General features: G+C 33.7%; 44 protein-coding genes across 44 annotated transcripts; 25 read left to right on the top strand and 19 right to left on the bottom strand.

Annotated features, from left to right (window-relative positions):
• Window positions 1-23,974: 23,974 nt before the first annotated feature.
• Window positions 23,975-24,220, top strand: K444DRAFT_515355 (uncharacterized protein; the record flags this gene model as incomplete). Its single annotated transcript, XM_024873591.1, has 2 exons — window positions 23,975-24,070; window positions 24,116-24,220. Coding segments are annotated over 2 exons (201 nt in total), but the record flags the coding sequence as incomplete, so codon positions are not given.
• An 18,904-nt stretch (window positions 24,221-43,124) lies between these two features.
• Window positions 43,125-44,178, bottom strand: K444DRAFT_16409 (uncharacterized protein). Its single transcript, XM_024870678.1, has 4 exons — window positions 44,157-44,178; window positions 43,932-44,104; window positions 43,483-43,882; window positions 43,125-43,415 (listed from the first exon to the last, which is right to left on the bottom strand). Exons 2-4 carry the CDS (start codon window positions 44,082-44,084, stop codon window positions 43,345-43,347), a joined length of 624 nt encoding a protein of 207 aa, XP_024744379.1. The 5' UTR covers window positions 44,085-44,104; window positions 44,157-44,178; the 3' UTR covers window positions 43,125-43,344.
• A 20,827-nt stretch (window positions 44,179-65,005) lies between these two features.
• On the bottom strand, window positions 65,006-68,588 carry K444DRAFT_606412 (uncharacterized protein). Its single transcript, XM_024878987.1, has 8 exons — window positions 67,600-68,588; window positions 67,388-67,549; window positions 67,043-67,336; window positions 66,356-66,979; window positions 66,267-66,302; window positions 66,106-66,199; window positions 65,867-65,986; window positions 65,006-65,815 (listed from the first exon to the last, which is right to left on the bottom strand). The coding sequence occupies exons 1-8, from the start codon at window positions 68,233-68,235 to the stop codon at window positions 65,478-65,480; spliced, it is 2,304 nt and encodes a 767-aa protein (XP_024744380.1). The 5' UTR covers window positions 68,236-68,588; the 3' UTR covers window positions 65,006-65,477.
• K444DRAFT_497106 (uncharacterized protein) lies at window positions 65,133-65,339 on the top strand (the record flags this gene model as incomplete). The annotated part of the gene is made up of 1 exon (XM_024873294.1): window positions 65,133-65,339. A coding segment is annotated over one exon (207 nt), but the record flags the coding sequence as incomplete, so codon positions are not given.
• Window positions 68,510-69,620, top strand: K444DRAFT_16459 (uncharacterized protein). The gene is made up of 4 exons (XM_024870685.1): window positions 68,510-68,673; window positions 68,722-69,036; window positions 69,089-69,382; window positions 69,507-69,620. Exons 2-4 carry the CDS (start codon window positions 68,832-68,834, stop codon window positions 69,539-69,541), a joined length of 534 nt encoding a protein of 177 aa, XP_024744382.1. The 5' UTR covers window positions 68,510-68,673; window positions 68,722-68,831; the 3' UTR covers window positions 69,542-69,620.
• Window positions 69,621-76,052: 6,432 nt separating this feature from the next.
• K444DRAFT_579098 (histone deposition protein Asf1) lies at window positions 76,053-77,344 on the bottom strand. The gene is made up of 4 exons (XM_024877644.1): window positions 77,059-77,344; window positions 76,964-77,003; window positions 76,607-76,915; window positions 76,053-76,553 (listed from the first exon to the last, which is right to left on the bottom strand). The coding sequence occupies exons 1-4, from the start codon at window positions 77,165-77,167 to the stop codon at window positions 76,175-76,177; spliced, it is 837 nt and encodes a 278-aa protein (XP_024744383.1). The 5' UTR covers window positions 77,168-77,344; the 3' UTR covers window positions 76,053-76,174.
• A 246-nt stretch (window positions 77,345-77,590) lies between these two features.
• K444DRAFT_516389 (uncharacterized protein) lies at window positions 77,591-80,729 on the top strand (the record flags this gene model as incomplete). The annotated part of the gene is made up of 4 exons (XM_024873682.1): window positions 77,591-78,055; window positions 78,103-78,534; window positions 78,580-79,603; window positions 79,654-80,729. 4 exons carry the CDS (start codon window positions 77,591-77,593, stop codon window positions 80,727-80,729), a joined length of 2,997 nt encoding a protein of 998 aa, XP_024744384.1.
• Window positions 80,730-82,561: 1,832 nt separating this feature from the next.
• Window positions 82,562-83,013, top strand: K444DRAFT_623640 (uncharacterized protein; the record flags this gene model as incomplete). Its single annotated transcript, XM_024882298.1, has 2 exons — window positions 82,562-82,930; window positions 82,987-83,013. The coding sequence occupies 2 exons, from the start codon at window positions 82,562-82,564 to the stop codon at window positions 83,011-83,013; spliced, it is 396 nt and encodes a 131-aa protein (XP_024744385.1).
• Window positions 83,014-87,641: 4,628 nt separating this feature from the next.
• K444DRAFT_606418 (ARM repeat-containing protein) lies at window positions 87,642-90,151 on the bottom strand. Its single transcript, XM_024878988.1, has one exon. It carries the CDS (start codon window positions 90,125-90,127, stop codon window positions 87,782-87,784), a length of 2,346 nt encoding a protein of 781 aa, XP_024744386.1. The 5' UTR covers window positions 90,128-90,151; the 3' UTR covers window positions 87,642-87,781.
• A 242-nt stretch (window positions 90,152-90,393) lies between these two features.
• K444DRAFT_550906 (glutamate decarboxylase-like protein-like protein 1) lies at window positions 90,394-92,392 on the top strand (the record flags this gene model as incomplete). The annotated part of the gene is made up of 4 exons (XM_024876523.1): window positions 90,394-90,477; window positions 90,561-90,848; window positions 90,894-90,938; window positions 90,988-92,392. 4 exons carry the CDS (start codon window positions 90,394-90,396, stop codon window positions 92,110-92,112), a joined length of 1,542 nt encoding a protein of 513 aa, XP_024744387.1. The 3' UTR covers window positions 92,113-92,392.
• A 2,353-nt stretch (window positions 92,393-94,745) lies between these two features.
• Window positions 94,746-96,497, top strand: K444DRAFT_516194 (uncharacterized protein; the record flags this gene model as incomplete). The annotated part of the gene is made up of 1 exon (XM_024873663.1): window positions 94,746-96,497. One exon carries the CDS (start codon window positions 94,746-94,748, stop codon window positions 96,495-96,497), a length of 1,752 nt encoding a protein of 583 aa, XP_024744388.1.
• A 273-nt stretch (window positions 96,498-96,770) lies between these two features.
• On the top strand, window positions 96,771-102,537 carry K444DRAFT_16700 (uncharacterized protein). The gene is made up of 7 exons (XM_024870705.1): window positions 96,771-97,201; window positions 97,251-98,250; window positions 98,299-99,947; window positions 100,007-100,354; window positions 100,417-101,025; window positions 101,076-102,012; window positions 102,063-102,537. Exons 1-7 carry the CDS (start codon window positions 97,044-97,046, stop codon window positions 102,408-102,410), a joined length of 5,049 nt encoding a protein of 1,682 aa, XP_024744389.1. The 5' UTR covers window positions 96,771-97,043; the 3' UTR covers window positions 102,411-102,537.
• A 126-nt stretch (window positions 102,538-102,663) lies between these two features.
• On the bottom strand, window positions 102,664-103,513 carry K444DRAFT_623646 (uncharacterized protein; the record flags this gene model as incomplete). The annotated part of the gene is made up of 3 exons (XM_024882299.1): window positions 102,664-103,201; window positions 103,270-103,315; window positions 103,351-103,513. The coding sequence occupies 3 exons, from the start codon at window positions 103,511-103,513 to the stop codon at window positions 102,664-102,666; spliced, it is 747 nt and encodes a 248-aa protein (XP_024744390.1).
• Window positions 103,514-105,139: 1,626 nt separating this feature from the next.
• Window positions 105,140-106,632, top strand: K444DRAFT_515843 (putative multicopper oxidase; the record flags this gene model as incomplete). The annotated part of the gene is given in 4 exon segments (XM_024873631.1): window positions 105,140-105,356; window positions 105,418-105,629; window positions 105,704-106,271; window positions 106,289-106,632. The coding sequence occupies 4 exon segments, from the start codon at window positions 105,140-105,142 to the stop codon at window positions 106,630-106,632; spliced, it is 1,341 nt and encodes a 446-aa protein (XP_024744391.1).
• A 605-nt stretch (window positions 106,633-107,237) lies between these two features.
• K444DRAFT_649433 (Pkinase-domain-containing protein) lies at window positions 107,238-108,692 on the bottom strand (the record flags this gene model as incomplete). The annotated part of the gene is made up of 6 exons (XM_024885567.1): window positions 107,238-107,496; window positions 107,547-107,966; window positions 108,024-108,218; window positions 108,271-108,449; window positions 108,513-108,554; window positions 108,620-108,692. The coding sequence occupies 6 exons, from the start codon at window positions 108,690-108,692 to the stop codon at window positions 107,386-107,388; spliced, it is 1,020 nt and encodes a 339-aa protein (XP_024744392.1). The 3' UTR covers window positions 107,238-107,385.
• Window positions 108,693-109,820: 1,128 nt separating this feature from the next.
• On the top strand, window positions 109,821-110,509 carry K444DRAFT_16788 (uncharacterized protein). Its single transcript, XM_024870713.1, has 2 exons — window positions 109,821-109,995; window positions 110,237-110,509. Exons 1-2 carry the CDS (start codon window positions 109,953-109,955, stop codon window positions 110,446-110,448), a joined length of 255 nt encoding a protein of 84 aa, XP_024744393.1. The 5' UTR covers window positions 109,821-109,952; the 3' UTR covers window positions 110,449-110,509.
• A 2,318-nt stretch (window positions 110,510-112,827) lies between these two features.
• On the top strand, window positions 112,828-113,854 carry K444DRAFT_623649 (uncharacterized protein; the record flags this gene model as incomplete). The annotated part of the gene is made up of 4 exons (XM_024882300.1): window positions 112,828-112,997; window positions 113,057-113,243; window positions 113,427-113,695; window positions 113,755-113,854. 4 exons carry the CDS (start codon window positions 112,828-112,830, stop codon window positions 113,852-113,854), a joined length of 726 nt encoding a protein of 241 aa, XP_024744394.1.
• Window positions 113,855-118,379: 4,525 nt separating this feature from the next.
• Window positions 118,380-119,218, bottom strand: K444DRAFT_690253 (uncharacterized protein; the record flags this gene model as incomplete). Its single annotated transcript, XM_024887761.1, has 3 exons — window positions 118,380-118,914; window positions 118,993-119,015; window positions 119,073-119,218. The coding sequence occupies 3 exons, from the start codon at window positions 119,216-119,218 to the stop codon at window positions 118,430-118,432; spliced, it is 654 nt and encodes a 217-aa protein (XP_024744395.1). The 3' UTR covers window positions 118,380-118,429.
• Window positions 119,219-122,498: 3,280 nt separating this feature from the next.
• Window positions 122,499-123,508, top strand: K444DRAFT_623651 (uncharacterized protein; the record flags this gene model as incomplete). The annotated part of the gene is made up of 2 exons (XM_024882301.1): window positions 122,499-122,924; window positions 123,014-123,508. The coding sequence occupies 2 exons, from the start codon at window positions 122,499-122,501 to the stop codon at window positions 123,506-123,508; spliced, it is 921 nt and encodes a 306-aa protein (XP_024744396.1).
• Window positions 123,509-123,812: 304 nt separating this feature from the next.
• K444DRAFT_16951 (ras family protein) lies at window positions 123,813-125,189 on the bottom strand. Its single transcript, XM_024870723.1, has 3 exons — window positions 124,459-125,189; window positions 124,237-124,404; window positions 123,813-124,158 (listed from the first exon to the last, which is right to left on the bottom strand). The coding sequence occupies exons 1-3, from the start codon at window positions 124,861-124,863 to the stop codon at window positions 123,985-123,987; spliced, it is 747 nt and encodes a 248-aa protein (XP_024744397.1). The 5' UTR covers window positions 124,864-125,189; the 3' UTR covers window positions 123,813-123,984.
• A 312-nt stretch (window positions 125,190-125,501) lies between these two features.
• Window positions 125,502-126,296, bottom strand: K444DRAFT_606428 (uncharacterized protein; the record flags this gene model as incomplete). Its single annotated transcript, XM_024878989.1, has 2 exons — window positions 125,502-125,946; window positions 126,148-126,296. Coding segments are annotated over 2 exons (328 nt in total), but the record flags the coding sequence as incomplete, so codon positions are not given.
• Window positions 126,297-127,669: 1,373 nt separating this feature from the next.
• K444DRAFT_550925 (uncharacterized protein) lies at window positions 127,670-129,125 on the bottom strand. Its single transcript, XM_024876524.1, has 3 exons — window positions 128,620-129,125; window positions 128,103-128,574; window positions 127,670-128,052 (listed from the first exon to the last, which is right to left on the bottom strand). Exons 1-3 carry the CDS (start codon window positions 128,987-128,989, stop codon window positions 128,010-128,012), a joined length of 885 nt encoding a protein of 294 aa, XP_024744399.1. The 5' UTR covers window positions 128,990-129,125; the 3' UTR covers window positions 127,670-128,009.
• Window positions 129,126-129,404: 279 nt separating this feature from the next.
• K444DRAFT_606432 (uncharacterized protein) lies at window positions 129,405-130,352 on the top strand. The gene is made up of 3 exons (XM_024878990.1): window positions 129,405-129,908; window positions 129,959-130,072; window positions 130,131-130,352. The coding sequence occupies exons 1-3, from the start codon at window positions 129,561-129,563 to the stop codon at window positions 130,188-130,190; spliced, it is 522 nt and encodes a 173-aa protein (XP_024744400.1). The 5' UTR covers window positions 129,405-129,560; the 3' UTR covers window positions 130,191-130,352.
• A 204-nt stretch (window positions 130,353-130,556) lies between these two features.
• Window positions 130,557-131,788, bottom strand: K444DRAFT_16991 (uncharacterized protein). The gene is made up of 2 exons (XM_024870726.1): window positions 130,766-131,788; window positions 130,557-130,715 (listed from the first exon to the last, which is right to left on the bottom strand). Exon 1 carries the CDS (start codon window positions 131,495-131,497, stop codon window positions 130,793-130,795), a length of 705 nt encoding a protein of 234 aa, XP_024744401.1. The 5' UTR covers window positions 131,498-131,788; the 3' UTR covers window positions 130,557-130,715; window positions 130,766-130,792.
• Window positions 131,789-132,469: 681 nt separating this feature from the next.
• K444DRAFT_16989 (uncharacterized protein) lies at window positions 132,470-134,604 on the bottom strand. Its single transcript, XM_024870724.1, has 7 exons — window positions 134,161-134,604; window positions 133,978-134,111; window positions 133,813-133,923; window positions 133,446-133,747; window positions 133,122-133,394; window positions 132,987-133,076; window positions 132,470-132,643 (listed from the first exon to the last, which is right to left on the bottom strand). Exons 1-7 carry the CDS (start codon window positions 134,382-134,384, stop codon window positions 132,641-132,643), a joined length of 1,137 nt encoding a protein of 378 aa, XP_024744402.1. The 5' UTR covers window positions 134,385-134,604; the 3' UTR covers window positions 132,470-132,640.
• A 13,277-nt stretch (window positions 134,605-147,881) lies between these two features.
• On the top strand, window positions 147,882-148,270 carry K444DRAFT_690265 (uncharacterized protein). Its single transcript, XM_024887762.1, has one exon. The coding sequence runs from the start codon at window positions 147,886-147,888 to the stop codon at window positions 148,213-148,215; it is 330 nt and encodes a 109-aa protein (XP_024744403.1). The 5' UTR covers window positions 147,882-147,885; the 3' UTR covers window positions 148,216-148,270.
• Window positions 148,271-149,007: 737 nt separating this feature from the next.
• On the top strand, window positions 149,008-152,983 carry K444DRAFT_606436 (uncharacterized protein). The gene is made up of 11 exons (XM_024878991.1): window positions 149,008-149,365; window positions 149,438-149,538; window positions 149,583-149,690; window positions 149,750-149,819; window positions 149,872-150,017; window positions 150,086-150,099; window positions 150,166-150,782; window positions 150,833-151,095; window positions 151,160-151,353; window positions 151,424-151,749; window positions 151,800-152,983. The coding sequence occupies exons 1-11, from the start codon at window positions 149,086-149,088 to the stop codon at window positions 152,603-152,605; spliced, it is 2,925 nt and encodes a 974-aa protein (XP_024744404.1). The 5' UTR covers window positions 149,008-149,085; the 3' UTR covers window positions 152,606-152,983.
• A 2,033-nt stretch (window positions 152,984-155,016) lies between these two features.
• Window positions 155,017-157,242, bottom strand: K444DRAFT_623657 (uncharacterized protein; the record flags this gene model as incomplete). Its single annotated transcript, XM_024882302.1, has 5 exons — window positions 155,017-155,451; window positions 155,499-155,630; window positions 155,691-156,601; window positions 156,773-156,996; window positions 157,055-157,242. 5 exons carry the CDS (start codon window positions 157,240-157,242, stop codon window positions 155,017-155,019), a joined length of 1,890 nt encoding a protein of 629 aa, XP_024744405.1.
• A 1,833-nt stretch (window positions 157,243-159,075) lies between these two features.
• On the top strand, window positions 159,076-161,965 carry K444DRAFT_606438 (uncharacterized protein). Its single transcript, XM_024878992.1, has one exon. The coding sequence runs from the start codon at window positions 159,133-159,135 to the stop codon at window positions 161,917-161,919; it is 2,787 nt and encodes a 928-aa protein (XP_024744406.1). The 5' UTR covers window positions 159,076-159,132; the 3' UTR covers window positions 161,920-161,965.
• A 300-nt stretch (window positions 161,966-162,265) lies between these two features.
• On the bottom strand, window positions 162,266-163,573 carry K444DRAFT_606440 (uncharacterized protein). Its single transcript, XM_024878993.1, has one exon. It carries the CDS (start codon window positions 163,326-163,328, stop codon window positions 162,549-162,551), a length of 780 nt encoding a protein of 259 aa, XP_024744407.1. The 5' UTR covers window positions 163,329-163,573; the 3' UTR covers window positions 162,266-162,548.
• A 1,806-nt stretch (window positions 163,574-165,379) lies between these two features.
• On the top strand, window positions 165,380-167,808 carry K444DRAFT_606441 (uncharacterized protein). The gene has a single exon (XM_024878994.1). The coding sequence runs from the start codon at window positions 165,413-165,415 to the stop codon at window positions 167,621-167,623; it is 2,211 nt and encodes a 736-aa protein (XP_024744408.1). The 5' UTR covers window positions 165,380-165,412; the 3' UTR covers window positions 167,624-167,808.
• Window positions 167,809-169,944: 2,136 nt separating this feature from the next.
• Window positions 169,945-171,896, top strand: K444DRAFT_658532 (uncharacterized protein). The gene is made up of 3 exons (XM_024886267.1): window positions 169,945-170,118; window positions 170,179-170,506; window positions 170,561-171,896. Exons 1-3 carry the CDS (start codon window positions 170,058-170,060, stop codon window positions 171,816-171,818), a joined length of 1,647 nt encoding a protein of 548 aa, XP_024744409.1. The 5' UTR covers window positions 169,945-170,057; the 3' UTR covers window positions 171,819-171,896.
• Window positions 171,897-188,176: 16,280 nt separating this feature from the next.
• K444DRAFT_623662 (uncharacterized protein) lies at window positions 188,177-189,979 on the bottom strand (the record flags this gene model as incomplete). The annotated part of the gene is made up of 3 exons (XM_024882303.1): window positions 188,177-188,679; window positions 188,736-189,834; window positions 189,902-189,979. The coding sequence occupies 3 exons, from the start codon at window positions 189,977-189,979 to the stop codon at window positions 188,177-188,179; spliced, it is 1,680 nt and encodes a 559-aa protein (XP_024744410.1).
• A 3,826-nt stretch (window positions 189,980-193,805) lies between these two features.
• K444DRAFT_606443 (phospholipid-translocating P-type ATPase) lies at window positions 193,806-198,236 on the top strand. Its single transcript, XM_024878995.1, has one exon. The coding sequence runs from the start codon at window positions 194,081-194,083 to the stop codon at window positions 197,861-197,863; it is 3,783 nt and encodes a 1,260-aa protein (XP_024744411.1). The 5' UTR covers window positions 193,806-194,080; the 3' UTR covers window positions 197,864-198,236.
• A 552-nt stretch (window positions 198,237-198,788) lies between these two features.
• On the top strand, window positions 198,789-200,113 carry K444DRAFT_639426 (2-hydroxyacid dehydrogenase-like protein; the record flags this gene model as incomplete). The annotated part of the gene is made up of 4 exons (XM_024884382.1): window positions 198,789-199,026; window positions 199,147-199,404; window positions 199,563-199,901; window positions 199,956-200,113. 4 exons carry the CDS (start codon window positions 198,789-198,791, stop codon window positions 200,111-200,113), a joined length of 993 nt encoding a protein of 330 aa, XP_024744412.1.
• Window positions 200,114-200,300: 187 nt separating this feature from the next.
• Window positions 200,301-203,637, bottom strand: K444DRAFT_658535 (initiation factor 2; the record flags this gene model as incomplete). Its single annotated transcript, XM_024886268.1, has 3 exons — window positions 200,301-200,452; window positions 200,510-203,564; window positions 203,614-203,637. 3 exons carry the CDS (start codon window positions 203,635-203,637, stop codon window positions 200,301-200,303), a joined length of 3,231 nt encoding a protein of 1,076 aa, XP_024744413.1.
• A 155-nt stretch (window positions 203,638-203,792) lies between these two features.
• Window positions 203,793-204,860, top strand: K444DRAFT_639428 (uncharacterized protein; the record flags this gene model as incomplete). Its single annotated transcript, XM_024884383.1, has 1 exon — window positions 203,793-204,860. The coding sequence occupies one exon, from the start codon at window positions 203,793-203,795 to the stop codon at window positions 204,858-204,860; it is 1,068 nt and encodes a 355-aa protein (XP_024744414.1).
• Window positions 204,861-211,638: 6,778 nt separating this feature from the next.
• On the bottom strand, window positions 211,639-213,400 carry K444DRAFT_579152 (uncharacterized protein; the record flags this gene model as incomplete). Its single annotated transcript, XM_024877645.1, has 2 exons — window positions 211,639-212,768; window positions 213,101-213,400. 2 exons carry the CDS (start codon window positions 213,398-213,400, stop codon window positions 211,662-211,664), a joined length of 1,407 nt encoding a protein of 468 aa, XP_024744415.1. The 3' UTR covers window positions 211,639-211,661.
• Window positions 213,401-216,453: 3,053 nt separating this feature from the next.
• Window positions 216,454-218,217, bottom strand: K444DRAFT_515457 (isoamyl alcohol oxidase; the record flags this gene model as incomplete). Its single annotated transcript, XM_024873600.1, has 1 exon — window positions 216,454-218,217. The coding sequence occupies one exon, from the start codon at window positions 218,215-218,217 to the stop codon at window positions 216,454-216,456; it is 1,764 nt and encodes a 587-aa protein (XP_024744416.1).
• A 1,317-nt stretch (window positions 218,218-219,534) lies between these two features.
• On the bottom strand, window positions 219,535-220,557 carry K444DRAFT_606448 (uncharacterized protein). Its single transcript, XM_024878996.1, has 2 exons — window positions 220,307-220,557; window positions 219,535-220,253 (listed from the first exon to the last, which is right to left on the bottom strand). Exons 1-2 carry the CDS (start codon window positions 220,539-220,541, stop codon window positions 219,613-219,615), a joined length of 876 nt encoding a protein of 291 aa, XP_024744417.1. The 5' UTR covers window positions 220,542-220,557; the 3' UTR covers window positions 219,535-219,612.
• Window positions 220,558-220,988: 431 nt separating this feature from the next.
• K444DRAFT_623672 (uncharacterized protein) lies at window positions 220,989-223,307 on the top strand (the record flags this gene model as incomplete). The annotated part of the gene is made up of 3 exons (XM_024882304.1): window positions 220,989-221,359; window positions 221,409-223,020; window positions 223,071-223,307. The coding sequence occupies 3 exons, from the start codon at window positions 220,989-220,991 to the stop codon at window positions 223,305-223,307; spliced, it is 2,220 nt and encodes a 739-aa protein (XP_024744418.1).
• A 1,148-nt stretch (window positions 223,308-224,455) lies between these two features.
• Window positions 224,456-226,955, top strand: K444DRAFT_606450 (HET-domain-containing protein). The gene has a single exon (XM_024878997.1). The coding sequence runs from the start codon at window positions 224,624-224,626 to the stop codon at window positions 226,760-226,762; it is 2,139 nt and encodes a 712-aa protein (XP_024744419.1). The 5' UTR covers window positions 224,456-224,623; the 3' UTR covers window positions 226,763-226,955.
• A 14,940-nt stretch (window positions 226,956-241,895) lies between these two features.
• On the top strand, window positions 241,896-242,494 carry K444DRAFT_623674 (uncharacterized protein; the record flags this gene model as incomplete). Its single annotated transcript, XM_024882305.1, has 3 exons — window positions 241,896-241,914; window positions 241,975-242,376; window positions 242,430-242,494. The coding sequence occupies 3 exons, from the start codon at window positions 241,896-241,898 to the stop codon at window positions 242,492-242,494; spliced, it is 486 nt and encodes a 161-aa protein (XP_024744420.1).
• A 1,242-nt stretch (window positions 242,495-243,736) lies between these two features.
• On the top strand, window positions 243,737-245,527 carry K444DRAFT_17210 (type I phosphodiesterase/nucleotide pyrophosphatase). The gene is made up of 4 exons (XM_024870745.1): window positions 243,737-243,847; window positions 243,918-244,119; window positions 244,169-244,258; window positions 244,308-245,527. Exons 2-4 carry the CDS (start codon window positions 243,954-243,956, stop codon window positions 245,399-245,401), a joined length of 1,350 nt encoding a protein of 449 aa, XP_024744421.1. The 5' UTR covers window positions 243,737-243,847; window positions 243,918-243,953; the 3' UTR covers window positions 245,402-245,527.
• Window positions 245,528-286,353: the final 40,826 nt, after the last annotated feature.

Genomic DNA, 286,353 nt, shown 5'->3' on the forward strand with positions numbered 1-286,353 from the left:
GCCTTTACTATAGGATATTAAAGAGGCTTATTATAGTAAATTATATTATAAATCGCACTAATATACTCTAGATAGATAGCTCCTTCAAATTTCGTATTATCTATAGTATTCTTGAATCGACCTTTAATAGAAGGGAAAAGCTCTAGATAAGAGGCTTTAATAACCTTATAGAAGACTTCATTTTTGTATATTCTATTCTTAATAGTAACTAGACTTATTAGAATTATAGTAAAAGGCCTATTAAATAGCAAATTATTATTAAGCTATTCTTTAACTTATATATTATCCGAGAATTAATGCTTTCCTATAATTTCAGACTTATAGATTACCTAATTAAAGGTATTTATTTATCTAGTTATATAGACTATACTCGAAGTCTTCCCTTCTACTACCTTTAGTAAATACTCACTTAATTCCTTAGTTACTTCTGGCTCAAATTTATTAAAAATAGAGAAGTAATTAATGTTTTTAAAGAACTTCTTATTAAAGGTAGCGGCCTTTTTACGGTCTATAAGAAAAATATAGCCGATATTCCGATACTTTTTACTAAGGTAGAATTCGCTACTTAAAGCTTTAGTAGTAGCCAGATCTTTAGTATTACCTTTATATTAATTATAATTAACGTTTTTAGGAGCAAAGTATTAGGCTAGCTAAGAGTAAGTAACTAGATAGATAGAATATTTATTTAATATCTTATAGAATCCGAGCTATATTAATAGATCTACTATTAAAAATTGAGAGGCTAAGGTAAAATAGCTATTACCTAAATTTTTATATATTAATATATTATCTTTTTAGAAATAAAACTATAGTATTTCTATCTTTATTATTAAGAGTTCTTAAATACCAAGCTTCTTAATCTATTTTAGATAATTCTTCTTATAAATATAGCTATTTATATTCAGATTAGTAGTACTAGACTTAGAAATAGAAACTATAATATTAAATTAGAGCTGCAAATTTGAGCGAAATTAATTAGAAATATAGCGCTTATATTTATATTATTTAATTTCCTATATCTTAAAGAAGAAATCCCGTATCTTCTTATCTATTTAAGTAACGGAAATATATTTCTTACCTTTAGTAACTTTATAGATCTTAGTAACTAGCTTTAAAGTATCCTTAATATCTTATATATTAATAGAGAAAATATTAGTAAATTACTAAATATATCCTATATAGGAAGCTTTAAGGAATCCATTATTAATCCTATAGTATTCTCGCTTATAGATAGGTTCTAAAACGCCGCTATATACTTTCTTAAAAATATATTTATTCTATTAAATAAGTATTAATTTCTATTTAGCTAGTATTTTATAAATATATTTAATACTACTATTAAGTTTTCCGGACTTAATATTTTTGGTCTTCCGCTTCTTGATTCTGGGTATAGTTAAGGGAGTCTTTCTAGACGATATCTTTCTCTTTAGAATAGAGAATTCCTCTTTGCTTTCCTCTATTTTACTAACCTTATATTTAGTCTGGTACTTAGATCTCCGCTATCTATTAGAAGTTTTAGGCTTAGTTTACTCTCTATTCTTGCCAGATTCTTCTTATCTAGTTATACTAGTTCTACTAGTCTTATTAGTTCTACTAGCTTTACTAGTAGCTTTCTTACCAGGCTTTATTAAATTAGCTTTATTTTTCTCAGCTAGATTCGGTTAAATTAAAGCTGAAATTATAATAAAGGCCTATTCTTTAGGCTTATCTCGGAAAGCAGGAAAAGGCTTGTTACTATAAGCTCCCTTAATTAGAATTCCGGAAGCATTAAAGATATACTATCCAGCTTTGAGATTATTAGCTAATAGTAGCTTAAACTCTAATTCTCTAGATTCCGAAATAGCTTCTATATATTTAAGTGCCTTAATAATATCTAATTTAGTAAATATACTAGTATTCTAATACTTCTTATCCTTAATATACTTCAAAGTAGCTTTATTAATTAACTAAATAGCTTTATATACTAAAGCTTTTATCTTAAAAAGAGAGTATAATTTCTTATAGACGTTTTTGCTAAGATTATTATAGATATTATTAATATATTAGCTAAAGGCTTTATTATATAGTATAATTCCATTCTAACTCTTAGTTTCCAGACCGTTTACTATAGTCTTAATCTTATTAAGCTTCTTTTATCTGCCTTTAGAAATGCCTTTAATAATATTTTCGAATTCCCTATTATTAGCTTAGTAGTTCTTTAGTTTCTCCTTAGTTAATTCTAGTTTAGTTCTGTCTCTAATAAAGGTTTTCTACTTTAAGAGCTTATTATATATACCGCTTAACTTATCTAGAATATTTGTATTAAATTCGGTAATTATAGTTATCTTTTCTAATATTAGCAGGCCTTCTATAACTACTTAAGCTTCTTTAATACTCTGAACTTTAATACTATTAATCTATAGGCTTTTAATAATATTACAGCTTATAAGAACTAGCTATTATACTTTACTAGCTTAAGAAATCTATATTTTAGCTATTTTATTATTTTTAATAGATTATAAAGGTATTATTAGTATAATAGTTATAGGTTATAGAATTAAAGGTTCTTAAGATTATAAGGATTTCTTTTAAGTATATTTTAAAATAAAGAATAAATTAAAATAGTCTTGAATTATATAAAGATATTATATATATTCGAGTTTTTCTTTCTTTCTAGTAAGAAAATAAAGCTGAAATAATAGTATATATAATAGGGAAAGTAAATATAATAATTAGATATATTTAAGGTAATATAGTTATAAATTAGAAATAATTATAGAAGATAAAATATAGAGTTAAACTTCTATTATAGAAAAGAATATAAATATATATATCTAAGGAAATATAATTAAGGAAATAATTAAGGCAGATTAAACTAAATAGTAATAATAAGAAAATAAGAAAGTAATATAATAGAAATATAAATATAGTAATAGTATCTAAAGTATTGAAATATAAAAGAAAATAATAAAAATTTTATAATATAGATATATTTCGATTTCTTATTTATTTGGAGATATCTCTATTAATTTAAAGAATAGTATAAAAGAAGGGAAATAATATAAGAAATATATAAAAAGCAAGATATATAAGTATACTAAAAGTATTAGAAAAATATAAAGTAAGTATTAATAGAAAAGAAGTCAGAATAATAGAATTAAGAAATAACTTAAAATAAGATATTACTTCTTCTAAAACTAATTTATATCTCTTTTAAAAGCTAATTGCATTTATTTAATACTTATTAAAGTCGACTTTATATAGTATAAAACTATTTAGTTAGTTAGAACTTTAAAGTAATATCTATATCTATAAAGATAATACTAAAAGTATTAGAATATATAGAAAGAAGAACTATAAAATAATATAAATAAAATTTATAGTACTATTATTAAGTTTGGAATAATTAATATTAAAGTTAATATAGAATATAAAAAGATTAGATATCCTGAATTAGTATTAAGGATATAATATTAAAGATATTTTCTTAATTACTTAGATAATATTTAATAGTAGGAAATAAATTAATAGTAAGAAATAGCGAATTATACTAACTTTTTAAAGAAGTAATTAGTTTCTAGTAATAAAATAGTATTATAGTCAGAGAATAAATTCTATATAGAAGAAGTTTTTTTATATAAAGATAGAAATATATAATATACTAACTAAGCCTTAATATTAGTTTTAAGAGTAGCTATAGTTATATTAAAAAGGAAGTGGGTTTTCTAGTATAAGATAGGCTTTAAATAGGCAGATCTAGTTTATTTAATATCTAATAGATTTCCAGAATTATATATTATTAAATATCTTCAGAAATAATTATTAGATTTAATAAGATTTTCCTTTTCTCTTATAAAGCTTCTAGTTTGGCTATTTCATTTATATATAACTTCTAATTAGGAAGTTTATTTAAATATTATAAGGAAACTTATAATAGTAGTTTAAGTTAAAGTCGAGATTTATAAGTATTATAGTTAAGCTTTAAACTAGTATAAACTATAAGAATAGCTAGATAAAAGGGCAAGTAAAGCTTTTAAAAGATTTCTAGTTTAGTAAAATATATATAAAAGGCCCTTTTTCTTCTTCTTTTCTCTTTCTATCTCTAAATATAAGTACTATCCGTTACTATAGTTCGGAATTAAGAGTCTATAAGGTAATTTTTCAATCCTTTATTTAATTTTATATTAAAAGAAATACTTTATATTTAATTTCTAAGATCTAGTAGTAGAATCTTATATATTAAGAATATTATCTAGTAGTAATAATTAGATAATAGTAAGAAATAAATAATAATAAAGCTTGTCTAATTTCCAGAATAATAGTCCAATAATAATACTCTCTAAAGGTTATAAATAATAGTCGGAAGGAAAATTCAAAAGATATATAAGAAATTAAAGGTAATAAGCTTTATTTCAGATTAAGAAAAGCCCCTATTATTAGATACTTTCTTCTAGTTTTCTATAAAGAAGATATATTTTACTCTCTCTAATTCCGGTAACTCTGAAATATATATAATAATACTAGTAGCTTTCTTAATCTTCTAAGTACTATTTTGCTTATAGTACTCTATAATTACTTTCTTTTCTAGTTCTATATCTATCTTAAAATATTTATTTATAGATATATACTTATTATTAATCTTATCTTTAGAGGAGTACTAGAATTTATTTCTTTTAATAAACTACTTAAATTGATTTCTGGTATATATTCTTTGAAATATAGTACTATTAAGCTCTTTTAATATATAATATTCTTTTAGTTAATCTATATATCTTATTTTATATAGGCCAAGCTAGTAGTATAGTAGCTTTATATTTCTTGATTTATCTTAATTTATTAATTTAATATTATATATAAGAACTAGATTTTTTTCGGAAATAGAATTTAAATAAATCTAGTAAATAGCATTAAATTACTTCTTTTCCTCTCGATATTATCTATTCTTCTTTATTCTGGCTTCTTTAATATCTTTATCTTTTATTTATATTTACTTTATATATATTTCCAGAAGTATTTCTCTATTATAGACTTCGTTCTATTCAAGCGTTCTTTAGATTAAAAAGTGTATTTCTATAGGCAATATAGCTTCTCTGCTATAAACTATATAAAAAGAGGTAAATTTAGTTAATCTATATATAGTAACTTGATTAGTAAATAGAATATATAATAGTAAATCTACCTAAAGCTTCTTTCTACCTATTATAAATATAATAAGTACCTAAATAATTAGTTAATACCCTCTTTTAATTATATTATTTCCTTTAGAATTATAGGCCGAAATAATAATTCTATTAATTTCCAGCTTATTAAGTTTTTAAATTACTACTTCTTTAAATTCCGATTTACTATCTACTTTAAGCTGCCTAAATAAACTATATCTATAAATAATTTCTTCCCAAATAAACTTGGTAATCTTCTTACTAGTTGGATTCTTTAAAGATCTAGCCTTAATTTATCCTAAGAAGTTATCTCTAGTAATAACTAGCGAATTATATCCTTTATAGTCTAGTAATTTAACTATATTAATCCCAAGATAATAGAAAAGAGATATAGCTTTTATTAGATATAGAGCTTTTTCTTATTTTCTTTTACTTTTATACTAATAAATTTTATAGGCATTTATATATTTTTATATATAGTTATAGTAATCTTTCTAGTAATAGCGGCTGGCTACTAAGTAAAAAGTGCTTTCTCTTCTAGTATATTTAATCTTATTATATAGCTCTTTAATAATAATTTTCCTTTATTCTTAATTATTAATAATAAGTCGAAATAAATATACTTTAAATATAATTCTCTATAGTAATTAATCTCTTATACTATAATTTAAAGCTTCTTTACTTAACTTTCGAAACTCGGCTCTAGATATTTTTTCTAGTCTAGAAAATATTATAAGATATTATATAATATTCTGGTATTATTTGAAATAGCTATTATCTAAAGGATCTAATAAAATAGCCAGATTATTAAATAAAATATAGAAGTTAGTATTATTATTTACTATTTTACTAGCGGTTATATATAAAAGGCTATAGCCTTTACTATATAACTTCCGGATTTTGTTATTTTTTAATATTACTAATTCGCTTCCAGATATAGTAAGGCTTTAATTATTAATCTCTAGTAACTAAATACTACTATTTAAATATTTAGTAAAGGTCTTAAAAGTCTAATTCCTCAAAATAATATTATATAACTAAACCGGAACTGCTTCTTTTATCCGAATTTTCCGCCTAATAAATACTATTCCAATAGTATTAAGCTCTATTACTAATTATTTATTAATATTCTTATTATCTTTAATATTACCTTCTTGCTATAGATATCTCAATAACTTATTAGTAGTAGTATACTTAATTCTCTTAATATACTTAATTTTAAAGTCGAATAACTGAATTTATACTAGCTAGCAAGTAACTAGAGCTTCAGAAAGATCTATAGCTACTTTACTTAGCTATATAACAAGTGTATTAGTATTTAGTTTAAGAATAAAGTAAACTCTATATAGCTAGAATTATACTTTCTATAAATATTTTACTAGCTTTTAGTATTCTCTTTTAGTAGTATTATATCTCCGCTTGGTATTATTTCAGATTTCAGATTTATACTATATAACTCTCTTTTTTCCTTTATTATTATATTAACTAAGAGTTCTGCCCTATTTATCTAGGCTAGTATCTACTACTAATATAATTATTTCTTAACCTTCTAATAGATTATAGTATAACTTGCAGAATATTAGAATAGTAATAAGCTTTTCCTAAAGAATTTATATAGCTTGCTTTTATTTATTATTCCAGTTCTATATTATATCCTTTCTTATTAAGCAGTAAATGGATTTAGTAATAATTATAAAGCCTTTAATCCAAATATAGTAGTAAATAATAATTCCAATAAATGCCTTACTTTTAATTATATTATTATAATACTTCTATCTTAAGATCTTAGTAATTCCTGAACTTAAAGGGCTTCTTCTAAGTACTCTATAGATAAAGCTAATAATAACTATACTATTATAATAGAACTATAATTTTTCTTTTATACTAGCTTTGGCTTATTTAACTCTATTTAGGGTTATATCCAGATTTTAAAGATATTTAAATATAAAACGCTGAATTCCGAATAAAATAAGCTGCCTATTATACTTTATATAAAGCCTCTTAACTCTAATATTATTAATAAATAGTATAGCAATTTTGGGAAACAGATTCTCTAGAATAGTTATAATAACTTATATAAACTATATAACAGAATTAGTAGTTCCCTAAAGTAATATAGTTATTTTTAATAGCCCTAGAGGTATTATAAATATAGTTAAATCTCTACTATAAGCGTCTAGTATAAGTTAATTATATCCGGAAAAGAAATTAATTAGAGAGATATAAATATATCTAGTAAATTCCTCTAAGATCTTATTAGTAGATAGAGATAAATTAGCGTCTTATAGGATTACTGAATTTATTTTTATAGCAGTATTAATTAGTTTATAAGTTCTAGTAATCTTTTTTATAACTAAGAACTATAAATTTCGGTAAGATCTATTATATTTCTTAAAAACTCTATAATCTAGATATTCTAATAGTATTTTTACTACTACTAGTACTAGAGCTTTGGGATATAGGAAATTCTTCTCTTGCCAGGCTTTATACTTAATAGTTTTAATTAGAATAGGTAAACTAATATTCTTATAGACTTTTCTTACTTTCTTTTAATTAAATATAATTATATCTTCTTAATTAATTATTAATTCTTGAAATATAGCCAGTTTCTTTTCCTAGAGCCAGTTACTAATATTCAATTATTTTAGGCATTTCGGAGTAAGTTATAAATCTCTTGAAATAGCTAATATTCTCGGTAAAAGATAATTCTTATACTTTCTAGTATATTTCTATAGGTATTCTCTAGCTTTAAATCTCTTAAACTAGTCCGGATATTTACTAGAGTCTTTTCCAGTTCTATTATTAGTATCTACTAGTCAAATCTTCTTATTCTTTATTTTATATACTTCTATAATTAGAAATAAACTATAGTTATTATTTTTTTCTTTAAAAGCTATAGCTATTTTCTTTAGTACTCTTTTTATCTAATTTCCGGAATTTATAATCTTTCTACTTAGTTTCTTTCTAGTTAGATATAGAGAGCACTTTTTTATCCGGTATTTTATTATATTTTCCTTAAGCTTCTATATATTTCAGAATTCTTTCTAGTCTTAGATTCTATATTCCTTAGCTTCGGAAATATATTTCTTTATTATTAGAAGATACTACTCTATCTCTTCTTTAGAAATATCTTTACTTAATATTCTTTTTACTTCTTTTTCTATTAATTCCGGAACTACTCTTAATAATACTCTAATTAGAGCCTTTTCTGCTTTAGTTTCTCTAAAAATATTATTAATTTTCTGAACTTTTAAACCTAAAATAAAAGAATCTATAAGAAATTCCGGTATCTTTCTATTTCCTTTAATATTACTACCGGTTATAATACTAGGCTCTATTTTTTCTCTTTACCTTTAGTTTCCTATTCTATATTACTTAATTTCTTAACTCTGGAAGCTTAATACTTTTAAACTATTACTTTCTTCTACTTTCCGGTATTCTTTAAAGATAGAATAATTATAATAGTATAGGTATTCTAGTTATCTTTAGAGTTAGTAAATCTTCTATTCTATAAACCATTACTTCTATATATAATATTTATTTTTATTTTTACTAAGAACGGTTAACTAAGTAGGATCTTTAAAGCTTCTTTAACTAGGAAAAATATATCTTTATATTCTACTTTATCTATAACCTTAGCTTTAAGCTTTACTATTTCTATAAATCCAAATTCTGCTCTAATAGCAGTAAATATTCGATAATCTATAGTATTATATACTACTCTACTAATACTTCTAGAGATCTTTTTAGAGAGAATATTAACTTTAGCTCTAATATTAATTATTTCTTTATATTTAATACTTCCTTAAGGTTCTCGAAGTACAAATTAGAGGTATAATAATTATATAATATATTTATAAGCTAGTAATATCCGAATATTAATATTATTACCTTTAAATCAAATAATTCTATTAGTATTAGGTATTTAAACTAGTATTTCTAATTCCTTAAATATTCTATCTATTATATAGGCCGCAGCCGCTAGTTCTGCAGATCTTCTAGTATATTCAACTATATTTAATATAATAGTATTTTCTATTTATAAAATAGTAAGATAGAGAGTATTATCCTTAATCTATTAGTTCTAAAATATAGTAGCTAAATCCGGCATCTTTAAGATATTAATAAATATTCTCGTTTCTTTCTGAGTCTTTAGAAGTAGAATAGTTACTTTTTTCGGTAGCCTTATTAGAATATTATTAACTTTAGAAGTTCTATACTTATTATAATTAAAAGTATACTAAGTTTCTAATTTATTTAGTTTATTTCCGGAAGTATTAATATTTATATTTTTAGCTAGGCCGTTCCCTCGTCTATTATTTTTTAGAATAGTATTCTTCTAGCCTTTTATATAGGATAGCTTTTTTTCTGCTCTAGCTTGTTTTCGGAAAACTTCTTTAGCTATTTCTACCTCTTTTCCCTTTCTTCTCGACAAGAAACCTATTATAGTATTAATAGAAATGCTATTTATAGCCAAATCTTAATACTATCTATTAATTCCAGAACCTAAAGTATTAGTAATTCCAATATAATTTCCTTTAAGGCAAAGCGGCTATTCAGATTCTCTAAATACAATTTACTTGCTTCTATATATAGATTCCGGTTAATTAGTTCCCTTTTCTCTTTCTTGCCTAGTAAACTGGATATTTCCTATTAATCTCTGGATATTTTTAGGTCGAGTATTCAAATTATAATTGAATTCTTCTTCTTAAACTTGAGAAATAATTTAATTAAACTACCGGTACTTACTAGTAAGGAAAAAGAAAATACTTTCTTATTCAGGCTTAAATAGCCCTTTATACTATCTTCTATTAAATTAGTAAGTATATTTATAATTTATAAGTTCTTCTATTAGTAAGTAATAGAACTAAAAGATATAGATATATTCTGAATTAATATTATTATTCTTATTTCTGCTATAGCACTTATAGCAAATTCATTCTCTCGGTTCTGGGCCTATACTATAGACCGCATTAACTTAAATAGTGTTTTCTAATTATACTTAAGACTAATTTCCTTTAGAATATAGTTATCTAGACTCTCTATTTATTTCAGCTTAACTACTATAGCTACTATAACATTCTCTATATCCTCTATTATAACTTCTAGTATATTCTTTCCGAAAACCCGAATTATACTTACTAGGCTATTAATACTATTATACTTACTATAATTAGCTAGATTATATAAATAGGCTATAGATATTCTTCCGAATTATAATAGTAGCTATATTAAGTTATCTCTATAGATTCTTTTAAGTTATAGTAGTAATAAATAGTTTTTCCAGACTTCTCGCTAACTAGTTAATATTATTTTTCTTAGGTTTACTGCTTTTAGTAAATTTCATATAATTAGCTACAGGTTAGATTCTTCTCTTATTCATATATATAGTAGCTTTAGGAAGTATAATAGAAGAAACCGGTAAAAAATAATCGTTTTCTAATTTGGGAATTATATTATAGACTACTATATTCAAGTATTCTTATCTAAATCTGAATATATCTGGGTTATTAGTAATATTAAAATAGCGTTTCTTTTCTTTATACTAATAGAATATTACTGCCTTCTTATATATCTTGCTATATTTATAGGTAGAAATATCTATAGGCTCGAAATTTATATTCTTAAAAATGTAATTCCTTACTAAAATAGATAATTCTCTTATAAACTCTCGGTACTAAGTAATTTCATTTATCTCTTTCCTCTTTAGTAATTCCTTTAATACTCTATTAAATATATTAATATAAGACTTAAAAGAGATTTCTCTATTCTGGGCTTATATAATAATCCGATTAAAAAAGTTATAGCTAATTTTAAGTATTTTCTAGTTATATTCTCGGAATTCCTTTAGTAAAGCTTTAAAGAACTTGGTTTTCTAGTAATCTTCTGGATTATTAATATAATACTTTAGTATAGCCTTAATCTAATTCTTATAAATAAGAGAGATATAACGGATAATTCTCTCTCTTTTAGTATTATCAGAAATATAATAGTTCTTATATATATCTATATATTATTCCAAAAATATAAAGATATTACTTTCTTGAAACTATAGTACTTTAGAAGCTTCTACAAGCGGCAGATTCAAATCCGGTACTAGTATATACTTATTCTTAGCTATATTAATCTTAATAATTTCTTCTATAGCTAATTATAGAGTTTCTATATCTAAAACTTCTATTAATAATATTTCTAAAGGGCTGATTTCCTATTTAAATATATCTTTTAATTTGGAAACCGGAATTAGAAAGTAACCGGTTAATAATAACGGATATAGTCGAGATTTGAGTTTTAATATTAGTAGTAATAAAGTAGTAGCTTTTCCAGTCTTATTTCTATTACTTATACTCTCTTTCCTACTCTATTAGCTCGATATCTGCAGTATTTTCCCTTGATTTTGCCGAACTAGGCATACTTTATAATACTATTAATAAATATAATAAAAATAATAATAATAAAAATAATTTCTCTAATTCCGTTATTTTCTCTAATTTCTCTAATTTCTCTGAATTCTCCTTATTATCTCTATTTAGTAACCTCTTCTTTCTCTAGAGGCTTCTCTAATTTGTCTATATAATTTCTTATTTCCAATTTTCTTTTAATTCTTTCCGATTTCTATTTACTATCTTACTTGAAATTAAGAGTATTCTCTATTTTAGATATTCTTTTCGGACTTAGAAGCAAGCTTTACTACTAAAATTAAAGCTGCTTTAATTCCGACTTTTACTATAACTAAAAATAATATATAAATTAATAGTATAATCTTATTTCTATATACTAAAGTCTATTTCTAACTAAGGTCTAACTTATACTATTTTAGTATAATATTTTCCATTTTATTTCCTCCGCTTCTTTTTCTTCTATAATTAGCCTCTATTTCCACTATTCCTATATATTATACTAATAATTATATCTTATAGCTAACTTATATCTAAGTTACTAAATATATCGGAAATTAATATAAGATACTAAAATTAATACTTATATATCCTTAATATTTTAGCCTTAGGCTTAAGGTATTATAATAGCTCTTTTTTCCCCTAACTTACTAAGCTAATAATCCGCCTTACAGATATCCCTTAGAACTTTATAAAAGTATTACCTTAACTATAAAGTTTCTATCTTCCCTATATTGCTTACTATAAAATATATAGGAGAGAAACTATAATAAGACAAAAACCTATATAAAGTATATTAGAATACAAAACGTAACTTAATAGCAAAATAATAAATTAAAAACGTAAATAGTAAAGTATAAATAGTATATAGTATATAAAAGCTCAATTAATTAAATACTTATAAAGAATTATTCTCTAAGTCTATAGAAAAACCAGCTTTCTTATATAATTTCCGCAAGTTATATATAAAAGGCTGCAGCCTTTACTATATAACCTAAATCTTAAAACTGCCAAAATAATATAATTTTTAACGAGTACGGCCTGCTATACTATAATAAGCCTATAAAAGAAAAAGAACCTTTTTTTTATAATATTATTTTTCGAGATTAATAAAAAGCTAGAATTATAATAAAAGAATAAATTTATTTCGGGCAAATAATAGCTAGAAGAAATAAAGCTATAGTAGCTAGTAAAAGTTTTACTAAAGCAGTTTAAGGATTTCATAAATATTTTCTCAAAAAAAATATTGAATATCTTATTTCTATATTAACTATATAACTACAAGATTTAGATTAATAATCCTAAAGGCCTAGAGAGCCTAGAGTATTTCCCGCTTTATTAATAGTTAACCTATAAGCTATAGAAAAGCAAGCGATTTCTTAAAGAAAACCTCTAATAGGGCTTTATTAAGCCAAGCTAGTTCCCTTTTATATTTCCGATCCTCTTTATAAAAAAGGCTAATAGAACTCTCTGATTCTATATTAATTATTATAAACTAAATAACTTAATATAGAAGAATTATTATTCTTTTTCCTTTATTTATAAGACCCTTATATAGCTAACTTAAACTAAGGTTTATATAAAGCTAGATATTTAGTAAATATTTTATTAGATCCGAATAGATCCAGAATTAAAAGAATTTATAATATTCTATATAAAATATAGAATTTATAAATATAAAATTCTTTAGAAAGGCCTAATTAATAGCCCTATTATATATTAGAGATATATAAATAATATTCTCTTTAATTACCTTAAAATCTTTTATATAGCTTATTTAGATAATATTCTAATTTATTTAGATAATTTCCTGAAATATAAAAATTATATATAAAAGATTCTTTAGTAGCTATAAAATACCGGCCTTTAAGCAAATATTAAAAAATCAGAATTCAAAATTACTTATATAAAATATCTAGGCTTTATTATCTTTACTAAAAGTATTAAAGTAGATCCAAATAAGATAGTAGTTATTAAGAACTAGTAATTACTAATAATAATTAAGGAAATATAAGACTTTCTGAACTTTTATAATTTTTATTAGTATATTATTACGGAATACAGCTATATAATAAAGCCTCTAATAGCTTTAATATATAAAGAAGTTCCGTTTAAATAGACAAATTAATATCAAGAAAGTTTTACTAAGTTAAAATAAGCTATACTTTTAGTACTAATTCTATATTACTATAATCCGAATCTTTTTATTATAATTAAAACGGATATATTAAATAAAGTTATAGCTAATATTCTCTTATAGTAAGATTTCCAGATAGAACTCTAGTATCTAATAGTATTCTTTTCTAAAACTATATAATCGGTAGAACTAAACTATAATATTTATAATAAAAAGATATTTACTATTATTCTCTTTTTAACCGAATAGCAAACGGAGCTAGAAGGCCTATAGAAGGCATTCTTTATAATTTATTTAGACTACCGAACTCTTAAATACTTTATAACTATAAAGAAGCTTTTAATAAAACAAGCTTACTAGATAAAGTATCTTTTCTGCTATTATTTCAAGCTTATATATTAGATAAGCAAGTCCAATAAATAAGCAGATGCCCTAAATAAAAAATATAAAAATATAATTATCCAGAATAAAATAATAGTAGCCTATTAAACCCAAATTCTTCTCTTATAACAAAAAATTAATAATAATATTATATGGGATCTTTAATTAGCTTTAATTAAGGCCTTAGTAAATCCGGCTTAAGAAGAAACCCAATATAATAATATTTAGCTTATAAATAAGCTATTAAGCAAAAACCGAGAATTACTAGCACTAGAAAAGCTATAGAATAAGGCAAGAAATAAGAAAAAAAGCATTTAAATATTATAAGGCAGCCTTTTTTTTGTAATATAGTAAACTATTTATATCTAATAGTATAATAATACCCGAGATATTCTTATATACTACTCTTATTTAAAAAACATATATATAGCTTCTAATAAGATATCTAGAAAATAAAAATAAATATAATATAATAGTAATCTTTATTAATTATCTAGATAAATGCCCTATTATAATTCCTATTCGAGATATAATTACAACTAAAGAATTAGTACTTCTTTTCCTTATCTATATAATCTACTAAATTAATATTCCGGAAATTATAATATCTAATTAAGGGCCCTAGTTTATATCAGATTTCTAAAGCAAGTTCTATAAATATATTAGTATAAAACTCAAGTTATTAATTACTAACTATTCTCAAACTAATAGCCAGATAGAGATTATTAACTAGTATTTTAACTAATGGCTATATTTCTATATAAACTACTATTAGAATAATTAGAATAAATAGATAGTAATAATTAATTACTAATAAGCGGCTTTAGTCTATAAGATTACGGGCCAGTTCCTGTTTCTTATAAAAAAGGGCTATAAACTATAGATATTATTTAATTAAGAAATCCAAATATAATCGGATATCCCGAAAAAAAAAGCTAAATAAATAAAAGGCAAAGGCCCTAGTAATACGGCTCTATAAATTATAATAAAAAGTACAAGAGAATATAATATAAATATAAGAATATTATACTATTTAAGCTAATAAATATTACTAACTAGTAAACTTTGAAATAGAAAACAAGATATAAATTATTACTAAATACTAGAAGAATAATTATTCAAGCTATAAGCTGGCCTACTAAATAGAAGAACTATATAAAATTCTGGAATAAATAGGGTATTTCTTTAGGCTTAAGCTACTAGAATTAATAAAAATATATCCGGTATTCTATATAGAAAAGCTATATAAAAACCCAGGTAATCTTCTTTCCGGATAAGCGAATCCGGAGCCTCTATTATTAGAACTATAAAACGGAGAAACGGAATATAAAGTTCAAGAGATATTAGTAGTAAAGCTGCTTTATAGGAAGCTAAAATACTAAATCTAGTAGAAAGAATGGGATCCAGATCAGAAATAGTATCCTATATTTTTATTAAGTAATAGTATTCTAGCTCTTTAGAGTTTCTATAATAAGAATCTCGAATAGCCAGAACTGTTCCAGAATCTCTCCTATTAGTTGGATTATACCAAGAATAATATACTACTAGAACCGTATAATACGGACGGAAATTCTTTAAATTATATATAAAAGGCCCCTGGCCTTTAATATATAACCTGTAACTTGAAAATTTAATAGAGACTTTCAAAGCTCGAGAATAAGCTTATTTCGAAAGGAGAAGTAATATTACGGTTATTATAATATATAGTATTAGTAAGTATTAGACTAGAACTAGTAAGGTATCTAGTATCTAAGTAAGATATCTAATATCTAAATAAGATATCTGGTATTTAAATAATATATCTAGTATCTAAATATAATATTTATAGTTATCTAATAGTTATATATAACCCCGAGCTTAAGCTAGTATATAGGCCTATAAATAGCTTGTAATTATTTAGATCCGAGACTTCTTTAAAATCCTCTTTTCTCTTTAGCTTTAAATTATTAAAATAGAGATAGTCTAATTATATCTTCCAGGCTCTAGATTTTATACTTGTAATAAAAAGCAATATATTTTTAATATAAAAATATATATTATTTAAAAACCAAGTCTTAGAAAATACTAATAATATAATTTAATAATTTAAAAAAATAGTTATAAGAATAGAATTTTAATTATAAGAAATAATATATTTATATATAATATTATAGGTTTTTTAAATGATTTTATAAATAATTAAAAAGAAATTTATTAGAATTAATATTTTAGATTTTAATATTAAATTCGAACTTTATTATTTTATAATAGATCTAAAGCTAGGTAAAATAATAAATATAAAAAAGGCTTTTTTTATAATATTATTAAATATATTTATTATTATTAAAGTAATAAAAAAGAATATATAAATTTCTATATTTTTATTTATTATATGAAATTTATAAAGCAAATTATTATAAGTCTTGGCTTAGATATAATATAATATATAATATTATTAATTTTCTTATTAATAGTATTTTCAAATATATAAAACTCAATAATAAAACTTATATATTAGATTATATAAAACTTAAATAATTTATACTTTTCTAATATCTTAAAGAAATACTTTAATTATTTAAAGGCTTATAAAAATTTAATATATTTCAGGTATTTTTAATATTATAAAATTACTAAAAAGAGAATTATAAATTCAAATAGCTTTTAATTAGGTTTTTAAAATATTTAAAGCTATTAGATTTACTAAAAAAAACTAAACTAATTCGTATTTTATATTAATATTTATATAATAATAAAAGCTTTTTTCTATATTATTTATTTTATTTCTATTTCTAGTATTTTAATAAAAAGATTTTTAAAGCTTTAGAAATTTACTAGAAATATTTCTTTATATTTAATTCTATTTTTTAAGTCTTATTATAGAAATATAATAAATAAAAACTTAGTAATTAACTAATAATTAATAATAAATACCTTAAAATAATATAATAAATTATAGAGGCTTTATTAATTAATTTCTAGAATCTAATATTATAATAATTAATCTAATTAAATAAAATAATAATTCCTGGTTTTATAAATATAATAGTTCTAACTTTGGCCGAAAAATAATACTAAATCTATATAATTATTATATAAAATATCTTGGCTTTTTCTAATAATAAAAAATACTTTTTTATTATAAAATTAAAAGAAATAGAAAAATTATATCGTTTTAAAGTAATTTAAAACTAGTATAATTCTTTTTATAATAAGTATTTTTTACTTATTCTAACTAGTATTATTATATATAATATTAATAATAATATAATTTCTTTTTCTATTTCTATTTTTCTAAAAGCTAAATAATATTATTATAATTTATTAAAATATAATAAAACTAAAAAAATAAATTAAAATAAATTAAAGTTTTAATATTTAATAAAATCTTTATAATAAATAGACTTTTATTTAATTATATATCTATAGTTTTTATAAAGCTTAAAAAAATTTTAAGCTATTTAAAGAATTATATTCTATTATATTTAGAAATCTTTTTTAGTTATTATTAATTAGTAATTTAAAAATATAAAAAGCAGTTATATAATACTTCTTTTATTCTATTTTCTTTTAAAAACCTTAATATTAGACTAATTATTAATTCTTTAATATATTTAATAAAATCTAATTTAAAATTATAAAATAGCTTTTAATAAAATATTAATAATAATACAATTCTATAACTAATATATAAATAATAATATATTTATATTATTTAAAAAAATAAAGCTAAAAAGCTTAATTAAATAGCTTTTAATAGTTTATTATTTAATTATATTAATATTATTCTTTATATTTAAAACTTGAAAAATAATAAGGATTTATTTATAGCTTAATAAACGAGAATTTTTAGAAGAAAAAAGACTTCTTATTTATTATTATTTATAAAATAAATATTAAAATTATATTTCTTATAAATGATATATTTATATTAAAAGATATTATAAATGGCTCTTTTAATAATATTATAGGCTTTTTAGATAATAGAAATATTAAAATAGCTTTTTTAATAAAGAAAAGTATTTAGATATATTTTATTAATTTTATATATAAAATTAGTAATTTATTAATTCCTTAATTATTATAAGAAATATATTTCCTATAATATTAATTTTATAGTATTTATATAGCCTATAATAATTTACTAACTTAAAACTTATATTAGATTCTTATTTTATATTATATAATTACTTTATTTATAATAAATAAAATTAAATATTAATATTATTAATTACTAATTTTAAATATTTTTATTTTTATAATATATAAAATATAAGGCCTTTTCTTTAAATTAGTTATAATATTTATAAATAAATAAGCTTATATAATATTAAATTAAGTAATTACTTTAAAAGAGCTTTATATTATTTATTTAAATTTTAATATTATTAAAGCAAATCCGAAGGCTATTATTAAATATAAATAACTATAATAATAAATAATAAATTTAATAATTTAAAAGTATTAAATAAAATACTATTTAGATATTTTATAGAATTCTTACTATTATAAATAAAGCTATTTTTATATATTTTAAATATATATTTAAGAACTTAAATTAGAATTAAACTAATATTATAACCGGGAATAATATTATTAAAAAGAATTAAAACCCTATAAAATCTAAGATATTAGCTAAAAAAAAAATAAAGAATAAAAGAAATAATAATAAGGAAAATACTAATAATAACTTTAATAAGACTCTAATTAAAAAAAAGCTACTTTTTATAAAGTTCTAAATAGCTATATTAAGAAATTATTTTCTTATTCTTATATTATTATTATTTCTTATACTAGATTTTTTTATTAAAAAAAATAAAGTTATTAATAAGAAATATATAGAAAATAGATTTTTATTTATAAGCTTATATTTTATTTATTATTTATTATTTATATATAAATAAAGAAATAAAAAAAATTATTTTCTAAAACTAGTAAATAAATTATAATTTAATATTTTAGGATTTAATATATTATATAATACTGCTTTTATTTTATATTATAAAAGCTTAAAGTAATAAAATTTAATAATAATATTTTTATTTAATATTTCTAGCTAATAAAAAACAGAAATATATTATAATTACTTGGCTTATTAAAATAGCCTTAACTATTAATTAGACTGGAAAACCTTTTATTTTAATAATAAATAATTAGTAATATATATATAATATATTTAATAGAAATTATTATTATATAAGAATAAATATTTATAAAAAAAAAGAAATTATATTTATTTAAATACTATATATTTCTTCTTTCTATTTTTAGTAAATTTTTTAAAATTAGAAATATTATTTAGAAATTACTTTTATTTTATATTATATTTAAATTATAAGAAATATTTATATCTTAAATTCAGAATCTTTATAATTTTTCTTATATAATATTACTATAGCTTAATATTATTATAGTTTACTTTTTTATAATATTAATTTATAATAATAAATTAATTCGAATTTTAATTTTAATATTTAAATATATAATTCTTATTTTTAATATATTTTATATTTCTTTTATTTTATAATTCTAAATATTATAATTCTAAATATTATAATTTTAAATATTATAATTTTAAATATTATAATTCTAAATATTATAAAGGCTTAATTTCTAAAATAAATAAATTATTTAAATAATAATATATATATTATTTTAATACTAATTTCATTTCTATAATATTTTTTATAAATTTAAGATTTCTTATTTCTTTATAATATTAAAAAGAAAATAAAAAAAACTTTTTATATTTAATTATAAAAGCTTATAATAATATTAGATAATTATAAATTATTATTTTAAATATATATAAATAGGCCTTTATTTCTTATATATTTTTTTATTTTCTAGTTAAATTCTTTTTTTTCTAATATAATCTTTTATTATTATATTATATTATAGTTTTAAAATTTATTATATAATAGTTTATTATTTTTCTTTATTATAAATTTATTCTTATTCTAGAATACTAGAATTATAAATTCTAAAATTAATATTTATTCTAGTATATTTTAATACTAGATTAAATTATTATAGTATTTATATATTATTATTTCTTTTTATTATAAGTTTATTTTTATTTTAAAATACTAGAATTATAAATTTTAAAACTAATACTTATTATTACAATTCAGCTTTCGACCTCGTTAGCTAATATAATTAGCTAATATTATTGCCCATATCCCGTTGCCCATATTCCGTTGCCTTCTAGATACACGTGACGCGGCCGCCTTACTAGAGAAGTAGGCTTGGAATATACTAGAGATATTTAGAAGGCTAAGCCCCTTTAGAACTAGCGTATTATAGGGTATATATACTTCTTTGCAGCCTTCTATATTCTAGTTTTCCCTTCCTTAGCTTTGAATTGTCTTTATAAGGGACCTTCTACCTTGCTTTCCAAGCCCTAAATACCATATCCGTAATAATATTCAAAGCTTATTTCCTTTAATCCTATAGAGGATTTCAAATAAACTAATTCAGAACTATTAGAAATATAGGTGCCGCCAAGATAACGGAACCTTAGAAATACAAGTAATAGACTCTAGAATAATAAAAGCAAAAAGCTTTAGAACCCTTAGAGAAATCAGATATTTATATCTTTATAAATATATATTAGTAGTATATTAGAAATTCCCTAAAACCCCGAAAATCGAAGAACCTTAAATAAAGGCTACTCTTTAACCAAGTTCTAGAGTAATAGATATATACAGGCCAGTAACCTGACTACTACCCTTAAGCCCTATCCTATAACCTTATAGGCCCTATATATATACCGGTAACGAGACTTCCAGAGAGGATATAGTAGAGGAAAAATATAATAGATTGACTTTCCAGAATATTATATAACCAGGAACTATATTAACTTCCGCTAAGGCTTCTAGTAAAGCTTCTGCTAGTTCAGGTCATCCCGTTAGTGGCCTTTCCCGAACTAAATATCCCGTTAGCATTTCTGAAGAATTTATAAACAAGTCTATAGAAATAGAACCCTCTACTTTTATTATAAAGCTTCTAGAGACTAATAACTATATTACTGCCAGAAAGTTATATAAATAGGCCAAGAAACCCAATATCTTGCTCTTAGATATTAATATTATTATAAAGAGCTACTAGAAGAATATCTAAAAAGCTATTTTATATAAGAATACTTATAGTTATAATAAAGCTATTCTCGAAAATATTAAGCTCTATAATACTAAGCTCGAGAATAAAGTTAAACGCTATATAGCTATAGTAAATTAGCTTATAATAGCTCTAACTACTTCTACTTTACCTGCTCCGGCTACTCTAAACCTCTTTTAAAAGAATTCCGAACTATCTCTCGCTTATTTCTATCCAGAATTCCCTATATCTTATACTTCCTTTAGAGGTACTAGAGTTACTAAGCTTCCAGATCTAACTCTCTTTACTAGAGATTATACTATCTTTAATAACTAGCTAGTTTAGATTAAGAATAAACTATAAGAAAATACTAATTTGTATTTCTTAGAGAATCTCAAAATTATCTATATTTCTAGTAGACTTACTAGTAATACTCTTGCCCTAACTAATTCTTATATAAATAAAGATAGTCCGAATTAGTACTATTAGCTTTTAGAGTTCTATTTTTACTTAAAGAAGCTATATTCTAACTCTAATAAGATATAGAATACTTGCTATAACTTTAGTAAGCTTTAAATATACTCTAGTTAAGTATTTTAGGAATTCTATATTCTCTTCTTATAACTATTTATAGAAGGCAATATTAGTCTTTAAGATATTAAATATAAACTAAATAAGAAGCTCTTACTAAAGCTCTAGAAGTTAGTATATATATACTATAATAATTCTTCTATTAATACTACTTGCTTTACTTAGTATTATATTACTAATAATTAGTATTATATTACTAATAATTAGTATTATATTACTAATAATTAGTATTATATTACTAATAATTAGTATTATATTACTAATAATTAGTAGATTAAGGTTATATATAAGAAGACTAAAAAGTATAAGAAGGCAGAAGCTATTCTAGTTAAGTTCACTTCTAGTACTATATTCCCGTATACTTCTAGGAAGTATATTTTTAAGGAGAAGCCTAAAAAGCCTATATTAATTACTTTTATTAAGTATATATTCCCTTATAAGTACAAGTAATATCCTATAAAGACCGAGAATCTCTCGACTATTAAGTGCTTTAACTATAACGAGTTTGGCTACTATATTAGATATTATCCTGTTTTATATAATAAAGAAACCAAGATAGCTCTTTCTAGAATTAAGCCAGGCTTAGTTTCTATTTTACCGGAATATACTATTCTAGTAAAGTATTTGAAGGATTTAAGCTCTAATTCTGGTATAGAACCAGGAAATAAGTATCTCTAAAGAAAGTCTCTACTTTAAGGGCTTATAATATAAATTTGATAGAGATTAACTTGACTTATCTAATAGAAGGAAATACTTTTATAATATCTTATATTATTAGTATAAATAGATTAGAAATTAAGTTTTCTTCTCTTATTAATACTAGAGCTAATAGTTATACTTTTATTAATATAAAGCTTGCTTAGCTTATAGAGTAATTTTTAAAAGTAAAACTATAACTTCTTTCCTTACTCTATACTATATATAGTTTTAACGGAAAGCTAGCTAAGTTTACTAAGAAATATATAGAAGTCTTATTTCTAATTAATAGATAAAGTATTAATATATCTATAATTATCTTAAATTTTAGAGATTATAATATTATTTTTAATAGAAAATAGATAGTATATATTAATATTCTAGTTAACTATAGAAAATATAGGCTTATATAGCTAAAGAATAAGCCTAAATCTATATAATTCAGTTATATTATTAGTATTTCTTAGTAATAGCTAGAGAAGTAACCTAATAAGAAGTATTAAAAAGATACTAATTAATAAGATTCTATTATAAGCTATTTCTGGAAATCTTCTATTCTCAAGTAGTTTTTCTTCTTTTAGACTAATTAGAGGAAATTATATAAGACTATAAAAAAGAAGCTTCTATAGCCTAATTAAGATATAATATCTAAGTAAAAGCTAAAGAAGCAGAAAAAGGTTTTTAATAAAGAGCAAATACTAAATCTAACTATTCTTATCTCTATAGTATTTAATTATATAGCTAAAAGAGAAGATAATATTATTAGCCGAATCTCTATTTATAAAATTAATAAAAAGCTTAAAGCTTAGAAAAGAGAAGTTATTTCTGGCCTAGAGAATTAATAACCAGAAAAAATAGAGCTTTAGTAGCTATAAAGAATATTACTTCCGGAACTTAAGAAATATATCTCTATTTTCTCTAAGAAGAAATCTAATATTCTTTCTTTTTATAGATTATATAATTATAAGATTTAGATTAAAGGCCTAAAGGAAACTAAAAGTATTAGATATTAATTCCTCTAGTAGTAATTTACTTAAAAGCTTCTAGAAATTAAATATTTCTTAAAAGATAATCTGGCTAAAGGCTTTATTAAAGCTAATTAGGCTTTCTTTATTTTACTAGTTCTTTTTATAAAGAAAGTAAATAAAGGTTTATACTTCTATATTAATTTCCGTTATCTAAATAATATTATTCGGAAGAATTAATATCTTCTTTTACTTATTAATAAGACTTTAAGTTAATTATCTAAAGCTAAGATCTATACTAAATTAGATATTTGCTAAGCTTTCTATTATATAGCTATAGATCCGAACTTTTAGGAGCTAATAATATTCTATATCCGTTATAAAGTATATAAATATAATATTTTCTAAGAAGGCCTTATAAATAGCCCGGCTATATATTAATACTATATAAATAATATATTTTTCGAGTATCTAAATAACTTTTATATAATATACCTTAATAATATTCTTATTTACTTAAAGGATCTAGTAAAGTATAAATAGTATATATAAAAAGTACTAGACTATTTATATTTTGCCGGCCTTTAAGTAAATATTAAGAAATCAGAATTTAAAGTTATATATATAAAGTATTTAGGCTTTATTATCTCTATATCTAATATTAAAATAGATTTCAATAAAGTTAAAGTAATATATAACTAGTAATCCCTAAAGATACTTAAGGATATATAGTTCTTTCTTAGTTTCTATAACTTTTATAAATACTTTATTAGAGAGTACGGACAAATTACTAGATCTCTTACCTTATTTATAAAAAAGAATATTTCCTTTAAGTAATTCGAGTAATATTAAAAGGCTTTTATTTGCCTAAAGAAAGCTATAATTTCTATTCCGGTTCTATAATACTATAATTCAGATCTGCCTATAATAGTAGAAATAGATATATTTAAAGAAGTAGTTACTAGCCTATTCTTTTAATAAGACTCAGAAATAGGCCTTTAGTATTCTATAGCTTATTTTTCCAAAACTATACTTCCGGTAGAACTTAATTATAATATATATAATAAGGAGATACTAGCTATAGTATAAGTACTAGAGGAATAGAGAGCTGAGCTAAAAGGCTTTTAGGAAGCTCTTTTTAAAGTCTATTCTAATTACCGTACCTTAAAGTACTTTATAACTACTAAAAAGCTCTCTTCTTAATAAGCTAGATAGGCTAAGCTCTTATTCTGCTATTACTTTAAGCTTATATATTATTCTGGAAAATCAAATAAGTAAGTAGATACTTTATTATAAAGATAAGATAAAGTAAATATTTAGGGCCAGATTAAGAAGAAGCTATAAACTTAAGTACTTCTTCCTAAAAATAAGATTAATCCGGAGATTATCTATAATTTATAGCTTATAGTAATACTTTATAAAGTCGGCTTACTTAATTCGGAATTCGGCCCTAAAAACCAAATATATACTAAAGACTTTTCGGAGGAGAATATTCTTATTAGAGGTATAATTTCCTTAAAAGAAGATATTTTCTTAGAAGCTTTATTAGTAGACTTTACTATAATAGCCCTTATAGAAGTACTATTAGAAGCTCTTGCCGAGTATAGTAGTTTATAACTTGTAAATAAGATTCTATAGAATAATTATATATTACCGGATCTAGAGAAGCTATATATAATAGCTTAAGCTAAAAGTAATATCTGGATACTATAAAACAGCTTTCTTTTATACTATAAGAAACTTTATATTATAAAGAACGAAATACCTCCCGGACTATTTTTATAAACTACCCTAATCTATAAAGTATATAATAAACCTCTTTCTAGATATCTTAGATATATAAAGCTTTATTAGCTACTAAAGAAATAATATTACTAGCTATTTATAGGTAAGAATATTAATTAATATTATAGTAATTACTATACTTATAGGAGATTATATATATCTAGAAATAAGAAGCCTAATTTACTTTATTCTTTTCTAGTTTCTAATTACCTCTAATAATATATTATTATAAACTTTAAAAGCTATTTAAAAAGCAAATCAGGCTATAATATAGTTATTATATTCGTGAATTACTTGTCTAAATATCTAATTATAATTCTAGTATAAGATATAATTATAGCTAAATAGCTAGTACTTCTGTTTTTATTTTATATAGTATACTAAATAGATATTTCAGAAATAATTATATTAGATTAGAAACCCTAATTTATATCCGATTTTTAAAGCGAATTTTATACGAGAATTAATATAAAGCTTAAGCTCTTTATAGCTAATTACCCCTAAACGGATAGATAAATAAAGATTATTAATTAGTACTTTAATTAGAAATTATATCTATATATTAATTATTACTAGAATAACTAGAATAAATAAATTACTATAATTAATTATTAATAAGCCTTCCTTTAGTATAAAACTATTAGCTAGTTCCCGTTTATAACTAAAAAGGGCTATAAGCCTTGTATTTCTCTAAATTAGAACTTCTCTATTAAAGCTAACTTACCTAAAGAGAAGCTAAATAGAAATAAAGCTAAAGTATTAGTAAATTAATTATATAAATTATAGTAATTTGCCTAAGGTAATATAGAGCAAGTATAAGAATAATATATAGTATAAGCTAATAAATACTGCCGTCCAATTAATTTTAAAGTCGGAAACAAGATATAGGTTACTATAAAGTACTAGAAATCCGATTATTTAAGCCGGAAGCTAGGGAACTAGATAGAAGGCCTATTTAAGATTCTAGAATAGTATAGCTATTTATTCTTTCTAAAACTACTAGAAATTATAAAGATATATCTAGTTTTTTATATAGAGAAGCTATAAAAAGACCTCTAGAATTCTTTACTAAATTAAGTAAATCCGGAGCCACCTCTATTAATACTAGAGGATAGTAAATAAGAATATAGTATTAAGCGGATTATTATAGTTAAGCTAGTAAGAAATAAGCTAAAGTATAGAATTTATTAGGTTAGTTAGAATAAGGATCTAGTATAGTATCTAGTTTTAATATTAAATAATAGCTTTCTGGTTTTATAGAATTTCTATAATAATAATATTAATATATTAGAACCTTTATAAAACCTATAATATTAGCTAGACTATATAAAAAATAATACTTATTCAGAATTATACGGAAATAATAATAAACCCTTCTAAGTTATATAGTAAAGGTACTAGCCTTTTATATATAATATCTATATTCGAGATATTAGTTTACTTTAGAAAAGAAAATAATATGAAATTAGATAGATTAATAGCTTTTATAAAGCTCGGGAATAAGCTTATTCTAAAGAGGGAAGTAATATTATAATTTAGCTTTTAATCTTATTAGCTAATATAGTTAGCTAATATTATTGCCTATATTCCGTTGCCTATATCTTATTATCTTCTAGATATATATAATGCGGCCGCCTTGCTAGGGAAGTAGACTTGAAATATACTAGAGATATTTAAAAGGCTAAGTTCTTTTGGAACTAGTATATTATAGAGTATATATATTCCCTTATAGCCTTCTATATTCTAGTTTTTCCTTCCTTAGCTTTAAATCGTTTTTATAAGAGACCTTTTACCTTGCTTTCCAAGCCCTAAATACTATACCCGTAATACTTATTCTAATATATTTTAGTATTAGATTAAGCTATTATAGTATTTATATATTATTATTTCTCTTTATTATAAATATATTTTTATTTTAAAATACTAGAATTATAGATTCTAAAGCTAATACTTATTTTAATATATTTTAATATTAAATTAAGCTATTATAATATTTCTTTATTATAAGTTTTCTATAATTTAATAATATTAAATATATATACTAATTATATTTATAAAGTCTTTTTATTTTCTTATTATTAAATAAAATTCAAGTTCTTTTTATAATACTAATTTATTATATATCGGTTTACTAGTAATATATAATACTATTATATAGTTATAAAATACTATTTATATAAGATTAGTGAAATTATTATTTAAAAGTAAGAATTATAGTATTATAATATTAATATATAATTTCTAAATCTGCTAAGTCTAATAGAAATTAGCTACCGGTCGAGTTACTTATAAAATATAAGGTTATATAACTATATCTTATATTCTATATCCCGTTACTTATATTTCATTACTTATATCCCGAGTTCCGTAATTATATATATAATTCTCAAAGAAATAGCTATATTAATATTAGAATCTTTCTAAAAATACAAAAAATAGTACTTTCCTCTAATTATATATAAATTCTTCTAATTCGGCCTAGTATTAGATTTCCCAAATATTTTATATATTTATATTACTTTTTAAGGTTTTAGTTATATATTAAAGGATATAGCCTTTTATATATAACTTCCCTTCTTATAATATTCTTCTATTTTATATATCTATTTCTTTTTATCTTATATATCTATTTCCTGTTCTATTTATATTCGACCTATTTCTCTATATCTAATTATATTATATTTATATTAATTAGATACTTAAAGGTATTTAATAATTTCAATTTCGTTATAGAATTATTAGAATTTGATTCTCTTTTAATTCATTTGATTTCTATAATCTCTCATTATTTATATATCTAATAAAGGTATATTATATTAATTATTAGATATTTCTTTCGAATAGTATTTAATTTAATAAAATATTCGTATAATAACTTCGAATTTATATAAATAACTAGTAAGAGTTCTATTTCTAGTATTCTATTAATTATTAATTTAATAGAAGCGCCTATATTAAAACTATAAACTATACTATAAAGTTCTGAAGCTAGAATACTTCTAGTAATTCTTTTATACTTAATAGAGAACTAGTAGATAATATTAGTATATCTAATTTTATTTATTAGAACTAGAATATATTTAATTTAATTTAAAAGATCTCGATTATTTATAAATAAAATATCTATAAAAATAACTAAATATAAGAACTTTTTTACTAGCTTTATAAATTTCAATCTTCTAATAATATTCTTAATTTGCTATTAAATATACTTATTAAATACCTTAATATTAGTTTCCGAAAATTTAATAGCTTAAGTAGTAATTAATAGATTATATAAAGCTTCTAGTTAATAAACTAATATAATATATACTTTTCTAATATATTAGATAATATATTAATTCTTAATAAAGAAATATTAATATATAATACCTCTATTATTTATAATAGTAATATTCTTAATTAATATAGTTTAGAGGTTTTTATACTAGTATTTCTATATAAGAGTAATTCTAGTAGTTTCTATATAAGTAATACTTTTATTAAACTTAAAATTATTATTAAAAGTAAGGTATTTATATTTCTTAGCTAAGAACTTAGCTTTATAGAACTTTAGTTATTCTGCCTTTATAAAATCCTTATTTCTAATAAATAAGGTATTATTAGTTTAAAGGCTAATAATTTCGAATAGTTACTTGCTATAAAAAATGCAAGGGTTATAAATTAACTATTTTATAAAGAGCTTATTAATATAATAGAAATAGTAAGTCTTAAACTAATAGTTTTCAGTTTCCGGTATATTATATAATAGTTTTATAACCTTTAGAACCGAATTATTATTCAGATTTAGCTATCTAATAGGCTTATAAAATGAGTTAATATAGAAATTATAATTAAATAAGATTATTAATTAAATATAAGCTTATAATATATCCTATAAATATAGCTTTATAGTTCCTATAGTTATAATAGTAATATAGAGAATAATTCTCTAGCTAATATATTAGATAGTTAGTAATTATATTAATACTATATATTTCTTACTATTATTATAAGCTTAAATAACTAGTCTCGATTTCTTAAGTTCTCTCTTTATATTTTTATTCTTAATCTCATTAATAAACCGGTAATTAAAAATATATATCTTTTTTAGTATCTAAGATCTGGAAATAACCTTAAATATATTTTTTTCTAGAAAGCTAGTAATTTTAACTTAATAAGAGTTCTTATATAGGTTATTATCCTATAGAAATACTATAATATTAGGGTTTTTATAAGAGTATCTTTTATTATACTTTAGTAAAATAGCAGAAATAATAGAAGAAATTGTACTCGTATTATCTTTAGCCTTATTATAGAGTTCGGAAACAAGTTCAGGTTCGGAACTATTAATATTAATTTTAATATTTCTCTTATAAAAGGGCTTTATAGAAGTTAAATATAAAATAGTATTATTATATAGTAAAGCTAGTATATAAGACTTCCTGTCTATTATTATAAGCTTATATAGCCTATTCTAACTACTAAATTAACTAGTATTTCCTTTATACTATATGAGAATATCCGAATTTAGGGGAAGTTTATAGATATTAGTAGTACTAGAACTATTTCGGGTATTTAAAGTATTTGTAATTTAATATTTAGTTCGAAACTTCTGAATTTCTGCTATTATTTTTTTAAGTATTACTAATTACTATAATATAGTTAGTAATAGGGTATTATATTTAGTTATTCGAAATAAAGTACTATAAACCAAGAGAATTAAAATAATACTATTAGGTTTTATAGAGTTATTAATAGCTTTAAAAGCTATTTAAAGTATAGTATCTTTATTAATTCTATTAATTTTAACTATAATAATAAGATAAATATATTAAATCGGGCTATAATAGTATTCTATAATTCTAACGGAATTATAAGCTTTTATAAGAATAATTTTAACCTTAGTATCTATAGTATTTATAAGTTAAGTAAACTTCTTACTAGTAAACTACTTTCTAGTATCTACTATAATCTAATTAGAAGGGCCTAAATAGGTATTAATCTAATACTACTTTAGGGTATTTCAAGTATATAAGATACTAATATTCTATAGCTATTAGCCGGCTTAATATTAGATACTTTTATTAATAATATAGAATATAAGCTTACCGGAAATATAGAAAACATTAATAATAATAGAATAGTTAAAACTAATATTATTTCTCAGGTTAAACTTGAATTATTCTAGTAATTATTCGAATTTCTAGTATTACTTATAGTACTTTATAAAGTATTTAAGGGCTTCTATATTAATATTATAGCCTGCTTATTCTAATATATTTCGGAGCTTACTAACTAATAAATAACTAAAGTAATAATATAGATATTATAATTTGATATTTATAAGAAAACAGGAATTATAGGTAAAAAATTCGGAAATGAAGCTTTATAGTATAGTATTTCAAAACAGGAAAGAATATTTAAAACATTATATTATAGATATATAATATCCGGTAAAAGTAATAAGATAGTTAGTAAAATTATTAAAATAGACTTCTAGCTTATTTATATTAGCTAAGTTAAATAAAAATAGAGTTTTTATAGATATAATATAGAATTATATTTGCCTAATTAGTATTTTTACTATTATAAATCTAATACTAAACTAGATATTAATTTGACCTTTAATAGTTTTATTAAGTTTAATACTATTATTAGTCTGCTATAAAGCTTGGAATTAATTAGAACTAGTAATTAAAAATCTAAAAGCTCTAGTATTAATTATAATTTTATAAAAGTAACGGGTATTATATTTAGAAATATTATTTATTATAAAGGTTTAGGTATTCTTTATAGCTAGTTCTATTAATAGTTTATTAGATTCCAAGATGTAGTTTTTACTTATTAATTAGTATATAAGAAAAAGGAAACTAAGGTTATTTATAAAGATATTAGCTATAGTTATTAGTATAATAGAAGTAACTAAAAGGCTTTTAACTAAAGTAAAATAGAAATCTAAATACTATTTCTTTACTTTATTTATTAATACTAGAAGAGCCTTAAGAATACTATCTAAGTAGTTCTTTCTATTATTATTCTTATTACTTTCGTAATATTCTTTTCCTTTAATTTCGGCTACTAGTTATAAATAGCTACTACTAAACTCCTTATTAAATTAACGGGAGTTTAGAGCCTTAAATTAATAGAGGTTTCGGGTTCTGAATTAAGTCTTTTTAGCCTCTTATTTCTTTAATATATATTTCTAGAAGTAGTATTCGGGTTTTCTATATATAAAATATAATTTATTCGAATAGTTATTATAATTATAGAGCTTGTAATTATTCGAGTAACTATTTCGGAAGCTGTAATTATAACTGGAATTATATTAATAATTTCTGAATAGATAATTATTTAGCTATTTTCTTAAATAGTATTATTAATTAATAAAAAGAATCTTAATATTAATTTATTATTTCTTTTTATAGGTAGTAATAGATAATTAGAGCTTATTAATAAGTTAGCTAAGATTAGAAAAAGAATCCGAAACTATATATTAATATACTAATATACCTTAATAGAAAATAATAATCTTATTATATAGGAATTCGGTATTTTATAAGGCAGGTACTAGTCTGTATTATAATTTATATAGGTTATTAATTAGTAATTAGACAAGCTTAAATATTGTCTTTTCGGGATATTAAGCTATTATAATTACTATTATAATAGTATTTTACTTATCTAAGTTTTAATATTAGAAACCAGAGCCTTTAAAGAAGCTATAAATATTTATATAGGCCTCTTTATATATATATTAAAAGAGCTAATTATTATAAAAGTAATTTTATACTAGTTCCTTTAATATAATTAGAAAAGCTTTTACTAATACCTCTTATAAAAGCTCTATATATTAGTAGATATTAAGGAAAATAATAAGCTTTTAATTGAAACTATTATTAGTTCTATTATATTTCTATATCTCAATATATATCTTTATTATTTCTCTAATTAGCTTTATAATAAAAGAATTATTTAAAAGGCTATTTGAGAATAATAAAAATAATAGAAGATTATTAGTTTTGGCTCTTTATAGTCCGGTATTAGTAGAAGTAATTATAGATAGTAAAGAAATATAAGTAATAATTGGTTTAATATATTAATTTCTTATAATATTATTATTTAAAGATATATATAATAAAGTAATAGGGCCTGCTTTAAGATCGTATCTAGTAGTAATAATATTATTAGTAGTTTAGATATATTATTCTTTTCTCTAAATAGTATTAATTAAGGATTATATAATAGTAAAGTAATTATAGTTATATTTAATATAAATACTATTATATTATAAGATAGCTTATAATTAGTATAGTTTATATTAATCTAGTTAATTAAATATCTCGAGATTAAAGTTATTAAAATTCTTTTTAAATAATTTCTAGAGGTTTTTATTAATTAACTTCTCTATCTTATACTAGAATATTCTAGTATTAAGGTAATCTAAGATTTCCTTATAATTAGAACTAGCCAGATTAATACTATTCTTCTATTTCTTTATCTATTTATATCTATTTTATAGGTTTACTATTTTAAATCTTTAGAGCTAAGTTCTTCCTAGTATATATATATAGTTCGAGGCAGGAGGGGTTCGAAAAAGAAGTAGTTTATAATAGATTTATAGAAAGGGTTTAATAGTAAAAGTATCTAGTTACCCAGATATCTAGTAGAGATACTAGATACCTGATTCAGATACCTGGTTTAGATACCAGATACCCGGTTTAGATACCTGGTTTAGATACTAGATACCCAGATATCTAGTAAAGATATTAAAATAAATATTTCGCTCTTAAAAATTTTGTTTATAATAAGAAATTTAAAGAATAAAATATTATAATTCCGGGAGAGTCTAAAGCTTAAAGGGCTCGATTTAATAGTAAAATCGAAATTGCAATTAAAGAGCTTTAAGAATATATATAGAATATATATTCCGGAAAGAGAGTCCTATAAATATAGGTATTATATAAGTAGAAAAGATGGTTTCTAAGAAAGTAATCTTGGGGCTAAAAGAAATTAGTTTTAAAGAATAGTAGAAATTGAATAAATAAATAGTTAAATAGTTAACTACTTATTAATTAGTAAGAACTAGAGTCTTTTTTTTTTAGGCTACCGGATGCTTTTTTATAAAGTTAATAAGTAATTTCCTTTTTTAATATAGCTAGATTAATATTACTAAGGGCTACCGGATACCTCTTTTAATATAATTATTCTATTTCTAATCTATAAGTACTAACTAATTAGTATTAGTTTACTAGTAATATATAGTACTATTATATAATTATAGAATACTATTTATATAAGGTTAGTAAAATTATTATTTAGAAATAAGAATTATAGTATTATAGTATTAATATATAATCCCTAAATCTATTAAGTCTAATAGGAACTAGTTATTAGTCGAGTTATCTATAAGATATAAGGTTATATAACTATATCTCGTATTCTATATCCCGTAATTATATATATAATTCCCGAAGAAATAGTTATACTTATTATAGGTATAGTATTTAGGGCTTGGAAAGCAAGGTAGAAAGTCCCTTATAAAGACGATTCAAAGCTAAGGAAGGGAAAACTAGAATATAGGAGGCTATAAGGGAGTATATATATTCTATAATATACTAGTCCCAAAGGGGCTTAGTTTTCTAAATATCTCTAGTATATTTCAAGTCTATTTTTCTAGTAAGGCAGCCGTATTATATATATCTAGAAAGTAATAGGATATAGGTAACGGGATATAAGTAATAGAATATAAGTAACGGAATATAGGCAATAATATTAGCTAACTATATTAGCTAACGAGATTAAAAGCTAAATTATAATATTATTTCCTTCTTTGGAATAAGCTCGTTCTCGAGCTTTATAAAAGCTATTAATTTATCTAATTTTGTATTATTTTCCTTTCTAAAGTAAACTAGTATTTCGGATATAGATATTATATATAAAAGGCCGGCGCCTTTACTATATAACTTAAGAGAGTTTATTATTATTTCCGTATAATTCTAGACAAATATTATTTTTTATATAATTTAGCTAATATTATAGGTTTTATAAAGGTTCTAGTATATTAATATTATTATTATAGAAACTCTATAAAACCAGGAGGCTATTACTTAATACTAAAGCTAGATATTATACTAGATTCTTATTCTAACTAATCTAATAAATTCTATACTTTAGCTTATTTCTTACTAGCTTAACTATAATAATTTACTTAATATTATACTCTTATTTACTATTCTCTAGTATTAATAGAGATAGCTCCAGGTTTATTTAATCTGGCAGAGAATTCTGGGAATCTTTTTATAGCTTCTCTATATAAAAAACTAGATATATCTTTATAGTTTCTGGCAGTTTTAGAAAAAATAAATAGCTATACTATTCTAGAATTTCAAACGGGCCTTCTATCTAGTTCTCTAGCTTCTAGCTCGGATAATCGGATTTCTAGTACTTTATAGTAACTTATATCTTATCTCCGACTTTGAAATTAATTAGATAGTAGTATTTATTAGCTTATATTATATATTATTCTTATACTTGCTCTATATTATTTTAGGCAAGTTACTATAATTTATATAATTAATTTACTAATACTTTAGCTTTATTTCTATTTAGCTTTTTTTTAGATAAGTTAGCTTTAATAAAGAAGTTCTAGTTCAGAGAAATATAAGGCTTATAGCCCTTTTTAGTTATAAACGGGAACTAGCTAATAGTTTTATACTAAAGAAAGGCTTATTAATAATTAATTATAGTAATCTATTTATTCTAGTTATTCTAGTAATAGTTAATATATAGATATAATTTCTAATTAAAGTACTAATTAATAATCTCCGTTTATTCGTCTATTTAAAGGTAATTAGCTATAGAGAGCTTAAGCTTTATATTAATTCTTATATAGAATTTGCTTTAAAAATCGGATATAAATTAGGGTTTCTAATCTAATATAATTATTTCTGGAATACTTATTTAGTATATTATATAAAGTAAAAATAGAGGTACTAGCTACTTGGCTATAATTATATCTTATACTAGAATTATAATTAGATATTTAGACAAGTAATTTACGAATATAATAATTATATTATAGCCCGATTTACTTTCTGGATAGCTTTTAAAATTTATAGTAATATATTACTAGAAGTAATTAGAAACTAGAAAAAGATAAAATAAACTAGACTTCTTATTTCTAGATATATGCGATTTCCTATAAGTATAGTAATTACTATAATATTAATTAATATTCTTGCCTATAAATAGCTAATAATATTGCTTTTTTAGGAGCTAATAGAACTTTATATATCTAGAATATCTAGAAAAGGATTTATTATATACTTTATAAATTAGAATAGTCTATAAAAGTAGTTTGGAAGTTATTTTATTTTTTATAATATAGAGTTTTCTATAGTATAAAAGAAGGCTGTCTTATAGTATTTAGATATTACTTTTAGCTTAGGCTATTATATATAGCTTTTTTAGATCTAGTAATATATAATTATCTTATAGAATCTTATTTATAAGTTATAAACTACTATACTTGGCAGAAGCTTCTAATAGTACTTTTATAGAGGCTACTATAATAAAGTCTACTAGTAAAGCTTCTAAGAAAATACTTTCTTTTAGGGAAATTATATCTCTAATAGGGATATTTTTCTCTAGAAAGTCTTTAGTATATACTTGGTTTTCAGAACCGAATTCCGGATTAAGTAAGCTAATCTTATAGAATATTACTATAAGCTATAAGTTATAAATAATCTTTAGATTAATTTTATTTTTAGGGAAAAGTATTTGAGTTTATAGCTTTTTCTTAATCTGGCTCTAAGTATCTATTTCGTCTTATTTTTATAATAAAGTATCTACTTACTTATTTAATTTTCCAGAATAATATATAAGCTTAAAATAATAGTAGAATAAGAGTTTAGTCTATCTAGCTTATTAAAAAGAAAGCTTCTTAGTAATTATAAAATACTTTAAGGTATAGTAATTAGAATAGATCTTAAAGAAAGCTTTTTAAAGGCCCTTTAGCTTAGCTCTTTATTCCTCTAGTACTTATACTATAGCTAGTATTTCTTTATTATATATATTATAATTAAGCTTTACTAGAAATATAGTTTTGGAAAAATAAGCTATAAAATACTAAAGGCCTATTTCTAGATCTTATTAAAAAAGTAGACTAGTAATTACTTCTTTAGATATATTTATTTCTATTATTATAAGTAGATCTAAATTATAATATTATAGAACCGGAATAGAAATTATAGCTTTTTTTAGATAAGTAAAAGCCTCTTAATATTACTTGAACTACTTAAAGGAAATATTCTTTTTTATAAATAAAGTAAGAGATCTAGTAATTCGTCTATATTTTCTAATAAAGTATTTATAAAAGTTATAGAAGCTAAGAAAGAATTATATATTTTTAAATATCTTTAGGAATTACTAGTTATATATTATTTCAACTTTATTAGAATCTACTTTAATATTAGATATAGAAATAATAAAGCCTAAATACTTTATATATATAACTTTAAATTCGGATTTCTTAATATTTATTTAAAGGCTAATAAGATATAAGCGGTCTAGTACTTTTCATATATACTATTTATACTTTACTAGATTCTTTAAGTAAATAAGAATATTATTAAAATATACTATATAAAAGTTATCTAGATATTTAAAAAATATATTATTTATATAATATTAATATATAGCCGGGCTATTTATAAGGCTTTTCTAGAAAATATTATATTTATATATTTTATAGTAGGTATGAAATATTATTAGCTTCTAAAAGTTCAGGTTTATAGCTATATAATAGAAAGCTTAGCAGATATCTAATTTAGTATAGATTTTAGCTTTAGATAATTAATTTAAAGTCTTATTAATAAGTAAAAGGAAATATTAATTCTTTTAGATAATATTATTTAAATAGTAGAAATTAATATAGAAATATAAACCTCTATTTACTTTCTTTATAAAAAGAACTAATAAAGTAAAGGAAGCCTAACTAGCTTTAATAAAGCCTTTAGCCAGATTATCTTTCAAGAAATACTTAATTTCTAGAAGCTCTTAAATAGACTATTATTAGAGGAATTAATATCTAATACTTTTAGTTTCCTTTAGGCCTTTAATCTAAATCTTATAATTATATAGTTTATAGAAAGAAAAGATATTAGATTTCTTCTTAGAGAAAATAAAGATATATTTCTTAAGTTCTGGAAATAATATCTTTTATAGCTACTAAAGCTTTATTTTTTCCGGTTATTAATTCTCTAGGCCAGAAATAGCTTCTCTTTTTCGAGCTTTAAGCTCTTTATTAATCTTATAGATAGAGATTTAGCTAATAATATTATCTTTTCTTTTAGCTATATAGTTAAATACTATAGAGATAAAAATAGCTAGATTTAGTATTTACTCTTTATTAAGAATCTTTTTCTGCTTCTTTAGCTTTTATTTGGGTATTATATCTTAATTAGACTATAGAAGCTTCTTTTTTATAGTCTTATATAATTTCCTCTAATTATTCTAAAAGAAGAAAAACTACTTGAGAATAGAAGATTTCCAGAAATAGCTTATAATAGAATCTTATTAATTAGTATCTTTTTAATACTTCTTATTAGATTACTTCTCTAGCTATTACTAAGAAATACTAATAATATAATTAAATTATATATATTTAAGCTTATTCTTTAGCTATATAAGCCTATATTTTCTATAGTTAACTAGAATATTAATATATACTACTTATTTTTTACTAAAAATAATATTATAATTTCTAAGGTTTAGAATAATTATAGATATATTAATACTTTATTTATTAATTAGAAGTAAGACTTCTATATATTTTTTAGTAAACTTAACTAGCTTTCTATTAAAACCGTATATAATATAGGATAAGAGAAGAAGTTATAGTTCTATTTCTAAGAATTACTTTATAAGCTAAATAAGCTTTATATTAATAAAAGTATAACTATTAGCTCTAGTATTAATAAGGAAAAAAGACTTAATTCCTAATTCATTTATATTAATAATATAAGGCATTATAAGAGTATTTTCTTCTATTAAATAAGTCAAGTTAATCTTTACTAAATCTATACTATAAGCCTCTAAAGTAGAAACTTTCTTTAGAAATACTTGTTTTCCGGTTCTATACTAGAATTAGAGTTTAAATTCTCCGAATATTTCGCTAGAATAATATATTCCGGTAGAATAAGAATTAAGTCTAGCTTAATTCTAGAAAGAGCTATTTTGGTTTCCTTATTATATAGAAATAGATAGTATCTAGTATAGTAGCCAAACTCGTTATAATTAAAGTATTTAATAATTAAGAGATTCTTAGTTTTTATAGAATATTACTTATATTTATAAGGAAATATATATTTAATAAAAGTAGTTAATATAGGCTCTTTAGGCTCTTTCTTAAAAATATACTTCTTAGAAGTATATAGGAATATAATACTAGAAATAAACTTAGCTAAAATAGCTTCTGCTTTTTTATATTTCTTAGTTTTCTTATATATAGCCTTAATTTACTAATTATTAATAGTATAGTACTAAGTAAAGCAGATAGTATTAATAGAAGAATTATTATAATATATATATACTAATTTCTAAAACTTTAGTAGAAGCTTCTTATTTAGTTTATACTTAATATCTTAAAGACTAATATTGCCTTTTATAGATAGTTATAAGAAGAGAATATAGAACTCCTGAAATACTTAACTAAAGTATATTTAAAGCTTACTAAAGTTATAATAAGTATTCTATATCTTATTAGAATTAGAGTATAGCTTCTTTAGATAGAAATAGAACTCTAAGAGCTAATAGTACTAATTTGAACTATCTTTATTTATATAAGAATTAGTTAGGGCAAGAGTATTACTAATAAGTTTACTAGAAATATAGATAATCTTGAAATTCTCTAAAGAATACAAATTAGTATTTCCTTATAGCTTATTCTTAATTTGAACTAGCTAGTTATTAAAAATAATATAATTTCTAGTAAAGAGAGTTAGATCTGAGAGTTTAGTAATTCTAGTATTTCTAAAGGAAATATAAGATATAAGGAATTCTAGATAGAAATAAGTAAGAAATAGTTCGGAATTCTTTTAAGAGAAGTTTAGAGTAAATAAAGTAAATAGAATAGAAGTAGTTAGAGCTACTATAAGCCAATCTACTATAGCTATATAGTATTTGACTTTATTCTTAAGCTTAGTATTATAGAGCTTAGTATTCTCAAGAATAGCTTTATTATAACTATAGGTATTCTTATATAAAATAGCTTTTTAGATATTTTTCCGGTAGCTCTTTATAATAATATTAATATCTGAGAGTAAAATATTAGATTTCTTAATCTATTTATATAACTCTCCGGTAATAATATAATTATTAGTTTCCAGAAGCTTTATAATAAAAGTAGAGAATTCTATTTCTATAGACTTATTTATAAATTCTCCAGAAATACTAACGGAATATTTAATTCGGGAAAGGCCGCTAATAGAATAATCTAAACTAGTAGGAGCTTTACCGGAAGCCTTAGTAGAAGTTAATATAGTTTCTGATTATATAGTATTCTGGGAAGTTAATCTATTATACTTTTCCTTTATTATATTCTTTCTAGTAGTTTTATTACCGGTATATATATAGGGCCTATAAGGTTATAGGATAGAACTTAAGGATAATAGTTAGATTACTGGCCTATATATACCTATTACTCTAGAACTTAATTAAAAAGTAGCCTTTATTTAAAGTTCTTCGATTTTCGGGTTTTCGGAAGGTTTCTAATATATTACTAGTATATATTTATAAAGATATAAATATCTGATTTCTTTAAGGGTTCTAAAGCTTTTTGCTTTTATTATTCTAAAGTCTATTACTTGTATTTCTGAAGTTCTATTATCTTAGTAATACCTATATTTCTAATAGTTCTAAATTAGTTTATTTGAAATCCTTTATAGAATTAAAGGAAATAAGTTTTAAATACTATTACGGATATAGTATTTAGGGCTTAGAAAGCAAGGTAGAAAGTCCCTTATAAAGACGATTCAAAGCTAAGAAAGGGAAAACTAGAATATAGGAGGCTATAAAAGAGTATATATATCTTATAGTATACTAGTTCCAAAGAGGCTTAGCCTTCTAAATATCTCTAGTATATTTCAAGCCTATTTCCCTAGTAAGGCGGCTGCGTTATATATATCTAGGAGGTAACGGGATATAAGTAACGGGATATAAGTAATAATATTAGCTAATTATATTAGCTAACGAGGTTAAAAGCTGAATTATAATAATACTAATATTATATAAACCTCTAATTCTTTAATTATTTCTTATATAATAATTAAATTATTTCTAGAAATTATTATTAGCTAAATCTTATTCTTATATAAATTAAATATATTTATATAATTCTTATTTATATAAGAAATAATATAGCTATTAGATATAGTTATAAAAATAATAGTTATATTTATATTTTTAAATATATTATTTTTCTAATAAATAATATATTAAATAAAATATTTATTTTCTATAATTATACTAATTATTAATACTAATTCGAGTAATATAAATATAATAATAATTATAAAGTAATAAGTAATTCTTTCGGATTTTTTATTTTCCGAGTCTTATATTTAGCTCTTATAATTATTAATTCCGTTTCTTTTCTAAGATATTAAAACCCGATTATTTCTGGTTCTTTTATTTCTCTATTAAACTTTTATATTTTATAGTTATTTCCTATTTCTTTTATAGCTATTTTAAATATCTCTAGTATTTCTTTAAAGCTATAATAATTCTAGTCTAATACTTATAAATTAGATTTCCTTATATTATTTCTTTTAAATAAGAAAATAAATATTATAGTTTCTAATTTGAATTTCTAATTTCTGATTTTTAATTCTTTATTTTAAATATATTATTAAATATTTCTTTTTTTTCTATTATTTTATATTAAAACCTTTCTAATATTTATAATATATTACTTTATTTAGATTATAGTAATATAAAATACGAAGCTAGTTTTAATTTTATATTTATATTCTTAAATAATAATAGTTTTCTAATATATATACTAAATAGTAATAATAATAATTCTTTAGCCTATATATTAAATAGCTATAATAATAATTTTCTAGCTTATATATTAAATAATTATAATAGTAATTCTCTAGTATATTTTCTAAATAATTATAAAAGTAATATTCTAGTAAATCCGGAAAATTTAATATTAGCTATAACTTTATTAAATGTAATTCTAAATAAAGAGCTAATTCTAATAAATATAAACTATTATATTATATTTCTTAGCTTTTTTTTATTACTATTATTAACTTCTTATTATAATATTTATAGCTATATATTATTTCCTTACTATTAATCTTTAATTATAGCTAACTAGTTTTTAGAAGTATTAGAAATTATAAATAAAAATATTTTTAATAGTAATTAAATTTATTCTGGATTTTCTAATATTTAATTCTTTTTTATAACTCGAAATTCTATATCTCGCTTTTTTTTTCAATCCGGTTTCTAATTCTATAAAATTTATTATTAATATAATAGAAATTACTTTTATTAATTCTTTATTATTTCTCTATATAATTAATATTTCAGGCTTTTATTCTTATTATAATAATATTAAATAAAATATAATTCCTTTATATATTCTAAAATAGTTTTAGAATAAGCTATTAATTTATTTTAATAAAATTACTATTATTTGAAAAATACTTAGAAAAATAGAATAATATATTAAAAATATATTAGCTAAATATATTTAGGTTATAAATTAAAATAAAGCTTTTTATATAGCTAAAATAATAATAATACTAAAAAGAGCTTTATAATAGCTAAAAGATAATAATTTATTCTTTTCTTAAAACTTTCTTTAATATAAATATTTTAGCTATATTATATTTTAGAATAATAGAAATAATAATTATTAAATATTTATATAATATTAAAATAAGCTATAATTCTTTAGAAATCTAAAAAAAGTATTAGTTTTTTATATTAAAACTATTTTTAGCTAAATATTTATAATTATAATAATATATATATAAGTTCTTATTAATATATTAGTAATTAAGGTTTAAAATTTCTAAAAAATAAAATTATTCTAATAATTATTATAATATTATTATATATATTTAAATTTTAATTAAACTTAAATATAATAATATTAGAAAATATAATTTTAAATTAATTTCTATATAGAATTTATTATATGAAATTAAACCCAAAATCTGAACTAGCTATATAAGATAGAATAAGGCATTATTTATTAAAACTTTTTAAATTATCTAATATTATATAATAGTAAATTATTTTATCTATAATTAAATTAATTATTATTAATAAATAATAAAACATAAAAGGAAATATTTTTAGGCTATTTTAATATCTCTTAATATTTAAAAAAAAAACTAGAATAAAGAGTAATTATTAAATATTAATCTAACTTGTTTTTACTAGAATATAAATATTAATATTATATAATCTTTTTAATAATTACTATATTTAAAAAAAATTAATACTAAAATTATAATTCCTGATTTAAAAATAAGCAAACGCTATACTAGCAGCTTTTATAGCACTCTTATATAAGGTAAGAATAAATATAAATAATAATTATATTAAATAATACTTTATATAATGCTTCAGGCTATGCTCCAGGGTCTTATTCACTAGAGAAAGCCCTGTAGAAATACACGATTCACTTCGCCCCAAAAAAAATTTTGCCTTAAGTAATAGAAATAAGACTTAGAACTCCCAGAATTAGTCCCCTGGCTAGTTTGTATTTGACACTATATGACCAAAGGAAATGCGAAGTAATACTGAATACAACGACCTCATATCAACAAAGTCCTATTACATTCTGGATTCAGGCTGATGACAATAATGACCAGGACCTCATTAAGCACACCCTCAAGCTAACTCGTGCCTCACGCTCCTCGCCCCCCCCCTCCTCACTCCATCCAACTCCTGCACCTCCAAACTCGACAAGTTCCCATCCGCCATCATCTCCTGCGGCTGCATAACCGGGTTCGGCGTCTGCGGCCTATCCGTGTCTCCACCTAGACTTGTGTGGTGTCCATATCTTCCGCCACTATGGTATCCCGCGAAAGGGCCTTCTTTTGAGCCTAGATGTTGACATGTGGCTCTTTGTTGGCATCTTCGGCGGAGGAAGAACAATCCAAGCAACCCTAGGATGGCGACACCGGCGATGGTAACTCCGATACCGATTCCGGCTTGTGTGACTCTGCTGAGCCCTGAACTACCACCATTATTACTACTCGAACTCGACGACTGCGTAGCTGAGGATGTATGAGTTGTAGTATTACTCATGCTAGTACTCATGCTGGTACTCGTGCTAGTACTCGTGCTAGTGCTTGCGCTCGTCGAGCTCGCTGCCGTCTGCACCACACTTGGTACCATGTATGTTGCAACGAGCGCACTTGGCGCTGGGGCCTGGAAACTCTCTGTAGTTGGATCATCGCAATGGATTGTACCGTTTGTTTGCCCGCAGCAGTGCCAGTTACTGGTCGTTTGGTTGTAGACGACGTCTGAGGGGTCGAGGTCTGTACAGGCGGGATTGCAGGCCGGTGCGTTGAAGGACTCGTCGGTGCAGCCGCCCATGTAGTATCGAGAGACGACGGAGGGAGGAGGTGGCTCGGGACGTGTGTAGTGGCAGAGGCCGTCTGCCAGGCATGTATCGCCAATTTCGCAGCAGGAGGAGAAATTCTGGATGAGATGTTAGGGGGGTTGACGAGGATGGGGAGGAGGTGCTGACGCCATTGGGAGCAACAACACCACATGGGTGGCCGCTAGAGGTCTTTATTTCGTTGTCACTTTTGTAGTAACATTGTGTTGCTAATACGTTCTGTGCGTATGTAGTTTGGGCACCCAGTGCCAGGACAGTCGCCATTGCGGGTATTGAATACATAGTGACTGTTTGCCTTGAATCTTCTCTTTTCAATTCAGAGGAAATAGCAAGGAGAAATGATCGATCTCATACACTTGATAAGGGTTGATGTTGCTCCTTGTCCACGATAAAATGATGAAGTTCAAGAGACGAACTATAGTAAGTTAGTGTGGAAGCTTGAACATCACACTTGCGGGACACGTCTTTATTAATTTAAGGCTTAATTTAACCTTGCCAGGCTGCCCTCTATCCTGGACCTGCTCCATGTCGTGCTGTGCGTCCCATTTAGCCTCGATCGCTATTCCTTGACACTGAGTGAATCCTGGGATAGTATCAGTCTTGATCCTTTTCCATCCTACGATACTTATTTTCGTCTGTATCCAATCATACGAGCTTTAGGGAACAGCTCCCTATTTAACTCAGTGGATTTGAAGGGTAGGATGTGACGGGTGCCAAAATTCAGGAGAATAAGTTTTGGAATAGTAAGGTCTGCTCGAGTTGTACAAGGATGTGAAACGAACAATAAAACTTAATATTCTTAGAGATGGCAGTTCCAAGGTTGCGACGATAATGCATCAAGGTGTTTGCCACAACACCCACTCTCCTAAATGTACTGAGGCCATTAATAGTCGGACTTAACGTCACGACTAAAGGGGCCCCACCCTTTAGTCGGGGAAAGCGAGATGGCCCGCGCCAAACCAAAATTACTATGTGACTATAGACAATTATATTATACCATATAATAGATAAACCTCTATTTTATATGTAATTAAGAATATAACCTTTTATTACTCTAATACTACGAAATCTGCATTTTGAGCTATTAAATTAGTTAATATTACTAATTTAAATAATACAGAATATAGAATTACTTCTTTTTTACTAACTCTATTATTTATATTCTCTCTTGGTTTCTCTATCTCCTTATCTAATCCCTCGGTTTCCTCTAATATTGCCCTTATATATAATTAACTAAAAGGGTTCTCTTTTGCCCGGTAAGCTTATTTAGATATAAGTATTATCGGATTAATAGAGATATTTATAAAAATTATAGGATTTTTAACTTATATATAATTAAATTCAGTTTGCTTCTTAGTAACTATATTATAGAGTAATTAGTACTTGATTTAAATAGCTTTAAGCTCGAATTCCGTAGGTTTATTCTGGGAATTACAAATTAGTATTAGAAGTTCGAAAGAAATAATTATATTAATTCCAAGAATCTATTTCTTTATTTATATTTCTAATTCTTTTACTTTCTTTTTTCTCTTTCTCTTTATTACTTATATAGCGATTTCGATTCTTTTAAGAGCTTTTCTCTTAGCTAATTCGGCTTTTATAAGCTATTTCTTTGCCTTTTTAAACTTCTTCTCTATTACCTTTCTTATTTTAAATTTTTTTTTTACTAGAGTATTAAATTTATTTATTTATTTCCTTTTTTAAAAACTGAGTTATATATTTAGCTTAGTCTTATACTAATTAATCTATATTTTATAAGAGTTCTAAATATCTATTTCTTATAAACTTTTAAGTATTAGGTAATTTTTAATAGCCTTAATTATAATTATATATTTCTTATAAAAGAAAAAGCTTAAAATATCTAGAATTTTATTATTAAGGTTATTAAGTTATAAAACGTATTTATTATATAAAAATATAAGTTTTAGAAATATAAGTAATTAGTATATTTCTTCTAATTTATAAATAAAAGCAGATATAGAAATTAATAGGTTTTTAGCTTCTAATTTAATAATTAAATTAGAACTAAATTCCAGATTTTCTAAGCTAGTATCTTTTCTTTTCTTTTTACTATATTTTTTAAGTTTTCTCTATATTATTTTAAAGCTAATAGGCCAAATTCCTATATTTTAAAAAATATATTAAATTATATAAGTTATAAATATTTTCTTTTATATTTCAGGGAAATTATAAAAGAAATACTAAATATTATATTTATAATATTAATTTATTAGTAATATTTCTATTTTTTAAAAATACTAATATTATATAATTAAAGGAAATATATTTAGTAAAAAGGAAATTATATAATTTATATCTTATTATATATAGCTTTTAAAATAAAATTATTTGCTTAATAATAAATTACTTTATTAATTAAAAGAATATATTATTTCTTATTAGGCCTATAATTATTATATTTAATAAAATAATTTAGCTAAATTATATAGATTTCCTCGTTTATATATCTTATAAAAGAAACTATAATAATCTTATAACTAGTTATATTTTTATAGAACTAGAAAACTATAATTATAGCTCTAAATATAATTATTACTAGAGGAATTATTTTATTATTTATAGATATATATTTTATTATTATAAAAAATATATAATTCTCTAGTATTCCTATATATATTTCCTTAATTCTAATTAATATAATTACTTTCTCTTTTATAAATATATAAATATAAGCTTTTTCTTATTTATATTATATATTTAATTTCTGTAATATATACTAGTTTATTCTAATATAGAATAGTATTCGATTTTAAACTATTTATAAAAGCTTTATTTTAATTATATAAAGTTCTAAAATATTTTTCAATTATATATTATTTGCTTAATAGCTTCTTATTTTTTATTAATTATATATAATATTATATACTAATCTAAATATAGGATTTTATTTTACTTTCTTTATTATAATATTTTTTTCTATTCTTTTTTAGGAATTAAATAGTCTTATAAAGCTTATTTTTTCTGGTATATATATAGAAGTATATATTTGGATAGGCTATTCAGGCGAGCTATTGCGATTAAATTAGATAAATTTTTGGGGCTAGTAGTATACAAATTAATTAATTTTTACTCTAGGAATTCTATATAAATTAAAAATCTATGCGTTTTGATACGGGCCATCTCACTTTTGCGGGCCAACTCGCTTTCCCCGACTAAAGAGTGGGGCCCCTTTAGTCGTGACATTAAGTCTGACTATTAGCGGGCTAGTTAATAAAACCGAGAAGCGAAGAGTAATTTTCTAATTTTTTTTATTTTTGCGCCCGCCCCCCCTCACACCTTACTAAAAAAAAAGTATAGTATATATACCTTATTCTCAACTACTTCTAGCCCCCCCCTTAGCTTGCATGGTCCGTAAGGCAAATCCCATAGATTATAAGACATATCTCCCTTACTTTCTATATTTTCTGTATTATTTATATTATTTGAATTATTTATATTTTCTTTATCTTTTTCTTTTCTAATATCCTTACCCTTCTTTATTATAACCTTCTTTCCCTTTACCTTCTAATCTTATATCTGTTTTTATACTTGCTTTCTATATTTTATAAGTAGTTAAGGCTTTAATGTAAAGGATTTTATAAATATAAAATAAAGCTTTTAAGATTTAGTAAAATTAGTATTAAATTAATAAAAAGTATAGATTTTACTATTATTATTATATCTATAATTTATATAAGTACTATTAAATTTGCCTTTTATAATTATATAGTATTTAAAAGAGCTTTTTAGTTTTTTCTTATTATTATAAATAATATAAGCTTAAAAGAATTTAGTTCTATAAATATATATTAAGTTTATTTCCAGATTTGCTTTGCCTTTTTCTAATTTCTTTAGCTTTCTATTCTAGTATAGCTCTATTTCTCTAATTTTAGTCTTATTATTAATTTACCTTATTATTTTAATAATATTATCGGGTAATATAAGAAAATTAAAGTATTATTATAAAGAAAAAAGAAGAAGAAAGATTATATATAAAAAGAAAATTAAGAAATAATGGAATTTATTAATTAAATATATTAATAAAAGAAAATATTATAAACTAAATCTAGATTATTAGAAAATATATTATAAATATTATCTTTTTATTTATTTATAGCTTTATTACTTTTTCTACTATTTTTGCTTTTATTAAAACTATTATCTAAAGTTATTTTTAATATATTTTTAATAAAAAGAAGCTTTAATAATAGTATTATATATTAGAATTAAAGTTGTTTTTAGAAAGAAATTAAAATTAAAACTAAAATTAAAGCTAGTATAATTATATTTTTATTATTTATTTTTAGAATATAAAAATATATATTTAATAGCCCTAGATTAAATATATTTAAATATTAAAAAAATTATAATTTTAGATATTATAGTTATAAAAATAAAAATAAAAATAAAAATAAAAATATTTTTTCTTTTATTAATTTATAAAAACTAAAATATAATAATAATTAAACTATATTTAATTTATATAATTAGCTAATTTATTTTATTAATTATAAATAATTCGAAGTATTTTAATTTCCTTAAATTTTTATATATAGCTTATTATATAAACTTTTATATTTCTATATTTAGTAATATTATAATTATAATTTTTAAATAACAAGAATTTCTTTATTCTAATATATATAATTATATTTATTTCTTATTTTTCAAATATATAATTATTAAATTAAAGAGGCTTAAGAATTTTAAATAGTACTTTTTTCTAAGAAATATATATTTTTAATAAATAATAAAAGCAAATATAAAATTATATAATAATATAACTATAATTCTATTTTATTTTTATTTTAAAATCTTTATTCTTTTTTTATATTTTTTCGATTTTACTATTAATATTAAAAGCTTTTATTCTTTATTAATATCTTTATTAATATCTTTATTAATATTAAAAGCTAGTATTTAATTATTATTTTAGTATTACTTTTATCTAAAACTCTTATATTATAAATCTTTAACTTATTTACTTTTTAGAAAACTAAATTTTATATTTCTTTTTTCTTTTTATAATACTTCTTATATTTTTAGGCCCTTTAAAAATATTTTTTCTCGAATTTCTAAAAAAGAAGCTAATTTCTATTTAGATTTCTTTAAACTTTAATACTTTTTTTTTAATATTTATAAAAGCCTTTAGACTATTATTAAATATTTCTATTTTTTATTTTAAAATATATATTAATTTATTCTTATAAGAAATAGCCTTTTTCTTTCTAATTTCGACTTTTTTAATATATATTTCTTACTTTTAGGCTATTTAAATATTTTATTTATTTATTTTTATAAAATATATACTAATTTCTTTTTTAATTTCTTTTATTTTTTTATTTTTTTTCTAATTTTAATAAATCTTTTCTTTATATATATATCTAGTTAATACTAGTTTTTATAACTTATAATTAGACTTTTTATTTATTTAATATCCGGGTATTTTACTTTTGTTTTTATTTTATATACTTTTATATATATATATTTATTATAAATTAGAACTTAAATAATATTTATTTTAAATATTTATATTCTCGGATATATAAGTTTTCTATAGATTTTTTAAAATTATAAATTAGCTTATTTTAATTTAAGAAAGCTTTTTCGAGAATATTTCAGGAATAATAGTATTTATTATAAGCTTTTTTAAAAAATTAATATAATATAAATAACCTGAATTTTTTTTTTTTATAAAGTAAATTATTATTCTAAATTTATATAAAGTTTTAATTATTTCTTGAATTAAAATATAAGTATTTTTTATTTTTATTAAATTAGATATAAAGAATAATAAATATTTTTAGACTAGATTATAATACTAGTTAAATACTAAAACTTTTTATATTTTATAAGATATTATTTATAGCTCGAGATATATTATATTTAATAGAGCTTTTATATCTAATTATTTTATATAATAATAAAATATATTAGTATTATAATTAGAGAGATTCTATTTTATAATCTTATTTATTATTTATAAGTCTATTTTTTAGCTAATAAGTCTTAGTAAACAGCTAAGAAACTTATTATCTATTTTATTTAAAACTTTTAAAAATAATAAATTATTCTAATAAAGATTTAGTATTAAAAAATAAGTTTAATTAATTAATTTAAATAAGGAATTTATAATAGAAGTTTTTATTTCTAATTATATAAATAAATTATATAATAAACTTTTTTTAGTTTATTAAAATAGTTTTTATTTTCAATTATATAAGTTATAATATATAATAAATTCAAACTTTTCTTAAATTAATTTTAGAAGAATTAATAAGTTTTTTTAAATATATTTATTAAAGTCTTAGTTTTTGAAGATATTAGTTTAGTCTTTTTACTTTTTTCTTAAATAATAGTTTAGCTTTTAGAAATTATATATAAATATAAGAATAAATAAAGAAATATATTATATATATTTCCTAAATAAATTAGAATAGAACTTATAGAATTCTTATAATAAAATCTATAATACTAGCTAGTAAAGACTTTAATAACCTTAATAAAACTTGAATTATAAATCTAGTTCTTAGATTTCTTATTTAATTTAAAAATTAAATAATTTATAATAAATAATTTATTATAAAATATATTATATTTTTTTCTTAAAAAGTATTAAATACTAATAATAGTTTAAAAGCCCTAAAGCTCTTAAAACTCTTTATAAGTTTTGGGCTTTAGAACTTTTCTATAATTAGCTAATTATATAAAATTATATAATTATACGAGTTTAATATTAATATAAAATAATTAATAACTTTATATATAAATATAATATAGTTTTTAGTATAATTAATTTAATATATTATATATTTATATATAAATACTTATAATTTTATTATTATAATATAATATATTTTTAATATAAAAATCTCTTTATAATTTCTTTTTTTAATAATAAAGAAATACTATTAATAAATAAATTCTCTAAATATAATATATAATATATAAATAAATTAGATTTTTAGGAGTCTTTTTTATATTAGAGATAAAATATATAATATAGTTTAGATATTAAATTTAAAAAATAAAGAATTATAAAAGCTCTAATAATTATAAAACTTTATAAATTTAGATGAATTTAAATATTATAAAAGTATTAAATATAATAGCTTAATTTTTAAATTATATAAGAATTAATTAAAAAATATTACTTTAAAATATTAATTAAAAATTTCAAATATATATATTTTTAAAAAAAATAAAATCTAAAATAGTATTAAGCTAATTATAAAATATAGGAAAAAGTATATTAAATATTAGATTTATTTTTTTAATTTTTTTAATTTCGGTAAATATTTATATATAATTTATTAAACTTTATATAATAGATTTATTTAAAAGAAATGAATTTAATTAGTTTAGAGAATTTAATAATAATAATTAAACTTTTATTTAATATAATAAATAAAATACTAATAATAGCCCGAATATTTTAGGTTTTATTTATAAAATTAAAAATATTATATTTATTAATTCTTTATATTTAATAAGAAAAAGAAATAATATATTTATTATTATAAAATAATACTTATATAATTTATAAAATTAATTATAATTTCTTTTATTTGAAAAAATTTAAAAGAGAATTTAATAGCTTATTATTATTATTATTATTATTATTATTATTATTATTATTATTATTATTATTATTATTATTATTATTATTATTATTATTATTATTATTATTATTATTATTATATTATTATTATTATTATTATTATTATTATTATTATTATTATTATTATTATTATTATTATTATTATTATTATTATTATTATTATTAGAATTAGAATTAGCTTTAATAATACTTTCTATAATACTTTTTATATTATTTTATAGTTTCTAGAAATTAGTAAATAAAAAAGAATTCTAATATATATAAGTTAATTAAACCTAAAAATAAAAAAGAATTTATATAAAAAATATAAAAAATAGAAGCCAGAATTAAAAAAAAAAGAATTATATATATATTTTTATTTATTTACTAGTTTATTAGATTCTTTCTTGTTTTTAAAGTCTTATATTTATATTAATAAATAATACTTTTCTAGATATTCTGGGCCTTTTTAGTTTATTATTTAATTCTTTCAAATTATTATATGTTTTAAATATTTTCTAGCTTTTTATAAGTGATTTTAAAATAGAAATCTTTATATAAAGTTTTATTCTAATATAAAATAAGGAAAATTATTTAGATATTCTTAGAACTCAAATATATATTATAATAAAAGAAATTAAAGATAATTTAAATAAAATCCAATAAAACTATAAGTTTCTGGGCTCTTTTATTATTAGAACTAGTATAGAATATTAGTTTATTTATATTATTAATAAATTAATAATAATAAATAGAGTTTTTAATATAAAAAGAAAAATAAAGAAATAATTATTAAGAAATTATATTAGAAAAAATAGAAAAGACTTAATTATTTATTTTAAATTAAAAGCTATTTATTAAGATTTATTTATTAAGATTTATATAAAGAATTTAATAAAAGAAATAGAAGAAAACTTATTACTAATTTCTTTAGAAAATTAAATAGTTCTTAATTTAGTTTTCTAATTCTTTATATTATTAAATATTTATTTATAAAAAACTAGTTATAAAATTATAATCTATATTTTATAAAATTAGATTTAATTATACTTTAATTTTTAAAACTTTAAAGAATTCTAGATAATTTATTATTAGTATTAAAAGCTATAGCCTAAATAATAGCCTAAATAACTCTTATATTTATAATTTATTAAGCTTATATAATAATATAAGTATTATTAAAAAAGTAATTAAATTAAATAATATATCTTATAATAAAAAATATATAAAAAAAAAGTAGTTATAAAACTATTAGAATAAAAGAAGCCTAAAATAAAACAGAAATAATATCTAGTAATTATATAATAATAATAATAATAATAAAAGAAAAAAATATAATAAATATTTCTAGAAAAAAAGATATAAGATAAGAATATTAAGAAAAGCTAGAAATCTAAAATATTTCGGATATAAAAGAAGAAATAAATATAAATGAAATTCTAGAATTATAAAATTCAAGTTTATTAATATTACTATTTTAAATAAATAAAATAATAGCCTTTATATTATATTTATTATTAGTAAATTAATAGAACTTATAATATTAAATATTATTATATTAATATTTAACTATAGAATATATATTATTAAAATAAGTTTTAAGAAATAATATTATTATTTTAAGAAATAAGAAATAATATTATTATTTTAAGAAATAAGAATTTAAAAATATAAAATATTTATATAATAAAAGAATTTAATAATTTTATTAGTATTATTTTTAAAAATAAAAAGAGGATTTCGAAAATAATATATTTAATAATAAATAATATTTATTTTAATATATCTAGTTATTTTATAATTAGCTTACTTAATTATTTTATATTATTAGAAGTATTATTAATAAAGAACTATTTTTAAATAAAGTTCTAAACTATTAGAAATTATATAAGTATTTTTTAGCTTATATATTGCATAGCAACTGCAGGCTAGTCACTTACGTAACTATATATACTGTATTTAGCTCTGGCCATCCGTGCCCACACCTCTCTTCCGGAGATATCTGAATATATTATAATACAACTGCATTAAATACAACAAGTGGTAGCAATGCCTTTTGATTAGACCTCTTAATTAAGCGTTCTATTTAATAAACAAATCGATTTCCAGTTATCGCCATCCGTATAATAATTATCGTCTGAATCGGACTCGCCCGTTATAGCGACCGATACTGCCCTCCCGACGCTTCCGCACTATATAAACGACTGTCAAATCGGAATATGGCTTATGCAAACGTTGCAATAGCCCCTTCTCCTCGTCCTCGATTCGTCTTGGACGAACGCCTTGTTCAAGAGCTTGCAGACACTCTCTGTAATGCTGTCCGCAAAGCTCTGGACGACTGCTTCCGCAATGGCCGTCAGTCGGTAACGCCATTGATTCCTCTGGCTCCTGCAGAGCCTTTATCGACTCCTTCGCCTCCTAAGGAACTTTCATCGCCTTGCTCTTCTGCAATCGAACCTCCTGCCGATAAATCGAGCTCCTGCGGTATCGACTGCTCTTCTGTCAATGAGCCCTCTTCTCAACCTGATATTACTATATACTCTATATAGCCTCGACTGCCCTTCTGCCGTCTTTATATACAGACGGTCCCTCTTCTTTTCTTCTATACTTCTAGCACCTCAATTTTATATATATTATAGTACTTGGACAGGTCTTGGGCTTCTGGAAGCTTGGTTACTAGTCTTAGGCTAGCTAGCTTAGTAGACTTTAAAGATATTAGATAAGATATAATAGAATTACTGGATTAGAATAGAAATACTAGCTAAGACTGCGTTTTTAAACAAATTAGCTATTAAGAATACTAGCAGATATCTCTTTTAAGCAGATATATATTATATAATAATTACAGGCTAGTTACTTATATAACTATATATATTATATTTAGTTCTAGCTATTTATATCTATTTCTCTTTTTCGAAAATATCTAATTATATTATAATATAATTATATTAATATAATATTATATATTATTTAAGAATTTTATTTTATATAATAATAATATTATATTTATTAATTAATTTCTTAAACTTTTCTAATATTAGTAATTATTCTAAAGCTATATATATTCGAATTATATATTAAAGCTAGTAATAAATTTAAATATATAATTAATTACTATTTTTATTAATATTTTTTATATAAATATTAGTTATATTTATATTATAAAATATAAGCTTTTAATAATATTATTCTAGTATTTCTTTTAATAAAAACTTATTAATATTTATATTAATATATAAATAAACTATTAATATAAAATTATATAAAATTATATAAAATTATATAAAATTATATTATTTATTTTAAATTAAATAATTATTAAGAATTATATTATAAAACTTTATATTTATAAAATAATTTTAGTATTATATTTTGCCTAGAGGCCTTATATATAGTAAATAGTTTACTAGCTATTATATTAGACCTAGATTTGTTTTTTTTATTTTATAAATTTATATATTTTATTTTAAATTTATTATATATAAAATACTAATAAAATAATCTAGTTTTATAAATATTAATAATTATAATTCCCGGTAAAAATTAATTCCTAAAAATAGTTCTATATATATTAATTAGAATTAATTATATAATTTAATATAATAATACTAGATCTAGTAGCTTTAGTAAAAAATAATATAATTATTAGTATTTAATATTTTCTTTTAATAATAATAAAAATAAAAAGCAAATATAGAAAAATAGAATTATTTATATATTATTAATATAGCTAGCTTTTTTAAAGCTTCTATTACTAAAATTTAATTTACTAATCTTTAGTACTTTTCCTAAAAATAAAATAATTCTTTATATATATAATTAATAAATTAGCTATTTATAAAAATATAAAATATATTTTAATAACAAGAAAAAGTTTAAAGCCTTAATTAGCCTTAAAGAAATAAGAGTAATAATATGAAATATATAATAGTAGGATATTATATAAATAATTAAAATAAAAAGTAAAATATAAAATAAAATATAAAATAAAATATAAAAGTATAATTAATTTCAAGAACTAATTTATAATAGATATATATAATAGTATATAAATAGATATTAGATATTATAGATCTAGTTTTCTATTTTAGATAAAGCTTATAATCGGAATTATATAAATTATATAGGGTTTTCTAATTAAGTAAAGGGCTTTATATATTTGGCTAAATACTAGAAAATATATAAGGAGATACTTCTAGCTTTAAAAGAAGTATTAATTAGTCTTTATTAGAATTAATTCTTGGAATTAATTATATTTATAAGTATTACTCTATAGTTTACTTATTTTAATTATTTATATATTATTCTACTATTATATATCTTATATTCTAATTAATTTAACTTTCGAAAAATAGTTTATTATAAGATAGTCAAGCTATTAATAAATAAATTATTAATAGCTAGAATATTAACTAGAAGAAATATCTCTACTATTATTAGAATAATCTAGTCAGATATTTAGAGAAGTACCTAGTTAGGTACTTTTTATATTACCTAATTAGAAAAAGAAAATAGAATTCAGATATTTCTAGAACTAGCTAATAAAATAATAATAATAATAGAGAAATTAGTAGCGGCTTATTATTATATTATTAAATTAGAAATAGAAAGGTAATAGAAAGAAAATCTAAAGAAACTAGAAGCTTAGATCTATTATCTTAAAAATATTTAGATATCCGGTATAGAGCCTATTATACTTCCGGTAGTACCCTTAGTTCGAAGGGCTTTAAAAACCCGAGAACTACTAACTTATAGAGAAAAGAGTATTAAAGAAGCCCAGAACTTCTTTTACTAGATAGAATTAAAATAATATAAAAATAATAGAATTATCTAGGCTATAGATATAGTAAAGGTTATATATTATATTTCCTATTTTAAGGATATAGCCAGAAATATTTGGAAATATAAGAAATAATTAGTAAATATTAATATTATAGATTAAAAGACTTTTATTAAATTTATAAAGAATTCTATTTTAAATTTAGAAAACTATAATAATAATACTTTTATTAAGTTCAAGAATACTAAATAGTAGCTAGACTAGAATATTTAAAGCTTTATATCTTACTTAAATAGCCTATTAGATAATTTAGAATATATGAATTTACTATAAAAGCGAAATAATTTATTTAATAGCTTAAAATAGAAGATTCGGAATAAAATTAATTATTAAAGAAATACTTTATAAGAAAGGGAAAAGCTTATTTCTATAGCTATAAGAATTAAAAATAACTTAAATCTATTTATTTAATAGAAATATAATAATAAGCTAATAGAATAGTAAAAGAAAAAGAATAAAAAAAAATTAAAGAAAAACGGAAAAGAAATATATTTCTATTATAAGATTTATAAAACCGGAATAATAAAGATATAGTAATAAAATCTAATATAGTATCTATATTGAAATCTATAAAACTAGTATAATTTGTTTTACCTGCCAGAAAAAGAATTATTATATTATTATTTGCCTTAATCGAGAAAAACCGACTTGCTATAATTATAATAAATCTGGTTATAAAGTATATAAATATCCAGAATTAAAGAAGTCAGAAAACAGATATATTTTATAATAATTATATTTATTTATATTATAGAAAATAAAGTCCCTAAAATAAAAATAGTAATTAAGGTTACTATTAAAATAAGGAAAGATAAATATAAGGTTAGAATATTAGTTAATTCGAATATAGAGGCTAATTATATAAAAAGAAGGCTAGCTTTAAATATAGATATTCTATTAATATTAAAAGTAATTTCCTTAATCTTATTAGAGGAAAGAAGAATCTATTTATATAGAGATTATATTTTTGGAATTATTACCGAAAATATACTAGAAAACTAAAAGAAAACTAATATATATTTTATATTATATAATTTTAATCTAAATTATATTAATATAATACTTGAATTCTTATAGCTTTATTAGATTAATTCTCTAATTTCCTTTAAAAAAGTAATATAGAAATACTAGATTTAATTATAGAAAATTAAAGTTCTAAATACTAGAAAGTTTACTAAAATAATAAAATATAAGATATATATCTTTTTATTAATTGCCTATTATATAACAAATAGTTAAAGAATTACTACTATTATTATAAATAGAATAATTATATTTTTTAAGAAATATCGGAATCTTTTTCGAGTATTTTTTATAGAAGCTATAAATATATTATCTAACTATTATATAATAGAATATTATATAGATTTGAAACCAGAATTCTAACTATTATATAATTCTATATATACTTTATTAGAAAAAGAGCTTAAAGTTTTTCGGGAATATTTTAATACTAGTTTAGAAAAGAAATAAATCTATTATTTTACTAGTTTAGCTAGTATTCTAATTATATTTATTCTAAAGAAAAGAGGCAGCTTATATCTATATATTAATTACCGGAGTTTAAATAGAATTACTATTAAAAACCAAATACTATTACTATTTATTAGTAAAATAATAAATAGATTTTATAAAATAAAGATATATATAAAGCTAGATTTAAAGAATATTTACTATTAGTTATAAATCCGGGAGAATAATAAATAAAAAATAGTATTTTAAATATATTATAAATATTTTAAATACTATATTATATTCTTTAGACTTTTTAATACTTTAGTAATATTTCAAATATATATTAATTATATACTAGTAAGCTTTATAGATATTATTTATATAATTTATTTAGATAATATTTTAATTTATTTAGAGAATCCAGAATAATATATAGTAATAGTTTAATATATATTCGAGTAGTTATAATAATACTAGCTTTTTATAAACTTAGTAAAATGCGAATTTAATATAGGGAAAATAGAATTTCTAGAGTTTATAATTAGCTCAGATAGTATAGAAATAGAAGCTAGCCGGGTTATAGCTATTAGAGAATAGCTGGCTTTAAAGAATAATATCCGGGAAATTCAAGTATTTCTGGGTTTTACTAACTTTTATTAGAGGTTTATTTATAAATACTTTAGAATAGTAAAAGAATTAACTAATTTATTAAAAACTAATAGAAACTTATAATATTATTTTAACTAAATAAATGAGGCAGATAAGGCTTTTAAAAAGCTATAAATTATATTTATAATAGTACTAATTCTTTATTATTTTAATCTAGCCTTAAAGATTTATATAGAAATAGATATTTTAGAATTTGTAATTATAAATATAATTTTCTAGTTCTTTAGTAAAGAAATAAAAGCCAAGTAATATTCTATTGCCTTTTATTTAAAAAAGATAATTATAATTAAAAGCAGATATAAAATATATAATTATAAATTCTTAGCTATTATTATAGTATTCTATATTTAATAGTATTATCTAATATATATTTAATATACTATTATTATTAAAATAAATTATAATAACTTGAAATACTTTATAACTAAAAGAAAACTAAATAGTTAATAGATAAAATAGATAGAGGAACTAGCTATTTTTAACTTTATTTTAGAATACTAGCCGAGGTATAATAATTCTATTAATAGGCTATTAAAAAAGCCAAACTTTATAATAGATATAAATAAAAATACTTTACTATTTATATTTTATAATAAGCTATAAAATATAGAATAAAGAGCCCTATAAGTAATAGTAATAAAATACTATATTATTTCTATAATACTATAATATAAGGCCTAAAAAAAAAGTAAATACTTTTTAATTAGTAAAATATTAAGGAATTTCAAAAAGAAAATTTATTTTAATAATAGAATAATACTAGAAATACTATTATTTAAGTCTATTACTAGTATAGCTAGTTATAAATAATATATACTATAGATTCTAACTATATAAATAGCTAGGTTCGAAATAGTATATAAGAAAAGCAGAGAGATATTATTTAAACTACTATTATAATACTAAAAGCTTAATTTATTAGTATAATACTAATAATATAAATAGTTTTTAAAAGAAACTTCTATTAAAGCTATTAAAACTTAAGAACTTAATATATCTGAATTATTAAGATATTGAAATACTATCTATATATTAAATAAGCCGGCTTTTAAAGAAGAATTACTATAAGCTAATTATAATAATTCTATAAATAAGTATTTTAATACTAGTAAAATACTAGAGATTCTCTAAAGAAAATACTTTTAGTAAAATATAAAAAAGAATATAAAAGATTATATTAGAACTTGTTTTATATATTAATAAACTAAAATAAAAAGATATCTATTATATAGTATATTTAGTTTATTTCTTCTCTTTTTTAAACTATAATAAGAAATTATTATAAATTTTATTATAAGGCTATTTTCTTTTAGGTTTTATAATAAAATATATAATTCTATATTTATTATTATTAATAGATATATAAAAATAGTATAATATATTTCGATTATTAAAGAAATCTTAGCTTCTAAATTAGTAAGGCTATTTATATATTATATTATTAAAAACTTTAGTATATCTATAGATATAACCTCTAATAAAGGATCTATTTTTATAAGCAAGTTCTAATTAAGTCTATATTTCTATTTAAAGATTTAATAATAGCTAAATATAATATTCTATTTATAAACTAATAGATAAACAGAGAATTTAAATTAAACTTTAAAATAATACTTGAGGTATTATATTAGTTACTAGTAGAATAACTAGATAATAAAGCTTACTTTTATAGAATTCATATATAATAACTTTATATATTTAATAATAGAAATTTCTCTATTTTATATATTATACGGATTTTATTCTAGTATTAAACTATATATTAAGAATAATATTTCAAAAAAAGAAATATTAATAATATAGGAAAAAGTATAAAGAATTTAAATAAAACGAGAGATATTAGAGAAATAATAATAAAAAGCAGTAAATATATAGAAAAAGTATTATAATAAAAAGTATATTAATAAGGAATTTAAGATATATAATAAAGTTATATTTTATATAAAGAATATTTAATAGCTATAATTTAGTATAAAGCTAATAGATAGATATCTCGGTCTCTTTAAAGTTTTAGAAGTTATAAGAATATATAAATAGATATATTACTTGAAATTATTATTATTATATTAGATCTATAATATTTTCTATATTTCTTTTTTATAACTATAATACCTATAAGCTAGTATTATAATAGAACCAGAATTAGTCGAGATTAAAAATAAAGAGGAATTTGAGATAGAATTTATTATAGTCTATAAAAAAAGCAAAAAAGAAAAAAAGTATTTTATTTATTAAAAAGGCTATTTATTAGTAAATAATATATAGGAACTATTAAATAATCTAGAGAATATAGTTCAAGAATTATAAGAATACTTGAAAAAGAGTAATATTATAATATTATTAGCTAAATAGAAATATAAAAGACAAATACTTTTATTAGAAAACTATTAAAAACTATATATTTATTCTTGGAAAAACTATATAAAAATTATTAAAAACTCTAAAAACTCTAATTTCTGTATTCTATAAATACCTTATTTTTATAACTACTTTCTATTATTCTTATTATTATTCTTATTAGAATTTTTTCGAGAAATAGGTAATAAATTAGCCTAGAAAACTATTAGCTATTAGTAAAAAAACAAGAAGAAAATAAGCTTATTTAATATTAAAGAATATTAATTATATCTTTAAAAGTACTTTATACTTATATTAAGCTAGTAAGAATTACTTAATCTATTTCTTAAATTATTAGAGAAATTCGTTAGCTTTAAATAATAGCTTTAATATAAGAAATATATATAATTTAATATAAATAAAGAGCTATAATAGCCTTTTTTCTTTTAAGTAAAAGTTAAATAAGATACTTATATATATTAATAGCTTGAAAAAGGCAATTTAATTATATTATATATATTTAAGAAACCTTAAATAGTATTAGAATAAGAAATAAAAAAAGGAATTTATAACTTATAGAATTATACTTCTTATTTTTAGAATAATAATAATTATATATCGAGTAATTATTACTTTTAATATAAATAAGATTAGGAAACTTAGTAATATTTTTGGAATATTAAAAATAGTAAAGGTAAATTAAGGCTATAAAAGTATTAGCCAAATAATTAGTAATAGACTAATAAATATTAAAAGAAGAATTTATTTTAATAGATAAAGAAGTAGAAGAGGAAATTAGAAGGAAATATAAATAAAGCTTAAAGAAGTTTAAAGAAGCTTAAAGAAGGCTTAAAGAAGGCTTAGAAGAAAAAGGCAAGAAATAAAAAAAAGCTAGATATAGTATTATAGTTAAGAAAAAAGAAAATTAGTTAATAGAAAAAGAGAGGCCTTTTTATAATATATTTTTCCCGAATAGTAATTATAAATTCGGAACTAGCTCTATATTAGAAATATCTAAAAAATTATAAAAAAGGAATTTATAAATAAACTAGAAGATTAAATTAACTTTTCTAAGCTTTTAGGCCTATAAAGTAATAATTTATTTATAAATAGAGGCTAAATTGGAATTTATAAACTAATTAGAAAATCAAATAAGCTTTATATCTAATAGTATATATTATATCTATATTACCTTTATAAGAGGAAATTACTAAAGGCAATTTATAAATTAATAGAATAGGGTTAGTAAACTATATCCTTAATTCTATTATCTAATATAATAATAGAATAATTATAGAAAGTTTTTAGAGAAAGCTAATAGCCAAAATAGTTTTAGGGAAATATTTATAAAGCTATTTGCAGTTTTCTTAGGCCTTTTAAAAATAAGGGCTTAGAGAAGAAATTAATATAATAGATATATATAATAATATATAAATAGATATTAGATATTATAGATCTGATTTCTTATTTTAAATAAAGCTTATAATCGGAATTATATAAATTATATAGAGTTTCCTAATTAAGTAAAAAGCTTTATATATTTAGCTAAATACTAGAAAATATATAGGGAAATGCTTCTAGCTTTAAAAGGAATATTAATTAGTTTTTATTAGAATTAATTTTTGGAATTAGTTATATTTATAAATATTACTTTATAGCTTATTTACCTTAATTATTTATATATTACTCTATTATTATATATCTTATATAATTCCTATAAATAAAACTAATTAATATTTATTTCTAAAGCTTATATATTTTTATATATAGAATCTAGTATTTTATTAAATATATAGAAATACTAGTTGTAATTAGGAAATATAATTTCATATAAATACTAGTCTAATTAGGCTATTAAATTTAGTTAGATATTTATTTATATTTTAAATATATATATTATAAATAGCTTATTTAAATAGAAATCTAAAAATACTATTATATAATTAATTAAATAATCTAATTAGAAATTCTAATATATATTTAGATAATATTATATAAATAAATATTAATATAAATATATATTTTAATTTCAAATAATAATAGTTTATTATATTTATTAATTAATTAAATCTAATTTAGCCCAAATATAATATATATTTTTTAAATTATATTTATTATATTTATTATATAATTATTTCGGGGTTAAGGAATTATAATATTATATATAAGCTTTTCTTATAAATAATAAAATATATTAGTAAATAAGGCTCTAATTTTTTAAATTAAAATAAAATTATAAAATATTAAAAAAATTAATTAAATTACTAATAAATCTTATTAATAAAAATATATATATAAATATAATTATTTATAATTTATAACTTGTCTATTATTTAGCTTATTTTATAGTATTATAAATAGTTATTTATTTGCTATTTATTTATTTATTATAATTATATAATAAATAAAATTAAGCTTTTTTATTATATAGTAATTACAGGCTAGTTATATATACTTGGCTTATATAACTATATATACTATATTTAGCTTTAGCTACTTATACTATATCTTTCTTCCTTTAGAATCTGAATATATTATAATACAACTATATTTAATATAACAAGTGGTAGTAATGCCTTTTAATCTGAGCTCTTAATTGAGTATTCTTTCAATAAATAAATTAATTCTTAATTATCGCCATTCATATAATAATTACTATTATCTGAATCAGAGTTCTCGCCCGTTATAGCGACCGATACTGCCCTCCCAATGCTTCCGTACTATATAAACGACTATTAAATCGGAATATGGCTTATACAGACGTTGCAATAGCCCCTTCTTGTTCTGGACTAGTCCTGGACGAACGTCTTCGTTAATTAATTGTGGATACTGTCCACAAAGCCCTTGACGATTACCTCTGCAATAGCCATTAATTAGTAACGCTATTAACCCCTTCTCTGGCTCCTGCAGAGCCTTTATCGCCTCCCAAAGAGCTTCTATCGCCTTGCTCTTCTGCGATCGAACCTCCTGCCGATAAATCGAGCTCCTGCGGCATCGACTGCTCTCCTGTCGACGAGCCCTCTTCTTAACCTGATATTACTATATACTCTATATAGCCTCGACTGCCCTTCTGCCGTCTTTATATATAGACAGTTCCTCTTCTTCTCTTCTATACTTCTAGTACCTCGATTTTATATATATTATAGTACTTGGACAGGCCTTGGGCTTCTGGAAGCTTAGTTACTAGCCTTAGGCTAGCTAGCTTAGTAGACTTTAGAAATACTAGATAAGATATAGTAGAATTACCGGATTAGGATAGAAATACTAGCTAAAACTGCGTTTTTGGACAAATTAGCTATTAAGAATACTAGCAGATATCTCTTTTAGACAGATATATATTATATAATAATTATAGGCTAGTTATATATACTTGGCTTATATAACTATATATACTATATTTAGCTTTAGTTACCTATATTATATTTCTTTTTTTCTAGAATCTAAATATATTATAATATAACTATATTTAATATAATATTTTTATATATATAAATAATTTTAGTAATTAAAGCTATATAGCTATAATTCTTAAAATTCTTAAATATTTCCTTATTTATATTTTCTAAATAATATAAAATTATAATTTATATATATATAAAATATATATTTATTATTTAAATATATATTTAAATATTTTATTTTTATAATTAATATTTAATTATATAGGTATTAATATTAATTTTCTATAAATCTTTTAAGCTTATTATAATTATTTTATAAGAAATATTTATATAAGTCTATTTAATAATAGTATTATAATATAATAAAAGATTTATAAAGTATTATAGTATTTTAATATAATTAAATAAGGTATTAATAATATTAATATATTATAAGTTCAGGCTATATATTACTATTACAATGCACTTTTAGTAATATAAGTGCTAAATTACTAGAGTAATAGTGAGGTGTATCCTAAAAATAGAGGGGCAGGGATATATGGTTGTCAGAAATCAGAAAATCAGAAATCGAAAATCAGAAAATCAAATCTCGCTTCTCGGTTTTGTCGACTAGCTAGCTGTGGGCCTTAGTAGAGCCACTGGCGGGCATATGTAGAGCTTATCCCTTCGTCCGGTGAGACATGGTCCGTACTAGCGGCCGTATCATGCGGATAGCCTGATTGGAGGAGATGGTTGTATTCTTACCTAACAAGGGATATTCGTGTGCGGCCGCTAGTACGGACCATGTCTCACCGGACGAAGGGATACCCAAAATATAACTGCCACAGAACCTATTCATTTGCTCGGCTAGCAGTCTCGCTTGCTTAAGCGATACTATGGTTCAGCTAAATAAACGAGCATATGCAGAGTTTGATAATATGGTTCAACTTAAGCGATACTATGGTTCAACTAAAACCCCCATCATTGCCCGATCGCTCAAAACTGACTTCGTTATACCCTAGCCCATGACATACTTTCGTAAGAGACGAGCTATTGTGGGTGATTTAGCAATAGCAGGTTCATTCCTAGGAGGCGTCATCTTCCCAATAATGGTGATCCGCCTGCTTCCCAAAGTCGGCTTTGGCTGGACGATGAGAATTTGCGCTTTCTTCATCCTCGGCCTGCTCATCATCAGGAACTTGACCGTCTCATCTGACCTCCAACACCATCCCAATCCTGTCAAAATGAATCATTACTTTCATCAAGGTATTAACCTAAAAAGGCTGACGGAGCCGCCCGTACATAAAACATGTGGTATCTGATGCTATCCCGCTCCACTATGCGCATCGAAAGGCCGTAAATCGTTCAACAAGAAAAATCCAGCTATATACCACTCATACATTATGTTCTTCACTCCTCTTCCGACCCCCAGTCAATTTATCAAACCACGAAATTTTATTCGTTGTCCCATTTTCGGCCGATGCCACAGGTGTGACGGGTTGGGTTGCTGTCTTCGCTGCGGTCGAGTTGGCGGATTCGCCTTCGCTAACTTGCGCGAGTTCAATTCCAGATTCCTTCCGAGGTTGAGAATGTCCGGCCGAAGAATTCGCCCTTCCTTTTACTAAAGTCGTCATTGAAACTATTGATTCGCGCTGTCCTTTGGAGACCGAGGGTCGCCGGCCACGGCTCCAGCTGGGGTCTATGGACATGGATCTTCTCCTTGTTGTGTGTTCTGAGCCCGTCAGTTTGACGTTTTGGTGATCGTATGCGTGGGAAATCTTACCATCGCTCCGTACGCTCGCGTCATCCTGGTGAGTTGATCTCCAAAATTGGATCCAGTCAAGAAAATCATGCCATTTTCCCCTCCAAAACTCCATCCCGGAGGTTGTGTTCAGTGAACCAACTGAAGATCCGACCGTTAGCATTTTCGTACATGAGAACGTCTTTGGGTAATTCGAAAACTTGTTTAGGATGTCCTTCCATTGAGCATGAGAATTCAAGGATAAGATTCAGATGACTTACTCAAGAGAAAGAATGGAATGCAGACGGTAGTCATGGTCACGGCGAAATATTTAAAGAAGTGATGAGATGGCATATCTGTCATGCCAAAGACGGACTGAATTTCGCGTTAGTTACGTCGCGGTGTTGAAGGGGAGCGGAGAAAGGAGGCCGGAGGTACTGACCGTGACAAAGGTCAAAGGAAGGAAGAAAATGCTGACCTATCTCTTGGATTAGCATTGCACAAATATTCGAGTGGACGGGGGTGATATACCAATGTCAACAGCTTGATGTTATGTCCCTGCAAGATGGTCACGGTCGACAATTCCACACTCTTCCTGCTCTCTAGAACACTTGTCCCATTGAACAACTGGTCACGAAGGGTCCGAATTTCTTTCCTTCGTTCATCATTATCGTCAGCCAGCCTGTACAGATCCTTGATGATCTTTTCGAAATCTTTCTTGAGATGGGCCATTCGTTTTTTGTAGTGCTCATTGCGCTTCGACCTTTCGTCCATCATCGGCCAAAGAGTCTTATGCTTCCCCTCCCAAACGTCATCCGTAAATGTTTTCTCGTATGCATCGATGATAGCTTTTATGCCATCTCGCATTAGACCGAGAGTTTGGAAGCCCCAAAAGTACCGTCGCGAGTATGTGAACTCGTCGTCTTCGAAGAGAAGCTTGTCCCTGAGTCCTCCATCAAACATGAAGTCCGAAGGAGGAGTAACAAGCTTGCTGATTCTCCTGTAAATTTGCGCGAATCTCTTCTCGGCGTCCTGGAACTCAGCGAGAACCGTGTGCAAGAAGGCCTCTGGACCATTCACGTAATGCTTCGTTGAGTCGTGGATATCCAAGCTAGCTTTATGGTCGGGGTAGCATTGGATGTTCACTACATGCCACTATCATCCGGTCAGTATAGAGGACCCAAGAGACGCGAGCGCAAGCTCGACGAGAGAACTAACTGGTGCCCATGGATCAAAAATGAGACCGTGGTCGTTGTGTTCTTTCCTCGCCTTCCTTGTGTTATTTCGCAGTCTTTTCATAGGTTCACCAGACAAGGACAAGGCTACCACAGAGCTGCATCTTGAGAGTGGAATGTGGTCCAGCGGCTTGTTTCGTAACTTTTCTTCACTGTCCGATTGCTGCCATGGCATAGGCTGCACGTCATCTTCAACTATGGTGAAGTAGTCAAATTTAAAAACGAACGATCGCTGCTCTCGGTGGTCGTGGGAAAAATTGCGGCCTAAAACGTGAGCCTACCTAGGATTAGAGTGCCGGAGTCGAAAGTCCCAGGATTTGCGACTCACCTGCGAATGATCGCCTTTGGCAAGATAGTCGAAAAGTTCATCCATGTTGAAGTCCTTATTCATCGTCATATGCAAGGCGCCCAGGATTATAGGAGATGGTTCTCGGACAATTGTAATCCGTCCAACTGCAGGTCGTTGACTTTCGGGATCCGTATTTAGATTCTGCCAATGATCAGTTTCGAGTGGACTAAGAGTGCAGTAAGGTTTCTTACTTGAATGGCTTGCCAGATGGCAGAGTCGATATGGCTCCCCTTTTCCACAACCTCACTCCTCGACAATGGCGCCCCATCTTTGCTCACATCAAAAACCGAGTAGTGGGAATTGTGCCACTTCTCATCCGAGGGATATTCACGAAATAGTGTTGGATGAAGGAGCCTTCCATGGTCGACCTCCGTTTTCAACAGCTCCTGCCCATGTTCATTAAACTTGTGTTTCTTCAAGTGGTCTCTCAGGTTTTCGTGGTCGAATGTGTAAGAAGGGAGAGGTTTCTGTACGTAGAACTCTTCTTCGACGTCGGACTCGTCGCTCTCGCCAGTGATGACCGAGCTGCCCAAAGTGAGAGGTCTGCCATCGGCATCCTTTGGCCGGTCGGACTTTGCCTTTGCAATCCAATCCGCAGGTCGTTCGGTTTTAGTTTCTTGCGTCGACCGTCTTCGCTGTTTCTTCGCTGATTTCGTACTTGGAGGTCCTCCCGAAGGCCCTGGAGTAGGGTTGCTGGCAGGTGCTTGGACCAGAGCCTCGTGGACTTCGCGGAGTGTTTGCCAGTAGGCTTGTTGCTGTTTCCCAAGCGCTTGCTGCTGTTCGTCAAGCTTCTTCAGAAGCTCAGCGACGCTTGGTACTGCTGACATGACTTTCCGAAGTCGTACAATGGATTGATGCCATGCGACGAGAGAAGGACAACATATCCATCGAGGGCGGCAGTTCGCAGAAACTGGGCAGCATCTACCCCTTTTCCTAGATTCAGCGCAAGGAGCCGCGAGGCTCAGGAAGCGCTGTGGGATCGATCATGCAGCTCTCAGCTCGCCCCCACCTCCTTGGCAGCGCAAGGCTGTTGCCTATCAAGGCAGATTCCCTATTTTACTGGGCATGGTGGCCCCATAAATTTGTCATGGGTCGTATGATATGTCTTGGTTGCCAGCTCATCAAGATTTGACAGCAAGAATGGGGCTGCAGTGCGGATTGAATGGTTTGATTTCGTCTGCGCCGCAGAGCTTCAGGCTTCAAAGGCGATGGACCCAGAATTAAAGGTTAGGAAAGCTGAATAAGGATGGCTGACACGTGATTAAGTACCCCACCATCCCCCCTTCTATATAATAGCCGTACTAAACCTGTAGAAAACTTTCCCTGCCACGTGACCAGTTTTTGTCTGTACGGGAACACCAAACCTGTGCAGGCTCCACTCGCGTTTTACCTACGCTTTGCTTACGCTTTGCTTATACCCACAATGTCTGAATTAAATCAATTATACTGCCCTGGGTGTCGCTGCCCTCGATCGATCTTCCAGTTCCCTCTTAAGGATGGCTGGCGAACCGCGACGTGTGGTTCTTGCCTTGAGCGACAGGCCTTGCGCTATGCAGCGATTCAGGGGCGAGAGAGAGAAGGGAGAGAGGGAGAGGGAGAGGGAGAGGGGGAGGGGGAGCAGGCTACAGGTAAGTTAATGGATCTGTTTACGGACAGATACGGGCAAACTAACTCTCCTAGGGCCGCAAACCCGTTGCTCGAGCTGTTTACAGGTCCGCGATCTCGGCCGCTTCCTTACCTGTGAGCCCTGTCGTCGCCGGAATTTAAAGGCAAAGCGTCACCGAGCCCTAATAACTCGCGTTCCGAACCCTTCCCCAACTCGAGCCGAGCTTGCGGATCATATCCAGCGCCGGCAGCAAGCTACCGGGAAGAGAGAGAGAGGATTTGCTGGATACCGGGCAATTACGGTCGATGATTATACCCGGGAGCCGACCCAAGAAGAGGAGCAGGAGCTCCAGGACCGGCAGCAGCAGCGTAAGGATAGGAAGGCAGAGAGGAGGGTTTGGGAGGTAGAAAGTAAAGAGCGAGTAAGGGAGTCATGGGTACAAAGAGGCCAGTTCCTAGGGGAGGGGGAGTTTGAGGCGTGGTGGGAGGCGAGGGAGAAGAAGTGGCAGAGAGCAAGTGAGAGGTTAAAGGAGGGGGACAGGGAAAGGAGGAAGATGAAGAAGGATGGAGAGAAGTGGGCTGAGTGGGCAGAGAGGGAGGAGCAAGAGAAGAGAGGGAGGGAGGAGAGGGAGGAGCAAGAGAAGAGAGAGAGGGAGGGGCAGGCTTGCGGACTGGTAGGGAGGCAATTAGAGGAGATATATATAGACGAATACTAATATTGCGATGATTATTAGCTTTAATTCCAGGGCAAGTGAGGCTTGGGAGGGCCCGCGAGAGGGAGGGAGCTTTGCGGGTAAAAGTAAGGCTTGGGAGGGAGTTACGGGTGAGAGTACAGGCAGTAAGGGGCTTGCAGGGCGAGTGAGGCTTGGGAGGGCCTGCAAGGGGAAAGGGGGAGCTCTGCAAGTGAGAGTGAGGCTTGGGAAGGCTCTGCAAGTAAGAGTGAGGCTTGGGAAGGCCCGCGAGAGGAAAGGGAGAGCTCTACAGGTAGGAGTGAGGCTTGGGAAGGCCCGCGAGAGGAAAGGGAGAGCTCTATAGGTAGGAGTGAGGCTTGGGAGGGCTTGCAAGGAGAAAGGGAGAGCTTTGCGGGTAAGAGTGAGCCTTGGAAGGGAGCTACGGGCAAGAGTACGGGTAGTAACGGGCTTACAGGGGCAAGTAAGGCTTGAGAGGACCCGTAAGAGAGCCAGAAGATCCGAGAGAGCTTTATAGTTCCGGTAAATAGCCCGCAAAAGCAATACTACTTCTCTTGCAATCGAAAAAAGCCTCTTATAGACTTTGGCCGGTTCTTTAATTATAATATATACCGGGAGCGGAATAAGAAAGCGAACCGGGCCCGGTATATAAAGCAAAAAGCTAAATATTTAAATAAAAACTCTTAAAAACTAATTTCCCTTATACTTATATATTATATTAGTACGAGCTTGCGAGTGCAATGTGGCTATATTTAATAAGAAGAGGGTTTTATAAGTAAGAAAGGGAGCTTATAAGTAAAAGTAAGGCTTAAAATAGCCTATAAAAGAGGGAAAAGAGCTCTATAAATATAATTAGAGGTATAGCAGTCCGCAAAGAGAGAGAGAGAGAGCTCTATATTAAAGCTAAAAGTCACCTTCTTAATCTCGAATCGAGATCAGGGCAAAATTAAAGACTGGCCCCGGAGCTTGCGTAGGGCCGCCAGGCTTTAATTTTAGCGAAGCGGCCCAGATCTCGTTTCTTATTACGCATGCAAAGGACGTGCGAGAGGTTTGGGTGCTTGACAGAGAAGGCTTCTGATAGTTGGTCGTCATTGACATCAATTGATTTGCTGCCAGGATACCTTCACCGCGAATACTTCCGAAAATTTGTTTATAAAGTTCGGTCTCAGGACCCCCACTCTAAGCAAGGTCACCAGTCAGAAATTAGTTGTACCTTTCTTCCTTCTAGAAAGAATTCTGAAGACTGCCTGAAGCACCAACTTACGCTACATAGTGGTGAAAATAAAAGAAGTGTTACTTTCTATCAAGATAAGCAATTTGGAGGAGTCTTCTCTCACTCCACCATTTCACCCCTCTCAATACCTCTAACTCGACTCACCATCTAGGAATGGTATCTTCTTGTTCCCAGTCCTCAAAGATATTACTATGTCTCCTCTGAGTCTGCGGTCTTCGGAACCCCAATGAACATATCCATTCGGTATGTGCAGTCAACGTCCAGCAGTTTGGACATTCTTCACAGTTATCTTGCCAACAGTACAGTCAGTCTCTACCGCTGTGTAGGTTCCCCCCTCCGCACTGGTTGGTGTTTGTTAACATCTTGCTTGGGTTTAAATATCGGGAAGAACTTGCTTACCCCACATGTCCGCACTTCATGTTGTCAAAGTCCGGTGTTTTGATAGTTTGTGTTCTTCAGTTGGTTCATTTGGTTGCCAATTCTGTATTCAATCTTGACGTTGAACTCAAACGATATGCTTTTGCAGGGAAATTGGCAAATTAGTCACTAAATTGCAGAAATGTAAAGGATACTAAACTTATTTGGAGAGAAGTCTCGGAATCACGAGTGTCATTCACAGATATTCGTCTGTCCGACTTCTTGCTACAGTACGGATTACCAAAGAATCGTTCTCATTCTTTATTCTCAATATCATTCACCTGAAGTAGCCATGATATCCATGCTCAATTCCCCATCAGCTCGAATACCCTCCACTCACACCTCAATTTTTCATTCCCAGTCCCCGTACTCGCTCGAATAAGCGAACCAGCCTTCCTCCAACGTTGGTACAATCCCAACACTTGTAGTGCAAGCATCTGGTGCACATAGCTGCATCTCCATGGTTCAATTTGTCGCACTGTTCTGAATTAGAAGTCGGGCACTTGAAACTTCGGGTGCGTGGTTGAGGGGAAAGGGGTCAGTTACACGACAACATTCCCAAGATCCTCCCATGGTGCTGTCAAACGCCAAGGATCGTATTTAATACCTTTTTGCGTAGCTTTTGTCCTGAGTTGCCCGCTTCGATGTGGATGCAGAGTTTTGAGTCTCGCTTTCTTGGGTTGTGGCTACAATAGACAGTGAGTAGATCAATGAATAGTCGGAGAAGTCCCGAGTGTACAAATTTATGGCTCCTCAATAACTGCAAAGTTATTTGTCAACAAGAGGAGTTTCGGATTTCGAGATTTTTTGCCCCCAGGTTGAATCACAATGTGCAATGTGAATCTCCCGTCAACCACTCGAGCTGAAGTTGGGGAAGTCTCGCTCATGGATTAAGTATCCGAACCCGTTAAAATGCATCTCGCCACCCTTCCCGAGACATCCTTTAGTGTGCTAGACATACATATGAACTGTGCCAAACATGTTTATGGAACTGAGACATTTTAAGAGCCAAAATCCCGCACTGAAACACTTCCGGTCGAGTGGTCTACTTCTCCACGCCAGCGCTGCAAGTTCCCGAGATCAGCCCATCATTTCCCCCGATCATAGCTAATGAAAACTTCCATGTATATCGGGGCTCGCCCATTTCTCCCAATGGTATCCTGAAATCTTTAAGTCAAGAGCCACAACAGGATTGAGGTAGAGTCAACTGACCTTGGGTATGTCCACCAGCCACCGAACAGTCTCTGCACAATGGTACTCTATCGTATGTACATAAACGACAGAATGTTGAACGACCTGGATTTGTTGTTTTACAGGGCTACCTCTGTTAGTTTGGGTGTATGCTTGCAGAAGAAGGTTTAACTGACTTGACGATTGCCCTGTTTCTTGCAGCAAACCCAAGCTTTTCCGTTTGCGGGTTCAACAGGCCGTCGTTGGCGAGGTCTCTGAGGCTTCGAAGGACCGCAACCCATGGTGATATGAAAGAGAGCAAAGGCTCTCCGGGAGCTCTGGCTAGAGTTTGTGTTGGGGATCCAAGTTTGTGAAAGCTTTTCCTCGAAGACTTGATTGAATCTGTGAAATGCAACTGTGCTTGACATTCTTTCTCGATCTTGAGTATCTAGATGTGTAAACGGAGACGCCGTTGAATCTAGCGAGTCGAAGAAGCCGTGAATAATACTTTCCAACATGTTCCTCACCTTCTTGATTCAGAATCATAAGTCAAGATCTTCTTGGTTGTGACAGCGGATGGTTTTTAGGGACGTCCGGTTGCTTCGAGTCGGATGAGTTGCCGCAGCTCAAGCATACAGCATCTTCTGCAGAGTTGAAGGTGCCGCATTCACCCTTCCAGAAATACCATTTTTTTGAATTTAACAAGGATAGCTCACATCTCTATCGTCAATGTTGTTGACACATTTCCAGCAACTTGTTGTAGGTCTTGGGTTTGGAATTTGACTAGACTTGGATGCTTCTTGTTTCGAGAAGTTGCTGCCCATTTTGTAGCCAGGACGTAGACAGAGTCCTCGATTGTATTGTAAGTGCAGTGTGGTAAGAATCAAAGATTGGGTGATGTGCATCAATGAATAGCAAGCGAGATATGAGTTTGATGTGTTCTAGTATGTTACGGTGGAAAGGTGTTGTGATGCTCGATTTCTTGACCAAGGAAAAAAGTGCGATGAAGTAAAATAGCCACCGGTCACGAATACGGAGAAGTTCTCTCACAATTCCTTTTAATCACTATGGAAACTACGTAGTCCACATTTAGTGACTCGGCGTACTCCTTCTCTGACTCCGGCAACCAGAACCAAACCGCTTTCGATGTGTAGATGACTCTGATTGCACGATTGCACGAGTTTCGTTGCATCGGAGGCACCTGGGTGTAATTTCGGAATTTAATCGTAGGCATAATAATCGTACCTGTGATGTCAAGATAAGAGCGGTAGATTATAAGAGATTTTTACCCTGTAATAATTGGAGTTCGTGCATTGCCAAGGTCCGTTCGGGTCTCTCGCAACTGCAGGGACTGCTTTTGAAGTATTGTTGCCCATGGTCAGGCTTGGGTGAGATTTTGGATGTGGGTTTCTATCGATTTGGCACTTGAGGTCTTCGGGTACTGTAGATTAAAAAGGTTCTGGTCGTGAGTTGAGGTGAAATTTTTTTACCATGAGGGTCGTGGGCAGAGGCTGGCAACCTCAATGCATTTATATAAAACGAGAGCCTTGGAAGTATTGTGAATCACCATCACTATCAGAATCTCGCAAATATTTCATACGAATCATTATATTTAGCAGACTCAATATTATATTATTCATGCTTGCATTTCAGTCCTTCCAAGCAGAACCTTTGGAAAAGAGAAGGCTGGGGTGGTGCTTCTCCATGATTGCCACCATGTAAAAGACCAGGATAGAAGAGTAGAACGTTTTTCTCTCAAGCTTTTCGGGTTACCCTCACTTCCCCCTTTTAACAAACACTAAGCGAGCCCCTATACCTCACCTCCACCGTCACCAACATAAATTTTCCGGTCCACCACATCCTCAAAAATACTCACTCTGTATCCCAAGTACTTCGACATTGACAATACTTTGATCCTTGTCTGCCAACAGTCTAGTCATTGATGTCTTGACTCTGTATGTTTGGCTTTGATATTGAGGGGTTCAGATCAAGTAAGTAGTGGCGGGATACAAAAGTGAATATACATTTTGACCAGATTCTTCACATTGATAACCAAAGAAAAAAAGACGTTAGAGTAAAGTCCATGCATTAAACTATCTCGCCAACCGTGGGGAGAAATTTAACCACTATTGGCCTTCTCCCTCTCCCTCCGACGTCGACATCAACTCATGAAAGGAACATCCTCAACAACCACAGCACATTCCATACATCTCTTATGTCTACAAGCTTTACAAATATCATCCTCAGCCTTGTTGATACGGCCACAGCGCTCCTGGTCTGGTGTGAGGTGGAGGAAATTAGAGAGGGAGTACGGGAAGGGAGGATAACTTGCGTAGCCTGAGTATCGCTGGCCGCTGCAGCGGTTCCAGGGACGTTTGATGGGTTTCCTGTTTTCATTTTCCTTCTCGGTGGTATTGTGAGTGGTTCCAAATCCGTTGGTGGGGTTTGATGAAGGAATTGTCATGTTATTAATAGTTTCGTGGTTTTGGAGTTCGTGATACTAGGAAGAAAATCGAGGTGGTTCAATGCGCAACGGAAGGTGGAATATTAAGTCAAGGTATAGAATAGAAGGTTTAATTGTGAATGTCCCACGACTCGTATCAGATGCTGTGGGGCTTAGATGCTCAAGACCTTGAGGAATAATCAGAAAGTACCGGATTTGATTGTTCATAACACGTGGTACATTCCAATAGCACATGATTTTGAATATTCTAGAGCTTCCAAGTACTTTCAATTGTGAAAGACTATTGAATTAATCCATTCGGTGATTGATTCAATTGAGTCAGTCAAGTGGTAACAATTCGTCCAAGCGGCTAAGTCCTGCCGAAGATGAAAAGACAAGAAGATCGGAAGGTGGTCTAAGGGTGATGCCAAGACCCGATTGCTAGTTCCTAAGTGGACATATAATCGCTTTTACTTTGACTGTCACGACTGATTTAGTTGCTGTCATGTCTCAGATCTGACAGTTCTCATTCTCTTGAAACAAAAGGAGTGTCTGATGTTTTTACCTGTTCTTGTAAATGGCAGTACATATTATTAAATGATAAACGAATCTCATTTTGAACCGGAAGATCTTCGAAACGCTTTCCGCTAATGTCGAGTGAACTTAACAACGATATGTTCTATAATGACAAAGGTTAACTTGGAACAAGGAGGAATCTACAAGTACTTGTTACTGGCTACATATACTTTATTCCCCTGTCCAATGGCATGGAAATTGGGTGAACTACCTGGCATGGAGCTGACAATCATTGGCAGATGTGGATTGATTAGGAAGTGGCGCTAACCCTCGATGTTATTCAGGAGAGCTGAATCCAGCTGTCGGTGTGCTCGCTTGACCAGAGAAGCTGCAAACATCCATCTATGAGCTCATCCTCATATCTTCAGATAGGAACGATGCCGAGATGCAGTGCAAAGTTTCTCACAACCTCTAATGACTTGGCTGCAACATCAAACAAAGTAAAGACTGGACACTCGCCATGCTTGGCATTTCTAACATCACCAGCAAGGCTGAACAATAAAAGGAAATGCTCTTTTCATTCATCATTTATTCTCATGTAACTATTGCTGCGCTTCCATAAACCATTATCGAAACTCCTCTCAAGTAATGAAATCTAGACACAGGTAGGATTGCCATGGGGTATCGGGAAATTAATGCGCCATGACTTCGTCGACGTGGTGCTCAACACCATTGGGCTTTTCGACACCATCGACCTCCATAGCATCATCACCCTCGCCCTCAACCTCGACTTCTTCCTCCTCGAGCTCCTCCTCCTCGCTCCCGCTACTATCTGCTTCGAGATCCTCGCTGCCGTCATCGGACTCCTCGCCAGCGGCGATGGCACCTTCGCCCTCTGCGCCAGCCATCTCAGCATCTTGCACCATGGCATCTGGTGCGGCCTCGCCACCCTCTTCAATTTCCTCTTCCTCCTCCTCAGCCTCCTCAGCTCCATATTGGTCTCCATCCGCAGTCAGATCAGCTTCGGGCTGCTCAGGTGGGAATTCGGGTGGAGCAGAAGCCTCGGAGTCCCTGTAGATTGAATGTTAGTAGGTGACTCATTGATTTGTCTTTACAGCACGTACCATTTGATAGCGAACCGGGTGACTCTTGGCTTCTCTGCTAGCACGTTTCTTCGGACCTTCTCGAGGATCGGTTTTGCTGGGGGATCGGCATTGAGCTCTTCGGAGTCATACTCATTGTTGACATAGTAGCCAACTCGCACGAATTCCCGATTGTCGTAGGCACACGTGAGAAGGATGACGGTGACACCGAGGATTTCAGCGTCTGGGATTCTGTTGGTGTCCGGTGGGTCGGCCTCGAAGATGAACTTATTGACACCGACGGGTATTGGGCCCACGAGGAGGGAGTCAAGCTCTTGATCGTGCTCATCCCTGATTGATATTAGCGTGTATTATGCGCAGAAGGAGCGAGGGTCTTACGAGGTAGCAGATCCAACGTAGGTCAACTTCCATTCGAGGTCTAATGACGCAAATCAGCATCTGAAGCAGCTTATTTCCGGTCTAGAACTGCATACCTTTCTGCAGAGGCTCCAAACACTCAAAGGTGATCTCGAACTGATATGAGTCGCCGAACTTGGCTGGGTTGTTGAGGACGTTGACGCCCAGGAGAGACACAACCGACATCTTGAGCAAGTGATTATTTTAGGTTGTATGTTGTGAATGTAGAATTGAAGGTAGACCAAAACAGGTTGGATGTAAACGGGAGGTTGTTGATCTTAAATAGAGGAGGATGAGACACTGCGGAGGATGGTGGAGGAGAGTGGGAGACGCTGGCTTCTTTGTGGGACGCGTTTGGGGCGCGTTGACCGCGACTTCCCAAAATCACTTTATTTTCGCACGTGTGGAAATAGGCACTAGAGTGTTTGAGGACTAGCGCTGATCATAGGTAAGCACTTTCCATTTTAGGCTTAGCCGGCTAGAGCTCCAAATTTGAGGACTGCAAGGCTGAATAGCTATCATCACGGAACGCCAGACATAGCCATCAACATGGCGGACGCGGAAGTCAGTCAACCCCCTTCGATCACTTCAGAATCCTCGGACACTAACATGGCACAGCGCGCGAACAACGGTTCCAACGAGTCCAACACCTCGTCAGATGTGGACATTCCAGTTGAGAATTCTACACCTGACGTTACAGAACTGGAGATTGCAGAGAAGCTTCCTGCTGCGGACGATACAGATGCAAATATTCCGCAAACGCTTTCTGCTGCTGAAGTTCCACAACCAGCCATCCAAGTAACGCTTCCCACACCCACATCGCAACCATCCTCTGCTCAACCGGCACCCGTCGCAAATTCCAACCCTATCATTCCATCCACCACTCAAGCAGCATCGCTCCCAAAAGCCCGTCTTCCACATGACACAACCGGCATACTCGAAGACCGGATCAAGGAGGATCCCAGAGGTGACCTGGATGCGTGGTTGGCTCTGATCAATGAACATCGGAAGCGCAATAAGCTTGACGATGCCCGAGCCGTTTACGACCGGTTCTTTAAAGTATTCCCTCAAGCCGTAGGTCCCCTAAATTCCCTTCACTTGAGTTTGCTGACGTTTCGTAGGCCGAAATATGGGTACAGTGGGCTGATATGGAGCTCGAGAACGACAACTTTGCTGGCGCTGAACATGTCTTCGGTGCATCTCTGCTGTCCGTTCTCAGCGTCCAACTCTGGACTGTCTACTTGAACTATATTCGACGCCGCAACGACCTAACAAATGATGTGTCTGGAACGGCGAGAACAACTGTATCCCAAGCATACGATTTTGTCCTTGCAAACATTGGCATCGACAGTCAAGCGGGGAGAATATGGCAGGAATACATACAATTCATTCGAAGCGCGCCTGGCCAAATTGGTGGTAGTAGCTGGCAAGACCAACAGAAGATGGACCAACTCCGAAAAGCTTACCAACGAGCCATCATGGTTCCTATGTCTACATTGAACGGCATCTGGAAGGAATACGACCAATTTGAGATGGGCCTAAATAAGATAACTGTAAATCTCCGCGTCCAAATTTAAATGCGTGCTAATGAGTCCCAGGGTCGGAAATTTCTTCAAGAAAAGTCTCCCGGCTACATGTCTGCTCGGAGCGCGAACACGGCTTTGGAAAACTTAACCCGCGGAATAATTAGAACAACCCTCCCTCGTCTCCCCCCAGCTCTTGGCTTCGATGGTGACCAGGAATACCTGCAGCAAGTTGAGCTCTGGAAGAAATGGATTACATGGGAGCAAGAAGATCCTTTGGTTCTCAAGGAGGAGGAACCTCAAATCTACAAACAGCGAGTCTTATATGTATTCAAGCAGGCTGTTATGGCTTTGCGATTCTGGCCGGAAGTCTGGGCAGACGCAGCCGATTGGTGCTTCGCCAATGGCTTGGAACAAGAAGGGGATAGTTTCTTAAATGATGGAATGTCTGCCAATCCCGAGAGTTGTTTGATTACTTTCAAGAAAGCCGACCGCCTTGAAACAACATTATCCACTAACGAAGCTGACAAGGGTCCAGCTGAGCATGGTGAAATCATTCGCGCACCTTACGACAAACTCCTCGATACCCTGTACGATATGATCAAGCAACTGAAGACGCGCGAAGCACATGACCTTGCCAAGCTCGAGGAATCAGCAGCTCTTGATGCCTCGATCAGTGCAATTATCAGCAAGGCTGAGGATGACGAAGAGGAGAAAGAGGCAGACATAAAGGCCAGAGAAGCCGCCAAAGCTAATCAGATCAAAGCCATTCAGCAAGGTTATGCAATGCAGGCACAGCTGCTTTCAAGAACACTTTCATTTGCTTGGATTGCCCTGATGCGAGCAATGCGTCGAGTTCAGGGCAAAGGCCAGCCCAAGGATCCCTTAGTTGGAGGGATGAGAAAAATCTTTGCTGATGCACGCCAACGTGGAAGGCTCACAAGTGATGTCTATGTAGCTGCTGCTTTGCTCGAACATCATGTTTACAAAGAAGTCGCTGGAACGAAGATTTTTGAACGTGGTGCAAAGTTATTCCCGGAGGATGTGAACTTCACCTTAGAGTACTTGAAGCATCTGGTGTCTATCGGTGACATTACAAGTAAGTTATCCCCAAAACAGGACCACTATGGAATACTAACAATGACGCAGATGCTCGAGTTACTTTCGAAACAGTTGTCAGCCGCTTGACCCCAAAACCGGACATGGTATCGAAAGCAAAGCCTCTTTACGCATTCTTCCATAAATACGAATCTGAATATGGTGAACTATCGCAAATTTCGAAATTGGAGAAGCGCATGGCAGAGGTGTACCCGGAAGATCCTAGGCTCGCAACATTTGCAGCACGTTATAGTGCAGAAGGCTTCGATCCAACTGCTGTCCGACTCATTGTTTCTCCTTTAAAGCAGATGCGGCCAAAATCTACTGGTCCTACAATCATGCAATCGATTGAGCAGCCATCCTCGATTCAGAACAGCCCCCGTCCTCACTACGTGCAAGAAGCCAGTCCACGACCGCAATACCTCCAAGCTACCAATTCTCCGAAGCGACCGTTTCAAATTGAGGATTCCGACGATCTCAATCGCCCCCGTAAACTTGCTCGTGGCGAGTCTCCTCTAAAGGGTGCTGCTGGTAGACGACTGGATCAGCAGAAGCGATTGCAACAAGGAACACCAACTTGGCAGTCAAACGCACCACCTTTTGTTGTTCCGCGCGATATCACATTCCTTCTCAGTATCATTCCAAGAGCTGATCTGTACACGTCCACAAAATTCAGTCCTGAAGCTCTCGTGCGACTTCTTCGTGAGACAATCGTTCCCGACTTCAGCACTTGGAAGACTGCGCGGGATCAATCCCAACCACCCGTTCAGCGATATGATGGTACGCGTTCTACTCACATTCCACCTCCTCCCAGACCAAACGCATACCCGCAGCAGCAGCAATCCGGTGGTCAAAACAGTCAATATGGTGATCAAGGCAGTGTCTGGCAGAATGACGGCAGCCAGCCTCCGTATCCAGACCCTCATGCCTCATACCCAGGCGCGGCTCACCAGCGTGATGCGTTCTCCAGACTACCAGCGGTACATGGACTTCCACCTCGACCAGCCTTTCCGCCGCCATTACCAGTCCCAAGTAGGTCTGGGTACCCTGTGGTTGCCGATCCTGGTCAGGAGAACCGTGCTACACCTCCCCAGCTCCTGCCTGCCCACCTTTGGTACTACCGATAGCTAACCTGGGTTTGCTGCAGGATATTTCCGCTAAATAGAAGTCATCACTAGACATGACCTTTTCCTACATTGTGGGTGGACCTTCTCCTCACGGATGTATTTCGGCTTTCTCGTTTTCGGATACTGGTTGGTGGCTGGCATGGGAGGATCTTTTAGGGAAGGAAAGCATGGTTGGATGAAAAGTTTATGTTCTAGAACGTCCGCGGGACTTACCCTTTTCGTTTCTTCTGCGCGTGGAATTTATGGAGAGGGGAGAATGGGCTGCACAAGGATCTGGCGGCTCTTTCTCTCGCGGCATAAAGCATGGCGTTCTAGGGGCAGCATTCAAAAGCTGTCGAGGGGATGTAAGATTACAGTAGGATCAATGCAACGCCTTTTTCGTCCCTGCAGCTTTGGATCTCTTTGCGTGCCATGTTTTGAGTTGTTTGTCTGTTGATTTATGACTTGGAATGTATCTTGCTCGAAGTTTGCCACTGCATCTACGTTGCTCGAAGCTTGCCATCCTTCAGCTCCTCCATTTGCAATCTACAAACAAAATCTAGTCTGGAATTACACTCTCTGCTACCTACATTCCCGCCAATCCTGCCCTGGAAAGGAGCATGCATCAAGATGTTCTGCACTCGCTGGGTTCGGTTCATTTATTGCGGATAGATCGTCACGTGCATCTTCAGCTCTTCCATTCATCGCTCTGTGCTGCTCTTCAAGCTCAAGAATCGACTAAGGGCCTCGATGACGCCACCCTTCGTCATCGCTACCCCGCATTGCCCTGTATTGCTTCGCTTTCAAGGTTATGAGACCGTTAGCCATTGCGAAATCAAGTCATCAATTTGGCTCGGTGCGGCAGGTCCTTGCGTGGAGGGCATAAGGGGGGTCACTTTCATGCTAACAAAGAGAGCCCACAGAGCTCCTCATGGGGAAACAATGTCTTGAATTGAGTTGTAATAGGGGGATTGCGTTCTTTGTACATCCCTCCTTTGTCAATAACCTCGATTGCTTCAAAATAATTGTTGACTTTACCCCTTTCCCTTCCCAGAAGTATTAGCTCCTTGCATACGTGCCAAAGTCCTCACCTTCAACTTCCCCGCTTTTGAATTAAGCTTAAAATGATCAAGTGACCAGACTATGACGCTTCTTCTACTGAGAAAGGCGGGCAAGCAATGCACAAGGCTGCGTGAATTGAGAGTGTACTAAATTAGCGTCCTTTCTGTTTACAAGAGGCGAATTTTCCGAGCCTGGCCTTCTTTCCTTTCCTTCCTCCGTCAGTCGCGAACACGATCCTGCGTTACCCCAACTCTATTCGTCGTGTACCACAATTCCTTCTCGCTGATTTTCGTGATAGAGAGATTTGAGAGAGAGATTGAGTGGTAAGTCCGCCGCGCGCTTTCCTTTTCTTTGTTTGCGATGAGGGGGGGACGTTTGTTTACCTTGGCTGGTGGGCGATAAACGCCGCCCCACGAGGCTGCAACACTTCAACTCCTGCCTGGGCTTACTTCCTTTGAGTGGCGATGGGGTAATTGGTCAATTAATTGCTAACGACGGAGTGTAGATTGAGTCTGCTGTCCTCCGATCTTGGAGTTGAGCAGAGTGTAAACAAAGGAGCGTCAGAGCGAGGCCGCGTTGTAAGTTCTCAACGGCACCCTCCAACATCCTGAATGCATCATTAGGGCAATGATTCCAACGCGGCAATGGAGCGAGTGCTCTGTTTTGCGTGGAATAGGGGCAGGTGATAGGTTTTGCACCTCATTGTCACTGTGACGCAATCGAGCAATGGCTAACTTTCCCTTCTGCCAGAATCTTTCGAAGTTCTCCTTGACGCCGTTACCGCTCGAGCAATGGCAGGTGGTGCAGGTGCACGTCGTGGTCCTCCGAACGGTGGTCCGCCAGGTCCACCTCCCAACAATGGTAACTACCAAGGTCCGCCGCCTGGCCATCCACTGTTCAACCAATACAACAACTACCCTGGTGGCCCTCCCCCTCAACAACAGTACAATGGTCCTTCTATGAACCAACAGCAAGGTCCTCCGCCCGATAAGCCTCGATCCGGAGGTTTTGATGGTCCTGGAGAGCCCTCGCGTGGTTCAAATCCGTACGGCCCAGGTTTAGGTTACGACCCTGCAAAGCCCAAGCCAGTCGAGCAAAAGGTCATCACCAACACACGTATCGAGCTGCCAGCATCCGCATACAAGCTGGAAGGCGGTTCAGTAAGTTGAAATTCTTATTTTGTCTGGTGTTTTGGTTGTCTCTACGAGTTTGGAAGTTTGGTGTTTTGCAGGGCTTCTTCTAGTTTTCAAGAAGTTTCTGTGTTTCCAAAGAGCCAATTGCTCCGGTTCGAAACTCTTGGTTAGAAGTCTTGCTGGAGTTCGAGGATCAAGGGTCTTCTCATTGGGGGTTGCTCCTTCCTTCCTCCCTCCTGCCGTTCATATTTTAAAGGTGAAATCGTCTTATCCTATCTCATCATGTTGATGATGATGCCGTCAAGAGAATGTGCGAATTTCCTAATCGGGAAGGAACCACCCCCCCTCGACAGCTTCGCGAACCGCGCTAGCGCCCCTCCCCAGATTTCCAGATCAACCACCCTCCCTCCTCCTCTATAAAAGAACCCTCTTCTCCCAACCTCTTCCTCTTCCATTATCCACACACACAACAACTTTTTCTGTCTTTGCCTTCCCTTCAATCAATCAAAACAACTTACAACACCAACATCAATCTTCATTCATATCAATCATACACACAAGCACGCAAGGCCAAAACAACAGTTGATTTGTCGTCTGCTCAATCCAAATAACTCATCATACTTATCTTCCACACATCTTCACACCCATCCTTCTTTGATCACCTCATCACCTTCATTCATAGCTCATCATGGAGCCCGAGAACTTCCGTCTTCGTACTCAGGAGGTTACTGATGATGCCAAGTACAACTTCCCTTCCGATTTGCCTTTGCGCCCTGGAACCAATACCACCGGTAAGGCCATCCAAATCCGTGTCAACCAATTCAAGGTCACCAAGTGGCCTGAGCGTGATATCTACCAATATGATGTAAGTTTCAACTTCACCTTCAACTTCGATTTTAACAACATCAAACTGACATCTTTTGCAGATCAACGTCGGAAATGGTGCCGAGAAGAGAGGCAAGATCATGGCCGTCTGGATGTCCCGTGCAGTTCAAGAGCGCCTCAAGCAGGTCAGCCCGGGTACTTCCATTCTTTGGGATGGCAACAAGCTGCTTTGGTATGTTCGAATCCTTCACTCACTTTTGGACATTGATTGACCAGTTCAAGGTCCTCAACCCAGTTCCCAGAGCAGCGCATCTTGGTCGATTTTGATGCCGAGAAGGGTCGTCAACCTCACCCTCAAAAGGGTCCTGACACCTGCTACTGTATCATCCGACCTTCCAAGAAGATTCGCATGGGCGTCATTCAAGGTTATCTCTCAAAGCAGATGCCTTTCGACAACAGCATCTTGGAAGCCATCAGTAAGTTCCTCATCCTTGACCTAACGAATTGGCACTCATTATTTCAGGCTTTCTTGACCACCTCATGCGCCAATGGCCCAGTCAAACTTACACCTTGATCAAACGCTCATTTTTCACCAAGGGCAATGCTGCTACCCCACTTGACAATGTCGTTGTTGCCATGAAGGGTGTCTACTCGTCCATTCGTCTATGCAATGTAAGCTTCCCAACTCCGGTCATCCAAAACCATCACTGACCAGATCCAGCCCAAGTCCTCTGTTGGTCAACCAAGCACTGGCTTGGCTCTCAACGTTGATGTTGCCAATGGTACCTTCTGGGCTCCTCAAGATGTTCACCAGGCTGCCCGCAACTTCTGCCGTGACCGCAACCGTCAACTGTCCTACACAGTCTTCCGTGACCTCCTCAAGCCTGTCAAGGATCCCAAGACTGGAGTTGTCACCCAATCGGAGGATTTCAAGAATCTACGCAAGTTGGCGAAGCTCAAGTTCCGTGTCAAGCACAGAGGCAAGGCTGATGGTGAGTCAAATCTCCGATGAATTGTACCAATTTCTCTGACATGTGTTGCAGACAACAAGACCTATACGATCAAGAAGTTCACTTGGGACTCCGGTTCCACATATCACAATGAGGGTTCCCACGCCAAGAATACCATCTTCAAGCTGAAGAATCGCCAAACCAACTCTGAAGAGGAGATTACGGTGTACAACTACTTCAAGCGCACCTACAACATCGACCTTCAATTCTGGTATCTCCCCTTGATCGTTACAGACAAGGCCGGTATGTTCCCTATGGAACTCTGCCACTTGATTCCCAATCAGCGATACAACTTCAAGCTGTCTCCTGATCAGGTAAGCCACCCACTCTAAATTCTATTGAATTCTCGCTGACAAAAACCAGACCTCTGCTATGATCAAGTTTGCTGTCACTCGCCCAAAACAACGCATTGAGTCCATCAACCATGGTGTTGGTATGCTCAAGTGGAATGAGGATCCATATTTGAAGCACTTTGGCATGAACATTGATCCCAATATGACCCTTGTAAGTCTCCTCTTCAAACTTCGTTCTTCATTCCTGACTTTTCAAGACCGCTGCCCGTCTTCTCCAGAACCCCGAGGTCCAATTCGCTGGTAAGAAGCTCAACCCTGGCACTCAAGGCCGCTGGGACCTTCGTGGTCAAAAGTTCTTTTTGCCAAACCCTGAACCACTGAAGTCATGGGGCATCGTCATTATGCAAGGTTGCACCAACGAGCAAGTCGTCAAGAACTTCATCAATGTTTTTATTCAGACCTACATTGGTCATGGTGGTAAGGTTGAGAACCGCAACCCGGTCATCTACAACCAAGGCCGTGGTGAAGATATTCCAGCTTGCGTCTCCAATGCTCGCAATGCTGCTGGCAACCAAGCCCAGTTCTTGCCTCAGATCATGTTCTACGTTCTTGGTGGCCGCGACTCCTTCATGTATGAACGTCTCAAGAAGAACACCGAGTGCCGTTTCGCAATGGTCTCTCAATGTAAGTCACCTATTTCTGATCTTTTTGAGCATCGCTAACTTCTCAGGTGTCAACGTTGCCCACGTACAAAAGGCTCAGCCTCAGTACTGCTCCAACGTTTGCATGAAGGTCAATGCCAAGCTGGGTGGAACAACTTCCAAGGTTGTTTGCTCTAAGAACTGGTTCTCCGTCCCGACTATGATCCTTGGTAAGTTCCACAACTTTGTTCATGTTGATGCTGCTGACATTTCCGAGGTGCCGATGTATCTCATCCCTCTCCTGGTAGCCCACAGGCATCCATGGCCGCACTCACCATGTCCTTCGATCAGAACGCATGCCGTTATGCAGCTGCCGTTCAGACAAATGGCCATCGTGTCGAGATGATTACGCCAGCCAACATCCGCAGCATGATGCTTCCCCTCTTCGAGCAATGGATCACAAAGGTTGGTGGTGGCCGTGGCCCAGGTCACATCTACTACTTCCGTGATGGTGTCTCTGAGGGACAGTATGCTCATGTTTTGAACAATGAGCTAGCCGATATGAAGGAAGCCCTGGCTGAGAAGTATGGTGCCCAAGTTGCTGGTGGTGTAAGTACAAAGCTTTCTGGAAACTCGAACTTTGCTGACTCCAAAACAGATCAAGTGGACCGTGATTGTCTGCACCAAGCGTCACCACATCCGTTTCTTCCCCAAGGACGGTGATAGCCAGGCTGCTGACCGCAACGCCAACGCACTTCCCGGTACTCTCGTTGAGAACGATGTCACTCACCCCTTTGAGTATGACTTCTACCTCAGCGCTCACTCCGCCATTCAAGGCACTGCCCGCCCTGTTCACTACCACGTCCTTCAAGATGAGGCCAAGGTTCCCGTCAACGACTTGCAAAAGATGATCTATCAATTCTCGTACCAATACATGCGATCCACCACTCCCGTCTCTCTTTGTAAGTAAATTCATTTCTGATTTCTCAAACAGAACTAACTTGTCCCAGTCCCTGCGGTCTACTATGCGCACTTGGCATCCAACCGTGCTCGTGCTCATGAGTCTACACCCGCTTCTGAAGGTCCTCGCGGTGGTCAGAAGTTCGAGGAGGCTCGCCAAGATGCTGCCATCCGTGCTGCCGTTCGTGGCACTCAACCAGGTTCTTCTCAGACTGGCTCTTCCTTGCCGACCGAGGCTGCTCCTCTTGTTCCTTTGGGTAACCCCGACCAAGGCCCTGAGCTGATCCACAAAATCCGCAACGGTATGTGGTACATCTAAGGCACTTCATCTTCTCGAGTTGTTTGCACTTGCTTCCTCTCGATCTTCCATTATTCGATTCTTTGGTGGGATGTTTTACTAGGCTTTTTCTGATCCTCGGATCCCTGGCTTCACCCTTTTCTTTCCTCATCTGGCCTTAATTGATTGGAATGGGTTTGATGGGTTGCGGACTTGCACATACTTTCGATTCTTTTACATAGGAGTTATTTGGAAGTCGCATGGGCTTGACGGTGGAGACATATCATGAATGATGAGCAATGAGCAATGAGTGACGAAAAGAGAGAGCGGTGGCTTAGATAGACCAATCAAAACCACCGTTGTTCTCAATTGAATTCCTTGTGCCATGTGATGGTGATCGAACAGCTTGGGGAGTTGAAGTTGCAAGTGCTTTTCTTTGAGGACTCGTTCCTTGGTTGGTGTTCAAGAACTTCTTCGTTTTTCAGGAGAACTTGAGATCATGAACCTTCCGCGACTTGGAGATCATACTTCGACTTTGCATTTCACAGGCATCTTGTGCTCAGCCATCCTCCTTCTGGAATCTTGACACGAAGGAAGCATATAAACTGTCCTGTGCTTATCACGGAAGTCTGGAAGAGCCGGGACATCTGAACTCTCAGATCTCAGGCCTGAGATCTTGATTTAAGTCATGGAAGGAGTTCACGAGAGGTATTCGGATTGAGGAGGGGAAGTGCGGGGTATCATTCATTCATTCATTCATTCATCTCATCCTGCGTTGCTATCTACAATCCACCTCCATCTCCCCTCCCCGTCATCCGTAGCCCTCGTCTTGATACTTTTCCAAGCAAGTTGACAGCGAGGAGAGAATCAACTTAAATGGCATTCGCCCCGGTACCCCTCCCTCTTCCGGGTTTAAAAGTAGGTTTGGAGTTGGAGCCAGTCATCTTGTCAGCCTTGGCTGCTGCGAACTTCTCGCGCGCGAGCTGGATCGCTGATTTGCCCCCTGTATTCCCTTTTCCTTTGAAGCTCTCCTGAGGAAGCTTAGATTTGTTGTCTTTCTTTTGCTTGTTGTCCTTCGATTTCTTCCCCTCCTTGCCTTCCTCTTTAACTGCTCCTTCATCAACCGTAACCTCAGACGGTTGCAGAATCGCTGGCTGGGAAGGGGGAAGGGACGCGGATTCAGATTTAATCTTATTCACCCACTCCCCACGTCGCCGTTTAAATAGGTCGAGACTCCAGTTCCGCCATACGATGCGGCCGGCGAATGAATCTCGTAAGATTGCTTCGGAGGATGTGAGAGCTGTGGCGATGCGCTCGGTGAGAGAGAAGAGGGAAGAGGGAAGAGTGGTTGATGTTAGGAGGCTGTCGAGGACGTGTGAGCCTGTGGGGGAGAGCGCTAGGGTGATTACCGGATTTTCTTCGTTCGTGGAGGTTGGGGGCGGGAAAAGGAGTAAGTTGATTAGTTTCCTGCGAAATGGTGTATTTGTTGTGGTTGGTAGGAGCGCGGATTGGATGATATGCGTTGTTGTTTGGTAGATTGCCAAAGCCAAGAGAGTCTGGGGTTCCAGGGCGAGGAGGGAAGATTGGATGAACTCTGAAGGTGGGCCCGGGATTTGAAGGAGGCATTGGGCGAGCAGGGAGCCGTGGAGTTGTGGAGGGCTGGGTTTTAGTGTTGGTGGTGGGCGTTTTGGTGGTTGAGAATCATCGGCGGGGGTGGATGAAGGGAGAGGAGGGAAGGTTGTAGAGAGGAGAGAGGCGAGGTCGTCTATGCATGCCATTTTCAGGATAAGAGTCGATGGGCCGGAACCATAGGCTGAGGTGAGCGCGGTGGTGAGAGATGTGGTGTCTGCACCTCTTGCGGCGCATCGCTCGAATAATGTCTTGATAACGGTTGTTCGACTTCGTTGGACGAGACCTTCGAGTTGTGGGATTATGGCTTCGATGGCTTCTTCTAAGTCTTCTTTTGAAAGCCGGTTAAGGATGCGGATTGTGGGGTATGAAGAGATTTCATTCCGAGAGAGGGCGCCGAGACGGGATTTGAAGGTACTTCGGTACAGGGACTTGAAGAGTTTCCCTGGGACGAAGGTGCATATTGTTTCCAGAAGGCGGGAGCCGATTGCGTCGTAGAGGATACCGTTTACGAATGTTGCTGATTCAGAACCCTCTTCTTCGATATTATCAGGCAGGAGGGCAGAGACAATAGTTTTCTCATCGGTGTTAGACCCTTTTTTAGTGTTGGGGTTCGTAAGTTCTAACTCAAGGAGTAGTTGGAGAGTTGGGTTTCCCGTGGGATGCGTAGCCAGGATCCGAATGAAGGATTGGTCCATGGTTGCGATTGTGTCGGAGAGTATCTTTTCGACTGCGAATTGGAAGGAGGAGGGGACGGAGCGCTTGGTGAGGGGGAGCTCGGTGGGTGTGCTGTCGAGGCCTGTGATGGAGATTTTCTCTTTCTTCTTACTTTGAAGGAGGGACCTGGTTGAGGCTTGTTCTAACGGCCTGCCAGAGAGGACCACGAGCAGGACTCGCAGGGTGTGAGATGCGAAGCGGTCGGTGAGGAGGAAAGTCATTTTTCCTTCGAGTTCGTCCAGTGTTTGTAGGAACAGGGTCTCCATTGACACAGCATCCTTCTCCTCCACATCCTCCTTCTTTTTCGATGCCGCAGTCAGCTCCTCCGTAACGACTGGTGCAGATTGGATAAATAGCGTCTCGCAGCAATGGCTCGCAAATCGATGCTGCACCAAATGCGCAAAGTTTCCCGTAAATTTCTCAAACAGCTTTTTCTTCTGCTCCGCAGAACTCAACAGTATCAGTCGTTCCATCAGTCTCGAACACGATTGGCTACATGCAATCTTCAGCTCCTTGCCGTCTGCTTCGCGGTATACATTTTCCAAAAACAAGGAGCGTTCTTCTTCGGAGGGGAAATCGTTTAGTTCGAGGAGTTCGTCTGCGTGCCGGAAGTATTCTTGCTCCTCATCTTCGAGCATGCCGTAGAACGGCCGTTCCGTAGCCCCTCCGTCTTCTTTGTCGACGAGGGGTATGTAGTCATTGTTTAAGCCTGTGATCTCGACATCGTTGTCTATGGCGGGGTTTTGTTCTTGCGATTTCTGCTTCTTAAGTCTGGGAGCTTCGTCCTCGCCTTTCTCTCTCTTCCTTTTGAGTTTATTTTCCTCTTTCTTCTCTTCTCGGCGACCGCGCTTGGCTTTGTGTTCTCGTGGCATTGTAGCGGATTCCTACGTTTTCAGTGCTGGAGTTGAAGTGAAGTTCGCGATATTTTTCTTGGCGGATTATTTTTGTTGCGGCCGCATTTGGCGGTGACATGGGGGCTTGACCAATTTGGGAAATTCTGCCACTTCTTGGCCTAAAATCTTCAGCACGTCATGTCTTCCTCCCAGTTCCATCGTCTTCAGAATCAACTTCTCTTTTTTGCTTGGATTCCACTAATAGACTTGTGTTGTTAGACGTTTTAAATATATTTAGACTTTCAATGGCTTCAAATGGAACTTCGTTACCTCTCCGAAATGGCTCGAGCACTGCTCCGCAGCTAAATCGTGCCGATGAAGTTGATGATGTGAGTTGAGGACCTTCATATTATTCTTCACAATGGGATTAAAGTTTATTATTCTCGAAGGACACATGGCTGACAAGTTACAGCTTCTTAAAGCTGTTCAATCTCTCATTATTCCCTTCATTCGGTCCGCTGATGAAGATGCAAGCACCAAGCCGGCAGGACACGGACTTGCCATCGCTGGAGGAGGCCCCCGAACCTCCCTTGTTGAACACCATAAACCCGAAAAACTTCTGAGCCTGATGGACTTTCAGCTCCCTGGAAGTGGTAAAGGAAAAGAGGGGTTGCTTGCAACTGTCGAACAAGTGCTCAAATACAGTGTCAACACTTGGGACCAAGGATTCTTGGACAAATTGTATGCTAGCACAAATTCTGTAAGTTTCCCTATTAGAACTTATTGTGGGGACTGAACTGAATAGGTGGGGGTCATCTCCGAGCTTCTGTTGGCTGTGTTGAATACAAATGTAAGTCACTTGTGACCCTCTTTTCATGCTCAGCATCTAACATCAGCAGCTTCACGTTTTCCAAGTATCACCAGCTCTCACCGTAATTGAGAAAATCACCGCAAAGACATTTGCAAACTTATTTGGATTCAATAGTCCTCATGCTGGAGGCATCTCTTGTCAAGGTGGCAGCGCCTCAAACATGACATCAATTGTCATTGCTCGCAACAATTTGTATCCCGCCAGCAAGACTGCGGGAAATGCAAACCACAAGTTCGTCCTCTTTACATCCGCCCATGGCCATTATTCCCTGGAAAAAGCCGCCCAAATGCTGGGCATCGGATCTGACAACGTCGTTTCCGTCCCGATCGATTCTCAAGGACGAATGATTCCATCTGAGCTGGAGAATCTCGTGCAGAAGACGAAAGATGAAGGAAAGACGCCATTTTATGTCAACGCCACAGCAGGGACCACAGTACTGGGCTCATTCGATCCTTTTAAAGACATCTCCGCCGTATGCAAACAACACAACCTTTGGCTGCACGTTGATGCTAGCTGGGGCGGACCTGTGATTTTTTCTTCCAAACAAAAGCACAAGGTTGCTGGAGTTGAACTCGCAGACAGTCTGGGAGTCAACCCGCATAAGATGATGGGGGTACCTATCACCTGTTCTTTCCTCCTGGGTCCTGATCTCACCAAATTCCACAAAGCGAATACACTTCCTACGGGGTATCTATTTCACGAGGACAATGCAGGCGGAGAGATTTGGGATCTGGCTGATCTAACTCTGCAGTGCGGACGAAGAGGTGATAGCTTGAAGCTTGCGTTGAGCTGGATCTATTACGGCAGTGAAGGTTTCGAAAGGCAGGTCAACAACGCTTTCGACATCGCTTCTTACTTCGCCACTGAAATTTCTCATCGGAAGGACTTTGTCCTGGTTTCGGAAAATCCACCTCCATGTTTACAAGTGTGCTTTTACTTTGCAAGAGAGGGTAAATTGGCAGCGAGCCCAGACGAGAACACGAAAGTCACAAGTGAGATTGTGCGACGGCTAATACCGAGAGGATTCATGGTCGATTATGCGCCTGGCGAGAAAGGGTCATTCTTCAGGGTTGTTGTCAATCGAGAGACTACACGAGGAACAATTGATGGCTTGATCAAAGCTATTGAGGAGGTCGGAAACGACGACTTATGAGCTAGATGGGTAAAGCCATCTTTCGATCCTGGCCTTTTGGTCAATGGTGATTATGATGGTACTTTGCCCAGGTGAAGATATCGGTCCAATGCGTGTCAAAGCGAATGCGGAGGAGTTTTCCATTCAGTGCTTCGTGGCTTGATATTTGACCCTGCTAGGAATGCTGCCAAAATAGATATGTCTCGTTCTGACATGGTCTGGCCTCTTCGGTCTCCTGCCGCCTGAATTCGACACGGAATGTCTAATTTAAAAGATATCCCAATTCATTATTAAACTGTCGTCTATTACGCTTGTGATGGCATTCGTTGCTAGATTATGTGCGATGTGCAAGCTAGCTGTGCACGGGCGAGGCAGAAGCAGTCACCATAAAGCATTTATCGCCTTCCGTGAGACCAAAAAATATGGATGCCCGATTTGCACTCGGATCTGGACCAGGCTGTTTCCTGAATGTTATCTCATTCCCTCCATGGATGAAGGAATCAACATCTCCCATTACTTTGTGCCAACAAAAGATATTGAAAAGGAACTTGTCAAATGGCGATTTGACATAAAGACCGACCAGAGGGAAGTAGAGCACCAGATAGAGTTTGGCCTAAGCAAGGACGAGACAGAGAAGTATATAGGTTCTCCAGTCTCCTGGGGAATAATATTCATTAAGGGAAAGAAATGGTAAACTCAAAAGCGGGCACTTGTCAAACCTTGCCTTGCTTTTGCCCTCCCTTGGCAACAGAAACGCCAATCTGAGGTCGGGCAGGAGCGCAGCATCGAGCTTAAGATTTGGTCCTTACCCCTTCAACATTTATACTTATGAAGACGATTGTGATGCTGGGAAAGCCCAAAGCAGGCTACGGATGTTCTTTGCATGCCGCTATTGATGGAACATGTGGGTTGGGTGCATCTGATAAACTGATCGTCGATCCCAGTCCACATGGGTATCCCGAGCGACATTTCGTGAGGGTTGGGAAGTTCAGCTTCTCACTCCGGGTGGAAATCACCCGGATTTTGAAGAGATTCGGTTGAAACTTGAGGAGCATGAGAAGAGGACCATCGTGCTTGTATAATTTTCTCTCTGTCACGAAAGGGAGAGGGGGAGGCAGAATTTTTACTGGCTTTCTCTAAGATTGGCTTGAAAACGATCTTGGGGTTTGGGTCGCGGCTGCATCGGTGGGGATAGGGGGAGAAGTTCAAGACTCCACTTCTATAACGAGGTTGGGACTTGGGGTCGTCGCATACTTTCTCATAGCGGTGAGTTCGCAATTCACTCCTCATTTTGCGAAGGAAATTGTGTTTCTTCAGAGATGAGAGAGTCGAAATGAGTAACAAGATTTAACTGGAGGTCAGGTGACGAGAATTCAGGAGTAGCACTTATTGAACTAGCTAAAGCAATATAGCTAGGGTCACGTGCTTGCAATGTAAACCAAGTAAAACGTACTGAATTGACTGCTGTTCTACAGTGGTAAGTAGCCCGTATATATAGCCCTGAACCCCCTAAATCACATGCACTAAACCCCTATGCCAGCTGAACCGATTCCAGCTATACAGGGTATTCCAGCTATACAGGGTATTCTAGCTGTACAGGGTATTCCAGCCGTACAGGGTATTCCAGCCGTACAGGGTATTCCAGCTATACAGGGTATTCCAGCTGGACAGGGTATTAAGCTAGTGTACAGCCCCATGGCGTTCGGTTCCAGGGCTTACTAAGCCTATTAGGGGCCTCAGGCCCCTAATTTCAACAGCACTGTAGTGAATGGTGAATCAAGCGAGCCCCTAAACCCCAAAGAACCTGACCACCCAAGAACGATTGTGACACCGCAGGATTCGATTTCGGTCCCTATGTGGAGCGGCGTGTATGTGGCCTTTCAGTTACCGAAAGCGAAAGCCTCGAAAGAAGCAAGTTGTTAGAATCTTCTAATCGTTCAACTAACGTCCTCTTTTCAAAGGCATCAGACTCCCTCAGTAGCCAGAACTAATTGCTCTTTTGTTTCAAAAATCGACCGCATTCGCTTTTGCTTAGCCTGAAACTTCCCATCTGTATTTGCCTTCTGGAATTGCCTTCCATGGCAGATTCCATGTCTTTTGGTTATCATTCTACATTCCGAACTCGCGATTACCGAACCATCTGTTGCAAACTTCTTATTTAAATGCACTAGATTTGGAATGAAATTAATTTAAGCTCTACAGGCTCAAGCGATATTATCAACATCTTTTCTCTTCTCCATCCACAACGAGACGTCTGTGTGTCAAGCGAATCCTGAAATTTGGATAGTCCAATGTTCTCAACTTCTCGTGAACGAGCGCGCACTGCAAAATGATAACCCCCAACCACTGCGAAACCATTTCACGAAGCTCCGACAATAAAAGCTAACAGAGTGCAACTTGTCTTTAAGTAACAAAGCTGCAGCATGTTGAATTGATGGCAAAGGATAAATATAGCCTATTATCAAGCCCTGTCTCCCCTGAAATTCCCCGCAAGTCGCTAAGAATAGGCACTTGCCCGATGCAGTCAAGCCTGACTGAGCCTAATTCACCCCACTCTGTCTGACCTCCTTCATCCATCTCTCATCTTCAACACCAGCATCGGACGAACAATCTCGAGCACTGAGCCGCAACGACGAGCACTGGACACATCAATTATGCGGCAAGGTATTGGGGATAGTCATGAGGACTGGGAGAGAATCGATGTTGACAAGAAGCGAAAACCGCCAACATTCTCTGGAGACGAGTATCATGAGACAATGCGGGAAAGAATCGATCGAGTCAGCGAGGATCTAAAGGATCTTCAAGCCTTCTACAACATTGAGATTTCTGACACTCGGAAAGCTCGACTGAAGGAGTATCTCGAGGAAGCGCTCGCAGATCTGAGAGAAACGTCATTCAGAGCCTACGACCAGCAAGGGAAGATTGATTTTTTGCTTCTGCAGAACTTTCTACGCAAGGGACTGAAACAACTCGAACTTGACGAAAAGAAGGATGAGAAAATGGGGCCGTTGGTTCCATTTGCTGGGACGATTGCGAAGCTTTGCGAGGACAGGCAGATGATGAAACCTGTGGACGGGGAAATGGCTGCGAACGATCTATTCCAGGTCTCGAAACAGATTGCGAAAGTGAAGATCGAAGTGACAGAGGGAAAGGCGAAGGTGGATAAGACGAGTGCTTTCAGAGCTGCTAATGCGGTCGAAAGGCTGCGTTGGCATCTCGCGGAATGGTTTGGGTTCTTCAAGGGGTATGATCCAATGTTTACTTGGTGGGTTGCTGAACCGTATGCCAAAGTCGACAAAGAGCTGGCAGAATTTTCAGCGTTGGTTCGGAAAGAATTGGTGGGTATCAAGCCGGGAGACGAAGATGCAATTGTTGGAGAGCCGATTGGAAGGCACGGATTATTGGCTGATCTGGAGTCCGAGATGATTCCTTACTCGCCTGAGGAGCTGATAGAAATTGGCGAAAAAGAGTACACTTGGTGTGAAGCTGAGATGAAGAAGGCGTCTCGCGAGTTGGGATATGGGGACGAGTGGCGAGATGCATTGGAGCATGTGAAGAGCCTTTATGTTGGACCCGGCAAGCAACCACAACTCATCCATTTCCTCGCAAGGGAAGCCATCGACTACGTCAAGAAACACAACTTAGTGACGGTACCCAGGATTGCCGAAGAAACCTGGAGAATGTTCATGATGTCCCCAGCAAGGCAAAAGGTCAACCCCTTCTTCCTGGGAGGCAAGTCAATTATCGTTTCGTACCCGGATGATACAATGGACCACGAAGCGAAGATGATGAGTATGCGAGGGAACAACATCCATTTCTCACGCTCGACGGTCTTCCACGAAATGATCCCAGGCCACCATCTCCAATTCCACATGCTTGCTCGCTATAAACCGTATCGGCAGATGTTTGATACCCCGTTCTGGATTGAAGGATGGGCTCTGTACTGGGAGATGATACTTTGGGACAGAGGATTCCCAAGTACGCCCGAGAACAAGATTGGGATGTTGTTTTGGCGGATGCACCGCTGTGCTCGCATCATCTTCTCGATTAAATTTCATCTTGGGCAGATGACGCCCCAGGAATGCATCGATATGCTTGTGGACATGGTCGGGCATGAGAAAGCCACGGCGGAGGGAGAGGTCAGACGATCTTTCAATGGGGATTATTCACCGCTGTATCAAGCGGGGTACATGCTTGGTGCTCTGCAAATATATTCTTTGAGGAAGGAGCAGATGCACAGTGGAAAGATGGGCGAGAAGCAGTTTCATGATCGGGTACTGCGGGAAAACATGATGCCGATTGAGCTTTTGAGAGCTTTGATGGAAGAGAAGGATGTGGGCCCCGACTTCAAGAGTTCTTGGAGATTTTATGAGGGCCATGAGCAGAGGGATAATTTCTCTTCTTGAAGCCGTGGCGGTGCCGAGGGAGAGAGAGCGCCTTTTGCTGCAGCTGTTTAAGACTTGATGCCCTCGAAGGAGGAGGGTTTGTGTCGCTCTCCACCAGCACATCAAGTCGGCTACACCGACACAGTGCTAAGACACGGAACGACTGGTGGACCCGGAACAATCGATTCTACCCTCTGAACTCTCTTCCCTTTCCACCAATGATTTAGGCTGCTTAGCCTCTGTGGGAGTGCTTGCAGGGGTGAACCCCACCGAAACAACACACCCTGTAGCCGCCCCTGGGACTGCGTTCCCGTCCAACCGACGGGAACCCCCCCTGAAATACCTGACAGAAATGATTGAAGTGTCCCGACAGTCTGGTTCCCCAACCCCCAACCCTCGGCCCGATGAGCTGTCTCTGAATGTCTCAAGACAACGGCCCCACTTGTTTCCACCCCTGGTTTGTCGGCGGCGCAATCAACTTACCTCTGAAGAAGTTTTGTGCTTGCTGACCGCTTTTGTTCGTCTCATTCTCTTGTCTTCCTTCGTTTGACAAAGGAGCTTCTCGAGATGCCGATACCGAGTTCGCCTGTGGAAGCTCGGGGGATTATTAAAGAAATTGCGGAGGAATATGGCTGGATCAGTCAGGCAGACCGAGAGCAAACACCCCAAAACGTTTTGCAAGCCCTCTCAAATCTGCAAAATGGACTCGGATCTGCTGCTCGAACGTGAGGTTGATCTTGTGTTCTCGAGAACATGCTTACTAACTGCGGTTAGGCTCGCGACAAACCTATACAAGAGTAATACAAGATTCCTCTTTGAGTTAATACAAAACGCCGAGGACAATAGTTATTCCAGGGCCAAGGCTGCAGGCGCAGAGCCATACATCAAATTCACCATTCGGCCCAATCGGATTATCATCGATTCTAATGAAGATGGCTTCACTACCGATAATGTCCGAGCCATTTGCAAAATTGGTGAGAGCACGAAGATAAGGACGGGTTCTCAGTACTACATTGGTGAAAAGGGGATCGGGTTCAAGTCAGTATTCATGGTGGCGTCCAAAGTGCATATTCAATCCCCGCCATGGTCATTCTCATTCAACCACAAAGAGCGGGACAGTGGGATGGGAATGGTCACCCCAGAGTGGGAGTCGGATGATGTTCTCTTGGAGGAACCTCTCACGAGAATTACGTTGACCCTTATCGACTCCGTCGATCTCGATGACCTCCTTTCTCAGTTCGACGATCTTCCCAGCACAGTACTTTTGTTTCTGAATAAGTTGGGCAAAATCATCATCGACGAAGATGTGCAAGAAAACCAAGATATCCACCGCGACGCTGATGGGCAATGGGATGAGCATTCTCAAGATGATGAAGAATTTTTCAGCTTTGATGATGAAGACGAGGGTAATGATGACGACGGCGACGGCGATGATGGTGACGACGATGATGAGAAGAACCAGAATTTACAAGAGAGGCAGCCGAAGATGCGGGTGAAATGTATCACCACCTATTCCTGCGACTTCGATCAGAATATCAAGAGGGCCAAGGTGACCGTGTTAAGGCATAGAATTATGAGGCCAGACTCATATTCAGAAGATTATCGTATCACTCGAAAATCACTGTCCAACTTGCCAACCGGTACCCACCACGATTACAATACGGCTGAAGTCATTCTCGGTTTCCCTGTCCATAATTTCTTAGGAGACGACCGGCCTCATATTAGGCCTCAACAAGTCTATGCTTACTTACCAATACGAGATTTCGGATTTCCGGTAAGTGTGGTAGAGTGGGGGGGGTTTCAGCATGTTGACTTCGAATAGTTCATTATCCACTCAGATTTTGTCACGCAGGCGAGTCGAGAGGATATCATGGAAAACGCGAGAAATACAGCAATACTTGACGGTGTGGCTGAGGCGTTTGTGGATGCAGTGGTGCAGTTCTGTCAGCAGCAAGTTCTCCAGTATCGTTGGATGCACTACCTTCCAGAGGATGATCGGGTCTCAAGCCCTTTCTGGTCTCGACTTTTGATTCGAATAAAGGAGAGAATCAAGGAAACCCCGATCCTCTGGCCAAGAAGCAGGACTGGGCTTCGACTCATCAGCCAACTGAGGATTCTCCCCAAAAGGTTTCGAGACCACAACGGTGAGCCTCTAGTTGCCGACTTACCAGAGATAAATCGAGAGAGGTATTTGGATCCAAACTATGACCTTAAAGTCAACAATGCGCTCTCGAAACTCAAGACTCTCGGCTTGGCAGAGATGAATACCTACGATTTTATTGAAAGAATTGGTCGAGACGCCAATTCCTTAGTTTCCAGAATGAAGTCAGCCGATGACAGCTGGCACGAGCGTGTTGCACATATACTTCTACCAGTTTTGGAGAAAGATCTTTCAAAGAAGGCAATCACATATATAAGGCATCTGCCTCTGATCCCTCTTGGAGATCACCGGTGGGTTTCGATTACCACCGATGAGGTTTACTTCCGGGAAACCGATGGCATGCCAATACCTTCAGACCTTGGTTTAAGACTTGTCGATTCCAAGGCAGCATTAAATGCCACGAGAAAGAAATTGTTTGTTGAACTCGGAGTCATTGATGCGAGTAAAGAGCACATAAAAATGTTGATTTTGAACAAGCACAAGAAATTTCGGGAAAACATCACCCTCGATTCTTCCGCTGGACACCTCAATTATCTCTATTGGACCGATAATCAGTCTGGTAATACCGTGCTTCGAAAGTTGTCACCATTCTCCTTGTTCAACAATCGAAATATCGCCGTGGATGGCGAGCATGACCTGTACTTTCAGACAGACAAGAAATATGGTATCCAGGAATATTTTAACCTCGCCCTTGAAGATACCCAAGGAAGTGATCCATTCGGTTCCTTTATCAACAAACGATACTTTGAGTCAGCCCCGGGCAGAAAGAAAGGGTCCGATTCCCTCTCCTTCGAGGCCTGGTTACAGCGTTTCGTTGGGATTTTGAGGTCTCCTAGACTCAACAACCCGAAGAATCCTCACAAGCTGTCGAAAGTATTCTCCTATATCGTTACAAAACATCCCGAACGGTTGCTCGGAACATTGAAAGCACACTGGAGCAGTGAGTACAAGTTCACAATTAACGATGAACTAACAAAAAAGCTTTCTGAAGTTGTCATTCCTTCTACAAATATTGGCAGGAAAAAACTTCAGGAAACATTTTTGCCCTTGAAAGAGCTCGTTACACATTGCAAGCAGTTCCTCGACCCTGAAATCTTTCCATTTCTTATTTTGGATGATGATTCCGGCATTGAACAATGGAAGTTCCTTGAGATCTTCGGTATCGGTATGGAAAGTAACCTCGACTTCTATCTGGAAATCCTGCGTCGATTCAAAGAGAAGAAAGTAGCTTTTTCTTACAGAATATACGAGGAAATACAGAGGAAAATCTGGGCTTCGAAAGAACCAACAAACCTTATAGAACACGTTAAGTATGACCAAATTAACCCTCCAAAGCCCACATTCTAGCATGATGCTAATTCTGTTCTAGGGATACTGTCCGCGATGAAGACCTAATCTTTACTCCCACTCTCCACAGAAACGACAATTGGACTTGGGAAGATGAATGCGTTTGGGATGGCCCAGCCTATTTAAGTGTAAAGTATGCCTTGCTTCCAGCTCTTTCTACTGTGAAGAGTGGAGCGCTTACTGCGTTCTTTGTGGAAACCATGGAAATCTCTGATGTTTCTACTGGCGATCTGTTAGCGGAGCTTTTAGCGATCAAAAGACACTCGCTCAAGAACAGTTCTACTCCGAATCTATGGAACGTTCGCGATATATACACTCGTCTTCAAAATATGGCTTCACCACCTACTTCCCCAAAACTCGAGACTATTAAGCAAGTAATCCCGAAAATAACACTGCCGTACGGTGATCTCTAACCGTACTGATATAATGTAGGAAGCGTTTTGAGAAGAAATCCTTCATATACGACAATCTTCGCAAGACATGGGTGGCCCCTTCATCATGTCTCTGGTCTAAGGATGCTCAAATACCGGGAAAAGTCGCAATTCTTAGTCAATATGAAGATCTGAAGGATTTCTTTGTCGGAACACTCAAAGTCAATATCCCCGACCTCGGTATGCTCGTCGACGAACTCAGCCGAGTTGTGAGCTCGAAACTCACGGTGAGTGACGTGAAGAGCCTCATTTGGCAGATCAACAGTTTCTCGCCTTCGCGCAAGGCTCTCGAGAAACTAAACACTCTCCCAATTTTCCCAGTGAAAGTCACAAACAGAGGATTGGACCCAACTGTGCTGCGAGCCAGGAAAGAGAACTTTTCAATCATCGACCGCCAGCCGTGGGCAGAGGCGTTTGAGGGTAAAATCGATGTTCTTGATTTCAAATTGGAGGAAGTTCGGAGATTACAGCCATTCTTGTCCTGTCTTAACCTGGAGAATCGATACTTGTCTCGTGTTGTAAGAGAGACGTCATCGTTCCAGGGTGGGAATGGGGAGCAAAGCAGGACACAGACGAGGCGACTGAGAAGCCGTGCACATGCGCTCGCAAGGTGAACTTCCAAATTTTCCGTCTCAATAGAAAAAGCTGAGTATTTTATAGATGTGCTGCTCATTTTGGCAGCCCTAGGATCCGTGATGATGACCTGTTCATCTACAGACTACTGCTTCGAGCGGAGATGTACCAAACCGATGGAATAGTTACGAGTTTGGTGCACACCCATCATCTCGAGACTGTAACCGTCGAAGTCCACAGGAGCAAGCTTCATATTGCTGAAAACTCTGCAAGTCTGAAAATTTACGTCCCGAAGGATCGGAAGGACCATGAACTCTGTTTCCTCCAGCTCCTGCCAACAAAGCTTTTCAATCAAGTGATCATGGGATATAAAACCGGCAACTCGACACACGCATCTGACTCCGAGGCTGTCAGAATCATCGCTGCTCTCTTCATGTCCAGCGATGAAGTAGTCTGCGATCTATTGGATGACGCAGGCATTATTCCTGTGCCGTACCCTGATGAGTTTAATATTGAAACTTCCGAGAACCCTTCGCCAACTGCCGAGCCGACCTCTCAACATGAAGATCCTCCGCCGGTTAATAAGAAAAGCAAAACACGTGAACCTTCGAAGGAACGTAGATCGCAAAGCCCACAAGAAAACACCACTTCGCCTGGACCCAAATTTTTGTCTCCGACCCCTCGTTCCTCGTACAGGACCAAACATCGAGAAGGAGCGCCAAAAGATCCTCCCATCAACTCCTTCAGCTCTCGTCCTTCTACACCTCAGAGTGACGATTCTGTGCCATTTTCGGCCAACAGTGGACAAGCAGAATATCGACGATTACTCAACAATGTCATCGCAGCGGCGAAGAGTAAAAAGGGTGGATTTCCCGCTCGGGGAGCATTCCGCCTCGATGATTTGCTCAATGCGCTCCCCACCGAATCAGATGCCGAGCCAGTTTCATATGACTTGCCGTTCGGCGTTAGGAGTGAGAACCAGCTTGCTCATGACATGAAAGTGGGAGCAGCTGGGGAACTATACGTAAGATCCCAAGCGGCAATTATTCTCGTTTCACACTGATTCATCAATAGGTGTTTGAAATTCTGTCCCGATTGGAAATCCGCCTCCCTGGGTTTGGTCGCGATAACTGGCAGAGCACTATTCGCCGACATGTGAAAGTCCACGAAGATTACAATGATATGGAGGCATGGAAAGGGGCAGAAACTGCTGACATTACTTACGACGATAATAAAGGAGAGCTCACCAAGCTCCTTGTGGCAAACGGGTATTTGGACAATATTTGGATCGGTGCCAAGCCAAAATACTACCTTGAAGTGAAGACGACTATCAAGGAATGTGGTACCAGGTTCTTTGTGAGTAAGAGCCAATATCAAAGGGTACGTGGATTAAGATCAAAGGGCATGAACCTTAGAGGCTAATAGTTGTAGATGGAACGGATGAGATTGATAACGGGAGAGGTGTCTCTTGAGGTTTACATCATCTTTCGTGTGTTCAATCTCGACAAAGAAACCATCGATATGCGAGTCTATGTGGATCCGAAGGGGATTGAGGAAGGTGGCGATCTGATTTTCACTCCGGAATCGTACTCGGTCCTGCCAGCAGGAAGCATCAGCACTTGATTTGAGAAGTTTCACGTTCATGGTATAGTTTGAATCCCAGCTTTTAAGACACTTAATTCCACCCCATATTTCGCATGTGTCCTCCCCCAACCTTCCCATGTCTTGGCCACAACCAAGCTACCAAAGCAATTATAATACTCGTGATGCCGACTCCAACCCGAACTCCTATCGCTATCTTGTCACTCATTTTCAGACCTGCAGAGCCTTTGCTGCACGCACTTCCTGAATTTCCAGTATTCGCGGAAGTTGGCGACGATCTCCCAACAGTCGTCGTTGAAGCCGAAGTTTTCGAACTGATTGCGGCATTCGTTCCTTGAGCTGGGCTTGTCGCCACCCCCGCAATTCTTGTGGCAGTAGCGGTAAACGTGCTTGTCGGCTGAGGATTATTCGCCGGATCGTCGCAAGTGAACATTACGCTGGCAATAAGAAGTGTTGCAGAGTACCGAAGGCATATGTCTTGGAGGAAACCTTTCACCTGTTGGGCACAGATGCTGTCTTCGTACCCGATGAGGTTGGAGTTAGTGTTGCCCAATAACAATAATTTCGGCAGTTGAAGCAGTGCTTCGTTAGTTTTTGATCCAAAGTCATGTCTGCAGTGGAGAAAAAAACTCGAGATGTCTGAAAGTGGAAGTTCCTGCACAGGGAAAATAAGCCTTACATTATCATGTCCGCAGTGCTGTCGTTGGGGCATGCTGGGTAACAATCTATTACGACTCCATAGAGGCCTACGGGTACATACAGGTGGATAGGTCAAATGAGACTTGAGGTAGAGCTGTGCTTGCCTTATTGCAGGAGGCATCGAAGAAGAGAACAAGTTCGCCCGCTTCTGCGAGAGTGTGAGCGGGCAGGAGAACCAAGATAGGGAAGAAACAGAGGATGGGTACGACGCTGAAAAGGGTCATATTGGGAGAACCAAGTGCATCTGAGGAATTTTGACACGCGTAACAGAGAAAGAGGAGTAAGAAGCACGCGTCAAATGGCAAAGCGATCCCGCTTTGTACAGTTGTACCCCTCTCAGCGGATCGACACATCCTTTTGCTGGAGAGCGTTGCAACTTGCAAGCCGGCATCCTTCTGCCCCTTGACTCTGCGCCGGCGCTTACCCCCTTTTGTTCAACATTCCCGTCTTCTGATTCGATGGCTCACCCGCAGCTGCAGACGGGGAAATAGAAGTAAAGGGGCCCCGTGTTGTACTTCTTTTGTACACGGCGGCCGAGAGGCTGCTTCAAAATGTCTCAGCCACATTCAGCCTTGTTCAGAAGTGATTGCCACTCGCAAGGCCCAAAAGAGTTGGTCCGACCTTTCTCATGCGTGGCGTTACGTGGTTTGGCGCCACCGGAGCGGGAGATCGCGAGCTGACAGCCACTTCGTAGCAACAGCACGAGGTTGCAGGCCCCTTTCTTACGTTTTGGAAACCTTCAGGATGGAGATTTCAGACAAAAAGCCCTGTTTGGGAGTCGAGATTTGGATATCATTTCCCGGTCACGTGTTTGATGCCTTTGAAAGGGTGACTTCCCTCACTGACTGGAACTGCTTTGCAGCGATCTTTATACACAAGTCAGTCCTCGGAAAAACGTCATAGATTCAAAAATAGAGCCCAAGGGAAGGAGGAATCTTTGCCTCATCCTTACTGTTGAGTTCAGCGAAGATTCCAATGAAACACCTTTGACCCGCGGATCCGGAGTCCAGCACAGGATTCTCTGGATCTTATTATAAACAGCCCGAGGGTGTATAGGGAGCACGCCACTAAACTTTAACTTCGCTTTTCTTTGAGGTCATTGGAATGTCACTCGTCGGGAAGATATCGAAGATCATTGCCCCTTTAACTCTCGCTTACGGATAATACCCGAGTCGGCGATAGTCGGTCCTTAATCGCATCCGAAGTTTCCAAGCTTGACTTTCCGGCTGCAGCTCTGAATGGACTTGCAAATCAAGACTTTGCAGTTCGTAAGCAATGGTGTCGCCGCTGACATTCGGAAGCCGTCGAATCCGTGTAGCACACAGCGCTGTTCTCCAAAGCTCGTTCATCAAATCACGATCAGGACCGCCTATGCACCTAGGAAGGTATTGTAGGCAGTCTGTCACCAACGGTATATCTCCGTGGGTCTCAAGCTAAGATCTGACTCAGGCTCGTACCTAGGTGGAACCACGTGAATCTGCGGTAAAGCATCATGTATGCTTGTTCTGGCTAGTCGCCTGCAATTGAGGCTCATGGAATGTCATTGCGGTCTTCGGAACTTTGCTCTTCATCTGCATCGTATATCGAGCTGCGTGTTTTCTAAGATTCAGTGGCGATGTGAGAGGTTCACAGAGGAAAATTCTGAGGCCGTCACTCGTGTTCATGCAGGTCTTTACGGATCTCAAGTGATCCGAATTCATGATAACCATGCTGTCTACTCGTAAGCCATGTCGAGACTGTTCAAGAAAGAGTATATAAAACCTCTATGATTTCAGCGTTCCCGGAAATTTGCTCAAACCAACTCACTTCGAACCATCCTCCTACACTGGCTCGAGAGAAATTTGGCGAAGATGTGGACATCAACTTTGTTAATTGCAGCCTCGGCAGCAATAGTTGTCGGCGCCTCCCTCCCACCCGTGACTTCAGCACCTACCGACCTCTCATCATGCTCCGCTCAAATGGACGGCAAGCTTCCATACTACCAACCACAGGGGTTTAACTTCAGCGGGACTATCCGTCGCTACTATGTCGCTGCTGAAGTTGAAACTTGGAACTATGCACCGTCTGGTAAGCCGCCACCTCCCAAAAAGCCCTTCGCATCCACGAACCTTGTTGACGAAGAGTGCAGGCTGGGACAACTGGCTTGGCGTCCCAATGAACGAGTCCTTCCGGGCTCAAACATGGGGCTACCTTGCTTCAAACACCAGCATCGGGACGACCTACGACAAAGCCTTGTATCGAGGATACACTGGACCCGATTTCACTGAGCAGAGTGAACAGCCAGATTGGCTTGGCTTCAATGGCCCTATTTTGAGAGGGGAGGTTGGAGATATGATTGAGGTACGTCCTCCCCCCCTTTCCCATTCTTGCCGTAATGTAAATGGACTTTGTGCTGACTTAATATGGCTATCTAGATAATGTTCGTGAACAAATTAGATCCATTTTATGCAACAATGCATTCAATGGGTCTCTTCTACACCAAAGACAGCGAAGGTTCTCTGTATCCCAACGGTACCAATGAATTCGCACCCGGGAATGCTGTTGCACCTGGAGGCTGCGTGGTTTACAAGTGGCTCATCCCACCAGCATCCGCCCCCGACGCAGGCGAAAACTCTAAGCTTTGGGCCTACCACAGCTATATCAGCATGTATGAAGACACAGACGCTGGTCTCACTGGTCCCGTAATCGTCTACAACCCCGGTACGATGAATGCCACCATGGCCAAGAACAGAGAATTCATCCTCTTTTACGGAGACAACCAGGAGAGTAATTCCTTCCTTGCGATGCATAATGTGATGAAGTATTTGCCTGGTTTGGCGGGGAGTGTCATGAATGAGACGAGCACGTATCCGGCGATGCAGCAGGGAAATGAGAGTTATTGGTATCCGCAGGAGGTTAATAGTCCGCTTACGAACGTCGATACTTCTGTTGCGGCGAATTTCTTCCCCGTGAGTTGCCATTTTACATCCTATACATGCTTTGGTGGATTTTAGAGGGAGAGGAATCGATAACTGACAAATCCCAGATCAACGGCTTCATCTTTTCTAACAACCCGCCCTTCAGCATGTGCATCAACGACGCCGCCATCTTCTACATCATGGATATGGGTTTTGACACCCACGTTGCACACTGGCACGGCAACAATGTGCTCCATAATGGAGTCATGATGGCGAGCGTACCAATCAATCCCGGCCAGATGCTGACCACACATATGACCGCTACGAATCCGGGGCTCTGGCAGGTCATTTGTCATTTTAATACGCATTTGAGCAAGGGGATGGAGGCGTGGTATCGGATTTATGCGCCGTGGGAGAAGTGTCCTTTGGTGCCGCTTGAGAGTTGAGATTTGAGGCAGTAGGGTAGAGTGGGTAGTCAGGGAAAGGAGGAGAGTTTGGTGGTAGCAGTGGTAATTGTGTATAAAATGGAAGTTGAGAGGTGACTGATGAGTTTGAATTACTTCCTCGTGAAATGCAGATGGAAGGAAAGCAGAATAGATGATATCAAAGGACGATTTATCGTATGTCAAACCGCCTATGTAGCTTGTCTGCTTTCCAAAGCTCCATCGCCCCGCCGTCCATGAAGCCGTGAACATAGCATTCTCCTACATATAGGACGACATTGTCACTACGATGGAGAGGGTAAAGGGTTCCCCCTCCGAACAACAGCTAGTTATTACTCTTGGGCAGTGTTCTCAAACTCCCGACGTAGTAAAGGACCGAGCCTTCGTGCTCCTGGCCTTGATATGTCGACCAGCCTTCCTAGCACAAAGTTCAGGCAGGCACCCAAATTCCCCATCACCACTCTTGGCGCTTGGCGCTTGGGTCTGTTTGATTTAACTAGAGATGCCGCATCAAAACCATCAGCAGGCGAATTGGGTGGTGCCATTGACATAGGAAGATTTGATATTATCGACCGTAACCATTCTAGAGAATCTAAATCAGAATTGATCACGGACGGCAATGCTTCCTATATTATTTTCATGTAGATATATACAAAAATATCCCCTCCCTTTGCGCTCCATAGGCACTCTGCATCGGAAGAAATCGAGAGATACCCTTGCTACTTTGGCCTCTCCCATATTGCCAGAGCCCAAGTGTTAGGAATTAGCGTTATTGGACGGGCCAACCAACAGCTGCTGCAAAGTCGCCTTGTCATTGATGACGTTGAAATAAGGATGGCACATAGCTTCATTGGCAGTGAGGCGTTCCTAACGGACTTTAGTAACACGACAAAATTAAAATTAAACTAGCAGCTCACTTGGTGGTCGTATCTTAAAAGTTTGTCCAGGAAATCAAGCGCCTCATTGCTGACAAGTCTCTTGTTCTCGATATTCACAAAGTTTATCCAGGGCTTCTTCTCAAATTGGCCAAGGATATCGTTAACTTGAGAATGCAATTCGATCTTATATTTATCCAGGTACTCGAACAAAGCGTCCGTGCCAAGTATCTTAGAAATTCTGACGAGTAGGTCTGAGTTACAACTTCCGTGGAAGAAAGGTTCTTTACGGAAAATCATGGACGCAAACATGGCGCCCAGGCTCCACATGTCCAAACTATAATCGTATTCTTGGTAGTCAACCAAAAGCTCGGGTGCCTTCCAGCATGGGGAGGCAACGCGGACATCATATTTTGTTCCTGGATGGTAGAACTCGGCCAGACCCCAGTCGATAAGTCGAAGCTGTGCTGGGTTATGAACGCTGGTCTAAAGTCTTTCAATTTAATGTGGTTATCTCACCTTTTTGTTTTCATGGTCAATCATTACATTGTGAGGTCTTATATCTCTGTGTATAATGCCGTTACTGTGGCAAAAATCCAGAGCCTTAAGCAACTCAAGAATATAGAATCTGATATCGACGTCGCTGAATTTGGGATAGAGACTTCTGAAATCATTGTTGTCAACGTATTCAAAGATCAGTGATGGTGTTTTGCTCTGGTGCCGCTTGTTAGTCGTTGTTGGGTAGATGTGGGAAAGGACGAAATACCTGACTGTCTATAACCAAGTCGAATAAAGAAATGATATTCGGGCCCCTGGCAAGGTTTTGCAAAACCTTGACCTCTCTATTTAATATCTTCTTCTTGACGGGTTTGAGGACTTTGATAGCATATATCTGATTGTTGACGATGTTGATTCCTTCGAAAACGTCGGAATGTCTGCCCCGGCCTGTGCAATGAAATGGAATTAAGAACTCTATCTCTCTATATAATACAATATGAAATGGCTTACCAATCTTTCTCAAGATCTCGTAATTTTCCACGGAACCCCAGCCTAATTAGATAATTAGATACCCAAGATGTGATGAGAGATCGATAGAAAATAAATTTAAAGCTCACTGAGAGTGATGTTGTCATAGTCCCAGTAACTTTTAGGTACGTTCTGATTTACATCAGCATAAACCCGCGCCATCTGGCAGTGACTACTCGAAGAGCGTGTGAGTTTGTAGATGGTGATGAATGTGTTGGGTAAGGATTGTCAGGCTGACGACTGCTGCCTGCCAATGTCTTATTAAGCAGAACGGGAAAATGTAAACGACCCTTCATCCACCCACTAACCCAAAGTAGAGGCGCTCGGACAGGAACACTAAAAACCTAGCTTTTTCTTTAAATTTAATTTACTTTTTAAGAAATTAATAGAAATTAATACTTTATTTATTCTCTTGTAGCACTAATTAAGAACTATTTAAATATAAACTTTTTGCGAAATATAAATTAGTAATACTTCTTTAAATTAAAGAAAGCCTAGAAATTTAGCGAACAAGTCCCTAAACAAAGATATAAGAGCCCTACAATTTTTTTAATAAAAAAAATAGAACTTAATAAATTAGTATATAAATTCCTTTAAATTAGAATTCTATTTTAAGATATATTTTTCTTATAAGCTAAGAAGCACGTGATTATATTATAAGCCTTATAATATACTAGCTTATACTTATATTAAAAAACCTAACCTGAGGTCTTTAAGGAGCTTAAGTAGCCAATTACAAGTCGGCCCTGGCGCCCAATCGACACCCAGGGGGGGAGAGGGGTGGATGGGTGGTCGTTTTACATTTTCTGGTCTCGGCTTGCTTACGGTCATGCTGTAGTTTCAAGACAACAGCCTTAGTGATCTTTCACTTCCGATCACCACCGAAAACGGTCTCTGGCCTCTATTCTTCGGTCGCACTACCTCCGGGAAGCTAAGAAAACCCTGGAGTAAGCTCAAGGTGAATGACTTCTGCAGGTACCAATGGCGTTCCTTGCGCGGTGTTTTCTCCGGACAATTTTAAGCTCATCTTATGGCCCGAGAACATCCTGCCTTTTGTCTCGCTGGGGTCTCAAGTAAAGGGGGAGGCATTTAGTCAGGGTTATGACGTTGGGATTCACCCAGCCCATTACCAAGGGCCTTTATTGCATGTGAGTTGAACCATCAGGTGAAACGTCGTTATTTGAATATAGGCTATCTGATTGACCCTGCGTCAGACTAGTGAGGGTCATATCCGCGTAGTTGTTGACGGGCTAACGAGAAACCTGCCGTCTCAGGGCGCAAAGCGGGATGAAGCCAACGAAAGATGGGAAATGGAAGCCAATGTTCTTGATACAATCGCTACTATCGCCCATCCTCACCTGGTCCAGCCTATCGCCAGTATAACGTGTGGTCGAAAGAGCTACTTTATCTTTGAGTGGGAAGATGGCGGAAATTTGCAAGATTTCTGGTATCGCTATACCCGTTCGTACCTTCCACAAGTTACCACTGGTGGTTCGTGAAAGCGATCTGGCCATACTAGCGACTTGGCCAAGTATTTTACATAGTAAATTTGTATGGGAGGTGCTTCTGGCTGACTGGTTCGTGCATGAAGTTTGGCGAGGAACATCAATTTGGTGGTGGCCAAGTCGCTAGTATGGCCAGATCGCTTTCACGAACCACCAGTGGTAACTTGTGGAAGGTACGAACGGGTAAAAGCCCCGTTTTAGTCCTTGGCTTTGTTCGAGACGTCATTGTTGTGATTCGCGGGATAGTCGACGAGCTCGACAAGTTACATAGCCACGACGATGGTGCATTACATCATGGGATTATCAAGCCTCAAAACATCCTGCTTTTCTCACCAAAGTACGATGAGTTCGGCACTCTCAAACTCGCTGGTATGGGGTCAGCGCAGCAACACGAGATCACAACCAGAGTATGAGCCTCGCATACTGCAACAGCTTTCGGAACAATACGTTACGGGCCCCGTGAAGCGATGACAGAAGATGCCAAAGTCCCGTCGTTATGGTATCTGGTCTATGGGATGCGTTGTTCTGGAAATGCTAATCTGACTGCTTCATGGCCCTGATTCCCTTGGTGACTTCAGTCGCAACCTCATAGGCGAATTTCGCGGAGAAGTGCCTTTTTTCGCCGTGGAACGAGGGCCAAATGGCACTGTGTCTCGGCTTCATTCGGTTGTCGAGGCGAGGGTGGAGGCTATGGCGCGAGACCCGGAGTGTAACGGAAGTACTGTACTGCGCTATATGACATGTTACATATTGTGAGAGACAGGCTTCTAGTCGTCTCTCTTCCCCCAAACAGACCATCTCACTCGCTGCTGGAGGGGTTGAGACATACCCTGAATATAACCTTGGAAAACTCCGCTCCAGAGCTTGAACGAGTTCGTGTGACCACTTAAGTGGTCCTTCGAGACCTGGATGCGATTTTAGACGGGGGCAGAGACAGCTAGCACTATTGGTTCGCGGGAGCATCGCGGAAGGGGATTTCCGGGCTAGGGGATTTGCTAATGAAGGGGCCTACTAGGTTTGCTTCTGAGTTGTTGGTGCCAGATGCCAACGTGGGATGAACTAAAATATTGGTTTGAAAGGCGCCATCGATAAGCGAACCTGTTCGAAATAACGTGTCGACTCAAGATGTGATCTCACCCACCCGCGATTACCCAGATCTTGGCAATGTTGACTAACTGTTGGCTCTCTTGTGCACGTATATAGTTGGTTAGTAGGCTAAATCGGGAGCTTGAGGCCACTGCTGACCTGGTGTAATAGTCGAGCCAAAGTTGGGAGTTCTCAGTAGACAACAAAGTTTGCCACTGAGTTGGTATCCAAGATTGATCTACTACTCTTTCCCGAACAAGCTCAGTCGGCAAAATTTTGCGTACAGGGCCAGTTGATTGATATTCACGCGTCCAAACTTTGTATAAGGGATGCTCGGTCGGACCTGGAACCTTGTCCAGTGCCTGCGACTTCTCCAAAATGAGATGTGAGGCTTGGCGTCGCTTAAACCTTGAGGATAACCCAAATTTTCGGTCCGAGAGGATTGATTCCGCCTTCGTCCTTGACGATACTTACCCCGAACGGTTCTAACATATACCGAAGGCTAGCCGTGGAGGTTTTGTGTCACAGAAACCACTTCATTGTCGCAAAGCGTATCCACTGGATCACCTGGTGATTCCCAAACGGACAATAATGCTTCGAACTCCGGTGCCTGATCCAATTCCACGACTGAGAGACTGACTTCAACTGTGAAGCCTTCCCAGAAGCGATGCTCAACAGGCGACTCGATCTCGCGGTGGGAAGGTTTAGATATGCCGTATGGAGAGACAGTATGCGCAATATGTGACGGAAAGGGTTGTGTGGTAGAACGAACTTGGTTGGGGAAAACATGGTTTACGAAAAAGAGATGTCGTTTTAAAGTGAGGCTGAGAAGGCGGGTCGAAGCCGAAAGACACTAGCCGAATCTGGAACCAGTTCTCCAAACGGTCAAACCGAAGGTATTGTTACACGTAATTATTTGGATCTCATTAGATTTCGTCGTAGAGATAATGGTGGAAGAATTTTTATTCGCTTCTCCTAGAGATCTCCTCTCTATCAAGAATCATGTGCTGTTTGGCCGAAATTCTCACGTGACTTATTTGCACTGCAAAACATGTGGTTTGAAAGCGCAAAGCAGATTCGAACACTGCTGCCATTTCAGGTGCTGATAATCACCCTTGCGCTATATCTGACAAAAGTTATGTACTAAGAACTGGCTCTTAGCCGTTTATAAGCACTGATCTGCCTTTCAGGCTGCTATTTGTTCACGTGTGAATAAGCGCGTGACCTCTAAAATGGCATTTGAAAAGTTATTATTAGCACGCGATCATCAAAGCGTCGGCGATCGATATGCCATGCTATCTCGCGGACCAGGTAGGTCTAAGCAGTTTGGGCCGCTGCGGAAAGGCATCTCACACGAAAGTGCCCGAGGTAGCAGCGGATTTGTGAGCTTCAGACGCCCTAAATTGAAACCTGATCACAAAGTGCAGAGAAATTTTCTTGGCTTTCCGTTGTGCATCGGAAAAGGAGGGCGGCTTGAGTGAACTATTGGTCGCCCTCTTGGCTGCGCGAAACGCACGTTCCGCCCTTACGCGTCGCGTGGACAAACTCACTCGGTGAGAGATGAGAGATCGTGAGGGCGAACAATCGAATCAATTATAAAAACTGTCCAGAAAGCCTTTACTTATTGCTTTCAAGTTTCCGTTTCCTAAAGATCTGTTAGAAGAATTGCTTCGAGCGACGTATACCTCCGTCAGCATACCCCAAACATGGACGAGCAACATTTCTTGACCAACCCAAGCGAATATTTCTTCGATGGCGGCCTTTCTTCCTTCATCTATGAGGACGAAGCCACGGCTCCCACCTACGCTACTCGGTCCTTGTCGTACCTCGATTCCGTTCTACAAGATCCGAACAACCGTCTCAGCAAATCGTCATCGTGAGTCCATCCCTTCCAATTCCCAAGTTAACGACCGCCTGGGTAGCCTTTGCGAACAGCGCAAAGTACAAAAGCGACGACTTATTGGATCATATAACATCCAAATCAGATGATAAGTTTACGGAGCCAACTTGGCCTCATAGCCGGGTTGAAATGTCCTACTCAGAGATCAACAACCAAAACAACGTCGCAAGGGACAACGTGGCCAGCGCAAACAAGTGGTGTACCGTACACACGCTACGGATGGTAAGTGAGAAACGCTATACAATAGCCTGACTCCTGTGCACTGTAACAATAGAGCATGGCAATGTGATCTCTGAGTAAATCACCACCACGCGCTTATGGCCTTCTTCGCAATGAATTGCAAAGCCTCCGCCTGCTCTACGATAATTTCAAAATTGTCAGCGTTCAGTGCACACACCCTCGAAGCTGTCCCGAAGGGACAAGCTTGCGGGACCGAGACTCTTCGCGTCTCCTCGCATTTTTGGGTTACTAATCTGGGTTTGGGGGAGTAGAAATCACGGATATAGCTGGGATTCCTATGAGGGGGCATTGAGCATGTGTGCGTATGGGGATGGATACCAGACTTCCATGATGAGCAAAGATGCTCCGGGATTCTATTCTAAATATGATCCCTTTCTGGCTGTATTTCCACACGCCAATGATCATACGGGAGCCGGAGAGCAACTGGCCCAGTAGTAAGTTATTCAGATTTTCCCTTTATTTTATTGGACCACATCATTAACTGATGTCACAGCGGCTTACCGGCCCCGGACGAATTAGCTAGTTTCGAGACTGAAGTCACCAATTCTATGCCCATATTCGAAGCCCCATGTGCGGATGATCTGGGCAGGTAGTACGTGCCAAATGAATTTCCTTTTTCCCAAAACGACGCTGATAACATAATAGCAACGAGGCATGGGGCTTCAATGACTTCGATTTCCATGACAATCTTTTCGCAAGCATGGACTCACTGGCACCACCAGAGCAAGCGATCTCACAAGTCTCCGCACCAAAGGCAACGAGAGCAGGCTTGGCGATATTCCACCCTGGAACGTTCCACGGAACGTTCCGGCCGGTATCGACTGGTATTAGGTAATATCGGTAATGGAACGTTCCAAACGTTCCAAAATGGCAGGGGTAGGGCGATAATAACAGGGGTAGGCGAATCCACCGCTAGTTCCCCCACTATGCTCCCTTCCTTACTTTTTATCTATCCGTACGATTAATTTACCTTGAGTATATCCTCAAAATGTCTTCTTTAATTGAACCAGACCATTCTCTTGTACCATCCGAGACAGTAACGTCTTCTGCGGACCATTCAAAGAGGACTTCCCCGATTTGGAAGCATTCTCGTCGTGTATTACCTGATGAAAATGAAGCTTTACTTTATTGTTTATATTGTCAATCAGACTCTTTCCCACCACCGTACGGCACTACTACTGTAGGGAACCTCAGAAAGCATATTCTAAGGTATCATCCACTTATTACCCTTGAGCCTACTAACTCCAAGAACCAGGAGAAAGTTACTTAACAAATCCAAGGGCTTTATTATCAAGCTCAAGAACTTGGAGATATAGAGGAGTTTGATTTACAAGTTCTTGAACGGCAAATCGATTAAAGAGTCCTTATAGAAGCCTTGATTACTCTTATTATTATACGAAACCTCTCATATAATATGGTAGAATGGCCAGAGTTCCATATACTTTGCCAGCTCTTGAACAAAGCTTGTAAAGGCATGATTCCCACGTCTCACTCTACTGCTTCTATTAAGGTCAAAGAATCCTGGGTTCGGCATAAGGATACCGTACGACGAGTTCTCTAATTAGTAATCTTACATATTCATATTTCCTTGGATATTTGGACTTCCCCAAATCGCTTTCTTCTTTTGGCTATTTATACCCATTTTACCTCGTACGAGTTTAAGCGTCAAAAGGTCCTTCTCGCTCTTAAACCAGTCCGTGGCCACTCAGGAGAAGAGCAATTCTCAGTTCTCCTTCTAGTTCTGGAAGACTATGGTATTATACGAAAGCTTGGAGCTATTATAGGCGATAATGCTGGAACTAATGGGACCCTTTGCAAGGCAATTCAAGTATACTGGAAACAAGAGCTTAATATTGAGTGGAACGTATAGCAAATGCAAATTTGCTATATTAGCCATATTATTAATCTCGTAGTATAAGCTTTCTTATTCTCTGGATTAGTTGAAATGGAGGAACTTGAGTTATACGAGTAATAGGAATAGACTCAAGAGATTAGTGATGACGAGAGAAAGAGAGTCAAGTTTAGGCTCTTAGGTCTACTTGGCAAAGTACATAATATTGTGGCTCATATTCGCAAATTACCTGCTTATATGGCTAAATAGATAGGACTTGTAAAGAGGATAATTCCAATAGATAATCGTACGAGATAGAATAGCTAGTATGAAATGCTTCTTATTCTTATTGAGAAAATAGAGTATATAGATAAATATTACCGGAATTACGAGGACGATCTTATAGAGGATTTCCTATCTTATAAAGACTGGAAAAAGCTTTATATGACTAGGGACTTTCTTGCTACTTTTATACGAGCAACTCTCTTTGCGGAAGGAGATACTATTTCCATTAATCATATGCTCTTTGTAATGGATATTTTAATTAAGCACCTTCAAGAAATAATTATAAGTCTCTTGCTTTTCTTTTTTCTTCTCGTATAAGCTTAGCTAAATATAATATAGGCTGAGTTCAAGAAGAAAAAAGATAATAAGAGTAAAGAGTTCCTCGTACGGCTTGATATTATATATACTATACTTAATAAGTACTATACTAGAACCGATCTCTCTCCCTTTTATACTATGGCCTTGATTCTTAATCCAGGCTTCCGTACGAGATATATTAAGGCTAATTGGCCAAAGAAATATGTAACTCTAGCTCTCATAAGTATAAAGAAATTTTGGGAGTACTATAGAGATCAAATTATTCCTCTACTATTAAGCAATATTGCCCCTTTCTCGTACGGTAAAGAGCTATCTTAAGAGCCATTAGTACTTGACTTCTTTGATCGGATTGCTCGATCTCTTTGCTTAGTTATACGACCCGCAAGTGAGGACGAGTATGAGGATTATAACTCCCAGGAATCGTATGATATTGGCAAGCAAGGGGCCTTAGCTTGGTGGAGCCAGGATGTGTAAAGGGAACGCTGGCCAAGGCTCTCACTTATGGCTATTAATATCCTCTTAATTCCTCTAATAAGCGATGAGCCAGAGAGAGTCTTTTCAGGGGCACGCCGTATGGTAAGCTGGGATAGAGGGCAAATGGAAGCAGAGATAATGGAGATTAGAGAGTACTTAAAGTATTGGAAAAGGACTGGGATCTTGCAAACCTTCTTTGAGACTAGCTAGTTTAAAAGAGATACGTATCCTTTAAGACCCTTATATGATTAGAGAACCTTCTGGATATCGTCTAAATTTTCTAAATTTCCAAGCTATGACTTTTATTTAAAGGCTACCTTTCCCGCTTTAACTTCCTTCTTCCTTTATTAATATTACTACTGCTCGTACGAGAACCTCTTGCTCCTCTCTACTTCTCGCGATTACATCGATTATACGATAGTAATATATCAAATAATCCAGCCCCTGGTGGTAACCCCCCTGTGCAGCCTCCTGCTCCTGGCAGTGGTCCCCCTATATAGCCTCCTGCTCCTGGTCCTGGCCCTGCAAACCCAAACCAGCAGTAAGCTTTTAATCCTTGATCCTATCTATCGTACGATAGCTAATATCTTTAAAGGCTTGTTCCTTTCGTTGCTTTTGGCGCTGGTGGTGCTCCTAATCTTGGTGCAAACCAGCCTCTTCCTCAAGGCCAATGGATAATGGGTATTGCAGGCCAATAACTTGCTCCCTTCGTACGATACCTTACCCTTTACTATATAATAAAGCTAACTAGAGTATAGTGCTATAATAATCAATAATAACAAGCCCTTGCTCTTCCTGGCCAGAATGTAATCGTTAATCCAAATCGCATTGCAATTGGTCAAGTCCTTATATAGCGACAGTCCTATATTAATGCTCTTCTCATTTAACGAGGAGGGGTTAATATGACGGCTACTCCTTGTACTACGTGTGCTCGTACGGGACTTAATAATACCATTTTCCCTGAGTGTATCCGGATCGTGGGTATATGGGGTGGTTGCTGTAGCAATTGCAAGTGGCCAGATTATACTGCAAGCTGTCGCTGGGGAGGGAATGATAGTAGTGATGATAGTAATGGAGAGATTGGTACAGGAGGTCGTGGAGGACGTAGTGGACGTGGTGGACGTGGTGGAAGTAGTGGGGGTGGCCGTACGAAGCAAGGACGAATTACATAACGTGGTATAGTAAGAAAGACTCCTCGTGGCAGTAGAGTTACTGGCAGTAGTACTACGGCTTAATAAAGGCCTTTCTGAGGTTATACGATGGTTTTTAGCCTCTCAATAGCATAATTAATGGAAGTTCCTTACAAAATAACGAGAATCTACAGGGATTAGCTCGCTTAGGAACGATTGGAACGTTCCATTACCGCCCGTTCCAGACCCCTGGAACGAATCGGCAGAAACCGATTGGTCCGGAATATCGCCAAGCCTGAACGAGAGGCTCCACACGAAATTCATTTAAGCGAACTTCTGATGTACTCGACCGACACAGTGGCAAAAAACGCGCTGTGTGCCCCGTTCTTGGTTGTAGAACTTCATTGAGCAGGGAATCGGATGTCCTAAGACACATCAGAACTATCCATGGCAGCAGAGAGAGGCTCCTCTGTGATGTCCCTGGCTGCAAGAAATCTTTCTCACGAAGCGACAAGTTGAGGAGTCATAAAAAAAGGGAGCATGGCCCCCGAAGGACGGCCAGGACCAACTGTTGAGGTCTGCTCCACGTGAGAAATAACGATATGCTTCTTGGGAACGAGTTAGTGTTATACAGAACTGATAATGGAATTTGATTGGTATTGGGACATTTTGGGTATGGATCTGGCAGTATTTGGCGATGTCGTAGGCAAACTGGTAGAATGGACAGGCTCCCCTTTATGATGTCCGCCTTAATTCTGTGCCTGATATGTGGTGGCACAGCACGTTTCCTTGATTTTTCCAGCCGCTGCCCGTTTTTCTTGAGCCAGGCTATCTCGCTCACTCCTTTCTTAACTACGGTGGGCTTGTCATAAATGTTAGCGATGTGGCCGTCTTCCTTGATTTGGCGATGACTTCCGGGGACAAGACTCCGCATAGAATGTGCCTTGTAAACTTCTACCTGATTCATTGGAATTACGACACGTCTTCTAGAATTTTCTCTTCGCAATCTCACAATACAGGCTGCCTTTAATCATTTGCTGCAACGCCGTAATAATTGGCAGCGTCCGACGATGGTGTGCATCTGATTATCAAGATATTGAGTTACAAGAACCGAATGTGCTATGGAATTTCTAAAAGACGCGTTGGTCAATAGTGTTGAAGAAAAATTTAGTGGCCTCGCCCTCAACTTCTACCGCAGCCTGTTTGATTTTAAAAATGTCTTTCCCTGTCACAGATTGCCTCACTTCGCCTTCGGAATCGGAAACTGATTGAAAAAACAGCGCCCCAGCCTGGTTGACAAATCCGCAGTCCTGCTTCCCCTGGCCTTGTGACTGCGAATTTCCAGAAACGTACGGGTCTGGCCTCGACGTAGCTTGGTTTATCATGAACTTGATGCTCTTGACATTGCCCTTGAACTTGAGGCCGTTCTGGGTGACGTCGTATAGAGGCTTCCCCTCCCGACCCTGATTCTCCCGATGATAACTCCTATCAATAGGGATTATGTGAACAGAAGTGTTGGTTGTAATCACCTGTGCAGCACTTCCGTCGGATGTTGTTGTGAAGTGATACTGCCTTTCTTCAGTATCACCCGGGCCTGTCTCGAATGCTAGGTCGTCTTAGAAACCCGGTTCAGTGATTATTTTCTTCCTTTCTTTTCCTCTGTGCCAAAAACAGGACGGGTATGAAGACTGACCGGCTCTGACTAACTCAGAAGTGCTTTCAATTTTGTTAGTTTTGCAATCTTTCGACGTCTGGAGTGCAAAAAATGCTTACAGGCCGTATGTCCGGGGGCGGGACGCCATGGTCCTCTCGGCCGAAGCCCTGCGTGGGCTCTCCACAAGAGCCTCATCAAGAAATAGTGCCTCATCCACCTCGGTGTTCATTTCTTCAGGAGATAAATTGACTCTTCCTTCAGACATGGTTTCGAGCACGGCAGTCTTTTGCAGTAAGGGGAGGTTTCAAGGTGAGTATTGGAGAGCCTGACTTGAAGAAAAGAATCAACTTTTGGATTCCTTCACCGGGAGTCCATGCCGAGCCTGATGGCTGACTTGATCATGCCCAAAATCTGCCTTTGCCAATGTGCTTTTCTTTTTCCCTCACTTTTCATACCCGCCAACTTCCGACTGGATGGGGAACTTCATGAGTCAAGCCGCCGCCCCATGAACATGCAAGAACAAACCCCAGCCAATTGTCCTTATTGAACAGACCACGAAGCCTAGTGTGGGTGCGGGGGCGGACATGATCTAGTCAGAGCTCATCGGGGTGCATATCCCTAAGACGCATCAGGATCTGTCTACTAACGCAACCGTGTAACTAATATAATGTTTAGTGTGCTTCTCTATAGTATTTTATCAATATCGAAGGACCGTTAGGCGAATCCAAGGAGAGGCAGTAAAAGCCAGAATTCGTGACTATAATTCAAGGCTAGGATCTAACTCGTTTCACTCACCGAGTACGCCATTTTACGCCATTTTACGCCATTTTAGAGAATGTTTCCCAAGAAACCGGTTTTTGAAAAGACACGGGAAGCCAACCTGTCACTCACCTCCTTTGAATAGACTACTAGGTTTAGATAAGAACATGGTTGGGTTTTCAGACCTGTTGCCGCTGGGAATGTAGTGCTGCCCAGCCGAATTAGGTCAACCTGGCTGATGGAACCTAACAGACCAAAGAGTCACGAACTTCCAGGACCACTACTCCTAGTAAGGTCTGATCCCTCTGGCATCACTTGCAGGACAAAAGAATCCCGAGGTGCAGGAAGTTGACACAGATTTCGGATGAAGAGGTCTCGTTTCGAAGTGAGGCTGAGAAGGATGCAACGAGGTTGGTGGCTAAACGCTACTAGCCGGATCTGGAACCCCGCTTTCCAACGCAAGAGATCACGAGCGACGGTTGGTTTTCAAACTAAAGTGTAAAAGAAAGAAGTTTGACTTCAGTTCGACCCAAGAGACTTGTTGAATTAGGGGGCTTCCTGTCCAAGCCAGGAGACGATTAAATATCACGTGATCGGCATGAATAATGTCACGGAAGACGCATGCTTGTCGATACGAACTGGGTAGTCAATAAGAAATGGCGAAGTGATTAATCGGCCATATTTTTTCAAATGGATAGAAGATGCATGATGCAGTTTGTAGTGACAAGGCTGCAACTCAGATCGGATCTTTGAGTGCAGGCTGGCTGCAGAACCGGCTAGGTCTGAGGATAAATGACCACAGCTCGTCTCCAGGCACTGTGTCAAAGGAATACTCAAACTACTTAAGTTACTTAAGTAGATACTCAAGGAGTATCGAGTAGAGTATAAGTAGGATATATTTTGGTTGAGTAGAGTATGAGTAGGACCCACTACTCTACTCTATTCTACTCATATGACACACTGTCTCCAGGGTAGTTTCAAGATCTGAATGCGAATTGGCCATAGATCAAGGATTACTGATTGACCGGATAGTCATGAAATATGATTAATGATATGATTAGATTTCATTCACGGTTGAAGCTCAGTTGACAAAGGTGAGCGACAATTCCAAATAGTATGGCAGCAAGAAGATATATTTCCATCTAAACCGCTAGGCACTAAAAGCCCCGTCTAACTTCATCCTCCCACCTGCCAAACATGTAATTACATATCCTTTCCTCAATCCTCCTCCATTCTCTATATCGATTTATGCACCGTTCGAAGCCGCTATTTCTTATTAGCATCCGCCTGTACTTGACGAGAAATTGGGGTTCTTACCTTTGTAGACTTGAGTAGCGTCGAAACCAACGACGGTACCAGCTTGGGTTGACATGGCAGCAGCCTCTCCGTTGGGCTGTGCTTGTGTTGATTGCGCTGTAGAATTAAAGTTAGTTTCATGATCCATTGATCTTCGTAATGTTGGTGGGGTTGTGGATGCATCCACCGCGGAGAGGGACTTGATCCATTCACCATCAACAAGATCTAGGGTGAAGTTGGAGGGAGAGATGAATGGGAGGACGTACCAATGGGAGCAGCAAAGGCAACAGCTACGAGGGACAGAAGAGCAAAGACGGTGAATTGCATGTTTGCGGTTTGGAAGTAGGAGACCTTGAACTGAAGGGAGATAAAAAAGGTCGTCCGGCGACAGAAGCGTACAAGAAAATATGAAAGTTGGAGGTAGGAAACGGAAAGAGCGTTTATCAGATGAGAGATGAGATGGGAGGAGATCAAGATCAAGATAAGATGGGAGAAGGGGGTTAGTATTTGTATTGCCAAGGAGATTTCGTTCCCGTGACTTCCAGGGGAGGGTCCCGCAAGTAGCAGGGGAGCTGGGGGACTGGCCCGGCTGTCATCCCAATGTGGTGCGAAGCGCGTTGCAAAAAGTCTTGAAGCAGCGTGGTCTTGGCTGTGGCCCACATTTCAAGCTTGTCCGAGGCTGATCAGGGTCTGGTGCGACTGGTGTTGTTTGGAGGTAAGGTTGTTCATTGAGTCGTCTCCGAGGATTTTCTCTCGCCAGCATTGGCATTGGTCAGAGGAATCCTATTTGTTCTGCTTTTAGAATTGTGGGCCGGTTAAAGGATGGGCTGGGAATGTTGAGATCCGGTTGTGGATGTTCCCTTGTGGTGAGACGAGGCTGAGACGGAGGCGGAGCGTTTGGCAGTCGCCAAGCGAGGAAAAATGCTTGTTTTGACGTTGTGCGCGGATGGGAAGAGGACAGTCCGAAGAATCGTTCATGCGAGGAGCGCGATGTTTTCGGATGAGCGGCCTATCTGGCGTTTGCATGGACTTGGCCGGTGGTGAAGCCTCTGATGGAGGAGGCTGTAAGATACCTTTGGGATGAACTACAGATGAGATGGCACGCGAAGCGAGACTTAAGGCACTTCAGGTTGAAGATCACGTGGAACTTCCTGCTCTAGATGTTTCCGGGGTCAGAGTAAGCTCAAAGTGATTAATATTTGCAGTTGACTTTAAATCGGATCAAACGAAGCTGAAGGAACTGCTGAAGTTGGCGATAATCACGTGTGGTTATGCGGCTGCACAACGCGGGCTTTTTATGAACGAGGCTCAGCTCCGCTTATGCAACACTAGCAGCCGGCCCAGTCTCAACCCCTCCATTTACCAACGACAATGCCATCCAGCATCCAACAACAACCTTACCTCCCCCGTACTCTACCCCCTTGACATCGGGGATCTTCACCACTTCCTCCTCAAATTGCCGCCAGGACCGCAAATCCGCACCAATCAACATGGCAACCGTCGAACACTGCCTCTTCTGTTTCGAGGCGCTATCCGCCAGCCTCGAGAAGCGCACGCCCATGACATTGTACCAGGTGCAGTCGTCCTGGACCGCCTATCCCAAGGGTCTCGACGAAGAAGATGACGACGACGAGCAACCTGAGCTAGAGTCTTTCGACTCCTCACCGCCTTCAGACAATGAGTCGGGAAAACCGTCGTCCTCGGTCCCCGTCCCCCGCAACCCTATCTTAGAACGACTCTTCAACTCCTCAAGCGGCAGCTCAACGCCAGCATCGTCTTCTTCTTCCTCATTGTCACCATCAACAAACAACACCACGCCATCTTCGTCCTCTACCTCCTTCGTTCCTATCGGGCTGCACCCCCGCCGAACCTCCCAGCGCTCCTCAAACATTACCGAATCCCCGCTCTTCATAACCGTAGGCCCTCTCTCATTTAATCCCAATTCCCAATCCCAGAACTCTGCATCCCAATCCCCAATTCAAGCAAGCTAACCCTCCCTCTCCAGTGGAACACCATCTCGCCCTCCTCCTCAAAGTCCCTACGAGGCTGCATCGGCACCTTCGAGCCCCAACCCCTCTCCTCGGGCCTCAGTTCCTACGCCCTAACCAGCGCACTCTCCGACCACCGCTTCAACCCCATCACCCTCCGCGAACTGCCCACGCTCGAAGTATCCGTCACCCTCCTCACGGACTTTGAAAATGCAAAGGACCCAATGGATTGGGAGCTCGGCGTGCACGGTATTAGGATCAGTTTCTATGCGCGGAATAAGCGGTATGGAGCTTGCTATTTGCCGGATGTGGCGCCAGAGCAGGGGTGGGATAAGGAGGAGACGATTGTGAGCTTGATGAGGAAGGCGGGGTGGGGTGGGAAGAGGGAGAAGTGGAGTGAGGTGGGGGATCTCAAAGTGGTGAGGTTTCAGGGGATGGCGGAGAGTGCCGGGTGGGAAGAGTATAAGCAGTGGCGGGATTGGGTGAAGAACGGGGAGCAAAAGAATAATTAGAGGTTGAGGTGAAGCGTGGAGTTTGCTGGGTTGCGGATTGGTATAGAGGGGTTACGGGGTAGAGGATAGGATATGATGGCGTTGGGATTTCGAGTCTTTTCTTTCCTAAGGTCTGGTTCGGACAAGTGTGCATGAACTGGACTGGTCTAATGAATCAACGGGCATGATAGTGCAATATAGAACAATTTTTACATTTCATCTCGCTTCCTTTTATCTCATCTCATTAACGTCATCAAACCTACAGAGCTCTGCAAGCCCATTAATAATACACTCTTCACGCCCCCAATCCATATATCCCCATCCCTGTGCATTCCATCTCAGTTAGCCTCCATTTACCAATTCGCCGACCGATTACCCTTCCCTAGCTTTGTACAAGAAACCCACCCCGCAACGCCTATTCCGATTACCATATACACATCACTTCCCATGCCGCTCCTCACTCATCACAACAGAAGGAGAGAAGCCGTGGTGTGTTGTCATCGCCAACACACCAACTTCCTCCAAAACGCCTTGAATCTTGCTGCCTTCCCCTCTCCTTGCTCTCCAAACCGCATCTCCTTCTCCGGACCGCCAGGCAGTGGACTCAACGGCGCCGTGACCGCCCTCCTCGTGCCGAGTAGCTGATTGTCCCCAACACTACCACTCCGGCCCTCTCCCCCATACCCCTCCACACCACCATCCAACATCATCCCCCCACCTCCACTCGCAGCTATCCTCCTCGCCTCCACCACTCTCCGGACAATCAACGCAAACGTCTCTTCGATATTAACCGTATTCCTCGCGCTCGTCTCCATGAACCCGCATCCCCTCTTCCGTGCCCATTCTAACGCAACCTGTGCAGGCACCTGGCGGGATTCTTGGAGATCGCATTTATTGCCCGCCACGATCTTAATCGGCTTCACCGGTCCACCTCCTCCCCCTCCCCCCCCCCCTCCCCCGGCATCTCTCCCCCCTCCCCTCGCCCTCCCCTTCCCCTTCGAGCCCAGCTCGCGGTTCTCGCGTTCCCACCCATCCATCCTCGTCTCCGCCTCGATATCAATCAGATCGTTGAACTCGTTCAGCACCTCCAGACTCTGCGCGTTCGTGATGTCGTACACCAGCAGGAACGCATCGCTGCGCAGGTTGGACGACGCCCACATCCCGCGGTACTCCTCTTGGCCGGCCGTGTCGGTGAGCGAGAGGTGGTAGGTCTGCCCGTCGATGCGCCGCGTCAGGGAGTAGGAGTCCTCGATCGTCGGGTCGTATTCGTGCGTCCATTGCGAGCGCACGAGACGCAGGGTGATGGAGGATTTGCCGCAGCCGCCGTCGCCGCAGATGGTTATTGTGATCCGCTGGGGGTCGGAGGTGGAGGACATTGTGCGTGAGGGTGGTGTTGTGGAGAGAGCGTGTGGTTGGTGGGGTGGGGATGGGGATGGACCCCGTGAGGGAGATGAGTCGAGTGTGTGTTTTTTGGTTTGTAAGTTCGAGGCGAGAAACGAGTGTATTCGAAGAGAGGGGTCTCGAGGAGGTGTCGAGCTTCGTCCGGTTCTGAAGTGAAGGATCGAAGGAAGCAGAATCAGGATCAGGATCAGAAATCACAATCGCCCTCCCGTCTCTCAGTTGGTGGCGTCCCTGCCCTCTCTGCGGCGTAATCTTACAACCCTCGCCCCTCCTATCTTTTCTCTCCTTCTGATCGTTCCCCTTCCGATCGTCTCGTTCGCCTTACTGTACGTTGTCGCCCTCAATTGGGTTTGTCTACTTGTGCCTGCCCTGCGGTGGTGCCTGTCGCTGATCCCGCCCGGGCGAGGAAGCCCTGTGTCTGTGTCTGCGTCTCAATCAAATCGAGAGCGCGTCGTGCAGGAACCGAATGCGGAGCGGATCTTCCCCTCCAAAAAACCCGGCAAACCCTTGTGCTCGCGTGCTCTGCACACCCTCTTTCTTATCTCTCCCCTCCCTTAAGTTCCCTTAACCCTCCAAAAAAAATATTATTTAAATTAATTTAAATTACCTCGCCTCACTTCCGGAAGTATGTCGACGGTTGAGCTGCATGCAAGGACAGGATATGCGTCGTTACATAAACGGCGCCGGTTCGTCCGTCCGTTCATTCGTTCGTTCGTTCGGGTGCGTTTCGTTTGCGCAGATGCAGGAGTGGGGGCACCCAGGAGATGGCTGGTTGAAATATCCGTAGTCCCGGGATGATTCTTGAGGTCCGTGGGTACAGGAAAGGTGGCGCATTTGCGTTTCACTCGCGAGGATTTCCTGGGGACGTTTCAATGCTGGTTACTGGACATGGGGAATCGTTGATGCCATGACGGACTGACGGGGGAAAAGTCTGGAAACGAAGGTTGGAAGATTTGGTCGAAGGTTCGATTGGGGAGGACGAGGGCTTTGGTCTTCTTTTGTGTGTGAGGAGGAGGGAGGCCTGGCTTGCTTTTTGGCGGCACTGCACTTCTTTCTTGGTGAGTTTCGCTCGCATGCTTCCTTTTGCGGGGAAGAGAAGGCAAGTTCTACTCTAAAAAAAGATTGGGAAATGCTCGTTGTGGCAGTAAACACGAAATAGGCGGGATGTAACCTTATTGCGTGAGAGGCTCCTCTCTATCCCCTCCTCTCTATCCTCTTTGAAGGGAAAACGTCGTGAGAGTTCATCTGATGAGGTTCAGTTTCAGGATGGCAGAGTTGGCCGTCACGGGGAATTCTGTCTGGTGGTGTCGACTCCTGCATTAGTGCTGTGTTGTGGATGGCTGGGAAGATTTGGGGCTGCGGCAGCTCGCTTGGAGATGCCAGTTGCGAGAAAAGGGGGAAAGCCATGGTAAGAGCACAATTTAATTTCCTCTCTTATCATTCCTCTTATATCAGTCATATAGTTCTCTTTATCATTTCCTTCCAGCTTTCTATCTGGTCTTCCCGCCTCAAGTAGTCGTTTTTCAATTACTAACTCCTTCCAAACCCCTCTTACACTTCCCCAAAAGATCGTCAAACCTGTACCTCGGCGCTTGCTAACCCCACCCTGCCAGCACCTAAATAAACCCAATAGCGCCGATCACCACGCACATCTCTACGCAATTTGCTGTTTTAACGGCCTTCCAGTTCTTCCCCTGGGTAGTTTACCAGTGAGGCGGAAATGCTTTTAATGGGTGCGAGAAAACGTGGACGCGTCCCTAGAATCTGGATGTTGTGCTGTGGCGAGCCGTGTTGAGAAAAATCACCTGAATGCTCCTAAGTGGGAGCAGATATTCGATCGTGTTTCCGGGTGTCAGATCCTATTTCTCAATTTGGTTGTGAAGTTCGCGGGTGCTTATTATGGGGTGAGAGGGTGCAGACGAGATCTTGGGGTTTGATGCACAACATCTGGTAGCTATCGTTTGAGTATCGATCACCTAGGAGTTCCCAAGTTGGAGCAGATATTCGAACTTCTTTCTGGTATCCAGTAATTGTTGCTCAATCTGTTTGCGAATTCTGCTAAAATGCTTTTTATGGGCTGAGAGGAAAACAGGGCACGAGATTTGGGGATTTGATGCCTGCATGGCATTTGGTGGCGAGCCCTTTTGAGCATGCCCACCTGAGGCTCCTGAGTATTCCTAAGTGGCACCCCCCCCTTTTGAATACTTACGGTGGGTCCTTTAGTAACGCCACCCTGAAACCTCGTTTATGACCCTCAACTAGGGAATATCAGGTGCTTTCCAGAATCGTTATTGGCTGTACACCCCTGAGATGGCCAGTGCTTGTTGGTGTTATCCTTGGGCCCACTGTAATCATTTAGGGGGAGGGGGGAAGTAGTAGATATTCTTTCTTTCGCGAGATGTCACGGGGTATGGAAGGTTTTTCTTAATTTATTTGCCACGTTGCGGGAATACTTGCTATAGGTCAGAGCAGAACGAGGCATCTGGCTTCAGATTTCATGCTTGCATTTAGATATGATCCCTAAGAGAGGATGAACGCAAGGAAGACCGCAAGCCGGGGCAGATACTTTTTCTGTTCTCTTTCAGCTGTTGTTGTATATTTTGAACATGCTTGTTCTTTTGTTTGCGGAAATGCTTCTGAGGGTTCGGGTGAGGAGGATGGTGGAATTAGCATGCTACTGCACCAGTTGCCACAATTGAGTGGTGAGAGACTTGAACTTGAGCCATGAGGAGGAACTTTTAGCACGACCAACTTATCGCGGCCAACAAGTGTGGCTGGATTCTTTGATTCCTTCTGGGGGTAAGAAAGATAACCAAAGTTGAAATCACGATATTCACTCACGTGAAGGCAAGTTCCTTCTCCATTCACATCTCGCTAGCCACCTTTCCTTCCTTTAAAACTAGGACTTGGCTTTCCTGGTCACCGAAATACAGCTTCGTATCATCAACAATCCCACACCTGCTTCATGTATGAACAAAACATCCCTCATGATTAAGACGGGACAGCCATTTCTCGAAGTTCTCCTGCATACTTTCTCGCACTCCGGTAAAGAGTGTGATGGCCGATTGAAGAAGCCGTCGCCGTGATAAAACCAGGATCAGTTGACCTCCATCCCCGCAGTTCAATTGTTGACGCTGATAAAGACAACCAGCACAGCAGCATACCTGCTTCACGATTAGCCTTATGTCAACCCCACCGATACTCGATCACTTACGCGGCAGTCGCTCCATACACCTCGATCCTCCTTGCATGCGTCAACAACGTTATAGATGCAGCGAACAAAGTAGTGAAGATTCCCACCAGCCCAAGTCGAATCCCCATGGGCTTCACGAAATGCAGCGACATGATCGCTCCCACCAGCAACGCCGCTGAAACCAGAATGCTTATCAAGCCGACTATGAATGCTACTCTTTCGACTGGATAGTAGTACATCGGGCCCCACGATCTTGGTGTCTCTCGCTCTACCCGGAGTCGGTATCCAAGACATCGATGCATCAGCGCCGACATTCGATCCGGCTCATCTTGACTTCCAAGTGCGATCATATCTTCTTCATCGTGGAGAAGACGAAAACCGCTTCCCCACAATACCGGCGGTCTTCTTCGAAACCAAGTTTTGAAAGCATTGAATGGTGATTTCTCCGGCTTCTCGAGCCTGAGCACTTCGTTCCGCCGGAGCAAGGCCTCCTCTATCTCTGTCGGTAACGAATCGATGATTTGAAAAATAGACATACCATATTCTTGCATCAACTTCCTGATTCTATAGATTATTCTGAGTTTCCCAGCTTGCTTTTCATTGCCTTCATCGGCCTGCTCTTTCAACTCCTCCCAAGATCTGGCACCCTTCTCTACCTTTATTTTCTCCAAATCATTGCTCGAAGTCGCGATCGTTCGTTTGTCCTCGACGTCCAGTTCTTGAAGATTTATCTCCAGAAGCTGTAGTTCCGCTTGCAGGTACAAGAGATTGCGAGCCCCAAGAACTGCGAATTTCCTGTAAATTGATAGACTGTGGTCGCTTGCAATGAAATGGCTAAAATCAGCGAAGCCCGGCAAGTACTCCTTCTCATCCAGCGCAGCCTCGACGTCAGCCTGGATTGCTGCCATGCCTGCAGAGCTCTCACCCTCTGCGCAGGTTCGAGATTGTGATGTTCGATATCGATATTATATGCCTTCAGAGACTGCTCACTCATAACAGTCAGATGCGGTTTCCACAAGCCAAAGGTCCGCGGATGAAGTTGCAAGCTGATGCACGAAGCGGTTTTGGGCGAGAATGGCTGTGCAAGCCACCGGCACGGTCATGCCGTCGCGAGCCTCACAGGGCCAAATGCTGATTCGCTCCACGGCCCCCATCTTTCTCGGATCACTTGGTGTAGCCTAGATTGACTAATTCTTGGCTATCTTTCCACCACTGCAGTCGGGCGGTTGTTGCAACCCAATAGCTGCCCAACTTCACGAGCCTCAAGTAAAGGCCCTCATGATAAAGCGCGAAGTCTCCCCTACCTCAACATCACCAAGCACGCTCTGGCTAGGGACAGCCTCGCTAGGGACGGCGAAATGGACAGAGGTCTTTAAGTGAGAAGTTGTCTTGCGACTTAGGAAACCCCTTGCACAAAGCAACCACGCTCCATCGTTTCCACTCTACACAATATTTGACTTTTGTGACTCTCACCCCACGATGTCTAGTCGGAGGACACATTCAAGTCGGAGGACACAGCAGCGCAGAACCACTCATACTCATATGGGCAGTTCTCGGACAAATGAAGTGACCTTTGAAGAAGAAGAAGAGGAGGAGTACATCGACAACCCCATGCACGACTTCGATGACGAGGATACTTTCAGCGGCCCCAACGGAGCTGGTAGTACTGGAAAGCCTATGAGCCGAAGGGACTATGAGGCTCAAGCAACTGTATTCGATTTTCACTCTCGCTCTTCTGCGAATCCTGCTGTGCAGCAAAGCGGCGCGCAGAGATTTGCTCAAGGTTCTTCGTATGGAGCAGTTGTTGAAGGCGACTTTTGGAAATGCGTAAGTTCTTTTTATGCCTACCAGTCGATAACTTATCAATAATGTGTTAGTTTCCGTGCAACGACAATGGCACTGTGGACGCGTACTTTGTCAAGAATTGTCCACGACCATATTGCAACAGGCCGAGGGGCATCCGAGGGACTTTTGAAACAGTATGGCGATGTGTAAGTTGCCCATGCTATCCTGCTGTCTAGTGATCGCGTCTGATAGCAATATCTGAAGGCCATTTGTAATGACCCAATTGATGCGAGATTGGGGACCTGTTATCGTGGGTGTAGGTAGTTGTGGATACGGGACGGGACTCATAGGACGTTCTAAACAGTCATTGTCAGTTGCCAACCACGTAATTCACCCCTTTAGATTAGGTCAACTACAAAGGCATATAGACCCTTTACTAGCCCGTACTTTTTGTATTTTAGATATCTCAATTCATGCTAACTTGACTCTCATATTTGAAACCTAATTACATGCCAAATACTGCCTTGTTCATGCAATTGTCAGGTTATTACCAAGCCGACGACCCCGCGTCACACCCGCTAGTGCGAACGTCTACTCTCTTGGTAACGTCGCCTCCTTCTCAAAAAGCAATGTTCTCGACTCAATATGGTCTATTCCTGCCCTCGGATACTCGGTATATGAGGATCTGAGTTGGCGGTTGGAGATACCTTTTCCTTTGTAGGTATAATGGAATGATTATTTTGAGACAAATCCAGTGTCATGTGAAATAAGTAGGATATCTCGTATAATAAGCAAAAAGAGCGGGGTGAAACGAAGTAACGGATCAATTTGACGTCCGGCTGCTAATCTCTTCACAGACAGTCAGCCTCGACCTTTCCCATACGGCGGATAAAAATTACCTGATTCAGGGATTGTTTCCAGTGTGCTCAGGGTACCCAATACTCGCTTCGCCCACCAGGGTCATAAACAACCAACTGATCGTCTTCGGACGTCTCCTGAGTCTGTTTTGCGTTTGCGGTTCCAGAAACTTCTGGGCGTAATTGTTCGTGCTCGCCCAGATTCTCGAGTTTCTGGGAAAGCTTGTTGCTGTGGACTTCTTCCTTAGATGTCTCGATCCTTCCCCCTTTCTTCTTCCTTTCCGTCCCCGACCCCCAATCGGGATCTAGAGCAACAGAGTCTTGCACGGGTGCCTCTTCCTCGCGTTGCTCAATGCTCTCCTTTGTCTTTTTCTTTTCCTTCTTCGATTTCTTGGATGATGTTCCCCAAGCCATCCAATCATCGTCCACAGCACGATCATCAGCGTCTTCTTTCCCCTTTCCTTTCGCTTCGTAGCTTTGGGGGATGGTGGAGAGTCCTCTGTCAAGACTATCCAGGGTCTCTTCAGTAATCCAAGCTGCATTGACACCTTTCCCCTTGTCTATCTTTAGTTTCATTTTTGACTCGTGACTAGACTGTCCTTGTGAAACACCGTCTGCGTTGGTGCGGGCGTGATTCCGGGTCATTTGGCGTTGTTGTTCTTTCGAATCCATTGGATCAATGGCAAATATTTTTTCTCCGAAAGGAGGCACTCCTCTTGGCTGCTCTTGGCCTCTTGTGGTCATAGAATATTGCAAGATATCTTCTGCTAGCATCTTGCTTGTGGGCACTGACAGTGCTGCATTTGTGATAACGTCTGAAACTTTGCCTTCCAAGGCGTGATGTTCTTGCTTTCTGCTGTCATCTTCAATGGTGCCTCCACTGCCTGTTGCCGGTCGTTCTCTGTTGCTCACACTAGGTAAGCTCTTCTCCACACTGGAGTTGGTTTTTGTTGGTCCAGAGCTTTCTGCTTCCAGCCCTGCATGCGATTGCTGGAACGCATCAAGTGTTGAGGCTAGCGAAGATAAAAGCAAATAGTCGCGATCACCCTGGCGTGGCGATATGGTGCTAGTCTTGCCGGAAGTATTGCGGGTATATGATTTATGGCGAGAAATATTACCAGGTTCAATGTCGTGAACAACTTCATGTGATGACCACTTGTCTCTCTGGACGGCAGTATACTTGAAATCCGAGTCGCGAGGTTGTTTACGTCTGGGAAAAAGCACTGGGAACGTGCCCCTTTTCTGACTCACCACGAGAATACGAGCTGAAAGCGTGGGAACTGCCGAATTTAAACCTTGACAAAGGATGCAATACTACACTCCTGGTTTCTGCTGTTTGAGGGATTGGACAAACAATCACGTCTTCTTGATACGATTCTGTTCTCGCCGGTTTGTCCGCGTAAGATAATGATGACCTGTTATCAAACGTTGTGGCACGCCGTAGATTTTTAGGCAGGAAAGTTCTTGCAGTAGACTTAAGAGGAGGCGATCTAGATCCACTTTTGGATTTCTGGAATGTTTGATCGGGAAGATCGAAGGCAACATTGCGTTCGTTGGCGGCTTGGACGTTCCCATGAGCAGATTCAAGTCGCTCGAGGTCAGAAAGGCTGTGTTGAGCCTGACGAGAAACTGCAGGTGGAGAAGGTGCAGAAGGCGGTGAAGTGCGTGATAGAATTACCTCAATAGCAGCATCTCCGACCATTGTCGGTGCTGAAGGGTTCAAGATAGGATGATTCTGTAGATTTTCGATGCTTCGGAAGGCTGGAAGAGAAGCCGCTGAAGCGGGTTCTGGCAATGGGGAGGAGGACGGTACATTTGGAACAGGCGTATGGATTTTGGTAGATGCTGTCTCATTCCAATCGTGCCCAAGGTTTTCCGGCATATCTTCTCCAGCAACGGAATCAGAAACTTCTGGCATTACTTCGTGGATTAGCATATTTGCTCGTGTCTTGCGCCCATACGCTCTTAGTACTGATGACTCTTTCCATGTACCGCTTATAGGCTTCTGTAGATGGCTTTCGATATCCTTAAGTTGCACTGGTGTACGATGAACTTCCGCTTGCTTACTCTGTCGTCGGGAGAAGAATCTGTCCGTAGCGATGGCCACCGCCACGGTAAGGGCAAGCAAGGGGAGCGCAAAAACAGGATACCATTGCACACCAGCGGTGAAAGTTGTCATCCCAAATATTGACTGCGAGACATGGCCGATTTAGCGGAGTGGTACAAGGAAATGTGACAATGAGTAGTAGATAGGATCTCGTACCGCAGCAAAACTTAGTGGCAAGAACACTAGTGCCAAAACATTCAGTCTGGCAACAGCCTGGCCTTGGCTCACAGTTTCTAAACTAAGGCCCTTTCAACTGTCAGTTAGGTTTCGGCATTGTGATGAATATCTTACAAGATTAATGAGGTTAGATTGCTGGGCCAAGAGACTTGATGCTGTCATGTCATAATAGCTCAGCAGATGTTGGATATGGCTGACTCGGGCCAGAAGTTTTAGTCTCACTCTAGGCGTAAATAGTTGAGTCGGTCCTAACTGTAGCGCAAATCGTGCCAATGATGCCTCGTGTATTCTTAAATGCTCATGTAGGCCCATAATAGTATCGGTGTGTTCATGTAACTCGCGAGTTTGTTGCAAAATCGGCGCTGAAGATGAAGGGTAAAACCTTTCCTGTAATGGTCGTGAGTATTTCCAAAGTATAGCATTTGAGAAAACTCTTACTATGACTTTCGCTTTTAGATTCCTTTTCACAACCGCCCAGACTTTCTCCCACTTTGTGAATAAGAAATATGTGTCGAGATATATCCAATCCAAGTCGCCCGCTAATCTGTCCCACCTTTCATGTTGAGGGTCCGAGTCAAAGTAATATCGTTTTAATCTGTCGGCAATAGGAGCGTTGGGTCCACTGACGAGGACAATCAATGGCTGTAGTCGGCGGGATCGAGGCATATAAGCATGGCTCAAATAGTCAGTCGGCCTCCCGTCCTCAGGATTGGAACAAGCGAATTTTGTTGCCCATGTGACTAGAAAAGCGGATTAGAAATAACCATCCCTAATAATGATTAGGAAGACAGATAATGGAACTTACACACTGAGCGACAACAAGCCTTCCTATCACCTAACTGTATGATTTCTCCATAGCCTTGGGGTTTAGGGCTGTATGAGTCGACACTGATATGCTCGGTTATGCAAGTAAGTTCTAACCGCTGATATATTAGATTTATCCTATGATACATAGTAGAAAGAAACCTGCCTTGATTTTCATTGATCAAAGGAAGCATACTAGCATTCTCTCGCTCAATGAAAGACCTCAATGATCTTGCTGGGAAATCTGGAAAAGCCATCTGCAGATGTTGGAGGTACCAGGGGCGCCAATAATCGATGACACTGTGTTACTCGTGAGTGGGCGCCATTGTTACTGAAGAGTAATACTCACATCATCAAAGGTCCATGAATTTTGTCAAACATGTCATCATACATCCGAGGAGCAGAAGAACGGAGTGAAGAAGTTCCATTTAGGGGATAGTTTCGCGTAGAGAACTGGAGTCTCCTGCCTGTCGACATCAGAGCAACAGTGCAGGTAAAGGCAGAGCCAAAATTTTCAGCATCCTGGGTATTGTTTAGTCTGATGTTTTCAGGTACACTCATGGGTGGTGTCATTGGCCCTTGAGTGCTAATTGATGACGCGCGACAGGCATTCGGTGCTAGGCCCGGTGCTATTATTCGTTCATCTTCACCCGTGCAAGGTTATGTACGGCCCACTCCTGGTCGAGAAACAGATTCGGATGGTTCGATATCGCCAGACGACATAGTAGAGTAGAAAATGGCTTCCCAGTTCTCGGGGCTCTCCGAGAAGATCTCATCCGAGTCAAGACTCCTGGCGGGGAAAATCATTCTAGTATCGTCCGAATCATAAGAACCATGGGTGATGATAGTGGTGGTTCCGCCTCTTTGTCTTGGTTGCTCTGGAGTAGACGACGATTCATTCTGAGGTTGATTTTCCTTTGGGGGGCCAACCGAAGGGGGTGGCCGGTCTTCATCTACTATGAGGCCACGTGGTTTTTTGAACATCATAGACAACACTACCAGCAGCCACAAATCTTATCGGGTAGTTGTACATAACTTTCTCCCTTGGGGGCGTTGGAGAAACTGGTCTTGGAGGTTGCTGTGGAAATGGTGCTGTTGGGACCTGCGCCGCCGATTCCTTAGGTGTTGATGATGGTACCAGAATTGGCGCCCCTCCCCTTGGCCTGGAATACCAAGAGGACGGCGAGTCAACTCTTTCAAATGCCTGCGCTTGGAGAGGTTGTGGTGGGCGATATTTTGCAATACTGACAGAGGGCGTATCAGAACTAAGAAAAGACAAGCGTTGAGAGCCGTCACTGAGCCTGCTGCGACCACCGAAATCCACCTCTCCATTTACGGGAGGCTGGGGAGTTCTAGACTGGATGCCCTTCTTTCGCACAATATTTATTTAGGCATTGTTTTGGCACTCAATCTTTGCACCTGCGACCGTAACTATTGCGCTTCCCAAGACTTTGAAAGTAATATTGTCCTCGTTCCTCGGGTCTTCCTCTGGGTCATCCTGGATATCAATATTCGTGCCATGTGCCTCTTCCAGAGATATTTCCTGGTCCCTTTCAAAAGACGAACGTCTATTACTCGAAGTAGAAGGCTCGCTACCAGTGGTTATTGTTGTCGAGGGCATAGCTTAACGTATGTGGAAGCAGTACCTGCCAGGAGGCTGCCGGTCTAACCGGATGTCTCTCAGTCCGCTCTTGGGATTCAGCCGCCTTGTGGAGTTGAGGGAATTGCTATGGCCAAATGTGTATCTTTTACTCTTGCTGATGTGGCATAACAATGCTTTGAGATAGAGATTGACGCGTTTGGGATTGGGAACAGGTAATCGTTTGGAATTACACGACGTGGGAAACAGCCTTGCTGTCTGCCACAGCGTAAACGCTTGCCTCAATGGGCACTCGGTCTAGCCCATGGTTCACATGTCATGCACGCAACCATGTGTCTGGATGAACGGTGAACTAGCAGAAGGGTGGGTGAGACGCCGAGTACAATTGGGGTGGTGACTAATTGCAGAATAACAATGCGGCGAAGACCATCCACTACGAAGAGCAAATGCACCAATGAAAGCAGCACGATTCTTGCGTCAGAGATTCTAGTGTTTGACTACAGATTTATGTTTAGATTAGGCAACATTTATACCGTACCCTGGCTGCGCTACGTTTTATTTTGGGGGGGAGAGGTTCAATTTTAGCGAGAACCGCTTGCTTGTTCGTTATTAATCTACTATAAAGCTTGAAATTAGTCGAAACTAATAATTAAGTATCTAGAAGCTCTGGTATTAATTATAACTTCGTATAAGCGACAGGTATTATATTTAAAGATATCTTTAATTATAAAAATTTGAGCGTCTTTTATTACTGGTTTTATTAATAGATTATTAAGCTTTAAGGCATGGTTTTTACTTATTAGTTAGTATATAAGGGAAAAGAAATTAAGGTTATTTACTAGAGTATTAGCTATAATTACTAGTATAATAAAAGTAGCTAAAAGGCTCTTAATTAAAGTAAAGTAGAAATCTAAGTATTAATTCTCTACTTTATTTATAGCTATTAAAAGAGCTTCAAGAGTATTACCCAAATAATTCTCTTTATTATTATTCTTATTACTCTTGTAATATTCTTCTTTTTTAACTTTAGCTACAAGTTATAAATAGCCATTATTAAATTCCTTATTAAAATAACGAGAATTCGAAGCCTTAAATTAATAAAGGTTTCTGGTTCTAAATCGAGCCTTCTTAGTCTTTTATTTCTCTAGTATATATTTCTAAAAGAAGTATTCGGGTTTTTTATATATAAAATATAACTTATTTAAATAATTATTATAATTATAAGGCTTATAGCTATTTAGGTAGCTATTTCGAATACTATAATTATAACTGGAATTATATTAATAATTTTCGAATAAATAGTTACTTAACTATTTTCTTAAATAATATTATTAATTAATAAAAAAGGGTTTAATATTAATTTATTACTTTTTCTTATAGTAGTAATAAATAATTAGAGCTTATTAATAAGCTAACCAAGATTCGAAAAAGAATTCGAGACTATATATTAATATACTAGTATATCTTAATAAAAAATAATAATTTTATTATATAAAAATTCGATATTTTATAAAATAAATATAAGGTTATATTATAATTAATATAGGTTATTAATTAGTAACTAGATAAGCTTAAATATTGTCTTTTTAGAATATTTAGTTATTATAATTACTAAGATAATAATGTTTTATTTATTTAAATTTCGATATTAGAAATCGGGGCTTTTAAAAAAGCTATAAATATTTATATAGGCTTCTTTATATATTAAAAAAGCTAGTTATTATAAAAGTAGTCTTATACTAGTTTCTTTAATATAATAAAAAAAGCTCTTATTAGTACCTTTATAAAAGCTTTATATATTAGTAAATATTAAGGAAAATAATACGTTTATAATTAAAATTATTATTAGTTCTATTATACTTTTATATTTTAATATATATCTTTATTATTTCTCTAATTAGTTTTTTTTAGCTAAGCTTAACTAAGGGCTATTTAAAGGTAATAAAGGTAATAGGAAGTTATTAGTTCTAGTTTTTTATAATATAATACTAATAAAAGCATTTATAAATAATAAAGAAATATAAGTAATAATTAGTTTAATATATTAATTTCTTATAATATTATTTTTAAGAAATATATATAATAAAATAATAAGGCTTGTCTTAAGAACTTATTTAATAGTAATAATATTAGTTAAAATTCAGATATATAATTCTTATTTCTAAATAATATTAGCTAAGAATTATATAATAATAAAGCTCTTACTATTATATTTAATATAAATATTATTATATTATAAAATAACTTATAATTAATATAAATTGCATTAATTTAATTAATTAAGTATTATAAGATTAAAATTACTAAAATTATTTTTAAATAAGTTTTAGAGATTATTATTAATTAACTTCTTTACCTTATATTAGAATAATCTAATATTAAGATAATCTAGAACTTTATTATTATTATAAATAGCTAAATTAATATTACTATTTTATTTCTTTATTTATATATATTTATTTTACGAATATATTATACTAAACTTTTAGGACCGAGCCTTTTCTAATATATATATAGAATTCGAAGTAAAAGGAGTTTAAAGGTGAGATAGTTTATAAAAGATAAAAGGATTTATAGAAATAATTCGGGATAAAGGTATTAAAATCCGAAGTAAATATTTTATTTATAATAAGAAATTTAGGAAGTAAAATATTATAATTCCGGAAAGATTTAAGGGTTCTAAAGTTCGAGGAATTTGATTTAAAAGTAAAACTGAAATTGAAATTAAAATTAAAGTACCTTAAAGATATTTTATAAATTCGGGTATTATATAAGTAAATAATTACCCCAAAAAAAGTAGTTTTAAGGCTAAAAGAAATTAATTTTAAAGAATAATAAATAAATAAATAAATAAATAAATAAATAAATAAATAAATAAATAAATAAATAAATAAATAAATAAATAAATAAATAAATAAATAAATAAATATAATAAATAAATAAATAAATAATAATAAATAAATAAATAAATAAATAAATAAATAAATAAATAAATAAATAAATAAATAAATAAATAAATAAATAAATAAATAAATAAATAAATAAATAAATAAATAAATAAATAAATAAATAAATAAATAAATAAATAAATAAATAAATAATAAAGTCTTTTTTCTTTAGGCTACTAATACTTTTTTATAAAGTTAAGAAGTAATTTCTCACTTTAAAATAAACTAGATTAATTTTACTATAAGCTATTAAAAACCTTTTTAATATAAATAATTTTATTATTTAATTTATAAATATAAACTAATTAATATTAATTTATAAATAATACTAGATATTATTATATAATATATATAAAATACTTAGTATATAAGTTAATAAAGTAATTAATATTTAGAAATAAAAAGTACATTATTATAATATTATAATATTAATATACTTTTTTTAAAATCTACTAAGCCTAATAGAAACTAGTTTATTAGTTAAATTATATACAAAATACGAGGTTATATAATTATATTTTATTTCTTATATCTTATTATTAATATAGCTATTTCTTTGGGAGTTACGTATATAGTCACGGGATACGGGATACGGGATATGGGTAATAGGACATAAGTAATGGGATATAGGATATAGGATATAGTCATATAACCTCGCGTCTTATTAGTAACTCGACTAGTAGACTAGATCCCTTTAGGCTTAGTAGATTTAGGGATTGTATATTAATACTATAATATTATAATTCTTACTTCTAAATAATAATAACTTTACTAACTAATATAACTAGTATTTCCATACCTATATAATAGTATTATATATTACTAGTAAACCAATACTAATTAGTTTATATATATAAATTAAAAAAGATTTTAGATTAGTCCTAAAAGTATTTAGTAGCCTAAGACAAATCTAGTCTATTCTATATTAAAGAAAAAAACTACTTATTAACTTTACGAAAGTATTTAGTAGCCTATAAAGAAGATATCTAGCTCTTACTAATTAATAAATAGTTAGTTATTTAACTATCTATCTATTTAATTTCTACTATTCTTTAAAACTAACTTCTTTTAGCCCTAAGATTACTTTCTTGGAAACTATCTTTTCTACTTATATAATACCCGTATTTATAAGACTTTCTCTCCGGAATATATACCCTATATATATCCTTAAAGCTATTTAATTACTACTTTAATTTTATTATTAAGTCGAGTTCTTTAAGCTTTAGACTTTCCCGGAATTATAATATTTTACTTCCTAAATTTCTTATTACAGACGAAATATTTAAGGGCAAAATATTTACTTTAATACTTATAATATCTCTAGATATCTGGGATATCTGGAATCTAAACTAGGTATCTGGATATCTTTACTACTAAACCCTTTCTATAAACCTATTATAAACTACCTTATCTTTAAATTCCTCCTGCCATAAACCATATATATATACTAGAGAGAACCTGAACTCGGTTTAGTATAGATACTAATAAGGGAAAGGAACTAATTAAGAAATGAGAGGATAGTATTAATCTAGTAACTATAATAAAGGCTGAACTTCAGGAATATATAACTACTAAGATATATTAGTATATCTTATATAGGAAGAATAATAATAATCTATAAGATCTATTTTAGGATAACTTTAAAAACTTTAATACTATAGTATATAATCTAATTAATTATATACTTATATAAAATCTTTAAGCCTAACTTTAGTATAGTAGTATCTATATTAAATAGAACTATAGAAACCTTACTATTACGTAATTCTTTATTAATCTTGCCTAAGAAAAGATAAAGAATATATGAAATAAAGCTAATATTATTAATAATAATCTAATTAGAATAAATCTTTTTTAGGGACTTATTATATTAGTTTATCTTATTCTAAATAGAACTAGATATAAAAGAACTAGATAATCTTAGTTAAGAAATCAAGCTATCTATTTACCTTCTCTAAATTAAGGCTATTTACTGCTTTTACTTTTATTACTACTAGTATTACTACTAAACCCGAACTACTATTAATTAGTATCTACTATTTCTGCTAGGAAGCTTATTAGGGAAGTAATAAAGATATACTTTAAAGTATAGAAGTATAATAAAACTAATAGTAGTTTCAATTATAAACTTATTATTTTTCTCGATATTTACTAATATATAGAGCTTCCAGAAGAAGTACTAGCAAGAGCTTTTCCTATTATATTAAAGGAACTAATATAAGACTACTTCTATAATAACTAGCTCTCGAGCCATATATATAAAGAGGCTTATATAAATATTCGTAGCTTTTTTAAAGGCCCCGGTTTCTATTATCGAAATTTAGATAAATAGAATACTATTACCTTAGTAATTATAATAGTAAAGAACTCTAAAAAGACAATATTTGAGCTTATCTAAATACTAATTAATAACCTATATAAATTATAGTATAGCCTTATTCTTGTTTTATAAAGTACTAAATTCCTATATAATAAGATTATTATCTCTTATTAAGGCTTACTAGTATACTAATATATAGTCTCGGACTCTCTTAATAATCTCGGCTAGCTTATTAATAAGCTCTAATTATCTATTACTACTTATAAGAAGAAGTAATAAATTATTACTAAAACCTACTTTACTAATTAATAATACTATTTTTAAAACTCTCTAAATTACTATCTGTCCAGAAATTATTAATATGGACTTAGCCGTAATTTCGGAACCCGTAATAACTACTTCAAGCCCCGGAATTATAATAAATATATTTTAAAGTCGTATTTTATATATAAGAGACCCGAATATTACTTATAGAAATATATATTAGAGAAATAAGAGGCCGAGAAGGCTTAATTTAAGAGTAGAAATATTTACTAATTTAGATCCCGAAATACCCGTAACTTTAATAAATGCTTTAGTAATACTTATATATAATATATTACTGAATTTAAAAGAGAAGAGAATAATAAAAGTAATAAGGACGAACTAGTAAATAATACTTTTAAAGCCTTACTAGCAGAAACGAATAAAGAAAAGAAATATTACTTTAATTCCTATTTTATTTTTATTAAGAGCTTCCTAGCTACTTTTATAGCCCCTGCTCCTATTATTCCCATAACTAATACCCTTATAAATAATCTTATTTCTCTTTTTCTTATATACTAGATAATAGGCAAAAACCATACCTTAGAACCTATTAAATAGATAGAAGATACCCAGATATTTATAATTAATAATATATTAAGATATAATACTTATTACTTTTATAGAATTATAATTAATACTAGAGCCTCCAGATTCTTAACTACTAGTTCTAACTAATTCCAAGCTTTATAGCAGACTAATAGTAGTATTAAACTTAATAAAACTACTAAAGATTAAATTAATATCTAGTTTAGTATTAGATCTATATCTTTTATTAGATCTATAATAATAAGAATACTAATTAGGCAAGTATAATTTCATATTATACTTATAAAGACTCTATTCTTATTTAGCTTAGCTAATATAGATAAGCTAGGAGTTTATTTTAATAATCTTACTAATTATCTTATTATTTCTAATAAATACTTTATACTTATAATATAATGTTTTAGATACTTTTTCTTACTTTGAAATATTACTCTATAAAGCTTTATTTCCGAATCCTTTACTTATAACCCCTGCTTTTTTATAGAGATCGAATTATAATATCTATATTATTATTTTAGTTATCTATTTATTAGTAAGCTTTGAAATATACTAGAATAAGTAGGCCATAATATTAATATAGAAGCCCTTAAGTATTTTATAAAATATTGCAAATAATACCAGAAATTCGGATAATTACTGGGATAATTTAAGTTTAATCTGAGAGATAATATTAGCTTTAACTACTCTATTATTATTAATATTTTCTATATTTCCGGTAAGCCTATACTCTATATTATTAATAAAGGTACTAGATATTAAGCCGGCTAATGGCTTTAAAATATTAGTATATTATATACTTGGAATACCCTAAAGTAGTATTAAATTAATACCTATTTAGGCTCTCCTAATTAGATTATAGTAGATGCCAGAAAGCAGTTTACTAGTAAGAAGTTTGCTTAGCTTATAAATACTATAGGAACCAAGGTTAAAATCATTTCTATAAAAGCTTATAGTTCCGTTAGAATTATAGAATACTACTATGGCCTGATTTAATATACTTATCTTATTATTATGGCCGAAATTAATAGAATTAATAAGAATACCATACTTCAAATAGCTTTTAAAGCTATTAATAATTCCGCTAGACCCGACGGTATTATCCTAACTCTTTTGGTTTATAGTACTTTACCCCGAATAACCGAATATAATACCTTATTACTAATTATATTATAGTAATTAGTAGTACTTAAGAAGGCAATAGTAGAAATTCAGAAGTTTTGAGCTAGATACCAGATTACGAATGTCCTAAATACCCGAAATAGTCCTAGTATTACTAATATCTATAAACTTCCCTTGAATTCGGATATTCTTATATAGTATAAAGGGAATACCGGTTAACCTAGTAATTGGAATAGGCTATATAAGCTAGTAGCCATTAACGGGGAGAACTGTATACTAGCTCTATTATACGGTAATACTACTTTTCGCTTAACCTCCGTAAAGCCCTTTTATATAGGGGATATTAAGGTTATTATTAATAGTCCCGAACCTGAACCTGTTCCCGAACTTTATAGTAAGGCCAAAGGTAATACAGATATAATTCCTCCTGCCATTCCTGCTATTTTACTAAAGTATAGTAGAGGATACCCTTATAAGAACTCGGATTTTATGGTATTCCTATAAGATAATAACCTATATAAGAACTCTTATTAAGTTGAAGTTACTAGCTTCCTGGAAAAGGGTATATTTGAGGTTATTCCCAGATCTCAGGTACTAAAGAAAGTATATATTTTCAACTTCCGGTTTATTAATAAGATTAAAAATAAGGGTATAGAGAGAGAGTTTAAGAAGTCAAGACTAGTTATTTAGGCTTATAATAACGGTAAGAAACATATAATATTAATATAATTACCTATTATTTAATATATTAGCTAGAGAATTATCCTTAGTATTACTACTATAATAATAGATATTATAGAGCTATATTTATATAATATCTCGCAAGCTTATATCTAATTAATAATCTTACTTAACTATAATTTTTATATTAACTCACCTTATAAGCTTACTAGAGAGCTAAATCTGAATAATAATTCGGTTCTAAAGGTTATAAAACCACTATATAATATACCGGAAGCTAGGAACTACTAGTTTAAGACTTACTATTTCTACTATATTAATAAGCTTTCTATGAAATAGTTAACTTATAACCCTTGCTTCCTTTATAGTAAGTAACCCTTCGGAATTATTGGCCTTTAAACTAATAATACCCTGTTTATTAGAACTAATAATTTTATAAAGATAAAGTAACTAAAGCTCCAAGAGGCTAAGTTCTTGGCTAAGAAGCATAAATGCCTTACTATTAACTATAATCTCAAGTTTAATAGAGATATTATCTATATGGATATTACTAGAATTACCCTTATATAGGAATACTAGTATAAAAACCTCTGAACTATTTCTATAATAAATATTACTACTATAAATAGTAAGGGTACTATTTATTAAGATCTCTCTATTAAGGACTAATATATTACCTAATATACTAGAGAAGTATATATTATATTAGTCTATTAACTAGAAGCTTTATATAACCTATTAATTACTGCTTAAGCTATTAAACCCTCGGAAACTAATATAAAGGCACTTAATAAGCGCATTTAATAGTAAATTGAGAATGTTGCCAGAGGACTGAGATTCGTAAAGCTAGTAAAAGAGTTCTTATATTTAATTATTTTTACGGATACTTTATTTGCAAATAATAGAGATCTCTTCTCCCAAATCGGATATATTCTAGTTCTAGTAGACGGAACTAGATATACTAATATTATCTACTAGTTCTTTACTAAATACAAGAGAGTTACTAGAAGTATTCTAGCTTCGGAACTCTATAGTATGGCTTATGGCTTTAATATAGGCGCTTTAGTTAAATCTATAATTAATAAAGTACTAGAAATGAAACTATTACTAGTAGTCTATATAAATTCGAAGTTATTATATAAATGCCTTATTAAATTAGGAACTACTCGAGAAAAGCGTCTAATAATTAATATAATATACCTTTACCAGGCATATAAATAATGAGAGATTATAGAAGTTAAATAGATTAAGGGAGAATTAAATCCTGCCGATTCCATAATAAAATCGAAGCTAATAAACGCCCTTAAATACCTAATTAATACGAATACTATATAATTAGATATAGAGGAATAGGTCGAGTACGGATAGGGCAAGAAATAGATATATGGGATAGGAGGATATTATAGGAAAGGAAGTTACGTATAAAAGGCCGTAGCCTTTGGCATATAACCAAAACCTCGGAAGCAATATAAATATACAGAGCGTTTGGGAAATCTGGCACTAGGCCGGATTAGGGAATTTGCATACAATCGGAGAGAGATACTGTTTTTCGCGTTTTTAGAGAGTTTCTAGTATTAGTATAGCTATTCCTTTGGGAGTCACGTGCGTAGTTACGGGACACGGGACACGGGACATGGGCAATGGGACATGGGCAATGGGACATGGGATACGGGACATGGTCATGTGACCTCGCGTCCCATTGGTGACTCGACCAGTAGACTAGACCCCTTTAGGCTTAGCAGATTTAGGAATCGCATATTAATACCACGATACTATGATCCCTACTTCTGAATAATAATAACTTCACCAACCAATGCAACCAGCATTTCCACGCCTACGTGACGGTGCCATGCGTTACTGGTAAACCGACACTTATTATTTATATCTCGTTTCTTATATTTTATTATCTTCGAGTTTTATAATTATATATATAACTTTTGTCACGATTCCCAGATGCCAGATGCCTCCTAGACGCACGTAACGCGGCCGCCTCGCTAGGGAAGTATGCTTGGAATGCACTGGAGATATTTAGAAGGCTAAGCCCCTTCGGGACTAGCGCACTGTAGGGTGCATATACTCCCTCGCAGCCTCCTGTATTCTAGTTTTCCCTTCCTTAGCTTTGAATCGTCTTTGTAAGGGACCTTCTACCTTGCTTTCCAAACCCAGAATGCCGTACCCGTGACAACTTTTAAAGTAATAGCTATATTAATACTTATATTAAGTCTTATATTTAAAATTAATATATTTCTTAACTTAAACCCTTATAATTAGAAAAGATTTGGCCTTAATTATTTAATTTTAAGAAGATTTAATTAAATAGTTTTAATAATTAAATTAAAGTAATTTTATTATAAAATTATTTAAAGTCTCTTAATTTATACTAAAGCTTCTTTTTAACTAATATTATAAATATATATTTCGCTTTTAAATATATTAAAATAATATTCTAAATTTTAGTCCTCTTAAAAAATCCCTTTTATTATTACTTTCTTAAATTTTAAATTTTAAATTAATTACTAATTTGACTTTTAGTATTTATAATTTTTATTTCAAATATTCTTTTGTAAATTTCTAGTATTAATTAAAATATTAAATATAAAAATAAAAATAATTGCTTTAAAAATTTGAAGTATTATTTATTTTAGTTTTAATTTTTAAAAAATAATTCCCTTAATTTATTATAATTATTAAATTACTTAAAAGAAAAAGAAAAAGGCTAAATAAAAGAAAATTTATTTTAATTAATAAGGCTTATAAGCTTGCAAGGTTTTATAATATTAATATTACTTGAATTATTTGTAATTATAAGACTAGTTATTAGCTTTAATTTTAAATATCTTAAAAATCTTAAAAGATATTAATAATAAAGAATTAGTAATTATTATATCTAGTACTAGTAAACTTGTTTTTATAAAATATAATAATTAACTATAAGTTCAAATATTATTCTAAATTAAATATAAAAAATAAATTATAAATAAATATAAGATATATATAATAATATAATTATTAGCTATTTCAAATTTCTTTAAATATTATTTATTTTCAAGTATTATTTATTTTTATAAATATTATAAGAATTATAATAATATTTTTTTATTTAATAACTTATATATTATTCTTTAGTATTATTTAAAATATAAGTTATATTTATTATTATTATTAATTTTAGTAAGCTTTTCTAATCTTATATTAATATAATATTATAATATAATAAAATATTAAAAGTTAAGTTATTAAATTTATATATTAGAGTTTTATTAATATATTTATTTAAGCTATTATTATTATTTATTTCTTTATAAGTAAATTATATTTTTTAGAAATTAAACTAGGGAAATAATTCGAGTTATATTATTACTTTCTAGTTATTAATAAATTTATACTAAATATAATAATAATACTAGTAAAGTCTTAAAATAGGAAAATACTTAATAATATTTATATATTACTTATAATTAAGTTAATATAAGGTAATAAAGTTAAAAAAATAAAGAATTTATTTATATTTTAGATTCCGGAAAAAGTAATTCTAAGTTTACTATATTTTGCATTTCTAATTTCTGTTTCCGGATCTTAATTATTTGCTTAGCCTCGAAGATATCCTTAATATATATTAAAGGAATAAGGTAAGATATTCTCAGAAGTCTTATTTCTTATACTTGAATTTCTGGAAGATTTCTGAATAAAATACATATTAAAAGCAAGCCTAATTCTTCCTTATTTCCAATAGCTAATATTCTAAAGTGAGCCTAATATAATATTATTAAGGCTATTATTACGAGGTCTCTAAGGAGTTCTAAATATAGAAAAGCAAGGCTATCTAATAAATATTACTTTGCTAATAATGCTACTCTTCCTTTACTAAAATTTCTTCTAGGCGTTTCTCTTTATTTGCTATTATTTATATATGGCTACTCGGCATATTAGAGGTTTTATGGTCTGGGAACCTAATCAGGAACTAGTTTATTATAATACTTGTTTCAGTATATAGTATAGAAAAAGGCAAATTGGGTGTTGCTAGATTTTTAGTTAACTTTTTTGGTAGACTGCAGGGTAGGGCTATGGCTTGTGTGGCTTGTACCAGGGAGGTACTTAAAAAAGGCAGAATTGGCAATGACCTATTCTTCCTTCCTCTTTTCCAACCTGCTAGAGTTAGCCACTTTTTCATTAGCTATAACCATGGCACTGCAACTAGATACTATATAGCATATTTTGATTGAAACTTTACTTAAAGAAGGGTTTGAGACCAAACTAATAGCCTCAGAAGCCTTGTGCAGCGTGTGTGCTGTCCAGAGAATCTATCTAAAGAGATAGTAGTTCGAAATGCCCACCTCAAGAATAAACTGCATCAGCCATTATAGCTGCATTATATCACTATATAAAAAGCCCTCTATAATATACTAATCGAATAGCCTTACCTGTATTAATGCAAAATGGCAGACTTCCTCTATTATATGTTTTGTTAAAGGATATCGGAAAGATTAATTAGTTAGACTTTGCAATTAATAGGTTAGACAAGAATAGTGATTTATTGCATCGCATAATAACGGGATGCCAACCATCGAGATTACTATCTATATAAGATATTGCAGTATAAGTCTTACTATCTTGTCTTTATTAATGAGTCAGGCTATAATGCAAGGGCTGGATATAGACATTAGAGGTAGTCTTCGAAGTGATTCTCCCCATTCCAGGTTACAAAGTTCGGTGGTGAAAAAGATGGCACATTCTTCCAGCATACCGCAAGATAGTATTATGCTAAGGCGAGTATACCAAGGATCAACAGACAGTGATATGTTTGAGAACTTTATTGCCCAGTTGCTGCATTACTGTGGCAGATATCCGGAGCCAAAATCTGTAATTGTTATGGACAACGCTTGAACAACTCTCCGCACAACACCGCCTCCAAGTGGCCATCATTCTGCATCTGCCACTCTCTGGAATTGCGGCGATTATGGCGTGCCGACATCTGGGACTGTACAGTTCGAGCCGTTGAGACAGATGCTTGATCGTCGGCTTAAGAGGAGGCTGAGGAGACATAGGTTGAGTGAAGAAGCAAACAGTATTGAGTGGGAAAACAGACGGGATGTGAAATTTCTACGAGCGGAGGTCGAACGAATCAGAAGTGAGTTGGAGGCCAAATGCGTAGAGATGCAAATGTCTCAGGGATACGGAAGATCTGGCCAGTCAGGAAGATTCAAGAGATTCAATTGCGACAGGCATGGAGCTCAGCGCTGGAGTCCAAGAGCTCGAACACAAATTGTAGATCTGAAGGCTGAACTCCAGCAAAAGGAGGTTGAATCAGAGGATTTTGAAGATGCGGATTCGATGATAGCCTCAAGCTGTGACTTTTATTTGTCAGAGATCGGAGCTGCGAGGAGAGGTTCATTGAGCGATGGACAGCGCCATAATCTTCCTTTAGCTAGACGTCGTATGCTTTGTCAACAATGCTAAATTTTATTCAACCACAATGTCAGTGGTCGATTAGTGACCTGACTGAGCTCCCAATCCTCAAAATGGCTTGGACTCGAGGTCTTTATGTTGGCGTTCGATCGCTAAATCAAGACCTGGCAAACTTCCTATTTAAGCACTAGCGAAAATGCCTTCCACGTCGATCTGCGCGAATTTCTCGTACCGGGCCGAGACTCGAAGCTGAACGACTCGAGAGTCGAGACAACATCCAACAGTACAAGCACATCACCGCATTATCAAATCACTCGGCACCCAACACTTCGGCGACAATAGATACCCATGTATAACCCATGGGCAGAGTCAGAGCCACAGAGCTCTGATACTTGCGAGGGTGATTCTGCCTCTCATCATTCCGCCGCTGAGGATCCGGCGGAGACGGCAAGCGTCACCGAGACCGGGACCGACAGCGTCTGGCCCGAGCAAGTGGAGACATCCAACGTCGATATCACCGCCGAGAAGCGTCGCCTAAAAGTGTGCGAGGATTGCCATAAACGCCACTTCCCACGGCGGGTCATCCGCTGTGTTGATGGCACGCATTATCTGCCAGATGGGGCCGTAGGTAAGTGAACTGGAGCGGATTTTTGTTCTTGTGTCAAACGTCTGCCCCATGAGCTTACATGCAGACTGCAAGGCTCCCCGAGCCAGCGGAACTGCAGCAATATTTTCAGGATCTCTGCCCTCTCCAAAGAGGGTCTTGTTCAGGATCCCAACAGTAAGATAGTATGGAATCAAGTATGTGGTGAGCTATTGTTGGCTGAATCGTCTAATTATGGCAGATACCAAAATATTACCGTGGAATTGGCGCTACGGACTGGTATCCCATAAGCCAGTTTATCGGCCTCACCGGTGAAGGATTCCAGAGCAAGATTCGCGATGTTTATCATGTACGTGCCCGCATTTTGAGTGTCCACGTGGTCGATTTATTGACCTGTTCTCGCTGCAGGACTGCTGCTACAATGCCCCCTGTCCTTCTCAGGACGAGATCTTCCTGTTTGGCTATAGCCGTGGTGCCTGTGTGTACCCTAATCTCTAACTATTCGCCGAATGACGTTGACCGCAAACTAGATGTCGTTCGTGCTGTTGCCGGCTTGTTTCACTACGTGCGTGCCCTCAAGCCGACGCAGGACAGGAAGACATGGGACATGCTCTTCAGGGACTCTCTCAGGATTTATACCAAGGTAAAGGACAAGTCGGAGCTAAATCGCCACGACGTATGTCGTCCACCCTGAAATCCCGAGAATAATTACATGTAGTATTTGGCTGACCCTAGGTCCGAAAGGATTGGCTCCGTCTGTAAGTCTCCCGCTTGGGCATGTCCCAGGTCTTGAGACCAAGAGTACGAGCGCTGACAGTTCCCAGGTCTGCGCACACCACGGAGGCGCCCCGAATTGCGTTCCTCGGCGCCTTTGACACTGTAAAGTTCCTCAGAGATAACGGCTTCTATGACATAGGTCTCCTCCCAAACGTCGATTGTGTTCGACATGCGCTTGCTCTGTTTGAAGACCGGAAGTACATGAATCCGCAGTTCTTCTATGACAAGCTGCATCCGAGGTCACCCGACGAGAAACCTGCAGACTGGCAAGAGGCTTGGTTTGCCGGGAGCCACTGGAACATCGGCGGCGCGTGCCCTGGCGACGGCCTCGCCCTGTTGCCTGTGCAGTGGATGGTCTCGGAGGCGAGAAAGAGTGGCCTCGTCCTGTTTTTCAAGCAAATCAACCAGCGCAAGATTGCGGATCCAACGCAGTACATCTTTCCCAGCGGCGCCAGGAAGGGGACCGTACAGCTTCAGAACGGCATTCATGTCCAACTGTGGAGCCTTAGTGACCCCTTTTCAAAGGATGACTTCAATCCAAGGGTTAACAAGACGCTGGAGCCAGCTCCAATCGAGTCGCAGTACTGGATTCCTCATTTCGGAGGACTGTGGAGAGCGGAGAGGAAGATCTTCCAGGGCGAGAATCTCCTTGGCCGCTGTGAAGGTGCGCTGACCTTCCAATTTAACACGACGTTTGCTGACTGGGAGTTCTAGAGTCGAATGGTGTCTTCATCCACCCGTCTGTGGTAATGCATGACCGCACTACATCAGATGTCACTGACGCCATCAACACGCTTCAATGCCGATCAGCGCTCAGAAGCTATGGCATTGAAGCTTTCGACGCAAACTCCCTCAGCCCATGGCTTCCAAAGCCTGGTCGACGCGGGATCCGGACGTTGCACCCGCGGGTCCTGGTCTGCGGGAGCATGGGCACCGGCAAGTCTACCCTAATCAACGGCTACTTGGGGAAAAAATTAGTAAGACTCTCCTACTTGCCTACCTATGCCGGCGTAGAGATGTTAAAATTGCATGATTTTTCAGGCTACCGTCGGCCACGGCTCGCGTTCAGTCGAACATGATATCGACAAGGAACTGACTGACGATTGGAGCCCCATCACGTTTCATGATTCCAGCGGATTCGAGGCTGGTGCCGAGCAGCATTACGAGATCGTGCAGGACTTCCTCGATCGCAGGAGGAGGATGTACCCATTCAGAGAACAACTCCACGTAATCTGGTAAATTCAATGGCCCCATCCATCCCTCCATACTCCTCCGCCTCCCTCAATGATGTTAATTTCGCACCAGGTACTTCGCCAAGGCAGACGAAGACCGCATCGCACAGTGCAACATGGACTTCTTCCGCTGTGTCGACTTTGGCGGGTTGTCTGTGTTGTTGATATTCAACCGGGCAGACCGCCTCCGGGACCTCTGCCAGGCTATCGCATTCGAAAAGTTCCAGGAGTCTCACCCGGATATACATGAAATCGAGGGCATCCCTCAGCACCAACACGGGGAATGGGATGCCCTGCGAAGCCACACCATTGAGGAGATGAAGCAAAACCGCGTCGCGGACTGGCAGGAGGCCCTTGGGAGGGAGGTAACGGCTTTCTTCACCAGTAATAAGAGAGAAGGTGAGCTTCTAATGTACAAACTTAATTCGCGATTTTAAACGTTGCCACAGATAAGGAAACCCTGCCGCAGCTGCGAGCAGAGACGATACGAAGCATCAATAGCCCAGCTGTGGCAGGCTTTTACCAAGACGCTCTCGTGAAGCACCTAGACCGGCGGCATCCCGTTGCCACCAAGAAGGTGGCCGAGTACTGCCAGCATCTCGACCTGGAGCTGAAGAACATGAAGGGAAAGACACTGGACGATAAATACCTGCAGCTGAGACTGGTTCTCCTCAACCATCTCCGAGCGACGTTCGGGGTCACTCTCCAGGGCTCGGCGGCCTTCAGTACCAGTCCTAGGCGCGCAAACATGAGACACAGGGAGAGCTACCAGGAGGTGGTCCGCAGCGGCATGGCCGGGGCACTAGGAATCTTCTCTTTTCTCCCCGTCATGTTCTCTTCCATTGCCAACCTGTTCTCTTTCCTTAATGTGTTTACCATCATCCTATCCGTTGGAACTTGGACACTTTTCCGCCCCATCGTTAGAGCCGACATGTACCACCGCACGGTGTCCATCCTCAGCATCGGTGCGGAGGCCATCCTAGTATACGACCGGCTCCTGTGGTACGATAGCGAGCAGATCACGCAGCTCGAGATCGACCTTGCCGAGAACGCGATCCAGCAGCTCGAGCCGTCCATCTCCGAGTTCGTGGCGAAGTCGCCCCTGTTGAGCAGCGGGATCAGGAAGCTACCCTCGCGCGAGGCTGCAGCTGACGTTATTAGACATACCGTTGAGCAGTTCCGTCAGCGCCCCCAGGGTGACAATGATGGATCGACGATAGATTGGGAGGAGGGGGTTGAGGACGGGGAGGACTGATGGCTGCAATAACACATATCTTCTTTAATAGGTAGTGTGGCAATACTTTCAAGTTTTCTCAAGGTAGTCTTAGCTAATATCCACTCTGATTATCTATTTATTTGGGAATTCCAACAACCTCTGAAGAGCTAGATAAGGCTTCGATGCGGGGATCGAGCCTTACGCTGCCGTAACAGAGCGGAAGAAATGACTCCGAGGCTCTCGACTGGTCCTCAATATCATCCCAATCGATATTCCATTCGTTAAAGCGCATGCTCAAGTCCGGTTGTAGGTAGAAATAGATTGACAATTCCTGCCTATATTGCCAAGTTTGAACGTACCCTATACGAAGCAAATGGGCAAAGCTAGCCAGATGTCAATAAAATATCCAGCTTTCGCAATGGCCTCAACTCTGTAGTTCGCTCTCGTTTGGCACAGCAGCTTATCCTCCCGCGAACGTACGGTAATTTCCTGCGAACGGCCCAGCAACTTTCGTCAAAAACAGCCGCTCCACCGTACGTTACTGCTCCCAGAATTGCCAGTAACCCAATGAACGTTAGCGAATTGAAAATTGACGACGTTGTTACACCGGCAATTGGTACTCTCACGTTATCTGAGCCAATCTCACCGGCTATGCCAGCCCGTTCCACCTCAAAGGAGCTCCGCCAGCTGTATCGTCAAACCGGCAGGTGTATCAGATGCGGATCCCAGGATCACTTTATCAAGAACTATAGCTTGGCTCCTGCAAGCACTGCCACTAGTTCTGGTTCAGGCAAATGGGTCACGACTACCGCAATTAATAACCATTACTCTGATTCTGGTAGCGATTCCAATAAGGGTTGTGAGCTTCCACTAGGGCTAGAATAGATAAAGCAGATCGCTAGAAAATAGGGTCCTTTTCCTTTGTTTTATTGATTTTACTATACTCGCTTTAGCTTTTCCCTTTGTTTACTAGCGCTCGGGTCGAGCTTTTTGGAGGGGAGGGGGTAATGTGACGGCTAGTGTCACATGATTGGTTTCAGCTAAGGTTCCAAGCTATGGTTCAAACCAAGCTCGGGTTCTAAAGCTCGGTGTTTCAGTGGTCTTGGCTGTACCTACTTATCCACTGCCACACCTCACTCCTTTTCTCCTTAGCTTTAGATTCTGTAGGACATTGGAATTATAGATCTTTGAGCCTCGTCCCATTGCTTCGTTCTTGCTATTATAAAAACAAGTAATATATAAGTTAATTAGATCTTATAGCAAATCAAGAATATTATTATATAATATTAGAGTTAAAAAGTAAAGCTTGTAATATTAGAGCTCTTTTATTAATTATAATAGAACTAATATAAAAGTATATTAAAGAAAATAAAGCTATTAGTATTAATAATTTATATTACTAACCTTTAAATTCAAATATTCTTAAATAATATATTGAAAAAATAATTAAAGTAATTAATTATATTAAATTAAAATTTTAATTAATTATAAATTAATTATTAGACCAATAATAATTAAATATAATTAAATATTTCTAATTATTATATGAAACTCATATAAAAGTTATAAAGTAATAAATTCTCTTTATTTTCTTTAAATAATATATAATTAAAGCGTGAAAAGAGTAAAGATTAATTGATTTTTAAAGAAAAGAAAAGAAAAGCAAGATAATATATATGTGAGTTATTTATTCCAGATATTATATAATTGTACTATATAATTAGAAAAGCCAAAACCCTTATAATAGCACTTATTTATAAAAATAAATAAAGTAAGTAAAGGCAAAATACTAGTTATTAAACCTATTATAATAAGGCAATATTCTTACTAATAAATACCTTATATAAACTAATATATATAAATAAAGTAAAGTAAGAAATTATATTTCTAATAAAAGAATTAATTGAGGCTAGCTAAAAAAAAGCTTAAATAAGATATAAAAACTCTAAAATATAAATATATAAAGCTTAATTAAGTAAAGTAATTATATTATACCTAAATAAGAAATCTTATTATAATAATACTATAATAATATTATTATTAAGCTTTAAAGTATTTAATTAAATAGAAAACGCTTTAATATTATAATATTTAATATTTAATTATAACTAAATTACTTAAAAGTTTATTCTTTATTTATTAAGTTATAATAATTATATTTGAGATATGTCTCGTGTTTTATTAAAGCAAAGAGTTTAATTAATATTTTAAGAGGATTGAAAAATAATATTTAATTCTTAATAACTTCTTTATATATAAAGTATAAAATTAAAACAAGGAAAAAGTTTATTGTAAAATAAAACGAAACCACCTTTGTATATGAGGTTATAGAAGTAGCAAATTAAATTAATGTACTAGAAATACAAGAAAATTGTTTTATATTAAGGTATTAATTTTTTTGTTAGAGTGGCAGAGGTCATGCTTCGCAGAGACGTCTCTTATATCTACAGTCAATGATTGGAACTGGAACTGCTCCTACCGATGCTACTCATGGCTACACTACTTTGTCTACCCCCTCCTTCACCGCCGCACATTCCCCACATCCCGTCTTCTTCAAGCTGGGTTTTCGTATGATGCATGACTTTCATGATATCGCTCTCCCTTTCGCGCTCCGCTCTGTATGTCGAGTCATCCTGAACATGCTTGCACTTGGTCCTAACGGCTCGTTCCCACTTTTTCAGAAACCATTCCCAGCGGAGGTAAAGGAGAAGGGGCAAGTTGGTGGATAGGCTCAACCCCATATATAAACTGAACGGGAAGAGAGCTAATATGGGAAAGCCTCGATCAATGTGATTAATGGGGCTATCCGAACTGTCTGAGCCAGAGCCCGAAGCAATCTTGACAACAGGCACAGCCCATTGGATAATAGGTGTAGCGAACAAAACCTTCCACAACAATCAGTTCGAAATTTCTTTCTTTCTGGCTGACGTACCGTAAGAAATGTCGCTGGGAGAAGTAGGACAGTCAAGGTTGCGATAGTTCTCATATTTGAGCTATCTCGCTCGGCAGCTTGCAACATCAGACTTTGGAAGTTCCCTTGTGAATGAGCGTAAAGATTGGATACCTTCATTATGCTAATATAAGCTTGATTTCTTACCATAAAGCATGGGATGAGACAACTTACCAAGCCAATCGCAATGGTTGTGCGTGCTTTGAGGCTTTTAATATCAACCTCAAACTGTTCCATAGCTCTCTCAATCATGTCCAGCTTGTCGTTGTCACGCCTGTGAAACTTTGTGGTCCCGAGCTCACTTAGTGCTTCATCCAATGACATTCCTCGATCTCCAATCGTCTTGTATCTTGAGGTCTGTTCTCCTTGTAATGGCACAGATGGTCTTGTCTCCTCTGTAACCATCTTTTCAATGTCATGTCCACCTATTCTCGCTGGCTGAATGTCTCGAGTGACCTTTGCCTGAGTGGAACTGTCACATTTTGTAGCTATTAGCTTGTCTTTAATATATGCCTGCATCGTGGACTGGTCTCGGACAAGCCCTCGGGCACAAAGACCAATGTAGTGGACACGTGACCGGACACCCGGAAGGCTCATATTGATATCCATTAGCGTTTGATTCAGCTTTGTGCAGGTTTTGACCTGGATTGCAAGCTTTCCTCGTTGTTCCCTTTCAGTCAACGGCTTTTTCGATGTAACGTCAAGGAAGAGCAGCTTTTCTGCCGCGACAAGGTTGGTGTCGATTGACAGTAGGCGGTCGTAAGCACTCACAAGTATTGACTTCTTGGCTGCTCGGAAACCATATAGCTTCAGGATAGCTGCAATGAACAGCTTTGGGGTCAGACCAACTTTTTCGGCAGCGACTTCTTTGGCAGCACGCTGTTCGTCGGTAGCTTCCCAGTAAAGCTTTAGGGCATCAAGAAGCTTTTCCATCCCAATGTCAATTCCTTTCAGCCCTAAGACAAACGCGAAAATTTTCTCCTCTGGCTTGCCAAATCCAGTAACCGCCTGTGGAATGTCGACATGATGAACTAGTGCCATTCTCACGTTCGGGGTATTGAGATACGGCACTTGCATTGTATGAACTGCAATAGTTAGTGAACACTGTGAACATATTACTCTAAATTTAACTGCGATTAACAAACACTGGAGGAAGCACCGCTTGCTATTTTTTTTGTAAGTACGAAAACGGGATTCGTAACGAGACTTAGCTTCTGTAATATTTCGCCACAGAATATTTTTGCATAGCCCCACACAGCGAATACAAAGCGCATCTTGTAATATTTTGTGGTATCTGTCGGGAGGCTGTTCATCATCACTAGGGGGGAGGTTGGATTTCGGTGGATTTTCGCTAGTCGTCTCGGGTTTATTTTGGACAAGCTCAATGTCACTTCTTGTCGATTCAGTCTCTTTCTGGGATTCTTGTTGATGCTCAGGACCTGCGGATGGTGTGGGCGAGTTGTCGTGGTAATCGAGCCAGCTGTAGTAGACAACGCAGTTAGAAAAATTTCGTGGAATTCAAATACGAGGAAACTCACATTAACGTCAGAATGAGAGATCTTGGTGATTTACCAATTTGATATGCTTCCGTATTGCCCTTCCATTCTTGTCCAAACTTGTCAATAGTCGGAACTATTATCAGACGCAGGCTGGGTATTTGCCATGATGAGAAGACTAATGAGATTGGAATTGGACAACACCTAATCAAAGCTTTGAGATGGTTCATGGATAGCCAACAAATGTGGGGACATCGGTAGATTTATGCTTCGCCAGCAGTCCGAATCATACCCCTAGCAAGGCTGGGGCATTCCTTCTCTCCCCGCTTCATTTGGACCGTCCCGCCCCCCGAGCCCGAGCTGAGAATGCGCAAGCCACAGTAGCGCATTAGTCCTTACGAGGTTACGAGCCTGCGCTCACTAGTCTGTGCGCACAGGGCATTTTTTAAGTATTTTCAGGCTTCCTGAAAACGCCTTCAGGCCTTAAAACCTAGAAGTCACGACTTTCACTTTAAGAGTTTACAACCTCTATTAATTGTAATAATCTATAATCTTTGGAAAGGGTATAAAAATAACTAAATTACACTTCGCACAATTAAAACTTTAACTTTAGAAGAATTTAGATTTTCATTTATATATGAAATGCCCTGCGCGCACAGACTAGTGAGCGCAGGCTCGTTAGCCGCTTGCTAGGTTCATTGCTTTTCCCTGGGAATGGATCATGGGAAAGCGGCTGGTTGGGCACCACAACTGCTTAGCCTTCCTTTCTTGGCAAACACAAGCGATGCTATTTTAAACACCGCCAATTGAAAGGAATAAAATTTGAAGAGATGTTTCACTGCTGTGGTACAGAGTGCAGACAATATTGAGACCAGGAAAGGGACTCGCCAGTTGTGGCAGCGAGATCGGTGCAATGGCATGGCCAGGGCACAAAGGTCAGAGAATATCATATATTCAAAATACTAAGCTAGAGTGTAAAGGAAGAGGGGATGCCTTGACCTTTAATAGTCTTTTATTAATCTCTAGCTAATATGCTCATTTTAGCCCTATTGCTTATCATGTGATAGTATAGCAGATTACGTGATCTTATTGGTTATCAAGAGGGTCCAGAAGAGAGACGTGAGCAGGTATTAATAATGAGATTAATCTATATGGGGGCCCAAAATCTCATTATCTGGCTTGGTCCTGAAACCGACGAGAGTGATATAGCCATTGAAATACTTACTGAATTAGTACGATATGAACGTGAGGGCCCGAAGTATCTCCAAGAATGGCATAAATACTTTGAGGGGCCTAGCTGCTACAAGCGTTGGCTTTTAATTGCAAAGTTTTTCTCGCAGTCCTGGTTTGGGAAAAACTAAAACTCCCCCCCCCCGGGAGTCGATTGGGGCAGGGGTATTAACGACTTGTATTTGGCTACCTAAGCTCCCTAGAATCTTAAGTTAGATTTTTCAATATAAGTATAAGCTAGTATATTATACCCCTTGTATTATAATTACGCGATTTTTAACTTATAATAAAAAGATTCCTTGAAATAGAATTTTAATTTAAAGAAGTTCATATACTAATTAATTAAGTTCTAATTTTTGAACCTTATAGAGCCTTATAAATTATGGGCTTATAGGGCTCTTATATCTAGTTTTAGGAACTTATTTACTAAATTTCTAAGCTTCTTAAGCTTATCTTTAAGCTATAAAATATGATATTTTTAACTTTTTTAATTTAAGGAGCTATTACTAATACAAATATTATAAAATGTTTATATTTAAATAGCCCTTAATTAGTATTATAAAGAAATAAAACAAGTATTAAATTATATTAATTCCTTATTAAATTAAATTAATAAAAAAGCCAGAGTTTTGGTGTTTCTGTCCGAGCGCCTCTACTTTGGGTTAGTGGCCAGTCGCCCCCAATCGACACCCCTAGTCCTGGTAGTCGAAACCCCTAATCGACACCGGGGAGGGGGGGGAGTCGTTTTACTTTTTCCCGCCACAACTTAAGGTATGAAGCCTCATAACGCCACAAGACGCCACACCGCATCGCAACCTCTTTCACCTTCATGAAAAAAACTTCAGCGATGTTCTAAGTCTGCCTCCGACGCCTTCAGCAGCACCCAGCGAATGGCTTGCCAGTCGGGGGTAAAATGCCATCATGTGGCCTCGAGAACTGGCTCTTCCACCGAATATCTGGAGCGTCCTGCTCACCAACCCAACGAGCCTCACGAGCCATTAGAACCCGATCTGGCATCTAAGCTCCTCGACGCAAATGAACTCGTCAGCGCCTTCCACAATACCCTTGCCGTCGAGCATTTGGACAAGGCCGTCAGGAGTCTTCACGGCGCCTCATCCGACATACCCAACAACCACCCGTACCTGGCAGACGTTCTGGGCAGTTGCGAGGCCGTAATAGACACCAGATTCGTCTGCACTGGGGAGATTCGTGGCCTAGAGCTAGACCTCGTGATCAAAGTCGCGGAGCGTGCTGTGGAAGTCACCTCTGAAGACCATCCGTGTCGAGCGGCCAGGCTCATCACCTTGAGCAACTGGCTTGGTCGCCGGTTTGCCTGGCACAGCAAGCCTCATGACATAGACCGTGCAGTTCAAGAGGCTGAAAAGGCTGCAAAACTCGCTCCTGCGGATAGTGGGAGTGCTGGGGCCAGCGTCTGGAATGACTTCGGATACTGGCTCATGCGCCGATTTGAACACGACCAAGATGGGGGCTACCTTCACCGCGCAGTGCTAGCCGGCGAGACTGCCGTGAAACTCACGCTTGATGGCGATCCTCGAAAAGCCATTAGACAGAGTAACCTTGCGGCGTGGCTACTCGTTCGGAGTCGAAAGACTCGGTCCGGCTCAGACGCCGTCGACGCCATTGCCCTCGCGCAGTCTGCCGTTAACGCCTCCGGCGTTCTTATAGCTGACCGGCCACTTCTTATAGAAGGCCTGGGAAGAGCCTACGGAATCCAATTCGAGACCAGCCAGCGGCTGACTCGGAGTAGCATCGACACCGCGTTGAGCCTTCTCCGCCAAGCTGCGGACCAAGCATCCCACCCTGACGCCCGCCATCCCCACCATGCAGACGTGCAGCTCCAGCTCTGCGACCATCTCAGAAAGCGGTACGACATGCCAGGAGGCGGCGACCAAATGGACCTCGACGATGCTCTTAACGCCGCCTCCCAAGGATGGGCCTGCCCGCTCGCCCGCACCGAGACGCGTATCTTGGTGGCGCGCAGCGCGGCCTCCATACTTGCCGTGAAGAAGGACTGGGCAGCGGCAAGCAGATACCTGGAACAGGCGGTTGAGCTGCTGCACTCGGTCGTGTTGCCGACGCAGTCGGATTCGGCGCGCCAGCGGATGCTCGCCAAGTTTCAGGGGCTGGCGTCGGAGGCGGCGGCCGCGGCCATGGAGGCGAAAAGGGACGACTACCTGGCTTTGAACCTGTTGGAGTCCGGGCGCAGCGTGACGAACGGCTTTTTGTTTGACATTGATGCCTTCATTGATGTAAAGTGCCCTGAGATGTGGCAGTATGCTGAGCTGAGGGGCGTTCTTGATTCTCTGACAGGGTGTCTGTCCTTCCCGGCCTCAACGGCCACGAAGAGCCTTTGGAAGTCCCAAGCCACAAAGGTCCAGACGGTTCTTCAGGATATGCAGTCTCTGGTGATGAAAATCAGAGAAACCCCGCGCTTGCATAGCTTCCTCCAGCTCCACAACATTGAAGATTTGAAAGAAGAGGCTCGGGAGGGACCGATGGTAGTGCTGAATGCGACGATACAGCGCTGCGATGCTTTCATCGTCCACACTTCTGGAGTTAGGTCAATACAGCTGAAGCAGCTGACTCTGGCCGAGATCAAACGGCGAAGCCGACATCTGGCACGTCAATCTCGGATCGCCTCTTTGCTCAACTGGTTGTGGCGCTCTGCAGCACGGGAAATATTACAAAAGCTAACGTATACCGTGGCCGTGGAAGATGGCGACTTTCAAAGAGTGTTCTGGATACTCCCCGGCGCCACTAGTTGCCTGCCCCTGCATGCAGCTGGCCACCATGCCGCCCGTTCGGGCGAGACGGTGATTGATAGAGCCATGTCGTCCTACAGCTACTCCATCAAGTCTCTCATCTACGGAAGACGCAAGGAGCGCGTCTCTTTTGGAGACCCAGAGAAAGACTCAGCGTTGCTCGTTTCCATGGCTGAGACGGCCGGTCTATTACCCCTCCCCTTCGCCCCGGTCGAGGTATCTAAGGTAGGGGACGTGTGCAACTCTCTCAACATCCGCCCCATCGTTAAGGAACTGCCAAACTATTCAGATCTCAGGGAACACTTCTTCAGTACGAAACTCTTCCACTTCGCGGGCCACGCACGACTAGACCCGCTCGACCCGCTGCTCAGTCCCTTGTGCCTGCGAGACTGGGTCGAGAACCCGCTGACTGTCGACCGGCTGGGGAAAGACTTCAGAGTTTATGCGCACAAGCCCTTCCTGGCGTACCTCTCCGCCTGCTCAACGGGCGTCATCAATGAAGACCGGCTCGTCGACGAGGGCATGCACCTCATCGGGGTGTACCAGCAGATGGGCTTCAGACACGTTATTGGCAGCCTCTCGCCTGTCTTGGATTCGCGTTGTGTGGAGGTCGCTGAGACAGTGTATGAGACACTGAGAAGCGATGGTATCACAGATAGGGCGGTCTGCAAGGGGCTGCATTTTGGTTTGAGGGCCCTGAGAGACAAGCCATCTTCGGAAGTCGCTGGAATGCTAACAGATGAAGTAGAGGAACGTCGCCGCAATGGCAGAGTACCAGACGATGATGACGATGATGGCGATGTTGACGACGATGATGATAATGCCGGTTCTAAAGCCCGAGTCCTCTCTGTGGACAAGTTTCTCTGGGTGCCTTACGTTCATTTCGGCGTTTGACGATTCCATTAGCTTCTAGGCACATCCGATTACTATCTAACTATCAAACTTCGGCGACTTCGGCCCTTTCTTGTTGACAGTGCCTCATGTAGTCTCAGCCAAATCAATCTCTCACGGTAGGGGGATGTTGGTTGGAACTGCCTAATATGGTATAGCTCTTTTTCTTGCTTACTATCCCCTCCAGCTCTCAGGGATCAGCTCGCTTATTTCACTCACAACACTTCAAAGTATCTACTCCCTCAATAATAGCAATTCTTCTAGCTAAATTAACTTTCCATTTAACGCTTCTAACGTATAATGCTTCAGCTTTTATATAATAACTAATAATTTGCTTATTGTAAACTTTGAAGTACTGTGGGTGAAATAAGCGAGCTGATCCTTGGAGGTCTTCCCCTCCTTCTTTTCTTGAAGCTCTTGAGATATCAGCTATTTGATCCATGCTACTATATTCTGTCCCAAAATTACTCTACATCTGACAGGGGATCACTAAAACGTAACTCTCAATCGGTTCTCGACTTCGACATCGAACCTCTAACCCCTCTCCATTCCACTCACGCTATCCTCCTGGACATGGCCCCCTCGGCATCGACTTCTTCCTAGACACCGGCCTCCAGAGCACGATCTTCTCCCTAAATGCCGGCTTCCTGGACCTCGCTCAAGGTGGCTTCTATGCCATCGTCCTCAGCATCCCCGTCTGTGCCCCTCAACCCGACGTACGCCTTCCACCGATTCCCATTCTCGAGCCAGGCATTATCAACCTTACGCCTACTAAAGAAGCTGAACTCGATCTTGCGATACTGCACACGGTAGATCTGCTCTCCGGGCGCGTACAGCTCGTTCCCAGCATCCACCTGCCGGTTCTGCGACCTCCCGGCCCCCGGATCAATGAGATCGCCCAGCACTGGGATCGGCGCTCCAGCTGCAGCCGCCGCCGCGGCTACGGGGACCGTGACGTCCACAGCGACTTCGCGCTGGTGGCCGCCCGTCTGTACGACCGTCGAGTCTATCACCGCCTCGATACCCGTGACGAGGAAGACGGGCAGCTTCTGCCGGATGGCGCGCTCCAGGAAGTCGCGGGCCTTGGGGACGCGGCATAGCGTGCGGAAGTAGTCGCCAGAGTTGACTAGCTGGCGCGTGACACACTTCAGGGACTTGACGAGCGAGGTAGAAGTCCGCTGCGATGTGGCTTTAGCGGTTAGGATGGACGTGAGGTCGCCGTGTAGCTTGAACCCCTGCGACTGGCCGAGGACTTCGCTGAAGTTGAGCACCTCCTGCTTGAGCTCGGGGGGAGGGAGGGACTTGGCTTCGTAGAAGTCTTGGGCTGGCTCGGATATGTCTAGGACGAGTCGGCCGAGATCGACTGCTTCGAGCGGCAGGAGGCGACCCAGGGACGCTGAGGTGGTTGTCATGCTGTGCGAGATTCGGGGCCTGACCGATTTGCAGTAACAAAGCTGCACTCTTCTCTTGAGTATTTGTATCTTACCTTGGTTGACAGAGCGGGATTGCCCAATTGCCCTCTCCAAGTGGCGCTTGATGTCCTCTGCATGTTCCATAGCTTAGCGCAGCCGCCGGATGAACTCGGCCTGTGTTGACGGGGTAGTCGTCTCCCAATCAAGTGAAGCCACGCCTTCGACCTGCAGCCCAGGCATCCTTCCCCCGAAACGTCTCCCGACAGTCGGATTGACAGTCAGACTGTCCCCGATAAGGATCGATAAGCTCGATTCTGCCGCGTTTTCTAGCGCTATCGCCACTTGGTAAGGGTTTGTATAGTCGCGCAATAAGGGAATATATAAAATAATATCTCTCTGGCCCTCTGGGTATCAATTAACGTATTAATTAGGGGCTAGGGTATTTAGAGACCTTAAGTTAAATTTTTTAATATAAGTATAAACTAGTATAATAAGGATTTTTTCCCTTAGTTATATAGTGCAATTATATAAGCTTTAAATATATATAATTCGCAATTTATATATATTATCTTGCCTTCATTTTTTATTTTTAGAAATTAATTAATCTTTATTATTTAATTTTATATCTTATTTATATATTATAATTCTATATTATAAAAGCTTATTTTTCTTTATATTACTTCTTATTTAATAGCCTTATTATACTAGTATATTAGAAGGCTTATAATATAATTATATATTTCTTAATTTATAATAAAATATTAATTAATTAAGCTTTAGTTTTAAAGCTTTATAATACCTTATAAATTAGAGATTCATTATAAGATATTTATTAGTAGGTAATGAGACAATAAAATAAATTAGTAAGTTATAAAACTATAGTATTAAATTTAATATAAAACTAATCTCTATTCCTCCTATAAGGTCCAGGGAAGCCTCCTCTAAATAGGAGGCCTCGATAACGTACGTATAATTAGAGAATCAAAAGCCTAAAGCCTATAATATAAACAGTAATATAATAGTGACGTATGAGGGTTGCCGATCTCCCTGATCGACACCCGAGGTCCGTCACATGCAATTTGGTCACGTGTGGCCCTGCACACATCACATATACAAATTATAAAAAAAGATAGAGCGTGCAGCCACGCACAAGCTGCCTTCAACCGTTCGAAATTAATGCTCTCGAGCCTATCAAAAACGTAGATAAAATCTTTTGACTTGAACGCTGGGGGGAGGGGGGCCCAGGCTCCCCCCTCCCCGACCACGGGGGGTGGGCTTAGGCTTGGGTTAAGCTTAGGTTAGGCTTGAACTCCCTATAAAATTTTGGTATTCCACCAAAAAGTCGCGACTAATTAGAACGTTGGAAAAAAAGGCACACTAACGAAGTAGCGAATTAGAAGCCCGAGATCATGTGATTTAAGGGTGTGGTGAGTTTTGCTTACCGTGCTCCTGCCCGGAAACCCTTCAACTTTAAGCAAGAAAGGTTAAAGGCAAAGCCTTATAATTACAGGCTTTTCGTTACTAAATTTCAGAGCAATAATTACTAAATTATAAGTTATAAATATTAAAAACTTAATACTTAACTTTTTAATAAAATATAATATAAATTTTTAGTAAAATTCCTTTATATTATTCTTTTTTCCTTTCTTTTTTCCTTTCTTTTTTCCTTTCTTACTTTCTTTTCTTTTATATTTCCCCTCTCTTATCCTTATACTTATATATATAAAGAGAGAGAAAAGAATTAAAGAAAGTAAATATTTTAAGTAATAATAGGGTATAAAGAGAAGGGGCATAATATATAGATATAGTATATAAGGGTGAGCGATTTTTGGTGGGGTGAGCACCTGCCTCACGCTTCACCGCCTTACTTATCAATCCTTATCGGGGACAGTCCGACTGTCGATTCGACTGTCCGGAGACAGTTCGTCCTTCCCCCAATCACACTTCCTAGATGACCAAACGTGGCGACCTCTCAGCTCAGGATAACCCAATGATTGGAGGAAGTATGGGACCTTGTGGTGGCCGACTCTTATGTCATCCGAGAATCAGCTCGGCTTTCCACAAGCCAAGCCAAGCGTAACTGTATGAATCTTTCGAGCAGCCATTCCAGCACAACCAAAGCGCAGCAGCGCGAGGATTCAAAGTCCGTTTCAGTCACCGCCCGCCCTAATTATCACGAGCCCCGGACTAAGACCATGGTCAACAAGTGGGTGGTCCTCATAGGGGTGGATGTCTACGAAGGTCCCAAGGTGGAAACCAAGAAAGACATTTTGGGCAAGCCCATTGAGTATGAATGCCTCCATGGGGCGGTGCTCGATATAATGCAGGTCAAAGAGCATCTGATCAAGCATATGGGGGTTAAGAAGTGCCGAATTAGAACACTTCTAACAGCGCCATGGGATGGCGAGTCCACATGCCCATCAGATGGACCCCCTACATACGACAACATGAAACTTGCGATGCAATGGGTTCTCGATAAGGCAAAAGAGGGAGACCTCGTCTACTTCCACTACTCTGGCCACGGAGCCCAGGCCACAACTGTGTACCCGACGCTGAAAGGCAACCAGGGCCTCGACGAAGCTCTCGCTCCAACAGACGCCAATAACGGCGGGAAGTATCTGCGCGACGTTGAGATTGCCCTCTGGCTCAAGAAAGTGGTGGACCGAAAGCTGCAGGCAACCATCGTACTGGACTGCTGCCACTCCGGCAGCGCGACTCGAGGTTCCGGGCGAGTCAAATTCCGCGGCATCCCTCAGACGTACAAGTCGACCGAGGCAGACAAGCCTTCGTCGATATTCATCGACGAGCTGCTTGCGCACGGCATCGGGAGGGCAGACGACGAGGTCCACGAGGGCAGCATATTAAAGGACAGCGTGTTGCTGGAGCCACAGGGCTACGCACTCCTGGCAGCATGTCAGGCCCGCCAGTCTGCACGCGAGTACGAAGACAGCAAGGGCATCTGGCACGGCGCGCTGACGTTCTGGCTGCTCGACACGCTTCGCAAGGACCCCTCGAGGGCCCGCTCCACGCGGAACCTGTACCGGCGCGTGTCATCCATGATCCAAAGCATCTACTCGGACCAGCTGCCGCTTATCGGAGGCGCGACGGACCGAGCCTTCTTCGGCATCGGCGACATCGCTCCTGTAAACTTTATTCAGGTGACTAAAATCTACACGAGTGGCGGCAAGGTGGATTGCGTGGATCTCGATGGCGGGACGCTCCACGGTGTCGACAAAGGATTTAAGTACGGCATCTTCTCCTCCACTGACGAGGAGAACACGGTTGACGTAAGCGGCGAGAGGCTCGCAGTGGTCGAAGTCATCGAAGTCACTCAGCAGAAATCCAAGGCCAAGCTGGACGAGCCAGTCAAGAAGGGCATGATTGAGCCCGGGTGCAAAGCCGTGCTTCTCAGCGTGCCACCCAAGCTTCAATTCCGGATCGGCTTCTCAAACGAAGTCAGTGCCGAAGTCGAGAGGCTGTTTCTCCAAGCATGGAATACTGTGCCCACCCAGAGGAGGGCTCGGATGCGCGTCCTTGCCAGAAGTGAACGTCTCCCTGTGACCTTCATCATCAGCGTCAACAATGCCGAGAACTTTGAGATCCTGGACAGGGACGGAGTCAGCCTCCCCAATCTCGAGCCGCCACTATCGCCTCTCCCCGCGAAGGACCCCACCTCGTCGATGAGACTCGTCTACAGGCTGGAACACCTCGCCTTGTTCAACATGGTTAAGGCGCTGGAGAACCCAGACGAGACATCGGCGATGCGCCGGGCCTTTGAGGTCACTATACTGGGCAAGTCCATACGTAGGGACTTCAGCGACATAGCGCCAGCGAAGGAGCACAACGGTGCATACGATCTCAATCACGAGGAGTACTTGAGGGTGCAGGTCAATAATACCTGGAAACAGAAGCTTCATCTAGTAGTCTTCGACCTACAGCCACTCTACGGCGTCACGCAGGTCTACCCATCGGGGGGCGACTCGGAGCCGCTTGACAAGGACCAGACGTTAGTCGTCCCGCTGCGGATGAAAATTCCGGGGAATTTTGAAGGTACGGCCTGCGTGGATACCTTCAAGTTCATCGTGACACCGGAGCCGACGCCTCTGGCCGTTTTGGAGCTTGAAGACCTTTGCGACGCCGAGAACGCTCGGAAAGGTAGTGGGTCTAACAACCCGCTGCAGGACATGTTGGACGGCCTCATGTTTGGGCTTCGGAACGGCAGATGTGAGCCTATCGATGAGTGGGCAATTAAGACGGTCAATGTTCGAACCCGCGAGATCAGCCTGCGTAGGTAACAATTCATGTATCTAGGTACCTTATTCGTAGTCAAGGTATACATTCGATGGCTAGCAGCCCTGTCATACACACATGGAAAGCCTCAAACTAGATACTAAGTCGTATGTTGTCCTCGTTGCTCCGCGAACTGGAGGGAAGGGCCTATTTCTTGGCAGGCCCTTTCATAGCGTGAAGACCAATGCCGCTTTGATTCGACAATGGATTCTGTAACTACGAAGTCTCACACGGCGACGCTTGCAAATCGCAAACACAAGGAATTCCAGTTTCGAAATTGTTTTTTGGGGTTATTAATATCATGGAAATATGCCTCACGAATCTACTTGATAGTACAAAATATAGTAGTCTAAGTTACACCTAGGGACAGGATGGACATCACTTCAAAACAACTACTATGAATGTTAGAGACCACCTAAAGCTTGGAGGACTTCCAAAGATGGATTTAATGATACCTTGTACTATACGAGATACAATTAATCCTATTAGGGTTCTTGGGGAAAGATTCTTGTGGGTCGATTCAAGATGCATTATTTAAGGGAGCGACCGGTCATGGGCGTTAAACTCTCAAGTCATAGAATAGGTATATAGCAACGCAGATCTTACCATCTGTACCGCCGATGGAGATGGTGCAGGTACGGGCCTCCAGATCCTAAAACCCGAACAGTCGCCCGGGTCACAGGCAGAGAAGAATTCAAGGAACAATCACTTAGCTAGAATATCACACGATATAACCGAGAAATCCGCTTGATGTCTACGCAGCGCGCGGAGAATTACATTAGGAAGTCAGTGTGGAATACGCTGAATACGGGGAAGAGTCGATGATATGATGCGACTTTGCTTAACAGGGAGCCCTCAGTTTCTCTAGAGAGGAAGTCAGTGTACACTTCGTACTGCGCGCCTCGAACGGAAGCAAGAGGCCGACTCCCTAGCCGCGCCGACCACGCATTGGCACGCTAGGGGAACAACGATTGTGGCCGCTAATATATTAGGATAACTACGCTCACTCTTTTTCAAGCGAGAAGGCTGCAATGGAGATTGAAGGCATTATTGCGGACAGTAAGCCCTAAGGCCAGGCTCCACAAGTGCATTCAACCCTTCAATTATAGTCAATTAAGCACGAGCAAGACTTCACAGTTTCTAGAAATTAGAATGAACTTGAAACCCAGACGAGCTAAAAGCGAAATAAACGTTAATTTTGAGTCAGAAGCTAATCCGTTGCACATAATCTTAGAACCCCCCCCCCCTTGCTAATTCCAACCGATCAAGTGGCCTTAAACAGGCTTCTGAGCCATGTGCACAACCTTGGTATGACTTCCTCGGGGCAAACTTTTATCAGGTTCCCCAATCTTGCCGTCGGTCGTCTGCTCTGCTCCCCCAGCGATTGACTGACTGCGTTGGAAAAGTCTGTCCTGAACAGAATTCGTATCGTAAAGGTAAAAGCTCAACATCGGACCATCTTTTTCCTTGCTAACATAGCTCAGTTCCATAGCTCTAGATATTTGAAGATGACTTACCCCGAATGTGACTTTGTGCCATGATCGTTCGTCGAGTGCGGCAAATCCATTATAGTTTTGTAGCTGACCGTGGAGATTTGATACGCGAGCAATTGATAGTCGTAGGCTGTTTTATCAGTCTAGTTAGGAGTAAAATGTTCATCTTCCTCCACAGACGGGAGGCAACAGTCCGCTTTATATGTTGCACCATGTCAGTTTGCAGCTCTGAGCATCTGATTCGGAGCTGCCCAAGTGGGTACCTCGTCCTTGGTGGGAATATTGGAAGCATACCAATGACCGCTGGTGAGTCTTATTCGAATATGCTAATTCTATGGTATAATAGGCTCTATCTGGGTGTGCACGTGGTGAATAGAGGTATCATATCATGCCTGAAATTATATGAGGTCTGTCAGAACCAGTGAGGCTTGCAGCTTAACGCCGCTCAATGCAGCCGAGCTGCAAGCCTGACTGCGAGGAACTTTAACAATTCTGGCCAATTGGATAGGCAAGTAACACACCATTGGCGCTCCTGCAAGGTGAATCATTCAGTCAAACCCTGACCAATAGAGAGAGGGGAGGGGAGTGGGAGTGCAGGATGTTGTGGGATCCACGCAAGTCTCTGGAAAGTTCCGCAGTAAGGGTAAGGCTGCAACGGTTTATACTTTCGGGCCTCAGACGGATTCATTTCAACGTCGATAGCTTTCACCGCCTGATATCACGCTTATGCACCAGGAGCCACATCGAACTAGAGAAAGTTATGGCGTTTCTGGCGCATGACGGAGTTTGGTTGCCCGAAGTGCCTTCTCAAGTACCTGAGCAAACCGAGACGATTTCCGATAGCGCATTGCTACCACCTGTTCAACGGAGTGGGGACATTGTTTCGAGAGACGTACCAGCGGACGAAATTGACAATGTCTGGCCATTTCCGATCTCATTTTCAGAAATGACCCTTGGAGTAGGAGATCACATTCCACATATACCTGGCCGTACTGGCGAAGAGGAAGGCAAGTCCCCAAGCCACACAATAAACATTCTATCTGGATGCACTAACCATACTCTCACAGACCTGTCCACAATTATTGGAGTCTCTCCTAATGGCCAAACGTTTGGCGTAGGACAGCGGGCTGCCTTCTTGCCAAGGACTGTTCCCCTTGCTGGAGCCTCTCTATATGAGAGTGAGGACCTGGATGTGATGCCAATATCAACTTTTCCCTTTGAATTGACAGACCGCACGCGACATCTGCATGGACATCCACTGGCAGATACGAACCAATGCTCAGAACAAGAATGGGAACAAATGAAGCCCATAATCCATCGACTGTACCTTGAAGACGGGAAGTCACTTGATGATGTTATGAGCACGATGAGTCTTGTTTACCATTTCCAAGCGAGGTATGTTAAATCTCGTACGCTTACTGAGAAGCTTCTAAAACTCAGATGGCATAGTGTGAAAATGTATAAGACCCGGTTCTCAAAATGGGGATTCGCAAAGAATTCCAAACGGTGCGGAAGAAGTGCCCGAAACAGTCAGTATCACGCTACCGCTCCTCGGCGAAGACAGAAGAGACCAATTATCGCAAGCGGTCCTGTCAAAAGCTTCGTTCGAAGACAAAATCATTCCCCGACAGCGCCTGCGGCGCTTCTCCAAAGCCCAGACAAGTATCGCCGCCAGGAGCTCACCGTTCACTGCGTCCAGAACTACATCTCTGTGCTGTTCCAAAACAGGGGTTGGATGGCAGATATGTTCGGTGTGTTTCCGCCTGCCGGAACTTCTGATCACAGCGCGGCGTGGCAGCAAGTTAGCGACCAGTGCTTTGGCGCGTCTGTTCTCATCCAAGGCTCGTCAATGAAACAGGCTTTCCAGACACTTAACGGTATCTTCCAAAGCCTCAAGCCCCTCGCTTCGTCCAGTGAACCTAGCATGATGGTCAAGTTCTGGCCAATGTGCCATAGGCTTCATGGCATATGCGTCGATATCAACGACTACCAGCTTCTGTATACATTCCTCCGCCATATCAGAGAGCTGACAAGGAACTATCTTGGTACTGAGCATCCGATGTTTCTGCTTATGGACGCCTTATCTAGCGTAGAATGGGGCGAGATGATTAACACGCTGCGGGTCGGCTATTTGAAGTCCATTCACTGCATGGAGTCAGCCATCGGTGCTGATCATGTTACAGTCCTGTCAATGTGGTCAAACTATATCAAGTATTGGGATAGACAAAGTCTGCACCAAGCAGTCTTCATTGCAAATTTCACACGGCTTCTAACTGCAGCTGATGCCCAGTTTGGGAGAAAGTCAGAGAAAGCGATCTCGGTCTTGCATGGCTTCACCTATGCCTCATTTTACAACTTCGACGACCAGACGTTGAGCCGACAACTAGCAGAAGACTTGCTTGAAAGAACGAGGGAACTTCACATAAATGGCGAATACCAGTGGGGCTTTGAGTCTCAATCCTTTGCCTTTTCTTCCAAGGTCTTGGCTTTGCTCTGTCTCCGAGAAAACCTGAGAGATGAGAGTCGAACCTACTTGGCGGATGCGATTTCTTGTTTGGGGCATGGTGATAGAGAATGTAAAGTTCGAGCAGTTATGCTGGCGGAGGACTTGGAAGGCTGGCTGACAAGCTGGAACGACACCTACAGCGCGGAAGTACTAAGACTTCAGCGGATGAGACTCTTGTCCATTCTGTCCGATGGTAAATGAGGGTTGTGGAAATCAATGCAATCAATAATTCTACTTGCGTATTACTTCCTGGATTTTCAAGGTTCAATATCACCATCGCAAATCAATTTGAAGATATACTGTTAAAATAAGGAACAGAGCAGTGAAACCGACTTAACCCCAGTACTGTTGAGGTGGTGGGATTGCTCCAACCCTCAGCTGAGAATGAGTCGCTTTTGATATGACAATCATTGTCCTCCCTCTTGGTCAGCCTGAACAATTCCGCCACCCCCAAAGAGACGACCCCAGCCGTGCATTTTTAGGCTCGACAACTGAGAGGTTTTTGCGTACTCCAGGTTTTGGCATCCCATTCCTTCGGAATCTGTAGTACCGAATTATCCTTGGACGAGACATGCTTTGTGGTTTTCTCCCTGATTATGTTACACTTATCCTATTCCATCAAGCCACTGCTTCCGCCTGATGGTGCCTATGAAAGCTCATTATTCTCGATAATATTTTATATATTAATCAAAGCATACTCCTTCCCCTTCGAGTAATAGCCTCCAAATCCCTCCCCTCCTGTGCAAATGCCAACTCGTTCAAAATCTCTTCACTACCACCCCCAACAACCATGACCCTCACGTCGCGACTAATTTGCTCGATCCTCGCTCCCTTCCCCGTCCGTGAGTAGCCTAATCCGCCCATGATCTGCTGCGTTTCGCGGACAGCTTGCTCGAGTGCCCTTCCGGCTGTGACTTTTAATAACAGCTATTTACGTAGGCAGTACTCAAACTAATCGCTATTACGTTAATAGTACTCTCCTAATAAAGTATTATAGAGACAGTACCTGATTATATATTCTGTATATATCTTATATACCACAAAAAGGAGCTCTTATTTGTGGTATATGAGATATATGCCGATATATATTATATAAATAATACTCTCATAATATAATATTGCAGAGACAGTCAGGCTCGGCAAAAATACCAGTATTAATAGTATTAATACTTGCCCCATATTTTAATTATTATTTAATTATTCTTATTTGCTATTATATTATATAACTTAAAAAATTAAAGATTTGTAAGTATTAAGAATGCTAATAATTTGGTTTAAATAAATATATAAAATAACTAAGTTTTTAATTAAAATATTAAAATATATTAAAATAGTGATTTTTCGAGTTTTGCGATCCTGATAAGCTTATTACTAATTGTTTAGCGTACAGTCCCTAAATTTTAGGCAGTTTATCGTTAAATTTATAGGCTAGAGGCCCCTAAATTTTCGCGCAAATTTAGTAATAAGGTATCGATGCTAAAATTTCTGGTATTTTTGCCGAGCCTGGAGACAGTACCCAATTAATTAATATTATAGGGGGGACTTGCTCAATACCTATTGTGGGAGGGAAACTGCGACAAGACAAAAACCCACATAAAGTATACCAGAGCGCAAAACGTGACTTGACAGCAAAACAACAAGATCAAAAGCGTAAATAGTAAAGCATAAACAGTATACAGTATGCAAAAGCTCAATTGATTGAATATGGAGGAGGGATTATTATCTAGGACTACAGAAAAAGCAGCTTTCTTATGTGATTCCCGCAAGTCACGTGCAAAAGGCCGCGGCCTTTGCCATGTAACCAAAACCTCAAAACCGCCAAAATAATATGATTTTTGGAGGGTACGGCCTGCCGTACCACAATAGCCTTGATTTAATCCTTATAAATGGGAGAGATATAATGGATAATTCTCTCTCTCTTAGTATTATTAGGAACATAATAGTCCTTATATATATTTATATACTATTTCAAGAATATAGAGATATTACTTCCCTAAAACCATAATACTTCAGGAGCTCCCGCAAGTGGCAGGTTTAAACCCGGTACTAGTATATACTTATTCTCGGTTATATTAATCTTAATAATTTCTTCCATAGCTAATTATAGAGTTTCTATACCTGAGACTTCTATTAATAAGGTTCCTAAAAGGCTAATTTCCCGTTTAAGTATATCTTTTGGTTTAGGAACCGGGATTTGGGAGAAACCGGTTAATAATAATAGATATAGTCTAGATTTGAGTTTTAGTATTAGTAGTAATAAAGTAGTAGCTTTTCTAGTTTTATTTCTATTCTATTAGCTTAATACCTATAGTATTCTTTCTTAATTTTACTAAACTAGATATATCTAATAATACTATTAAAAATAATAATAAATATAATTTCACTAATTTCTCTAACTTTTCTGAATTCTCTTTTTTATTTCTATTTAGTATTCTTTTCTTTCTCTAGAAGCTTTTCTAGATTATCTATATAATTTCTTATTTCCGATTTCTTTTCGATTTTTATTTCCGGTTCATATTTATTATTCTATTTAAAATTAAGGATATTTCCTCTTTTAAATATCTTTTCCGGATTTAGAAATAAGCTTTTTTACTAAAACTAATACTACTTCTATTCCGGTTTTTATTATAACTAAAAATAATATATAAATTATTAATATAACTTTATTTCCGAGTACTAAAGTCTATTTCTAATTAAGGTCTAATTTATATTATTTTAGTATAATATTTCTTATTTTATTTTCTTTATTTCTTTTTTTATTTACAATTAGGCTTATTCTTATTACTCTATATATTATACTAGTAATTATATCTTATAGTTAACTTATATCTAAATTACTAGATATATCGGAAATTAATATAAAATACTAAAATTAATATTTATATATTTTTAATATTTTAGTCTTAGACTTAAGGTATTATAATAGTTCTTTTCTCTTTAAACTTATTAAGCTAATAATCCGCCTTATAGAAATTTCTCAGAACTTTATAAAAGTATTATCTTAACTATAAAGTTTTAATTATTCCTGTATTATTTATTATAAAATATATAAAAGAGAAATTATAATAAAATAAAAACTTATATAAAATACACTAAAATATAAAATATAACTTAATAGTAAAATAATAAGATTAAAAGTATAAATAGTAAAATATAAATAATATATAATATATAAAAGCTTAATTAATTAAATATAGAAAAGAAATTATTTTCTAGAACTATAGAAAAACCAGCTTTTTTATATAATTCCTATAAGTTATATATAAAAAACCGCGCCTTTTATTATATAACTAGAATATTAAAACTATTAAAATAAAGTAATTTTTAATAAAGTATAGCTTATTATGTTATATTATCTAACTATTTTATAAAATTATCTTTTTTATAAAAAGATTTACTTTTTCTATAATTACCTAAATACCTGAAACTTTTAAGCTTTAAAACTATTAAGTTTTTCCGGAATCTTAATATTTTATTTTTTAAATTCTACTTCTTAAATTTCTTATTATAAATGAAATTTTTACCTTAAATATAATAACTTTTATTTATTTATCTCATAAACTATTCTTTTTTCTATAAATCTAATCTTTTTATAAATTATTATATTCCGAACTAGATATAAACCTATAAAATATATAATAATAAAACCTATTATAATAAATAATTTCTTTATTAGATTTATCTAATTTAATTATTCTATATTTATAAGAAATAATAATTTTAAGAAAATAATAATAAAATAGAGATATAAAATTAATCTAGATATTATTATAATATAGGAGATATTCGAATTCTTAAATACTAAACTATTTTAATATATTTTCTATAAAATAATTAATAATAACTTTTAGAAACTATTTAGATATAACTTTAAGAACTTTATTTAATAAAGGAATTTTAATAAGTTTAAACTCCCGGAAATATTATACTTATATAAGATTCTTTAATATAGTAATATATATATATATATATATATAATAAAATACTAGTACCTTTATTATTATAATTACTCTATTTTTTATTATTAAAAAAATATATATAATATATTTAGATAAATAAGAATTTATTAGTAATTAGACTAGATCTTATAAAGAAATTAATTCTATTAGGCTTTATTACTTTTATAAAAAACAAATACCTAGAATTTATTATTTTTAATATTTTTATATTACTATTATTACCTTTTTTTTATTATTATATCCTATATTTCTACTAGCTTTATTATTATTACTATAATTATATTTAAATACTTTCTAATTATCTTTTTTATTTTTAATTATAAAACTTATTAGGAAAATTATTAAAATCTATATTAAAAAATAAAAGTATAATAGATTTAATAATAATTTTAATTATAAACTTATTATTTTCCTTAATATCTACTAATATATAAAACTTCTATAAAAGGTACTAATATAAGCTTTTTTTATTATACTAAAGAAACTAGCTCAAGACTACTTTTATAATAACTAGCTCTTTTAATATATATATAAAAAGGCTTATATTAATATTTATTGTTTTTTAAAAAGCCCTAGATTTAAATATTAAAATTTAGATAAGTGAAATACTATTATATTAGCTTTTATAATAGCTAAATTCCCGGAAAAAATAATATTTGAGACTATTTAATTACTATTTAGATTTCTATGTTATTTTAATTAAGAGTTTTTTTTTAGCTATTTCTACTATTTCTATTTTATTAATAATTATAGCTAATATTCTTATAAATAATCTTATTTCCTTTCTCTTATATACTAGATAATAAATAAAAACTATATTTTAAAGCCTATTAAATCTTTAATAAAAGATATCTAGACTTTTATAATTAATATTAAAGCCTCTAGATATTTAATTACTAGTTCTAACTAATTTCAAGCTTTATAATAAACTAATAATAATATTAAATTTAATAAAACTATTAAAGGCTAAGTTAATATCTAGTTTAGTATTAGATCTATAATAATAAATATACTAGTTAGATAAATATAATTCTATTTTTATTTAGCTTAGCTAATATAAATAAACTAGAGATCTATTTTAATAATTTTACTAATTATATTATTATTTCTACTAGAAATTATATACCTATAATATAATATTTCAAATACTTTTTCTTGCTTTAGAATATTATATTATAAGGCTTTATTTCCGAAATCTTTATTTATAATTCCTGCTTTTTTATAAAAATTAAATTATAATATCTATATTATTAATTTGGATATTTATTTATTAGTAAATTCCGGAATATATTAGAATAAGCAGGCTATAATATTAATATAGAAGCTGTTACGAGTACAAGATCTAGGGCCTGAAAGGCGTGGTTAGACTATCTCTATTTCGATAATTCAAAGCTAAAGAGAGAAGAGGATCCCGAAGGAGCCTCGGATCTAAATAATCGCAGGCTATATACGGGCCCACGTACTAGCTTAAGCTCGGGATTACGTATAATAATCAGGTAACTACAGATGCCTCGCTCAGATGCCAGATGCCTTTCTAGCTCTAGTCTAATCCCTACTAGTACTATATATTATAATAACTATAATATTACCCCCTCCCTTAAAGTAAGCTCGTTCCCGAGCTTCGAAAGTTCCTATTAAATTTCCAAATTACAGGTTATATATTAAAGGCCAGGGCCTTTTATATATAACTTTAAAGGATTTCCGTCCGTATTATATAATTCTGGTAGTATATTATTCTTGGTATAGTCTAACTAATAGGGGAGATTCTGGGGCGGTCCTGGCTATTCGGGGTTCTTATTATAGAAGCTCTAAAGAGCTAGGGCGCTATTACTTAATAAGAAAGTAGGATACCACTCCGGATCTGGATCCTATCCTTTCTACTAGACTCGGTACTTTAGCTTCCTATAAAGCAGTTTTACCGCTTATATCTCTTAAACTTTATACTCCGTTTCCCTATCTTATAGTTCTAATAGTAAAGGCTCCGGATTTGCTTATCCGGGAAGGGGATTACCTAGGTTTTTATATAGTTTCTCTATATAGAATACCGGATATATTCTTATTAATTCCGGAAGCTTGAGCCTAAAGAAATATTCTACTTATTCTAGGATTTTATATAGTTCTTCTATTTAGTAAGCCAGCTTATGGCTCGGATAATTATTCTTCTAGTACTTAGTAGTAATTTATATTTTATCTCCTACTTTAAAGTCTACTAGTCGGCGGTATTTATTAGCTTAAGTAATATAATATTCTTATACTTATATTATATTCTCTTATACCTTTTACTATAATTTATAAAGCCGTATTACTAGGGCCTTTGCCTCTTATCTATTTAGCTTTTTCTTTAGGGTACCTGATTATACTTGGGTTTCCTAGTCAAATAATATCTATAGTTTATAGCCCTTTTCTATAAGGAACGGGGATTAGCCTATAGTCTTATAGACCAGAGCTGCCTGCTAGTAGTCGATTATTACTACCTATTTGTCCTAATTATCCTGGTAGTAATTCATATAGGGATATAGCTATTAGTTAAAGTACTAGTTAATAATCTCTATCTAGCTATTAGTTTAGGGATAGTTAGTAGTTAATAACTTGAGCTTTATACTAATATGCTTATAGAACTTGCTTTAGAAATCCAATATAAACTAGGGGCCTTAATTAGATACTATAGTCTCCGGGATACTAACTTGGCAAACTATATAGGTAAGAAATAGAGGTACTAACTCTTTAGCTATTACTATATCTCGGACAGGAATCGTAATAGGGCACTTGCCCAGGCAATTAATAAAGATTACTACTATATTATACTTGTTCTTATTCTCTGGGCACTTCTTGAAATCTACTAATATATATTACCAGGAGTAGTTAGGAACTAGTAATAGATATAAAAGCCCTGGCTTCTTATCTCTGGGAATATGGGATTATTAGTAGATATGGCAGTTATTCCTATACTAATTAATATCTATATCTTGGCCTGGCTAGTAATAGCAGGCCTAAAGAAGCTATTAAAGCTTAGCTTATCCTGGATATCCTATTAGAGGCTATATATATGCCTCCTAAATAAGAGTAGTATATAAGGATATCTCGGGTATTATTATATTATTAGGTATAAATAGTTTGCCGTATTATAAGAGGAGGCTATCTTATAATATCTAAGTACCTTCTTTTTTATTTCTTGCCTTATTCCGTAGCTCTTCTAGCTCCGGTAACTCTCGGTTCTTATTTAATAGCTTATCTACTAGCTAGATACTATTATACTAGGTTTCTTCCTGAGCCGGGCTTATAAAGGCCTTAATTAGGGCTAACTAGAGATCCCGTATAATATTATTATTAATCTTTTATTATAGGAGGAGAATTTGGATTTAGTAGGCTATTATTACCTTATCCTGGGTAGTTATATCCTTGTATTTCCTACTTAGGGTATCTGTTCGTTTATTTAACTTGCCTGTCTAATATATAAGCTTAAAATAGTAGCAGGAAAGATATTTTACCTAGTAAGCTTGTCTTACTAAGAGCTTCTTTATAGTTATAAAGTACTCAAGGGCTTGGTAGTTTAAGTAAATTATAAAGGATGCCTTCTATAGGCCTTCTAGCTCCGTTTACTATTTGGTTAAAGAGAGAATAATAGTAAGTATTTCTTTATTATAGATATTATAGTTTAGCTCTACTAACTATATAGTCTTAGAGAAAAATACTACCGGGTACCAGAGTCCTATCTAGGGGTCTTACTATAAGAGAATACCGGCTATAACTCTATTTAATATATCTGTCTTAACTATAATAGAGAGATTCGGGTTATAGTAGTATAAAATCGGTACCGAGAGTATAGCTTGCTTTAGCTTAGTAAAACCTTCTTAATACTAATCTGTCTATTTAAACGGAACTCTCTTATATATTAGAGCTATTAGGGGCTTTACTATATGACTGTATTCCGTAATAAAGTACTAATAAAAGTTATAAAACCCCAGAAAACCTTATATTCCTTTAATTATCTTTAGTAGTTACTAGTCCTTAATAACCGCTATCTTATCTGGATCTACTTTAATATCTCTAGTAAAGATAATAAAGCCTAGATACTTTATATAAGTAATCTTAAACTCTGATTTCTTAATATCTGCTTAAAGGCCGGTATCCTATAACTACTAAAGGACTTTTTATATATAGTCTTTATACTTTAGGGAATTATCTAAATAAATTAGGATATTATCCAAATAAGTTATATAAAAGATATTAAGGTAATTAAAGAGAATATTATTTATATATCTCTAATATATAGCAGGGCTATTAGTTAGGCCTTCCCAAAAGACCTTGTATTTATAGGCCCTATATCTTATATAAAATATTATAAGTTCTTCTAATTCTGGGTCTATTCGGATCCAATAGAATACTTACCGAATATCTAGCTTCGTATAGACCTTGGCTTAAGCTAGCTATATAAGAATCTTGTAAATAAGGGAAAGAAGATAATAGTTCTTTTATATTAAGTTATTTAGCTTGTAATAGTTAATATAGAATCGGAGAGCTTTATTAGCCTTCTTTATAAAGAGGATCGGGAATATAAAAGGGGACTGGCTTGGCTTAATAAAGCCCTATTAGAGGTTCTCTTTAAGGAAACGCTTAATCTCCTATAGCTTATAAGTTAACTATTAATAGAGCAGGGAATACCCTAGGCTCTCTGGGCTTTTGGAATTATTAATCTGAATCTTGTAGTTATATAATTAATATAGGAGTAAGATATTTAATACTTTCTTTAAGAAAATATCTGTAAAATCCTTAAACTTCTCTAGTAAGATTCTTACTAGCCATTATAGCTCTGTCTCTCCTAGCTATTACTTGCCCGGAACAAACTTATTCTCTTATTATAATTCTAGTTCTTTATTAATCTCGAAAAATAATATTATAAAGAAAAGGTTCTTTTTCTTCTATAGGTTTATCTGGAAAGCGGCTGGCGAAATACCTATAATATTAACCGAGGGCCTTAACTAGATCTTATAGCTTTTCTTTAGATAATATAATTTTAATATTCCTATCTCTGGCTTAGGAAAAACTTCTATATTTCCTAAGGCTACTTATATTTCTCTATAGTATTAAGCTTAATTCTTTTATTATATATAGCTTTCTAAATCCGGCTTAGAAAGAAAATAAGGGGATTTCCTCTTTATAAGCTAAGGTTTCTAGGACTTATTTATAGCTATAGCTTTATCTCTTCTATCTATATCTTCTTAGTACTAGTCGCTTTTCCCAGGTTTCAAGTTCTTATATATAGTAGTTAGGACCTTATTCTAACCCTTTTTTCTAGGCTAATTATCTAGCCAGATTAATCTTCTATTCTTATAATTAATTAGGATACTAGTACTTATAAACTACTATTATCCCAAAATTATATTATACTTACCTAGTCCTATAACTAGTATAAGTACTAGGACTCTTTATCTATTAATTAAAAGTATAAGCTTAATATAGTAAGTAATAGGTATGGCCTATTTACTATTAAACTCCTTTATATTATAGGGTAATACTAATTAAATAAACTTAATATCTAGAAATTATTTAATTATTCTTATAAACTTGGAATTAATAAAAGTATATTTATTTATTCCGGTATTAATAAGAGAAGAAGTCTTAATATCTAATCTATTATTACTAACTATATAAGAGAGTATAAATACTTTACTTCCTAGTAGCTAGCTCAAATTAATTTCTATTATATCTATATAATATAGCCCTAAAAAGGAGACTTCCTTTAGGAGTCCTCGTTTTCCTATTCTATATCCTTAAATAGCTTACTTATAGTAAGTACTGCTAGTTTAGCTACCAAAACTTGCTTTATATACTCTGTTTTGGGCTCTAGATAGTTCCTAGATATATAACCAAATCTATTATAGTTATAGTATTTGAGATCTGAGGATCTAGGCTTTAGGATAGCAGGCTTGTTTATTATTAGGGTCTTGGGAGCAGGCTTTATATAAAAGGCGCCTCCTGGGCTTGGCTTATTTATACCTTTATTAGCTTTCTTAAATACTTGTTTTTTCTTTTTATAGCAAGCTCGGATTTGCTAGTTATTTATAGTATAGTATTATATGAACTCTATAGTACGAATAGCCGGGTTATTATAGTATATAGCTATAGCCTCTTAGAGCTTCCAGGTGAGCTTATTATTCAGGTTATCCTTAAGGTCCTATAGGTTAATATTTCTGTCTGCTATATACCTCAGGAATAGGGTATAGAACTCCTAAAAGGTCTAGCCCTTCTTTATAAATAGCTCCTTAAATGCTTACCGAGTATTATACTCCTTATTTGGGTTGTTATATAGCTCCTCTAGATAAATATATAGTTCCCTAATAGTCTTATATATATATTAACTATCCTGGTTTAGGTAAAGAGAGATTAGTATAAGGGTATAGCTACTTATATAGCCGGATATATAAATAATCTTAAGGTTCTCTATCTAATAGGTATTAGAGTTATTATAGAGCTTATTCTTAATCTGAACTAATTAATTATTAAAGGTAATACTATCTTTAGTTATATCTTCAAAAATAGAAGGATTAGGGAGTTTAATTAAGTATCTACCTTCTAGAATAGGGGAACTAGTTATTCCGGCAGGCTATATAATAAGCTTCTCAATAATAGCTTTATTCTTTTATAGGACTTGCTTGGTTTCTCTTAGCTAATTATAATAATTCTCGCTATAGGTAAGAATATTATATATCTTTAGAATTAGCTTAATAATCTCTTTATATAAAGCCTCTGGGTTCCGAAGTAACTCTTGGAACTTTGCCTTTAATAAGGCAGGTTTCTCTTCTTTCTTTACTTTCTGGAAGAGAGTATCTTTTCTACTATAAATATTAACGGGATACTCGGACCTCTTAGGAGACTTAATAAGAGGCTCTGGTTTACCTTCTAGTAATATACTAGTAGTATCTTGTACTATAGCTTCTTCTGACTTGTCTAGTTATTCCGGGACTTGCTTTCTTATAGATTTTCGTTTAGTAGTAAGGTTACTAGCCTATTCGCTTGCCTGGCCGGTCCAGGGCTTTCTTGCCTAGTTATTCTAGGGCTTTCTTTTATTCTGATATTAGTTAACCGGTTCGGGAGTAGCTATAGCATATTATATCTATACTCGTCGAAAACCGATCGGATAGGTATTATTTAAATCCTCTATAGGATTGAGAAATAGGCGAGCTTTGAATTATATTACGAGTACAAGATCTAGGGCCTAGAAGGTATGGTTAGACTGTCTCTATTTCGATAATTCAAAGCTAAAGAGAGAAGAGGATCCCGAAGGAGCCTCGGATCTAAATAATTGCGGGCTATATACAGGCCTATATACTAGCTTAAGCTCGGGGTCATGTGCAATAATCAGGTAACTATAGATACCTCGTTTAGATACCAGATACCTCTCTAGCTCTAGTCTAACCCCTACTAGTACTATATATTATAATAACCGTAATAGAAGCCCTCAAATATTTTATAAAGTATTATAAATAATATTAGAAATATAGCTAATTATTTAGATAATTCAAGTTTAATCTAAGAAATAATATTAGCTTTAATTATTTTATTATTATTAATATTTTCTATATTTCTAATAAACCTATATTTTATATTATTAATAAAGGCACTTAATATTAAGCTAGCTAATAGCTCTAGAATATTAATATAATATATATCTAGGATATATTTAAATAATACTAAATTAATAATTATTTAGATTTTCCTAATTAGATTATAGTAAATACCGGAAAGTAGTTTACTAATAAGAAGTTTATTTAGTTTATAAATATTATTGGAATTAAAATTAAAATTATTTCTATAAAAGCTTATAATTCTATTAGAATTATAAAATACTATTATAGTCCGATCTAATATATTTACTTTATTATTATAGCTAAAATTAATAGAATTAATAAGAATACTATATTCTAAATAACTTTTAAAACTATTAATAATTCTATAAAACCTAATAGTATTATTCTAATTTTTTTAATTTATAGTACTTTATTTTAAATAACTAAATATAATATCTTATTATTTATTATATTATAGTAATTAATAGTAATTAAAAAGTAATAGTAAAAATTTAAAAGCTTTAAGCTTAATATTAAATTATAAATACTTTAAATACTCGAAATAGTTCTAATATTACTAATATTTATAAACTATTTCTAAATTTAAATATTTTTATTTAATATAAAAGAAATACTAGTTAATCTAATAATTAGAAAAAATTATATAAGCTAATAGCTATTAATAAAAAGAACTATATACTAGCTTTATTATATAGTAATATTACCTTTTATTTAACTTCTATAAAACCCTTTTATATAAGGAATATTAAGGTTATTACTAATAGCCTTAAATCTAAATCTATTCTCGAATCTTATAATAAAGCTAAAAGTAATATAGGTATAATTTCTTTTATTATTCCCGCTATTTTATTAAAGTATAATAGAGAATGCTTTTATAAAACCCCGGATATTATAATATTTCTATAAAATAATAAACTATATAAGGATTTCTGCCAAGTTAAAATTACTAGCCTTTTAGAAAAGAATATATTTGAGATTATTTCTAGATTTTAAATACTAAAACAGATATATATTTTTAATTTCCGGTTTATTAATAAGATTAAGAGTAAAAATATAAAAAGAAAGCTTAAAAAATCGAGACTAGTTATCTAAACTTATAATAATAAGAAATATATAATATTAATATAATTATTTATTATTTAGTATATTAGCTAAAAAATTATTTTTAGTATTATTATTATAATAATAATAGATATTACGGAATTATATTTATATAATATCTTATAAGCTTATATTTAATTAATAACCTTATTTAATTATAATTTCTATATTAACTTATTTTATAAGTTTATTAGAAAGCTAAATCTAAAAAATAATTCTATTTTAAAGATTATAAAACTATTATATAATATATTAGAAGCTAGAAATTACTAGTTTAAAACTTATTATTTCTATTATATTAATAAACTTTCTATAAAATAATAAACTTATAATTCTTACTTCTTTTATAATAAATAATTCTTTAGAATTATTAGCCTTTAAACTAATAATATCTTATTTATTAGTACTAATAATTTTATAAATATAAAATAATTAAAGTTTTAAAAAGCCAAGTTTTTAGCTAAGAAATATAAATATCTCATTTTTAATTATAATCTCAAGTTTAATAAAGATATTATTTATATAAATACTACCGGAATTACTCTTATATAGAAATACTAGTATAAAAATCTCTAGATTATTTCTATAAAAAAAATACTATTATTATAAGTAATAGAAGTACTATTTATTAAAATCTTTTTATTAAGAACTAATATATTATCTAATATACTAGAAAAGTATATATTATATTAGTCTATTAATTAGAAGCTTTATATAATTTATTAATTACTATTTAAGCTATTAAATCCTCGGAAACTAATATAAAAACACTTAATAAATATATTTAATAGTAAATTAAGAATACTACTAGAAAACTAAGATTTAAAAAGCTAGTAAAAAAATTCTTATATTTAATTATTTTTATAAATACTTTATTTATAAATAATAAAGATCTCTTTTCCTAAATCGGATATATTTTAGTTCTAGTAAATAAAACTAGATATACTAATATTATTTACTAGTTTTCTACTAAATAAAAAAGAGTTATTAGAAGTATTTTAGCTTTAAAACTTTATAATATAGCTTATAGCTTTAATATAAATACTTTAGTTAAATCTATAATAAATAGAATACTAGAAATAGAACTATTACTAAAAGTTTATTCGAATTCGAAATTATTATATTAGATATTATTTAAGAGAAATACCTAATAATTAATATAATATTTTTTTATTAAATATATAAATAATAAGAGATTATAAAAATTAAATAAATTAAGAAAGAATTAAATCCTACTAATTCTATAACAAAATTAAAGCTATTAAATACCTTTAAATACCTAATTAATACGAATATAATATAGTTAAATATAGAAAAATAAATTAAATATAAATAGAATAGAAAATAGATATATAAAATAAGAGAATATTATAGAAGAAAAAGTTATATATAAAAGGCTATAGCTTTTAATATATAACCAAAAACCTTAAAAATAATATAGATATATAAAGCATTTAGGAAAACCTAGTACTAGGCCGGATTAGGAAATTAGTATATAATTAAAGACAAATATTATTTTTCGTATTTTTTTTTAGAAAAGTTCTAATATTAGTATAGCTATAATTATTAATAGTTATATAATATAGTTATATAATATAAAGGTAATTAGAAATAATAAAATATAAGTAATAATTATATAATCTTATATTATATAAATAACTCGACTAGTAGCTAGTTCTTATTAGATTTAGTAAATTTAGTAATTATATATTAATACTATAATATTATAATTCTTATTTCTAAATAATAATTACTTTATTAACTTATATAAATAGTATTTTATAAATATATAATAATATTCTCGAATTCTTTATTATTCGCTTTATAATTCTTTAGTTTCTTATTAAATAATTCTAGTTTAGATTTGTTCTTAATTAGAATTTTTTATTTCGAGAACTTATCTTATATATTATTTAGTTTATTTAAAATACTTATATTAAATTTAGTAATTATAATTACTTTTTCTAATATTAATAAGCTTTTTATAATTATTTAAGCTCTTTTAATATTTTAATATTATTAATTTATAAATATTAAATAATATTATAGTTTATAAGAACTAGTTATTATATATTATTAGTTTAAGGAATTTGTTTTTTAATTATTTTATTATTTTTAAAAAAAACTATATAAATAATATTAATATAATAATTATAAATTATAAAATTAAAAGTTTTTAAAAGTATATGAATTTCTTTTAAATATATTATATATATTCGAATTTTTCTTTTTTTAAATATAGAAATAAAGCTAAAAAAATAATATATATAATAATAAAAAATAAAAAAATAAAAATAATTTAAAGCTAAGAAAAGAAAAGTAAAATATAAAAAGTTATAAGAAAGTATATATATTTTATAATATACTAGCTTATAAAAGGCTCAATATTCTAAATATATTTCCTTTAATAATATAGTTATATTATATATATAATTATATAATCTAGAAAATAATAAAATATAAATAATAGAATATAGTTATATAATCTTATATTTTATAAATAACTTAATTAATAAATTAGATTTTATTAGACTTAATAAATTTAGGAATTATATATTAATATTATAATATTATAATTCTTATTTCTAAATATTAATTATTTTATTAATTTAATATATTAGTATTTCATATATATTAGTATTTTATATATATTAGTATTTTATATATATTAGTATTTTATATATATTAGTATTTTATATATATTAGTATTAATATAAATATATATATAAATATCTTTATTATAAAAAAAGAAAAACATATCTATATTATATAAAACTTAGAACTTCTAGAATTAGTTTTCTAACTAATTAGTTTAGTTATAAAAATATATAAACTCTTTATTAATCTCTATTTTCTATAGCTTAAATATTTCAATTTATACTAATTTTAATTTTATATTTGAAATCTATTTATATAATTAATAAATTAATATATATTAAATTTAAAATATATGTAATTTAATTTAATTTATTAACTAATTAAATAATATATTTACCTTTTATAAAACTGTATTTTCTTTTACTAAATAAATAAATATATATTTAATATATTTAATATAAGAATATTTATAAAGAAAATAAAAATAAAAATAATATATATATAGAAATAAGTTTTAAAATAATTCTTATTAGATTTATAGTAATTACTATAATATATATATAATAGCAAATATTAAGCTGGATTTAGTAGTCTAATTAGGCTAGTACTTATACGGCATCGCATTTCCTAATTGGAATTAATGCTTCTATATATCTAGCAGAATATTAGGTAGTATATAGAGAGGCATATAGAGCTTTAAAAATGGGTATTAATTAGTATTTTGCAAAAGCTAGTTCTTGGAATCAGTTACGCTTGCACGCTTCACTCCATACCTTACCTTATATTTCACCCTTACCTTGGCTACTTGCATAGCACCCTACTATTAGGTGCTTCACAATTATTTAAATAAATATTACTCTCTCGCTCTTATAATTACTATTATTAAAACCGTTAGATCTCCTTGTTTAATAATTATAAGTAAAAGAAAAACTTATATATTTATATTAAGAAAGGGAGAAAATAAAAGTCCGAAATTTGGAGGGGGCATCGATTCGGTATCGGCTCTTTATATCTCCTGATGCCACGCCTTTAGCCCCAATCATTAACAGACTCCTTTTCAAAGTAAGAAAACAGAACATAGAGTGACTGGTAAACATTTCCATTTAAGCCCCAAAAACCCAATCCAGGTGTCTTACATGTCCAGCTTCCATTCTGAAACCTCTGCCACCGTTCAACCCTGCAAATTATTCTTGCCTGCGACGAGATACAACAAAAAAGAGCATCTTTCCCTGCCTACACGCGACTTTCAACTGCTTGGATGTTCCTCAAGAACATTTGAACTATCTCTGAGAGCGATACTGATAGTCTCAGATTATTTCTTATCATCCCCAACTTCTTTCTCGGCTGCAACAGCTCCACCGCCTTCTTCTGCAGCTTGATACGAGATGACCTTCTTTATTTCCGTGCGATATCGTACCATGTTGTAGTATGTTCCTACAATCGGAATTGAACACCAAACGAAAAAGAACAGATAGGCAACTACATTTGCTTCTACGGAGTTGACGTTGAGTGTAACACCTAATAGCGTGGATGTGAAGAGCTCGAAGGTCACTCTTATCACAGCAAAAGAACGATCAAGATTTTCCTCGAATGCTCGGAACTGCTCGAAGTCCGATAGGAGTTGCCTTTTCCGTAGAACAACGCTGGCAAGTTCTGGTGCTGTGGTTGCTGAAGCCTCTTGTCGCCGTATTTCTTCGATTTCCCTGTACAGGTATTCCTTCATAGCAGGAATAAGGTCCTCGTATTTTTGAGCTTCATTTGTAATGGCTGAAGGTGTAACGACATCTGGCGGTGCTCCCGTATCACCAATTGATTCTGTTGATCATTAGCCTACTCTGTTCACCCAGAAGGTAGTGAGGATGAAGTCGTACCGTAATATATCTCAGCGGCAACGAGAATTGGAAGTACAAGAAGAAAAATTGGCGTGATTTGGCCAAAGTCGATGGTAGATGGAATACCAATAGATACACCTTCATTAAGCCATCGATATGCAACTACCTGACTGATTCCGTACGAAAAGCTGAAAGCTATGCCTGACATAGATGAAAGGAAAGAAGTGTTGTATTGATATGAGCTGCTAAGTAACTTTGCGTGCCATTTTGATTTTTTTGTTGCTTTCATAATTCGCTGGAGAGAGTCTAACCGTTTTGAGGACCTCAGTTCGGCGACTACCTCGGAATGGTCGCGTCGGATCCCATTCTTGAGCATGAACGATTTCGGAAGCAAGAGTTGTGCGTAGGAAATGATTGCCTTTTCAGCCAGAGTGCTATCGTACAATTTCCCAATCCGAAGTATATAACCACCCCAAAGTACGTAGAAAGTCAGGGCAGTCGAGACTATTGACATAATGTAGATAGCACTCTGGTATACGTATGCTGGTGAATTTGCCTTTTGTGTGAAGGAACACTGGATAGGAACCGGTAACTCCAGTACCGTCTGGGCATACATCTCCAGGAAGAGACAGTAACTCAAAAGGCTCAAGAGGCTCAACATGCCACCCACCCGCCAGTTTCTGACAGTTCCATGTTCCCGGAAGTATTGTGCCAGGGCATCCAGCGTTGCGAGATGAGTTGTGGAAGAGAACCAAGCCAGACTCAGCGCAACGGAAAACTCGTATAAAGAAAGAATTCGTTGATTTGCAACAACGCCAACCATAGTTGCAAGTCCAGTCACCAGTTGCTGGTCACTCAATGTGAGAATGAATCGAGACAATGCTTCTTGCCGTTTCTGTCGAGGTAAGCTGCGAGGAGGCTCCACTTTGAATCCCAAGCATGATTTTAGTCCATCCTTGAGGGCACCCAACCCTGTAAGGAGCCACGAGATCAATCGGGAGACAGTCGACTTTTTGTAGTGCTTAATTACATATCGATCCAGGTCGTTGAAGTACGAGTCGGGGAATGACTCGGTGAAGTAGCCAAAAAGGATTGCACCCACGGTGGCCGCAGCTGTAGCAAAGAACGCCACAAGAACCTAGTGAAGTATTCCTCAATTAGCTTTGATTTCGGTATCTTTTGCATGCTTTTAGAGATGACCTTACTCCAATTCCAACGATGTCCCCATTAGGTTCAAATTCCCAATTCGGGGTGCAATTCAGTCCTTTGTCGGAAGATCCCATCTCGGCGGCCTATAATGGCTTTTTGTGCTGTCTGCAGACTACAAGCCTTTAGTTCCGATATGGCGCATTTGGATTTTCAACCGAAAGTTTTAATGGAAGAAATTGAAGCTCTGACAATTTTGGCTCAGTGATATTTAAAAAGTCGTCTTTTCAGCTGAAAGTGTTACGCAAAGTTTGGACAGCCAGTAGCATTGACGCTCTTGGCGCCCGAATTCTCAAAAAGCCTCGTTTTCAGCCCCAATTGTTATGCAACATTTAGACAGCCAGTAGCATCGATACACGTCAAATTGTGGCGATGAGCATGGAGGATTGCGGCAATCAGCTGAACACCTTTAGCGTCGCTTTTGAGAAGAAACGAATGCTGATGTGGGGGAGATTCCTGAAGGCGAGGCTGCGCATATATTGAAGGAGAGGGTCAAAGCTCTACTCCAGAATTTTGAACCAAAGGAAGTTCTGTTGCCCGTTCCCTGTCCCCCTCCCCCCCTCCCATTCCTACTAAGTTTACTAACATTCCAGCTTTATCTTAGGCCATCCCAGTTCAAAATGCAACAACCTCCTCCGCGCTATACCCCAGCCGACTCCAAATCTACCCCGGCTTCGTAACCTAACTAAACATAACTACTCTATAAACAAGATACACCCTCTAAACAGATACAGGGAGTTATCTCTTTCAAGTCACATATCCAAATCCTTAAAAGCGAAAGTATCTTTTACTCCGTCCACCATTATGCTTCCCAGTTTCTTTTTCCAACGCTGCACTTCATAAAGGTGGACCGAGAAATTCTAAGAGGCTGTCTGATAAGCGAGTCGATCAGGAACTTCCGTTTGAAAATTGTGCCCTAAGCATCGACATCGGTATTCGTTATGTGGAGGCGTGGTCTCGTTTTTGCAGATCCATACGGTTGAAAAGGAGGGTGGATAACGTGATTATCACTCTGAATTCCGAATGTTATAAATTACGACTAATATAGCAACAGATGGGGTCTTAATCGTACTGAATTGACTACTGTTCTACAGTGGTACGTAGCCTGTATTAATAGGCATTGTAGTCCCCCTAAGGTCCCTAGATCACATGACCCCCCTCCCCCCCCTCAGCTGAATATCTTACCCCCAAGTACAGCTGAGCTCTTTCGCTGTACGGGGCGCGATCGCTTAATTTTGTAGGATAGATACTCCTCCCCCTGAATAAAACGCAGGGTGACAAGGCTGGCACGGCCGTTCTGACGTAACCGCGCTGCGTTTTTTTTTAGGGGTTCAATTTTAGCGAGAACTACTTGTTTGTTCGTCAAATCGGAAAAAAAGAAGAAAAAAGTGTTCAACCGGAAAGAAAACGGAGGAGCAAAAAAATTTAGTGATGTGTGTGACATATGTCCCTCAGGCGCGAGTCGAACGCGCGACTTTTTCAATTGTTAGCAATTGACTGAGAGCAATTCTGTTGTTGTAAATTCGTACCATTCCGGTGAGACTGAACATTACAGCCGGACGCTATTTGGGATGTTAACCACTGGAAATGGGGAGGATGCGGAGGTGTGTTCACATACCCATAAACCAACTAGACGACCGAGGGTTTGGACTTGTTTTTGCGAAAGTCGCTTATTTTAATCTATACCCATCAAACTTACGGGAGCCTAATTCGAGGTGTGTACCGCTGAGTCATCAGCCTCTGGCACGTGAGCAAGTTCTGGATATTCCCTCAATGCGGTGAAGAGAACAGGGTTGACATCGATAATGCTAGAAAGATTAGCAGTCCATCTCGAGGAAGGTGTGCCAGCAATCCAACCCTCAATAAGTATCCTTCCCAAGAACCTTCCCCATCCCCATCCCTTTCCCGTCAATTCATATTCACTAAACACTGAGCTCAGCACTATAATCCTCTTCACCCCCCACTGTAATTCCCACTGTTGAACTGAGAATACGTCATAATACCTCCACCCCAACTTCCGCAGGTAGTATTGTCTAGCATACTGTAGCAAAGTTATTCCCTTTCTAAAATGCGCTACGAAGGCGGTAGGCATTAAAATCCGTTTAATACGCTAATAAGCGAGGATTTGGGAAGCTCAGGGGCTGCGCGGTTAAAAGTATCTCGCAATTTCTTCCCAAATTTAATCGTTATAAAATGCTTGGAAATGATTAGCGTGCTGTTTTTTCTATTATATAAAACTCTTATAGAAAGCTTTGGATATTATATTGGGGATTAGTGCGACTTTCCGCACAAGGCAATTTTGGTATTCTCGCCCGCACTCTGCAGATGGACGACTTTCAATGCCCGTCGCCTTCGTATAGATCATTGCTGACGACGTACACCGTTGTGATTAGCATCCAAATCTCAGGATCCATCATTATGAATCAAACAAGCATCTTCGTAATCAAAGGAAGACGGAGATGAAGGTATCAGAAACAAGGTTGATTTATGAGATATCGAAGAGGGGTGGAAAAGCCTACAAGGAGATAAGCAAACACTGCCATCAATTGACCGAAAGCCCTAGAAGGGGTTTCTCACGATCCGGCCTGATGTGGGTGTGGCGTTAATAGTCGCGACGATGAGGTAGGTTGTCGTAATTGCTTCGATGAAACCCCTTTTCCTTGTTCGTTTCAGGGGATGAATCAGTTTGTTTAAGGCAGATTGATATTGGGTTCGAGAGGTAGAAAGGAGGGGGAGTGAGAGGCAAGTGAGAAAGTAGAGATCAAAGTGAGACTTGGGGTTGCATGAAATCCCTATTTGGTTTGTCGGCAGACACTCGTGAGGCTTCAGACTTCACTTGGGATTGGGAGGTTAAATGGAGACCTTGTGGATAGAGCCACGCTTGCTACCTTTCTACCAACCTGAACCTACCTCGCTCTGACAAATAAAGAAAATACCCCATCTGGAGTTGTCCCTCTTACCCTCTTTGATACAAGCCTTGCCTCGTGTTCAGTGAGCCCGAGACTCGCGAAGGTGAATTGTGAGCAGTATGTCAAATAATTTAATTAATTATGATTATAATTATCAGCCGGTAATCAAAACAAACTAAGTCAGAACTCTCGTAATTAAATTGTGCTTAGTTAATTGGTTAATTTAATTGTTTGGCTGATCACGTGGCTTTGTACGTGACTGTAGGAGTGGCGCAGACGTTGTGGCGTGAAAATAAAGCTTACTCTAGCCTGATTCAAACGCCGCCTTACTATAATAAGTTTCATAGCTAGTATCCCGCCTTTATTTGCTTTACTTATCTTTATATAAGTACAGTGGTGGGGATTTCGGTTCCAAAATCACGTGACACAATCATGTGACGTCCAGAGCACACAATCCGCATGTATATTACCTATCTCTCTGAATTTTATTTATTTATTTAACTTTCATGTGAGTTTCGCGTGATAATTAGAAATATTCCTTCTTACAGGCCGGTAATTAGATTATAACTAATTAGTTCATTAATTCAATTTAATATAATTAATTACTTTAATTATTATTTTTGACACCCTGACTGCGAGGCCAAAAAACTGCAATCAATGAGACCAAGAGCAGCACTGACAGGAATGCAGTGCGAATGCGATGAACGAGTAGAATGATGCCTGATGAAGTTGCGTGCAAAATTGAAGGAAAACTACCCGCACTTTGGGCTCTGCTGAGTCATCACAAGCCCTTTATCACCAGCATTTCACAAAATCTCGACGCAAACTTCTCTTCCCACCTCCGCATTCTTCCTCTACAACCAGATTGTCTGCAAGTGATGCGCGGCTTTCATCTTAAAACATATGCAAGGGCCCACACGAGCGACGCTCATGACCGGTTTAAGGCTAGCCTTCTCGCGACAGCGGAGCCGGCTGCAAGTGCACCGCCCCCCGTGTAATCTCCGTCCATTGTCATTGGCTGGTCGAGTGATCCACAAACCTCGTACAATCAAGGTTGAGGGGCAGAAACACGAGAACGCGAAATCCCTTCAAGTTATCTGGGTGGGTTCAAAGCTGATATTATCTTACGCGCCGGGAGACTCATGATGGAGTTGGGCTTGGACGCGTTGAACGACAAGAGATGAGTGAAGTCACTGACATTGTCGACGGGTGTTACTGTACATCGGCGCGAAGAGAATAGGGTTGTCCCTGGGCAGATGATCCTCCATCATGCGGGATCCCAAGAACCAACGAGATGCCTTCGGGGCTGGAGAGGAGCCGGGGGCACGGTCGGAAAAGGATTTGACTCAAATGGGGATGGGCAAAATGGTCCTCGACCGCAGTGCTGTGGACATCGAGACGGATGTACTGTCTCCTGCGACCCCAAGAACCCGGCATTCGAGTGAACGGAGAGGGCACGACAACACCTCTTTTCCAAACAATCTGTCCTGGGCTCGACGAAATTCAAAGGTACTCGCAAATCAGATGAAGCAGTGGTACAAGAAGTATGTATGCCACATGCTTCTCAGACAGCGAGAGATTCCTCGAAGCAACGATGGACGTCACATCGACCTCGACCTATCTCGCACCACCCCACTCGTCGACGAGAGGACCGGCAAGCACTACGCCAACAATATCATCCGTTCAAGCCGTTATACCATCTGGACTTTTCTTCCACTCCAGCTCTGGTTCCAGTTCACCAAGATCGCAAATTTCTACTTCCTCATCATGGGAATCTTACAGCTGATACCTGGTTTGAGCACGACGGGAACTTATACGACGATCTTGCCTCTGCTGTTCTTTTTGAGCTTTAGTATTGCGAGAGAAGGCTATGATGACTTTCGTCGGTATCGGTTGGATAGAGTGGAAAATAGGAGGCTTGCACGTGTGCTCCGCGGCTCCAGCTGGACGGTTGCAGGGGAGAAAACCATCCGTTCTTTTGCAAGCATTGCCGGAGAGAGCTGGAAGGAGTCGAAAAGCATCGCTCGACGAATTGGACCGAAAAATGATATTGAAGCGCCGCCCGTCACTTCAGATCCCAAATTGTATCCAGGGTCCAAGGAGTCCTCCACTGCGAGTCCTCCTCCGGAATCCGTGAATTCTGCTTGGGCCACTGTCAAATGGATCGATCTCAAAGTTGGGGATGTCATCGAGATCCAGAGGGACGAGCAACTCCCTGCAGATATTGTGCTCCTTTACTCCGATGGCCGGGATGGTATTGCATACATTGAGACCATGGCCCTGGACGGAGAAACAAACCTCAAATGTCGTCGGCCCCCGGATGAACTGGCCAAACGGTGTGGGACAGTGACGGATCTTGCACGCTGCCGTGCTAACTTTGCTGTGGAGGATCCGAACCTCGATCTCTATGATTTCCACGGTAAAGTTTCCCTGGACGGTTCAACACTCCCTCTCACCCTCGAAAACGTCATCTTTCGGGGCAGTACCTTGAGAAATACGAAAAGAGCTGTCGGAATGATTGTCAACACCGGCGAAGAATGCAAAATCCGCATGAACGCGAACAAGAAACCACAAACGAAGGCACCTGCAATCCAATACATGACCAATCGAGTGGTGATTCTTCTCACCATCTTCGTCATCCTGCTTTCCATCGGCTGTACAGCAGGTTACGAGATCTGGACCCCAGTCTTTGAAAATCGTGCTTGGTATTTAGATGACGCTCATCTCCCGCTCGAGGACATCTTCATTGCTTTCGCAATCGAATTCAATAACTTGATCCCGCTGGCGCTCTATGTCAGCTTGGAGATCATCAAGTTCGCTCAATTTCTGCTTCTGCAAGACATCGAAATGTATGACCCTGTCTCTGACACACCCGTGGTGTGTAATACGCAGACTATTTTTGAGAATCTTGGGCAGGTCAGCTATATTTTCTCTGACAAGACGGGGACCTTGACGGAAAATGTTATGCGGTTTCGGAAGATGGGTATAGCGGGTACTACATGGCAACATAAGGACCGCAAAGAGGCTACGAGTCGTGGAAATGAATCGGCCGGGAATACTCAACCACGCATTGAGATTGACGAGCCTTCTCCCCAGGACCAGGAGCTCTACACGGATGGCCTCTTGCAGTACATGCAGTTGCACCCATCTGCACCCTTCACCGCGAAAGCTCAGATCTTCTTCCTCGCGCTGGCGCTCTGCCATACCTGCTTTCCCGAAACCCAAGCCAACGGAGATATTGCATTCCAAGCAACATCACCAGACGAAACTGCTCTTGTGGGAGCAGCCCAAGACCTAGGCTATCTTCTCGTTGACAGGTCCACCCACTCTGCAACCCTGGTAACCCAACTTTCCGGTACAGACTCAGAAATTCGCGAGAAGTATGAGATCTTAGATGTCATAGAATTCAGCAGCAAACGCAAACGAATGTCAGTTATTGTTAGATTTGCAGATGGAAGGATATGTCTGCTCTGCAAAGGTGCAGACTCAGTTGTCTTACCGAGGCTGCAAGTGGATGAGAAAAGAGCGAGGGATGCTTCTCCTTCTGAGCGGAGGAAACGGAAATCTATTGATGAAAGGAGGGTTGCGAGGATGAGGAGAAGCATGCAAGAGGATTCAATGAACAGTCTAGAGAGGCTCAGCATTGGTATGGGCCGACCTGAGTTGAGCAGATTGAGCAGTGACCTTGGTTTTCGATTGTCCGTCGGCTTTGAAAGAGCTCACGAGACCTTGCACACCGCTAGAGGATACTGGCGAGAAAAGTCTGCCCCTTCTTCCGATCCCGCACTCGCTGTGCGGCGTGTGGTAGAGGAGGCTCAATCACTAGACGACGCAGCTATACTAGAGCGGTGTCGCCAACAAATTGACGACTTCGCATGCGAAGGCCTTCGGACACTGGTATATGGCTATCGTCTTCTCGGCGAAGCAGAATACGCTTCCTGGCACAAGACCTACCACGAAGCCACTACCAGCCTCACCAATAGACAAGAAGGGATCGAGGCAGCTGGTGAACTCATCGAACAGAACCTGGACCTTGCTGGAGCAACTGCCATCGAAGACAAGCTTCAAAAAGGCGTTCCGGAGACAATCGACAAGTTACAAAGAGCCAACATCAAGATCTGGATGCTGACAGGGGATAAGCGCGAAACAGCCATCAACATCGCGCACTCAGCGCGAATCTGCAAACCCTACTCCCAAGTCGTGATCCTCGATCAAACCTCCGGAGACGTGGAGCAGAAGCTAACATCCACCCTTCTCGAAGTCAGCACCTCCAACCACACCGTCGTCGTCATCGACGGCCAAACCCTCGTCTCCATCGAGAAGAACGAAATCCTAGCTTCGATATTCTATGAGCTTCTATTGGTAGTTGGCGCCGTGATCTGCTGCCGCGCCTCCCCCGCGCAAAAAGCGTCCATCGTCAAGAACATCCGGCGCCAGCTCCCAAAGTCCATCACGCTCGCCATCGGCGACGGCGGGAACGACATCGCCATGATCCAAGAAGCGCATGTGGGCGTTGGTATCTCCGGGAAAGAAGGTCTTCAAGCCGCTCGTGTAGCAGACTATTCCATTGCTCAATTCCGCTTCCTCCAGCGACTGCTCTTAGTGCATGGACATTGGAACTACGTCCGCACCGCAAAGTACATCCTGTTGACATTCTGGAAAGAAATGCTGTTCTACTCGGTGCAGATAATGTATCAGCGGTGGAACGGATATACGGGGACGAGTCTGTATGAGAGTGACAGCTTGACGGTGTGGAATACGCTGTTTACGAGCTTGCCAGTTATGCTGCCGGGGATCTTTGAGCAGGATTTGAGCGCCGAGACGTTATTGGCTGTGCCGGAGTTGTACGGGTACGGACAGGAGAGTAGGGGGTTTGATATGTGGAAGTATACGTGGTGGATGCTGATGGCTGCGTTTGAGAGCCAGGTTATTTGGTGGATGACTTACTTCCTCTTCGGCGTCGTGCCTATCACGGATGACCAGAGTCTCTTCGCGATTGGGAATTTGGCGTTCTCGGTTTGCGTGGTGTTTATCAACGTCAAGCTATTGTAAGTTTCCCTTTCCCTTCTTCCTTTGCTCTGGAGTATAGAAGCTTAACGTCTGGCCCAGGATTCTCCAATTCCACCACAAAACATGGATTCCACTCTTCGGCGCCGCACTGACGATCTCGGGCTGGTGGGCTTGGAACTTCTTCCTCTCCGCAATCTACTATAAAAATCCTGGTCCGTACACCGTATACCACGCTTTCACCTCCCAATTTGGCAAGAACCCGACGTGGTGGGCGGTGTTTGTTCTGATTTGTCTGGTGATGTTCTTCTGCGAGGTGGTGGTCGAGGTCTTGGGTAGGTGGTGGGGAAAGGATCTGGTGACTGTCTGGCAGGAGTTGGAACAGGATAAGGCGGTCAGGAAGAGGCTGAAGGAGGAGGGTGGTGAAGGAGGTTATGGTCTGATGAATTGATGCTTGGATGTCGAAGGGAGCTCTCTTTCTTTTCCGACAATGATTTGACGTTTGATACCCTGATGTTTATTGACTTATGATGAGCTTGCTGAATAGAGTTTAGAGATAGATAGACAGACAATACTGTACAGAATTAATCAATAAATGAAGCTTCTATATTCGAACTTAGAGGATATCAAGATCTGCTTCGCCGGAGAAGCACGACCCGGCCGCCTTTTTTCTCGGACAACCTGCGAATAATCCGAACCAGACCTTAGGCGCAACCAGTCTGACTTCGGTAAGCTGAGTATTAAGGAACGACTAATGTATTAGAATTCGGTCATTCTTTTCTAAAGGAGAGAGTTTACCTCAAGACTAACATCAGCTAACATCACCTGACCCACGCCTTTCAGTCAACAACGATTAGTAATCAGCCATTCTTTACTTCCCGCTCCCAATGCATTTTCAAACCTGAACAGTACTTCATCTCTACTTTCACATCGCTTTCAGCCTTGCTCTGTCTGAGTACATTAACCTGAAATGAAGTTCTCACAGCCCCCACACATCGTCCGCCTCGACGGCATCCACACCCCCTCCCCAACCTTCTCTCCCTCCTTCACACACACATACACCGAATACCCGTCCACGCCCTTCGACACAGCCACCATCGTCGAGAGAATAAAAGATGCAGACGTAGTAATCACGACCCGGATTCCAATCACAGAAGAAACACTGGAGCAATGTCCGCGGTTGAAGCATGTTGCTGTTCTGGCCATCGGTTCGTCTTTCTCTCTCCCTTGCCCCGCAGTTCCGGCCCCCAACTCTTCCCCGCCCTCCCCCCCTTTATCCACTCTCATCAAGATACTTCAGAATGGGATGCGAGAGCTGATGAAACAAGGATCCGATCACATCGACCTCCCGGCCTGTGCGCGCCGGAACATCCTGGTCACAAACGTCCCCGCCGCCTCCATCGAGTCGGTCGCCGAGCACGCACTTGCTCTCTTCTTCGCACTGAGACGGAATGTGGTGGGTATGCATCAGCTTACCGTCGGCACCGATGAGTGGGTTAAGAAGTGGAGCTTGAAGAATGACTTTGGTGGATGTCCGGGAACGTGTCGCGAGGAGGTAGTCGGGATTTTGGGGCGTGGGGAGTTAGGTTCGTTCTTCCTTTCATTGATCTCATCCCATATTTTTCTTTCCTTCAGACCCTGCTTCTCCCTTTCTTTGCCTTTCGGAGAACAGGAAAGGACAGGGGAAAGTCAAGTGACATTCACGTGACACGGCTTCAGCAACCCAACTGACGAATGTGACCAGGAACCCGCGTAGCAACCCTCTGCCGCGCCCTAGGAATGACCGTCCACTTTGCTGACCGGAAAGAGACTCCTTCTTCCTCCGTTCGTCCTGGCAAAGTTCCTTTCCACCAAATCCTCGCACAATCCACCACTCTCTTCCTCACCCTGCCCCTCACCCCAAACACCACAAACCTCCTCTCCACCCCGGAATTCTCACTCATGCGTCCGGACGCTCTGCTTATCAACGTCGCGCGTGGAGGAATCGTAGACGAAGAAGCGTTGATTAGGGCGTTAGAAGAAGGGAAGATAGGTGGTGCGGCAAGCGATGTGTTTTTTGAGGAACCGGCGGGGGTAGGAAATAGTGTGCTGGTTAAGAAGGGGAGAGAATGGGGTGAGGGCGTGAGGAATAGAGAAGGGGGAGAGAAGGGAGAGGAGGGGAGGTTGAATGGCAGGTTAGTGTTGAGTCCGCATATTGCATGGTGGGCAAGGAGTTCGATTGAGAAGTTGAGGGGGACCGTGGCGGGGAATATTGAGGCTTGGATGCAGGGGGAACCGAAAAATATCGTTGTTTAGGAAGTCAATTAAATGGTGGAGAGGAAAGGAGCATCGGAGCGGAATCTATAGACACTATCGCAAGATTAAGACTCGAATCTAAACATCTCATCTGAATCCTTCTAATACAACCGTATGCCTCTTCCGTGTCGTCTGTTCGCTGGGACAAAAAATCTATACTGTACGTGCAGCCTCTTACACTATGAAATTACAAGTATCTCTTCTCCGACTTCTCTTCATAAGATTGAATTTGATCACCAACATGGAAATCAAACCAGTCTTCGAAGCCCATCCCGCACTCACTTCCCTTCTTCATCTCCTGTACATCTTTCTTGACGTTCTTCAGCGAAGCCAGGGAGCCTATACTCTCATTAGTATGGAATTTCTCAATATTTGGAAGATTAAGGAGAAGCATACCATCAAACACCTTCTCTCCACCCCTCAACACCCTGACCCTAGATGTCTTCGCAATGCTCCCATTCCTCACTTTACAACCTGCGATATTCTTATGCTGTCGTCCCTTGACATTAATCGAGAAGATCTGAGAAATTTCTGCTTCACCTAACACGCGTTGCGTGATCAGGGGTGGGAGATGCTTGCTTAATTCCGCCTTGACATCATCGACTAATCGGTAGATGATATTGTGATCAATGATCTTGACCTTGGCTTCTTCAGCAAGACGCGAGATATTGGGTTCGACTGCAGTGTTGAAATTGACCAGATGCCCCTGTGCAGCAGCTGCGTGTTCGATATCGAATTCGGAGAGTTGGCCAACACCGGCACGGAGGATGTGCGGTTGAACTTCTTTGCTGCCCAGTGCGGAGATGGAGTCGATGACTGCTTCCACAGAACCACTGACGTCCCCTTTGATGATGAAGAAGACTTCTTTTGGACCGCTGGATTTGATACCTTTGGTATATTTAAGATCTGGAGCAACTTCGAGTCCTTCTTCTTCTAACTTCTTGGCTTCGGCGGCAGCAAGAGCTTCGGACTTTTCACGTTCTCGCTTCTCTTGCTCGGCTTTGCGGTTCTCGTTAATGGCCTCCATGTCTTCGGCCATCTTGTCTCGCTCTTCCTTTTCAAGTCGATACTGGACGACACTCTTTGCTTTGCTTTCGTCCGGTGCTTCAAGGACTTCGTCACCTGCAAGCGGCTGCTCTCGCCAACCGTCGATCTCAACAGGTGTTCCTGGCCCAGCTTCGTGGATCTCGACACCTGCTTCGTTTCGCAGACAACGGATCCTGGCCCAGGTTTTACCCGCAACGACGAAATCTCCAGGACGCATGGTGCCTCGCCTAACGAGTACGGTTGCCACTTTGCCCATCGACTTGATGCTTGCTTCGAGAACCCAGCCTTCGGCCTGACCATCTGTTTCCGCACGCATATCGAGAATCTCGGATAGAGTCACGGCAGCTTCTTCCAATTCTTCCATGCCTTGACCAGTCTTACCACTGACACATATAGCTTGAACATCACCGCCAAAGTCTTCGACATCAACTCCATGTCGAGCAAGATCTTGCTTGACACGATCAACATTGGCCTCTTCCTTGTCAACTTTGTTGATAGCAACAATGATCGGGACCTTGGCAGCTTTGGCGTGGTTGATCGCCTCAATTGTTTGAGGCTTGACACTGTCATCTGCCGCAACAACTAAAATGACGATATCTGTCACATTGGCACCTCGTTGACGCATACTCAAGAAAGCTGCGTGCCCGGGAGTGTCGAGGAAAGTGATAATTTTGCCAGATGGCATGGGAACAGAGAAAGCTCCAATGTGTTGAGTAATGCCACCATGTTCAGATGCAGCGACCGAGGATTTCCGTAGCCAATCGAGAAGTGTAGTCTTTCCGTGATCAACGTGTCCCATGATTGTGACAACAGGAGGTCTCTGAGGTAAAATGGATGGATCTGCGGGTGGATCTCTCGCCCTGAGATCCTCAGACTCAGACCGATCGATTATCGGCTCAAAATTGTATTCCATAGCGATGAGCCCAGCGTTCTCCGCATTCAAAATGTGATCGTGACCGGTTTCCTCAAATCCGAGCTCTTCCATCTTGCAGATAAAATCCTCGAGTCTAACTTTCAGCGCAACAGCCAAATTCGAAACACTGATATATTCGGGTAACAGCATCGGAGTGGGTGCAGACTTTTTCTTTGCCGCCTTCTCCCTCTTTCGCTGTCTCTTGGCCTCAGCACGTGCTTCAGCCTCTTCCAGAGCTGCTTCGTCCTCTTCGTTCTGGACGAATCTTTCTCTTCTCCGAGCTTTGTCTTTAGCTTTACCCCTCGGTGCCGGCTCGTAGCTTTGATGATCGGAATATCTTGTATGTGCTTTCTTTTCCTTTCTTTCCCGAGCTGGCCTATATTCCTCCTCGGGCGTGAAAATAGGAGTTTTGGCAGGACCTGCCGCAGCCTCATCAGGCTGCTCTGCAGGGGCAGGTGCCAAGGGTGAAAATCTCACGGGCGTCCTATCATCCTCAGCAGGCTTCGACACCGGAGCAAACCCAGGCTTCTCAGCAGGGCTCGAAGGACGATTAAATGCAGGGTTCCGGTCTCCAAATGTATTCCGCTCCCTAGGTGTCCAACTCCCGCGCATACCAAATTCGTTGTCCTCCACTCGTGAACCAGCGGCTCGCCTTTCACCATAGATAGCCGTTCCTGCATTATTCTCGAGTATTGACCTCCTGCCCAAAGGTGTATAGGCTCCTAACCTTGCCTGTTCCTCTCTCCGTGCCCGGCCAACCTCGAATCCATTTTCGGGTGGTCTTCCTTCTTCGACTGGTTCTTGGTCCGTCTTTCTTGGCAACATGCCCCAAGGAGAGGAATTTGCCTTATTCGAATTTAATATCCAATTCAATTCGTTGAAGTCATCCCCAAGAATGTGCTTTGGAGGAACTTTTCTTATTTTCGGTCCGGCTTGAATTGACCCAGTTTGACCATACGCCTTAGCTTTCTCGTGGGCTGCCATGGCTTGCTTCCTTTCAGCTGAACCCTTCGGCACAGGTCTACCAGCACGTGTAGCTTCCGCTCCAAGCCCACGAATCCTGTCCCCTAACGGTCTTTGGCCTGCCTTTAAATTCCTCTCGATAATCATCTCCCGTGCTTTCCGTTCGTGCGGCAAAAGTTCGTCAACTATCCGTGGATGGCCGGACTGTGCTGATACGGCAGGAGTTCCATTTGGACCAGTATTTGGTTTTCCCCAGTCCCCGAAAGATCCTAGTGGTGCAGTTCCAGGGCCAAAGGGACGACCCCAAGTGGCAGTTGGACCTAACCCATTACCTCCCACAGGTGCTGGACGGCCCCAACTAGGGGCCGAAGCCGTATTATTATCCGCTTCTCTAACAGCAGCAGCTTCCGCAGGCGGCTTCTTAACAGGGCGGGAGGATTGGAGGAACCGTCTTTGGGCATGTGAAGGTTTTCGAGCTTGGCCCGACCTGTGAGCACAAAAGGCGCACAGGGATGGACTCGAGGATTCCTGCATACGATCAGCTTGCGTCGCATAAGTGCTTCAAAAGACTGTGTACCTTCAGTAGACTGCGACCTCGCATAGTTGATTCAATTGATGGTGAATGGAAAGCTCATGATCTGAGATTTCCAAAATTTTGAATGATATCTACGGAAGCCGAGATTTCACAATGCGCAGGAGCGAACTACACGATAGACGCTCAACCTCCACCGACATTACATCAACAAGGAGAGCAAAATGCCTCCGAAAGGAAAGGCAAGGGCGCGAACCTTTAACACAACGACCTCGAACTCGAAACCTTCCTCCACCGCCAGCCTTGAACCTCCAGCCCCATTCAAACGAACCCCCGAAAGTCTCTCTCCTTTCCTCTCCAAGCTCGACCCAAAGCACATCTACATCACCCACCTCGACCTCAAGCCCGCCGATTTCAAGCGCAAAATTTTCCTCGTCCCAGTTCTCATGAACCTTACCATCATTGGGCTAATAGTATGGCGTATGCGATCGATCTGGCCCTTCTACCTGAACATACTTTTCACCATGGTAGGAAGACGCAACGAAATGACAATCGACACGGAGAATACGCCATTCAACGAAGTGGTACAGGAGATTATCAGAAGAGCAGTGGTCTTCATGTTCGATTTGTTTCTGTACGTGTTCATATGGCCGTGGCCGAGGGATTTCTTTGCAGGTAGGAAGATTGGGAACCCGGTTACATGGAGGTTCATTGTGGGATTTAGTGATAAGGAGATTATCGTTCGGAGGAGTAGGAGGTGGGATGAAACTATTGGAAATCCAGTTGAGGAAGGATCTGGTCAGGATGAGATTATGAGTATTATCAAGAAGGCCGTGGACCCGGTATGGATGAGTGGGAGGACGGGGTATCTGATGCTGAATAAGGAATGGGATCTCGATTGGAAGGCTATGGTTGCCGCTACGAAACTCGCGGACAAGGGAACTCTATCGTTCGAGGATTTCAGAACGACCATACTTGTACCCACAGAAGAGTTTGGCTGGGTCGTCCTCGAGGCTGCAAGTGCTGGAGGGAGTGCAAAGGAAGAGGAAGGCAGAAAGAAGATAGTGGCTTTCAAAGATGAATTGACAGCAATGGGGAAAGAGAATCTCTTCTTCCGATGGATCGAGCTGGTTCAGTTCGAGTCGTCCCAGCCTGGAGGGTTCGGACCGGAGCAACAAAAGAAAACGATGGCGAAAGCTAAAGAACTGTTCGAGTCCCAAGGAGTGGACTTTGACAAGTTCTGGGCAAAAATAGGAGGCACGGAAGGTATGCCAGGAATGGACCAGATGTAGAAAATCACAAAGGTTTCCATCGTTGGCAAAAAGATCTTTGAATACCATTGACGATGAGTTCAAATTCCTCTATGCCAACCACCCAAACGGCTTCTAGGGAACCGAGGTATGGACGGGAGAATATTTCCGTCCTCTGCTTGCCCTTTGCGAGGCTACTTCATTGCTCAAACTCTCCCATATTCGAGCGAATATCTCTGGAGCTCTCAATAAATGTGGGTAGACCGTCGCCTGCTACTGTCTCCAAGTTTTGCCGAAAGTGGGAAAGATAAGTAAAATACCATCACGTTGCCATGTCATCCGATATCAGGAGATATGCTGGAAATACTCGAGACTTTCACTTTACTGGCATCCTTCACTCACGGCCTCTGGCCTAGGGGCCACGTGAATTTTGATAGCATTCGTCTGCCACCCAGTTGGCTACTTCTCGGGGTCCGGTTGATGGCCCTTTCCGTCACTTGTTAGCCGGGTTTGGGTCCTGACCAACGAGGTCCAAGAACCCCTTCAAGCTTTGAGGGCGCTGGTTGCGTCCTCGGGTGAGGTGTCTGCTCGCCGTGACTCTGACTGAGATCCAGTTCGTTCAACGCCGGAAGTGTGAGACTGCTCAGACGCACTTGGTTGCTCGCCTCAAAAGAGAAATATCTTAAACGCAGCAAGAGCCTTCCAGCCATTATTAATTGCCTATCGTAGCTCATCTGCGATCACCACCATTAGGTCCACCTCACCGTGCGTAGATGGATTCGAACTGCCTTCCCGCGTCAGTGTCTTGTATGGACGACCGAGAGGACGCATCTTTTCGATGGCAAATTCGGCGAAGTGGTTGGAAATGGCAAAGTACACTTCTATCAAGGCGGTTACGGACTGCGAGTCGAAACAAGCGTTTCTCCTCCGCCTCGTACAGGCCTTCTGTCTTGTCCAACTTCTCATTTGGAACTGGATCTAGAGGCTTTGTCTTCCAGGTCTTGGATTTTGGTACTCACTGTGACCAAGACAAGTTCAGGGAGTTTGCCAGTCACCAAATCAGTGTGTGCCAGTTCCTTCAACATTTTGTATTGGGTTAAGTGCACGAGGATACGCATGAGCCTGATCACAGTCCGCCACAGATCATTCCCAGGAATTGACAAAGAGTCAGAGACGGAAGTGCCGTGCCCATGATGGTTGTGACTTCACCAAGCTCGCCTATAATTGCGAAGCAGTGGGCATCGTCAATGGAGATATCGAATGTGGCAGTGTTATCATCTGTCAGGGTTGCGCCAGGCCTTGTTGCCATAAATGGCACGCCAAAGTTGTGCGAACCTATCCTACAGCTGGTCCTCCACCTTGAACCAAACGGCGGAGCGCTCCTCTGTAGGTAAACTGTAGTACAGCCGGACAACCTTCCACACCCGCCGTCCAGCGGCTGCCGTGTTGCGGATTCTTAAATATCGCTATTGATTTCCGCTCCACTCCAACATCGCGCGCTCGCACTTGAGCAAGGAATTCAGTCTCTTCAAGCTTAAGGTCGGAATTAACCTGGCAGGGTGGCTTATTGACTCGGAATGCGATCTCCTCCATGTTGTCGGGTGTATTGATGGTGGGCTGTGACGCATAAATGTTATACCTTCTCAATGCCCCACGTCTACTCGTCACCACGAGTAATAAATCCGTCAGAGTAACAACATTCGAGGACTACTTTCACGGCTAATCCCGCGTCGACTATGGCATTTAGAAGAACGGCGATTTCGAGGTTGCGAAGATAACGTCCCCCGTACAATACGTCGGTAGGCACCACTGCATGGTCCTCAACGTCTGCAGTGCCACCCCTTGAGTCGTTGGCAGCAATCCTCAAGCTCCAAAACACAGACGTGGCCGAAGCTCCGTGGCCAGAGAGGAGAGCGTAGATAAAACCTCCAGGCTTGGCAATGATACCTGAGGTATCAATACCGTATCAATACCACCCGGTATTAGTCAGTATTACAGGGATCAATACTAGATCGATTGGTATTAATACTAAGCGAGCTCTCACCGCCTTTCTACCCCGCCATGCCTCACTCCCCTCCTTCCTTACCTTTTCCCTCCTCATACGACGATTTTCTCCAAAGTATATCCTTAAAATGTCTTCTTTACTTGAACCAGACGAGTCCCTTATATAATCACTTATAATAGAGTCAGTTATATCTGATCTAGCCTATAGCAAGAAGCGATCCCCTACTTGGGCCCACTGCCGGCAATCCTACTAAAATAAGATTTAGTCCTTTCTTTATTACCTTTACTATATATGAGATGAAATTCCGCTACTATACGGTAGTACAAGCTCAGGAAATATAGTAAAACATATCAAGAAATACTACCCTGAAATTATAATAGAGAAGGCTCTAAGTAAGACTCAAGAAGTAATAAAGAAATAACTTAAATAGCTATATTACCAAGCTAAGGCTACTAGTAAGGCTAAAGAGTTTAATTTGGAGATCCTTAAAGCTTCTCTTAATATAATAGTTCTTATAGAAGCTCTGATTTCTCTAATTATTATACGAAATCTCTTATATATTATAATTAAATAGCCAGAGTTTTATATTTTTTACTAAGTACTAAACCAGGTATATAAAGGCAAGATTACTATCTCTTACTCTGGAATTTCTAATAAGGTTAAGGAGGCTTAGGTAAGATATAAGGATATTATACGAAAGGCTATCTAATTAGTACTTTTATAGATATATATTTCTCTCGATATCTGGACCTCTCTAAATTAATACCTTCTCTTAATAATCTATACCTATTTTACTTTATATAACTTAAAGAGATAAAAGGCCCTTTTTACTTTTAAGTAAATAGGTAGCTATTCCGGAGAAAACTAGTTTATAGTTCTTCTTCTAGTTCTTTAGAACTATAGTATTATATAAAAGCTTGGGGCTATTATAGCTAATAATACCTCTTCTAATAATACTCTTTATTAGGCTATTTAATTTTACTAGAAGTAAAAGTTTAGCTTGAAATAGAATATAGTATAAATACGAATTTGCTATATTAGCTATATTATTAATTTAATAATACAAGCCTTCTTATTTATAGATATAGTAAAATTAGAAGTATTTAAGTTATATAATAATTAAGAGAAGTAAGAAGAATATATAAATAAGAAGGTAATAAGAGCTAAGTTTAGGCTCTTAGGACTACTTAGTAAAAAATATAATATTATAGTTTATATTTATAGATTTACTAGTAGAATAATATAATTTATTAAGCTTATAGGAAGGCTAGTTCCTATAAATAATTATATGAGGTAAAATAGCTAGTATAAGATATTTAATATTCTCTTACTCTTAAGGTCCTATATTAAGGCCTATTACCAGGCTTATAAAGAGAAGCTTAAGAATAATATCTTGAGCTTTAAAAAATAGGAAAGGCTTTATATAATTCGAGACTTTCTTTACCTCTTTATATAAGCTACTCTCTTTACTAAAGGAAACTCTATATCTATTAATTATATACTCTTTATAATAGATATATTAATTAAATATATTTAAACCGAAATTATAAGTTATACTTTTTCTTTTTTCTTCTTTTCTCTCTTTCTTTACTTTACTAATATATAATATAATAAGTTAAATATAAAAAGAAAAGAGATTAAGAAAGCTAGAACTTCCTTAGCCGGCTTAATATAGTATATACTATTCTTAATAAGTACTATATTAAGACTAATCTCTCTTCTATTTATATTACTATTTTAATCTTAAATTCTAGTAATTATAAGAGATATATTAAAGTTTATTAGCTAAAGAAGTAGGTAAAGCCGATTTTAGTAAATATAAAGGTATTCTAAGAGAAGTATAGAGAAGAGGCAGCTATACTCTTATTTTTCTATATATCTTTCTCGTATAATAATCTCTTTTAAGATATATTAAAAATAGATCCCTTTAATAAGATTACTTTATCTCTTTATATAATTACTAGGCCAGTAAATAAGAATGAATATAAGAACTATAACTTATAAAACTCATATAATTCTAGAAAAAGAAGAGCCTTTATATAGTAATATTAAGATATATAGAGGTAATACTAGTCTAGGCTCTTATTTATAGCTATTAATATTCTCTCAATTCTACTAATAAGTAATAAGCCAGAGAGAGTCTTTTTAAAAGATTATTATATAGTAGCCTGAAATAGAATATAAATAGAAGCAGAGATTATTAAGATAAGAGAATATTTAAAGTACTAGAAAAGAAGCAGAATTCTAGATACCTTTTTTAAAACTAGCTAGTTTAAAGAAGGAACTAATAAGAATTATATATTTCAAGGCTCTTATATAATTTTAGATTCTTTTAGAAATTTCCTAAATTTCTAAATTTTCCTAAAAAATTTTCTCTAGGCTAATTTTAACTATTTAAGAAAGAATTCTTTACCTTTACCCTTTACCTCTTTCCTTTATTAATATTAATACTAATAACCTGATTTCTTATATAATATTAATACCTTATATAATATTAAATAATTCTGCTTCTGGTAGTAATTCTTCTGCCTTACCTGCTTCTAGCTTTCTTATATCTACTAACCCAAACCAGTAGTAAGTCTCTTAAGCTTAGCTATTCATATAACTATTAATCTACTAGACTTATTTCTTTTATTAACCTTATAGGTAATGCCTTTATTCTTGATATAGGCCAAGCTCTTCTTTAAAGCCAGTAGATAATAGTGGTTATAGGCCAGTAGCTAACTAGATTTATAAGTAATTCTTCTTATATAAGAGGGCTTAAGCTAACTAGATTCAAGTATTATAATAACCTCTAGAACCAAGCTCTTGCTCTTTCTGGCCAAAACATTCTTATTAACCCTAATTATATTATAATTAGTCAAGTTATAACTCAGTACCAGTTATATATTAATATAATTCTTATTTAGTATAGAGAAGCTAATATAATAGCCACTTCTTGCCATTCTTATACTCATACAGGCCTTAATAATACCATTTTCCCTGAGTACCGCCGGATTATAGGTTAATGGAATAACTGCTATAGTAATTACAAGTGGCCGGACTATACTACTACTTGTATATAGGGAGGGGATACTGAGAGTAAGAGTAGTAATAGAGATATTAGTACTAGAGGATATAGAAGAGAATATAGAGGAGCTAGCAGTAGTGGTTATAGAAAGGGAGGACGCCTTACTTAATGTAGTACTATAAGAAAGACCCCTTATAGAACTGGTAGGGCAGCTGTATTATGTATAATTACTTAATAAGGGGTATTTATAGCCTTACTTGTACTTTATAGAGGCCGTACGAGGGTTTATAATCTTTTAGATAGTACCTTTAATATAAATAGTCCTCTCAAAGTATTAAAAACACCAAGAATCTCAAATATACTAGGATTAGCTCGCTTAGGATTGATACCGGTATTAATAGTATTAATACCTTACGATTCTGGTATTAATCCGGATCAATACCCGAAATTAGGTAATATTGCCAAGCCTGAAAACCTCCCTACTTTTAGGCTGGGCACCCCAGATCTCCAGGATCATCCTGCTTTTCAGGGTCATACTTTTTTTAGGGTCATCCTAACTTTTTAGGGTCATCCCGCTTTTCACGACCACCCTGCTTTCTGACGCTTTCGACCACATCCCGGAGCAACATTACAATGCTTTCATACATGGTTCTAGTCTGGGGAGCGGCGTGGAGCGCCCTGAGATCATTCTTGGGACGTTTGGGATCTGGTGCGAGCAGCTTCTTGGTATTCTGCGTAAGGACCTTGAGCGTGTTGACAAGGTAATCTTCAACCGCAAGGACGACGTTTACACCGCCTCGCAAGGCTCCATACGAGATTTATCTTCTTTCTCGGTTGTAGCGTGGTGCTTTATACGGCTGCCCATCACCATAGTAATTATGCTGACCAGAACTGCCCACTTGACCGGGCCTGCTTTTGTGGGTTGTCAAGGCTCTTAGGATGAAGAGAGTGTAGAAAACGAGGTGTCAATGTGGTGATACTTCAGATTACATTTTCCCAGCTCCCTGGCTACCGGAAATGGATATACCATTCAACTCAAAATCTTTGAAGGGCACCCACCGCTAAGATGCAGACCGCTAGGGACCCTGGCCAAGAGCCATCAAGGAGTTAATGCAGGAACATGAGCCTAAGTCCTTGACGGCCAATTGAAGGCAAATGCGGAACTGCAGCATTACAGGATTAAGCTTGACGATTATTGGAGGAGCTCATTCATACACTGGTGTTAGCGGTGGCCAAGTGTTCTGTGGTAGTGCAATCTTTGCCCGGCCCCTGGCTGGTTACATATACAGCACGCTCCCTGCATCAATTTTTGTTAAGAGGCCATTGCGCCTTTGGCCAAGTGTGTTTCGGCTAACGCCAGCCACGGCCTGATTCTTGAAAGATACAAAACCGATTCCAGTAGTCTCATCCTCGCTGCCTTGCATTTCTGGCTATTTGAGAACGAAACGGATAGCAAGATAAAGCCTTATTAGTAGAAGAGAAATAATAAGGATTAAAGTATCTAAGAAATAAAAAGAAAGAATAAGAAAGGAAAGGCTAATTTTTCTTTTCTTCTTATTTAATATATCTCTTATAACCATTACTTCTTACTTCTTCTATATTTAAAAGAAGTAATTAGTATTTTATAATAAGTCTATCTCTAGAAGCTAAAATTAATAATATATTAAAATTATTTTTAAGGAATTAGTGAGGAAAATAGAAATCCTTAAATCTTTGTTGAATAAATAATAGTTAGTAACTAAATTGAAGTAAAGAGTATCAAGTAAGAATGCAATTGATTTATCTGATTCCTATCAATAATAGATATTTTGAGAAGCTAGGATTGAAATTATTGCGGACGCAGAGCCCCCATTTCACTCGTCCCCCACCTCTCATGAATATGTTGCCTCAATTTCTTCCCCCAAAATGCAATAGGAATGAGCACGAGCCCAACGACAGCAATCATTGAACCAATCTCGATATTTGTATTGGCGATCCCCTGCGATGCCACCCAAGGTTGGATCGAAAAGCTGATCCCAAAACTCGCCATGTAGCTCACACCACTAAGGACGACCAATGCCGGTGCTGCCCATCGAGGAAAAGCTTCAGTGACCCAGAGCGTATTCGCGGTTGCTAAGCTGGAGAATGTGAAGGTATTGAGTCCGTATGAGACATAGATGAACATGAAGTGCCATTTGTGCTGGACAGCAAGACCGTAGATGATCACGCTGGTAGTGCCCGCGATGATGGGCAGGATGAATGCTGGAAGGTAATGTTCTGCGTCTCGTACACCTGCGTTGCTCATTGCAAGACGGCGGGAGACCCATGCAATCATTTTCCCTGATACTGGCCACGCAATGAGAGACCCGATGGCGCCAGCGGCATTGACGAGTGCGGTGTAGCGGATATCGAGGAAGTAGGGAGGACCTGTCAAGGCGAAATTATACGTCTCTCCAATTGACAACATGCTACCGAAGACAATGGCGTTGAGAAGCGCAACCCAGAAAATCAACGGATTGACGAAACATCCGAGAATCTGAGGATAGCATGCCCACATAGCTTTCCAGCCCCCTCGAGTTGTCCCCCAGAACTGGAGGTCTCTGACCCAGGGGGATGAGTACGGAATATCAGGAAGTGATTTCCCTCCAGGCACCTCTTCCCAGTCCTGATAGATTTGGACTTTCTCGGTTGCGCTTTGGGCGAGTATACGTCCGTCAAATGCAACAGCTGGTCGAATGAAGTATGTTTCTGGAAATAAGAAAAAAGCCAGTGTGACAGATATTGCAGAGGGGAAAATCCAGAGGAGGTAGAAGGATCTCCAACTAGTGCTGGTGTTGGTTATTTGAGGGACAAGTGAATATATGCAACCGCCGACGAAGCCTATAAGGCACCACAACATGGCAATTATTTGGGGCCGTTGGTGGATGAAGGTCAGGTCAATAGCCATAAGCAGGCCCTTCGAACGTTAGGACCATTAGCCGAAGAGAGATTTGGAGGTCAGTTACCGTGCTTGTGTTCACTCCCTCAGCTAATCCTTGCAAGCACACGGCAATCAAGAGTTGGTAGAAGTTTCCGGCTATACCAGCCCATAGAGTTGCTAGCAACATAATCATCGTGCCGAGCAAGAACACTGGTCTCCTTCCAATCGCCAATGAGAGCGGTATCCACAGGAAAGCTCCGATCCCCATAAACAATGTTGGAGCAGAAAGGAGCAATGTCGGATTGAACGGTCTTGTGTCCTAATCGACTATCAGATTATCATCAAATTTTTCATTGCTGGTAGCTGACCTCATCAGAAAACTCCTCTAACAAAGGAGCGAACATAAGACCTGGACCTTGTACCACCACCAGCCCCGTGATGGAAAAGAAAAAGATGGCAAAAAGGGCACGAGCACGCTTCATCTTACTCCAATTCAGAGGATCCCGAGACGAGCTCGTCGGAATGGGGAGCTTGAGCATGCACCCATCGGAAGAGATGATGAACACGCTTCCGGAGAAATCGCGGGACGCATATTTGGAGCGGGTGGAAGTAGAAGTCGAGCTGATGTATTCGCTATGGGTCGGAGAGGTCAATTTTTCTTCGAGCATGATGCCAGATCCTAAAAGTTTGCTGTGGGTTCAAGGAGAGTTGCGGATGTCGATTGAATAATATATTATACGAACGAACACCTGCAGGCTTGCAAGATCTGGTGGCGCAGGTACGAGGTGGGCAATGAAACTCTCCTTGTTCCACGGTGACACGCATAGATGTCCAAAAAAAAAAAAAACAATTGTTCCAATTGGCATTCAGAGAACCCAGCGTCTTTCACGCAGAATTCTAGGGCAAAAGCTGCATTGGAAACTTTTTCCACGGGGATGAACAGCTGGCGAGCCGGTGGTCCACCCCGGAAAGATTTGAGTTAACCTTTTGCATTGTGACAATTGTCAAACAGGATTCCTAGACAGAACACAACCTGGACAAATCAAAAAAAAAAATCTCCGATTGGAAATTCGCGATTTGAAACTCAAGGGTTCAAATTGCTCGTTCTTGGCAAAGCAGATGAACTGCCGAGGCCGCGTCTTCCAGCGACATTAGGAAAGTATATTGGGTGCCCAACCAATCGGCTCAACTACATCGAAACATGTTGCATGATCCGTTTAGAGAACATCTGGGGAATGTGATTTGATGAAACAAACACTGCCGACGGGTTCTCCACTTCCCTAAAGCCTGCATTAATGAACCCCAGGCCCGGGCTTGCCCCAGACTCCATGTCCATCAGCAGAACTTATGTGCAGCCTAGTTCTCCCCTAATGACTTGTAATTGTGGGTCCCCTTGACCAAGGTGTTTTGTATAGTAGAATTTCTGTGCTCTGTAGACCCACTGTTACAAGTAATTAAGGGGGGGGGGCGAAGAGTTGCAGTCGGTCCAGCTCAAAAAGAGCCAAAATCCAGCCCATTTCACTACCCCCTCCCTCATCCAGCCACCACAACACAAGATATAAAATATAATTAATACAAAATATACTCAAGACTCTAATAATAATTGAGAATAAATTTAGAATTATAGAAAGTGGACGGGGTGGTTGAAAGATAAATTTGTGAAGTAAAGGAAGTAGAGAAAAAGTAACTTTTATGCTTAAAGGATTCCGGGAACCCCCTGCTGACAAGCCCGCATCCGTAAGTCTATGCTTTCTAGGCTAGTTTTATGGCTTAAGTTTTGCTCCTTTAAAAGCATAGTATTATATTAAGTATTATACAAGAATAACTTGATAGAACCTTATAAAATAAAGTTTTCTACGAAAAATATACTCAATGTCTTTATTATCTTAATTTGGAAACAGAATCCCGGGAATTGAGAAAGTTTAAAGTTCCTTCGGGGGAGTTCGGGCCTGAAAAGCTCAAACTTACGAGCGGCAGGCTCGTAAGTATTCCCTATGTATTAACTAGATTACTAAACAACCACGATTTTAATCAAAAATTGAATTATGCGCATAACACTAGTCTACAACTTCGCCATTTCGTTCTAATAAATCATGGTTGTGGCTGAAAAGTTGTGGTGTTGGGAAAATAGGGCATTTTTGACCGCGTTTGAGCTTGAGCCGGACCGACCCTATCTAAAGGCCCGTTTGGCAATGCGGAAATGCCTGTGTTTGGTCCAGCTTCAACGCCAGCTTTTATAGTTACTCAATAATTATTACTAGCTTTTGCTACGTTTATAGGCCTTCTTTCGGGGTAATACATTAGTTATAATTTAATTATTATATAAGTATGCGCTTCTCGTGAAATTTATTTCACGACTATTTTTTTCAATAAGAAATATATAATAATATAATCTATATATATAATTGCTTTTATTTTATAAAAAGAATAAGTATTAAGGTTTAATACCTTAAACTAATAGAGAGGGGTTACTAAAGAATGGTAAATTTAATCTTAAGGGTTAATAGTGCCGGAGATGACTCTAAAACCTCCCGAGCCGAAATCGAATACTCAGTAATTACATCTCTCAAACACTTCTAATTGATACGAATACTAGCGCTGATTATCGAGTACTAAAAGCTAGAGTTGGTTGCTAGCAATCAAAACGTAGAATCCGTCCCAAACGGGCCTTAAGTCCCGTCCCTAGCCAGCATTACGGATATAGACAGTCCCTCTGAGATGGCGAAGTTAGGATCAAAGCTGCTTCGCGTTTGAGGCAAGTAAAATGTATTAGTGTGTTCGACCTCAACTCTTTCCCGACAAATCATATGTCAATTAATAATCTTAACACGTAATTGGCGCTATAGTGACGAGGTTGCCGCACTGATGGCGGAACTACCTCCGTAGGTGCTTCATCCAACCACATTGAGCTTGCACGTCGGCTTCAGGTCTTAACGGAGCCGTGCGTTATCTCCAACGGCGAACGTCCTCTCGAACTTTCTAATCTTATTTAGAAATGCTTGTAAGGACTGCAATCAGAGCGCTATGGCTATGTATGCATTTCTCTTCTGCAGGAAATCTCGATAATCCAACTTGTGTGGATGCCCGCAAGAGAAAGGGGTGCTCGCCAACTAAGCGAGCAATAACAAGGCAGGAGATCGCCTTTGGGACCACTCCACGAACGTTCAAGACAGAGTCCGACTAATGTAGGAATTTATCTTCTTAGGTACTTCAATTGTTTGCTCCTGAATTCCCGGTTTAGTTAATAAATCTAACTTATCGTTGGTATTCCCTCTTGCAGTGCAAATATTACATTTCTTTACTCCTTTCCATCTGAAGGTCCTCTTCCCCCAAATAGCCCCTAAGCATGGGTTTATAGGAACTCGAGAAATCTCGAGTCTCTGATGGAAGCTGTGCCGTGCGGTAGTAAAAGAGGAAGTATGGTAAAGGATTTATACACGTTTAAGTAATTTTTGAAATGCAGGTACTTTTGTTTCAAGAAATATTGTCTGACAGGCAATGCCGAACGTTTATCTAAGCCCCATTTTCTTCGCACGCTACCTTATTTTCGGAGGTTCTGTACAGGTGCCGGCCTTTCTGGCGGAGAAAGAGACTCATTATATCTGCTCGAATTTATGAAAGTAAAATGTTGAGACCAGGCGTCTACCATTTCTGATAGCAAGGATAAAAAGGACTGGCAATGGATTAGCTAAACCAGGTTAATAAACCAAAGAAGAATCACTCACTCTTGTTCGCCTCGCCACCCAACACATTTGTAACAGTCAAAAATATGAGTTGGATCATACTTGTTCTTAATATCCAGCAGCCTGTTGTAATTGGCACCGAAAAAAGTCTGCTCCCAATCCGGCTCCCCGTAATGTGCTTCATTGAAGTACGCTCCCCCTCCTGGGCTTAATTTCTTGAGCGGTTCCAGCATCTCAAGGAATCCATCAGTGGCCTTTTGCAGAGCGGCAGGTGCCAGAGGCTCGTACCATTCCCCAACGTGGATCACATGCCACATAGCCTCTCTCCAGGCTGGGAGAGCGGATGTCTTCTGGTTGTTGTCTGGGGTGCTCAGAGGCGTTTCGAGGACCACCTGTGCTCCAGTGCGTTGCAATGGTAGCAACCTTCTAGCCTTTTCCATCCCCTCAATCACAGCGCTGACCAGAGAATCCACTGTCTCAGATGCATTAAATAGATGGCGAGGCATGAGTCGTGATGCGAGTAAAGAAAAGATTCCAGGGGGCTTTGTCGCCCTGGCGTCGATCGCGCTAAACGCCAGGTAATCGGTATAGGTCGGAAAGGAAGTGTAATTATTTTCAAGAACGTTGACATAAGTCAGGTTGCTCACTGTTTGAAAGAAAGATGCCGTTGCACGTTTCAATCTGGATCCGTCATCGGCATACGGTAGGACCAGGCCAAATGATACCCCTTTCGTAGAGTAGTCAACTTGTCCAGTGACGAGTTGGGAAGACCAGATGATCTGGTTGTTTGCATGGGCCGTCAGAACTTCGCGAAGACCTTGCTGCTGAGTAGCATTGGTGGTGTCTTTGAATGTTGCCAGGAAGTTGTATGTATGAACAGGCACGGATGGATAAACTTGAACTCGATACTTGGTGAGGATGGCATAAGTACCTCCGCCTCCGCCTCGCATTGCCCAAAAAAGTTCAGGATCGTTGCATTCGTTGATGGTCCTCACCTGACCTTCCGCAGTAACGACTTCAAATTCCACTGCATTATCCACCATCAGACCGTAGGTGGTGGTGTAATCGCCAACACCTCCCCCTTGTCCGAAACCACCTGCGATCCCGACGGATTCTTCATATCCACCCGTGATGTCCACACCGTGAGAGTTGAAAAAGCGATAGGCATCTCCAGCGATGACTCCAGCTCCCATTTCACCGACGTTTTGCGCATTCGCTGACGGGCAGTTGTGCGCGGTGAAAGTTTGGTGAAAGTCCAGGCTTTTCAAGTTGTGAGTCCATATTGCTAACGAGTTAGGAACTGTTGAGCGTCCGAAAAAGTCATGGCCAGTGTTCTTGACGCTGATGCGGATGTTGTGAACCTTCGCAAATTGGAGAGCGGCTGATATATGCGAGGTGTTGCGAACATCGACATAGTATGTTGCGAGTCTACCAAGAGAGCAAGTGCTGTACAATGTCACTTCTGGATTAGAAGATAAAAGAGAACATCCAGATGTGCCACAAGCTTCCCAGTTTGGCCAGTAAGTCTGGCCATAATACCCTCCCCGGGGGATACTGTTATTGTAATCATTTTCCACGACGGAGCAGACTGCAGCATCATAGTATGTCGAGTTTTCGTAGCAAGGTGCACCCAGTGGAATGGTTTGGTACAAATGGCCATCGATTGTGTGGTTCAAATGTTGCCATTCTTGCAAGGATGGCCAACATTTCTGCCCAGGTTTGCAATTGTAGCCTGGATCTATGGATGAAGGTGCTGCCAAAGCAACGCCCAACAAGAAAATAACAAATATAACAAAACGCATTCTCTTGACTTGCGAAGTGTCCAAGGGATGGAATAAGTTAATCATGGAGAGACTTCCACGACGCTTCTTAAACAGTTATATACCTCGAAGCGAAAATTTATTCGCCGCAGCAAATGATGCTACACAAAGAAGTAGCTTTCTCGCAACGGAGATAATCAGTGGCTGTTTCCAAATCGGGAGCTTGTTGAGTAGTCGTTTGCCCGACAGTAAGCAGCGCAACGGCTAACCTAATTGACCCCTCTCTGCGCTCTGCAGCACCACTCATCGCTCGTATCGCGGAGTTGAAGGAGACATACGCGGCTCTCTATGCAGTAGTTCTAAGTAATTATTATTCATGTCCAATACTTGGTAGCAATTATGAAGATTTCCATAGCTGCCTACCCATCACAATGGGAAAAACTAAAACGCCCCCCCCCCCCCCCCCCGGGTGTCGATTGGGAGCAAACTAGCTACTAACCCAAAGTAGAGGCGCTCGAACAGGAATACCAAAACTCTGGCTTTTTCTTTAATTTAATACTTGTTTTATTTTCTTATAGCAATAATTAAGCGGTATTTAAATATAATCATTTTATACAATTTGGATTAGTAATAATTCTTTAAATTAAAGCAGTTAAAAATTTCATATTTTATAGCCTAAAGATAAGCTTAAACAAGCCTAGAAATTTAGCGAAAAAGTCCCTAAAACCAAATGTAAGAGCCTTATAAGCCCCTAATTTATAGGGCTATATAGGGTTCAAAATCTAGAACCTAATTAATTAGTATATAAACTTCTTTAAATTAAAATTTTAGTTTAAGGAATCTTTTTATTATAGGCTATAAAGCATGTAGTTATAATGCAAGGGTTATAATATACCAGCCTATTCTTATATTAAAAAATCTAACTTAAGATTTTTGAAGAGCTTAGGTAGCCAATTACAAGTCGTTGACACCCTTGCTCCAATCGACCCCCCCGCCCGGGAGGGGGTTTAGTTTTTCCCATCACAACATCCCCGAAACCGTCCCTCGCCCTCCTCTAATTCAACACTTAAGTGACGATTGAAGTGCAAGCTCTTTTGCTTCTCTCCATCGCTCTCTTGATACTAATGTTGAATACTGGATACGGGGTCTTATTGTTCTCCTGTCAATCTGTTTTCCCTATTTCTCGACTCTATCTATTGCCCTAAGCCCGAAAAAAAACTTTGTGTAATATCATGATATTATCAACTTGTCACGTTATGGCTACTACGGAGTATCTAATGACTCTGGAACAAGAGTTGCACTTAGTTATTAGAATTCAGGAGTAATGGCATCATCATGTGACCGTTCAGCCACTTTTGCCAAGCCACAACTCGCCGTACCATCCCCGAAGCTCCACACACATTCTCAGATATCTTTTCTCGCTCATCCTCGCGACGTTCAACGAACTGCTCCCTCAACAGAGCTTTTCTCTATGTCTCCACTCCAGTGGTTCTTCAGATGTATCATCATTGCAACGGGCGAGACGAAAATCAGGGGCGGCTCCACGCCTAGGTCATGACAGATTCTGCATTTGTACCAGGCAGCCAAGTTCTTGAACGAGAAGTGCGCTCGCATGTGACATGCTGCAAGAGTCCTCCATTCCGCCTCGGTAAAAGTGATACTTCCAGCCTCGTCAATCTCCATACATCTGAGGTCCAGGTTGCAGTGGTGGCAAACGTACCCGCCACCACCAGGCTCCCGCGATGTGATGGCTGACAAGGCGGCCGAGGCGTGTTTCTGCAGATGAGATGCGCCTTCGCAGAATGTCGCATTGTTGCCGTGCATTGGGAAAAGTTTTCTCACTTTTTCTCTCAGGTCGAGGCTGTACTGAGAAGGATCTTGTATTGCAAAACACCCTTTCCGATTTGCAAGTTCCTGCAAAGCTGTTTTGGTTGCCGTGACTTCTGACTTGAGCCGCTTCATGAACTCTAGCCTCTGAGATTCGGAGAAACCACGTTGCTGATTTCGGAGCTCTTTGACTTCCACGTCATCTTGGGGCAACGCTGCATACACCATGCGAAGTTCTCGAACCGCATCATCTGTCGTACACCGATATCAGGATTTGTAAACGGTATCAGTGATGTCGACTTACCATCACCCGAGGAGAACTCTATTCCCAGAGCGAGAATGTAGTAATTGAAATAAGTAGTCACAGCCGTTCCTTCTTGCAATGCGGTTTCCAAGTCGGTTTGCTCCTTGCCTATATCTTCGTCCACAGCCTGTTCTTTCGAGTCGAGAAACATTTGCGCGACCTGCCTCACGCTCTTCATGATATTGTTGACAAGATCTGTAATCGTCCAGATGGAGGGCATACCCGGTGAGGACATGACGAAGCGTCTCCTCGTACCACAAAATAATCGAGTATTAAAACACGAGATTTGTTCATCCAAGATCACGAAAGTTATCTCAGACTTATATGTGGCATTCAGACAGTTCAAGGCATGCGACTGGCGGCGTTGGACACCATCTTCAAATTACTTGCAGCCTCGATGTTTCTCTTGGAAGCGGGCTTACGCGTTCTGTACTTCACTTGGGTTCGCCCTCCCGGGAGCCTGACACATTTTTGGCAAAACCTACCAACACAACAGACGTATCCTCAATGTTGCGTTACGCAATTTAGGTTCCCACTCAGGGCGAGGCTGGACTACTATGCCTTAACAGACTGCTGAAGCTGGTATATGACCTTTTCACAAGCTGCTTCAAGGCTCTGGGTCATCCTGCTCACCAAAAAAATAACTCGAGACGAGCATCCGAATACCTTGATTTCTCCCATGATGAATCGAAACTTCCGCGCTGCAGGTGCACGAGGCCTCTCTATACCAGGCGGTCTGTCTTCCAACACGTCTGACAATGGAGATTTTCTGGATGCCGATGACAGCGGTGACACATCCGAAGAAACGTCCCATACGGAAAATATTCCCCTTTCTGGAGTCTCAGCCCATCTTGGCTCCTACCAAACCAAGGAGTACAGAAGACTATTGGATATCATCGATGAAGTGAGGAAGTATGATATCGATCATGTCCTCCAGATTCCACAGATTGTGGTATGCGGGAATACCTCCGCTGGAAAGAGTTCCGTCCTCGAAGCTGTCAGCCACATCAAGTTTCCGCGAGGAGACAATGTTTGTACCCGATACGTGACCGAGTAAGTTGTTTCAATAGCCGACGGTGGATTGTTATGTTAACCTCTTTAGAATCTGTCTTCGGACTTCCGATACAATCTTTATCAATGTCACTATCTCGCCGAAGTCTTCACGGCCACAGAGGGGACAGGACGACCTGATGGCGTTCCGCGAGACCGCAGGAACATTGGAAGAACTGCCACGACTGATGGATTCTGCCGAAAGGAAGATGGGCTTGCCAAGGCACGCCCCTGGAAAGGCCACATTCACGGAAGACTGTTTGAGAATCGAGGTTCACGGCCCTGATCAACCACGTCTTACTCTCATCGATGTTCCAGGTCTAGTGCAGACCGGGGAACAGAACCTCAGAGAAACCATTACGGGAATGACAGAAAAATATATCAACAATCCTCGCTCAATTATCCTAGCGGTTCTTGGCGCCCATGACGAACCTGTCAATCAGTCGATTTTCCGCATGGCGAGGGATGCTGATCCCCACGGCGTTCGCACTTTCGGAATCATCACGAAGCCGGACAAACCGGACCCTGGCTCGGGATCTCAACGAAACTGGATCAAGATCGCTCAGAACAAAGGAGAAGGGTTTATATTCAAGAAAGGCTGGCATGTACTCTTGAACAGGTCAGAGGATGAAGTCAAGAGAAACACCTCGAGCGAGGAGAGAGACCTGAAAGAAAAGGTCTTCTTCGAGCGTCCAGACAATCTTTGGAACGAAGTGCCGCCTGAGAACTGGGGGGCAGAGAACCTGAAAGGCCACCTTGTGCGTCTGCTCGTCGACCTCCTGCGGAGAGAAAGTTCTTCCTTGAAGCGCGATATCGAGGATCGGTTAACGCCGTATCACGAGAAACTGGACAGACTGGCAGCCAGCTTGAGAAGCAAAGAAGAAGCTGATCATCTCTTCCGCAAGAAGTGCCGAGACATGCGGAATCTCACACTGCTGGCCGTGGAAGGCAAATTGAATGACGGTTACTTTGAATTACCCGACAATGTTGACACCCTAGCCGATGATGCCCGCTATCTCCGAGCACGTATCGAAGGTGAGGAAGACCAATTTCACCAGAAAGTCAAGATCGAAGGTCGTACTTTCCTGTATACATGGAACCCGGATGATTCGCCGTCAGCAGAGGAGATGAACCAGTTCCTAGAACGGGTTGCAAAGGTTCTCAAGCATACGCGGGGCCACGAAGCAGAAGACATCTACGATCCTCAGCGACTCGATCTTCTCTTCCACAAGCTCTCTCGCGACTGGCAGAAGATTGGAGAGCGCTTGATCGCACAAGCACACGCTCACTGCAAAACGTTCCTCGACAAACTAATGGTCGATGTCTTGAGTCCAGACCTTCCACACATCGCTCGGCGCCTTTATGGAAAAGTGGTCGCAAAACTGCTAGACGAAAGAAAGCAGCATGCGTTGATCGAGCTCGCCGAGCTCGAGAAGGATCGAACGCGGCCTGCGAAGACGCGAAACGATGCCTTTGCCGAGAAGATCCAGCAGGAGTATGCCAAGAAGTTACATTCCATGATGACGAAAGCCCTCAGGAAAGCGGAGTCTCCACTCATCAACATCCCGGCACAGATCACTGAATTGCTTGATCTGGATAATAGTAATAAGAGGCGACTAGCTCAAGCGGCAGATTTGCTGGCTCGGTTACATATTTTCTATGACGTATGTATACCGCTAAAGAATAATTAAGAACAAGTACTGATATGAAATAGATTGCTGCGAATGTTTTCGTTGATAATGTTGTGGTGCAAGTTGTGGAACGGCATCTTTTGAGGAATTTCGACGAGATCTTCGACGAGATATTGGATCTGGAGAGGGCGGACCCGAAGAAATGGGATGCACTGCTATTTGACCCTGATTCTGAAGAGAGAAAAGCGGAGATGAAGGAGCTACAAGCGGAAGCAGATAATTTGCAGAAATGCTTGGATGCGGTGGAAGATATTGCTTGAGATACTGATACTTTCCCATGACAATACCAAGCGCGTGAGGATTCACGCTTTGGGATTTTATTTCAACGGAAATCAAGTCGTTGCAAGTGGTTCTTCAATCGATATGTTTGTAGTGAAAATAATCACTGCTATTATCCTCTATCGTGGAACATTGCAAGCACTGTATCATCCATAGTACGCCATCTCAAATTATCCTCATATCAACGAGATACGTCCGCTCGCCGATCCTGAGAGTGAACCGAGTTTGTCATTCAGCTAACCCTATTTTTTTTTTGGAAAGTGCTTCTACAATAGCCTCTATATTAACGAATTCGATTTATACTTATAGTTAATTCGGCTGTCAATTTCAAAATTTTAGTGGTAACCTTCCATTTTCGCGCGTTGGAAAAGATTAGTTCACCGTAGACATTTGATATCTTCCAGGCCTCACCGAACACGTGCCTCCACAAGGCTACTCCAGAATGTTGAGAATTCAAAGCAAAAGTCACGTGCAATGCTTCTCAGACGACTGTCCATTTTGCAGTAATCTAAGGCCTATACTTATATACGTCCAAATAGCCCCTTATTACTCCTATTTAGCTGTAAACCCATGTTTAGCTGAATGCCCTGCATAGCTAAACACCCTTGCACAGCTGAATGCCCCTGCATAGAAGGGTTCACCCACCAACCGCCCAAACCTACTTCCCGCCCAAGCCAAAATTCGACTTTAATATTAATTTATCAATTATTAATATAATTTTATACTTTGTTAAGTTTTAGTTAACAAATATACTCTTTAATCACAATTTCATCTTTTCAAGTAAAGATTATTATTAATTTTACTTATAAAATTAAGCTTTTATTTATATTTTAAGAATTTTAAAGCAATATAAAGGAATAATTAAAATAAGTCCTTTTATATAAATTCCTATAATTAAGAGAAACAGTATTAGTGAATAACAGAAATCAATTTTTATCAATTTTTGTTAATTATTAGTATTATAAACGGTGAGAGAAAAATCGATTTTTTGCTTGGGCGGGAAGTGGGTTTGGGCGGTTGGTGGGTGAACCCTTCTAGCTGAATTGCCACTGGTAGCCTTAGGCACTAATTTCCAACACAGAAACCGACAACCTCCTGAAGTACCATCAACAGCTCCAAAGTTAAGAAGCGCAGCTGGCTCAATCATCAACGTCTCTTAGGAACCAAATAGTTTGCGTCTGTTTTCTCCACTGCGGGAAGAAAGCGCAAGTCTTGCAAATCTCAGCGTGCCGGGCACCAGGGGTGTTCAACCCGTCCGGGTATTACCTCGTCGCGTTGCCTTATTGTGCTTCTGGCGATGGATCAGACATCCAATTCGTTCGAATACAAACCGTTGGACGAGGTTGCGCAGGAAATAAGGTTGGTTCGTCTCCTCCCCGGCTCCGGCCAAGAACGTATCTGCTGCAGCCTTGACCACGCGTTTCTGGCACACGCCGCCTCCTCGTATGAAGCGCTGTCGTACTTCTGGGGAGACCCAAAAGCAACCTTACCAATATCGCTGGATGTTACAACCTTCCAAGTTACGGAGAACCTTGAGTCGGCCCTTCGGCACCTTCGCCTCGAGGACCGGGACCGAACGCTGTGGATCGATGCAATATGTATCGACCAAGCCAACCCAAAAGAACGCGCCCGTCAAGTCCAAGTCATGGGGAAGATATATCAAAGAGCAAGACGTGTTCTGGTCTGGCTTGGTGACGAGATTCAGGACACTGGTTTGGCTTTTGAACTCATGATTAAGAGAGCCGATGGGGAAAGTCTTGCGGAAGCACTGGTGCCGAGTGTGCAGAAAAGGGGCGAGGCCATGCTGCAACACTGGCTATTATTAGATCGCAAAGGCTCAATATCGAGACGGACGAGATCTGCCAGTGTGAAGTCCAGGGTTCTAGGAGGTAGGATTACAAAGCTAAACCGCATCTTACGAGACCCAAGGCCAAACATCGCTTTGGAACCCCGGGTGGTGCACGTCTTGGAACAACAAGCCCAACTCATGCAAGCGTTTGATCCGCCCACTCGGAAAGTAATCGAGGCACTGCCGTTGATGGGCGAGGATGAGGAGGAGTGCGGATTTAGGGGAGAAGATGAGGTGGATGCGGAAAGAGCAATAGAACGGGAAACATCTCAGGGGCCAGAGGAGGAGGATTGGACCGAGGAAATTGAACCCGAATCTCTCGAAGAAAGTCGGAATGATCGAGCCATCGAGGCCTTCGGTGATCTCTTCAATCGTCCTTGGTGGAAAAGAATCTGGGTTGTTCAAGAGCTCGCCCGCTCGCGGCAAGCCACCTTTATTTGCGGAAGTCACTCGGCGTCATGGGAGACAATGCGGGCCAACGTCGTCCCCCAAGAAGACGACTTGACCTGGGGATACCACCCGTGTGTTGCTGATATGCTAAGTGTCTGGGGGCCGTACTCAACTCAAGAACGGCGGTGTGTAGGTCTTCTGGACTACTTATCCACGTTTCGGTACTGCGGAGCTACTGACCCTCGGGATAAAGTCTTCGCCCTTCTTGGGCTTGCCATAGACATTGATGGCAGTGATTTAGACGCCAATTACAGCTTGGAACTCGAAGATCTCTATAAGAGAGTAGTCCGTGTCATGATAAGTCAACATCGGAATTTGGATGTTCTCGGACACGTTTTGGGCATGGGACTACTCGATGGATCGGATCGCAAGGTGACATTTCCTTCTTGGACTCCAGATTGGAGGATGAAAGTGACTGCTACTCCGTTCCAGGAGATATTGACCATGAATGGAGAAGCCAACTTCTACTCCGCTAGTGGAACTTCGACGCCTAACTTCTCGTTCTCGCCGGACTTTCAGATCTTGACACTGGAAGGATTCGTGTTTGGAACTCTGCAGCACTTGGAAGAAGTTCTCGAAGATCTGGGCAGTCTCTTCGGCAACGATTTCAATGAAGCAAACCAGCATTTGACCGTGATACAGCGATGGGAAGAGCGAGCTTTGGAGGAGCCTGTAACGCTATGCCCCTACCTGGGCAAAACGGGACGACTGGACGCATTCTGGCGCACTCTGACCGCGGATGCTTTCTTGGGACAGCGAAAAGCACCCGATGAAATTTTCAAGCAATTCGAAGTTTGGTCTGGACGTACGGATCTCGCATCTGTCATCGATCCGGAAGACTTGCCAACACAGTACATTAACTATGCCACTCCATTTGTGCGTTCTCTTGACGAGGCTTCGAGCGGCCGCAGATTCCTGGTGTCGGACGGGGGGTACATGGGACTCGCCCCGCAAAGTGCAGAGGAGGCGGACTTGATCTGTGTCCTCTTAGGCGGACAGACTCCGTTTGTCTTACGACCACGCGAGGATCTATATGAGCTTATCGGACCGTGCTACGTTCACGGAATAATGGATGGGGAGGCAATGGAGCAATCGAGGCTGCGAAACTTCGAGCTTGAGGACTTCCGTCTACAGTAAATAATTGAGGAAATCCAACAAACACTTGCAAGCTTCCCCAAGCCGGAACAGATAATAGTCGGACTTAACGTCGCGACTAAAGGGACTCTACCCTTTAGTCGGGGAAAGCGAGTTGTCCCGCACCACACCAAAATTACTATGCAATCGCGGATACCTGTATTATACCATACAACCAAATAACCCTTAATTTAATGCGCAATTGAGGATATAATCTCTTATTAATCTAATAATACGAAATCTGCATTTTGAGCTATTAAATTAATTAATATTACTAATTTGAACAATATATAATATAAAATTATCTTTCTCCTACTAATTCTACTATTTATATTCTCTCTTGCCTTTTTTATTTCTTTATTTAATTTCTTAGTTTCTTCTAATATTATATATATATAATTAATTAAAAGGGTTTGTCTTTATTTAGTAAGCTTACTTAAATACAAGTATTATAGAATTAATAAAAATATTTATAAAGATTATATATAACTAAAGAATATATAATAAATCTCGAATATTATAAGTATTAATTAGGGAAATTAATAGTTCTTTAATATTATAATTATACTATTATTTATATTTATAAATTATTAAATATATAAATTATTAAAAGCTTTTATTTAAAGAAAGTTTTTCTGGATTTTATAAAAGAAATATAGATTAGTTCTATACTAAATTCAATTTTATAATTTTATAACTTATTAATTTATTTTATTATCTTATTACTTATTAATAAATAATTATATTTCTAAATCTATAAAATATACAACTTTTTATTAAAGCTATTTTTATAAAAGAAGTTAACTAAATTAATTCTAATATAAGTAATTAGTATATTAAAGAATTATTTAAGTTATTTATAAATATTTATAAATAACTTAAATAAAATATAAGTAATAAGTAGCTTAAAAAACTTGAATAAAATAGAATAATTATTTATAAATAATATAAATAACTATAAATAGTTATATATAAGTTACAGGATTATTATAAATTAATATATATTTTAATTTTAAAAAAATAAATAAGATATTTATTAAATAAGATATTTATTAAATAAGATATTTATTAAATAAGATATTTATTAAATAAGTAAATAAGATATTTATTAAATAAGATATTTATTAAATAAGATATTTATTAAATAAGATATTTATTAAATAAGATATTTATTAAATAAGCTTATATAAAGGTACTTAAATACTAATTTTCTATAATAATAAACTTAAAGTATTACTAAAGTTTAATTTACTTACTATTATAGTAAGAATTACTAAATTGGGTCTAGTATAATTGCCTTATTTAATTAGAATCTATATATTTACTTTTTAAAGCTTTATACTTTACTTAAACTCTTTTCTAACTAGTTTAATTAACTCTTTTACTATTTAATATAACTCTCTATTTTATAATCTTTATATATATTAGTTATAAGCCCGGCCTTATACTAATAAACTTCCTAATTAGTATATTATAGAAAGTATTTAAGAGTTTATTTAATTTATTTCTTTGAAAATTATATTTTAGTTTATATTTTAGATATTAACTAATTAATAGAAACTATTTCTATAGTTTCTATATATTGGTACAGCTGTTCCCTTGGGAGTCACGTGTATAGTCACGGGACACGGGACACGGGACATGGTCATGTGACCTCGCGTCCCATTAGTAACTCGACCGGTAGCTAGTCCCCATTAGGCTTAGCAGATTTAGGAATTGTATATTAATACTATAATACTGTAATCCTTACTTCTGAATAATAACTTTACTAACTTTATGCAAATAGTATTCTATAATTACATAATAGTACTATACGTTCCTGGTAAACCGATACTAATTAGTTTGCATTCAGATTAGAATAAGGTCTATTAGTACTTATAGATTAGAGAAGGATTAAGCTGCGCTTGCCTAAGATTTGGTTGCTTAGGGGCAAAGCCATTATTCCAGTCGAAGAGGGGACAACTATTAATCCTGTTACCTGTAATTCGGTTATATAGGTAGGAAAGATACTTGATCTTGCTAAGATCCGATTATACTATATTAAAGGGGGGAATATCTGTCAGTTCTATTACCTGTAATTCGGTTATATAGGCAGGAAGGGTATTTAATCTTGCCAAATACCAAAACGGTTAGCTATTTAACTATTCTACTCTATTCCCATTTAACTCTTATAAAATCCTCTCAAAAACCACCTTCTTTTGAACCCCTGGGGCTCTTAAGCTTTAGAACCGTCAAGTTCTTCCGGAATCTTAATATTTTACTCTTTAAATTTCATTTCCTAAATTTCTTATTATAAATAAAATTTTTACCTCGAAAATAATACCTTCTATAAACCACCTACCTTACGAATTACCTTTCTTTCTATAAATCTATCCTTCTTATAAATTACTATACCTCAAACTAGGTATAAACCTATAGAATATATAATAGTAGAACCTACTATAGTAGACAATTCCTTTATCAGATCTATCTAATTTAATTATTCTATAGATAATAATAATTATAAGGAATTAGTAAGAAAGTAGAGATATGGAATTAACCTGAACTTTACTAAAGCAAATAAGATAACTGAGTTCTTAGATACTAAGCTATTTTAATATATTTTCTATAAAATAGTTAATAATAACCTTTGGAAGCTATTTAGATATAATTTCAAGAATTTCACTTATTAAGGGAACTTTAATAAATTTGAACTTCCGGAAATACTATACCTATATAAGACCTTTTAGTATAATAGTATATTTATATAATAGAATAGTAATAGTAATACTATTACAAATACCCTATATACTATTATAAAGGAGAATATATAATATATATAGTTAAATAAGAATATATTAGTAGCCAGACTAGATCTTATTAAGAGACCAATCCTATTAGGCTTTATTATTCTTATAAAGAACAAGTATCTAGAACCTATTATCTTTAATATTCCTATATTATTATTTCCTTTACTATCTCCTCTACTACTATATCCTATACCTCTACCAGATTTATATACTAGTATAGAAGCTTCAAGAGCAAATAGTATATTCCTATTAGCCCTATTATTACTATTATAACTATATCCGAATAACTCCTAATTTCTTTTGACTATAAGACTTATTAGGGAAATTACTAAAATCTATACTAAAAAGTAAAAGTATAATGGATCTAATAGTAATTTTAATTATAAACTTATTATTTTCCTTAATATTTACTAATATATAGAGCTTCTATAAGAGGTACTAATACAAGCTTTTCCTACTATACTAAAGAGACTAATTTAAGACTACTTCTATAATAACTAGCTCTTTTAATATATATATAAAAAAGCTTATATTAATATCTATAGCTTCTTTAAAGGCCCTAAATTCAAATATCGAAATTTAGTTATATGAAATACTACTATATTAGCTTCTATAATAGCTAAATTCCCGGAAAAAATAATATTTGAGACTATTTAACTACTAATTAATAAACTATATTAACTATAGTATAGTTTTATATTTAACTTGTAAACTACCGAATTCCTTTATAATAAAATCATTACCTCTTACTAAGGCTTCCGGATATATAGATATATAATTTCAGACTTTCTTATAAATCTCAGCTAGCTTATTAATAAGCTCTAGTTATCTATTACTATATATAAAAGCAAATAATAAGCCAATCCCGAAACCTTCTTTACTAATTAATAATATTACTTTTAGAACTCTCTAAGCTATTATTTCTCCGGAAATTATTAATTCAAACCTAGCTATAACTTCAGAATCTATAATAACTACTTTAAGCCTTATAATTATAATAATTATATCCCGAAATTATATTTTATATATAAGAAGCCCGAATACCGCTTATAGAAACATATACTAGAGAAATAAGAGGCTAAGAAGGCTCGATTTAGGAATAGAAATATCTATTAGTTCAGATTCCGAAATACCTGTAACTTTAATAAACGCTTTAGTAGTACTTATATATAGTATATTACTAAAGTTAAAGATAAAAAGAATAATAAGAATAGTAAGGATAAACTAGTAAATAATACTTTTGAGGCTTTATTAGTAGAAACAGATAAAGAAAAGAAATACTATTCAGATTCCTATTTTACTTTAGTTAAAAGCTTTTTAGCTACTCCTACTACTTCTACTTTACTAATAACTATAGCTAATACTCTTATAGATAACCTTATTTCCCTTTCCCTTATATACTAGATAATAGATAAAAACTATATATTAAAGTCTATTAAATCTTTAATAAAAGATACCCAGACTTTTATAGTTAATAATATATTAAGATATAATACTTACTATTTTTATAGAGTTATAATTAATACCGGAGCCTCTAGATACTTAACTACTAGTTCTAACTAATTCCAAGCTCTCTAGTAAACTAATAATAGTATTAAACTTAATAAAACTACTAAAGGTCAAGTTAATATCTAGTTTGGTATTAGATCTATATCTTCTATTAGATCTATAATAGTAAGTATACTAATTAGGCAAATATAATTCTATATTATACCTTTAAAGACTCTATTTTTGCTTAGTTTGGCTAATATAAACAAGCTAGGGATCTATTTTAATAATCTTACTAATTATCTTATTACTTTTACTAGAGAATATATACTTATAGTATAATATTTCGGATACTCTTTCCTGCTTTGGAATACTATACTATAAAGCTTTATTTCCGAATTCTTTATTTATAACCCCTATTTTCTTATAGAAATCGAATTATAATATCTATACTATTATTTTAGTTATCTATCTATTAGTAAGCTCCGAAATATACTAGAATAAGCAGGCTATAATATTAATATAAAAGCCCTTAAGTACCTTATAAAGTACTATAAGTAATACTAGAAATACGGCTAATTATTCGGATAATTCAAGTTTAATCTAAGAGATAATATTAGCTTTAATTATTTTATTATTATTAATATTTTCTATATTTCCGGTAAGCCTATACTTTATATTATTAATAAAGGCACTCGATATTAAGCCGGCTAATAGCTCTAGAATATTAGTATAATATATATCTGGGATATACTCAAATAGTACTAGATTAATAACTACTTAGGCCCTTCCGATTAGATTATAGCAGATACCGGAAAGCAGTTTACTAGTAAGAAGTTTGCTTAGCTTATAAATACTATAGGAACTAAGGTTAAGATTATTCCTATAAGGGCTTATAACTCTATTAGAATTATAGAATACTATTATAGCCTGATCCAATATACCTATTTTATTATTATAACCGAAATTAATAGAATTAATAAGGATATTATATTTTAAATGGCTTTTAAGGCTATTAATAACTCTATAGGATCTAATAGTATTATCCTAACTCTTTTAGTTTATAGTACTTTACCTCGAATAACTAAATATAATACCCTATTACCTATTATATTATAGTAATTAGTAGTACTTAAGAAGGTAATAATAGAAATTCAGAAGCTTTAAGCTAGATATTAAATTACAAATACTTTAAATACCCGAAATAGTTCTAGTATTACTAATATTTATAAACTATTCCTGAATTCGAATATTCTTATTTAATATAAAGGAAATACCGGTTAACCTGGTAATTGGGATAAACTATATAAGCTAGTAGCTATTAATAGAAAGAACTATATACTAGCTCTATTATATAGTAATACTATCTTCCGTTTAATCTTTATAAAGCCCTTTTATATAGGGGATATTAAGGTTATTACTAATAACTCTAAACCTAAACCTGTTCCCGAATCTAATAATAAGGCTAAAGATAATACAGGTATAATTCCTTCTACTATCTCTATTATTCTACTAAAGTATAATAAAGGATATCCTTATAAGACTCCGGATATTATAGTATTCCTATAGGATAATAGACTATATAAGGATTCCTATTAAGTTAAAGTTACTAGCCTTCTAAAAAAGAGTATATTTGAGGTTATTCCCAGATCTTAGATACTAAAGAAAGTATATATCTTTAACTTCCGGTTTATTAATAAGATTAAGAATAAGGGTATAGAGAGAGAGCTTAAGAAGTCGAAACTAGTTATTTAAGCCTATAATAATAGTAAGAAATATATAGTATTAATATAATTATCTATTATTTAATATATTAGCCAGAAAATCATTTTTAGTATTATTACTATAATAATAAATATTATGGAATTATATTTATATAATATCTCACAAGCTTATATCTAATTAATAACCTTACTTAATTATAATTTCTATATTAATCCATCCTATAAACTTGCTAGAAAGCTAAATCTAAAGAATAATTCTATTCTAAAAATTATAAAACTACTATATAGTATATCAGAAACTGGGAACTACTAGTTTAAAATTTATTATTCCTATTATATTAATAAGCTTTCTATAGAATAGTCGACTTATAACCCTTATCTCCTCTATAGCAAGTAACTCTTCGGAATTATTAGCTTTTAAACTAATAATACCTTATTTATTAGAACTAATAATTTTATAAAAACAGAATAACTAAAGCTTTATAAAGCTAAGTTCTTGGCTAAAGAGTATAAATCCCTTACTTTTAACTATAATCTCAAGTTTAATAGAGGTATTATCTATACGAATACTACTAGAATTATTCTTATATAGAAATACTAGTATAAAAACCTCCGAACCGTTTCTATAAAAAATACTATTACTATAAATAGTAGAAGTACTATTTGTTAAAATTTCTCTATTAAGAACTAATATATTACCCAATATACTAGAGAAGTATATATTATATTAGTCTATTAACTAGAAGCTTTATATAACCTATTAATTACCGCTCAAGCTATTAATCTCTTGGAAACTAATATAAATATATTTAATAAGTACATTTAATAGTAATTTGAGAATACTACTAGAGAACTGAGATTTATAAAGCTAGCTAAGAAATCCTTATATTTAATCGTTTTTACAGATACTTTATTTGCAAATAATAGAGATCTCTTCTCCCAAATCGGATATATTCTAGTTCTAGTAAATAGAACTAGATATACTAATATTATCTACTAGTTCTCTACTAAATATAAAAGAGTTACCAGAAGTATTCTAGCTTCGGAACTCTATAGTATGGCTTACGGTTTTAATATAGGCGCTTTAGTCAAGTCTATAATTAATAAAGTACTAGAAATGGAACTATTACTAGTTATCTATACGGATTCGAAGTTATTATACGAATATCTCGTCAAATTGGGTACTACTCGAGAGAAATATCTAATAATTAATATAATATACCTCTACTAGATATATAAATAACAAGAGATTACGGAAGTTAAGTAAATTAAGGGAGAATCGAATTCTGCCGATTCTATAATAAAATCGAAGCTATTAAATGCCCTTAAGTACCTTATTAATACGAATATAATATAATTGGATATAGAGGGATAAGTCAAATATAAATAGAGCAGGAAATAAATATATGGGATAAGAGGATATTATAGAAGGAGAGGTTATATATAAAAGGCTATAGCCTTTAGTATATAACTAAAACCTCAAAAGCAATATAGATATATAACGTTTGGGAGATTAGGCCGGATTAGGGAATTTGTATATAATCGGAAGAAAGTACTATTTTCTGTTTTTTGCGTTTTTTAGAGAGTTTCTAGTATTAGTATAGCTATTCCCTTAGGAGTTATATATATAGTTACAGGATACGGGATACGAGACATGGTTATATAACCTTATATCCCATTAGTAACTCGACCGGTAGCTAGTTCCTATTAGGCTTAGCAGATTTAGAGATTATATATTAATACTATAATACTATAATCCTTATTTCTGAATAATAACTTTACTAACTTTATGCAAATAGCATTTCACGATTATATAACGGTACTATATATTCCTGGTAAACCAATACTATAGTTTCTAAAAGCTTAACTATAATTATATTATAAGCTATAATAAAGATTATTATTCTAAAAAACTATAGTTTCTAGATAAACTAGTTTAATACTTTCTATAAAATAGCTAGTAATAAAGATATCTGAAATAAGATTAATTTATTTAATAATAAAGTAATTAAAATAAATATAGTAGCTCTTTTTAGGCTTCTTTCTATAATTAATAAGCTTATACTAAAAGAAATAGAGAATTACTATACTAGATATTAAGTTAAAATAGAAAATTAGAATAAAAATACTTAATTTATAATTAAGAAAGAATTAAAACTAGTATTTCTATAGCCTATAATATTTAGGAATATTAGAGATTATTATTTAATACTTTTATAGAATTATAAGATTAAGAAATTAGACTAGATAAATAAGCTAGTATATTATTATATAATTAGATAATAGCTTTATTAAATAGTTAATATAGAGATTTTTATAAACTTTACTTTAGGATTTAAAGAAAGTAAATAGAGTTCTATTTATAAAATTCTTAAGGTATTATTAATAAAATATAATTCTATAGATATAGTATAAATTATTACTATTCGGAAAGTATATAGCTCGGTTTTACTATAAGTAAGTAAAGAAGAAATAAGCCTAAAATACTAGTTTACTAATTAGAAAAAGATATTTAATTATATTAGAGCTCTTAAAATTGCCGAAATTAAAAGTATTCTAGTAATAATTAAATTCTTAATAACTCTCTAGTATAAACTTATACTAACCTAAATAATAGAATAGCTTAGTAATTTATATAGTAAAGATAAACTAGGGCTTCTAATTTTTATATTTAAATAGTATAGCTAGTATAGTATAATAGGCTATACTCGTTAAAAATTATATTATTTTAGTAGTTTTATAATAGCAGGAACAAAGTAATGGAATAATGCTCAAAGATCTATAATTCCAATGTCCTATAGAATCTAAAGCTAAGGAGAGAAGGAGTGAGTGAGGTGTGGTAGTGGATAAGTAGGTATGGCTAAGACTACTGAAACGCCGAGCTTTGGAAGCGAGCTTGGTTTGAATCATAGCTTGGAACCTTAGCTGAAACTAACTCCTTTGGCTGAAACTACGTTCGTATTAACTATATGATACCAGCCGTTATATTACCCCCCCTTCCAAAAAGCTCGACCCGAGCACCAGTATAATAAAACAAAGGGAAAGCTAAAGCGAGTGTAATAAATCGATAGAATAAAGGAAAAGGATCCTATTTCCAATCGCCAGCCGCAAAATCAGCCCTCCATATACGGTTAAAAGCCGTATCCAAGGTTGGCCCTCCTCCAGATTCGCCAGAATCGCTACCAGAATCATCGTTGACTGCGGCGATTATAATCCGTTCGCCAGAACCAGAAGACGTGCCTTCAGGTGGCCAGATACAGTTCTTTACCTGGTGGCCGTAGGAACCGTATCTAAAGCACTGGCCAGATTTTCGATAGTCCTGGCGGATAGGTGCTGGGCTTGACGTGAGAGCGCCAATTGTTAGTTCGCTGACGTCTATAGGATCGCTGGCAATTCTGGGAGCAGTAACATACGGTGGTGCGGCTGTTTTTGACGAGAGCTACTGAACCGTACGCAGGAAATCGGCGTAAACCCTGGGTAGAACAAGCTACTGGGCAGTGGAGTCTCCAATTGCCGTACCATCGACAGAGAGCTTGGCCTTGATTAACGGGAGACAGGTATCGAATCTGTACGTGCTTCCAGCGAACTTCTCAGGGTCAGGGAGCTTCGACTTTTGACTGGATTTCGCCGTGGAGGCAGTTAACTGGGCTTGGGTACTAGCGAGGGCAGCTTGCAAGGTAGTGATTTCAGCCCGTAAACTATCGAACTCGCATTAAACTTGCGTTTGGAAGGTGTCTATTCTCAAGGGAGTGTCGGTAAAGTTAGTACTAAAAAATCGTAAAAATGTGGTGCCCACTAATGGGCCGGACAGACAGAATAGGTGCTTGGGAACGATGTGGTGCTCCACCAAGCCAGACAGAACAATGAGATAGGTTGAGCTAGCTAAAATCGAGCTTTTTGATACCTTGCGGGTAGAACTATAGGCAGCGCCACGTAATAATAATAATAATAATAATAAGGAGGCTCCGTATAAAAGCGGGCTAGTAGACAGGAGTCCTAATAAATAATAATAATGACTACTGTCTGAAAGTTAAGAGCTTTAGATTATGTAATGGCAGGAATAAAGCAATAGAACGATGCTCAAAGATCTATAATTCCAATATCCTACAGAATCTAAAGCTAAGGAGAGAAGGAGTGAGTGAGATGTAGCAGTGGATAAGTAGGTATGGCTAAGACTACTGAAACGCCGAGCTTTGGAAGCGAGCTTGGTTTGAATCATAGCTTGGAACCTTAGCTGAAACTAACCCCTTTGGCTGAAACCACGTTTGTATTAACTATATAACACCAGCCGTTACAAGTTTTGAGGTTTAGGTTATATAGTAAAGGCTATAGTCTTTTATATATATCTTATAGAAATTATATAAGAAAGCTAGTTTTTTTTATAAATCTAGAGAATAATCCCTTATAAGTATTTAATTAATTGAGCTTTTTATATACTATATACCATTTATACTTTACTATTTACACTTTTAATTTATTAATTTATTATTAAGTTACGTTTTGTATTCTAGTATACTTTATATGAATTTTTGTTTTATTATAGTTTCTCTTCTATAATATCCGATTTTTGGAGCGAATTCTATATAAGAATTAATATAAAACTTAAGCTCTCTATAGCTAATTATTCTTAAACGAATAGATAAATAGAAATTATTAATTAGTACTTTAATTAGAGATTATATTTATATATTAACTACTATTAGAATAACTAGAATAAATAGATTATTATAATTAATTATTAATAAGCCTCTTTTTAGTATAAAACTATTAGCTAGTTTCTATTTATAACTAAAAAGAACTATAAGCTTTATATTTCTCTAAACTATAACTTCTTTATTAAAGCTAACTTATTTAAAGAGAAGCTAAATAGAAATAAAGCTAAAGTATTAATAAATTAATTATATGAATTATAATAACTTATCTAAAGTTATATAGAGCAAGTATAGAAATAATATATAATATAAGTTAATAAATACTACTATCTAATTAATTTCAAAGTCAGAAACAAGATATAAGTTACTATAAAGTATTAGAAATCCAATTATTTGAGCCGGAAGCTAGAGAACTAAATAAAAGATCTATTTGAGATTCTAGAATAATATAGCTATTTATTTCTTCTAAAACTACCAGAAACTATAAAGATATATCTAGTTCTTTATATAAAGAAGCTATAAAAAGACTTTCAGAATTTTTTACTAGATTAAATAAATTCGGAACTACCTTTATTAATACTAGAAAATAGTAAATAAGAATATAGTATTAAATGAGTTATTATAATTAAGCTAGTAAGAAAGAGGCTAAAGTATAGAATTTAGTAGATTAGTTAGAATAAAGATCTAGTATAGTATCTAGCTTTAGTATTAAATAATAGCTTTCTGGTTTTATAGAGTTTCTATAATAATAATATTAATATATTAGAACTTTTATAAAACCTATAATACTAGCTAAACTATATAAAAAATAATATTTATTTAAAATTATATAGAAATAATAATAAATTCTTTTAGATTATATAATAAAGATACTAGCCTTTTATATATAATATCTATATCTGAAATACTAGTTTTATTTTAGAAAGAAGAATAGTATAAAATTAGATAAATTAATAGCTTTTATAAAGCTCGGAAATAATATTATAATTTTTAGATATTCGGTATCTAAAATACTTTATTAGATATTAGATACTTTCCAGATATATATAATATAGCTGCTTTATTAGAGAAATATATTTGAAATATACTAGAAATATTTAGAAAGCTAAATTCTTTTAGAACTAATATACTATAAGATATATATACTTCTTTATAGCTTCTTATATTCTAGCTTTCCTTTTTTTAGCTTTAAATTATCTTTATAAAAGATCTTCTATCTCATTTTTCAAGCTCTAAATATTATATTTATAATAGCTTTAATATTAATTTTTTACTTTTTCTTATAAGTAATAATAAATAATTAAAGCTTACTAATAAAATTATTAAAATTATTAAAAAAATTCAAAATTATATATTAATATATTAAAAAGCCTTAATAAGAAATAATTATTTTATTATATAAGAATTTAATATTTTAGAAAGCAAATTATTATAATAAATATAAATATATATAATATAATATTAATTATAGAAAAGAAAGAAATATAATATAAATATAAGATATTAATTAATTATTAAATAGTTTTATATATTTTTTTTTTAAATATTTAGTTATTATAATTCTTAAAATAATAGTATTTTATTTATCTAAATTTTAATATTAGAAACTAAGGCTTTTAAAAAAGCTATAACTATTTATATAAGTTTCTTTATATATATATTAAAAGAGCTAATTATTATAAATATAATATTAAGCTAATTTCTTTAATATAATAAAAAAAGCTTTATATATTAGTAAATATTAAAGAAAATAATAAGTTTATAATTAAAACTAATATTAAATTTAATTTACTTTTATTCTTTAATATAAATCTTAGCTATTTTTTTTAATAAATCTAATAATTAAAAATAAAGAAAATAAAAATAATAATTAGAAAACATTTAAATATAATTATAATAATAATAATAAAACTAGTAATAAAACTAATAAAGATATATTATTTCTTATATTTCTTGCTTTTAAAGCTTTTATTTTAATATCTAAATTCAATAAAATATAAGATATAATAATAATAAAAGAAAAAATAAATAATTTTATATACTTATTTTTTATAAGAATTATCTAAGCTAATAAGATTAATTTCTTTTAAAAATCTAATTTAGCCTTTAATATATTTTCGTTTATATATATATATATATTACTTTTTCTTTAATAATAATAATAAATAAAGTATTTATAATAATATTAGTATTATTATTTTATTATATATATTATTATATTAAAAAGTTTTATAAAAATATAATATTTTCAGAAATTCAAGTTTATTAAAGTCCTCTTAAGAAATAAAGTTCTTAAAATTATATTTAAATAATTCTTAAAAGTTATTATTAATTATTTTATAAAAGATATATTAAAATAACTTAATATTTAAGAATTTAGTTATTTTCTTTAAGCTAATAATATTTTATTTTTATTTCTTTATTATTTCCTTAAAATTATTATTTTATATAAAATAATTAAAATAAATAAATTCAATAAAGAAGTTATTTATTATAATAAGTTTTATAAACTTATATCTAGTTTAAAATATAATAATTTATAAAAAAAAGTAAATTTATAAAAAGGAAAATAATTTATAAAATAAGTAATTTATAAAAAATATTATATTTAAGATAAAAATTTCGTTAATAACGAGAAATTTAGGAAATGAAATATTGCAATTCTAGAAGGATATAATCCTTTAATTCTCAGTCTTGTGCAATGGGCGGTTGCTTTTCCAGGTGGCTAATCAGCGGCCATCTCGCCTCGAGCTGTTCACGCCCGTTCGTCAATGCGAGCGGTTTGGGAATCGGGGCTAAGCGAGGGGCCCGATTCGCTAATAAAAAGGCCTAATTTTAAAACAATATATAACTTTCTAATAAAAGGCAAAAGCCAAATTTTAATTAAATAAAAGACATTAATACTTATAAGAAACTTAGATGAATATTACTTAGATTAAATTCTATTAAAGATAAAAAGATTTATATAATTATATATTTTAAAAAACTATTTTATAATGAAAATTATATATAGTTCTAATAAAAGGCTTTAGTTAAAATTACTTAAATAATATTACTAACTAAATAACTTTTAATAGATCCTACTAATAGAATTATTAATTTATTAATTTGAAAATATTATAATATTTTCAAAATTCGCTCGTATCCGACCTCGGATTTATGAACCGGAGTTCGCTTAAGTAGGCGACTAAGCAATCGGGCCCCTCGCTTAGCCCCGATTCCCAAACCGCTCGCATTGACGAACGGGCGTGAACAGAGCCCCTATTCGCTTAACCTTGCCCTCGGACAAATCTAGGTACCCTTGGACGATGAGAGCTAGATCTAGATCGTATTTCTATTCTTATCTGATTGCAGACAAGACTGAAAGAGGAGTGCATGGACTTGGCTCCGTACCTGCTCTTCCGACTTTGCAAAGGCTTCACATTCGGCTAGGCTTTCGCGCCTGGTTTGTTTATATTGCCCTGCGTTATGATTTGTTTATCCTGTAATTGAAATCGAGATATATTAGCGTCAAAACTCGTCCTTATCTCCCCTTTGTAAATTAAGGTTGCCATGTTTTGACGTAAAACGGTTCATGAGCGCTTGATGGCTGCCACTGAAGTATCCTCGGGCTTGGGTTAGCGAGGATCACTTTAGATTCGAGATGGTTGTAACACCGCGACGCTCTCGGACTTTAAGGTGCTCAACTACTTTGGGTGAACAGCTTGGATAGAATTTTTCGAGTGATTAGAACTCCCCCAGGCTCTCCACCATGCAAGTCCTACCAATGCGGCGTCTTGTCCCCACTTTGGGTTAAGCTTAACACTGTTGAGCTCTAGAAGTTCTGGATAATATCCCGGGAAAATATTACGCCCCTGCCACTTCCCCTTTGAGCGTTCGGGTGGGTTTAGCTGCATCTGCACCCCCCTCATCTGAACTTCAAGCTGGCGAACGATCGTGTCAACCTTGTATCTCACCCCACATCTTACTTCCGCAATGCCGCATCAAAAAGGCGCAGCAAGGCCCCGAAAGTAAACTGCTTAAATATGGATGAGGTTGTGATTGGGCGTGTTCGCTCCCAAGATCAATGCCGGCTCCCAGCTCAGGTCGCCAGCTCGATGATTCGGTCCGCAATGAGCACTGACGTTCCAGCCACAACGATGGGTCTTGCACGAAGAATAAGGTTTAACAATTTTAGATTATTTTCCAAATGATCTATACGAATGACAGAAGTATAAATATTAGAAGACGTCTATGGAAGCTGTGGAGATTGCGATGATAAAACGATCAACGGCGTCAGTTTCAGAAAGTCGACGTCTCCTCTGGCTGGCCAAAAATCTCACTTGAGAGGATCGGCTTGATAGCAACATGAGTCCCCTTGTGCCTCCTCTTCTCATTGTTCCTCGGTGTGCTTCCCCTGGTGGCAGCATACCCTGAAGTTATTCCGGGACCCGGCATGCCATCACTCAAGTCCTTCAACCTCACTTCCGAGCAGCTGTACAACATGCCCTTCAAGCCCATTGGTACAGCAGCGCCCCACATATATTATTAACCACGAAAACTAACAAACTTGCTCCCGACAGATCCGGGAATGTTCGAATTACACAAGCGCACGGCAGAGTTCAACTCGGTATGCACGGACCAGGCCAGCAAAGGCGCTCCACAAGGTGATATCATGAGCTGCTACAACTACCTGAACAACGTGAACAAAAATTGTGCCGTAACAGGCGGCAATAATATGGAGCAGGTGTTTTGCACCGCGGGTAACGCCATGGTTGTCGGCATGAACATTGGTTCCGTATTTGGAGGGACGAGTTCCAGATGGTGCGAAATCATTTTTTCCATTATATACCACAGCACAAAGGTTGAGAAAGAGCTGACAACATCGAAATTGTGCAGTGACTATGTCGCGTTTGCTGTTCGTTGGCCCTACATTAATTGTTTAAAGGCTGTTCCATTTCAGAACAGCGCACTTGTAGCAACTGGTGAGTTGAACCGAAGTAGAGTCGAGAGAGAAGAAAACTGACTGGGGGTTCAGGATCTTGTGCCGCGTATGGGAATGGAGCGTTGAGGGTGGACACTGCTTTGGTAGGCAGCGAGTGAAGCTGTGAAGAAGAAGAATTGATGCCATTGGCGTTGAGGAAAGCAATTAAATAATGGCAGAAGAAAGATTTGGAGCTCAAATCGAGAACATTTCTCCCTGGTCCCGTCCCAGTGAGGGAGTTCCAATATGCGGGAGCGGCACGAAGAGACGGGCATGCAATTTCAACCATGCGATATATGTATCGATAAGCAGACAAAACCAATTTCGAAAGCATTGTCTATTGAAAGGCTTTAAGGAATAAATAATTCGTTATAGATGTTTAGATTTCGTCAGGGGAGAAACGGTGGTGGGACGGCGGGGTAGCGGGGTACAGCACACTGCGACATTGTCAGCATGCCAAGGTTTGCTTGGCTCCAAGAGAAGCTTTCCTCAAGCCTCCAAAGGTAAGGCCCCGTACTCTGGCTTGAGCAAAAGAAAGCGCAGTAATTTGTCAAAAAGGGCAAATTCGATGAGAGAGACAGTGGAGGAGACGGGATATGCCAGAATCATCGACACGTGTTTCGAAAGGGTGGTTGGGGAAGTCTCGCACGGGCCTGCGTTCAAGCTTCTACAGGGCTCGATTTCGAAGCCATGAGACGCCACGATGGTATACAACTTCCCAAAGTAGAGAATATTGTCACTGGTGACCTGTGAAAGCATTGCGTGCATCAATTGGCTTTAAAGCCTCACAGGCGCCGCTGTCCATCTTCGCGGACTCCGGTTGAGAGAAACGTTCAATGCAAAAAGTCTGGACCCCTACAGGGCTGGGGGTGGCAGCGATGATTTGCTATGCATGCTCGAACTTGCAGAGCCTCGATGACCACAAACGCCACCATGCGGGATTGTGGACGGTGGGGGATCAGCGCTATCCTTTTCTCAGCCAAGTTCCCGAGGGAGTGCAAAAGCAATTGACCCCTCCATGCCAATCATCCCCTCAATTATTCCACGTGCTGTTCCTGTCCCTGTCCATCTCCAGCTTTTCCGCCCACAGCTCATCCCCAAATCTCACCCCACTAAAGCATGCTCCTCGTCCGAAGAAGCTTGATTTCCCTGCAACTTTAAGGCACACTGCACGAATGACATGCTCGGGCATATCAATTGGCGATGACTTCATTTTGGAAGCTCCCTCCAAGGGTCCGGACCGTCATTGCTCCTCCTCGGAATCTCCTCACGGGTACCAGCTGAGATTCTTCGTCCTAAATGGCGACATGTAGGGCCTGATGGCTTGCTGCAGTCATAGCTGTTGTGGGAACGTTGGACCATGGACGGGAACCGTACGAGATGGAAGCTAGAATGATATGATATAAGAGCTTCTCGAGTTCCGCAAGCTATTCATGCAAGAACAAGGCAACTGATCCACCTCACACAATCATGTACACCAAGACTCTCGCTCTCGTTGCAGCCTTGGCTGGCTGTGCTGTCGCCAACACTGACAATGACAAGGTCTACAAGTACGTTGTAACCTTCAGCATTGATGGTATGCACGGTAGCGATGTCGAGAAGTGGGTTTCCCTGAGCCCTAAGTCGACAATCGCTTCCTTGCTCAAGACCGGCTACGAGTACACCGATTGCTACACCAGTGCACCCTCGGATTCCTATCCTGGTGTCGCAAATTTCGTGACAGGCGGCAGCCCAAGAACCACTGGTACATGAGCCTCCGTTCCTCGATTGGTTTCACAAGCTGACAAATTTAGGTATCTGGTACGATGATGTTTACGATCGATCATTCTGGCCTCCTTACTCCACGAGTGGCAAAAACTGCTCAGGCCCGCCAGGCGCTGAAGGTATGATGTTTTGACGCGAGTATCTGAATCCCTGACTGACACAAGACAGTCACCTATGACGAAACCAAAGACTACGACTGGACAAAATTGTGGTCCGGCGGCATCGATCCAGCCAACCTTCCTCAGTCCAAGATTGAAGGAGTGTGCACGTGGACATATCCTCACCAACGTATCCGCGTGAACACCATCTACGAAGTGGTTCACGAGTCAGGAAAGCAGACTGCTTACACTGATAAGCATCCTGCTTATGACCTGGTCAGAGGGCCATCTGGAAAGGGTCTCAGCGTTGGGTACTTCCCGGAGATCCAATCGTTTGATACCACAAACGTCACCCAAATTATCGGGTATGATCAATTGCACGTCGACAGTTGGCTTGCCTGGGTAGATGCTACTGAACTTGTCAACTCCGAGGTCCAAGAGAAATTGACTGGTATTCCCACACTGTTCGGTGGCAACTTCCAGGCTGTCTCCGTTGCACAGAAGTCCTATGGCTATGTTGCTGGCAGCCTTGACTTCACACCCGAGCTCGTCAGGGCCTTCACTTTCGTGGATGATTCCATCGGCCAGGTTGTCGCAGCTCTGAAAGCCAAGGGAGTCTTTGATGAAACCCTGATCGTGATCGCTTCCAAACATGGCCAGGCACCAATTGACCCCACATTGTACGGAAAGATTAGCCAGCACATCTTCCAGACTGACGTTGGTGTTCCCGTCGACTTCATCACCACTGATGATGTGGCCCTCATCTACCTCACCGACCAACGCGACACGGACAAAGCTGTTGACATCTTGAACGGCCTCCGCCAAACTTTGAAGATCGAGGATATCATCTCTGGCGAGCGTCTCATCTACGAAGGGTACGGTGACCCCACGAAAGACCCCGCTGTTCCTGACATCATTGTCGCTCCCGAGAAAGGCATCATCTATACCACCAGCACTAGCAAGATCGCTGAGCACGGAGGCCTGTCAGATGATGACCGCAAGGTCGCTTGCATCGCAAGCGCCACGAACCTAAAGAAGACTGTCTTCGATCACCAGGTTCATACTAACCAGTTTGCTCCTACCATCTTGCAAGCACTTGGCTTGGACCCCAAGGCCTTGAAGGGTGCTGTTGCTGAGGGCACCAGAATTATCGATGGTTTTTAAAGAAGGGGAATGGAGGAGAGGAGGATAATGCAGATTGATTTGGCTTCCTAGAAGTCCATACCCTATTCTAATTCTTCAATATGACATAATGATTAATAAACCCCTAGGTTATTCCGATGAATAAAGACTTCATTCCATTGTTCTTGTTGCTTTGTGAGCTATTGAGAGTCAAATTGTGATTCCAACCAAAACTTCAGAACAACTTTGCCCAGAGAAAAGTTGAGGTGAGCGTCCTGCGTGGCAGGGAATGGCCCCTGGATTATTCGGACGTAACATTGGGAGTGGAAGATGATACAGCTTTGAAGTGTGATATTGCCGATTGCAATGGCGGGGACCTTGATTCTATCAACAAGGCTTGGGACGATCTCGTCGAAACCAAGGGCTTCTCTCGCTAGGAGTGGAGCCTGTATGACTATGAGACGGCTGAGGGGCCGGCAGACATCGAAGATGTGATGCAGATATTTGGCGGCGGGGGTTTCGATACCAATGGCTTCGGCCGAAATGGTTTGGACGAATACGGTGTACATTTCTCTCGAGTCCATCAAGTTTGGGATCTGGACGATGATGATATGGCGAAATTTGTGGAAAGAAGCACGGTGGAGCGAATCAAGGACAATATGAACGCCTTCTTCTTGGAGGAAAAGCTGTCCGGTGCCGCAGCCGTGCTTCCTATTATAGGCACCGAAGTCCTGGCGGTCGTTTAAGACAGCAGTTTAGACAGATCGGGTCGTGTAAATACATACCTCACACAATACAGTCCAGTATTCAGTGTGCGAAAAAATTAATCAGATTAATTGATTAATTCATGAATATTCATGAATAGCATGAATAGAATTTGATTAACGTGATACTTATGTAATTTGATTAGATTAGAATAATTAATCATGATTATTCATGAATACATTAATTGATATACACGTGACTACACCACGTGATAGTCTAGCCTAATTAAGTAAGGTTCTTGCTCTAGCACTGCCTTAGCGAGCTTTTCTCTCTAGAAGCAGGTAGCACTAGAGCCTGATCCTTACCTAATATGGCTAGCCTGTCACGTGCTACGGTCACGTGTACATTAATCAAGTTATTCATGAATATTCATGATTAGCTTAATTAATTCGTGAATAAAATATGATTAACGAGAAAATTTCATGAATAGATTAGATTAATAGCCATTAATCTAATCTAATCTATTCATTTCTCACACTGACAGTATTCAGGGGCTGCTCTCGCTTAAATTGTGCTCAACCCAGAAAATGAAAGTTCTTCCCTACCTTTCATCCCTACCTCCAGCCATGCCAAAAATAGTTCATTAATTATATCTGCATCGCTCTCTTTTTCTCATTTATAAAGAGTGATCAGCTGTCCACTTCCTTGGGGGGAAATAGACACGGGGCTTCATGTTTCAAGAGGTAGAGCACTTGGACAACCGTGGACTACTGTAGGCTTTAGCTCCCCACAAGACTGACGACTACGCCCTGACCCTGATCTTTCTTTTTTTTATAAAATTTTTTTAGCTTTTCCTCTCCATTTCCCTGCAAACGCGTCACCATCCACCAGCTCGCAGTCAACGACTTCGGGACCGAGTCACCGAACGGACTATTCCCAGATTCCAGTGACGCGGCGCTCTCGAAAGTGGCTGAAAAGCTCGACTCGCGGATATGGCAACGGCTTGGACCCAGCGACCCCACATCTGTACGCCCCTTAATCTTGATCGATGATAACCTCAAAACCATTTTAGTTGTTATTTGGCCAGAAGTCTGGAATCCTGATCACAGTGAAATCTCTGCTCTGAAACTTTTTCAATCTGTACAATCTATTTTTGACACTTTCTAGCAGAGAATTGTACAGGACTCGGTGACCGCGTCATCCTTCTCGGCCACCTTCAATTCAAGCCTCATTTGAGCTTCTAGCCCTACAAGCATGGACCCACGATCCTACGAACCTCCAAAAGCTCGCCAGTCTCCGCATCGGCCCCACAGCACAAGCCTCGATCGAGTCAAGCCATGACCACGTTCCCTCAATGCCCCTCATAACTGCGCGCCATTGACCATTCAACCAACGTCATGCTCCAATAACGCCTCTTGAGATGAACACCAAATATCCACTATTATTCCTTGCTGCAGAAAGTCACATAAGTCAAAAGTCATATAGATTGTTTTTACAAGGGTAGGTGGCCATATTCGCAGCTGGCTGACGACCTCGGTGACTGGGTTTAGGGATGACTCGCAAGTGCATTCCATTTTTGAAGTATATAAGTCAAATCCAAAGTCTCTTATTTCCTTTAAGTAAAGAATTAATAGTTATTTCCTCTTTGACTTAAATAATAGCTTTGCCCCCAAGAAACCAAATTTTAAGCAAGTATAGCTTAATTCTTTCTAATTCATAAGTATTAATTAATTAATATTAGTTTATTAGTAATATATATAAAATGCTTAGTATATAAGTTAGTAAAGTAATTAATGCACGTAAAGATCGCAGAGTAGGGAGTTGCATTGGGTGGTAAAAGAGTTAATTGAACTAGCTAGAAAAGAGCTTGAGTGAAGTGTGAAGCTTCAGGAAGTGAGTGCACAGATCCTGACTCAGCGGAGCGATCGCACTAGCCCCAATTCAGTGATTCTCACTGCAATACACCCCCCAGGAAGGCACGATACCGTATTCTACCTATTCTACCCAATCAGAGAGCTTTGAAATGGCGAAATTCGTCCGATATATAGGATTTGCAGAGCCGTATCGATATTCCGATCCGAATAGGCTTAGCGTATATCGTTTCCTCGGATTACTGAATTCCAGAGAAGCCCTATATAAACCCCCTCTTTTTACTAACTCCAGAGCCTCTAATTAAACGCTCTTCTTTAATACTCTTCCAGAGATCCCTTCCCAAGCTTCCGATTATTACAAATATAGCTTCTACCTCTTCTCGTACTACTATTAAGTCGATTCCGGCTTGTAAATCCAAGGTATTTTTAACCCAAAATACGTTCTTGCTTTATTTTTTACTAACTTTGAATAGTATTAAATAGCTTGCAAGTCTGCTATAAGTATAGCTCTTAACTATTAATATAAAGCTCACTTTTAATAGAATATCGAGGTTTAAATCCCTATAATATCTTCTAATACTTCTAGTACCCTTCTATTAAAGGTAAAGAAGTCTATACTAAAGCCTTGTACTCTTTATTCTACTTATACTAATCTCAGAGAGATCCTTTATATAGGTTACTATAAATTCTCTATACTATTCCAAAGCTTGTTTTGATTTAATATAGTCTTATTCGCTCTAAAAGATAAGAGTAATAGTTCTTACTATAATATTATTTAATAAAGGTTCTTATTACTAGAAGTATACTTCTAGTTATTCTTATTTAGCTATTCCGATCTCTTATATCTCTATTATATAGCTTTTTCTTATAGAACTTCTAATTACTAAAAATACTATAAGCTCTCTTTTCTTAATTTTCTTTTATAGATTTTGACTATTTTAAAGCATTTATCTGCTTTTAAGTACTCTATTTATATTATACTTGAAATTACCGAATCTAATAAAGAGAATAGTAATAAGAGCTTTTCTACTAAGGTTTAAAAGGCTATTAATAGAAATAAAAAGTAGTTTAATTAGATAAAGGGCCTTTTATATAAACTTATTAATATTATAGTAAAGCGCTTTTAGATCTCTTACTATTAGTTCTTAAACTCTATTATTTTAATAAATTTTATAAATAAAAGATATAAATAAAAGCTTCTTTTTATATTATTTAATTATTTTAATCTTTATTCTAATATTCTAAAGGTTTAATAAAGCTCTAAAGTTCTCGAATTTAAATCGAGATAAATTTTTTATAAGTTTATTTATAAATATACTATTTATTTAAAGATATATAACTTGAAATATATTTTTACTATACTTTTAGTATAGCTATATATTCTAAATATTAATATAATAGAGCTTTATAATAATTCTTTTATTCTCTTTAATAATTAGTAAAATAGTTTACTTATTATTATAGAATATAATTCAGAGCTTTCTAAAATCTAAGTATAGATTTCTAAATAGCCTCTAGAAAGCTATAATCTCTTTTATTATATAAGTAATTCTATATATTTCTAATTCAGTTAAAGAAATAGTTATAGAGCTTTATTAAATGGCTTTCTATAATATTAAATCTCTAAATAAGGAAATTATATATTTATAGCTCAATTATTATATATCTAGATTATTTATATATAAAGTATTAGATATAATTTATAGCTATATTTCTCTATATTCCCTATTATATTAAATTATTAAAAACTAGATTCTAAATAAATATCTAAAAGTCTAATCTATAATTATAAAATACTCTAAAATAGAATTTATTAAGAACTAAAAGAGTACTAAAATAGTAAAAGCTATATCTGCTCTAATTATAATTATAGTATAAAGTAATAATCTAATCTTTTTCTAATATATTTTAATTTAATATAAATAAGCTTAATTACTATATTTCTAAAAATTAATTTCAGATAATAAAATACTAGAATACTTCTTATTTATTACCTTAAACTTCTTAATAATCTTTTTAATATAGGTATTATAAACTAGCTAAAGCTTTTTAGCTTTCTAATTTCTAATTATATAAATTTCTAGAAACTATTCTATATTTTATATATTATAAAGCTTATAAACTATTTTAATCTAAATAATAATTAATTAAATATATACTTTATTATCTTTATAATAAAGTACTTAAAAGTCATTTATATAGAAAATAATAAAGATCTTATAATCTATATCTATATAAATATAGAGCTCTTTATTAAATCCCGAAAGTTTAATTCTTTTAAAAGTATTTGTCTAATACTTATATTATAAAGCAGAAACGTCTTATAGCCTATATAGAGCTCGATTTACCTCTACTATATAGCCTAGTACTTTAAAACTATCTAGTAACTTATATATTACTATAGATCTATTGAAATCTCTTTCTATATTAATAAATATATTTATAATATTAAATTACTTTATTTTTAAATTAAAATAAACTATAATTATATTAGTTATTTAAAAAGACTTTACTATAAATATAGTAGTATATATAAATAGAAGTAATACTTTCTTTTAAAGATTTCTATAAACTACTAGCCTTAAATAATACCAAGTAATATATTTATTAAAATCGATTTTATATATAAATATCTATTTTAAAGAAATTAGAAATATATTTACTTTATTACTAGAAATAATTCTCTAGTAATTTCAAGCTTTAAAGTTATTAATCTCTAGTTTAGTATCCGATTTAAAGTATTTTCTAGCTAGATACTTCTTTAGATTATTTTATATTTTTAGAGCTTTCAGAAAATTATTAATATAAATTTTTCTTATTATTATATTATCTGAAATACTTTACTTTAAATATTCTCTTAATTAAACTACTATTATAGTATATATAGTTTTATAATCGAATTCCTTCTTATAATTCTTTAGCTAATTAGACTAAAGAGATTCTAAAAAAGATTCTAAATAATTAATCTAATTTAATTTACTTATTATTTATAATAGTATATTTATTATAGTAATTATACTATTACTAGCTCTATCTGAATCTCTATTCTAATTATTTCCCTTATATAAGTATATTTGAATTAGTTTATCTCTAGTTTTAATAATTAGCTTTTTTATTTATTTTCTCTTTAGTTTTACTATTTAATTTTCTATTTTAGCTAAGCTATTTACTTTTTCTATAAAGAATTCTTCTATTTCTATTAAGCTATTTACTTGTTCTATAAGTGAACTTCTTGCTTTACTTATAAAAGCTATTAGTAGACTTTATTACTAGTTCTAAGAAAATCCTTTTCTGCTTTTATTAGTTTAATATACTTCTCTAATAGTTCTAGTATATTCTATTATATCTCTTTTTATAATACTAAGTTTTTTTTTAAAAGCTTAATACTTTTATTTCTATTATTTTTAGGCTCTAGTATATTTTCTAGCTCTAAAATACTTTATAAAATTATAAGTTCTATTTCTAGTAAAGTTATAGAACTTCTTATTTTCCAGTTATAACTTATTAGTATATTTATAAGTTCTTTTAATTATTAGTTCATTTATTTATTACTTTCTAGTTTAGACTTATTTCTATTTATTCTAATAAGCTATTATATTATAATTCCTTATTATTAAAGATTAATTTAGTATTCTAAATCTTATTCTTTAGAAGTAGTTTTATTATATCTTTTATAATTTCTATATAGTAGCTTTCTATATATTTATAATTCTTTTTATAAAGAATATTCTTATTAAATATAATATTATATATAATAATTACTTAATTAAATACAGAAACCTAGATTTTATAAATATTAAATATAATATATCTAACTAAATATCTAATATATCCGTATAATATAACTTTAAATACTTTCTTATTTCGTTTTACTTTAGAGTTCTTAATTATTAGATATATTCTAGAACTATATATATCGATTCCATTTTAATTAGGCCTAAAATTAACTATTATTTATATTATAAGTTCTAGGTTATACTAATAGAAATAATTATAGAACTATAAATTAAGTACTTTATTTAGTATTCTCTAGTAGTTTATATATAAAGGGCTTTAATTATATAGGTAAATTGCGGCTATAGAGCTTTCTGGCTATAGCTTTTCAGGCAAATTAGCTATTAAGTATATTATAATAGCCTTATTTATAATCTCTTATTCTATTTATTTAATATTACTATTTGGCTTATATATATATAAAGAAAAAAGCTCGATTTTAATATCTTCTTTCTTTATCCAGATTTAATAAGCTAATATTTCTTAAATTAGAATAATTACTTTCTTCTAATTATATTTAATATAAGTAATTAAAAGATTATATTATCTAAATATTTATTATTTAAAATCTCTAATTATATTAAATCCTAGTAAACCCTTCTTATTTAGTAAAAGATATCTAAAAAGCTTTCTACTAAATTCGTTCTTAATTATTAGAATCTAGCTCGAACTATTATAGTTATTTAGATAATTAAATAGGTTCTATAAAATCTTCTAAAATAGTTAAGTAAACCTTTTTTTAGTTAGCCTATATAAGATTACTTATCTAATATATATCTAAATATAAAATTAGTATATAATTCTTATTAATCTATTAATTTCTATATTATATATATAATTAATAAGCTTTTATAAAGCTTTATAAGCTAAATACCTTATTTTTATATATTATTTTTCTTTTAAATTACTTCTTGGTTTAAGATATTTCTTTAATCTCTTATACTAAACTTTAATTAAATATTCAAATATTAGAAATATAAATATATTACTAGTACTAGTAGAAATTTCAAATAAAATATTAGAATAAATAAAGAGTAGCTTATATTTAAGAAAAACTAAATTAAACCTATATTCTAATTATATTAATACTATATTCTCTTTATAATCTTTTAGTCTAATTATAAAATTATATTTATAATACTAAGCTTTCTTTTTTACTAAATAAACTTTAGAAATAATATTTATATAGAACTCTTTAATAATTATAATATTATAGAGAATTAAATCTTTAATATATAGTTCTATAGATTTATTAATTACGTTTTTAATTATATAAATACTATATTTAATAATCGGAAAACTAGTTATTTCTATTTCTATATAATTATTAATTTTTACTTTAATAAAAGTACTAGAATTAATTAGATTCTTACTATTAACTAGATATATAGTATTATAGTTATCTAGTAAGATATTCTAAAAGAGTAAATATCTTAAAAAATCGAGTATTATATAGATTTTCTAATTTGAACTCTGAATTATAAATATAGAATCTACTAGAATAATATTAAAGTTTTTAGGAAATTAGATTCCGGATATTTTAGAGTTTTTTTTAGAACTAATACCGGGTATTAGCTTTTTTATAGCTTGTTTATTAGTAATTTTTATATTATATTTCTCTTTTAGCTAAAGTTTCAGATTCTTCTAATATTTAATTAAGATCTTTTTCCGGATTTTTCTAATCTATTTCTTATTAGATTTAAATTTTATTTAAGTTTTATTTAATCCAATAATTATAGTTTTTGTAGTAATATAGCTAAATGAATTCTATTTATATTTATAAGTTTTAAATCTCTTATAAAAGTATTTATAGTACTTATTCTTATCCGAATTAGATTTACTATCCGATTCTTTACTAGTTTAATATCCGAATATTATAAAAATTATAGAAGCTTCTAAATACTTAATATTCTAATTTTCTAAAATAATTCAGTTAAATATTTAGCTATACTATTTAAATATAAGAGTTAGAAGCCCTAGTTCGTCTTTATTATATAAATTACTATACTATTTTATTACTTATATTAGTATAAGTTTCTACTAGAAAACTATTAAGAACTTAATTATTACTAGAATACTTTTAATTTCAGTAATTTTAAAAGCTCTAGTTCTATTAAGTGCATTTTCTAATTTGTAAACTAGTACTTTAGGCTTACTTCTTTTTTATTTACTTATAGTAGAACCGAGCTATATACTTTTTAAATAGTAATAATTTATATTATATCTATAGAACTATATTTTATTAATAAAGCTTTAAGAATCTTGTAAATAAAGATCTATTTATTTTCTTTAAGTTCTAAAATAGAGTTTATAAAGATCTCTATATTAATTATTTAATAGAGCTATTATCTAATTATATAGTAATATACTAGCTTATTTATTTAATCTAGTTTCTTGATTTTATAATTCTATAAGAGTACTAAATAGTAATTTCTAATATTCCCGAATATTATAGGCTATAGAGATACTAGTTTTAATTCTTTTTCAATTATAGATTAAGTATTTTTATTTTTATTTTCTGTATTAACTTAATATCTAATATAGTAATTCTCTATTTCCTTTAGTATAAGCTTGTTAATTATAAAGGAAGGCCTGAAAAAAGCTATTATATTTGTTTTAATTACTTTATTATTAAATAGATTAATCTTATTTCAGATATTCTTATTACTAGCTACTTTATAAAAAGTATTAAACTAGTCTGCCTAGAAGCTATAGTACTAGACAATAAGTAAACTAATTAGAAAGCTTATTAGTATAAAGCCAGGCTTATAATTAATATATATAAAGATTATAGAATAGAAAGTTATATTAGGTAATAAAAGAATTAATTAAACTAGCTAGAAAAGAGCTTAAATAAAGTATAAAGCTTCAGGAAATAAATATATAGATTTTAACTAAACGAAGTAATTATACTAGCCTCAATTTAGTAATTCTTACTATAATAGTAATTAATATCTAAAAATAAGAATTATAGTATTATAATATTAATATATAATCTCTAAATCTACTAAGTCTAATAGATTCTAGTTTATTAGTCGAGTTACTTATAGAATACAAGATTATATAACTATATTTATTATATATACGGGTATTAGAAAGCTTTAGCTTTACTTATTTAGTAGCCCTCTTTTATTTAGCTAGATCTAGAGGCTTTCTTTAGAGCTTCTTTTAATTAAATAACTACTTATACAAATCACTATTCCTTGCTATTTTATAATAGTTATAAGCCCGATATACTAGCTATATACCTCTATTAGTAATTAGTAAGTATTCTAGTAATTGCAGTTATTCTTACTATAGTTATAACTATTAAAAGAATATATTTTACCTGGTTTTCTTATTCTTTATTTCTCTCTTTAGAATAGTAGCTTTACTAGTTTCCGATATATACTTTACTAATTACAGAAGCTTTTCTATATAATATATAGAGCTTAAAATTAATTCCATCTTTCGAAATATATAGTATCTTATTAATTCCGATATTTTAGAAGCTTCTTACCTACTTTCTATAGAATTCCTCCTACCTCTTATAATTAATCAAATAATTGAGTAATCGAATATCGAGCAAAATATTCCGTTAGTAATATGGGATACGAATAGAAGGCTAGAAGCAGAGAAGGAAGTATAACTAAGAGCTCTATATCTAGCTTATTTTAATAATATTAAAGAGAAATACTTGTTTAGGCTCAAGAAATATACTATTAAGTAATCGAATTAGTTAATATAAAGCTCTCGGTATTAGAATATCTGGAATTAGATATATTATATAGTAGAATCTGCTCTATTTATATTATATCTTAAGCTACTTATTTCCTAATAAAGGCTTTCTCTTCAGAATATTATATGAGCTCTTTATAATAAATTCTAGCTATTAGAGAATAATATACAAAAACAAATAAAGGAGGATTATAATAGAATTCTGGACTATAGTAGAATAGGTTTAGAATCTTCTAAAACCTGAATTAATAATTAGTACTAAGCTCTTATATAAGCTCAAACCTACCGAATTACAGAAATCGAAGGATTTCTGGTAATTAAGGACTTTCTTTAAATAGTAGTAGCTAAGTTTATATCTATTTGGGAAATATAGTAACTTGCTTTAGTAATTAAGGCTAATATACTTAGAGAGCCCGTTTGTATACTCGAGTAATATAGAAGGATCTTTGAGGCCCTGATTTAGTAAAACGAATACTCTTTACTTGGGATCTTTACTTCTCTTACTAGACGATCTGATTTGCAAGGCTACTCGTGCCCTTATAAGGAAATAAGAGCGGAAAAGCACCTGTAGAAGTCCGTTAATTACTTTATTCTAAAGCTTATAACTACTAGTTCCTGTACTAGGAAACTTGATCTATAGCCTATAGACAAGCAATTAAAGGATATACGAGAACGTCTTATAGTAAAGGGATACGAGAAGCTATATAGATAGCTTGAGAAGAAGAGTTAGATAAAGAAGGGAATAAAGCTACTAGGGCATTTTAAATACTAATAGTATATATAATATAGTTTTCTAGCTTTAGACTTATAGAGCCGTTCAGGGCTAGAGCTAGGCTTTTTTAGAACTAAATATACTACCGGAGATATCTGGGGACGCTTTGCTTCCTATCTCTTTTAGTTCTATTAGCTTAATATAAGGCATTAGGAAATAATAGTTTCTTAGCTTTTAATTAGAAGAGATAGACTATATATATACTTATTTTACTAGAAGTACTCTATAGAAGTACTTTACTAGCTATTTTCTTTATATATAGAATTAGAAGCCTCTAAAGGATATATTATATATATAGGTACTAGAGAGCTTTAGCTTTACTTACTTAGTAGTCCCTTTTTATTTAGCTAGATCTAGAGGCTTTCTTTAGAGTTTCTTTTAATTAGATAACTACTTATACAAATTACTATACCTTATTATTTTATAATAATATTCTATATCTTATATCTCGTTACTTATATCTCATTATCTATATCCCGTTATCTCCGAGTTCTATAACTAAGTATATAACTTCTAAAGTAATAACTATACTAATATTAGAACTTTTCTAAAAAATGCAAAAAATAGTATTTCTCTCTAATTATATACTAATTTCCTAATTCGGCCTAGTACTAAACTTCTCAATTACTTTATATATTTATATATATTTTTCTATTTTATATTTTTATTTTATATTTCTATTTTATATATTTATTTTTTTATCTAATATATTTTTATTTATATTTAATTTATTATTTTATATCTAATTATATTATATTTATATTAATTAGATACTTGAAAGTATTTAATAGTTTTAATTTTATTATAAATTCGGCCGAATTCAATTCTCTTTTAATTTAATTAATTTCTATAATCTTTTAATATTTATATATCTAATAAAAATATATTATATTAATTATTAAATATTTCTTTTAAGTAATATCTAATTTAATAAAGTATTTATATAATAACTTCGAATTTATATAAATAATTAGTAATAATTCTAAATATTTTAAAAGTACTTTAAAGCTCGAAATAATAATTATTTAAAAAGAAATATTATTATTAATAATAAAGTTTAATAATTTCTTAAAATAATTAATAATAAAACTATTTTCTTTTTAACTTAATTATTTATTAAAAAGCTTATTTATAATTAATTAAAAGACTTAAAAAACAAAGCTTTACTTTTATTTAATAATTAATTAATTTAGTTATATATTTTTAAAATATTAATTAATATAAATTTATTAAAATTAAAATTATTAATTTATAAATAATCTTATATTAAATATTTAATAATATATATATAAGTCTCTTTTAAATTCTTTTAAAATAAATTTAAAGTATTTTTTAAATATTTTTTTTAGAAAAAAAAAGGGGTTTTATTAAAAGATTTTAATATAAAATTAAAATAATTTTAATTTATATTAAGTTTAATTAAAAATTATTAAGATATTTTCTAATATATTAAATAAATAAAATAAAATAAAGTTATGAATTTTATTATAATATATATAAGATTATATATAACTTAAAGATATATAATAAATCTCGAATATTATAGATATTAATTAGGGAAATTAATAGCCCTTTAATATTATAATTATATTACTATTTATATTATAGGCTTTAGGCTTATAAATTACTAAATATATATATATATTATTAAAAGCTTTTATTTAAAATAGACTTTTTTAAACCTTATAAAAGAAATAATAATTAGTTCTATACTAAATTTAATATTATAGTTTTATAATTTACTAATTTATTCTATTATTTTATTATTTACTAATAAATATCTTATAAGCTAATCTTTTTATTCTTAAAGAAGATAATTTAATAAGTAATTATATTTCGAAATCTATAGAATATATAACTTTTTATTAAAGCTATTTTTATAGAAAAAGTTAATTAAATTAACTCTAATATAAGTAATAATAAAGGCTTATCTAATACCTTTAATAAGGCTCCTTAAAAGCCTCTAAAAGCTAGTAATAATAACGAAAATAATTCTAGTAATAATTAAAATACCGAGATTAATACTTAAGTTACTATTATCTAAATTATAAAATAGAGCTTATATATTAAAGTTAAAATACTTTAATAAAAGCAAGAATTAGTAAATATACTTAATTAATATATTCTATAATTAAAATAATATAAGAATACTTTTCGAAATATTTTATAATTTACTATATTTTATAAAAACCTTTTTATAAGTTTATTTTATCTTTTTTAATAATTTTTATTAAAGAACTTTCTGAAATAAAATTTGAATTTATTTTCTTTTCTAATATAATAAGTTTTAAAAGTAATTTTAATACTATTTATTAGAAGCTATTATATAATATTCTAAAAATATATTTGAATTAAAAAAGCTTTTTAAGATTCGAATATTTAATTTATATTATAGAAAGTTCTTTAAGAAATAGAAATATTTGCATTTTTTTTAAAAGGCAGTTTTTAAAATCTAATTTTAAACTTATAATAGATATTTTTCTAAAATTAATTTTATTATAAATACTTTTAGAAATAAATCTTATAATATTTAAAAGACTCTAATAAAATAAAGCCTATTATTATATAAGATTTATTAGAAGTAATTTAAGGCCTATTTAGCTAATATATTTCAAGTATTTTAAATTTATTAGTAAAATGCCTTTAAGGAACTTCAAGATCTTTATTAAAAAAAATAAAAAAATAATTACTAAATTATATATTCGAAAAATTAGTCTCGAAATTAACTAGAAGTTATATCCTAAAAGAAATCGAATCCGAACTTTTAATATTACTTTATCTAATTATAAGATTTATTAGATATTTATATTTGTTTCTTTTAGAAAATAAAATAATATCTATTTTTAAATAGTTTAAAATAGCTTAGAAAGCAAAATATATTACTTATTCTAAATTAAAGAAAATAAAAATTCTAGTAAAAGTAATTCTATTTCTAAGAATTCTAACTTAGTAAATTCTAATTTATAAAGCTATTAAAAAAAATAAAAAAAAATATCTAAAATTATATAAGAAATCTTTAAATAATTCTTTAGCTTCTTTTAGGTTCTACTAAAATTCTGGTTTTATTTTAAATATAGTTTATTAGATTTATAATTAGAAAGAATACTTTTTAGAAAATATAAAATATTTCAAATATAATAAATAAGCTTAATAGAATTTTAATAAAGCTAAAACTATAAAAAGTTAAAGTATTTATAAAAAAAGATTAATATTATTATTATAGAAGAGTATTTTAGAAGAGATTTTTCTAAAAAATAAAGAAAAGAAAAAGCCAAATTTTAAATATTAATAATTTTAGCTATAATAAAGAAAATATATTATTTTATATAATTATTTAAATATAATTAATATAATTAGAAATAAATATTTTAAAATTATATAATAAATTTAATAATATTAAATTAGATTATTATTTTCTTAATAATAATTAGATTTAAAATCGTGACTTTATTATTTTAACTAAATATAATTAAGAATTTATAATCTTTTATAGAAATAGATTTAAAAGTTATTAAACTTATAATTTTAAGATATTTATTATAAATAATTATAATAAGATATATTCTTTTAAATTCTAGTTCTATAAATATAAGAATATTAGCTCTTATAATCTTATTTTTAATATAGAATCTTATAAAATAATTCTTATATAATATATAGATTATATTAAGAAATAATAAATATATATATTTATATAATCTAATAATATTAAAATTCTAATATTAAAAGAGTTTAATAAAAAGTTTAATTTATATTTTAAGCTAATATTTTAAATCTTATTTTTAATATAATAAATTAATATTTTCCGAAAAGAAGCTTTAGAAATATTTATATATTTCCGGAATAATAAATATAAAAATTTCTTAAAGATTTTTAACTTTAATAAAGGTTTAGAATTTTCTAATCTTAATAATATTAAATACTCTATTAATATAAATAGTATAGTCTTATATAGACCTTTATATAATCTATTAGAAATCTAACTAGAAGCATTATATTTGTATTTATAAAATATATTTTATAAATATTAAATAAAAGCCTTATAAAAGCCTTATAAAAGTATTTATTCTTTTTATTTCTAAAAAAAAATAAAAGGCTATATCTTTATATTAATTATTATAAACTTAATTAAATTATAATTAAGAATTAGTATTTGCTTTTTCTTATTAATAAAACTTTTAATTAGTTTTAAAAAACCAAAATCTTTATAAAATTAGATTTTAAAAATATATATTATTAAATAAGAATTTATAAAAAATATAAATAGAAAACGGGTTTTAGAACTTATTATAGCTATTTTAAATATCTTATACTGTCTTTTAGGCTAGCTAATATATTAGCTATATTTCAAATATATATTAATATTATATTTATAAAACTTTTAAATTATTTTATAATTATTTATTTTCGAATTAAAAATAAATACTATAATTATATTTATTAGATATTTATTAGGCTATATAAAAATAACCTGTTTTATAAATTTAGTAAATATAAATTTAATATTAAGAAAATTGAATTCTTAGACTTTTTTATTAAAATAGAAAATATTTGAACTATTTATGCCCGTTTATTAATACGACCAGTTTAGAAATCGGAGCTAAATAAGAGGCCTAATTTTAAAACAATATATAACTTTCTAATAAAAGGTAAAGACTAAATTCTATTTAAATAAAAGACATTAATACTTATAAGAAACTTAGATAAATGTTATTTAGATTAAATTCTATTAAAGATAAAAAGATTTATATAATTATATATTTTAAAAAACTATTTTATAATAAAAATTATATATAGTTCTAATAAGAGGCTTTAGTTAAAATTACTTAAATAATATTACTAACTAAATTATTTTTAATAGATTCTACTAATAGAATTTTATTAATTTATTAATTTGAAAATATTATAATATTTTCAAAATTCGCTTATATCTAATCTCGGATTTATAAACTAGAGTTTACTTAAGTAGGTAACTAAGTAATCAGGCTTCTTATTTAGCCCCGATTCCCAAACCGCTTGTATTAATAAACAGGTATAAATAGAACGGATTTTAAATAAGTTTATAGTATTATTAAATAGCTAGAATTAAAGTTATTTTATAATATTTAAGTATTTCTTGAATTTACTAATTTTTAAAAGAAATAAAAAAGAGCCAGAAATCCGGTTTTTTTATATAAATAAATAAAATAACTAAAAGCTTTTACTATAATATTTATTCTAGTCTATTTTAATTCTTTTAAGAAGATTTATATTAAAACTAATATATTAAAATTCGTAATTACTAATATTATTTTATAATAGATTAATTTTAGTAATAGCCTAAAGAAATACTAGTATCTAATAATATTCTAATTCCGAAAACTTTTTAAAGCTAAATATAACTATAATATTTATAATAAAAAGCTACTTATAATTATTAAAGCTTTAAATATTAATAGTATTATTTTAAAAGGTCTAGATTTATAATTGAAGTTATTATAAACTATAATAATTTCTAATATTTTATAGAAATAAAGAATTTAGAAAACTATTAAATATATTAGATAATATATTTTATAATATATAATTTTAACATTATTTATTATAAAACTGCCTTAAGTATAAAAAAGATTCTATTAATATAACTTGGTTTTTAATTTTTTGAAATAAATTAAATAAAGCTTTTATAATTATAATTTAGAGATTTTTATAAATATCTAAAAAGTTCTCTTTTCAGAATAAGTATTATTTAATACTTATTATATTTATAATAGCTAAAAAGAAATATCTATTATAAAACAAATAAATAAATAATTTTATAAATTTCTTAATTATAGAATTAGTTAAGAAATAAAATATAGGAAAATACTTTAAAGGCTTTATTATTATAGCTAAAATAATAGAGGTATTTATAATTATATTATTTAATAGAACTAAAGATTTCTTAGTTTTTCGAGTTTTTAAATTAGATAATTATAAATATATATAATTATTAAAAGAACTATAATACTAGCCTCTTTATCTAAATTATTTCTAGATATTATTTAGTTAGTTTAAAGAAATAATTCTTAATATTAGAATATTTTAAAATAGAAGCTTAATAAAAGAAATACTAAAAGAAAAGAAATCTAGAGAAATAATTCGGGTTTATTTAAATACTATTTAAGAATTATTATATTTAATAATCTTATTTTATATTAAAAAGTTATAAAGCTTTATTATAATAATTTAATAGTCGAATACTATAAAATAAAAAGATTCTTAAATTTCTTAAAAGATTCTAATATTAGAAGAATAAAAAAAAGAATATTTATAAATATTATTAAAAATATAATATTTACTAAAAAGTTAAAGCTAAAAGTATTTATTATATAGTTTATTTAATAGTTTATTATAGCTTGAAAGATTTTGAAATAATATCTATTATTATATAAGAATTTAATAAAAGATTCTAATTTTAATATAATTCTTATAATTATTAACTAGTATTTTAAAATAATTAATTCTTTAGAGTTTACTAAGATTATATAGAATTTTTTTTTAATCTTTAGCTTCTCTAATAGAATTATTTCTAATTAAGAAATAGTTTTTACTAGCTAGTTCTAGTTTGCTTTTTATTTCTATTTAATATATAAATAGTATTTAAATATATCTTATTATTCTTAAATAAATAATTAAATAAAAAAGTAAAACTAGATCCTGAAATATTATCTAAGATATTATTATAATACTTAAAAAAAATAACTAGTTTAAATTATTTTTTATAGAATTTATATATAATAATTTAAAATTTAAAATTTTATAAAATATATCTTTTTATATATATTATAGATATTACTTTTAACTTTTATAAAATTTTAAGAATAGAATTATAGAAAAGATATTAGCTATATATAAAAGACTAGAAATCTTTAAAATAAAATAAAGAAAGCTTAAAAATTTATAATATTATATATAAAATAATTAGAAAATCTATTATAATAGATACTAATTAGCTAATTAATATTATTAATAAGAAATACTAAATTTAAAATAGAAAAGCCTAAGCTAAAATTTATAGATTTATTTAAAATTCTTAAATATATTAGTAATTTAATATATAATTATTTATATTTAACTTTTCATATTTCTCTTTTTAAAAAATATATAATAAAAAAAATTAAAAGCTATATTTATATTTCTTTAAAGAATTTCCGGAATTAATAAATAATAATAAAAAATAGAAATAAAAAATAGAAGCTATTATTAATTATTAATAAAATAGTAAAAGTAAGAAATAATAATATTTAATTAAATAGAAAGCCTAGTCTATAAATTATAATATCTAGTTATTTGCTTTTCTTAATTTTAAAATTTCAAGAAACTTCTAAAATTATATAATTAAAACTATAGCTTAAAATTTAAAATTACTTTTTAATAATTTCTTAAAATTAATAAGAATTCTTAACTATTAAAAAAAAGGCTATTTAAATAAAAGAGAAAATCTAAATAGCCGAGAAAAGGCCTAAAATAATAATAAAAATATTCTTTTTCTAGAATTTTTTTATTTATAAAAGTTTTCTAGAATTTTATTAAAGCTTATAAAAATTATATTTAAATTATTAAAAAAAGAGTTAGAATTAAGAAAAATTTATTATAAATAAACTAGCTATAAGTATTTTAAATAAATAGATTCTAATTTCTAAAATAAAAATACTAAATACTAGTTCTATTTAAAATTTAGTAAAAAATTAAGTAATATTTTCCGAAATTTACTTATTTTTTAATAGAATATAATTATATTATAATAATATTAGTATTAAGAATATTAAAAGAAATAAATAAAGAACTTATAATAGTTATATATATTTTATAAAAGGCCTGAATTTCTAAAATTAAATTTTAAATAGCTATAAATATTATATTATTAGTATTTGAAATACTACTACTAAATTATATAAAAATCTCGATAATAATTTTAGTAATAAGCTTAATATTTTAAAAATAGATTTTATAATATTTCTTTAAAGAATTAATAAATATTTAAATATATTAGAAAAAACTTATCTTTAGAATACTAATTTAAATAGTATCCTTATTAGCTTTATTAAAACAGAAAACAGAATTCCGAAACTTAATAAACTTCTTTTAATTTTTAAAACTCTAATTAATAGACTTATTCTTAATAATATAATATTATTTAAAATATACTTTAAAAAATTTCTTAAAAGTTATAATAGTTTTTTTTTTAAAACTAATAAGTTTTTAATAAATAGTAAGAAATCTGAAATTATATTAGTTTTAATAAATATTAAAGCTAAAGAACTTACTAAATATAAGATTTAAAACTCTTATTATAATAATTATAGTTTTTTTTAATTAGATATTATAATATATAAAATAAAAGAATTAATAAGCAAATACTTAAAATATTTCAAATATTTACTAATAATAGAAAAGAAGGCTATAAGATTATTTTTATCTTTATAGTTATAAGAATAAATAGTAAAGTCAGATATTATAGAATTAATTAAAAATAATTAAAGAAGACTTAAAAAAAAGTAAAAAAAGAAGCTAGAAAATAATAATAATAAAAAGTTATTATAGATATAGTTATTAAAAAGAAAGAGAATATATAATAATATAAAAAGATTCTTTTATAATAATAAAAAACTATTCGAATTAATTATTAGTTTTTATACTAGTTCTAATTAGAAAGTAATATAACTAATTAATATATATTTCTAGAAGCTTATAAATAGTCTCTAAAATCTTAGAAATATTTATATAAGTTTCTTATATAAATATTTTATTAAATTCTTTCTATAAAGCTATTTAGATTATTTTAATATAAGATCTAATAAATAGTATTAATTTTATAGAATAATACTTTAATACTTTAGATTAAGCTAATTAAAATACTTAGTTTCTAAACGAAATTATAATTACTAGCTAGCTCTTATATTTGAGATATTATTAGTATTTCTTTTTACTTATTTAGTTCTAATCTAATTAGATAATTTTTATATTTATTATTTAAATTATATTAGTAAAACTATTTTTTAAAATATTAGAAGTTTATATTAATTAAATATTTTACTAGAATAAATTAATAGATCTTAGAAATAAGATTCTAGAAAAGAGATATAATTATAATATATATAAAGTTATATATAATCTAAGAATATATAATAAATCTCGAATATTACAGGTATTAATTAGAGAAATTAATAGCTTTTAATAGTCTTTTAATAGCCTTTTAATATTATATTACTATTTATATTATAGGTTTTAGACTTATAAATTACTAAATATATATATATTATTAGAAGTTTCTATTTAGAAAAAGCTCTTTTAAATTTTATAAAAGAAATAGAAATTAATTTTATATTAAATTTAATATTATAGTTTTATAACTTACTAATTTATTTTATTATTTTATTATTTACTAATAGATATCTTATATTTATTTATATTTCATTTAATTAATTAAAGTATTACTTATTATTATAAGTCTGGCTCTTATATAAAGAAAACTAGTAATTTAATTAATTAAAATTCTTTAAAAATAAAATAAAATAAAAATAAAAGAAATAAAAATATACTCTTTAAAATATTTAAGCTTTTTAAATAATATATAATTATTTTATTAATTTAAAAAGATATATTATATAATAAAAACCCTAAATTTTATTTTATAATCTAATATAAGCTTTTAATTAAATATATAAATCAGATCTCGATTTATTATATTATTTTCTTTCTTATTTATAAATACTAGTTTTATAAATATAAATAAAACTTCTTTTTATTAAACTTCTAATACTATTATTTTTTAAAATATAAAATATAATTCCTATATTAAATAAATATAGTTCTTTTATTTTATAAATAGCTTTTTTAAAATCCCTTAATTATATCTTATATATTTCTTATTAAGAATTCGCTTAATTTTATACTTGTCTTTATTTCTTACTAATTATAGTTATAATTATAAATTATTTTAGAATTAACTTAATAGTAAATTTATTATAGCTAGCTAAAAGAGTTTACTATAAAATATATTATAAATTTCTAAAAAAATATTAAGCCGAAAATTATAGTTTCTTATAACTTTAATTATTATATATTTAATATATTTTATATTAAACTTTTTAATTAATATATTTATTTAAATATTCTAAAAATTAAACCAAATTTTGTTTTTAATTTTAAATTCCGAAATCTAATCTCTTATTCGATTTACTATTTTCTTTTAAAGTTATTAGGCTATTATTATTATAACTTATATATATTTTTATATATATAATATTATTTATTAATTAAATAAGTAATAATTCTTTGCTTTTTTTACTAATTTTATTCTGGAATTATATTAACTTAATATATAATAAAAGGATTATTTAATTTAATTAGTTATAGTTTATAAAAATATAAAAAAAGTTCTAATTATTTGATTCATTTTTCCTATAAACTTATATATTTTAAAATAATTAATAAATAATATTTAATAGCCTATAAATTCTTATTTATAGTATTTTTTTAAAGTGCTTTTTTTATTAGAAACTATTACTTTTAAAAGCTTATATTAGTAATAATAAATTTTTATAAACTATTTTATTATTATTTCTATTATAGTATTTATTATAGACTTAATATTACTTTTTTTTTAAATAATATATAATAACTATTATATTAATATATTCTTTATTTAATAGAAGTTCTATTATAAAATTAATTAATATCTTTTATTAGATTTAATTCGAAATAGAAAAAGACTTTAGTAATCTCTAATAATAGTTTCTATTAGTTTACTAATAATATAATATATTATTATATAATATATCTAAAACACTAGTATATTAAAGTTAATAAAATAATTAATATTTAAAAATAAGAATTATAGTATTATAGTATTAATATATAATTCCTAAATTTACTAAACCTTATATAAATTAGCTACTAGTTAAGTTATACCTGTAATACAAACTTATATAACTAATTATATAATTGGGAAATTCGTAATATAGCTATTTTAATAATTTCTCTTATAAATATTATAGTTTTATATAAGCTAATATATTTATTTTAATATATTTAGCTAAAAGAATTATTATATAAAAAAAGTATTTATAATATTTTATTTTAAATAGCTATATTAAATCGAGTTATAAGTTTATTAAATTAGCTTTATATAAAGCTTTTTTAAATTAAGAACTTATTTTATTATTTCCGAAAAAGAAAATATTTTAATTAAAATAATAAATATTTCTTTATTAATATCTTAATTTTTAAATTAAATAAAAATATTTATTTCTTTTCTTATATTATTTTAATTATAGTCTAATATAGCTTGTTTTTTTCTTAAATATTATACTAAAGCTTTCTTAATATATTTCAGGTATTATTTCTTACTTATTATTTAATATACTTATTATTTAATATACTTATTATTTAATATACTTATTATTTAATATACTTATTATTTAATATACTTATTATTTAATATACTTATTATTAATATAGTTCTTATTTTATTTTTAAAAAGCTTCTATTTTATTTTATTTATTTCTTTACTAATTTATAATTACAAATTAGGCCTTTATATTTTACTGCTTTTTAGGCTAGGTCTTTTTTTTTAATTTCGGGGTTCTAAACTAAACTTAAGAAATTAAATAGATTTCTTTTTTTTATTTTTATTTTTACTTATATTAATATTATAAGAATTAAGTTTCTAGAAAAATTATTAAAGTTTTTCGGGTTTAATAATTATAATATTCTCGACTATTAATATTTATTTCCTTTTCTATTAAAAAGGTTTTATTTTTGTTTTAAAAATATATAAGATTTTAAACTTATATTATAAAAGAATTAAAAACTACTTTATTTATTATTTAGTAAATTTCTATATTATTATAAAATATTTTAGCTTTTAATAATTTATTCGAATTTCGAACTAGTAAATATTTTTTAGCTTTATATTCTTTTTTTAAATAATAAATAATTATATTTTATAAAATTACTTTCTTTAAAAAGAGATATAGAATTATAGAATATTCTTTTTATTAATTTATATAGAAATATTATATATATTTTATTTAGAGAAATTCGTTTCAATAATTATTTTCTGGTTATAATTAAATTATATTAATATTAAAGCCGAAATAAATATCTTTTTAAGCTTTTAAAAATAGCTTTTATTTTATATATTTATAAAAATATTTAATTTCTATATATAAAATTAAATAGTAATTAAATAATTTCTAAAAATTCCCGAATAAAATATTAATAAAAATTAGTAAATTTTAGGAAGTTTTATATATCTTTTATTAATTTTAGGGCTTTTTAATTTAGAATAGCTTTAATCTTTATTAATATTTAGCTATAAATTTATTTCTTAAAGTTATTAGAAAATCTTTTATATATATTTATAATACTTTTCTTTTAATACTAATAAATAAATTCTAATAATATTTATATAAGTAAAATAAAATTTATTTAGGAAATTTTTAAGAATTTAATTAATATATTTTCAAAATATATCCCAGATATTTACTAAATTAAAAAAAATTACTAATTATTTATAATATTTATATTTTATATAAAAGACTATTTTTTATTTATTTCTTTTAGTAATATAAATTTTATAGAAAGCTATTATAATATTAAGTTTTATAAAGTAATAAAAACAAATACTAGTTCTTTTTTATAAACTTATTTAAGCTTTAATACTTTATATTAAATTATAATTTCTTATTAGATTTTTATATTACAAAAATGAAAATAATAATAATAGAATAATATATTTAAATAAATTCTTTATTTAATAATTTTATAAATATTTTTCGTAATATTAAAGATTTATTTCGAGACTTATTATATAATGAATTCTTTTTTATTAACTTCTTTTAATTCGATTTAATAATTAATTTTTTAGTCTTAAATAAATAATAACTTCTTTATTTTAATTAAATAAAATATTTTTTAAAAGCTCTTATATTATTTCAGAAGTTTTATATAAGAATTAATTCTCTTCTTTTGAATTAAAGCTCTTTAAATATTTATTAAATTAGCTAAAAAAAAAATTCTATATTTTTTTAATACTTTTTTTATTAAATAAAAGAATAAAGCTATTAAAGCTAATATATAGTTTATTATCTATAGACTAAAAGTTAGTATTTTATTTATTTTATTTTATATTAAAGTTTCTAATTATAAAACAAATAGTTTTAATTTTATATTTTAAATTTATATATTTTATAAATAAAGCTATTATATATTTAAAATTATATTTAAACCGAAAATTTTAAGAACTATATAAAGAAAAATATAAAGTTTATAATAGTAATTAATATTTATACTAAATACTATTACTTTTCTAATTATATCTAATATTATTTTATTAAAAACCTTTATTTATTTAGAAATAATTAATATATACTAGAGGTTATATTAATTAGTAAAGCAAGAATTAATTACTTTATATAATATATATCTAGTATTAATAAAAGTTTATATAAAATACTTTTTATTAATTATTATTAATATAAAAATATATTAGTTTACTAGAAATATATAATACTATTATATAATTATAAAATATTATTTATATAAATTAGAAAAGTAATTATTATTTAAAAATAGAAATTATAGTATTATAATATTAATATATAATTTCTAAATCTATTAAGTCTAATAAAAACTAGCTACTAGTTAAATTATTTATATAATTATTACTTATTATCTATATTCTATTATTTCTAGTTATTTTTATATTATATAATTATTAATAACTATAACTATACTAATATTAGAAGCTTTCTAAAAATACAAAAAATAGTACTTTTTTCTAATTATATATAAATTTTCTAATTTGATCTAATATTAGATTTCCCAAATATTTAGGTATTTAAATATCTAGATATTCAGATATTTAATTTCCTAATTCGATCTAATACTAAATACTTAAATACTAGATATTTAAATATTAGATATTAAAGAAATCTTTATATATATTCTTTTATTTTATATATTTATTTTCTATTCTATTTATATTTAATTTATTTCTTTATATCTAATTATATAATATTTATATTAATAAGGTATTTAAAGATATTTAATAACTTTTAATTTTATTATAGAATTAGTAGAATTCAATTCTTCTTTAATTTATTTAATTTCTATACTCTTTTATTATTTATATATCTAATAGAAATATATTATATTAATTATTAGATATTTCTTTTAAATAATATTTCTAATTTAATAATATTTCTAATTTAATAAAGCATTTATATAATAATTTTAAATTTCTATAAATAACTAATAATAGTTTTATTTCTAGTATTTTATTAATTATAAATTTAATTAAAGTATTTATATTAAAACTATAAGTTATATTATAGAACTTCAAAACTAGAATACTTCTAATAATTCTTTTATATTTAATAAAAAACTAGTAAATAATATTAATATATCTAGTTTTATTTATTAAAACTAGAATATATCTAATTTTAAAAAAATCTTTACTATTTATAAATAAAGTATTTATAAAAATAACTAAATATAAAGACTTTTTATTAGCTTTATAAATCTTAATTCTTTAGTAATATTCTTAATTTACTATTAAATATAGTTATTAAATACTTTTATATTAGTTTCTAAGAATTTAATATTTTAAATAGTAATTAATAGATTATATAAAGCTTCTAGTTAATAAACTAATATAATATATACTTTTCTAGTATATTAAATAATATATTAGCTCTTAATAAAAAGATTTTAATATATAGTACTTTTATTATTTATAGTACTAGTATTATTTATAGAAATAGTTTAAAGGTTTTTATATAAATATTTCTATATAAAAGTAATTCTAGTAATATTTATATAAATAATACCTTTATTAAATTTGAGATTATAATTAAAAATAAGGAATTTATATTTTTTAGTTAAGAATTTAGTTTCTTAAAGCTTTAGTTATTTTATTTTTGTAAAATTATTAGTTTAAAGATTAATAATTCCGAAAAATTACTTATTATAAAAGAAGAAAAAGTTATAAATTAACTATTTTATAAAAAGCTTATTAATATAATAGAAATAATAAGTTTTAAACTAATAGTATATAGTTTCTAATATATTATATAATAGTTTTATAATTTTCAGAATAAAATTATTCTTTAAATTTAGCTTTCTAGTAAGCTTATAAAATAGATTAATATAGAAATTATAATTAAATAAATTATTAATTAAATATAAGTTTATAAAATATTATATAAATATAATTCTATAGTATTTATTATTATAATAATAATATTATAATTTCTAGATATCTGGTATTTGAAATATTTAATTAAATACTAGATACTTTTTAGATATATATAATATAATTATTTTACTAGAGAACTATACTTGAAATATATTAGAGATATTTAGAAAGCTAAGCTTCTTTAAAACTAGTATACTATAGGATATATATATTCTTTTATAGCTTCTAATATTCTAGTTTTCTCTTTTTTAGCTTTAAATTATTTTTATAAAAGACTTTTTATTTTATTTTTCAAGCCCTAAATATTATATCTATAATAATATTTAAAGCTTATTTCTTTTAATTTTGTAAAGGATTTCAAATAAACTAATTCAAAACTATTAGAAATATAAATATTATTAAAATAATAGAATTTCAGAAATATAAGTAATAGATTTTAAAATAATAAAAGTAAAAAGCTTTAGAACTTTTAAAGGAATTAAGTATTTATATTTTTATAAATATATACTAGTAATATATTAGAAATTCTTTTCAAAACCCGAAAATTAAAAAATCTTAAATAAAGGCTAATTTTTAATTAAATTCTAGAATAATAGATATTTATAAATTAATAATCCAATTATTATCTTTAAGCTCTATTTTATAACTTTATAAGGCCTATATATCTACTAGTAATAAAATTACTAAAAAGAATATAATAGAAGAAAAATATAATAGATTAACTTTTTAAGATATTATATAATTCGAAATAATATTAATTTCTTCTAAAACTTCTATTAGTTAAAGTTATTTTATTAGTAGTTCTTTCCGAACCAAATATCTTATTAATCTTTCTAGAAGTTTTTTAAATGAATTTATAAATAAATAGATTTCTTCTTTTATTAAAAAGCTTCTATATACTAATTAGCTTATTATTACTAAAAAAACTATATAAATAAATTAAAGAAGCTAATTATTTGCTTTCTAATATTAATTCAATTATTACTAGCTATTAAAAGAATCTTAAAAAGGCTATTTTATATAAAATAAACTATAAAAATATTAAAAGCCTTTTTAAGAATACTAAGTTCTATAATATTAAGTTTAAGAATAATATTAAATACTATATAGCTATAGTAGATCGGCTTATAATAGCTCTAGTTATTTCTATTTTAAACTTTTCTTAAAAGAATTCCGGATTCTTTTTACTTATTTCTATTTAGAATCTCTTATATTTTATACTTTCTTTAAAAGTACTAGAATTACTAAGTTTCTAGATCTAATTCTCTTTATTAGAAATTATATTATTTTTAATAACTGGCTAGTTTAAATTAAGAATAAGCTATAAAGAAATACTAATTTATATTTATTTAAAAATCTTAAGATTATTTATATTTTTAGTAAATTTACTAATAATACTTTTATTTTAACTAATTCTTATATAAATAAAAAGAGTTCAAATTAATACTATTAGCTTTTAGAATTCTATTTTTATCTAAAGAAACTATATTCTAATTCTAATAAAATATAAAATACTTATTATAACTTTAATAAACTTTAAAAATATTTTAGTTAAATATTTTAGAAATTTTATATTTTCTTTTTATAATTATTTATAAAAGATAGTATTAGTTTTTAAAATATTAAATATAAACTAAATAAAAAGCTTTTACTAAAGCTCTAGAAATTAATATATATATACTATAATAATTCTTCTATTAATACTATTTGCTTTATTTAGTATTATATTACTAATAATTAGTAAATTAAAGCTATATATAAAAAGACTAAAAAGTATAAAAAGATAGAAACTATTCTAATTAAGTTTATTTCTAGTATTATATTTCTATATATTTCTAAAAAAAAGCCTAAAGAACTTATATTAACTACTTTTATTAAATATATATTTTTTTTATAAATATAAATAATAGCCTATAAAAATTAAAGATCTTTTAATTATTAAATATTATAATTATAATAAGTTTAATTATTATATTAGATACTATCCGGTTATATATAATAAGGAAACCAGAATAGCTTTTTCTAGAATTAAATTAGGCTTAATTTCTATTTTACTAAAATATTTAGTTATTATTTTAATAAAGTATTTAAAGAATTTAAGCTCTAATTTTAGTATAGAACTAGAAAACAAATATTTCTAAAAAAGGTTTCTATTTTAGAAGTTTATAGTATAGATTTATTAGAGATTAATTTAACTTATCTAATAAAAGAAAATATTCTTATAATATTCTATATTATTAATATAAATAAATTAGAAATTAAATCTTTTTCTTTTATTAATACTAAAACTAATAGTTATACTTTTATTAATATAAAGCTTATTTAGCTTATAAAATAATTCTTTCTTTTATTCTATATTATATATAGTTTTAATAAAAAGCTAGCTAAATTTACTAAGAAATATATAAAAGTTTTATTTCTAATTAATAAATAAAATATTAAAATATTTATAATTATTTTAAACCTTAAAAATTATAATATTACTTTTATTAGAAAATAAATAATATATATTAATATTATAGTTAACTATAGAAAATATAGGCTTATATAGCTAAAAAATAAACTTAAATCTATATAATTCAATTATATTATTAGTATTTTTTAATAATAAATAAAGAATTAATCTAATAAAAAATATTAAAAATATACTAATTAATAAGATTTTATTATAAGCTATTTCTGGAAACCTTTTATTCTTAAATAGTTTTTCTTTTTTCGAACTAATTAAAGGGAATTATATAAAACTATAAAAAAGAAACTTTTATAATCTAATTAAAATATAATATTTAAGTAAAAGCTAAAGAAATAGAAAGAGATTTTTAATAAAAAGCAAATATTAAATATAGCTATTTTTATTTCTATAGTATTTAATTATATAACTAAAAAAGAAAATAATATTATTAATTAAATTTCTATTTATAAGATTAATAAAGAGTTTAAAGCTCGGAAAAAGAAGCTATTTCTGGCCTAGAAAATTAATAACTAGAAGAAATAAAACTTTAGTAATTATAAAGAATATTATTTCCGGAACTTAAAAAATATACTTCTATATTCTTTAAAAAGAAATCTAAGATTCTTTTTTCTTATAGATTATATAATTATAAGATTTAAATTAAAAGCCTAAAAAAAACTAAAAGTATTAGATATTAATTTCTCTAATAATAGTTTATTTAAAAGCTTTTAGAAATCATATATTTTTTAAAAAAGATAATCTAACTAAAGGTTTTATTAAAGCTAGTTAGACTTCTTTTATTTTACTAGTTCTTTTTATAAAAAAAGTAAATAGAGATTTATATTTTTATATTAATTTCTATTATTTAAATAATATTATTTAGAAGAATTAATATTCTTTTCTATTTATTAATAAGACTTTAAATTAGTTATTTAAAGCTAAGATCTATACTAAATTAAATATCTATTAAGCTTTTTATTATATAGTTATAAATCCGGACTTTTAAAAACTAATAATATTTTATATTTATTATAAAATATATAAATATAATATTTTCAAAAAGGCTTTATAAATAGTTTAACTATATATTAATACTATATAAATAATATATTCTTTAAATATCTAGATAACTTTTATATAATATATTTTAATAATATTTTTATTTATTTAGAAAACTTAATAAAATATAAATAATATTTATAAAAAGTATTAGATTATTTATATCTTATTAGCTTTTAAATAAATATTAAGAAATCGGAATTTAAAGTTATATATATAAAATATTTGAACTTTATTATTTCTATATCTAATATTAAAATAGATTCTAATAAAATCGAAATAATATATAACTAGTAATTTCTAAAAATAATTAAAAATATATAATTCTTTTTGGCTTCTATAACTTTTATAAATATTTTATTAAAGAATATAAACAGATTATTAAATCTTTTATTTTATTTATAAAAAAGAATATTTTCTTTAAATAGTTCAAGTAATATTAAAAGGCTTTTATTTATCTAAAAAAAAGCTATAATTTCTATTTTAATTTTATAATATTATAATTTAGATCTATTTAAAAAAGTAATTACTAGTTTACTTTTTTAATAAAATCCAGAAACAGATCTTTAATATCTTATAGCTTATTTTTCTAAAATTATATTTCTAGTAAAACTTAATTATAATATATATAATAAGGAAATATTTACTATAATATAGATATTAAAGAAATAGAAAGCTAAGCTAAAGAACTTTTAGAATATTTTATAATTACTAAAAAGCTTTCTTTTTAATAAGCTAAATAGGCTAAACTCTTATTTTACTATTATTTTAAGCTTATATATTATTCTGGAAAATTAAATAAATAAATAAATACTTTATTATAAAGATAAAACAAAATAAATATTTAAAACTAGATTAAAAAGAAATTATAAATTCAAGTACTTTTTCTTTAAAATAGAATTAATTCAGAAATTATTTATAACTTATAGCTTATAATAATATTTTATAAAATTAGTTTACTTAATTCGAAATTCGGCTTCAAAAACCAAATATATACTAAAGATTTTCTAAAAGAAAATATTTCTATTAGAAATATAATTCTTTTAAAAAAAGGTATTTTTTTAAAAGCTTTACTAATAGACTTTATAAAAGTATTATTAGAAGCTCTTACTAAATATAGTAGTTTATAACTTATAAATAAGATTCTATAAAATAATTATATATTATTAAATCTAGAAAAACTATAAATAATAGTTTAAATTAAAAATAATATTTAAATACTATAAAACGGCTTTATTTTATATTATAAAAAATAAAATAATTCCCGAATTACTTTTATAAACTATTCTAATTTATAAAATGTATAATAAACCTCTTTCTAGATATTCTAGATATATAAAGCTTTATTAGTTATTAAAAAAAATTACTAACTATTTATAAATAAGGATATTAATTAATATTATAGTAATTACTATATTTATAGGAAATTATATATATTTAGAAATAAAAGACCTGATTTATTTTATTTCTTTTTAATTTCTAATTACTTCTAGTAATATATTATTATAGATTTTAAAAGCTATCTAGAAAATAAATCGGGATATAATATAGTTATTATATTTATAAATTATTTATTTAAATATCTAATTATAATTCCCGTATAAAATATAATTCCCGTATAAAATATAATTCCCGTATAAAATATAATTATAATTAAATAGCTAGTATTTCTGTTTTTATTTTATATAATATATTAAATAGATATTTTAGAAATAATTATATTAGATTAGAAACTCTAATTTATATTTGATTTTTAGAGCGAATTCTATATAAGAATTAGTATAAAGCTTAAGCTTTTAATAGCTAATTATTTCTAAATAAATAAATAAATAAAGATTATTAATTAGTATTTTAATTAGAAATTATATTTATATATTAATTATTATTAGAATAACTAAAATAAATAGATTACTATAATTAATTATTAATAAGCCTTTCTTTAGTATAAAACTATTAGCTAGTCTCTATTTATAACTAAAAAGAACTATAAGTCTTATATTTTTCTAGATTAGAACTTTTCTATTAAAATTAATTTATTTAAAAAAAAGCTAAATAGAAATAAAGCTAAAGTATTAGTAAATTAATTATATGAATTATAGTAATTTATTTAAAGCTATATAAAATAACTATAGAAATAATATATAGTATAAACTAATAAATATTACTATTTAATTAATTTTAAAATCGGAAATAAAATATAGATTATTATAAAATACTAGAAATCCGATTATTTAAACCGGAAGCTAAAAACCCAAATAAAGAGCCTATTTGAAATTCTAGAATAGTATAATTACTTATTTCTTTTAAAACTATTAGAAACTATAAAAATATATCTAGTTTTCTATATAAAAAAGCTATAAAAAGATTTCTAGAATTCTTTATTAAATTAAGTAAATTCGAAACTGCTTCTATTAATACTAGAAAATAATAAATAAAAATATAGTATTAAACGAATTATTATAGTTAAGCTAATAAGAAATAAACTAAAATATAGAATTTAATAGATTAATTAAAATAAAAATTTAGTATAATATCTAGTTTTAGTATTAAATAATAGTTTTTTAGTTTTATAGAACTTCTATTAAATCTATAATATTAGCTAGATTATATAAAAAATAATATTTATTTAAAACTATATAGAAATAATAATAAATTCTTCTAAATTATATAATAAAGATATTAGTTTTTTATATATAATATTTATATTCGAAATACTAGTTTTATTTTAAAAAAAAGAATAATATGAAATTAGATAGATTAATAACTTTTATAAAGCTTAAAAATAAACTTATTTTAAAGAGAAAAAATAATATTATAATTTCCAGATATTTAGTATTTGAGATATCTAACTAGATACTAAATACTTTTTAAATATATATAATATAACTACTTTATTAAAGAATTATATTTGAAATATACTAGAAATATTTAGAAAACTAAACCCTTTCGAAACTAGTATATTATAAGATATATATATTCTTTTTATAGTTTCTTATATTCTAGTTTTCTTTTTTTTAGCTTTAAATTATTTTTATAAGAGATCTTCTATTTTACTTTCTAAGCTCTAAATACTATATCTATAATAAATAATACTAAAAATAATTCTCTAGCTAATATATTAAATAATAGACAATTATATTAATATTATATATTTCTTATTATTATTATAAGTTTAAATAACTAATTTTGATTTTTTAAATTCTTTTTTTATATCTTTATTTTTAATCTTATTAATAAACCAGAAATTAAAAATATATATTTCTTTTAATATTTAAAATCTAGAAATAATCTTAAATATATTCCTTTTTAAGAAGTTAGTAATTTTAATTTAATAGAAATTCTTATATAAATTCTTATTTTATAGAAATATTATAATATTCGAGGTTTTATAAAAGTATTTTTTATTATACTTTAATAAAATAGCAGAAATAAAAAAAAATATATCTATATTACTTTTAGTTTTATTATTAGATTCGAAAATAGATTTAAATTTAAGGCTATTAGTAATAACTTTAATATCTTTTATATAAAAGGGCTTTATAGAAATTAATTAGAAAGTAGAGTTAGTATATAGTTCTCTCTATTAATAGCTATTAGCTTATATAGTCTATTCTAATTATTAGATTAACTAGTATTTCTTTTATACTAAATAAGAATATTTAAATTTAGAAAAAGTTTATAGATATTAATAATACTAAAACTATTTCAAGTATTTGAAGTATTTATAATCTAATATCTAGCTTAAAGCTTCTAAATTTCTATTATTACTTTTTTAAATACTATTAATTACTATAATATAATAGGTAATAAAATATTATATTTAGTTATTTAAAATAAAATACTATAAACTAAAAGAATTAAAATAATACTATTAGGTTTTATAAAGTTATTAATAGCCTTAAAAGCTATTTAAAATATAATATTTTTATTAATTCTATTAATTTCAGCTATAATAATAAAATAAATATATTAGATTAAATTATAATAATATTTTATAATTCTAATAAAGTTATAAGCTTTTATAAAAATAATCTTAATCTTAATTTCTATAGTATTTATAAACTAAATAAAGTCTTATTAATAAACTATATTCTGGTATTTATTATAATCTAATTAGAAGAGCCTAAATAGTTATTAATTTAATATTATTTAAATATATTTCAGATATATATTATACTAATATTTTAGAGCTATTAACTAGCTTAATATTAAATACCTTTATTAATAATATAAAATATAGGCTTATTAGAAATATAGAAAATATTAATAATAATAAAATAATTAAAACTAATATTATTTCTTAAATTAAATTTAAATTATTCGAATAATTAGTTATATTTCTAGTATTATTTATAGTATTTTATAAAATATTCAAAAGCCTTTATATTAATCTTATAACCTGCTTATTTTAGTATATTCCGGAATTTACTAATAAATAAATAACTAAATTAATAGTATAAATATTATAATTTAGTTTTTATAAGAAAATAGAGATTATAAATAAAGAATTCGAAAATAAAGTCTTATAATATAATATTTTAAAATAGAAAAGAATATTTGAAATATTATATTACAAATATATAATTTCTAGTAAAAATAATAAAATAATTAGTAAGATTATTAAAATAGACTTCTAGCTTATTTATATTAGTTAAACTAAATAAAAATAAAGTTTTTAAAAATATAATATAGAATTATATTTATTTAATTAGTATATTTACTATTATAAATCTAATAAAAGATATAGATTTAATATTAAACTAGATATTAACTTAGCTTTTAGTAGTTTTAATAAGTTTAATACTATTATTAATTTATTAGAAAGCTTGAAATTAGTTAAAACTAGTAATTAAATATCTAAAGGCTCTAATATTAATTATAAAAGTCTAAATATCTTTTATTAAAAGTTTAATAGACTTTAAAATATAGTTTTTATTTATTATCTAACATATAAAAGAAAAACAAATAAGGTTATTTATAAAGATATTAGCTATAATTATTAGTATAATAGAAGTAATAGAAGTAGCTGAAAAGCTTTTAACTAAAATAAAATAAAAATCCAAATAGTATTTCTTTTCTTTATTTATTTCTATTAATAAAGCCTTAAAAGTATTATTTACTAGTTTGTTTTTACTACTTTTATTATTCTTTTTATTTTTAGCTTTAGTAATATATTATATTTAAGTATTACTAAAGTATTTATTAAAGTTATAAATATTTCGGGATCTGAACTAATAAATATTTCTATTTCTAAATTAAGCCTTTTTAGTATTTGAGTTTCTTATATATAAAATATAATTTCGAAATATAATTATTATAATTATAAGATTTGAAATAGTTATTATAAATTCCGAAATTATAGCTAGATCTATATTAATAATTTCCGGGAAAATAATAGCTTAAAGAATTTTAAAAATAATATTATTAATTAGTAAAAAAGATTTCCAAATTAGCTTATTATTTATTTTTATATATAGTAATAGGTAACTAGAATTTATTAATAATCTAGTCGAGATTTATAAGAGAATTTAAGATTATATATTTATATATTCGGAAATCTTAATAAGAAATAATAATCTTATTATAAAAGAATTTAATATTTTATAAATTAGATATAAAACTATATTATAATTAATATAGTTTATTAATTAATAATTAAATAGTTTCAAATATTATTTTTTCCGGAAATTTAGCTATTATAGAAGCTAATATAATAGTATTTTATTTATCTAAATTTTAATATTCGAATTTAAGGCTTTTAAAAAAGCTATAAATATTAATATAAGTCTTTTTATATATATATTAAAAGAGCTAATTACTATAAAAGTAGTTTTAAGCTAGTTTCTTTAGTATAATAGAAAACTTTATATTAATATTTTTTATAAAAGTTCTATATATTAGTAAATATTAAAGAAAATAATAAGTTTATAATTAAAATTATATTATATTTATTATATTTTTAGTTTTAATATAAATTTTAATAACTTTTCTAATAAGTCTTATAATTAAAAATAATTAGAAAGTATTCGAATATAGTTATAATAATAGTAATAGAACTAATAGAAATATATTATTTATTTTTAGAACTTCTATATTAGTATATAAATCTAATTACTAATATATTTTTATTTAATTATATATATTATATATTTTCTTTAATAATAATAAATAAAGTATTTATACTATTATTTTATTATATAAATATATTACTATATTAAAAGATTTTATATAAATATTACATTTCTTTAAATTCAAATTTATTAGAGTTTCTTTAATAAATAAAGTTTTTAAAGTTATATCTAAATAGTTTCTAGAAACAATTATTAATTATTTTATAGAAAATATATTAAAATAGTTTAATATTTAGAAATTCCATTATTTTATTTATACTAATAAAGTTTAGATTAATTTTATATATTTATTTTTTTTATTAATTTCTTGAAATTATTATTATTTATAAAATAATTAAATTAAATAAATTTAATAAAGAAATTATTTATTATTATTAGTATAGCTATTTCTTTAGGAGTTACGGGATACGGGATATGAGATATAGGTAATAGGATATAAGTAATGGGATATGGAATACGGGATATAATTATATAATCTTATATCCTATTAGTAACTTAACTAGTAGACTAGACCCCTTTAGGCTTAGCAGATTTAGAAATTATATATTAATACTATAATATTATAATTCCTACTTCTAAATAATAACTTTACTAACTATATATAAATAGTATTTTATAACTTATATAATAGTATTATATATTACTAGTAAACCGATACTAATTAGTTTATATATATAGATTAGAGAAAGGCTTAACTAGTCGGAAAAGCATTTAGTAGCCTAAGACAAGTAGTTTACTTCTAGTTAAAGAGAGGAACTACTATTAACTCCGGAAAAGTATTTAGTAGCCTAAGGAAAAGATACTAGCTCTTACTAATTAATAAGCAGTTAGCTATTTAACTATTCATTTATCTATTTAACTTCTACTATTCTTTAAAACTAACTTTTTTTGGCCCTAAAACTATTTTCTTAGAAACTATCTTTTCCACTTATATAATACCCGTATCTATAGGACCCTTTTTCCGGAATATATATCCTATATATATCCTTAAAGCTCTTTAACTACTACTTCGATTTTACTATTAAATCGAGTCCTTTAAGCTTTAGACCCTCCCGGAATCATAATATTTTACTTCCTAAATTTCTTATTATAAACGAAATATTTAAGGACGAAATATTTAAGGACGAAATATTTAAGGACGAAATATTTACTTTAATACCCTACTAGGTATCTGGTATTTTAACCAGGTATCTGAACTGGATATCTGGTATCTGAACCAGATATCTGAACCAGGTATCTGAACCAGGTATCTGGATATCTTTACTACCGAACCCTTTCTATAAACCTACTATAAACTATCTTACCTTTAAATACCTCTTACTATAAACCACATATATATACTAGGGAGAGACTGAACTTAGTTTAGTATAGATAATAAAAAGGAAAAGAAGTTAATTAAGAAATGGGAGAATAGAATTAATACTAATAATACTATAAAGATAGATTTTCGGAAATATCTAAATATCAAGCTATATTAGTATACTTTATATAGAACTTCTAATAAGAACCTATAGGATCTATTTAAGGATAACTTTAAGGACTTTAGTAATATAACCTTTGGTTAATATAGCTATACTAAACTATAAATCCTTTAAAAATACCTTTAGTATAATAGTATTTATATTAAATAGAATTATATATATCTTACTATAATATAGTCTCTACTTAATATTATTCAGGAGGAAATAATATACGTTTAGTATAAAGCTAATATTATTAAAGATAGCCTAATTAGAATAGATCTTCTAAAGGGATCTATTATATTAGTTTATTTTATTCTGAAAAGAACTAGATAGAAAGAAATCAAGTATTTTCGGTTAACTAGCTAATTAAATTAAGGTATTTATCTATCTTTTTTAAATTAAGGCTATCTACTACTTCTTTCTTTACTACTATTACTAGATCTACTATACCCGAAGAATACCTAGTTAATTCCTATTATTACTACTAGGAAGTTTATTAGAGAAGTAATAAAGATATATACCAAGATATAGAAGTATAATAGAAGTAATAGTAGTTTTAACTAAAAACTTACTATTTTTCTGGATATCTACTAATATATAAAGCTCCTAGAAAAGGCATTAGTAAGAGCTTTTCCTATTATATTAAAGGAACTAGTATAAGATTACTTCTATAATAACTAGCTCTCTTAATATATATATAAAGAAGCTTATATAAATATTTATAATTTCTTTAAAGGCCCCGGTTACTATTATTGAAATTTAGACAAATAAAATACTATTATCTTAGTAACTATAATAGTAAAAGACCCTGAAAAAACGATATTTAAGCTTATTTAACTACTAATTAATAACTTGTATAAATTGTAATATGGCCTTATTCCTGTCTTATAAACTACTAAATTCTTATATAATAAGATTATTACCTCCTATTAAGGCTTACTAGTATACTAATATATAGTTTCGGACTTTTCTAATAATCTCGGCTAGCTTATTAATAAGCTTTAATCGTCTATTACTACCTATAAAAAGAAGTAATAAATTATTACTAAAACCTATTTTACTAATTAATAATACTATTCTCAAAACTATCTAAACTATTATCTATCCGGAAATTATTAATACGGATCTAGCCGTAATTTCGGAACCTGTAATAACTATTTCAAGCCCCGTAATTATAATAATTATATCCCGAAGTTATATTTTATATATAAGAAACCCGAATACTATTTATAGAAATATATACTAGAGAAATAAGAAGCTAAAAAGACTCGATTTAAAAGTAGAAACATTTATTAATTTAGATCCCGAAATACCTGTAACTTCGATAAATGCTTTAATAGTACTTATATATAATATATTACCGAATTTGAAGAAGAAGAGGATAATAAGAATAGTAAGAACGAACTAGTAAGTAATGCTTTTAAAGCCTTACTAGTAGAAATAAATAAAGGAAAGAAATATTACTCTAATTCCTATTTTACTTCCGTTAAGAGCTTTCTAGCTACTTCTATAGCTTCCGCTTCTGCTATCTCTATAACTAATACCCTTATAGATAACTTTATTTCCCTTTTCCTTATATACCAGATAATAGGCAAAAACTATACTTTGAAGCCTACTAAATAGATAAAGGATATCTAAACATTTATAATTAATAGTATATTAAGATATAATACTTACTGCTTTTATAGAATTATAATTAATACCGGAACCTCTAGATTTTTAACTACTAGTTCTAACTAATTCCAAGCTTTATAATAGACTAATAATAGTATTAAACTTAATAAAACTACTAAAGGTTAAGTTAATATCTAGTTTGGTATCGGATCTATATTCTCTATTAGATCTGTAATAGTAAAAATACTAATTAGGCAAGTATAATTCTATATTATACCTATAAAGACTCTATTTCTATTTAGCTTAGCTAATACAAATAAGCTAGAAGTCTATTTTAATAATCTTACTAATTATTTTATTACTTCTAATAGATGCTTTATACCTATAATATAATGTTTTGGATACTCTTTCCTGCTTTAGAATACTGCTCTATAAAGCTTTATTTCCGAATTCTTTATATATAACTCTTGCTTTCTTATAGAGGGCAAATTATAATATCTATATTACTGTTTTGGTTATTTATCTATTAGTAAGCTCTGAAATATACTAGAATAAGCAGGCTATAATATTAATATAGAAGCCTTTAAATACCTTATAAAATACTATAAGTAATACCAGAAATTCGGACAATTACTAGAATAATTCAAGTTTAATCTAAAAGATAATATTAGCTTTAACTATTCTATTATTATTAATATTTTCTATATTTCCGGTAAGCCTATACTCTATATTATTAATAAAGGCACTCGATATCAAGCCGGCTAATAGCTTCAAAATATTAGTATATTATATATTTAAGATATCTTAAAGTAGTATTAAATTAATACCTATTTAGGCCCTTCCGATTAGATCTTAGTAGATACCGGAAAGCAGTTTACTAGTAAGAAGTTTATTTAGCTTACGAATACTATAGGAACTAAAATCAAAATTGTTTCTATAAAAGCTTATAATTCCGTCGGAATTATAGAATACTATTATAGCCCGATTTAATATACTTATCTTATTATTATAGCCGAAATTAATAGAATTAATAAGGATACTATATTCCAAATAACTTTTAAGGCTATTAATAATTCCGCTGGACCTAATAGCATTATCCTAACCCTCTTAGTTTATAGTACTTTACCTTAAATAACCGAATATAATACCCTATTACTAATTATATTATAGTAATTAGTAGTATTTAAGAAGGTAATAGCGGAAATTCAGAAGCTTTAAGCTAGATACTAGATTATAAATGCCCTAAATACTCGAAATAGTTCTAGTATTACTAATATTTATAAACTTTTCTTGAATTCGGATATTCTTATATAATATAAGGGAAATACGAGTTAATCTGGTAGTTAGGACAGACTATATAAGCTAGTAGCTATTAATAGAGAGAACTATATACTAGCTCTATTATATAGTAATACTACTTTCCGCTTAACCTCTATAAAGCCCTTTTATATAGGAGATATTAAGGTTATTACTAATAACCCCGAACCTGAACCTGAACCTGTTTCCGAATCCTATAGTAAGGCTAAAGATAATATAGGTATAATTCCTCTTATTATTCCCACTATTCTACTAAAGTATAATAGAGGATACCCTTATAAGAACCCGGATATTACGGTATTCCTATAAGATAATAATCTATATAAGGACTCCTATTAAGTTAAAATCGCTAGCCTTCTAGAAAAAGATATATTTAAGGTTACTTCTAGATCTCAGGTACTAAAAGAGATATATATTTTCAATTCCCGGTTTGTTAATAAGATTAAGAATACAGATATAAAAAGAGAGTTTAAGAAGTTAAGACTAGTTATTTAAGCTTATAATAATAATAAGAAATATATGGTATTAATATAATTGCCTATTATTTAATATATTAGCTAGAGAATTATCCTTAGTATTACTACTATAATAATAGATACTATAGAACTATATTTATATAATATCTCGTAAGCTTATATCTAATTAATAACCTTACTTAACTATAATTTTTATATTAACCTATTTCGAAAGCTTACTAGAGAGCTAAATTTGAATAATAATTCGGTTCTAAAGGTTATAAAACTACTATATAATATATCGGAAGCCGGGAATTACTAGTTCAAGACTTACTATTCCTACTATATTAACGAGCTTTCTATAGAATAGTCTATTTATAACCCTTGCCTCTTCTATAATAAATAATCCTTCGGAATTATTAGCCTTTAAACTAATAA

The sequence above is a fragment of the Hyaloscypha bicolor genome (genome assembly GCF_002865645.1).
Source record: "Hyaloscypha bicolor E unplaced genomic scaffold K444scaffold_10, whole genome shotgun sequence".
Lineage (NCBI taxonomy): Eukaryota > Fungi > Ascomycota > Leotiomycetes > Helotiales > Hyaloscyphaceae > Hyaloscypha > Hyaloscypha bicolor.

What these genes read in the sequence shown, in the direction of transcription:
- K444DRAFT_606440 (XM_024878993.1), bottom strand. Translation starts at nt 163,328, where the DNA reads ATGACAACCACCTCAGCGTCCCTGGGTCGCCTCCTGCCGCTCGAAGCA.
- K444DRAFT_550925 (XM_024876524.1), bottom strand. Translation starts at nt 128,989, where the DNA reads ATGGCAGCAATCCAGGCTGACGTCGAGGCTGCGCTGGATGAGAAGGAG. An exon ending in GAAGTTGATGCAAGAATATG is followed by an intron (nt 128,575 to 128,619) that starts GTATGTCTATTT and finishes CGACAGAGATAG; the next exon opens with AGGAGGCCTTGCTCCGGCGG. An exon ending in GTGTATGGAGCGACTGCCGC is followed by an intron (nt 128,053 to 128,102) that starts GTAAGTGATCGA and finishes ATCGTGAAGCAG; the next exon opens with GTATGCTGCTGTGCTGGTTG.
- K444DRAFT_16409 (XM_024870678.1), bottom strand. Translation starts at nt 44,084, where the DNA reads ATGTATTCAATACCCGCAATGGCGACTGTCCTGGCACTGGGTGCCCAA. An exon ending in GTGTTGTTGCTCCCAATGGC is followed by an intron (nt 43,883 to 43,931) that starts GTCAGCACCTCC and finishes CATCTCATCCAG; the next exon opens with AATTTCTCCTCCTGCTGCGA. An exon ending in CAGCATGAGTACTAGCATGA is followed by an intron (nt 43,416 to 43,482) that starts GTAATACTACAA and finishes TAATGGTGGTAG; the next exon opens with TTCAGGGCTCAGCAGAGTCA.
- K444DRAFT_16989 (XM_024870724.1), bottom strand. Translation starts at nt 134,384, where the DNA reads ATGACACCACCCATGAGTGTACCTGAAAACATCAGACTAAACAATACC. An exon ending in TTTGATCAATGAAAATCAAG is followed by an intron (nt 133,924 to 133,977) that starts GCAGGTTTCTTT and finishes ATCAGCGGTTAG; the next exon opens with AACTTACTTGCATAACCGAG. An exon ending in AATCTAACCTCATTAATCTT is followed by an intron (nt 133,077 to 133,121) that starts GTAAGATATTCA and finishes GACAGTTGAAAG; the next exon opens with GGCCTTAGTTTAGAAACTGT.
- K444DRAFT_606432 (XM_024878990.1), top strand. Translation starts at nt 129,561, where the DNA reads ATGTCTAGTCGGAGGACACATTCAAGTCGGAGGACACAGCAGCGCAGA. An exon ending in AAGGCGACTTTTGGAAATGC is followed by an intron (nt 129,909 to 129,958) that starts GTAAGTTCTTTT and finishes ATAATGTGTTAG; the next exon opens with TTTCCGTGCAACGACAATGG. An exon ending in TTGAAACAGTATGGCGATGT is followed by an intron (nt 130,073 to 130,130) that starts GTAAGTTGCCCA and finishes CAATATCTGAAG; the next exon opens with GCCATTTGTAATGACCCAAT.
- K444DRAFT_606441 (XM_024878994.1), top strand. Translation starts at nt 165,413, where the DNA reads ATGAATCTTTCGAGCAGCCATTCCAGCACAACCAAAGCGCAGCAGCGC.
- K444DRAFT_606438 (XM_024878992.1), top strand. Translation starts at nt 159,133, where the DNA reads ATGGCTTGCCAGTCGGGGGTAAAATGCCATCATGTGGCCTCGAGAACT.
- K444DRAFT_16991 (XM_024870726.1), bottom strand. Translation starts at nt 131,497, where the DNA reads ATGCTAGCAGAAGATATCTTGCAATATTCTATGACCACAAGAGGCCAA.
- K444DRAFT_690265 (XM_024887762.1), top strand. Translation starts at nt 147,886, where the DNA reads ATGCCAACCATCGAGATTACTATCTATATAAGATATTGCAGTATAAGT.
- K444DRAFT_606448 (XM_024878996.1), bottom strand. Translation starts at nt 220,541, where the DNA reads ATGTCCTCACCGGGTATGCCCTCCATCTGGACGATTACAGATCTTGTC. An exon ending in AGAGTTCTCCTCGGGTGATG is followed by an intron (nt 220,254 to 220,306) that starts GTAAGTCGACAT and finishes GGTGTACGACAG; the next exon opens with ATGATGCGGTTCGAGAACTT.
- K444DRAFT_606443 (XM_024878995.1), top strand. Translation starts at nt 194,081, where the DNA reads ATGCGGGATCCCAAGAACCAACGAGATGCCTTCGGGGCTGGAGAGGAG.
- K444DRAFT_606450 (XM_024878997.1), top strand. Translation starts at nt 224,624, where the DNA reads ATGGATCAGACATCCAATTCGTTCGAATACAAACCGTTGGACGAGGTT.
- K444DRAFT_606418 (XM_024878988.1), bottom strand. Translation starts at nt 90,127, where the DNA reads ATGCCACGAGAACACAAAGCCAAGCGCGGTCGCCGAGAAGAGAAGAAA.
- K444DRAFT_579098 (XM_024877644.1), bottom strand. Translation starts at nt 77,167, where the DNA reads ATGTCGGTTGTGTCTCTCCTGGGCGTCAACGTCCTCAACAACCCAGCC. An exon ending in TTTGGAGCCTCTGCAGAAAG is followed by an intron (nt 77,004 to 77,058) that starts GTATGCAGTTCT and finishes TTGCGTCATTAG; the next exon opens with ACCTCGAATGGAAGTTGACC. An exon ending in TACGTTGGATCTGCTACCTC is followed by an intron (nt 76,916 to 76,963) that starts GTAAGACCCTCG and finishes AATATCAATCAG; the next exon opens with GGATGAGCACGATCAAGAGC.
- K444DRAFT_17210 (XM_024870745.1), top strand. Translation starts at nt 243,954, where the DNA reads ATGCACGGTAGCGATGTCGAGAAGTGGGTTTCCCTGAGCCCTAAGTCG. An exon ending in CGGCAGCCCAAGAACCACTG is followed by an intron (nt 244,120 to 244,168) that starts GTACATGAGCCT and finishes TGACAAATTTAG; the next exon opens with GTATCTGGTACGATGATGTT. An exon ending in AGGCCCGCCAGGCGCTGAAG is followed by an intron (nt 244,259 to 244,307) that starts GTATGATGTTTT and finishes GACACAAGACAG; the next exon opens with TCACCTATGACGAAACCAAA.
- K444DRAFT_16951 (XM_024870723.1), bottom strand. Translation starts at nt 124,863, where the DNA reads ATGTCCTCCACCTCCGACCCCCAGCGGATCACAATAACCATCTGCGGC. An exon ending in AGGGGAGGGCGAGGGGAGGG is followed by an intron (nt 124,405 to 124,458) that starts GGGAGAGATGCC and finishes GGACCGGTGAAG; the next exon opens with CCGATTAAGATCGTGGCGGG. An exon ending in CGTTGATTGTCCGGAGAGTG is followed by an intron (nt 124,159 to 124,236) that starts GTGGAGGCGAGG and finishes TATGGGGGAGAG; the next exon opens with GGCCGGAGTGGTAGTGTTGG.
- K444DRAFT_658532 (XM_024886267.1), top strand. Translation starts at nt 170,058, where the DNA reads ATGACCCTTGGAGTAGGAGATCACATTCCACATATACCTGGCCGTACT. An exon ending in CCGTACTGGCGAAGAGGAAG is followed by an intron (nt 170,119 to 170,178) that starts GCAAGTCCCCAA and finishes ATACTCTCACAG; the next exon opens with ACCTGTCCACAATTATTGGA. An exon ending in GTTTACCATTTCCAAGCGAG is followed by an intron (nt 170,507 to 170,560) that starts GTATGTTAAATC and finishes CAGATGGCATAG; the next exon opens with TGTGAAAATGTATAAGACCC.
- K444DRAFT_16788 (XM_024870713.1), top strand. Translation starts at nt 109,953, where the DNA reads ATGGCGGAAATTTGCAAGATTTCTGGTATCGCTATACCCGTTC. An exon ending in TGGTATCGCTATACCCGTTC is followed by an intron (nt 109,996 to 110,236) that starts GTACCTTCCACA and finishes GCCCCGTTTTAG; the next exon opens with TCCTTGGCTTTGTTCGAGAC.
- K444DRAFT_606436 (XM_024878991.1), top strand. Translation starts at nt 149,086, where the DNA reads ATGTATAACCCATGGGCAGAGTCAGAGCCACAGAGCTCTGATACTTGC. An exon ending in GTAAGATAGTATGGAATCAA is followed by an intron (nt 149,539 to 149,582) that starts GTATGTGGTGAG and finishes TAATTATGGCAG; the next exon opens with ATACCAAAATATTACCGTGG. An exon ending in GCTACTTGGGGAAAAAATTA is followed by an intron (nt 151,096 to 151,159) that starts GTAAGACTCTCC and finishes ATGATTTTTCAG; the next exon opens with GCTACCGTCGGCCACGGCTC.
- K444DRAFT_16459 (XM_024870685.1), top strand. Translation starts at nt 68,832, where the DNA reads ATGTCTGAATTAAATCAATTATACTGCCCTGGGTGTCGCTGCCCTCGA. An exon ending in GGAGGGGGAGCAGGCTACAG is followed by an intron (nt 69,037 to 69,088) that starts GTAAGTTAATGG and finishes TAACTCTCCTAG; the next exon opens with GGCCGCAAACCCGTTGCTCG. An exon ending in CCAGGACCGGCAGCAGCAGC is followed by an intron (nt 69,383 to 69,506) that starts GTAAGGATAGGA and finishes GTGGGAGGCGAG; the next exon opens with GGAGAAGAAGTGGCAGAGAG.
- K444DRAFT_16700 (XM_024870705.1), top strand. Translation starts at nt 97,044, where the DNA reads ATGCCGATACCGAGTTCGCCTGTGGAAGCTCGGGGGATTATTAAAGAA. An exon ending in TACGAGATTTCGGATTTCCG is followed by an intron (nt 98,251 to 98,298) that starts GTAAGTGTGGTA and finishes GACTTCGAATAG; the next exon opens with TTCATTATCCACTCAGATTT. An exon ending in CGTGCACATGCGCTCGCAAG is followed by an intron (nt 101,026 to 101,075) that starts GTGAACTTCCAA and finishes AGTATTTTATAG; the next exon opens with ATGTGCTGCTCATTTTGGCA.
- K444DRAFT_606412 (XM_024878987.1), bottom strand. Translation starts at nt 68,235, where the DNA reads ATGTCAGCAGTACCAAGCGTCGCTGAGCTTCTGAAGAAGCTTGACGAA. An exon ending in CCAAAGGCGATCATTCGCAG is followed by an intron (nt 67,337 to 67,387) that starts GTGAGTCGCAAA and finishes AATCCTAGGTAG; the next exon opens with GCTCACGTTTTAGGCCGCAA. An exon ending in CGCGAGCGTACGGAGCGATG is followed by an intron (nt 65,816 to 65,866) that starts GTAAGATTTCCC and finishes TGACGGGCTCAG; the next exon opens with AACACACAACAAGGAGAAGA.